The sequence below is a fragment of the Nilaparvata lugens genome, chromosome 11 (assembly GCF_014356525.2).
Source record: "Nilaparvata lugens isolate BPH chromosome 11, ASM1435652v1, whole genome shotgun sequence".
Classification (NCBI taxonomy): Eukaryota; Metazoa; Arthropoda; class Insecta; order Hemiptera; family Delphacidae; genus Nilaparvata; species Nilaparvata lugens.
This window is the reverse complement of record NC_052514.1, coordinates 22,629,199-22,881,478: the sequence shown is the minus strand read 5'-3', so window position 1 is coordinate 22,881,478 and position 252,280 is coordinate 22,629,199. Positions and strand designations below refer to the sequence as shown.

The following is a 252,280-nucleotide window of genomic DNA, read 5'->3' as shown; positions in this document are numbered from 1 at the left end:
TAGACCTCACTTCGCTCGGTCAAATTGATTTGTGGGGGTGCATTATGGACTCGCCTGATATAGGGCCCAATTTAGGTGTATCATACGATTAGTGTCATTGTATTTTTCACATTCAAATAATCTTTAAAACATTGAGCTGTGAGCATTAACATGTACCACCTTGAAATGAAATAGAAAACATAGACTACTCCAATAAAAAAAAGAATAATGTTGAGCATGATCGTGTATCACAATAATCAAATTTGTTCAGCTTCTCTGTGGTTTTTCTCTTTATGTGAATCCATTTTTTTCAACTGATGGATAGGCTGGTTTGGAATTCTTTATTATAAAGTTGAAATATTAAACCAACTGATCCATAATCTCCAATCAACCTACCATAGTTCCATGTAATCCAACAAAGTGAATTTGTGCTTTTTCTGAACTGATAGTAACCTTTATAATTGAAATATAAATTAATGATTTGAATTTGAAATTTGATTCGTAAAAACATTAAGTTTTAATATTATTTAACCACCTGATAAATCTTCAATCAGTGTAACATTGCAAGGAAACCAACGTTTTGGCCAACAATGGACGGTCTGAATAATCAGATTAGCATCGGACCTGATTATTAGCGACAACAGCAAAGTGATCTATTGTTTGAGCTGAACTTTGAACAGCAAAAGGACAGTGCAAAAATCGATAATGGCTTAGTTGAGGATACCTCTTCCGGTAACTGGAGGTGCGAGCAGCGAGCAGGAGCGGAAGGGTCATTGTGTGGGACACGATTCTGCACTCAGGCTTCGCGCCACTGGATATAAATACCCTGACAGGCTTAACAGGGATGATGATAAGGCCAGAGCTGGCAACGGCGAAATCAATGAGGCACGGAGAGAGGGAGAGATGCACTGTGATATTAGAGCGAGGAGGAGGATGAAGGAGAAAGATGAAGAATGAAGTTGAGCGGGGAGAAGAGGAGAGTAAGAGAGTGCGAGTGGTAGTTTGAGAGGAGAATGATAAAGAGCGGGGTAGGAGGATGGTAAGAGATAGTGTGAGAGAGAGGGAGAAAGCGTGAGGAGAAAGAACTCATGACAACTTATTCAATAACCTTTCAGGTGGTATGGTTAGCTTGAAGCACTCATCAAAACTTTTATCCCATGCAAATAGTCTGTCAAATGGAATATTACAATTATCAATCATTGTAAACCCATTTAAAAGTTGGTTCAACACTCAAGTCAACTCAACAACGTTTTTTTTTCAAGTATTAGCGTGGAAGTTTTAGTCGACCACTTTCATTAAGGGGATGAGAAATATATCCCGTTACTTTTACAGTTACTGAACTGTTACAAGCACAAATATTTACCACAAAAGATAATATCTAACTAGATCTAGTTTCCGTTGGAAACATTTTTCATCTTATAGAAATGGGCCAGGCCGGCCATTCGGCGATCGCCGACCACTCAGGACCTCGGGGCCCCTAGGGGCCCTGGAACCCCGGACCAGAAAAAAAAATAAATAAAAAAATTCAATCAGCAGAAAAAAAATTGCATACCTATATGCATTTCAATTCTAGTTATTGTGTAACATACAAACAGACGAACAACGACTTTGGCCTTCAGTAATAAAAAGTGAGAACTCGTTCAAATATAGATATTATGAACTTCAAGATTCCTTTACATCTTTTAGAGCCTCTTGGAGCCCCAGAAAATACACAAATTACAGTATCATAATACAATGAGAGCCACTAGTAAATATAGTGCATCTTCAATAAAACATTTACTATCAGAGTAGAGTATTGTGACATTGAGTTGACATTGTTCCTATTCTATACAATCAGGACTTTTATATTTATATTTTCAAAATTTACTGAAATTGAGAAATAATGCCTACTGGTTCATTTTTTAATCAAAAATTAGATATTTTTAAGCCTTACCTTTCACAAAGTCGTGGGGTGCAAGGGAGAGGACTAGAAGAAGATTCAATAGGAATGCTTTCTGAATTTTGTTTCACGCTTTTCCAAGATCACACCAATTCTGGAAAGTTATGGTATTTATTTATTTATTTTATACAAACATAAAATTTAATTTGGTCACAGAACAAAATGATTAATTTGGTGATCTGAGTAAACGAAAACTAAGTATATGCAGAAGTTTGTTGGCTGGATAGCCTGCACTAATTAATATAGATAAGATAGGGGTCTAATATAGACCCGTTTTCTCATTTAGTTTCTTCATGAACTAGCACTACCATAATAACAATAAAATTATTGTCCTCACTTGAAAGGTATTACAACAATTCATCTTGTATGAAAATTAATCAATTCTCTCTAAAGTTCTTGTCGAACATACAAACAGACAGAAAACGACTTCGGGCTCTAGTAAGTCAAAAGTGAGAATTTCACTAACGCTCGTTCAAATACACTGACCGGCAGGCTCGCTTCGCTTGTCTTATCCGTTCAACCAGGACCCCCGGCTGAACCAGCCAGAAATGAGACCATATTATGAGATCTGAACTCACTTCCTATCTTCTTGTACTTATTTCATATCTCCGAATAGAATCAATGGTGACTTTTAGACCTTGGAAAAGCTGATTTTGGGATGTTTTATGTCTTCCAGCAAAATTTTTTACTCTTAACCTGAACCTGTGAACTAAATTTGAACATTTTCTATAAGTTCTCAGAAACACTAAAGCTGAGAAGCTTGAAAAAACGCTAAAAGCACACAGATTTTGGGTCTATTCTTCAATATTTTTCATAATCAGTTCTGTGTATTCCTCTAGAGGGCTAACTGTACATACCTGCCAAATTTTTGGAACGTTTTAAGTAATGTTGGTAAGAGAAATATTTACCAAATTGTGCGGCATTCCATATTACTAAAAACTTGAATCAAAATTCAAGCCTGCTTGTTGAATTTCATCCCCGAAACTTGTCCAAAAAGTTGAGGAGGAAATTAAATTTTTTGTTCATATTGAATAACTACAGAAATATTTTCTTCGAATATCAATTTTTTAAGAAAAATGGAAGTAACCTACCAGCAAGTTGGTTATTCAAACCAAGATTTTTATTGTTGTATTTATTGCTCTTCCGTTATTCTCAAATCAACTCATAGTTTTCTTACAATCGCGTATCAATTAATTCAACCAGATAATATTATATGGAATTTTCCACATGCAAAGAGATAACTCTAATTATTGTTTTGAGATTTAAGAAGTTGGTAGACGCTAGAGACTTGATCACATATAACTAGTGGTTCTGTGAACAGTAGACCTCGCGCCGTTAAAAACCACTGCCTCCTAATACTGTCCATCAGAGTGAATTAGCCTGTCCTGTCCTGACGTGTCGTTGTCGGCGAGATATTTATTTATTTGATACAAACATAGAACAGACATACTCCAGTTCGAGCCTTAAAGATATATTTGATAGTATAACTTCACAATAAAAAATGAAAACAAAAGAAAATAATATCGCACTTCATTAAATATTCACAATGATAACTAATAAGATTAGAAAAGAACGATACCTATTTGAGTTAGATTCAGGAAAGTTAGTGAAGGGGTATGAAAAATATGTATATACAGAGACCGACATATCAATCTGACGATTCTGTAGTAATTGTTTTGTTTGCACCACTGCCATTGAAAAGGCAGGAATGTTGTACATCGAGCGTTTGTGATTGAAGCTTATTTTTAAAATAATGACTCAGTTATTTTGACACAGCGTTCATTTCGCAGACATTTCAATAATTTAAATCGACACGCGTCTGTTCCCAGTAGGAATACGATCTTGTTATGGGTAAAGAATTTTAGGAACATGTCGTCTGCTTTGAAAACTAAACCAACAGGACTAAAAACACCTGTGAGAACGCCTGGAAAAATGAATGCGGTAAGAGTAGCTGTTACACGGTCTCCACGACGTTCAGCGAAGAAACATGCTGTTGCACTAGCCATTTCTGATCAAAGTTTATGACGAATTCTTCATTCCGATCTGAAATTCCATCCGTATAAGATAATGTTAGTGCAACAACTTAATGCAAGTGACGAGGCACATTTTCATTTCTCGGGATTTGTGAATAAACAAAATTACCGTTATTGGGCAGTCAATAATCCACAGAGCTAAAGGAAGTCATTCAACGAGAAATCGAAGCAATTCTACAAGTGATGATTGAGCGATCAATGGCAAAATTTAGAATTAGGTTGAGTGAGTGTGTGAGAAGTAATGGAAATCATTTGGATGACACAATCTTCAAATAAAGAAACTTTTTGAGTAATCTATGTAATTCACTGTGAATTGCAAAATTTGATCTTTAATTTGATATATTACATGTTTTAATAATTGTACGAAACATAAATTTAATTATTATCCCTCAAAAATCGTCAGGTTTTTATGCTGGACTCCGTACAAAGAAAGAAGAAACAATTGACAAAAGAAAGAGTTAGTACCTAGAGCTCAAAAATAATAATTCAATCATCAATAAATGATGAGAATTTGGAGAGAATGTTTTGAACACAATTTTGACTTTGCATCTTTGTTGGGACCAGTTAGGGGGTGAGCATATCAAAAGTCCCCATCCCTACCCCTTGTGCTAAAGGGATAAGGGTGGTTTAAAAGTTGCATTTTTCAATGTTTTGCTTACACGCTCATATCTTGAGAAAAATGCATTCAACCGACATGACTAACTATTCATTAATAAAGCTTGATAAATTCTCTACAATATTTGATTCGTGGTGATTTGTGATATCTCCAACAGTTTTCAAGATATACGCTCTTAAAAGTGTGAAATTGTTAAAATAACAGCTTTTTACCATATTTTTTAATTTTTCAGGGCCCACAACTCTCCAACAATGCATCATAGAAATGAATGCTTACCGTAGATTAGTAGAGCTTTGTTTTCTCTTCAATTTGATGTATTATTTCACTACCCTACTTAATGTTTTCCTCCTATTGTTATAGCAGATTCAATGTGCGGGGTGAAATTTTCAACTCTGCAACAAGTGTCAACTTAGCAGTTCCACACCTTCAATAGACGGGCTAGAGAAGTGTATTTTTGCTATGTTCACCTCCCAACTAGTTATCATCAAGCTACAAAGTAAAAAATTGTGTACCAAATATTCCAGACTCGAATATCATTGTCAAGTGATCAATTGTTACAAAATTAAAATTTCACCCCCCACACTGAATCTGCTTTAACAATAGGAGGAAAACACTAAGTACTGAAATAATACTTCAAATTGAAGAGAAAATAAAGCTCTACTAATCTACGGTAAGCATTCATTTCTATGATGCATTGTTGGAGAGTTGTGGGCCCTGAAAAATTAAAAAATATGGTAAAAAGCTGTTATTTTAACAATTTCACACTTTTAAGAGCGTATATCTTGAAAACTGTTGGAGATATTACAAATCACCACAAAACAAATATTGTAGAGAATTTATCAAGCTTTATTAATGAGTCATGTCGGTTGAATGCATTTTTCTCAAGATATGAGCGTGTACGTAAGCAAAAATTAGAAAATGCAACTTTTAAACCACCTCATCCCTTTAGCACAAGGGGTAGGGATGGGGACTTTTGATATGCTCACCCCCTAACTGGTCCCAACAAAGGTGCAAAGTCAAAAATTGTGTTCAAAACATTCTCTCCAAATTACTTTGTCAATTGGTCTATCTTTGCATAACTGAAGATCTCACACTCACACTCAACACCGAAGCTGCTACAACAGTCGTCTGGATGTGCGTAAACTTGTGAAATTATACATCAAATCGAAGAAAATTTGATGTTCTATAAGCTCATGATCAGCATGGATTTTTCCCATCGATATTCAAAAAGTTATGAGAAAAAATAGCAAAAAATTGAAGGCAAATGTGTTTTTTTTTTCAAAAATGTCACATCTTTTAGAGCAGATCTCTCGAAAAGTGAAAGAGATATAGAAAAAGTTGTCCAATCAATATTGTAGGAAATTATATGAGCTTTAATTTCTTATAGAATAGTCATGTCTGTAAAACGCATATTTTTCGAGTTATATGCGAGAAACCAAAAAAAAAAATTTACCTTTGAACCACCCCCACCCCCTTAGCACAGGGGGTAGGGGTGGGGACTTTTGATATGTTTACCTCCTTTCTACCCTAAACAGAACTGCGGCGTCAAAAATTGTCTTCCAAACTTTTCCCTCTATAGCCTTTTTTGAGTATTCATTGCCTGGACTACATACCCGTCAAATTTCATGAAAATCTATTGCTTGGTTAGGCCGTAAATGCGGAACATATAAACATAAAAACAAATAAACATAGAGAGAAATGCAAAACCTTCGACGGTCAATAAAAACTTCGCTCGGTCAATAATTCAAATTATTTACGATTGTCAAGAAAGTCGGAAAAACGTAGTTTGGTCTCTGAGGGACCAAAGCGGCTGCATTTCGTGAAGACCCACAGAGAACTGAATTAATTGTATAGGGCCCACTAATGGCTGGAAATGTAAACGGTTTTTGATTGCAATATTTGAAAAAAATGAACGCATGATTGTCATACTTGAGATTGTTTCGCAAGAAACACTGCCTAAGCATCATTGTCATAATATTGAAAAAGTTGAATTTGTTGAATCGAATAGGCTTAGTTTCTGTGTTTGAATTGGAAAATTCTTCACAATTTGCAACGTCAATATTTTTCGTTATTTTTGACCGAGCGAAGTGAGATTTAAGATTCAAGTCGACGGTTTTGCATTTCTCTTTATGTTGATATGTTTTTATGTTCCGCATTTACAGCGAAACGCAGCAATAGATTTTCTATTGAAGAAATCGCAGAATGGAATTTGACAGGTATGTTCCTTTTTGAATTTCGCGTCGACGTATATACAAGGTTTTAGAAAATTTTGCTATTTAGGTTAATACAAAAGGAAAAGGAGTCTCCTTTGAATGCCAATATTAGGTACCGTAAAAATCAGACTTTAGAATATTATTCATCATAAATCAGCTGTCTAGTGGACTATAATACTACCCGTTCAAAAACATCGAACATCTTGAAAATGTTTGTTTCCATCAACAGTAGACAGTTGTAGCCAGACCTGATAACAGCGCTCACACTCACATTCCGGGACAACCCGTCACGGTATGAAATTTAATGAAAGAATCGCTTCTCTTGCTTTGGAAATCACCTGAAACTGTTAACTCATTACTGTAGTTTTATAACTGTCTCATTCACGCAGAAGTCAGAGTTTATGTGGACATCATACTCAGTAAAAAAAATCCAACCTCCCCAAATCACGTCTCTGGATCCGCCACTTTGTTTTGGTACTTTTCCATAATGAAAACCACAAATTTTAATAATTGTCAACCCAAAGGTTGACAATTTCAACTATTATTTTTTATATATATATATATTTATTCATTCAGTGATGTACTATATGACGCCTGAAGGTAAACACAATAATCTGCTACTTTTATGATTATTAGTAGGCTTAAAAACACAAAACATACAAAATGTGAACGTGTCATGTGGAATACTTCCTATAAATTAACATGACAATAAATTATAGAATGTGAGACATGTAATAGAATAATTCAATAGTATCAATCTGATTCAAATGTGACAATGTTATGAATGAGAAATACTAGGCCGAGCACTGATGAGTTAACGGCAAGAGTAAAGGGAGGTCCACACGTTCAGAAAACTGATGACCTTTTTTCCGGCAGAAGGCGATTCACAGCGCGGGAGGCCACCTTCCATTCTATTTCATTTGGAAAATTTTGGCGCACCATTCTACTGCAAAAATCTGCGGGAGTTTGCCACCTTGAGGGGAGAGGGAAGATTCAAAAATTGGAAATAATAAAAAACTGAATCCAGTAGGCTACTGTGTATATTTTAAATCTTAACTATCAGAGATAATAATAATACATCATAAACTCATAGCGAATACTGTAATACTTCAAAGAAAACCGTATTGGATAATATTCAACAATTCTGAAAGAGCTCGCGATAAATTAATAAAAAGAATTTCAATAATACAAAAATTATTGCAGCTTAACCAGAAAATTAAGAAATAGGGAGAAGTATTTTCCAGCTAATACGAATAAATATTTTATTTCTAACAGAATCATAATATATATATTTGTAAATAGATGACTATGTAATGTAAATATAATTTGAATATACTTTAAATATATTTATATGAGTATATCAATTATTAATTGTATGGAAGCAAATTATATTAATACCCAAAAGCGCATCAAGCACTGTAATAAAATCTGTTAGTTGAAGATGATGCTAATTGAGCCTTAATATGATAAAAATGTATTTGCATAATGTAATAATGCACTTAAAAATTAACGAACTATATACTGTCCTATGCACTTATAAATTAATATGCTCTATCCACAATATAAAATTCTAAGTAATTAAAATAATTTTTCTCATATTAATTATATATTTACATCTACGATACATCATAGAATCAATAGTAATAACTATAAACAGCTAGATATATAGGAAATTCAATAGAATTAGTTATGCGTGAACTGCTCAAGTGATGAAATTATTAAAATTAAAAAAATGTACTTGTAACCTATTGAATAGAATAAAATATTGTATTCTACTAATATAAACATTATAAATACTTGATTTTTCAAATTTATTTAATCAATTTTCTATTTTATTTCTTACAAGTGATACAATAGAGAAATATTTTAACAGTAAATGAGTATGGGATGGGTTAATGTAGATATTTGATTGGCAAATGAGCATGAATAATTGAATAACTCGAAAGATTAGAGTACAATGAGGATCAAATTCATTATCAAGTTTTTTATAGGAAGAGCTAGTACCCTTATTTCCGTTTTGAAATTCATTGTTGTGTATCGATTTTTCTAATCAATAATGTTTTTCACAGGTGATAAAAATACAAAGATGCATAACCTTGAATTACCTGTAGTATCGTTGTTTAGTATTTCGGATTCAGTATTGTTTTTTCGAATGATTAGAATAATAGATCAATCTTTTGAGGTTTAATCATAGCTTACTAGAAATTCTTGATGAATCTGTAGTAGACTATGGTTTAATATTTAGAAATTATTGTTCACATCGCTGGTACTCTGTATTCCTCAATGTAGAAATAATTTATTTTCAAAGGAAAACTGTTGTAGTTGTGAATATAATATATTGCCTCTGTGAATAAAATAAAAATACACTCATCTCAAATCATGAAATTTAAGATCAAATATAATTCTCATTTGCTACTGATTAGATAAGTATAGAAGCACCATAAAATAAATAAGTATTCGGGATATATATAAGGGACGAAATCAAGATATAATTGAAATGATTAAACAACAAAATTGAGTTTAGGACTTATAAGATGCAGAAAAAAAGACAATTAAAAACTCTAATGGTCGAGTTCTAACGATTTGGTACAGATTTTGAGCTATTCTGTTTAGATACACTCAACAAAAAATAATTATTCAAATTTATGACAAACACTTGTTTTTCACAACCATGAATATAGTTTAATAGTTTAACAACCCTGAATTTTATTAAAGTCGGAAAAATATCTGAAATTTCAAACAGAAATATTGGAAAACGTCGTGGAATATTATTCTAATATGGTTTGACTGGTTTAAAGATTTTTTAGAATTGGAAGGAAAATTTAAGAGAAATTTCAATTTGAAAGTTTGCTACATGAATCAAATTAATATAATCAACTGTATTGAACATGAACAATTACAATTGATTGTTTGATTTGAATTCAATTCTAATCATTGGGCCAACTAAGCTAGAACAAAGACTAGCTTCATAGAGATTTCACAATCAAATTTTTTCATCCAATTTTTGATCAGAATTCATCCTCTCACACTGAATACATGTTGCTACTATTTTTATGAAATTCCCTAACAATATGAAAACGAAATCTCTAAAAATGTGTGAATCTTCCAACCACCTAAACTACAATGTTGTAAAAAACCTGTTTAATTCAGACATAAATGCTTACTTCATATTGATTCAGCTTATGTTATGTATTATTTTTCAAAACCGAGAAAAAATAATTTAAAAAAATAAAAAATACAAAAAATATTTGGAGATCTTAGTTTTCTTTCACTCGATATTATCGGAGAAAGCCAATTGAAAAAAATCAATTTGCGACAATCATTTTCACTTGAACATTAAGTTTCCATTTGTGCAAACCAATTTGAGCATATAAAACAAGACAAAAATATTCAAACTTTTTTACAAATCAAAATTCAAAACCTATGTTAATTTTTCAAATGATTACAAAGTAGAAGAAAACAAAAACATTCATTTTCAAATTAAAAAAAACTACTACAAAGTATAAATTTGTATTGGAAACAAAATTCAATAAAAATTAACGATTTGACAAAAAAAATGAAAAATTTGGAGTACTTTCCACAGAAAAACTTTTAGTTAATGTGAAAAAATTCCATGAGAAGACAGAGGTTGAAGAATAGACGAATTGGTTAAAGTTGTCTTTAAATATAATTATTGCTATAACATTTACATTCTAGATCAGAAAATATATCAACTCAAATGTCAATGAGATAAACTGAATATGACAATATAATTACACTGGAATTGAGAATCGAGACTGAATCAAGTTCAAACTTTCTCAGCAATAGGGTGTTACTAATTTCAAATTAACTGGGAAGTATCTAAGTTTGATAACACAATCATTAAGATGTAATAATGAAAGTACTCCAATTCAACATCAAGTATAAGTGGTTTTCATCTATCAAAGACAGAAGATCATTATAAAAACAACTATTCCTAATGAATATACTGTTATAAAGTAATAGTAATTTTGAAATTTTGGCACAATAGAACCGAAAATTTTCATAAAATAGTTCGAGAAAAGGCAAACGTAACAAGTGCTAAGCGTACAAACACTACTCAATAGATGGTACTTTAAAATGCACACATTATCACTGATAAAGCCTCATAATTTTCAACTACATATTTAATATTAAAAAATATAACCATGACTGAACACACCATTTTATGTTCGAGTCGGCTCCAGAACAATTTTAATAAACCATTCAAGTTATAATTTCAAGCAGAATGCTTCGGGTAGCCTAAGCTTATAATAAATATAGTTGATCGATCAACTTGATCTTGAAATAATAATTAGAAAAAAATTAATGATTGAAAATCATTACAGCAATGATTGAAAGTTAGTGATGACGACATTACTTTATTTCTGGTTGGTGGCAATCTTCATAATTTTATAGCAGTGAACTTTGGCTATAAACTTGGAGAAGTTCACTAATAGTTATGATTATTTTTATTGCATCTGCAATAATTGAATTAGTGAGAAGGAATATGATTATTATTTCTTCGTTATTTCATACTAAAACCTCATGTAGGTCGGTGGGTATATGTAAAAATACAATAAAATTGTACATATTTCTACGTAGCCTTGTACGTAATATTGAAATTGCAACTATAATGAATCATCGATTATTCCAACGTCGATATAAAATACTAGTTTGCCTGCTAGATGAAATTAAATATATATATTACATCCAGTAATAAAATATTCATGTTATCCTGATTTCAACAGTGATAAAAGTTCATTTCCTATCATTAATACACTTTGTTCAGATCAATCAATCAAATTGATTTCCACAACAATTAATTATTATTAATATACCTGTTCTAGACAGAAACGTTGGATAAGTATCCTATTGTAGCATAGCTACTATTAAAAATTTTCACAACTACTGGAAGTTTTTAATTGTTTTTTTTTTAAACAAAACAATAACAAGACATGGAAAGTTTGATAAGACTTTAAGGAATTACTTATCATTCAGTGTCAATTGATTTTAATATGGGGAATAGTGATTATGCAATGAAATTGACAAGCATGTTTTGGAAATAAGACTTTTTGAGTGCAATTAAGCACATTTAGGCTCAACAAATTTAATGATTGGACATGCATAACCACATAAAGATTGTGCAGTGGAAAACTGGAGTGGATTGGAAACAGGTATAGAAGTTAATCGAAGAAAATCCACTGCAGTCATGAACATACTTAATTGGAAATTATGATAATGACGATATCACATCAGTTTCAAGATTGACAGAAAATTTTATGAATAATGTACGGTATTGTCTGAGATACCTAGTACCTCTGAAAATATCAATGTCAATATTGAGTTTCATTTTACTGTTATAGAATAGTGAAAAATATTACTACTTGACGTTGTAATTAATATACAACAATACTTAACGTTCAGGAGGAGGAGCGATTACCAATAAATTGTTGAAATGCCTTTGGTAAGTGTGTGAAGACTAAAAATTACTTATTTTCAAGGGAAAGTATTACCTCGGTAGACAGTTAGTGAGATTTGTTCAAACTGAATTCAACTCCGAATTGATTTCAAGCAATGAACTTCAATTGATGGAGATGTTTGGGATAGTTGCAAAATCGTATATCGGATCCAGATAGCCGTCAAGGTTTCAAATGGTTCATTATTTAGGTTATTACTCTCGAGAGGCAGTGTTGTCTTTCCGCTAGACATAGTTCATGAGGAGGTTTTAGAAAAAAAATAGATCAGTTCTCTTAGATAAGAAAGTATAAAGTATGGATGAAACCGAAAAGAAAACCTTGAGAATGAAATTCGGATGAAAGAACGCTTATATCTAAGTTATTCCTCCCCTTCAAGTTCATCGGAGTCGTTTTCCTTTTCATCCAGTTCTTCTTCTTTTTCTTCTTCTCTGCCACTTTCTTCTTGTTCGCCATCACCTTCTTCCGCTGGTTTTGTGTCTTCTTCCATTTTGTAGTCATCTTCTACTGCGACCCCAAACTGTGCAAACAGTACACGCAATTGTTAGTAAATAGTAAAATTTTTATTCACAAATATCTCTAAACCATAATACGAAGCACTTACGAACACAGAACATTCTACCAGGTTAATTCCTAATTTTCATAGAGGTTGAGTTGCACCAACCAGAATATCAGAATCAGCAGAACAGATGATCCCGAATTGAAATTAATCATAATTGGTGAAACCTAGCATAAGAATTATAACATCATATTGTTGACACAAAATGTCATATTTGTGAAGTGGTAGAGAGAACTTTAAAGTCCTAACTTTAGTAGAGAGCCTAACTCCGCCTAATAAAGAATTTTTTCATTAAATTTAATATTCAAGAGTGCACTGAACGAGCACGAGAACAAGCTGAGCTCCTATTGCACCTCAACTAGCTAAATATCTATTCTCATTTTCAAAGTTAAAATTTTTCTTGATACTATTATTAGAAAGAAACAAAATTTAAAATTAATCTAAAAACGTTTTAGGGTGTGTGCAGACAGAGAAAGGTCGACCGTTCTGAGTTCCAGCGGTCTTGAAAGGATATAGATATACAATTATTATGACTTACATAAATATGGACATCTATATCATCTGAAGACAGCTGTGACCGCTGACCGCTCTGTGTGCCACACCCTTATTACCCGTAGATTACCACTTTTCAAAAGAGTGTGTTTCCATAAATAAATGAATCTTTTTTTTACAAAGTACTCCCATTATTGAAAATTTCTTCAAGGATTAACCTCAAGATGTATTGAATCAAACCTAAATTTTTTTATCAAATTTCTCTGGCCCTTTAAAGTGAATGATATAAATCTATATTTCTAGTTACTAGCCAAAAATAATCTGCAGGATTATGATGGTGAATCCAAAAATTATTTACAAAATTAAATTTCCAGAGCAATCTATACAAACTGTGCAAATTCATGACTGCAATGACAATACAATTAGTACAATTAGTTTTCTAGTGAGTATACGTTTAAATGCAATTAAATCGTAAATCAGTCTAAAAGAACGAAATTGAACAATCAATATTAATTAGAATAATAATCAGAGGTAGAGGATGTGAGGTGGAAGTGAGAGAGAAGAAAATGAGAGAGTTTAATGTGAATTTAGAAGAGAGATAATCATGAATGAGTAGGAAGAAAAAGCTGGCGCTCAAGTAAACAAACATTATGTCTCAAATGCCAGAAAATATCGCTGCAATACAGATGGAAGAATTTTTGGCAATCAAATCTTGGCAAGGGAGATGAAAATTTTTGTGTTTACAAGCTAACACAACTTTCCACATTCTGTTCTTTCATCTTAAATTTGAGTAGAATTTATTTCAAGCAATGAAATTTGATGAGGATATCATGGAGCATCTTGACAAGGACTACATCAATATAAAATAATAATATGGAATAAGTACAATGCGATATGTACTGAAGCAGTAAAAGTAGAATAGAAGCAGGGTTTGACGAGATATTATAGGATAAAGAACTTTGCATAACAAGCAAAAGTTTAGCAACAATGTAAATATTCATTTAGTAGGTTGCATGTTCAATGCTCGAAATGTTCATCAAACGAAGAAAGTATATAAAGTGGGACGAGAGGAAAGTTTCTGAAACTACAAAACAAAATCAAAAATGAGAAATCCCATTGCATAAACTAAGAGTTTCAAGTTTTCAAGAGAATCTTGCAAGTTATTATATACATTATAATTATTACAAAGATAATTATCGAAAATAGTCTACCTAACAAATAATAGGCTACACGTTGTTAATTTGTCCAGATTGAGCAATAAGAATACTGTTATGACCCAATAAAATCACATTTTTCTTACAAAATATGTATTCATGAGAAACGTTCATCAATTCTCCTAATTGCAACATCAGAGCATGCAAAATTCACAAAATATTATCTTTGATGAAATTCTTCTAATATACAAAAAATAACTCATTAATAAAAAAAAAATCTAAGTACCGTTTATAAAAAGTTTTTACTCACAACATGTTTCAAGTTTCAGCTTTGAAGTCATTTTCAAGTTTAAAAAAGGGTACTATGTAGTTATTAATTTAATAATTATTAAAACTAGTATCTACAGCACTATTAATACCACGTTATCACTGTGTTATGTATGATACAATGCTAGGTTGCACCAAATGGGATCAACTATCGTGAATCTACTAATCTAACTTTGGATTCCCATGGTGCTGATTATGGATTGAAATTGATTTAATTTGATGCAAACCAGCAATGAGCGTTTAGTACAAGCATATCATACATTTCAATAATCTACAATGAATTAATTCTAAGTAGCTCTTCACAGCTGTAGAAAGGATGTTACTTGGAGAAATTGACGTTAGATTTTAACAACAGAACAATAGAACCTAGTTACAGCATAACAGAGGGCTACACTACACTTTGTTTTCGCTATTATTGATTAGGTAATTAGGCATGCGCTACCAAAATTAACGAACACTTAAAAACAGACGATATGCTGTAACGGTCTATTGTTCAATTAGATGGAATTCAATCCAACAGTAATAGATTAATTGTTAGAGAACTCATTATATTCGTTGGTATGGTCATTCTTTGAATGTACCTTATCCAGAGTACTTTCTTCAGGTAGCTGGTCGTCTATTCTTCCCAATTCCTCGTGACTATAAAACCAATCACATAATAGTATGAAAATATGTACAAACCTTGAAGTTTTAAAACACTAATGAGAATTTGTCTGCATAATACATGAACTCTGAGTAGGCATTATTTCTAAGTGGAGAATGAGTAATAGATACGTGTTATCAGAAACTAATATTTAACTATCTTCCAACTATAAGAAGTATCTATGACAATAAGTATAACTATAAAAAGCATCTATGAGTAATAAATGTGTGTTATCAGAAACTAATATTCAACTATCTTCCAACTATTAGAAGCTAATAAGAGGGGAAAATATTTATATCAAAGTAACTTATTACAATAATATTAATTTCATGAAGAGAGAAGAGTTCTCTGGAAGTGAGTAGAGTTCGAATTTATATAATGACTACATATTGAGATGAAATAGAAGGTTGCAATAGAAAAGTATGTGAGTGCTTCTAAATATGAGAAATTACTGAATTAAATTGGAATCATGAATACTTCATTCATCAACCCTCGATCAATTGAAGCCAATTTTTAAGTTAGCGTTTTCCCTTTCAATTTCTATTTTCAACTAGCTGTGTTCAAATCTGATCAGTGAAAGCGGTTGACTTGAAAAAATAAATAGAAGTACAGTAGTACCACTAACGGATTGAGATAAGTTATTTCCTGAATCGATCATTGATAGCTTAGAAGATACATTCACCCCGAAACATACCACCTAGCCAAATGGGACAACTATTAATGGATTTTCCCAGTTTTCCCGTCCCTAACACCTAATTTGAGAGCAAAACCGAGAGTGAGTGAAATATCCTCCTCGTTAATTAGGGCAACTATTCTCAATTCGTCATGTACGTAGTAGAAAATACGCTCTAGCACTTGAAAATGATTGAAAAGCAAGAAAGCAAATAGGAATAAGATAAAGAGAGAAAGAGACGGAAGTGGAAAATGGCACAAGAACAAAAATCGTGACTCTGTTTCATCACATTTTGAACGGTTCTTGGCCGTATTGATGAGTCCATTATTGTGTGAGTGTGAATGCCATGCTCAGCGTCTGGCGTAAAGCCAGGCAGACACATCGTTTATTTTGCCGTTATTCTCTCGTTAATTTATTATTGAATAAATATCGCATATATCAAATTTATTGCACTAACACAACTCGCATCGAATCACAATGCATATGAATCAATATTGAACGCACATTATACAACTTGTTGAATGTTTGGATAGTAGAGCTTGGTTTGTGTACAAATGGAAATGCTGCATTCAAAAACGAAAAAACAGTGCACTTTCTCTCCATACTTGGTGTCATCTGGGCCAAAACTTTATTCTATAGAACTTTAAAGAATTGTTATCAAAGATAATCTAAAAAACAATAGACATCATAATTGTTAATTTATTATAATCAGTAATATTAATGCAAGAGCTTGAAAGTCGAATGCAAGAGCTTGGAAGCTGAGGTTTGAGAGATAATTAGTAAGTTACTTGCTCATTACATGAAAACCATAGTTGGCAAGGTATTTTCCCTCTTTCTTTCCATCAGCACTTTATTGGACAGAGTTTCATGATTACTTGATTGATTGGTAATTTTTTCATATTGTTTTTGTTTCTGTATTGGTTTGAGAGATGGATTGAATTCACTATGATGTTGAATTAGTGGCATTTTTTACCATTACTATCGGCATTAACATCATTTTATTTTTTATTTTTGTTTAGGCTGATGAATTGCATATAATAGTACATGAGCATAATATTATGGTTGGAATAATTGAGATGAAGCTAAATTAGAAAGTTAAGTAGAATATTGAGTTGAAAAGAACATTAAAAGTTTTAAAATACATAGAAACAAAGAAGCAACAAATCCTGGATAAGAAGTAATGATAAAATATAGATAAGTAATTAAAAATATTCATATTTTTCCGTGAAGAAAGGCAGAATGCATTAACGCATAAATAAAATATTCATCAAAATAACCTAGGAAGTGAAGCCGAAGAAAGTAAGGCTAATCTAGAAAAGCTGTAAACGTGAATAAAACCTGAAAAGTGAAGCTAATTTATAAGAAAACTCCTTATTTTTAGTAACTAATATATTACAGTAGACGTTATAATTACCACAACTCTATCAAATCGATTATTCTAACAAAAGAGCGAATTGTTTCATAGTTTTATAACATTTTTAAACTAATTAAAATTTGCTAACTGGAATTAAAACTAGCAAGTTTGAAACAAAGGTTACACTAACACTATCTCAACTATCAAGAGTAGAATAATGATGGTTATGGTTCGAGATTTCCGAAAATTAGTGGGTAATTCAATAATGTAATTGATATTAATTACGACTAATTCCTACTCACTACGATTGTAAAAAAGCTCAATTTATTCATAGTAATCTAGAGGAGGGACATACAGAGTGAATCATATGTATGAGAACCCCTCAATAAGTTGGTGACTGTTGTAGATAATACTGTAACTTTCAGGATAAGTTATTGGTCGAATACTCTACCTTTAGACGCACAGCTGATTTTGAACCACTTATAAAGGGGTGACTTAGGGTTGTAACTCGAATATTTTAAATGTAAACAAACGTTGTGTGGTACATAATTTTAAAGGCCTTTTTAAAACAAGAGAGATTGCATCGATAAAAATGTTCTATGATACTTGTGTCCAAAATGGCGGCTGATTGAAGTTTTAGTTGTAACTCAAATATTTTGAATGTAAACACCCATTGTATGATACATAATTTTAAAGGTCTATTCAGAACGAGAAATATGGCATCAAAGAAAATGTTCTATGATATTTTTATCCAAAACGGCGGTTGATTTTAAAGAAATAATTGATAAAGTTCAATCAGCCGCCATTTTGGATAAAAGTATCATAGAACATTTTTATTGATGTCATCTTTCTCGTTTTGGAAAGGCCTTCAAAATGATGTATTACACAATGGGTGTTTACATTCAAAATATCTTAGTTACAACCTCTAATTTCTTTAAAAACTAAAACTTCAATAAGCCGCCATTTTGGACAAAAGTTTCATAGAACATTTTTATCGATGCCATCATCTTTGTTTTAAAAAGGCCTTTAAAATGATGTACCACACAATGGGTTTTTACATTTAAAATATTCGAGTTACAACCCCTAAGTCACCCCCTTATGAGGGGTTGAAATTCAGTTGTATGTCAAAAGGTAGAGTATTTGACCAATAACTTATCCTGAAAGTTACAGTATTATATCTACAACAGCATTCAACTTATTGAAGGGTGTCGTTCCCATACGAGCCAGAGACAGAGACATATACAGAGACTAACTCTGTATATAATTGTGCAGCAGTTCTGGTATGTTTTCTAGGTACATATGAAATTCCAAGAACTCAAATTTTACTTTTACAGCCTACATAATTCAGTAAAATTTGTATTGGATATTTTTTATCATCAATGATTTCCAATCTGTTTATTAGCAATTGGAGTGTGGGATAATGTCTCGAGACATTATCATAAGAGCTAAACTCACATTAATCTAACGGGTGAATGATAAAGTCAGACATGAGAGATCAAACAAAAAATAAAAAGAATCTACGAATTAAAAAGAGAGAGAAGAGATGGCGAATCTGAAGTGCAGACGATGATCAGAAATAGGTCTGATCTGATATAAAATTGGAAGATAATCAAGAATCGATACTGTTACTTCACAACAGAAAAACAATTCAGGCCTAGAACACACGATTGTAAATACTACGTTAAATCTACCATTCTATAAAATAATCTTGTTTGATTTCTCTAACATGAGAACAGAGAATTCAATCTTGATTTATTTCAGAAAAGAAGATCCTGCATTCAAAATAAAGTGAGAAAACTTGTAGCGACTACTTAGAATCTGAAATACCAAAACTGATTATAAGATAAAATTGCATTATAACGTTTTTAATAAATAAATACATTGAGCTTTGAAATTAATTAGTGAATTAATGAATTGATTGTAATCTTGTTAAATTTAAGGGAAAATTTACTAACTAATTTAGAGATTGTAATCTTGTTAAATTTAAGGGAAAATTTACTAACTAATTTAGAGACGGTCTAATCTAGGGATTTTTAGTGGAGCTAATGTCTATTGAAATTCATCAACAACTAATCTAAGAGTCTAACTAGGGATGAATTCTATCCCATCTAGGGGCATGGAGTGGTAGAATTGAACTGAATAGCCAAGTTTAATAATAAAATGGCAGGCATGATGGAAGTCCAATCTGACCAATAGTGATTAACTTACATGCTACTGAAACCAAGTCCTGTTAAATACATAACATAAGCTAAATACTACTTCTCTTTCGACCAAGGTATCATTTTAAATTGATCGATATCGTTACCAGAACCGACATTTTCGAACTATCCACAAGAACTGACAGAGATCTAAAAGCAGAAGAAATCAAGAAGCAACATGCACATGAAACAAACAGACAAAAAGCAAAAGATAAATCAAATCTTAATGCATAGCAGCAACAGAATAGCAAAAAGCAAGTGTATGAAATTTAAAAACCCGAAAAATGCAAAACAAATATTAAAATTTTGATAGCAAAAAAGCTTCTAGGCAATATAAAAGGAAACAATTTTTGAATTCTCCATTGAAATGCATTAAAAGTAGGCTACTTGTTTGAAAATATACGTAGGCTACCTCCAAAATTTGAATGGCAATTGCTTCACTTAATATAATTTATATACCTTATAAATAGAAATATAAATCTAAGTGTCATTTTTAGAATTTACTCACTTGTGAGTAAACAGTTCTAGAAAGGGCATTTAATTTATATTTAAAAGTAGGCTTAAAGTAAAAAAGACAATTTATGTACCTTGTCTACTTGTTTGAATTTTCAAGTAGATAATAATAAATAATTTCAATTAATTTTAAAATGAGATCAATTCAAACGATGGAATGATTTGTAATTTTTGTAATTGCATTTAATTTTTTTTCAAACTTATTAAATTGAATACTTCTATTGGAAAAATACTTTTTCTTGAAACTAAACGATTCTTGTCAAGTGCACAGGTCTCATACAATGATGTGTAAAGTACTCTACTTCATCAATATTCATTATAATATTGAGAACTGACAAAAATAGGTACCATAAATGTTAAAAGCATATTTTCACTCAATATTTCGACACTCGGAAGACTCAAGTAATCTCACAAAGACTGACTCATGTTAATTATTTTGAGAATTATAATTTTTCAAATTTAGCCAATAGCATAAGCGCATGCCAACAATTTTTTACTGCCAATTTATGATACTCTGGATCTGAGAATTGTACAAAAATACGAGTACAAAGTGCAAGTTATCTTCCAAATAAGACAAAAATAACCTCTCAAAATTCCACAAAAATTCTCAAAATTCAAATATCACATATTCAATAAAATGCCAGTACCATGCCAGCAAAGCTTTAATTAAGCAAACAAAAGTAACAAAGCAGGAGGAAATAGCTAGATAAATAATACCGAAATTATAATATAGAATGAAATGTTTTTTCGAAGATTGTTATCTATTATATTACTAATAATTCTATTATCGTATAAGCTTGTAACTCCATGCTACACTAGGCATTGTTGGAATAAATTTTTGAAAGAAGTTTTCAACTGTATAAAAACTGAACATAGGCCTAGCATTCAAATAAAAATTCTGAATTGCTGAATACTTAAACCGAGTACTGAATAAGAGCATTATTCTCTCAGAATATCTGCATCTCATCTTCATAAGGGGATGTGGAGAGGAATTCTATTTGACAGTATTTTTAGATGGACATTTTCAAAATAAACGGTGATTGGAGAAATCAATCCAATAATATAAAATAGTAGAATCCATGAGGGAAATATTTTTGCCACAATAATCTTTTACAACTGAGTATCATATAAAGAGTGAATTATTGATGGTTGAAAAACAACATAAGAAGCCCAACATTAACATGAGATGGAGTTACACATCAATGACTTTCAATCTCACTTAACTTACTGTAGAGTTTGCTTTTCAAAAAGGATTTCTTAAAGATATGATATTCGCTTCAACTATATAACTTAATTCTTATGATATTGATATTTTTCGTCAGAGACTATATAAGCAATTAATTGGAGCGCTAGAATCTGTTTTAGCATGCATCTATGCGAAAATGAATGCAAATTAACTGAGATGAGGAACATATTTTATAAGACTACCTCTCCAGAGAAAGCAGTCGTGACATGATTATATTATAATATGATCTTAGCTGGAAGACAAAAAGAATATTATTTCACAAAAAATGAAATAAATAATAAATAAATTTCACTAATAATTCAAATCCTCCCTACCTTTGAGGTACTTGTTGGTCACCCTCTGTTGATCCCTGGAAAAATATCGAGAATTCATCATTAGTATAGTTCAATTATTCATTAGGCTACTGATAAAAAATAGTTCAAAGAACATCATAGTAGTTAAGTGAAGAGTCAATAATTGCATAATTAATTTATTTGTTTTGTTTCTTTATTAGTACTGTATATTGAATTGATCAATATTACTTTTCTTAAATCACTCAAAAGCATAAAGTGACTTGACGTACATTATTATTAAAGATAGAAATCATATCCTTTACCGTGGAACCTCGATATAGTAGCTTACATCTCAAGAGCCCGCTCATAAAATTTACTATTACGTGGTATCATGGAGTAAAGATAGCACAAGAATATACACATGGCAAAATATAGCATATGGACGTTTATGTTCCATTTTTCAATGTTAACTGAAGCCGATAGTCCTAGTAGTTATTTTTTGTGAAGCTATATGACGCTGGTAGTCTTTCATACAATTCCGTTCTTACACTCTCACCCGGCCAAAAAGGTAATAATAGACAGTAGTCGACATTAATCGTCTTGAGTTTAACCTATACCCTGGGATATCTTCTTATGTTATATTTTCTCTATGGTGGTATGTACTATATCAAGGTTCCATAGGTAGGCCTATAAGAAGGCCGGATGAAATTATGACGAAATTTCCTATTGCTGTAGGCTTAAACCGAGATAAGGTGATAGCAGCCAAACGTGAGAGGTTACATTCATCAATATTTAAAAGGAAAATAGTTGAGACAAAGGAAATGGAATTATCAACAATAAAATCTCCACGAAAAGGAGAAGGACACAGGAAAAGGAATAATCAACAATAAAATATCCACACAAGTAATATTTGTCGTTTGTCGATTGAGAAAAAGCAAATAGCCTATATCAAGAATAAAATTATTCACTTTCTCTTTGATGTGAAGGATTTTTTCTCAACGCTTTTTTTCTGCAAACTAATTGTTTCAGCCATTACTCAATTGCAATTTAATCATTAACTCAATCCATAATATTAAGATGTTGTTTCTAGGAGAGCATTATGAAATACATAAAAATACGCAATAGTGTAAATAATCTTCAACATAAATTTGGAATATTTGTTACATCGGAAATGGAAGATCTAACAGAATTTAGTTCAGTATTCGCCATTATTTCAATAAGAAAAATCTAGAGAGCTTTACTATAATTTTATCTGAGGCTGAACAGCATTAAATGTAAAGGTATTTTGGAATTCAATGGTATCTATATGCACTGACAATTACCGTAACCTTAAATGGGTTTTTATGTATGTATTGAGCTTAAGAGTAAACTTTTAATTCGGATCTAAAACGATTCATTTATTGGCGATATGGGATACACATAGCATTTATGTAAATAAATTGACTATATTGATATATATACATAACTAACAATGATGGGAACATACAACAAGGATTCATTCAAAATTGCTGCAATTCAAAATTTAAACTAAGATCAGTATAATCACATATCCTGTTTTAATGATATCTATTGCTTTAGATGTAATTGAATGATAATTATGGAGCTCACCTCTCGGCTGGATGTGGTTCCATTTAGATGTCCATTTTGCACAGGAATACGGAGAAACTTTTCAAGTTCGTCGTTTTCATTCGCCAAATCGAATTCATCATAATCCTAAAGGACAAACAAATTGAACTCTAAATCTATGCATAATATCAATTATGCATTGTTAATTTATTGCCTTCCAAACAGAATTTACCTATGACTATATTAAAAGACATGGGGGGACTTAAATTCAAGAAATCAGGCAGAGAAACTTTTAAACGATTGGGCATTATGATCCTGGCTAGTATGTACATTTTCAGCAATGTGGTTTTTATTATAGAAAATTAAAAATATTTTATTAAACAACATGAATCTCATGAGCATGAGCATGACCCTAGGGAAAAGTTCGATTTGTTAAAGCCCGCCATAAAATTGCACAAATCCTAAAAGAGCCATAGATATCAACAGTTAGTACTTTTCAATAAATTGCCCTCCGTAATTAGAAACCTTCCTAAAATATATACCTTCCAAAGAAAAAGGTGAAGGAGATATTAAAAACTGGGGTGTTCTATACCTTAGAGTTTAGGTATATACCTAGGAATACCTTGACAGCGAATTTGAGACCTTATAATGAGTCAATTTGTAATCTAGTCTTGATATGCCAATGTTCTTCTGTGTTATCTTATGTCCTGTTATGTCTTATGCTGTTTTCATGTTATCTGATGTTTGTTTTATTTTATCTTATATTTACTTGACGAGATCCATGTAGGTATATTTATATATTTGTTGATCAATAAAAACTATTCTACCTATTCTAGACTAGACTAACAAACCTGATTAAACCTAATAAAAACAATATAAAAACTTGTAGTACCCTTTATTATTAAAAACTTTAAAATATTTTAACGACTACTTTCGACCATAACTTAGGTCATTTCCAAGTTGAAAATCTTCTCAATTTTTTCTGATTAAACTTGTATTATAAATCATATTATTAGCTATTTATTATAAATAAATGCTATTTTCATCGAATTTTCAATTAAAAAAATGAATAAGAGGACCATATCAACAGAAAAACACTTATCAAGCTGAAGAATTATAAGTATTTGGTGAAAATACCTATTTTCATTCATCTTACTAGATGCACCTATCCAATTCATTACTCTACTTTAAAATTATGGATGATGAAACCTTAGATTTGAGGACTCTGGGACACCTGAAACCTTACATGGGGATCAATAACCAGTGCATTAAAGTAATAGCCTAAGCCTTAATTATTTCTCGAATGCGTAGATAGTATCCTAGTGAAACTAAAAGGAAGTTCGTGCAGTTAATAAGGATGTTGATGTTGTAGTTTGATAAATGAAGTATGAACTCCATGTTGAATATTGTAGTCTTGTATTCAATGAAACACAACATGATTATAATTATTAAATTTGAATTTATAATTTATTCATAAATAAATAATATTGAATAAATATAGATATATATTTATAAATAAATAAATATTTTTTTAGATACGTAAATATGAAAATAGTGATTTTAAAAAAGTATCAAAATTCCATAATCCAAAATTAAAGTTTAATAATCAGTTTAACAAAACTGAAAGCTCTATAGATTTAGTTTTGGTAGGAGATTTATCCATGTTTTCTAGAGGGAGCTTTACCGAAGTAATCTATCAAGACTAAGTTACTTCAAGTAACTGTAGATAATGAGAAGTGAATATGATCTGGCAATTATAGATAAACCGACTTGATCAACCTTTTCTGATTTGTTGACATGATTAACGTTACAATTTTTTCAAAATCCATTATTTTTTTATTTAAATTAGAGTACCTATATCAAAATTTTCAAAGCTAATCATTATTTTAGTTTTAAGTGATTAGTGAGTGTTATTTTGTTATTAAAAACTTTAAAATATTTTAACGACTACTTTCGACCATAACTTAGGTCATTTCCAAGTTGAAAATCTTCTCAATTTTTTCTGATTAAACTTGTATTATAAATCATATTATTAGCTATTTATTATAAATAAATGCTATTTTCATCGAATTTTCAATTAAAAAAATGAATAAGAGGACCATATCAACAGAAAAACACTTATCAAGCTGAAGAATTATAAGTATTTGGTGAAAATACCTATTTTCATTCATCTTACTAGATGCACCTATCCAATTCATTACTCTACTTTAAAATTATGGATGATGAAACCTTAGATTTGAGGACTCTGGGACACCTGAAACCTTACATGGGGATCAATAACCAGTGCATTAAAGTAATAAGCCTTAATTATTTCTCGAATGCGTAGATAGTATCCTAGTGAAACTAAAAGGAAGTTCGTGCAGTTAATAAGGATGTTGATGTTGTAGTTTGATAAATGAAGTATGAACTCCATGTTGAATATTGTAGTGTTGTATTCAATGAAACACAACATGATTATAATTATTAAATTTGAATTTATAATTTATTCATAAATAAATAATATTGAATAAATATAGATATATATTTATAAATAAATAAATATTTTTTTAGATACGTAAATATGAAAATAGTGATTTTAAAAAAAGTATCAAAATTCCATAATCCAAAATTAAAGTTTAATAATCAGTTTAACAAAACTGAAAGCTCTATAGATTTAGTTTTGGTAGGAGATTTATCCATGTTTTCTAGAGGGAGCTTTACCGAAGTAATCTATCAAGACTAAGTTACTTCAAGTAACTGTAGATAATGAGAAGTGAATATGATCTGGCAATTATAGATAAACCGACTTGATCAACCTTTTCTGATTTGTTGACATGATTAACGTTACAATTTTTTCAAAATCCATTATTTTTTTATTTAAATTAGAGTACCTATATCAAAATTTTCAAAGCTAATCATTATTTTAGTTTTAAGTGATTAGTGAGTGTTATTTTGTTATTAAATTTTATTTATGAAAATTCTAAATTTTCTGTTTTCAAATGTTTGGACTGAAAATTTTAATTCAAAATTGTATGGAACATAACCTACTTTTTGGACTTCCATATTTATAGTGTTTACATCAAAATTCGGGAAAGAAAAAGTTTTGGGCTATGTCTGTTAGTTCTTCCCCAATTAATTGAAAGAATTGTGTTCAGTGTATCAATAAATAAATATTATGAACTATGTTTTTATGCTTCTATGTTTTTGTACTCCGGAGCGAAGCTCGGTGCCCCGATATTACTAATAATAAGAAGTCAAACTAATACAAGAATGTTAGGCCGATCGGATTTCATTGTCTAACATATCTATTTTCAATTGGGTTTTCACAGTGATACTGTTCCCTGAGGAAGATATTTTATGATATAATAGAATAAAGAAAAACTGAAAAAATAAATCTAAAAAGAGCATTGTTCGGGTAAAAACCAACCAAAATCCTCATAAAAAAGTGAAATCGTATGACTTTATGTTGGTGGGGGGGGGGATTCCTCAAGAGTAGATCCACACCCATCGATAGGGGGAGTCCGGTCCCACAATATGTCAAATTTATCACTTGATCAACTGAATAAATAAATAAATCCTGAATCCATCTTTATGACTGTTTTTACTAACTAAATCAAAAACCATTTTAACTTCAAGTTACAATATTATAGGCTAGGCTATACTTCAACGAACATTTATGTTGTAGATTGGAATATAACAAATTGTTTAGTAGTTGAGACTATTGAGAGCATAAAATGAAAAGCTGGTTACTCACTCCGCAGTAATCATCATCATTGAAAATCTGAGGAGGAAGCGGATACTTTGAATCTTTAGCTTTGCTGTTCTGTTGCATGTACTCCTTATCACTCTCTTTTCCTGGTTCTGTGATATCAAGTGTCGTGTAACCTATGTTTTTACTGTCTAGAATCATTAGGACCCTCTGCTGTCGCTTTTTCACCTAAAAAACAAAAAAGAAGTTTTGAATTGAAATAGTATTAGGCTACTTCCAATTAAGTTAGGATAAGTTATAAAGTTTCCAGTATCAATACCAATACTGTAGAGCAATTAAACTACCAAGTTAATACTTCAGGTTTAGAACTATCGCTTCTAAATATTAAGAAGAACTGATTGTTTTTTCTTTTGGTCCATAGAAATTTTTATACAATAGGTATAATTCTTATCTTGAGCATTATAGTAAATGATACATTAAAAAAATGATATTATGTAGGCCTTTGTTATTTTTATCAGAACTGAAGCAAGTTAGATATATGTTATTATTTTACAACAAGAAGAATTGTATCTTTAATTATTTTGTACTTGACCAGAACTGAAGCATGATATTAAGTAAACTATAACTTAGGCTACAATACTGCCAACACACAAGAGATTTAAAAACTCTATGAAATAGCCTATAGCACACTTCTAGGCCTTCAGGAAGTCTGATGAAAAATAATTATTCATTTTAAAACCAAAATTGGATATTTGGATGATAGGTCATCAAAAATTGTAGGTTAGGTTCTTGCAATAGGCTATTAAAAATAGGAATCAAATGAAACGAACAGGATATTAAAATACTGTACGCTAAGTTATGGGACTGAGCTTCAAACTTATCTAGCCGGTTACTTATCAAATCTATTCTTTACAGACAAGTAATTTTGAAAATTTCAAGTTAGTGAAAACATCGGAGTTAAAAGTTCATAGCTTTTTCAAGTGAATACTTTAGAAGAAGCCAGGTAAACTATATTTTTAAACAAACATTCAATTTATTTGGAAATTGTAGGTAACTAGCCTTATGATTTTTTTAAGATAGCGTCAATGCAAATCTTATTTTAACTTTCAAAGTTATTGCTGTCAAATAAACTGAATGATAAGGTACAATTACTGCAAAAATAACACAGGATCTTGAAATTTAAATAACGTTTCCAACTTGAATTTTGTACACAAATGAGTCCTAGTAGTTTATTATATAAAAATAACTTGTTTTCAAGTGCTCAATTTATAAGCTAGCCTATCCAAAATTTTTGTAATGCTGTCAAATTCCGGTAGCCTAATGATATTTTTTTCTATAAAATAAAACCGATGGAGTTTATTAACGTTTTTTTCGTAGCGTTGTAAAAAAGCACAATTCTAAATTAGAAGTCAAGCTCATGTCTAAACTTAGATTCATAAAAAACGAACTGAAACAAAAACCAAAGTTTCAAGGGAAAGGATTGTACTTTTTTACTTCCGGGTTACAATTTACAAAAATACGGTAATAGATAGAGCCAGACAGGCAATTAGTCAAGCTTCATGGTTGACTCATCTCTATACACACTGCAAGGTTAACATATTCGGGTAGTTCCTTCTAATTTCAAAACTATAAAAATTACTAAAGTTGAGAGTTACCTCCTTGTTCCCCGAAATGCCGGAGATGTACACTTTCACCACCATTGTTGAACTATCACTAGCGTTTAGCAAAATTTAAACTCCGAGGTAAAACTATTTTTATTTGGCTGATAGAGACGTATCTACACGCACATAGAATTACAAGCTGTTGCAAATGCAAACAAAGCAAATAAATAGAAGCTCGCTCTTGCTTGCACCCAAGCAAATCCAATGCCAAATATATCGACTTGGAGATATCGACACAGAATACTATGATATCTATAGTTGATGTCGACTTATTTAGTCGATCTCATAAGTTGACTCATTTGCGGGTAAATTTGAAATAGCGTAAAAGAGCCAGTACTATTTTTTATATGATTGTACGGTATCAATATTTTAGTACGACAACGTTAGTAACTGTCTCTCTACTAACTTTGATAGTACAGTACTTAAAATAAACGAGCAAGTGTTACCCGTTTTCCGCAATAGGCTGTTAAAAGCACAAACAGTTTTAATTTAATTTCACTGTTTCATTTTGATAATGAAATTATCAACAACTGTAATCATTTTCAATAGAAAATTACCAGTATTTGATTAGACATTTATCTTATGCAAACTTTGTATCACAAATTGAATAAATTTGTTTTGATTATTGGAATTATATAATCTATCGATTAACATGAATAGAAATAGGGCTATAAACATCCTCGGTAAATATTAAGAATCTCTATGCAAATTTTCAAGTTAATCAGTACAGACTTGATACATCTCGTATCACACTTGTACATTGTATAAGCCAATTCCTTCGGTTTTGTTTTTTCTCTATTCAATTTTTTTTCTATCTATGACCAGTCTTTACACTGGATAGATTTCGTCAAAAGAAATTAAAAACACAAATAAACGTTCATAAAATTTACACAAACTATCGAGATGGCATGTCAAAGAGACAAATAAAACGACTGATCTCCTCTTCACTCAAGGAATAGAGTGGAAGTTTCAGGAGTTTATCTCGAAGCACATTTTTAATATCTTGATAATACTATAATATAGTATAGATATAGATAGGCTATATATAGGGGACCTGTGAAAAAATTACATTAAAAAATTGTATTTTTATTCTGGTACACCTGTATAGGCCTACTTCAATATGTTCTTATTTTTTATGGTGAAGAACTCGTTCCTATATAACTCGAATATTGGATTTTCTATGATTTTTTGAAAATATATCTGCAATAACTTTGTTGAGCCACTACTTCCATAAAGAAAGCCATAGTGCATTCTGGTGACGTCAGCACAGGTAGGGCTCCTATACCAATAAAAAATTGTTTATTTCATCTAATCTATATCTATAGGAGCCCTACTTGTCCTACCATCAACCACGATATTTAGAAAATACCTCTTCTATATACCGTGCCATCAACCACCTGTCTTGCACTATGGCTTTGTTTACGGAGGTAGTGGTTGGCGCGCCCAAGACTTTGATTGTCATTTTCTATAAAAACGTAATTTTTGATACAGATAGCCCGTTATTTTAAAAATTATCACTGATATTGTCACGATTTTTTTACAGTACAATCAAATTATGTCAACTTATACAGCTTTTGTGGTAGAATTTACTAGATACTTTGTAAAGTTTTCAAATTATATGGATTAGAAAATAATAATAAAATCTTGATAAAACTGGTTAGGTAGTTTACTAAGCCTACTAAGAAAAAAAATTTTTTCAGAAAATAATTGATATAATATCTACCAACAAGGGTCTATCAGGTAGCAATTGAAATAGAAATAGCTGCAAATTTTTACTGAGTTATATAGAATAAGTATTGAGATAATGTATAATGGATGGTAATAGTTTCAACATATGTATTTAAATCGTAGAATGTCTTCCGTCACGGATTTCCTTAATCATGCATTTTATGTAAACGGTACTATGGGTCTACTGAATTTATATATTTTTATGCATGTAATATTCTAATTATTTGATTCCTGGATGAATATATTATTGAAGATAATTCTTTTGTTGTTGATAATCCATCTTCTTGTCACTTTATACGATACTTATACCGTAGATTATTGAAATAAACTTTCAAGGGAAAAGAAGCACTGACGTTTATTTATAATAATAATTATTATTTAGGGCTGTTGTGTGTGTACATCATCACGCCACAATTATTGAGACTTTATAATTACTATAATTTATGTATGTTGGGATGTAGAAGGGATGCAAATATTGGAGAGTCATGAGTGAAGGATTCAGTATTAAAGTGTTTATGATTTTGTGAATCAGGTTATGTAGAGTGAGGTTAATCTTGCTCCTTCAAAGTACAGTATCAATTTGGATATTATCCAACAATAACTACTTATAGTGCTTATAGTAACATCATACCATCAATTTTTATAGCATAGTCTAATGGTAGGTAGCCTTAAGTCATGAATCGATAATCTGAAAGCACAAGCTTTTCTTTTGTAAAATATTTGCTATTATCTCCTAGTAAAAACAAACATTTTTTATTACTGTATTAGGTAACATGCGGTACTCGAATCAACAGAGTATTAATAAATTTTATCAATTATAATGAAATGGATAAAACCAACAAATTATATATATAATATAAAGTATAGATTGTAAGAGTGTTTGTATTGGTGATAATTACTATTACATCAAATACACAAGTTACTTCAGTATATATATATAACATGAAAAAATGCGTATCAGTAAAATTTTTGTTCTTATTGTTATATTTTGTCCATTTCAATAATTCTAGAAGAAATCAGCTCTGTCCGCAAGACCATACCAAAATAGGTAATAATCAATACATTTTTGATAACAGCTCATATATTTACTAAAATAAGAAAATTCCATTTGGTAGATTTTTCAAACATGTTTTTCTCAATAAAACCTTTAAGAGTGGATTTGAAGAAAATCTTTTATTCCTGTTAATAATTCTGATGAACCAATGATAACAAAAAATTATTATAATTAAGGTTAAATTATGTATTTGATGGCAATTGACCAAGCGAAGTGAGTCGATTCAAGTTGACGGTTTCGCATTTCTCTTTATGTTTATATTTATGTTCCGCATTTACTGCAAAATGCAGCAATAGATTCTCATGAAATTTGACAGGCATGTTCCCTTATGAATTTCGTGTCGATGTATATATAAGGTTTTTTTTTAATTTTACATTTTAAAGATAAATATCGTGGCACCGAGCTTTGCTCGTTATTTATTTATTGATAAACAGAACACAATTCTTTAAAATGATTGGGGAAGGACTAACAAGCACAGCCCAAAACTGTTTCTTCCAGAATTTCTATTTATAGACTATAAATAGTCCTATAAAAAGTAGTTTATGTTCAATACACTTGAATTTAGGCCCAATCTTCAGTCCAAGCATTTGAAAAAAGAAATGTTTCAGTTTAGATTGTCTACAAACCAAATTGAATAACAAATTAATATAACACTCACTAATCACTTAAACAGTAAAATAATGATTAACTTTTAAAAATTATGATATAGGTAATTTAATTTTGAATTATATACCATATCATGTCAACAAATCAGATATTTTGATCAAGTTGATTAAAATTTCTAGATTATATTCAAATAAGATTCAAATTTACCGCTATATCAACATTCTCAAAATGGTGAAAGTGGAGGCCACGTATTGAAAATAATGCAACGATAATCCGTCAGATAGCGTGAATGTAGGCCAAGTGTCGTGTGCGTTCTGTCTTCTACTGTGATGTGTTAATAATGTCGGAAGCAAAATTGCTCATATTTCCCATTGTAAATGTATTTAGGTGATCTACAACTTGAATTCTATCGTAAGTACACTTTAAATTATTTGGAATTTTATCTAGGGTTTCAGTTACTTTGATTTTTTTGTTAATTGTTACAATCTCCATGTTCTTGTTCAAATGACATCTACAACTTCCACCTAATGAACAGTACAAAATTGATTTATTTTATGCTTGAGTCTCTTCAATCTACTTTCACTTGTACTCCCTAGAATAATCCATTATATTGCTTTTGAAATCATCTTTTATGTGAGGAAATGTTGAAGCAGTGACGTATCCATGACGGAAATCCGAGGTGATATCTCCATCCCAGTCACGTATTTTATTTATTTTGCCCATGACCAACTCTCGTTAACCTCGAACGAAATTATGCCTAGTCAGGTTCATTATCAGTTTTAAATATTTCCTTGCAGACTTGCTATAATACAAGTATTTTTTTATATTCTTCAGGATGCGACCTTGTTTAATAATACTCTTGTATTCTTATCAGTAACTTTGGTAGGTAAGAATTCCCCATTTTTACAAGTGTTAGTTCTTACTTATTGTTGCCTATTTTTTTGGATATAATGTAGTATTATAGTTTTGAGTACATTGAAAAGAGTTTGTAAGGATGAAAATTCATCAACCCTTTTCTTTTTGACATTTTACATAAGAACCAGCTGATTATTGACATTTTAGCTCGCGCCCAACAATTTCTCGTGTGACATTTTCAAAATCTAAAGTGCATCTGATAAGAATTTTAAATAGATGATAAATAGTTTTAATAGCTGATGTTCTTGATATCACATTTATTTGGTTCTATTTTAAGGTACCATTATAACTTACTGTTAGCTTACAACATTAGTTACGTAGCTCTTTGAATCTGGTAAGTCATGTCACTTCTGGAACTTTATTGAGTTTTTTATTTTATAAACACGTCTTTACACCTAAATACGATGGTAATAGAGAAATATATGGTGACGGATCAACCTTTACTTTTTAACCTAGATTATACGAATATCTGTTGCTGTCAATTTAGGTTAGGTAGCATATTTCAATGTAACCTTAAACTACAAGTAGGTAACTTAGAAAACAATCCCCAATTCATCTTTTGCTTCTTGCAGAATTTAAAATCAGATGTTATTTAAAATCGTACAGTTATAATATTATTTTTATTATCCTACTGTAAATAACATAATAAGTATCAGTATAAGTATATTATTAACTCATCATACATCTATCTAATCATGTTCTTAATTTATTTAGTTCAATGTTTATTTAAGCTAAGGTATAGATGGCCCTGTGAGTAAGTTCCAGTAAGTAAAAAACCAGTCATGTTCATTAAAAATCTTGAAGGAGAGCTGTGGAAATTGAAAGAATAAATAAAGACCATGTGACACCAAGCTAGCGCTTGCGTAGGTAGCGCATGTTAAAAAATCTCTCACCTGGTTATAGCCCTATCAAATGCAACCATGCTACATTAAGCTAGCTTGCTCCCTTGACACAATAAATAATAATATATAGTAGAATATTATTTGGTTATAGAATAATTATAATTATATGAATTTTCTATAATATGGTTAAAGTCTTGCTCGAAGGGAAATCTATTGCGGCGGAAATCTCAGTACGGTACCTCTTACCGACTGCTTTTTCGAGGCACCGCGGTACTCCCACCTTGGTAATGAGCTCTATATTGCCTGGTCTCATTTTATAGCCTAGTGAGAGATTTTTGTAACAAGTTGTCGGTCCCACTACCAGGAAGTATTGCAAGCTTGGTGTGGCCTGGCTTACGAAAAAAGTGTTTGCTAAATCGCTACTGCTTAGGAACTTGTGGACGTCTGTGTGGCGGCCTTAGCAATATTGTTCATTTGAATTTGTGCTTTTGCCTGCACGTACTTACATAATTGCAAACATATAAACTGTGGTTGATGATTGATAATGCATTCTGTTACTATAACTGGTTAAAAGTTATAATAAATGATGATTGATTTTTATGGATTTTCAGAAAATGAATGGTCAGCTGTTCAGTTCGAGTGGGTCAGCAAATGACACACCAACACCTCCTTCAAATAACAGCTACCCAGGTAAATTCTTTTCAAATTACATATAGTAGCCTATCATCTAAACTTTGACTTTAATATTTGTAATTTAAGCTGGATTTGCACACAACAGTTACATTGATCAGCGAAAATATAATTCCCACGAGTTCTAATTAGACTCATCTCACTCTGCTGTATGAGTATGAATAATATTCTACTATTTAGAACTTATGGGTATCATCATTTCACTGTTAACTGTCACTGTTGTAAGTGAATCCAGCTTAAGTAAGCTTGTTACCGATCAAAGTTTTGTCTTATTCTATGTCTTAGAAAATGTTTCAGATTCCAAATTTCAAATTTAATCGCTTGAATTCCAAATACAAATCAAGTGACTAGATTTAATTTGATTAACCTTGTTAAACTATTAGGTATAAATTTTATTTTATCGATTGTTGAGCATGCATTTCTCATAAAATTATAAGACTGTGATTAATTATAATCATCACCTTTCGAGTCATAATTGATCACTATTTGGTACTGTAGGCTAATAGAAAAATTTTTGTGCTTGTTGTGCACTGTAATGTGGGGGTATCCAATTTTATTTTCAATGCAATAGAATTATTTTAATTGTAATGTTTCTTATCACATGAAGCTTCCAATTTTTTTACCTGAAATGGCAATTTAGTCTTGTGTTTAGAGTAGTATGCCTAAGGTTTGATAAATGTTTAGATAAAGATATTGTAAAATATTGTAATATTATTGTACGATGAATACTCCAATTATTATAAAACTAGTTCATAATATCTAATTAATGAGCTTCACACTCTTCTGGTGACTGGGTGACTACATATTTCTGTACAATGATATAGCCTAGTAATCTATCTAGAAAAATTTATTACGTAATAATTTATTCTCTTTCATTTCTTATTTTGATGACCAGACCACAATTGAAATGTGGTGTATTGCAAAACAACTTGTCACACAATTTAAAAATCTTGTGTAACATAATTATGTTATCATATTTTTATGCACACTCTGCAGCAATATATTCATATTTAAATATGGATCTTATGTTCTGTTGATTTGAAGATTCCAGAGTTTGTAGTCTTTGAAAAATTTAAGGATATATCTTATGCTTCAAGATAGTAACTTTCTATCTAAAAGTTATAGGACTTCAGGAAATCACAAATAACAACGATATTTGTTTGCAATATTAATATAAAACTTTGCTTTTCAATATTCAAATTCATTGCTCAATTTTTGTTGCCTGCACAATCCAAGTTAAACAATAATTACGAGTAAAAAAGCTGGTGGATAGAGTCAATCTATCAAACCATTTTTTTCATGTTAGGACCTCCAGCTAATCCTATTCAGTTCGAACTCAAACTATCCACTGCTCTCAGTTCCAGCTCCACATATTAGATTAAAACTGAGAAAACGTCCCTAAGCGCCGTTTGAACAGTATCAGTTTAAATCAAATTTCATCTTAAACTGGATTAAATTCATATCAAGTAATGTGGTTCATTTTTTGTTTGAGCCACCAGCTGATTGAATTCAGTTTAAGCTCTGACTGTGCAAATGGCCCTTAGAGTTATATATCTAATTATCTTGTGACTTATGATACCTAATCTTAATGAGGTTTGCAACTGTTCTGTAGATTTATATTATATGAATTTTTATAAAAGTTTATGATTTTCTATCGATTTTGCAGCCAGCCTTTCCTCGGAATCTTCGAGGGATGCTTCGCCGTCTCACGGACCGCGCGCAGGTCCTAACGGTGCAAATGGGCCCTACAGGAGCTCCCCTTACGGAAACCACTATCCGACCTCGCAACAGCCAACACCCGGTTACCAGACAGACCAGCAGCGAACTCCCTGGAGCGACAACCGATCTATGACAGCACCCGATCGCTTCGGGCAGTATCCAGCCAGTAGTATGTACCAGACGAAAGTGAATACTGGTCAAGCGTTTAGTCAAAATTTAAGTTACAATCGGCCCGCTATGAACGATAGCTTTTCTAATTCGAATTTCAACGATACGCCCGCTTTTAATTCCAGTGGTTATGGTCAAATGAATCCAGTGTCCAGACCTCTGCCGCAAACTGACTCTCACCTAGTGAATAATCAAACCATCAACAAAGTGTCGAGTTATTCAGATTCTTTGACCAATAGTTCAGGTGCGCGGGACAGTCCTGTGTTGCAGCAACCGATGCATCTTTCTCAGACATCTAGTGCACATCTGAATTCATCGCCCACTCCGCCTTCAGCTAAAGATCACCACAACTCCTTACGCCCCCACCATAACTCTGCGTTGCCAACTTCTAACTCAATTTCTCCCGTTCAACAGGTAATTTATTAATAATAAACATTTCTAATGGTTTTGAACTGTCAGTTATCGGATTTAACCCCATTTCATGGTACAATTAAGAGCATTGCAGCATCTAAAATTACTCGAATAATCAGGCTAACAGAGTAAGCCTTCCACGTCATCGTCACCTTCCTGACGACAGTGGCAATAATATTGTAATTTTACGCTTCCAGTTTGACGATTTATTATTTTATTTCTTCAAGATAGTTCTTATTTTATAACAAATATTTTATTCAAGAAAACAGGACTAGGCTATTCCTTTATTGAAATGTTGCATTATGAAGTGTGAACTTTCTCCATGAATATTATAAAATAATATTTCTTGCATTATTTTATTAGTTTTATCTTTTCCTAAATTCATTGAAATTGATGTGATTGGTATCATTCATTATTAAATATCATTTGCATTTTTTCAACTACGATGAGCTCGAATGAGTTCGAAACGATAGAAATATTCTGCTGAAACAAAGAAATCTTTTGCTTTCTTGCGTTGGAGAATTATTAATTCAATTGATAGATAATTATGATTTACAACTTGAAGAGATGCTTCAATTTGCCTGAAAAGATCCATACATTGTAATGTAGCATAGCAACTGTTCAAGATTCATCTCACAAATTCAATTCAGTTGGCACATTTTTGTTCTCTGATAATTCTTGATGAATACAAACTAATTATTCTCTTTTATTCCAATATAAGAAACAAAAAAAATCTATATTAATCGTCTTTACACAATTATTTCCTGTGAATTAGTTCAAGTTTTGGCAATATTGTTAGACTAATAATTTATGTTGTTCTATTTTCAGGTTTTGCACCAGAATAGTAGTCAAAATTCAAACTTCACATCATTGTACAGCAATAATTATAAAATGCCAGGAGACGGCTCTAGTAAAACACCAGCAACATCTGAAATTGCCAAACAGGATGATCTCTTCCCTGTAGTTGGACGACAATACAACTTCAATGCTTCAGCAGCCAACAACAACACAATCAATGAAGATCAGTTGGATGACATCGAGTTGGACTCAGACAAGAAGTCGACAGGTGGCGGTGATCAGTGGCCACCCAATCAAGCTGATAAAAGATTTCAAGTTGGCAATAATCCTGAAATGCAAAATGTGAGGCTCAGTAATTCACATTCGCCTTCTATGATGCAACCACCTGGTGCTAATCCTCAGTCAAGTTCTCCTGGAAGCTTCACCAACCTCCCTGCTCAAAATTCTCAGACTTCAACAACTGCAAATCCACCACCATTCTCACAAGGCGATTTCCATAGAACTCCAAATAATGGTTCAACTGCAAACCAGTTTCCTCCGTCTCAAGTAGGTAATCATATATCAGCAATGCCCAGTGGTCTGGCAAACGCTGAACCAAATACAGCTCAAGATTCTGCACCAACCAGGTATTCGCCTGCTGTCAACAATAGTAGACCACCTCCTCTTGGTGCAACATCTGCCACACCACCAATTTCTTCCGCAAACATACCACAGTTATCTGCAAGATATCCTCCCTCAACGTCAACACCACCATCTGGAGCAAATTTACCACAACCTTCTGCTAATTATGCTCCTCCGACTGCAGCTACAAATCCTACTCCAGCTCCAACTTCTGCTGCGACCTTTGCTCCTCCAGCTCCAACAGCTGCTACAAGTTTTGCACCAACCAGATCTACGTCCAACTTCCCCCCTCCAACTTCAGGAGCCAACCATGCACCCCCAACATCAAACACAAATTTTGTGCCTCCAACCTCTGGATCGAACTTTGCACCATCCAGGTCCACTGCTCCACCAGCAACAGGGACAAACTTCACATCCGCATCCTCCTCTAACTTAACTTCTGGGTCCAACTTTGCACCACCCCCAACGTCAGGCTCAAGTTTTGCTTCACCAGCATCTGCTGCAAATTTTGCCGTGCCTCCAACATCAGCAGCAAGTTTACCTCCATCGAAGTCCACAGCTTATGCACCACCAAATACAGGTGCAACTTCAAGCTATGCTCCTCCAACATTATCTACGAACTTTGTATCCCAAAAATCTTCAAATTTTGCACCTCCCCAAACTTTAGGTACAAACATCGTCCCTTCTTCAATCTCTGGATCAAACTTTTCATCTCCTCCAACTTCTGCATCAAGTTTTGCACCTCCACCAAATTCAGGTACAAACTTCGCACCTACTCTAACTTCTGCATCAAGTTTTGCTCCTCCACCAACTTCAGGTACAAACTTCGCACCTACTCCAACTTCTGCATCAAGTTTTGCACCTCCACCAACTTCAGGTACAAACTTCGCTCCTACTCCAACTTCTAGATCAAATGTTGCATCTCCTCCAACTTCAGGTTCAAGCTTTGCGCCCCCTCCAACTTCAGGTTCAAACTTTGCGCCCCCTTCAGGCTCAGGTTCAAACTTCGCACTTCCTCCAACTTCTAGATCAAATATTGTATCTCCTCCAACTCCAGGTTCAAATTTTGCACCTCCGATTTCAAGTTCAAACTTTGCGCCCCCTCCAACTTCAGGTTCAAACTTTGCGCCTCCAACTTCTGGATCGAAATTTGGGCCACCTCCAACTTCTGGATCGAATTTTGCACCTCCACAGACTTCAGGTTCAAACTTCGCACATCCTCCTACTCCAGGGTCACGTTTCGCACCACCTCCAACTTCAGGCTCAAACTTTGCACCACCATCAGGGTCAAATTATGGCCCACCTGCATCGACGCCAGGATTTGCTGCCAAATTTGGGCCACCATCAGCGAATTACCCTCCTGGCCAGCAACCTCCCGTGATGTCGCAGCCTCGGCCCAACATGCCTCCATTGCAGAATGCCCAATTCCAGAACAGGTATCCGCCGACGTCGGCTACTGGAGTACAATACACCCCCACCGCCGCCGCCCCTCCCTACAATCAGCAGCAGCAGCTGCAGGGACCTTACCGGCAGCCCCCTGGACCTCAGTTCCAGCAAATGGTTAGTCTATTATTTATTTATTGAACTATTTATATATTTATATTTCTCAGGCCCTGTTGCACAAAAACCTGTTTAATATTAATCGTGATAAATTTAATCGAGCCACGAGGTACAATCAGAGAAGCCCATTTTTTTATAGAGCCTTCTCCAATAGATTCTCGGGGTATTCAATCATGATTGAAATTTAAGTAACAGGCTTCTGTGCAACCGGGGCTTGGACTGTGTAATGTACAGACTACGCACCACAAACACAAGCCGTACACCTTTCAGCAGCTGATATCATGCTCATTATATCTATAACTTACTGTATGTGTACAGATACAGATGTAATAACCATATTATTAGGTGATGAAAACATCGATATCGAGGCCGCATAAATAGTCTTGAGGCCGGGAAGTGGCCGTTTGCAGGGATGAGCCCTGCAAGAGACATTCACGGCCAAGTAACGTAAGGTATTTCCGCTACGCAAACAGCAAATAATATGTAAATGAGTAAGCAACAACAAATGACTGAATACGTAACTGAAAAATAGCCTATATTCGAAATATAATAAAAAACGTTGTGAATAGAAACTGCTGATCAGACCTCTTGCTCTATCTCTAGGTAGCGCACGACGAGAAAACTGTAATAATCTCGTGCACAATTAATACTCCCTATTAAAATACACGGAAACTGGAAGTGATTGGAAAATGACCACTTTCCGGCCGGGCATCGCGACTGACCTTGACTTTCCCGGGCTCAAATTGAGATCAGCTGTTTTTATTCACACTTCGTGAAACAGTATCTTTCCAACCTAGAAATTGTATGTTTTCTGTGCATAGTAGCGAAAATAGCTATTACCAAAGACCTTAAAGAGATATAGACCCACAATGCCTATGCCTTCCCAATGATAGCTCTTACTTGAAATTGAAGGCCGCCATTGGGGTATTTTAGCACGAGATATTATATATTATTTATTTGTGATACTATAGATCACAAAGGCATTGGTGGCATTGGTATGTAATAATCTTATGGGTTGCCCCCTCAATGGCGGATTTCAATTCCAAGTACGACACTAGCGCTGCATGTGAGTCTATGCATCTTTAAGGTCTTTGGCTATTACTTGTTTATTCCATTCTGTGCAGCTATGAAACTCTTGGAATATTCCAAAACTGTTCTTCCAATTTACATGACAGTTTGAATGTAAGCTTTGTACCACATTATTAAATTTTAGTAAGATTCACTGAACTATCAGAATTCATTGGTTGGATAGGAATTATTAACTTTATCCATAAAGAAAACTGATAGTTGAAAGCGAATCTCAATGTATAAGTTCTTCCCACCGAAACCAAATTAACAAGCACATCTTTGATCAATAATAAAATCTAAATTTAACAAAAAGTGCAAACTTTTAATAAACGGAAAAATTTTGACTGAAAACCTATCAAACTATTCACAAATTATCATTCATGGTAGTTAATAATTTGAATTTTATTGAATTTTTCAGCGCCCACCGCAACCTGGCATGATGGACAGTTTGACCAACCAATTTAGAGCTGCTAGTGTCACACAAGAAGGCTACAACAGGTTATGGGTGAGTAGCCTATCTAGAAGTTATTGTAAGATTCCTTGAACCTTTCAAAATATACAACGATCTTTATACAACGAAATATACAACGATTCGAATTATAATTCATCTAAGATATTTATATTTATTTTATCTATCACAAAACAAATAAAAATACAATCACTAGCGTGAAGGATCAACAGGCTCAAGTCTAAAACTGTTCCTATTCCAACTTATAAAACACAGTCCAAAAGTAGTCACATTTTGAATTGAATAATTTAAATTGCATAGGAAAAAAATTGTATAAAATTTGTTCAAATATTAATATAAGTTATTAATATGTATACGCAACTATGCAACTTTTTACTTTAGCTTATACTTTAATATTATTGTGATCTTGAAGTTGCATTGATGTTTTTTTAATCAAGTAATAATTCAGCAGGTATGATTGTTGATCTGTTCGAGTTTCTCTCAAGTTAAGAAATAAGAATTTATTGACAAAATAATTATATTCTTTATTTATTTATACAATAATTTTATCATTAAAATGATGATTATTAACAGCATAAAATTAATGTACTCAAGTTTACACAAGCAACCCAATGAGATCATTTGTCATTAAGATTCTAGCTCAATCTTCTTGATTCTGTAAACCCTCTTGATATCATACTTCTTAGAATTTTTACTTTTTCACCAATCACTTTTCGAATGCAAGAATTTTGAAAATATTTTCAAATTGAATATCATATTATGTTTCCAGGGCATGGATACCTTGGATTTATTGAAAACAAGAGATTTGCTATCGAAAGACAAAACAGAAGCTCCACCGATACGTCTCAACCCGGAGATGTTTGATGCTAACAATTGTAGTCCAGAGTAAGTGATTCTCTCTTGGTTTTCTGTTGTTACTACTTACTATATCACTAAAACTGTTGATATTGTGGTGTATTTCATGATATTTGTATTTATGCAATTCAAAATATTGGTGTTGAGGTAAATCGAAGGGAATTGAGTTCAAGTTCTATAACTTTTGAAGCATTAATTCCGGTTTAAAGTCAAATTTATTGAGCTCAATGTCGACTCAAGTGTTTTAATTTAGTTCTTTTGTTAGACGATTTTAATTATGTTTATTCATCAACTGATGTGATTAGTTTACAAGCATTTAATAATTGAGTCATTTAATTCATTGAGTGTTCTTTGCAGTTTAACAAACAAGCCTTGAAGCAAAAAAACTTTTAAGCTTTTAATTGTATCATTATACGATTTATTCCATAATATTTGTTTTCCCTCTCCCATCTGATAATACTTTACTATAATTATTAGTTCCATGTGTCACCTGAATCCTATACTTGATAGTATTGTATAGATACCGACTAGTATAGGCCTATATATAAAGTACAGTTGAGTCGAGTTTTGAATCAAAATATATAGTTGAATATACAACTGCTTAACCATTCGACCTATTAGTCAAACCAAATTCAATAATGTTCCAGTCCATTCATTAATGATTTAAAGCCTCAACACTTATATTTCCAGTAGCTCTTATATTTAGAAGTAAGAGTATTCATACAATATTCTACCACTATTGGCTGTAGTCGGCATGAACCTAAAATTAATTATGACAAAACTTTGACTCTGAATAAGTAGAACCAAATTGTAGCCGTTATCGTTTACTGACAAATTACGTAACTACCGATAATAATTGATTCGTCATGTACGTGCGTTACATTGATTTTTTTTCTATCTACATCAAGTTAATAGTCTTCAGTCATTATTTAATGAATCAAAGTTGGTTTGAAGCTGCTAGTAGGAGTATTATCTATTAGTAATAGGTTACATCATATTAACATGCTATATGAGTGCTCAAATGTAATTATTGTTCGGATTAGGACTCCTTTCTCCCTTCGGTGGAATCATTTTTGGAATGATAACTTGATTGAATGTTATTCTTCGGTGCTCTGCAACACAATAATATTCTCCTTCAACTTGTTGAAGAAATAAATTATAATTGCAACTGATTTGAAACTCCTCTTTTTCCTTCTCAACACAATAGGTTTTTCTTCCTCATTTCATATGAAAAAGGTTTAAAAATATATATTTTATTTGTAAAATTTATTATTTTTATTTATGTATTATTCGATACAAAATACTGTATTTTCATAGCTTGAATGTAACTTAAATTCATTGAATGTTCATGCTTTATTTTTTCAAACAAAAATTTATGCGATTTTTTAAAATTATTTTTGTTGTTTGTTTTAAGGTTATTCAGGTGTACGTTGGCAAAAATCCCTGAATCGAAAGCGCTGCTGGAGAAGTCAAGACTGCCGCTCGGAGTTCTTATACATCCATTTAAAGATATGAATGTGAGTGGACATAATGTAAGTTTCTCAGGTAGTGGTGTGGTCTTGTGTGACTCCATTCCTTCTATCCAATCTGTCCTATCAATTACCTTTCGTTATTTCTCCTTCACATATCTATCAAATCTGAAAGTACTACATAAATGTCTTTGGACAATCCAATTCTTGCATAATCAATTCAATTCTTGAATAATTCACTTATTCAATTCTTGGTAAAATAAGTTTGAGAATTCGTGACATCTTGTGATCTTAATGATTTGTCGTGTTTTCTGAAACTTTCCTCTCGGATCCATAGTCAAATCATGACGTTTGTGGAGAAAAATGGGAAATACTGGAGCTCACTCTCAATCTTCTCCTAGGTAATGTTTTGTTTGTCTTTATTGTGTCTCCTAACAAACTTACTTGTTTTTTAATCAATAGAATTCGTGGTAACTGATATTTTGTTCGTATCATATTATCTACCGTGATTCATCCTTAATTTGTTGTGAAATTTTTATTTTCCCTCACTTTTTGGGTGGTGTCATAAATATTTAGAATACCTGGCATTAACGACTTGAACTTTTTATGAACATTTAGAACTAGTAAAACCATACTAGAAAACCAAAGCGTGCTATGTAGCCTACTAAATATAGTTTTTTCTGCTTATTGACTCACATCTATGAAACAAAAACCTAGTATCATAACAGTCGAGAGTAGCTAATTTTTTGAGCAATTGAAGCTAACAATGTATCTTATTAAATTTATTGGTAGTCTATGTAGTAGTCATTCAGCTTCCAATAACACACTAAACCCATCAGTTCATATCCTCGAAAAAGTGTTCCATAATATTCACCTCCTAATCCATTTATTTAGTTCCCTTTTTAACTCCAGATATAACTATTACAGTAACCATAAAAATATCACTGTTTCATATCTTTCTTATTCTGACTGTAACTTCTTTAACTTTTCAATGTTATTTTCAATTTACCTAATAATTAAGTATAACTACAGTTTAATACAATTTTTTGGTCACATTTTATATTAGACTTCCTATTTTGCCAATACTGTACTATTCTTGAATCAAAATTACTGTTCCCAGTTAGGAAGTTGACTTTTATTGATTTAAAAATGTAGTTATTGTTTATGTCTTCATATCAATAATTTTGTGTTTGCTTAGATAGGTATGATTCTGTGTTGGTAAACAATTCATGTAGGCCTATAGCCTGGTACCATTATCAAATTCATTTTCTATTCATTAATAAGTTTATAATTAATTTTCTGTTTAGAATTTGTAATTCCACAAATTGGAGATATTTTTCATTGTGATTGAGTCACAATACGTTTGCTTATGATGTCTGTTGTCTTTTTTATCGTTTATCGAAACTATGATAATGGAAGACATTTATGTTGATCGCATTGCTGATTTTATCAATATCTTCAATCATAGTTTGCTTTTCTGATAATACTATCTCATTCGATATGACGATTTTGATGTAGTGAATACTTCAATCAGTTAACTTTGAAATATCTTTGAAATATTAATGTTTGTATGGTATTCTACTTGATAATTTGAATTAATCAATTTCTGATGTGTATATTCTGTTGCAGCAATTATCTGTAATCCAATGCACAACGATAGTGAGATGTAGAACGTGTCGGACCTATATCAATCCATTTGTTTACTTTGTTGATAATAAGAGATGGAAATGCAACTTGTGTTTTAGAGTTAACGAATGTAAGTTTTTAACAATATACTTTATTTTTAATGAATTGTATATGCAACGCGATCGGAATTGATATATCAGCAAAAAAATCGAATTGTAGTCTCTGTTTGAAAAATAGTAAGCCAAATTCGTATTATTCACTGGTTCATATTTTGAAGAAGTTGAGTTTGTTATCGCACCGGAAATATTCATTGAATCCACATTAGTTATCACTTATTCATTCGTCAAAGTTTATCAACATGAACTCGCTAACATTAGCGTTGTTATCGGTTATGTTAATTGATTCTTTGTGGCTTCGGTTGGCAGACAGTGGAATCATCAAATATGCTTAAGACTAGTTGAAATATTTTATCCTTATAATATAAGGATAATATCCTTATTATCCTTATTATTATTATATTATATTATATTATCCTGATATTATAATTATCCTTATAATATATTTTTTTAAACCAGACTCATTATTACATTCGAATTATTAAATTTTCACTCATATTATTTTTCAATTTAAAACACAGATTAAGAGAACATGTTATTAAAAACATGCCATAAAATGGGAAGTTGAATCTGCTTTCCATATCGATTCTCATACTAGAATGGCTTTCTCTAAACTTCGGTTATGTTAATTAATCATTTATCTCAATCGGGCTACTTGACAGTTATATTTCATACAATTATTAGTCGTGATTCAAAGAAAAAAAGGTACTAGTAGTTCTTGTTAATCAATTAGCGTTTCTCCCTTATGATGGAAGAGCATAATAAACATAGAATTTGTTACTTCTTATAATATCTTATAGAATATACTTTTACTTTTCGTAAAATATACTTTTTCATAAAATATGATTTTCTTTTTAAACCTATAATCCATCACTAATTCAATTTGCTATTTTGTAGTGCCTGACGAATTCCAGTTTGATCCACAAACCAAAACCTATGGCGATCCATCGAGGAGACCTGAAATACGGAATGCCACCATCGAGTTTATTGCGCCGTCTGAATACATGGTAGGTAATGATTGTATTATATTTTATGAAAATGAAAATACATTTATTTAGTATTTATAAAATAGAATTATAGTACCCATTAAAATTAATAAAACAATAATACAAATTGTAACGTAACTACTAGTTTCGGTGATCACACCATCGTCAGGTTAGAAATGTTTACTAATAGTGTTGTTATTTCAAATAACATCTTGAAGTTAACTATATCAGCAGCTGCTCCTATCTATCAACTCTATATGACGATGGTGTGATCACCGAAACTAGTAGTTACGTTACAATTTGTATTATTGTTTTTTTATTTTATTAATTTTAAAGGGTACTATAATTCTATTTTATAAATACAAGAAAGTAGCCCTGAACTCATACATTTAAAAATTTATTTAGTAATTTACCTTTTATTTATCCTTGTAATGGCATTGATGAAGCTGGAGTAAGAAGTGAACAACGCCGAGATTTATTCTAATTCTGCAATTATATTTTTGTGGATTACACCATATTAATTCAAATAGAAAAAATAGACATTTCAACTTGAAAATGACCTAAGCTAGGGTCGAAACTAGTTGCTGTAAAATTTTAAATAATAAAGGGTACTTCAAGTTTCCATATTGTTTTTATTATATTAATTCAAATAGATATTAAACCCACAATAATTAAATAACCAAGCCAAATTTAAAATATGTAACGAGAAATGGCTTTCACCAAGTTAATAATGATACAATCTGTTTCTGAATCAATGCTTTCCTCTTAAACCTACTTTAGGCTCAACCCATTCTATGCATAAGAACCGTTGCTCATTCCATTGAACCCTATGTTCTATCTATCTAAAGTCGAGAGATATGTAGTTTCAGATTCGCCAGTTTTTCACCTTGGTATAACTAACTGGTTCAGTTACGAGACAGCTCGGTCCACATAGGCCGATGCAATTTCAATTTTTGCAAGTTTTTTCGTTACCGAACAATTTATAGAGTTTATTTTGTTTCAATCCAATGGATATGGTTGGGAAAGCGTGCGTTCTAGCTTCCAAATCTGTTATATTTGTGATTTTGCTTTGTATTTGAATCGTGTGTTTTTGAATTAATTGGAAGTACTATAACAATTTTTTATTGAAAGTGATGTTATCGTTTTCTGTTTTTTTACTCGTCACCAGCACTCAAACTCTTGTTTTTCTGGTGTTGCCAAATAAGTATAAATTATGAAAAATTATGTTTTATTGATATTACATTTTTGTAAACAGTATAAAATAATGTTTATGTACGACCATGTTATAATGTAGACATCACAAATAATCCCATAACAGGAGTCTCTTCGCAATGCATTTTCAAAATTATACTATAATGAGAACTTCATGCAACGACTTGATCATTATAACGGTTTTCGATGCTGGTGGCATCAATATTAAAACATGTTTTTTGATGATGGCAGGTTTCAGTTTACCAAGTTCTTAATGAATCTATTCAGTTTGGCAAGTTTTAAGTTCGTCTAGATTTCAGTTTATGAAGTTCTCATTATGCCAAAGTTCTCATTCCGTCAAGTTTTCAATTTGCCAGGTTTCAAGTTTTTAGTTCGTCAAGCTTTCAGTTCATGAAGTTTTCAGTTTATCAAGTTTTCAATCTGTTGAATTCTCATTTTGACAAGTTTTCAGTACCGGTAAATTATGTTTTCAGTTTGTCTTGTTTTCATTATTCAAGTTTACTGTTCACTCTCTCTGATTAGCTTTTCACCTATATAGTTATTTTAATCTTTTCACCAATAAGCCAGTTTGTTGATTTCTGACCTTTTACAACAGCAATATGATACTTTGCTTGAATGGTCTTAGATAAAAATAGTGTATACAAATTCAAATTTATTTTGTCAATCAAAACAATTACAATTTCAAAGAAAATAGTATACATCACAGAAAATATAATCAGAAAAATCCTTAGTAAACAAAAAATGAAATAGAATTAATCATATAACATGAGCTTAGTTTATCAAGAATTTATAAATAGGAAAATATATATAAATTGTATATAAATGTATACAATAATACTTATAATTTAAAAAATGATTTGACAAATTTTACTGAGCGCAAAAAATGTAAAATTTTCGTCCGCGCTCAGGAGTTAAGATAAGTCTTTATGCAATGTTATAAAGAGTGCCCATGCAGTGTTAAAATCCCAATAACAAAAAACAATGGAAATGAAATTATTAAGAAGAAAAATGAAGAATAATAGAAACTGAGAATTTCTGTTTGTAAAGGAAAAGAAAAAAGAAAAACAGTGATGAATGATACATTAAAGTAGTTACTCAAGCATTACTAAAGTAGTTAATTAAGGATTAAATTGAGGGAGGATTAAATTGTAATGTACATTGTGGAATGTGATGTATATATGTATTCCTTTTTTTTTTTGACAAATAGTCCTTGACGTTTCCTATACTCTTTAAAGAGTCTCCAGAAAGAAAATTTAATCAAATCAAATCCTATCCAGACAACAATCAATCAACCACTCGATACCAACCCTCAATCTCATCAATACAATGAGTAAGCAAAAACCTCCTAAGATTGATTTGGAAACGATGCCTCAGGAATGCTGAATCAATTCTAGCTTTGTAGGCTCAAACTGTGAGGAGAAGACTTGGATAACAATCCCATATTGTGTTGAAACTAGTATTACGTAAAGCAATACATCTGATTTGATTTTGTATTAAAGTTGTTTGTTTGTGTTGTAAGGTGCGCCCGCCGCAGCCGGCCATCTACCTGTTTCTGCTGGACGTGTCGCGCCTGGGCGCCGAATGCGGCTACCTGCAAGTGGTCTGCCAGACCCTGCTGCAAGAGCTCGACCAGCTGCCAGGTGACGCGCGCACCTCAGTCGGCTTCATCGCCTACGACTCGGCTGTGCACTTCTACAGCATGGCCGACGGACTCAACCGTCCCCACCAGATGACTGTCGTCGACATTAATGGTCAGCAACACATTCCTCTGTTGAATTTAACCCCAGTTATAAAATTGAATTGAATTTAAATTATGTTAAATTCAACCCTGGTTAAAAGATAGGATTCTTCTTTTTCTTCTTCTTCTTCTCCCGAGCCTATGTCTCATTTCTCTTGGGGTCGGCCCTCCTAATCCTTCCGCCATTCCCAGCGCTGCTGAGTCAGTTCAGGCTCTAAATCCGTCGTCCTCATATCCTTGAAAATGGTACCCATCCAGGTTGTCGGCGGTCTACCAGGGCGTCTCCTAGGCTGTTCAATTTCCATGACGCGTCTGGTCATGTGATCCTCACCACGTCTCATAACGTGCCCGTACCAGCACAAGCGATTTTTCTTCAACTTATCAGTTATATTTGCCACTTTGAATGTTCCTCTTGAATATTCATTCCTAACTTTGTCTTTCAGGGCTACACCTCCCGACCACCGGAGCATCTTCATCTCTGTAACATTGTTGTTCATCTGAATTTTGCATAGCCCAACATTCAGATCCATAAATTAAAACTGGCCTAATTGCTCTCTTATATATGTTTCCTTTGACCTCGATGGGCATTTTTACATCGCAGATTACTCCCGTCACAGATCGCCATTTCAGCCACGCAGATGTTATCCGGTCCCTGATGTCTCTGTCAACGGAGGCTGTAGATGCAAGAGTAGATCCTAAGTATTTAAAGTGGTCAACTTGTTTTAAAGGGGTGCCATCAAGCTGAGGTTGTGCCATGCTGATGTTAAATGTTCTGATTCCTGAGAGAAGTTACAGTGCATGTATTCTGTTTTAGTACGACTCACTCTCAACCCTCGACTTTCTAATTTTTGGTTTTGCAGGCAGCGCCAAACATGTTATTTTGTTTTGACAAAGTTGTTTTTCGAGTATATTTAAATATTGATCAATATGTTTTTTTTCAACTTTGTATTGAGGATTATTACTTTTGTTGTGGCAAAATAAAATTTGATTGAATTTGATTTGATGCTGTGCACTGTCACAAAGTAAAATTGTGACGAGAAAATAAATATCATATTATTGAAAGACGCTAGGCTATCAGCAAAGCTAGCTGACCGCGGAGATAAGGAGGGTACTGATGGCGCACCATCTTCCGCGCATCGGGAGGATTCTTACTGCCTCTGGTGGCAGCACATCTCCATCCCCTCCACTTTAGGAGAGTATTTAAACGCTGGACGAGCCCCAGACCACAGCATTTCGCTCCCAACCTTCCTCTCCTGTACAGCGGCCCGTTGGCTGCTGTACGTCCCTGACCTCCTGTCCTGGTACAGCGGCCCATTGGCTGCCGTACATCCATCTCCTTCCATCTCCCCAGGGCACAGCGGACCGTTGTCTGCCGTCCCTATCCTTCCATCTCCCTAGGGCACAGCGGACCATCATCTGCCGTCCCTAACCTTCTATCTTCCCAGGGTACAGCGGACTGTTGTCTGCCGTCCCTATCCTTCCATTTCCCCAGGGCACAGCGGACCATTGTCTGCCATCCCTATCCTTCAATTTCCCCAGGGCACAGCAGACCATCATCTGCCGTCCCTAACCTTCTATCTTCCAGGGTACAGCGGACTGTTGTCTGCCGTCCCTATCCTTCCATTTCCCCAGGGCACAGCGGACCATTGTCTGCCTTCCCTATCCTTCCATCTCCCCAGGGCACAGCGGACCATTGTCTGCGGTCCCTATCCTTTCATTTCCCCAGGGCACAGCAGACTGTTGTCTGCCGTCCCTATTCTTCAATTTCCCCAGGGCACAGCGGACCGTTGTCTGCCGTCCCTATCCTTCCATTTCCCCAGGGCACAGCGGACCGTTGTCTGCCGTCCCTATTCTTCAATTTCCCCAGGGCACAGCGGACCGTTGTCTGCCGTCCCTATCCTTCCATCTCCCCAGGGCACAGCGGACCGTTGTCTGCCGTCCCTATTCTTCCATCTCCCCAGGCACAGCGGACCGTTGTCTGCCGTCCCTATCTTTCCATCTCCCCAGGGCACAGCAGACCGTTGTCTGCCGTCCCTATTCTTCCATCTCCCCTGGGCACAGCGGACCGTTGTCTGCCGTCCCTATCCTGTCAATCCTTCCTCTTCCTACTACACTGGAGCGGAACCGAGGCCGTAAGGCCAATACAAAATTACATCAAAGTGGTGTCATCAGAGAAGAGAGCGACCTTCACGCCATCAGAAGCACCAGAAGGTGCTGTCCACGCCAGCTGAGGCACAAAGACAAAAGAAGAGGAACTTCGACTTGCCTCCTTCCCCCGCCCACATACGACTGAGCTAAGTCATCCAGGAGCAACACCTGGGTATCAATCACCCACCTCTGAAGCTACTCAGGGTGTACGTGATAGATTGGCGCCCAACGTGGGGCATGAGGCAAGGAAGTAAGAACCACTCAGCAACAGGTGCCCAAGCTTAGTTCAGAACCAACATTAACACAAACCCCACTCATGGACCCAGGCGTGGTATGTGACAAAGTAAGAAGCTGGAGACTGTCATTCGACGGCCAGTCAGATGCTCCCAGCTTCTTAGAAAGGCTAGACAAGCTACAACAAGCCTATGGGCTCACTGGCAACCAACTACTAGTCGCGCTACCGGAGTTAATAGTTGGTAAAGCTACTCTATGGATGCGTAATCGTTGTGACCAGTGGAAATCATGGGACAATTTTGTGACAGATTTTAGATCACGCTACTACCCACTTACCTATGAGGAGGACCTCGAGAATCTAATTCAGGCAAGGAAGCAAAGGGAAGGTGAATCGTTTGACGAATTTCTTGAAGATGTACTGACACTCATGAGGCGACGTGGAGGTTTAACAGACGAGAATAAATTACAGAGAGTGTATAAAAATCCACAGTACAAATTTTATATTCGGCAATCGGATGTTCATAGTATTGACGATTTGGAAAAATTCGCGAAAGAGTATGAACAAATCATAGCAGAGGAGAAAACAGAATAGACAGAATTCGAGAGTTCACAAGACCGAGGACCCAAAAAAAATTACAAGATCCAAGGTCGAAATAGAGAAAACTCCTAGTAACAGACCCTCTCTCTCTTAATGAGTCTGAACCAGTGTTTTGGCAATGTAAAAAACCGGGACACTGGAGATCACAATGTCCCGAAATCCCACCATGTAAAAATGCGGAAAGAAGCACGGAACTGTGTTTGTGACATGCAAAAGGGGAATGAAACGTCGAACAAGGCAGCAGTGGTGCGAACGACACAGACGATTCCTGTGATCAAAGAGTCATCAAGGGACAACCGACTATTCATTGCCGTGATAATCGGCGGTAAAAAGTGTCAGGCCTTGCTAGATACGGGTGCTGAAGCTAATTATATGAGCAACGAGGTCTATGAAGTCATCCGGAAAATAGGGATGATACGGAAAGAACCAGCATGTCACCGCGCGATATTAGCTGATGGACGGTCAACCCCGTTAAATGGGAAAGTGGCTACTAATGTGGCCATAGAACAAACCACAATTCCACTAGCGGCGTCTATAATGGAAGGACTTGGACAGGAGTTACTATTAGGCATGGAGTTTATGCGTGAGAACAGAGTGACAATTGACACATTCACGAGAGAGGTGGAGTGGGATCCTCCCCAATTGAATCCTTCAAGTCCACTAATTATGTCGCAATCTCTCTTATTGGGGACTAAGACAACAGCAGTCCCAACAATATCAGTTGTAGATTCCGATTCTCAGGACAACAAGAGTCGCAACAGAAGGATGTACAAGCAGGTTGTTTGGAATGGAGTCAAACTCAATGACTTGATTAATGCCAGGGCGGAATTGTCATATATTCCAAGGCAAGCATCCTGGGGCAACATAGTGATTGATCACAGGGAAGAGATGACTGACTCTGAACGGCAGGCCACGATTCATGCCCCAGCCACCAACACAAGTGGTAACTCCAAGAGGGATATGGAAAAGACAAAACCACCACCCCCTGTCATGGATGTGAAAGAGTTAATACCACCCCCTACTGTCATGGATGTGGAGGAGTCAATACCCTCCTCAACTGATATGGATGTAAAAGAGCAAACACAGTCTTCGACTGTCAAAGAGGTAGTCTCACAGTCCCAGGATCCCAAACCAGGACTCTCAAGGAATAAGGATCCAGTGTTCTGTCACCGAGTCTCGACACCTGGTAAGCGTAAACGGGCCGGTCGACCATGTATGAAAGTCCGGTTACCAGATGGACGAAGTAAATATGTACCTGTGGACCAGGTGTAGATGATGCCCATAGGCAGTGGCATACACCTCTAAAGGTGATGCCTGAGTGGCATACACCTCTAAAGGTGATGCCTGAGCGGCATACACCTCTTAAGGTGATGCCTAGATGGCTCACGCTTTTTAAGGTGGTGCCATAGAGGGCTCCGATTCCCCCCCCCCCTCAAGTAGGAGTGGGGTGTCACAAAGTAAAATTGTGACGAGAAAATAAATATAATATTATTGAAAGACGCTCGGCTATCAGCAAAGCTAGCTGACCGCGGAGATAAGGAGGGTACCGATGGCGCACCATCTTCCGCGCATCGGGAGGATTCTTACTGCCTCTGGTGGCAGCAAATCTCCATCCCCTCCACTTTAGGAGAGTATTTAAACGCCGGACGAGCCCCAGACCACAGCATTCCGCTCCCAACCTTCCTCTCCTGTACAGCGGCCCGTTGGCTGCCGTACGTCCCTGACCTCCTGTCCTTGTACAGCGGCCCGTTGGCTACCGTACGTCCCTGTCCTCCTGTCCTGGTACAGCGGCCCGTTGGCTGCCGTACGTCCCTCTTCTTCCATCTCCCCAGGGCACAGCGGACCGTTGTCTGCCGTCCCTATCCTTCCATCTCCCCAGGGCACAGCGGACCGTTGTCTGCCGTCCCTATCCTTCAATTTCCCCAGGGCACAGCGGACCGATGTCTGCCGTCCCTATTCTTCCATCTCCCCAGGGCACAGCGGACCGTTGTCTGCCGTCCCTATCCTTCCATCTCCCCAGGGCACAGCGGACCGTTGTCTGCCGTCCCTATCCTTCCATTTCCCCAGGGCACAGCGGACCGTTGTCTGCCGTCCCTATTCTTCAATTTCCCCAGGGCACAGCGGACCGTTGTCTGCCGTTCCTATCCTTCCATCTCCCCAGGGCACAGCGGACCGTTGTCTGCCGTCCCTATTCTTCCATCTCCCCAGGCACAGCGGACCGTTGTCTGCCGTCCCTATCTTTCCATCTCCCCAGGGCACAGCGGACCGTTGTCTGCCGTCCCTATTCTTCCATCTCCCCAGGGCACAGCGGACCGTTGTCTGCCGTCCCTATCCTGTCAATCCTTCCTCTTCCTACTACACTGGAGCGGAACCGAGGCCGTAAGGCCAATACAAAATTACATCAAAGTGGTGTCATCAGAGAAGAGAGCGACCTTGAAGCCATCAGAAGCACCAGAAGGTGCTGTCCACGCCAGCTGAGGCACAAAGACGAAAGAAGAGGAACTTCGGCTTGCTTCCTTTCCCCGCCCACATTACGACTGAGCTAAGTCATCCAGGAGCAACACCTGGGTATCAATCACCCACCTCTGAAGCTACTCAGGGTGTACGTGATAGCACTATGCTGCTAAGTCTATTTGAACCTGTTGTGAAGTTTCTGCTACAAGGACTATGTCATCTGCATATAGGAGCGACCAAGGGCTTGCTTCTGAAGGTGTGCGGTAACGTAGTTCATGACTATGTTGAACAACAGCGGACTAAGAGTGGATCCCTGGTGCACCCCGACCTTGACTTCAAATTCCGGACCAACACCAGCAGGGCTGAGGACTCTAGTCTTGATGTCATGATACATGTCCTTGAGAATTTCGATGTATTGTTCAGGAACCAGTTGTGCCCGTAGTGTCTGCCATATAAGCTCTCTCGGAACACGGTCGAACGCTTTCTCAAGATTTCTGAAGCCACATTGATAAGGTGTAACTGTAGTTGATTCTTTGAGACTTTCCACAAGCACACTTTCCCAGATCTTGAGGGCATGTGACGTTAGCTTAATTGCACGGTAATTGCCACAGTCTACCACATCACCATTGTTCTTGTAAAAGGCACTAAGTTGCTCTGCCTCCATCCATCAGGCATTTTACCCTTTGTAAGTATAAGGTTGAAGAGGTTTGTTAGCCACAATGTACTTGACTCTCTGCATATTTTGAAGAGTTCTGCAGGTACTTCATCAGGTCCTGTTGCTTTGCTATTTTTCATTTTGCTAAGGGCAGCCTTCACTTCCTCCAGCGCAACTGCTCTTATAGGGTCATGCACTGAATGTAGGCTGGGTAGTGCCTCTCATGGGAACTCTTCATTTAATAGGTGGTTGTAATACTCATGCCATCTTTCATTGATATCGTTATCTGAAGTTAACAGTGTTGCTGTGGAGTTTCTCACATACTTATTCTGTTTTATATCCTTAGTTTGTTTATTTCTGAGTTTTGCAATTCTGAAAATTTCCTGGTCTGTTACTGCTTTCTCCAATCTATTGTACATATCCTCTCTAGCTGCCGCCCGCAAGCATGCAACAATCCTTTTAGTCAGCTTCTTAGCAGCAACATATTTTTGGCGATCTGACTCTTCTTTTGATGTTTGCCAGGTTTTGAAGCACAACTTCTTTTCTCGCAGAAATGGTTTTACATCTTCAATCCACCAGTTGGGGTCTTTTCCTTGTTTCTAGGATACCCTTGCTAATACCTAGTACCTCTTTGGCTGTATCTGTTGTGTGCTTTTGGAAATCATTCCATACAATGTTTACATCTTTTCCTGCTGTGTTACACGTTTCCAAAAACCCTGCAACTTTTGATGCTAGAGCTCTTCGTTGATGCCAGAGCTCTTTTTTGAAGATTAAACCATTTTATCCTCGGCTCAGCTTTCTTCCTGAAACAGTTTTTCTACTGCGGTAACTTTGAACATGCCACTAACAGTCGGTGTTGTGTAGTGAGAGGTTCATCTGGGATAATCTTACAGTCTTTAAAGTATTTTCGCATTGGGCTATCGCACAGAATGTAGTCGATTTGAGATGCATTTGCACCACTCTTGTAGGTGATTAAGTGTTCATCTTTCTTCTTGAAGCATGTGTTAACTATTGGCATTTCAAAAATTTCCGGCAATCTCCAGAATATCCTGCCCCTGCATGTTCGCTGTACCATACCCATAGTTACCATGCACCACACATCATCCTTCTGGGGCCTGCCTACCTACATGGCCGTTCAAATCGCCTGCCATGATTTTGTTTTCTCAAATAGGTATACCCTGGAGAATATCCTGCAGTTCCTGCCAGTAGCACCTCTTTTCTTCACTTGTGCATCCTATCTGCGAAGAATACGTTGAAATTATATTTAAGCAAGGTTGCCTGTCGAGTGCAAGTTTGATGGTCATAATTCTATCACTATGTCTCTCCACAGATATAATGCGCTGTTTCAGCTGCTTGTCTAAGATAAAGCCAACTCCATTCTGTTTGTTGTACCGTGGTATATAAGCTGGTATCCCATTCGTGATCAACTAATATGTATAGAGATGGAGTGAATATCACCCTTAGAGATGATATCGTCTAACCGCGATTAATTTTAGTACGTGTGACTGGGAGAAAGATAGGCCTATGTATTTATCAATTCCATTGAAATACTAGTCTTTATCAGATGACTGTCGTCGATAGTCAAAATTAAGGCATTGTGGGCAGTCAGTGATTATTTTCTATTTTCTTGATATACTCTTATAATGCTTCATTAGATCACTGAAGATGGTATAATATATCGATGGTGATCTGAGAGATGGTTGGATTCTTATCAAAGTTGAAGTGGTCCGCATCAGAATTTGCTAGTTACAGAATTTTAGAAATCATAGTTTTTTGTAGTAATATGTCAGAGTTGTTAGGTTTAGACGAGATCAAGGTCTATAAAACCTTCGTTATATGATGTTTTTCATTAAAGGCTAATGTAAAAACAATGCAAGTCAGTGGGGAATACGAACTCATATTGCCTGCTGTTCATTTCCCAATCATTCATAATAAGTTGAGAATTATTGTGTATCAATGAATGTATTAAATAAATACACTCAGTACGATTCTTATTACATTCAGCCAACAATGATCTGTCAGGAGCTTTTAGCATTGAAGCATGACTTCTAACTCTTGAAGTCGTTTTACAAATCCAATGCATTTTATTATTGTAAAAAAATGTTCTTCATGCTTCTTGTAAAATTTCAGTTAAATTATATTCAATTCAATTTTATTTCAACTCTTGTTTGATTTTATTGCAAGTAATTAATCACATGAAATGTTGATGATTTTCCTCCCAATCCACATCGATTGATGGTATAATTATGAATTGATTTGTTTCAGATATGTTCCTTCCTTGTCCCGACAACCTAATAGTTAATTTGAGTGAGAACATAGACCTGGTGAGAGATCTTCTGACACATTTACCCACTCAGTACGCCGAATCCTACGACACCGAATCGGCGCTTGGAGCAGCCTTGCAGGCAGCTTATAAACTGTTGGTAAGTGAATATTTCGATCCAATTCATAGTAAAATAAGAATTTGACTAAATGAATGTGTCTCATGCAGCAGTAATTGGGGAGATCAAAGTGTTCCACAGTAAGCTGTTGTGGTGTCATTTAAATCCACTTGTGTGAATCATTAAAGTTGTTGGCACTTCTCCAATTGAATGAACAGGTGGAATGTCGGACAGTTTTGAATGTGAATACGTTTCAACTAAATTTATAAATCTTGTAATTTATCTCCTACTTGACCATCTAATACACGGCGCTAGTGAGGAAACATTTATTTATTTATTTATTTATCACATTGTGTATACATACTTAAAATGAGGAAAGGCACAACAGGCTCATGCCCAAAACTGTCCCATTTCCAATTTATACTATCCTTCCAAATCAAAAAGTTGGTTATGTCATTTTCACTTTACAAAATACAATTTACGCTCTTCAATACTCAGATAAACGAGAGAATTTTGAATCAAATAGATACTATTACAGACCGATGAACATAATTGATGAACTTCCAATATCGATTACAGCTTACTATTGAGACCGATGTTATTTGTATTACTGACGTTTTTCAAGGTCTTGATGCTGCTACTGTAGTTCAAGGCCTTCATTAATGCTCATTCAGATCTTCGGTGCTCATAAAAAACTGTAGATCCATTAAACGCTCATCATCATTCTTCTCTTCATCCACGAACATGTCTAGGACTTGGGCTGACAAGGGTATTATCTTCAGCAAAAAACAACAATCAACGATGATATTTATTGATCCATATATACACTTACGTTCTCTCACTTTGATGACATGCAGTCATAAATTTTAAATGTTATAACAATTTCTTCTCATTTCGTTTCACTAAGAAGTGCTTTATAGTATTGCTTTTCCAGATTTTTACTGTAATCAATATATTTTAGCTATTTTAAATGAATAAATGAATAATCATTCAATCTATAACATCAATCTAATCATTGTTATAGAGCCTTAGCTCATGCAAATGAGGTGTACATCAACGTCAATTATGAAATAACTATGGAAAAGTAATAACAAACATACATTTTCGAAATAGATAAACAAGTAATCTGATATTTATCTATTTATTACAGAACAAAGAAGACTAGGCATTAAGCCCAAAACAGTCGTCACTACAATTTACAATCGTATTAAGCAAGTTACTAAAAAAAAAATAAGAAATACAGTACATGCAATTTACAAATGTACATTATCATTATTTATATAATGAATAATATAATATCTTTTTTAAATATTCAATTTAATTAGTAAAGATAAGTTGCTAATTTCAAGTTATATTATGTGGTGAGAAAAAATGAATGAAGCTAATTGTAAATGAAGAAGAATTCATTATAAAATACAGATTTTTATCCTATAGTACCATGGGATACAGATATTGGAAGTTCATCAATTATGTTTTCTATCTCATTGAATTCCATGATCTGTAGTTTAGGTCTATGTTTTTTAATGCGAATAAAAAGGATTTGAAGTGTGTTACAGTTCAGTCTGTTTTTTTTTAGTTAATAACATTTGATGAAAAATGGAATGTATTCAATTCAAAAAGTTCATTTTAATTTTATTACATTTTAATAACATTTTATGAAAAATCGAGTGTATTCAATGCAATAAGTTCATTCCAATTGTATCACCTCCACACAATTCAACAATTAGGATGCGATTGGGTTGTTTCAGGCGCCGACCGGCGGCCGAGTGACAGTGTTCCAGGCGCGCCTGCCGTCAGTTGGCCCGGGTGCCCTGGCGTCGCGCGAGGACCCCTCCCAGCGGGCGGGTGACTCGGTGCCCCACCTCAACCCCAGCACCGACTTCTACAAGAAGCTGGCCCTCGACTGCTCTGGCCAACAGGTGGCCGTCGACCTGTTCTTTGTCAACTCACAGTATGTCGACGTCGCCACTCTGTCCGGTGTGTCCAGGTTCTCCGGCGGCTGCATGCATCACTTCCCGCTCTTCCGCGCCGTCGACCTCATGCAGGTATGGGGTAGGAGTGGATATAATAGAGTTGTGTAGGATATATTATTGTATATATTATTTTGTTGAGTTTCTTTTCGCGTTTTAAAATTTTCAATTATTAATACAGTATTTTCAGTTATTAGTGATGATTTAGTGAAGTATTGTTATTTAATTTGGTTTTCAACTTTCCTAAATTCTAAATTCCTAGTTTATAAATATTTTGGACTCAAAATTGGACAAAAAACGTGTAGTGTAAACATAACCTATTTTTGGACAATTTCTATCTAAATTTGGGAAAGGAACAGTTTTGGGCTTTAAGCCTGTTGTTCTTTTCCCAATCATTCATAGTTGAGAATGATTGTATCTATTAATGTATAAATTGAAAAATATTGGGATAATTGGCGCTTCTCATGATTGGATCGGAAGCTACTTGTCGGGTCGCAAACAAATAGTAAACATAAATAGTCCATTCACTTATAGCCACAATGGTGGTAACAATGAAATTAATAGCAATAATATAAATAACAACAATACAAATTCTGTCAATAGTGAGGTGCGAAGTATCGATTTTGGGGTTGTCCAAGGAAGCACACTTGGGCCAATCTTATTCCTTATATACATCAATGACATTATCAAATCTGATATATCGGGTAGAATGCTACTGTTTGCTGATGACACTGCAGTCTATTTTGAGGCAGACAGCTGGATGGAAGTCTACGAGAAGGCATCCAGAGACTTAATTACACTCAAAAATTGGTTTGACGACAACATTCTTAGTATGAATGCGAAGAAGACCAAAATTCTTCCAATATTCCTTCATAAAAACCGCGCCCCTCCGGATAATTTACTGCTAAAACTACATTGTTGTGGTCAGGTGTGTAATGATGACTGTGATTGCCAGGTGATTGAATCGGTCAACGAGATCAAATACCTGGGTATTATTATTGATAATAATTTATCTTGGCATCCACACATTTTCTACTTGAAAAAAATTACGGAAATTGATTTTTGTTTTTTCAAAACTGAAGGGCATTCTTAACACGAAGGAATTGAGGACAGTGTATCACGCACTTGTGCAGTCAACCCTTACCTATGGAATTATTGTCTGGGGAGGTGCGTGTAATACTAAGATTGCAGAACTTTCAGTGTCTCAGAAAGCTATTATCAAAGTCGGACTGGGCCTGGAAAGAACATATTCTTCCGAACGTTTATTTGTTTATTTTAATGTTCTAACTATTAAGAAGCTTTATGTTAAATTTGTCTTAATGTATGCGTTCAAGAATAAAATCAACTTGAATATTCCAGCACAACAAGAACATAGGACTAGAAGCGGACATCTTCTGCATCCCAATTTAGAGAGAAATTCGCGAGCTGTTTGCGACAGAAATGTCTCTTATGTAATTAATATGCTTCTGCGGAATGCTCCACCCCATATAAGTCATCCAGGTTCTTGTACTGTACTAAAATACAAGAAAGTGCTTCATGAATGGTTGGCATCTTTGAATGACTATCATTGTGGTAGATTGATCAAATCAATGTATGTGTAACGCCTTGGAATTTATTCACTCATGTGTGTGTGCGTAGTGTGTGTGTGTGTGTGTGTGTGTGTGTGTGTGTGTGTGTGTGTGTGTGTGTGTGTGTGTGTGTGCGTGTGTGTTTCCCTTCCCGTGCGAATGTTGATAGTTGAGCTTGAATATTAAAATTAAATAAATATTTTTATCTTTTATTTAAATAGTTTTGATATTGTATTGTTCAATACTATTAAATATTGGTAGCTATCTATAATAGTAATATTACTTCTCTGTATCATAGATAAGTTATCTGTGTAAATTAAATTTCAATAAACGTATGCGAACTCTTACTCACGAACAGACCGACAGGTCCATGTGAGTATAGTTTCAATTATTTTGTGAAATAGTTTAAACATAGATATAATTTTCTTTAAATTAGTACATTTACTTTTGTTTTATAAGTCTTTTTTTGTGAAACAATAAATCAATTCAATTCAATGCATTATCTAAGAGATCTTTGAATCATTCAATTTGCATAATTCCTTTAATTTCCCTAAAGTTTTTTTTCTGAATTTACACAAATTAAAATTCAACAGTTCTCACGGACAATAGCTGCTAGGAAATACGGAATTGGAAATGTCCGGAACTCAAATTTACATTGGATTTCTAATCCCGTGTTCCCGCGACAGCTAGTAGACGCTTAGTTGACGCTACTAATGGTAGACTGCCATTTTTTTGACACATACTTATTATTTTATAGAATTGAATATTGGAATAACGGATTGAATTGAAGGTGACCGACTATTTTAAAATTATCATCTGGAATGAAATAATAAAATGAGTGATTTGAATTTCAGGTGAAGATGCTGCAGAAGTGTCTGCGACGCTACCTGTCGCGCAAGATCGGCTTCGAGTCTGTGATGCGTCTGCGGTGCACCCGCGGACTGTCTGTGCACACGTTCCACGGCAACTTCTTTGTGCGCTCGACCGATCTGCTGTCGCTGCCCAACGTCAACCCCGACGCCGGCTTCGGCATGCAGGTCTCCATCGACGAGAACCTCTCCGAGTTGCAGACTGTCTGCTTCCAGGCCGCGCTGCTCTACACTTCTAGCAAAGGTCGGTGCACTTGCAATTCAAACAATGAACAGTCACAAAACTTTGAAACATAAAACTTACACAACACACAGAAATTAAAAAACAAAAAAAACAATGCAATCAAATTCAAACAATATCTGGCAAACAGACAGGGGATGAAGAGTCATTAAACTTGAAAATATAAAACTTGAGTTATACAGAACATAGAAATTATAAAAATAAAATCAAAACAGAAATACATGTCATTATTGCTGCAGAAACTTATCAATTGACATGCTTTTCGAAAGCTCTCCAAACTTTTTAGATCAGCAGAGCTTTTCAGATACGATTGTGGGTGTATTAGATAGATAAATCATTTTTTGTAACGGCTTCTGAATATTGTAGATAGATAAATAGTGCACTGTGTCATTTTTTCATCTGACACAACACACATCACATCACTAAATACATGAAAGAAACTCACCATATATCTATGTTTGAAACAGATTGTCCACAACATGTACATCTCCTAATCAAACGTATTTGCATCACTCTTTGCATCATTGCCTTTAACTACAAATCAAATGTCTGTTCCTCTTAGGCTCATTAAAGATTATATAATAAATGTATTATTTTAAATTTTGAAACAGAAACATTATTTCTAAATTTGAAACAGATTTATTTAATTATAATTTATTATCAATAATGGTTATGAGCGCCTATTTTGAAATGTGTAACATTACAATAGTATAGTTAGATAGTATAGTATAGATAATAATAATACAGTATAGACGTAGATAGATAGTATAAGATAGATAAATCATTTTATTGCAACGGCTTCTGAGTTCTTCAGAAGCAATATTATATTCGTCAAAATAATATAATTAATACATTATTACATGTGCCTCAAATATGCAAGATTACAATTTGTCCAGTGTATGAATATAACCTTGAAGTTTCTGTTAAATTAGGTTTAAAGGTAAAATGAAAGGTTAGGTTGGTTAGGTTTTGGTAATATTTTATTATTATTTGAAATGTGTCGATAATAAACACAACGAAAAGTTGAAAATCTCGCACATTTGAGTTATCGCGCTAACGAATGAAACCCATCACCCTAGAACATGGTACAATAGGGCATATAATAATCAATATCAAAGTTCTTGTGTCCCAGTCAAGTCACTCCTCATATTGTTGTTTGGCTTTAGACTATTGCACAAATATTATAGCTCTTTGGACCTTTATATTGTGAGGACTCCTCAAGTAAAGTTGTCCTATATTCACCGACTGATATATGACTGCAATGATGGGTTTCAATTTCAATATAAATTATTATAGCTGTGGAACTATTGCTTCAAATTATAGCACATTAATTCTACTTTGATTTTTCTAATAATTTTGAACTAATCTACCATTACATGACATTTTTCAGGAGAGCGTAGAATACGAGTACACACACTGTGCCTACCGATTGCCAATAGTCTTTCAGATGTGCTCAACAGTGCCGACCAGCTCTGCATCATTGGTCTACTCTCCAAAATGGGTCAGTAATAAAGAAGTATTCTCATTAGAAGATGAAAATTATTTCTTCTCTTGATTTCAAAAAATTAAGATTCCTTTAAAATATTGTATTTTTATAAATTATTTCCTTTGATGTTAATAAATATTATTTCTACTCTTATTTCAACAAATCAAGATAACATTAGAATTTTGTATTTGTTATTTTTTTATATGCTTTGGTATACCGTTCATAAGCTCGAAAATGTACGTTTAAGAACTTGGATGAAGAACATTTTTCATTTCTTGACAAAACGGCCTTCTCACTACATGTTAATTGTGTCTTAATAACTGATTTATATATAGATCTCCCAGATTTCCTGCCAGTTTTGAGGTAATCTCTTGAACTAACAAACCATGTAAATCAATTTAATCATCTCATAAATCACCTAATCCATCAGCCACGCACAGGCAAAAGCTTGCTAATATGGGCATCATCCGCAATAAAAAAACTTGTGAAAATTAAATTAGTGATACTCTGCGGTCAGTTGGGTACTTTAAAACATAAATAACTGACATTAACGCTCTAGACAAGCAGACTTGTATCCTACTATTTATATAGTGTGCACATCTTGCTGTCAGATATTCCTGTTTTATAAGATTTCAGTGAAACATTCCCCACCACTCATATCTCAGAATAATAAATGATATTTCAGAATATAATGATATGATAAGTCCATAGGCCGCTTCATGTGATCTACTTTCATCACTTTGTATATCAAGTGACTGATAGCTTATTCATGTTGTTTGAGCTGTATTAATGCTACTAATTATTGTTGATTTAGTTTGTTTCAACTGTATCTTATGTTCTCTTAACTATTTTATTTCATTTTAACTAAAGGTCAGATCACATTAGGCGTTTTTTTCAAGCGTTTGGTCAGGTGTTTTTTTTAGGCGCCAACCCAATCAGCCAATCGGAAGCTTCCTGCCCTGCCGACTCTAAAAACGCTTAATATGGCTTGGCCCTGATTGTTTTTGTATTAGAATTCTTTATGACACTGATTGTTGTTTTTGTTTATTAACTGACCTACTCAAAATTTTTCTAGTTTAAATCGTATTCTATGTAAAAATATGTTATATGTGAATTGGATTGTGTTGGATGTGTTGCAGCGGTGGACCGCTCGATGGAGTCGTCGATATCGGACGCACGAGAGGCGTTTGTGAACGTGGCCGCAGACATCCTGTCCGCCTACCGGCTGACTCAGTCATCGGCGCCACACGGCTCACTGCTCGCCGCACACACGCTCCGCCTCATTCCGCTCTACATTCTTGCCTTATTGAAATTCGTGAGTCATCAACCACTCTTAGCATTAGATGTTCTTTGCTTCACCAAGTGACTGTGATCCACAAGTGCCAAATTTCTAGAACACTTATTAAATGTGATTACCTAATAAATCTATATGAAATCTGAAGGGTTCAATGCCACATGTAGATTAATAAGATAGTGTCCTAGAAGCCAGGTACAAGACTAATTCTGCTTTGCATTCTCCCCACAAGACTTTAAGTTGTTGTGCTTTGATCCTCTTTAGTCAATGTTTAGGAACTTGGTGTACCAAACCGTTTAATGTGTCAACGTTTCAAACTTGAAAGGTTGATTTTTCACTTCATATTGCAATTTCAACACAGTTAACCATTATTAGATGATGCTCTGTGTGACACTTACTGACTATCAGTGACTGTATTTTTCATAATTTACTATCATGCCATTATTTAAATAGCTATTTTATCCTTTCACGACTGCTCTTTCACATTTTTACATAATTTATTCCATGACCAAATTTTAACATTTCCTTTGTGCAACTCTAAGGAAAATGTTTATTTTTTACTTCTATTTCATTTCACTGTTCTAGTCGGAAATGTTATGCATTACAATCTCTCCAGCAATCTATGTAAATTCAGTTTATCATACAATATCTTACGATAATATCATCTCCTACATATTTTGAAAATGTAAAAGCAGCCTTGTTAACTTAGCTCGGCTTCTGTTTTGTAGATAGATTTCTGTTTTGACTTGGATAAAACCCTCTAGATTTTAAAATCTAGAATCAATCATCTACATTTTTTTTTGAAAATATATCTTTACTATTAAATGAATATGATTGTTTTTAGGTCGCCTTTAGGATTGGTCAGAGTACGCGCTTGGATGACAGAGTGTTTGCGATGTGCCAGTTGAAGAGTTTGCCATTGGCCCAGCTACTGCAGTTGGTCTATCCTGATTTATATCCAATCCACGATTTGGAGAAACATGTGAGTGATCACCATTTACTTGAAAGTTATTACCATTTAAAGATTTTTGTAAAATCGAATCAAATGAATGTTTATATGAATATATCAAAGACTTGTGCGTAACTGATGATAGCTACTGAGGCTGTAATGTCTGACCATTCCACGCTAAAATAAGGGTTAGCATTCTTGTAAGTGCTCGTTTTATTTGTATTTGTAAGAAAGCAAACAAATATCTTGAAGTTAGTTATTTTTGTTCGAATCTATTTACTTACGGTGATGTCACACCAGGCCGGACATGACAGGACACGACAATTGAACGAAATAATGTACTACTTATATACAAAATATACTCGAATGCTAAAGCCTTCCCACTCGGTCGGAGCAGTCATTTTGTCCGATCGTGCCTGGCTTGGATGACATCACCCTAAAAGTGATAGTTCAAACAAACATTGTTTTTATTAGCATCAAAAAAAAGGCATTAAATACGACATAAACACATATTGTTCGTCTGTGTTACAAGAGGTTCGTTTTTCTGCCGAACGTTTTGTCAATAAGTGAACACTTCCATAAGAACCAATTGTTTTTCCCTGATTGACTGGACTGATTCTTACGAAAGCACTGTTAAATAAAAGAGTATTTTTAGCTAGATTGCTCTGTTTATTTATCTTTGAGTGCACCAGTGATCACTTATATAGAAATTGAACTATCTATACTATCGAGCTCCAGTATATTTAATTCATATTAGTTATTAACTAGTTATTTAGTTATTTCAGTTTTATTTTTGATATTATCGATATGATGATATGGATACAACAACAACTATTTTGGTGTTGATTGCAGCCGGTGAAAGAGGTGGGCTTGGAGCGAGAACAGGTGCACGACCCGCCTCGCTTGCATTTGTCAGCCGAGCGCGTGGACTCACATGGTGTCTACCTGCTGGACTGCGCGCACCTCATCATCATCTACGTCGGCCACAATTGCCCCGCCACCCTCTGTCAGGCCCTCTTCGGCAAGCCTTCATTCAGTGCGCTGCCTCATGAGTCGGTCAGTTCAAACGTAGCAATATGTATTTATTCATTTCACAAATACAGCAATATTGTCCTGTCACTATAAATATACATTGGTGATCCTTTTCTAAGCGTCTGCAGGCGCAATGAGTACTGAGCTATGATTTTTCATAAATGAGTGAAATTTGAAGAAGAAATCAATTTTGATGAATTTTAGTTTTTGAACAACAATATCTTCTGATTGCTACCGTTTAGATGTATAATTCAAAATCCCTCTGGGCGTATTTTTGTGCTCTACAATCTCAGACCAGGTAGAGCGCTCTATCTCATATAGATGTCCAGTTACACCTGACAACAATGCTCCTTGTGAAAAACGCCTAATTTTCAGCTTCAACCATCATCACCAACTACATTGTCCTCACATTGATATTTCGCACAATGACATAAGCTCATGAGATTATGTTCTATGAGAATCACCCGTTAGATGCACTCCATTTCAGTTTTTCCTACTAGTGGGGAGGCGCGCTTAAGGACACCTCAAGGATCAAAATTTCAATACTCAGATTCCATCATACTACACTTCATTTTTCTCGGCTCGTCAAGGCTCCAAAATCATGCATCATAAGTCAATTTCGGTCGAAAATGAAAAATTTATTGTTGAGTGTACTTAAGCCCATATGCCAATACACAGAAAATGGCCAATTTCTATATTCAAAGCTGCATGTCTCGTGAAATACTTCTGATAAAATTTCCAAATCTAGTGAGGATGTGAAAATTGTCCTCCTCTACCCACTCCAATAAATAATACTCTCGATTCCAATACAATTCGAAAGTTACAGAAGATTTTAAAAATGGCGATTCCAGTTTTTACATTTTTTCTTGATTTTACTGTTGATCAAGAGTTTCTGAAACTAGTCTGATACATCATAGAAACTCACGATTGAATCCAAATTGTAGATAAATTCATTCTCTACGAGATCAGCAGTTGTCTAAAATCCATCTTGAATCAGTTTTCCCTATCATAGAACTGCCAAAACCGTTAATATTAGAAAAATATCTACAATTTCCGGATTTTTTTCAACAATAAAATCTTACTTTACGAAAATATTTTTCCATGAATCGTTTACAGCAGATGAAAGATAAAATTCTATTGCACATTTCACGGTCAAGTAAAGATTTTTGTAAGGGGTTACCGAGGTACATAGCTTTGAATATAGAAATTAGCCATTTTTTTGTGTATTGGAATATGGGCTTACGTACACTCAACAATAAATTTTCCATTCTTCGACCGAATTTGACTTTTGATGCATGATTTTGGACCACCGAGAAGAAAGAAGTGTACCTAGTAAGATGAAATCCGAGCATTGTGTCAAAAGTTATAAGTTTTTGAAATTTTGATCCTTGAGATGGTATCCTTAAGCGCGCCTCTCCACTATGAAATACTGAAATGAAGTGCATCTAACGGGTGATTCTCATAGAACATAATATCATGAACTTATGTCATTGTGCGAAATATCAATGTGAGGACAATGTAGTTGGTGATGATGGTTGAAGCTGAAAATTAGGTGTTTTTCACAATACAAGGAGCATTGTTGTCAGGTGTACCTGGAAATCTAAATGGGATAGAGCGCTCTACCTGATCTCAGATTGTATAGCACAAAAATACGCCCAGAGAAATTTTGAATTTTACATATAAATGATAAAAATCGGAAGATATTGTTGATCAAAAACTAAAATTCATCAAAATTGATTTCTTCTTCAAATTTCACTCATTTTTGAAAAATCATAACTCAGTACTGATTGGAGATAGAGAGTTCCGAATGATCCCATTTAATTTAGAATTTTATAATCTGAAGAAAAGGCGAAAGCAAATTTTTCTGTCCCATTACGAGATTTGGCATAAATAACTGAAAACTGGAAAATAAACCTAAAATACGAGGTTTTTGGGCCACCCTGTTGTATCTAGCACAAGGAATTTTGCATGAAGAAATTGGTTCTGGACTTCTCTTATGTACCCAAATAAGATATTGAAAAATCAGAACTACATTATAAATTGCAAGCACACCCCCTTTTTTATGTCTATATTGACTGGACTAATAAATTATATAAACAAAACAACATACATTATAATATTCCATGCATGGGTCAAAGCCTGTGTGCAAGAATGTGCTGGATCATCACATAAAACATGCAGCAAAGAAACGGAAGCCTGCAGACGCTCAGAAAAGGATCATTGACCGAACGTAGTTAGGTCAATGTTTTACTCGGTTTTTCTTTTGTCTGTATGTATGTAAGGCATTTACGGCCAAACGCGTTGATAGAATTAAAGGATATTTGGCAGGAATATTCATTTTTTGACTGCGCGTCGATGTATACACAAGGTTTTTTTTAATTTTGCATCTTAAGTATAATATGAAAGGAAAAGAAATTACCTCCATATTCCGATATCACTATATATTATATCATCTACTCTGAAGATAGGATTAATCAGACTATAGAATTTTTCATAATCAGCTGATAAGTGGATTGCTCATTGCATGCATTACACAGATGTCTGGAGAAACCAGTGAACAAGTAACATCAGATACTTGTGGATGAGAAAACTGCGTCACAGATGTCTGGAGAAACCAGTGAACAAGTAACATCAGATACTTGTGGATGAGAAAACTGCGTGAGGTCTACTGTTCACAGAACGACTTGCATTGAATGTGTACATTTGTGCAAGTGTACGCTTGGCTATGCATGACTAAGCGTGCAGATGAAAAACAAAATCTGGAAAGAGCAAAACAGAACGCGTGCACTTTCTGGTTCCGTTCAATGTGAGCAGCTACATTCAAGTCACAACGTGTTTCAATGGCACTTTCCAGATTTTGTTTTTCGGCTCATGGATGATCTGTCTTGCACTTACACATATACGCATTCAATGTGATCACACCCTAAGAGACGTAACGTCTAGAGAGAACTTAACATAAGAGAGAAGCAACGGTTAGAGATGATACGAAAGCTTATCTATTTCACAAAAATAGAATAACTCTCGCCCACTATAAACAAGAGATCTCAATTGGTACCAGCACTGTACCCTGAATGGGCAAAATTCGCTCAAATTTATTTATTACTAGTCGTTTCCTCGTTCCGTTTAGAAAATTTATTCTCCATTTTCTAGTTTTTCAGATTTTTTTGAATGATTCAAGTCGTGAATTGAGCAAAAATTTATTTACTCTTTAAAATAGAAATTAGTGTTTATTTGTCTAGCCTTTGAGAATGTATAGATTGAAACTGTTTTCGGAAATTAATGTTTTATTATTTTTTGTAGTTTGATCTTCCCGAATTGGATACACCGGAATCGGACCGCTTGTTTTCGTTCATTCACCATTTGTGCTCTGAGAAGGCTTACGTACCTTGCATACAAGTTATCAGGTAATCTACATCATTTTATTTTACAAATTTGATCAATTGCTAACTAAGATTGTGTCTGCCCAATTGTATGTATTTTTCAAACTACCTGTAACAATGGTATTTATAGAATTTAGAATTAATATTCATCAATACTCAGTACTTATATTCATTCCATTTGGCTTTTGTCAGTGGACAGATAGCTTCTTATAATTTGCCATATAAACCACTGTTTGTAATATTTTAATGACATAGTAAACACGGAAGACTTATTGCTTTCCACTTCACAATAACGTGGTATTCATTTGACTGTATCCAAAAGTGTATAAGAACGGCATTGTAATAGAAACATTTGTTTCCCTCAATTAGAGTTCCCAAGACAGAATATAACTTGAGAAATGTTATTGTTCAACATTGTTTTAATTGTTGTGTTTCAGGGACGACAGCCACCATAGAATGAAGTTCCTCGAGCAGTTAGTTGAAGATAAAAATGAAGCTGGCACCTCGTACTATGAGTTCTTACAGCGAATCAAACAGCTCGGAAAATAATAACTGCAATTCGTTTATCCAACTAGAAATTGAACTCTGTTATTAGTGAGTCAGACCATTCAAAGTCACATCACATTTCAGGTCAGGCTAACTAACTGTTGATGATGAACAATAAACTGCTGTTGTTTTGACTGTGAGAAAGAGATAAGATTCTCTTCCATAATGTGAATATGTGAATTTTTATCATGCGTATATCATGAGTATTACAGTAAGCTCATTATTAGCTTCTGTCTGTTTATTTTAATTCTTTCAATTGAACAGTAGGTTATTGGAAAAAATAATAATTATCAACGTTGAATGATCGGCAATGCATCTCTATTTTAAAAATAAAATCTGAATCAAAATAAAATCAGGAATTTATTCACTATTGTCTTAAGTTATCTTGTGCTCTAATAAATATAAATAATTAATCATTCTATCGATTACTATATTTATTTGAAATATTATCGTTAATTCTTATAATTTGCTCCAACATATTACAATTTCAGTGATTACTATAATATATTAAGATGTATCCACTTGAAATCTAATATTTTCTGAGCTTGAAAATATTGTCACTTCATTCTTTTGAAGAGTCTTTAAACTCTGTGTAGCAATCTGTAGACTGCTGGTCAAATTGAAAATTGATACTTCATTATCATAATTTAGAGTCTTTCAATCTGCAAAGTTGACTTCTATGAGTTCATATTAATTGCTCAGTTTGAGAATCATCTGACCTGTCAGTTATCTTTTTGATGCTTGATAATCGTCAGAATCGTCTTGATATTTTTTTGGTGCTTATAAATTTACTTGTATTTTTCCTTTTGTACTGGACAATTTTTTTCAGTGATAGTTTAACCTTTAGCACTCATGTAAAGGCTTATTTACATGATATTGATTATTTTGAAATTAATTGAAAACCTTTTTCAAATGTTGTGTTTGTTGAAGCCCATTGTGTACTCATTGACGATTTCATCCAGTCTATAACTGAATTGCGTTTCATCTCCTAGCAATTCTTCAAAGCTTGTCTTGAAATCAATTATTGATAGAATTTTCGGTCTATCAGATGAACATAAGTATAATCTGAACTGAGTAAAATAAGTTCAATCCATTAGATAAGTTCATCGGTTCATGAATTTATTGATGAATCACCCAAATACTTATTTTAATTCTATTAATGCTTTTCAACTTTCTCCAAAATAATGATAATATATTAAGCCGTAGTGAGTTTGACTTTCTGAAGTCAGCATCTGATAAATATTGGTTTGCTATCATTGTCTGTCATTAGACAAAGAAGATAGCTCTATCCTTTTCTACCTTCGCACTGTTGTCAAATTGTTTGTTAACTATGAAGAAACATAGTGAACTACCAAAATATTTAATCTCAGTTATGGAATTTCATTATAAAATGATGAAAAAAAATATTTTCTGGACAAATAGAATTTATTTGATCATTATTAACATGAATCAGCAGTTAATATTACATCAGATATACCGAAATAACTTGAATCACAGATATCTAATGTAGAAGGGGGTGGTATCAGAGAATCGGCAACTTTATAGTCCTATTATTTCCACTGACTTAACATGTATCTCACTATAATTACGCCCCTTATCAAATTGCTTCAATTTGGTATGAATTTGATTAAATATACGGAATCATAATATTAATTGCCTATTCTACCAGTTTGCTTCAAGAACATTCATACGGCTTGATTTTTACTGTGAATTTATCATTCGAATTAACATGATGAACTTATCTGTTATATGTTTACTTAGATTATATGATTGCCAAGCAAACTTCATCTATATAGATGAAATAGTTGAATTATGCCAAGTAATTATAAAATTTATTCGAAATGATTATTTATGAATTAATTAAGTTATCTGTATAATTATTGTTTCTTGAAATGTATTTATCTTTTGCATATAAGTGTAACAGAGTAATATAAAGCGCATTCCATTTGATTGAAATTCTTATTTTTCGATCAACGTGCATGCAAATTGAAATAAACTTAGAAAAATTGTGTTTTTAACCTATCATACTCGTGTATTTGCTTGCTTTATGTTGTGGTTGTTTTGAGACAAAAGTAAAATAGTTTACAAAAAATTTACTATTCTATTTACTGTTTTTTTATTGCATTTGTGAATTATTATTGTATGAATTTATGCAAATTTATTATATAAATGACTAAATTGGTTAGGAAATGTACTATTTTACAGCAGACCTTTGCTTGTTTGTTTTTAATTGTTGGAATTATGTTTTAATAAACTGTATCCTACTTTGTTGAAATATAATTGAAATAATTATATTAAAAACTGTTGTTACATGTATATTTATCATAATGTGTTTGTTTTGATTAGAGTTGTGTATAAATAATAGTCTAGGCGATGGTGTCTATACTGTATAGATATAAAACAGATTGAGATTCTATGAGGCACTTTCAATATTATGATGTTGAGATGAGCTTCGCTTGTCTTGAAGAGAGAATGTATCATTCATTATTATTTATCGGTGAATAAAGTAAAATAATTTTATAACCAATCATCAATCTTGTTATATTCTGTGATTACCAAAAAAGAATAGTCAAACATTATCAACTCTGTTTGAATTCAACTGGATTGTCAACCACTATAAAGTTAATGTATCATATCGGACCACATTGTTTATTGTCAATCATTATTAAGCTTATAAAGTATTTTCAAAATACATAACTTTAGGATTCAAATATCGCCATCTTTGGAACATTGAAATCTTCCAAGTTTAAGACTCGAAGTCCTTTAATACATTAACCGTAGTCCTTTATTACATTAGTCTACATTAGTAAGCTATTAGAACACTAGGCTGGGAGCGAGTCACGGACCATGAGTTCTTCATTGCGGTCATCGCACACTACAGTGACGACCACATTATAATGGCAGTGAGAAAGATAAAAGAATAGCGTTGCTGATTCTCTGCCTTGCCATTGCCCTACTATAGAAGATTGCTGATACCAGTATATTTGAAATATTAAATATTAACTGTCCATTCATATTTAAAATAATAAATTTTCATGATTCAGATTGAATATTTTGTTAATTATATTTCTACACTGTTAAAAAACGATATGGCAATATTGCAGAGCTAGTATGCTTTGTCTCACTGGTGACTGGTGTCCCAGCTTGCTTTACACAGGGACACCAGTACTGGTATTTCTCTGGTGTCCTTCTGTCAACCCATCCTGGTGTGCTAAGTTAATACGAGACTAAATTTTAAAGGAAATTTCGGCCCAGCTATTGGTACCTAAATATTATTGGAAGCGTCCTAGAGTTTTCCCTTGAGGCTGCTATCATGAAAAAGTATAAAAATAGATATCAGTACAGTTATATTAACGGAATCATCTTGATCAATTTTTAGAGATAATTGTTCACAGAAAAATTTAATCTCCTTTATTATTAATATTTACTTCTATTCGTTTACATTGGGAGCTTGGGACACCAAATGTACGAGCAAGTCGCGGGCTCTAGTTGTTATCATTGTAATATTGACACCACTGGGACATCATTGGTGTCCTAACTTGCTCTAATGTATGCTTTACATACGAATACCACTGGTCTCCTGATGTAATATCATGCTGACCATCTTCTTATTGTGCCTGTCCTCTACGAGAACTTGGGCGGTCAACATGGCGATCTTCATTTTATACAAAGCAATATAAAATATTTCTATGAAGCTTTTCCACACCATAGGATCGGGAATATATTTTCTCTACAAGATTAATCCGCTCCAAGTGTTTTACTACTGTGATACCGCTTCATTATCAACCTGAGACATTATTATAAAATAAAATATTTCTATGAAGCTTTTCCACACCATAGGATCGGGTGTTATTTAGCCAAAAAATTCTTGTACCTGGATCCCTTTTTCCAAAAATCACCTTGTATCTGTTACGGCCACCGAGGTGGGCGCAATAAGTAGAATATTGTGTAAAGTCCAACAATAATAAGGCTCAGGTTGATATTGAAGCGGTATCACAGTAGTAAACCACTTGGAGCGGATTAATCTTGTAGAGAATCGACATGAATCTAACTTGGAGCGGAAAACGACACGATAGACCTACGTTGCAGGAAGCGGGATCGACTTTGCACAGAGAACTGAGTGAACGATGACTCGAGAACGACGACTTCAAAGAACGGTTCCTTGGTGAACGATAGTTCAAATAGCTCTGTAGGAACTAGAGGCAGCGCTCGTATAGTGAGGTCCACGTTATAATGGCAGTGGATAAAGATAGAAGAATAGCGATGCCGATTCTCTGCATTAAATAATTATATTTCTACACTGTCAAAAACATAATTGGCATCGTTGTGGACCTAGAAAAGGATAGTACCACCGGCTATGTCGAATGATAGACAAGGATAGCAAAACCAAAGTTGATCAAATACTGTCATTATAACTTGGACCTCACTATTGCGGTTACTTACAGCAACTGGTTGGCGGTAACAGTAGCATATCTTAACGTCGTTTCTCATTACCGGTACTCATGTCCCCGACGTGTAATGACCAGAGAGATAGTTATTTTTTACATTAATCCTGGAGAAGATGAGTATTTCTATTACAGTATAGTTATTTACAGTATATGTGCTCTCATATGTATCTCAAATAAATAAATTATACGATACAGAGTTTAAAAAATCTCTTTTTATAGGAATCTATTTCTATTGTACAGAGAAGTATAGTCTAATTTAGACCAATGGTCTAATAGGAAATTAAAGATTTCTAGTTGTTCGGTGCGGAGAGGGCGGAAATTGAAATAATAAGAGACTGCACATGGTTATTCCTAATTATAGAAGTACTAATGACAAAGCTGGCAGATAAAATTTTTTTATTGTGCATAATAGTGTTTTGATACTGTGGAAGAGGTAAAATTGGTCAAGGGATCAAGCTATGAGCCCATGACGATAATACAGTAGTATCGATAAAATTCATCTCGATTCTCATCGTATCGATAGTTTCACTTTGATACTCATGGCATCGTATCGATACTTTTATATTGATATTATGCCAGCCTTGAATATAAACTCTTGCCAGCTTTCATTTTTACAATAATTATAGATCTGATTTTAAGTTTTGAAATAATTAATATCCTTACTAACTATCCAATTATCTCCACACTCTGTAATCAATAATATATCGTTTATTTGAAAAACTAAAAGCCACCTCAGAAGCAGATATGGTGACGAAATCTAGTAGCTCTTGAAATCTGCAGCAAAGCAAAATATTTATTGAAGATTTTGGTGATTGAATGATTATCAGTGGTGTTTAATAAATAAAATAGGGCAAGTTAGAAGCTTTAAATCAATAATCTCATATTAAAATAAAAGGAATTTGACTATTTCAAGTTGGAAAGTTATTCTTGGATTCTTCGTTGCAGCGAGTGAGCACTTCTGCTACAGCTTCTGCTTCTGACGCTTGGACTGGAGATTTCAGCCACTCAGGAAACGCTTGTTCAGTGATTGGAGAATTTCGTTTGATTATTTGCGACGATTGGTCATTACTTAAATCTTCCAGTAAAAAGCACAGTATGAACCCATGCGCGGCAGTTTCAGAGTTGCTTGAAATTTTGAGTGTCTAAATTTTTAAATTACCGAGATGTCAGTGTTTTTTCAAGTTTCGTAAGTAGGCACCAACACCTAAGTTCAGTTTTTTGCCTACATATTTCATGCATGTTGGGTTGCTATTAAAAATTGATCCGAGCAACATACTACTGTACTTATAAACGAATAGCGCTTATCAATTTTATTTTAAACAGTAGTTGAATAATTAAATTAAGCTTTTATAATTTTGCAAAAACTAAATTTGACTAACATAATCTTGTTTTAACCTCAAGTCTAATTTACGATGCAGCGTTATCACTGTATTATTGACACCACTGGGACATCATTGGTGTCCCAACTAGCTCTAATGTATGATTTACATACGAATACCACTGGTCTCCTGATGTAATATCATACTGACCATCTTCTTATTGTGCCTGTCCTCTACGAGAACTTGGGCGGTCAACATGGCGATCTTCACTTTGTACAAATCAATATAAAATATTTCTATGAAGCTTTTCCACACCATAGGATCGGGAATATATTTCCTCTACAAGATTAATCCGCTCCAAGTGTTTTACTACTGTGATACCGCTTCAATATCAACCTGAGACTTATTATTATAAAATAAAATATTTCTATGAAGCTTTTCCACACCATAGGATCGGGTGTTATTCAGCCAAGAAATTCTTGTACCTGGATCCCTTTTTCCAAAAATCTTCCCTTGTGTAGAAGGTGGGCGCAATAAGTAGAATATGTGTACAACAATATGTGTAAAGTCCAACAATAATAAGTCTCAGGTTGATATTGAAGCGGTATCACAGTAGTAAAACACTTGGAGCGGATTAATCTTGTAGAGAATCGACATGAATCTAACTTGGAGCGGGAAACGACACGATATGTTACAGGAAGCGGGATCGACTTTGCACAGAGAACTGAGTGACCGATGACTCGAGAACGACGACTTCAAAGAACGGATCCTTGGTGAACGATAGTTCAAATAGCTCTGTAGGAACTAGAGGCAGCGCTCGTATAGTGAGGTCCACGTTATAATGGCAGTGGATAAAGATAGAAGAATAGCGATGCCGATTCTCTGCATTAATAATTATATTTCTACACTGTCAAAAACATAATTGGCATCGTTGTGGACCTAGATAAGGATAGTACCACCGGCTATGTCGAATGATAGACAAGGATAGCAAAACCAAAGTTGATCAAATACTGTCATTATAACTTGGACCTCACTATTGCGGTTACTTACAGCAACTGGTTGGCGATAACAGTAGCATATCTTAACGTCGTTTCTCATTACCGGTACTCATGTCCCCGACGTGTAATGACCAGAGATAGTTTTTTTTTACATTAATCCTGGAGAAGATGAGTATTTACAGTAGAGTATATTTACAGTATTGTGCTCTCATATGTATCTCAAATAAATAAATAAATTATACTATACAGAGTTTAAAAAATCTCTTTTTATAGGAATCTATTTCTATTGTACAGAGAAGTATAGTCTAATTTAGACCAATGGTCTAATAGGAAATTAAAGATTTCTAGTTGTTCGGTGCGGAGAGGGCGGAAATTGAAATAATAAGAAACTGCACATGGTTATTCCTAATTATAGAAGTACTAATGACAAAGCTGGCAGATAAAATATTTTTATTGTGCATAATAGTGTTTTGATACTGTGGAAGGGGTAAAATTGGTCAAGGGATCAAGCTATGAGCCCATGACGATAATACAGTAGTATCGATAAAATTCATCTCCATTCTCATTGCATCATATCGATAGTTTCACTTTGATACTCATGGCATCGTATCGATACTTTTATATTGATATTATGCCGTCCTTGAATATAAACTCTTGCCAGCTTTCATTTTTACAATAATTATAGATCTGATTCCAAGTTTTGAAATAATTAATATCCTTACTAACTATCCAATTATCTCCACACTCAGTAATCATTAATATATCGTTTATTTGAAAAACTAAAAGCCACCTCAGATGCAGATATGGTGACGAAATCTAGTAGCTCTTGAAATCTGCAGCAAAGCAAAATATTTATTGAAGATTTTGGTGATTCAATGATTATCAGTGGTGTTTAATAAATAAAATAGGGCAAGTTAGAAGCTTTAAATCAATAATCTCATATTAAAATAAAAGGAATTTGACTATTTCAAGTTGGAAAGTTATTCTTGGATTCTTCGTTGCAGCGAGTGAGCACTTCTGCTACAGCTTCTGCTTCTGACGCTTGGACTAGAGATTTCAGCCACTCAGGAAACGCTTGTTCAGTGATTGGAGAATTTCGTTTGATTATTTGCGACGATTGGTCATTACTTAAATCTTCCAGTAAAAAGCACAGTATGAACCCATGCGCGGCAGTTTCAGAGTTGCTTGAAATTTTGAGTGTCTAAATTTTTAAATTACCGAGATGTCAGTGTTTTTTCAAGTTTCGTAAGTAGGCACCAACACCTAAGTTCAGTTTTTTGCCTACATATTTCATGCATGTTGGGTTGCTATTAAAAATTGATCCGAGCAACATACTATACTGTACTTATAAACGAATAGCGCTTATCAATTTTATTTTAAACAGTAGTTGAATAATTAAATTAAGCTTTTATAATTTTGCAAAAACTAAATTTGACTAACATAATCTTGTTTTAACCTCAAGTCTAATTTACGATGCAGCGTTATCACTGTATTATCTACTCTATGCTTACTACTTTTTAGCAGAATTGCCTACTTAACTGAAGCAGAAATAAGTTTTTCGTTCATGATTTTGTAGCACTTATTTAGAGACTAACAAAGTGCTGAGCTATTTGTGTGCTGTTTACTAAATACTTAAGACAGAAACTCGCTCATTATTTACTCTCTATTTTGCACAAATAATTGGAAGCACTTTATAATTTAAAAAACTGAATCCTTTTATCAATATATAACATTTCAATAAGCTTATAGGCTATAGTCTGAGTTCTGAGATCTAAATGTACCTAATGAAAGCTTAAAAAAAGTTGGATAGGCCTACAGCTCCACCTGCTATTCAAGTTTCAACACATAAGATTTACACGTCAGCGTAAAGTGTAATAAACGACCACGAAGGCAAGAAAAAATATTTTTTTTACAACTACATTTAACTTCAACGATGAGCATGATGATGGCTTAATATTTAATGAACAATACCCTAATTGATTTTTTACTCATATAGATCTATAATTTTCTTTAATAATTAAATAGTTATACATAATTTCAAATCAAAATAACTTATTTATTTTGTTAAAAATAATGACACTCTTCACGTTTATAACTAGCAACATGCATGTTTTGTGCTGGCACACAAAATGATTGTCCTGTAGATATCAATTTTTTATTAATGCTTTTATTTGGCTTAACTGACTTGATGATTTGGTATTGATTGCAGAGACAATGAGGTTGAAGGCTCAGCCTCGGTGTCAAATGGCGGTGAAGGCTCAGATAGTCAGAAGATGGGCCAATTGTCCGAAGCCAACCAACAGCTGGCCGTATTTTGGCCCAAGGTTACTGAGGAGATTCGCAAAATCGGACAAGTTCGTGTAAGTAGTCTCTTAGTTTTTCTCCAAACTAACTTGTTGTTCTTAATTTTTTTTATCTTGTAAAATTACGTCAGATAAGTGTTCTTTGAACTGAGGATTCTTGTTACTTACTTACTTGTTACTTCTTTTGTCTTCTCCGCAGTCTGCTTGACCGGGGAATCGTCTTTTTCGTCCCATCGTGGGGATGTCGGTGTTCACCTTTATTTAAGGTGTGAGAAGGTGTGGTCATCAATGAATTCTGTAATGCTATAGTATGGTCTGTCCATCAGGTATTGTTTTAGGCTTCTTATGAAGGTGTTACCATTCACTAGGGATTTTATTTTGCCAGGAAGCAGGTTCGGGTATGCCCCCGAATAGGCTGGAGATTCACTATACTTTTCAAGTCGATGCTGGGGGAGGCTTATGTCATCCACATTGCGTGTTCTATAACTGTGCTTAGGCTATCTCGTCTTAAAGCCGGACTCTGTTTTACCACTAGGATGATGGATTCCAGGATGTATATCGAGATTACTGTGAGGATACCTGTCTGCTTAAAGAGTGGTTTACAGTGTTCTATGTAGTTTCCTCTTAGTAGGATTCGCACTGCCCTCTTTTTTATCTTCAATATTCTCTCGAGATTTCCCTGTGCTGATGATATCTTAGGTGTGACATAAATAATGAGTGATATGCGATTAGTGCTGTCTTCTCATCAGCAATATTTCTGATATTTCTGCGGATGACGTATGTAGCAGAGGAGAGTTTCTACATAAATAGTCCGTGTGTTGCTTCCAAGACAGATGGTTGTCGATAATATTACACCAAGGAACTTTGTGCTTCCCACTGTTTTTATATTACTGTTTTGTGGTTCATACTGGGTTTGGTTTGTTGGGGTGAAGTTCATGTGTACTGCTTTTTCATTATTCATGGCCAGTTTCATTCTATTGCAGATCGAGGTAGCTTCAGTAAGAGTTGATTCAACTATTTTGTTTCGATTTTCCTTTCTGTCTGTGGGAAGTAGTACAGTTGTGTCGTCTGCAAATAGGATACACTTTTTGTTTTCTTGTAATTCATTCGGAAAATCATCTATGTATATAAGAAAGACCAGCGGTCCCAGGATTGACCCTTGTGGTACTCCTCTTTTGACTGATTGTGCTGTTGATTTGAAAGTGATTATTTGATTTTGTCTTTGGAAATCAAGCTCTACATATTGTTTTCTATGTTGGAGGTAGTCTTCAATCCACTTCAGTGCTCTGCCTTGAATTCTCATTCTTCTTAGTTTTGTTTTGAGTATGTTCCAATCGAGTACATCAAAAGCCTTCGGAGATCGACAAACAGTCCTGATGCATATTTTTCATCTTCCCATATCTTACACACCTCATCACAGAATTTGGAAATCGCTGTGGCTGTACTGTGATTTTTTCGGAATCCATGCTGGCTCGTAGACGACAGCCCATTCGTCTCCAGATATGAAATCAATTGCTTGTATGCCGCCCGCTCTATAATCTTGGATACAATGGGAAGATTTGCTATGGGTCTGTAGTTTTTTGGATCAGTATGGTCACCTGTTTTGAATTTGGGGTAGATCTTGGCTATTTTTAAACTTTGTGGAAATACTGCTTGTTCAAATGATGAGTTTACTATGTGCAACAGTGGGTTTCTAATTTCATCCTCACAGTACCTTAGAATTTTCCCTGTAAATTTCTTCGTGACCTGAAGAGTTGTTTGGTTTTAGTCTCATAAGAATCTTAGATAATTCTGTGTGGGTAACTGCATCAAAGTGGTCGAATGTTGAGCATTCTTTGTCAATTCCAGATTATTGGGAGTATTATTATGTCCATTCAGTTCTGTTATTGGCTTCGTGAAGCCAGCGTTTAAGATGTTGCCAATTTGATAGGGATCTGTAATTTTTTGATCTAGCACAGTTAGGTAGAGGCTCTCATTTTTGACATTTTTTGATTTTTTTCTTTCCTTATTTATAGTTCTCCACAAGAATTTGGTTTTATTTTCTGCCTGTTGTATTTTCATTTTTTAATTGGAGTTGCTTTTTGTTTTTTACATGCGGGTCATAAGCTTTTTTCATTTTCAAATGTTGTTCCTTGTCTTCCAAACGGCCTGTGAACATATACTTATCATATGCTTGCATTGTAGCATCTTTTAATTTTGTGGTTAGTTAGTTAGCTAGTTTTAGTTAGTTTAATCTTCTTGGATTCTCTTGGCATAGTTTCATCTATGCTTAAGCGCATTATTCTTTGAAAATTTTGTATTTGTCTTCCACTGAATGAGTCGTAGTTACTGGTTTCCAATCTACAATGCCTAACTTAGTTGCTGTTTTAGTTTGTTTAAATTTGCTTTTGAATAATTTCTGGCATACTTATAAGTGGCTGTTTGATGTTCGACTTTATATTTTATGTCACATAGTATTGAGTGATGATCTGAAATTAAGTTTGGATATGCTATTGCTTTTACTTTTTTAATAGGTATATTAAGGTAGCACTCATCTATACTTGTGGCTGTTGTCTGGGTTCTTCTAGTAACCGGTATGTCATATATGTAGCAGCCGTGCTGTTTTAGCAAGTTGTTTAAATCTTTATAGGTTTGTTTATCTGTTTTCAGTATGTCTATATTCGTATCACCTAGTAGTACTATGTGGCATTTCTTTCCTGAGTATTTTTGCAGTACACATTCCAACCTATTCAAGTATTCCATTTCTGTTCTAGGATCAGGTGATCTATAGGAACCTACTAATATCAGATTTTGTTCTTTAGTTGGACTTCGGCTGCTATCGTCTCAAAGATCCTCTCTGTTGGCTTCTGAAGTCCATCGAACACGATCTCTTTTATTCTTGTGGTTGATCTGTCTTTTTATACAGTGCTATGCCTCCCCACATATATACAGTTCGACAGAATTTGGTAACGAGTGTGTAGCCAGGAATATGTGTGCTCAATAGCTCATCAAGTCGTAGGCCGTGTTCCGAAAGTATGAGAATGTCCGGAGTGTGAAGACTTATTTCCATCAATAGTCTGTCGATCTTATTTTGTAGGCCTCTCTGAATATTAAGATGATAGATTTTCAATGTATCTGTTTTTTGTGTCTATTCTGTTGTATGTCCTGATTTGTTTGCTCCTGCTCTGTAGTGCCGGCTGTGATGTGTTGACCTGGATGTATGTAGTTTTCTGTTTGTCTAGTTTGGATGAGGGGGTGAGGCTGTCTCGTAGTTTGGGTGCCGTGTGCCGTCCTCCGCCACCTCTCCAGCATCAAGTGCGCCCATCAATCTTTCGGCCAGAATCGTAGATCCTTCTATGTTAAGGTGAACTCCATCCCAATTTAGGTGATTTTTTGTGAGGTGCTGAATGCTGTCTATATAAGTAGCGTTCAGCTGCCAGCACATAAATTTCAGTGCCTTGTTGGTTTCCTGTATAAATCTCTCATTTATGTCCTCACGCAGTGGGATGGATTATACATACCATTTTATGTGTGGAAAACGCTTATTGTTTGCTTCTATGGTGAGTCATAGAGGTCTCATTACGTGATTTGGGGTTTTTGACCCAAGTAAGTTATTTGAGCCTATGTTTAATACTACCTTAGTTGGCAAATTGGATTTGTTTTTAGAACCCTGCTGACATCCTGGATTTTTCCGCCTGGGATGACCTCTATATTTATGTCCTGTTCACTATTTTTCTGTATAATACTAGTTGCATGTTTCAGCAAAGAGTCTCCTATATTATCAGTGGTGCAACACTCTTCTGCTTCTCAGACAGCTGTGAGTTTTCCTCAGGCTGTGTTAATGGTAGCCTCTCACCTGTTTGTGCGTCGGGTGAATCATGCGGGTCGGTTTGTCCTTTGTTTGTCTAGATTTTATTTTTTGTCAAAACACCTTTCATATGAGCCGATGGGCAGGGATTTTTTCCAGTAAAACTTGTGTGGACGGGTCAGCAATGTAAATCTGTGTTGTTCCGGTTATTCTCTCCAGTAATTTTCTCAGTGGATTCAGCGTCATTCAACAGGCGAATTGTGTCCTCTTTAGCTTTCTTCCTGATGGGGCAATGTTGGCTCGGAATAGATGCCCTGGATGAATTCAAATATGATATTTTCCAGTTTATAAATTACGTCTGCCTTCCTAGCAAGTGAATCTGAAATTCTGTCCCTGTCGGATCTCAGTAGTCGAATTTCATAATTAAGTTCCTTTATGTCAGCTAATAAAATTTCTATTACTCCGTCCAATTGATTAGATTGACTTAGCCTAGTTTGATTTGTTCTAGCTGTGAGTTTACAGCGTCTACAAGAATTATTAGATTCTTCGTTTGTCGATTCGTTGCTTCTATTCAGCATTGTCGAAATCATTTTATGGCATGCATAAAAAATTTGTAGATGCTACATGTATTTTCGTGTTTGTTGGTTATGTTTCAATCTCACCTCAATTTAACAGTTTTTGTCAAAATTTTCCACAAAAATTATTTTTTATTACATTCACTCTGAGTGGCTCAAGACAAATATAAACAGAAGAAATATTGATTCAAGGCAAAAAATGAAAATACATAGCCACGAGTTCGATTACAGTTCAGGCTGAAGCTCGATTTTACCGTTTATTTTTTCCAACTTCAATTTATAACTTCACTATATATATTGATCGTAATATAACCGTTCTTTTGAAAACGTCTTATCTCTAATGCCTGATTTGTTGTAATAATGTATGCAGCGTGTAGGAAGATCTATGCTGTGGCATGCATAAGAATTGATGATGTTACCTGTAGCTTCGTGTTTGTAGGTTACGTTTCGATCTCACCTCAGTTTCCGAAGTTTTTGTCAGATTTCACATAAAAATTATTTTTTACTTACATTCACAAACTTATTTAGATACTATCTGATACGAATAATTCAGTTTGCACGCTAATATCCTTTATTATCTCAAAATTCTTTACGAGCAGTCGTGTTGAATGTAGGCCTACTTGTCTATCTATTCTATGAACAAAAGGTAGAAAAATGTTTATACAACTATAGTCCGAGAGATAATACTTTTAACATGAAGAGGGAAAACCTATTTCTCCTTCCATAGTTAGTAGCATAGACAGAGTAGTGGAGAGGCGTAAGCATGCTGCGCACAATTAGATGCTGAGACAAAAGTAGGGATGATGCTGTTAGATAGTGGGAGTGATTTGTGAAGGAAAGAGCATCGGGCCTCTCTGTCTTTGAGCGACAGCCATGTAAAAAGTACTATCTCTCGGACAATAGATGTTACACACCCATCAAATGTGTCATATTCTCATCATAATACACATTTTCTGAATCCTTGGTTCTTCCACTTTGGAAATAAATAATAAATTAAGTTAATATTGTATGTAGAAACAAAAATTATCAACTGAGACAGGTTTTAAGAAAAAAAACCAGGCAAACGTTTTTGTGTAGACCAGAAGACGCAAAAGATAGTGTTCTTCAGGTATATTTTTTATGGAGCCTTGGGCTATTTGTAGGCCTATAATATTATTGTCCTTCAACAATATAGTATATTATTCTAATTGAAAATATTGTGTGACACTGCGAATTCTTTTGCAGAAACTATTAATGAAATATTGTTAACTAACAACCATTCAAATTCGCCTGTGGTGTACAATTTGTATTATTTTCTGTATGAACATTGTGTTTTGGTGAGCTAGCTGGACGTGAAGACGCAGGCCCTGCCTTTGGCTCGCATCAAGCGCATAATGAAGCTGGACGATGAGGTGAAGATGATCTCAGCCGAGGCACCCATGCTCTTCTCTAAGGCGGCCGAGCTCTTCATTCACGAGCTCACTCTGCGAGCCTGGGTACACACCGAGGACAACAAGGTATTCAATTTATTCATTCTATCAACACCTAAAGTATTATAAAATAATACGGTACCGTAGTATAAATTATTGACCTAATAATATAGGTAATCTAATACCTTTATTTATTTATTTATCATTTACAATCAACTTAAGGACAAAGAAACAGACTACAATCCAAAACTTCTTTTCATCCCAATTCCATAAAATAAATTGTCCAAATAAATAATAATAATTCATTTTATTTATAAAATAAATGTATAAATCAATTAATATAATGAAATATTAGTTTAGTTAACCTAACATAGGTGAACTAGATAGGTATACCTATGACCTATGGATCCCATTACATTGTCAGATATATTATCATATACTTTTTCAAATCTCTGGTCGTTGTAGCCATCGATTGGTTATGTTGTTATAGGCCTAGCTGGTCCAATAAGCTATAGAGTGGCGCAGGGAAACGGGAAATTTAGAGCCGACAGGTGATCGACATTTCGAACAAGTTATGTTTATAAATAGACATTCAGTAATCGGGGATCATTGGACGGATGTGTAACGTGCAATTTCTATAAGAGCATTTTATAATGATGGTGATAACTGTTGCACTGAAGGATAGTTAAAGGCATGGTCACGTCTTGTAACAATCCATTAACTGGACAAGAAAATTGAAAAAAGTGAACAAATTCACTGCTTTTCCTCAAGATCTGCTATACTATCATTCCTGAGTTTTCAGGCCGCTTTTACAGGTTGTGAACTCTTGAGGGTTGAAACATAGTGGAGCGGGTGAATCGGTGATGGTAGAGGGTGTGGGAGAAAGGTGGCTGAGTATTGAAAAGTAGTAATGCATGTATATGAAGCGCTTCCTTCCACCATACCTTTGTTGCTCCACTGTTTTGACACATCTGAATACTTGCATTACTCTTCAACACTCTCAGCTACCTTCTCCACTACTCTCTACCTTCACCACTCCACTATGTTTTCTAAAAATTTAAGTGTCTCTTCTACTCGCCATATGGGTCTTCTACACAGTTAAATAATTTATGGACAGGAAATTATGTGTAGGGGATTTTAAATGTATGGGGTATTAAAATGGATTACAGTGTAATGATTAATTAATAAAGAAGTATTCAGTGTAATTGGAATGCTATAGTCGTGTATAATTTTATCATTTAAACTCATTATAAATGGACTTTTATTGCTTCTTTTTTATGTTTCGTTTGTTATTCATTTTTCAAATAATTGTTTCAATAATTTTTTGACGCATTCAAGTACAATCATTGTATGACTTGATAAAGTGAATGATTCATTGATTGATCGGTTCGTTCATTCATTGATTACAATGACTAATTGATATTTTTTGATCACCCCAACACAACATATTATTATAGTGGGGTATTATAATTAGGACTAAATTTATTATTGGCAACCTCCTCTATGTGTGTTATAATTATGTATATGTATTTGTTAATAAACTACCCCGGATGAAAATCATTGGAATTAAGAGAAAATATAATTAAAATGCATTCATTTAATGTATAATTAAGTTATTATGATGTTTAAAATTAGCATACTCCTCAATTTGCTAGAGGAGTAATTAAAGTACTCTGTGTGTTATGACGCTATATAATTTTAAAGCTGAAATAAATGAGAATTTTATTATTAATGGATTATGTTGATGATTTCGTTTTATAGTTATTATATTATATTGACTAGAACGTGTGTCAAATTGTGTACGTCATATTGTGAGTGCATTGTGTTCCATATTGTATTTAATTGAATACGTATTGTTGATTGTGTTGTAAGCGGAGAACACTGCAGCGCAACGACATAGCGATGGCGGTGACCAAGTACGACCAGTTCGACTTCCTGATCGACATCGTGCCTCGCGACGAGGTCAAGCCGCCTCCCCGACACACGGGCGGGGGTGGGGGTGGTGCCGCCACTGAAACCAGGACCTCAATGAATCCCGATCAGGTCAGAGCATGTTTACTTTCCTTTCCAATTTCAAGTTTTCTATACGTTTCAAGATCCGTCCCTGGGTCCAAAACAAACATTGTTTTCAAATAATAAGACACTACAATATTGCCTAAAAATATCACGAATTTATCAAGAAGTTGTACACATGGTCAACACCTATAGAGTCATCTTCAGTGTAGGGAATTCTATTTTTATTTTTTCATATGGTAGAGACCATATAATCGATTGCAAAAGTTTCAAAATCGATAATATAGTACCATATGGTAGCATATAGAGAGGTTCAAGTAAAATGTCAGTGAAGAAGCTAGGAGAACAGCATTGTTGATTGCCTTGCCACTGCCTTAGAAAAAATAGTCCTTCATTCTTTACCTGTTTCCGTTTATAAGTTGAAATTGTTGACCACTCATCAAATCAGCCTGGAGTAAGCATGCAATTCAAAATTATGCACTGGCAGTATTGAAGGAAGATGGATTTGTCAGTATGATCCCCTAAATGTAGATCCCCTAAATGTAATAGCTATTTGTATATCTAGAGTGAAAAGTGCTGTTTTTTCTCCCTGAGGGAAAAGTTTGAAGCCAACAATTTTCCTCAGTGAGAAAAAACATTTTTCACTCGTGATATACACAACATTTTTCCTCCACCTAAATTTTTATAAAAAGTGCAAATAAAATATTTTTTTAAAACGTAAGTGACCAAACAATGTGTTTCAACATAATCTAAAACGTAAACAGCTGGGCTGGCTTGTAATCACAGTTCTCCGCCGACAGCACTATGCGCTAACTGTCGGCAAAAGTTGTAACAACAATGGCCGCCACAATTACAACTATGATGAAGTTCCCGTTTCAAATTTGATTAGTTAATGAGGAATATTCGTTGGCTGGTATTTTGAATAACATAGAATATAAAAAAAATATTTATACATTTTTTTTAGTATAGTGATATGAAGTTTGTAATAATTTTAGCATACAAACATAAATTTCATATATTGATCAAATGTCTGGTTGAAGTATTGAATTTAGTTGGTTTAATGACTACTCTATATGCTTCCTCATCTGAGCTTAGACCTTCTAACCTATTTCAAATGTAAGTTTTTAAAATAGAGATGCTCCCCATGTTATTTGAATGGAGTTACTTTTACGCTCTAGGGAGTTTTCCTGTTTTTTCCTCCCGAGAGCGAAAAAGTGACACTTTAGTAATATGTTTCAGGGAGTAAAGTAAGCACTTTAGACAGGAGGTGGAGGAAAAATAATTTATTATGGCTATGTTAATAGAACTAGGGTCAAACAGTATTACCTGTTAAATTTTAACTAATACCAATTTGCTCATGCTCAAAAATCAGTTCCTTTCAATTCATTCAGTATTACTCATTATTATATTCAATAATTTTCTTATACTTTACGTTTCAACTCGAACGGTTATCCGTATGTATGCATACCTATATTCATACTATTCACAGAACTACTAGTGTTTAATCATCTCCTTAGTTTTTATCCGCGCTCATATTATTCTTTACGGATAGGGGTTTCCTAATGTCGCGAACTATGATGAATTACTGTGTAATGTATAAAATAATGAAAACACAATTTGATTTGAATTTCAGATCCACTATTACTTCCAACTGGCCCAACAACACCAGGCTGCCCTTCAGCAGAACACGACCACCAACAGCACACCACAAACCATACAAGTGGTGCAACCCGGCACAGGCCAGATACAGGCCGTTACTGTTCAAAGCCAACCCGAACAGGTATTCAACAAATCTGTAATCGTTATTTCATAATCATTATACACTTACCCCCAGTTTTTCGTACGTCGGTTAATGTTTAATCACGATTAAAGTGATAACGCCGATTAAACTAAACGGTGTAAACAATTTTTAATTCTGATTAGTTGGCACCATTTTAACCGCGATTAGTTGAAAAGAAGAAAATTTAGTTGCACGAATATTAAAATCGAAAAATAACGCTGTTTAAACTAATCGACGTAAAGAATTTTCAACAGGCCATTCACGGGGAATTAAATCCAACTAACGCCGGTTAGGTACCTACTCATAGCTGTCTTCCAATTAGTTTTTGGTAAAAAAAACTAAAAAATCCAAAGTACGGGCTAAATATATGAATAAATTTCATTCATTAATAAAATAATAGAGAAGTGTATTTAGCTGATATTAGCATCCAAAATTAGATTCTGATTTTTGAGGTTAGTTTTCGATCTGTTGTCGTCTGTTAGCAGCATAGCACTTGACACTGGCGACAGACAGAGCATTTTCATGGCGCATGCGTGCATGCCTCTGTATTGAATGGTCAAATACACCGCTTCAATAACATAACCTCATTTTTACCTTAAAACATACCTATCATTATCAGTTTTCTATTATGTAAATATTCTCTCTTATTAGAATTGAAATCAAACTCATTTTTTTATTTGTCTAATAATATTGAACCATGATCTCGTTTGTTAATATTTTTTCAGTTTCAAATTCACCGCTTCAATAACATAACCTCAATTATTTTGTGTCAGTTAAATTACAGTGTTGCCAGATTCTGAAACCGTTAAAATCTTGGTTAGTTAACCGGTAAACTTAATCGGAATTAAAAACTAACCGATCTTGGTGGAACAGAAATGAATCCGTAAAACTAACGCTGATTTGTTAATCGCCGTTAATGTCCATATTTAACAGACGGACGTGCAACTGGCCCTTACTGTATAAAAACAACTTCCATGGATATGTCCTTGTTGTGGTTGAGTGAATAAACGAACACTTGAACTTTATTGCTATTTATTGATTTCACACATAACTTCATAAATATTATAAAATAGTACAGTTTGTCATTAAGCATTTTTACTGAGTTCTTCTGATCACATTTTACTACCAATATTCGTCTGTGTGTCACCTGCAGTAGGCAGTACTGCCAACGTAACTTAGTCCATTATTATAAAATCTTCCCCTTTGAGAATAGAAACTATCCAACTTAAACTATATTCATCCATGCAAATCATCAGGTTATGAATAAACATAAACACTATTATAATCATAACATAAGGTTATGCTTACTTAACTTAGTACATAATACTTAATGCATAACACTTAATACATAACATAATTTGAATACTTTTTAGGCAATCTGCTATTTCTTATGTGAGCTATTATACTCTTCATCCACATTATTATTCATAGGGTCTTCTACTTGCCTATTCTCTACTATGTCACCATCATTTTCTAGTTGAGACTCATTACTTTGGACTTGATCCTTTTTCTCTTCACTTGAATCCCTATTACAGTAATCTCTATTTATTTCACCTCTTCTGGACCTCCTCAAATCAACTCTATTTCTACGCAAAATATTTTACTCTGACTCTATAATATAGGACCTGGACGAACTGTGCTTTGATACTACTGTAGCTGGATGCCACTCCTTTCCTCTTCTGTAGACCACCCTATCCCCCTCTTTGAAATCTGGCCTAGCCCTTGCATGTGCATCATAGTAATCTTTGCTTTTCCTTTTTTTATTTTGCAAATGCAATTTAAACTGTTCATGATCTGACATTTGTTTTTCAACAACTGGTAATTTAGTTTTCAATCTTCGAAAAAACAATAGTTGAGCAGGAGATCTGTTCAATCCTGGAATTGGTGTGTTACGATACTCCATTAATGCTACACTTATATCATCTGATTTTTTCAGAATGTTTTTAGCAGTTTGAACAAATCTCTCTGCTAATCCATTTGATTGAGCATATCCTGGACTTGACGTTTGAAATTTAAAATCAAATTCTATAGCAAATTTTTTACATTCATATGATGCAAAAGGCATATTATCAGACACAAAATATCAGTTATACCAAAAACTGAAAAAATATTTTTTAGAGCATTGATTACATCAGAGCTTTGTTTACCTTTGAGAGGGACAATTTCTAGCCATTTAGTAAGATAATCTGCAACTTCTAAATAAGCCCTGCCTTGGAACTCCATTTAACATATCTAATCTTAATGCTTTAGGTACTACAATTCTATCAAAATAGAACATTAAATTATCATGAACATACAAATCATTCCTGATTTGGAAGAATACTTTTATTTCCCCTTCCCACTTATCTTTTTTCCATCCATCCTGAATACTCGTCATAACTATTTGCAATTCTTTATCCTAACTAATGCATTTTTTAAACTCCTTTTCTTCTGTCACTCATTCTTATATACTTTGACACCGTATGAACTACTTCAACTATATCTGGATCACTTAACTCTACTTCACTACTAAAATTTCGAGAAAGTAAATCTGCTACATGCATATATTTTCCTGGGCAATATTCAAAGTTTAAATCATATTTTATTAACTTCATTTTCAATCTTTTTAATCGAGGTGAATTCATTTGGGAAACACTTTTATTCATAATACTAACATTTGGCCTATGATCGGTCACTATATTAATTGGACATCCATATATTAAATTATGAAACTTTTTAACAGCAAAAACTACACTCAGAAGTTCCTTCTCAATAATGGCATATTGCTTCTCTGTTTCATTTAAACCTCTTGAAGCAAATGACACAGGTAACCCCTCCTGAAGTAGACAACATCCTATTCCATTTTTTGAAGCATCAGTTTGAATGACAATTCCCTTTTTTCGATCAAAATTACTTAATGTAATGTTTTTATTAATTTCTAGTTTGATACTTTCCAAAGCCTTTTGATGCACTTCTAACCACTGGAATTCTACATCTTTTTTCAGTAATTCACACAATACACTAGACATTTCTCCAAGTTGACAAACAAACTTCCTTACATAATTAATCATTCCCATTAGTCGTTGTAATTCTTTTTTATTCTTAGGAGCTTTCAATTCATTGATCGCCCTGATCCTATCCTCGCTCACTTTGATACCCTGTTTTGAAAATATGTGACCTAAATACTTGACTTCAGACTTCTTATATTGTAATTTATTTCTGTTGAATTTTACACCCCTTTCTTTTGCCCTCTCCATAACTGTTTGCAAAACTCTATCATGTTCTTCTAGGCTATTTGTTGCAATTAAAATGTCGTCAAAATAAATCAGAACATTCTTAATATCACCGAAATCCTCAAGATAAGCTTTTTGGAAATATTCAGGAGCTATTTTAACACCAAAGGGTAACCTTAAAAATCTGTAGCAACCCTGATGAGTGGCAAAAGTACACAATTTACTGGAATAGTCATCCAATGGAACCTGATAAAACCCATCTTTTAGATCCAACACTGTAAAATACTTTTTCCCAGCCAATTTACTTGTTACCTCATCAAGAGTAGGTAATTCAAAATACTCTCTTTTTATGCACTTATTTAATTCATGAGGATCTAAACACAAACGTAGGGCTTTTCAATCACTACTAAATTATTCACCCATTCAGAAGGTTGTTCACACTTAACAATAATACCTACATTTTCCAACTCCTGCAGTTTCCTACTCAATCTTTCCTTTATTACTAACGGCAATCGTCTAGCTGGCTTTGCCACTGGAATGCTACCTTCTTTCAATTTTATCTGACATACCTTTTTGAACATTCCTACTCCTTCAAACAAAAACCTATGCCTAATTAGAAACTTTTGTTTTTCATTAACTTCAACACTATCAGATTTCTTTGTTAAATACCCTAAAGTAAAACAAGACGGTAAACCTATAATAGGCCGAACATTCTTGTTCACTACTAGAAAATCCAACACTACAAACTTATCTTTAGTTTCACATTTGAGTTGGACAGACCCTATAGGAAAACGTTTTTCACCTCCATAAGCCTCTAGAATAATATTTGTTTTTACCAATGACAATTTACCTGACAATGTGAGGAATATATGCTTTGGAATTATATCCACCTCTGATCCAGTATAAATCTTAAATGCTATATCCTTGTCCTCTACTTTCAACATTTCAGTCCACACTTTCGAGTTTGTATGACTAACCTCACCTATACTTACACTGTCAACAAATAACTTGTCGTCTGGACTTGATTCATGCTTTGTACCACAAACTTCTTTGACATTTCGTACTCTACATACACTACCAAAATGATCAAGTTTTCCACACTTAAAGCAAGACTTACCAAACGCCGGACACCTTCCAAATGAATGTTTTAAATTACATTTTTGGCACTTGCTTCCTACACTGTCCTTGCGACCGTTTTTATCACTCTTCCCGACGAAATCCACAGCACCGGTACAAGCTGGGTCATTAACCCCCCTGCGTAGTTCCTGCAAATGTTTCTTTGTTTGTTCATTACTCCTACATATATCGATGACACCCTCCAAGTATAATTCTCGACGCGATAGTAATTGTTCTTGCACTTTCTTGCACCCCCACGACGATACGGTCAATTAGAATGGATTCCTCCTGGTCTCCATATTCACACGATTGAATAAGTTTTTTTAAATCACTTATAAAATGTTCAACAGGTTCACCATCTTGTTGAGCACGACTGTTAAATACAAACCGTTCATATATTTTGTTAGTGCGTGGATCGCGATACTTTTGAAACTCCTGCACTACTTTTGCAAAAGATTCTTTGTTCTCAGACTTTACAAACTTCAATGTGTTGAAAATGTCAACCCCCTCACAACCAATTAGATTTAAAAACAAGGCTATTTTAACCTAATCCGACTTGGAGTCTTTTTCCGTTGCTATTAAATAGTTTTCAAAACTTTGATAAAATTTCTTGAAGTTTTCCCCTAAATTTCCTTGGAAGGACATCGATTCTGGTAGTCGCCCATCCATATCCGCGGGAACTGTAATCGTACGTAATCGTTTTTAGGTTAACCAAATCAGATGGCAATTGTTACCACGAAGTTCATTACGACTGCGCCATGTTGTGGTTGAGTGAATAAACGAACACTTGAACTTTATTGCTATTTATTGATTTCACACATAACTTCATAAATATTATAAAATAGTACAGTTTGTCATCAAGCATTTTTACTGAGTTCTTCTGATCACATTTTACTACCAATTCGTCTGTGTGTCACCTGCAGTAGGCAGTACTGCCAACGTAACTTAGTCCATTATTATAACAGATTATCCTGGAATTTGAAGTTAACTTGGGAAAATTCATAGATTATAAATTTGTTCATTTTTTTCATATTGAAGAGTTTGGCTAGCATGATTTTCAGTCATTGACCATATTCTTGTTGTAAAAGAGAAAACTAGCTGAGTGAGTATTGGGTTGAGTTATTTTCATATTGGGCGGGCCTGAACTAGTCCTGTCACTATATACATTGGTGCTTGCAATATAATATTGTAGCTCTGATTTTTCAATATATTATTTGGATACATGAGAGAATCCAGAACCAATTTCTTCGTGCGAAATTTCCTTGTGCTAAATACAGAGCGGCCCAAAAACCTCGTATTTTCGAAAAATGGAAAATTTATTGCTGAGAGTACTTCAACCGGTATTTAAATATATATAAAAATTACCTATTTCTAAAATCAATAAAAGCTATGTATCTCGGTAACCCGTTATTATAAAAAAACATTACTTGATCTTTTAATGTACAATACAAACTTCTCTTTCATTTGCTGTAAACGTTTTATGGAAAAATATGTTCGTAAAGTGAGATTTGATTGTTGAAAAATATCCAGAAATTGTAGTTATTTTCCTTATATTTACGGTCTTTGCAGTTCTATTACAAGCAAAAGAAATTCAAGATGGATTTTGGACAGCTGAGCTCATAGAAGATGAAGTTATCTACAATTTGGAATCAATCGTGAGTTTCTATGATGTATCAGACTCGTTTTAGAAACTCATGAGTAACAGTAGAATCATGAAAAAAATCGCTATTTTAAAAATCTCCTTTAACTTCCGAATATATTGGAATCGAAAGTATTATTTATTGGAACGGTAAGAGGAGGAACATATTCACATCCTCACAAGATTTGGAAATGTTATCTGAATTATTTCACAACATATGCAGCTTTGATTATAGAAATTGACCATTTTCGTGTATTGAAATATGGGCTTGAGTGCACTCAACAATAAATTTTCTATTTTTCTACCGAATTTGACTTATGATGCATGATTTTGAACCGCCTTGACGAGCTGAGAAAAATGAAGTGTAGTACGATGAGATCCAAGCATAAAAAAGGGGGTGTGCTTGGAATATATTATATTGTAGTTATGATTTTTTAATATATAATCTGGATACATGAGAAAAGTCCAGAACCAATTTCTTCATGCAAAATTTCCTTGTGCTAGATACAGGTTGGCCCAGAAACCTCGTATTACCATCTACATTCTTGGTACCGGAGTTCGAAGAAGAGGATGCAGATATGATTGTCAACCATGGAGGAGATATTTCTGATAGTACATCGATGCAGAATTCTCCTGAAAAGTATTTCAAACCAAACGAATTGGAATCAACGGCAGAGCAGGTTCTTTACAATGCTTGGAAAGAGTCTGAACTGAAGTGGAAGAAAGCGGAAGAAGAGAACATCTCTCTCGTTAAAAGAATAGAACATCTTGAAGCGGTTTTAGTTAATATGAATAATGAAAAACCTCGTCACAGGTAAATTACAAAACTGATGAAGACAATTTGGCGAAAGAAACCGAGTGGATAAGAGTGCGGAATAAACGTTCAACTAAGAAGAGGAAAGTCGCCAGTTCTCCATCAATAATCCGTGAAGAGGAGAAAAAGAAAGAAGTAAAAATATCCAAGATAGCAGTTGAAGCCCTGTCAAAAAATTCTGAGAAGAGGAAGTCACCTCCCCTTCCACCAGTTATCATAGAAAATATCAAATCCTTCCAAATCATACAAAAAGAAATTAGCAAAATAGCTAAAAAAGGATCATTCAATTTCAAAGTGTTATTGGAGAAAAAACTGAAGATGAATTTCACTGATGAAGAGGATTTTCGGAAATCTACTAAATGGCTTGATGAAGAAAAATACTCCTGGTTTTCATATGAGAACAAGCAGACCAGGCCAATAAGAGTGATGGCAAAAAAGCTACACCACTCTTGTGAACCGGAAAGCATTGTGACTGATCTTAAAGGTAGGCGATTTAAGATTTTGAACGCAACCAATAAACTGAAATGGAAGACCAAGGAGCCCCTGGATATGTTTGTATTGACCTTTAGTCCAGAAGAAGAGATTAAGAAAATCTACGAAATAAGGCTCATCATGGGGTGCAAAATTGAGACAAAGGCATTGTTAACATTGAAGCTGATACCACAGCCTATGGCCATACTCAGGAATACTGCAACCGGGAGCCAAGATGTGTGAAATGCGCTGGAAAACACAGCACCATTAGTTGCACAAATTCTAAAGAGAATGAGCCCAAACGTGTGCATTGTGGTGGGAAGCACCCAGCCAACTATAGAGGATGCAGCGTAGCAGTTGAACTACAAAAAATTAGAAATGATCGCAGTAAGCAATTGAAAGTTGAACAAAATAGCAGAGATCAGGTCCCAAACAAGACCTCTACACCAGCAGTGAAACCCAAAAAAAGTCTTCAGAGTAGTTCTACTATCAAATCTGGAAAAACATTCTCCGAGGCTACTTCTGGAAGAAAAAAAGAGGAGAAACCAAGTGCCAATGAGAACATACATGCCGTATTAACTCACATTCTCGAGAAGCTTGATAGACAGGAGTCCTTGATGACTGTTTTTGAGCAGAGACTGAAGAAAATAGAAAACATCTACACCAGATCATCCAATACAAAATGAATAATGCTATGAGGATCATGACATGGAATGCCAATGGGTTGCAACAGAGACAACAGGAATTGTTGGCGATACTTCAAATTAGGAACATAGACATATGCTTAATATCTGAGACTCATTTCACTAAGGAATCCTATATGAGACTCGGAGGCTACAGAGTTTACCACACCATACATCCTCGAAATGCAGCGAGAGGCGGTAGATAGCATAGAACATTTTGGAAACACATCTATACAAACAGAAGAGATGCAAATCACATCCATTTTAGTTGAGACTAAACTGTACAAATTCACTCTAGCATCAATCTATAGCCCACCAAGGCATAGTATTACAAAATTAATGTATAAGGCTATGATCAATCATCTTGGTAATAGATTTATTATTGCGGTGATTTCAATGCCAAAAATACATATTGGGGCTCAAGATTAATCAATCCAAAAGGAAGAGAACTTCTTAGGGCAGTTCAAGAATGCAGGTGTGACACTACATCGTCAGGTAAACCTACATATTGGCCAACAGACAGGAACAAAATACCAGACTTGATAGACTTTTTTGTGTTTAGAAACTTTGTATATAACAATATGAAAGTAGAAGAATGTGATGATTTAAGTTCAGATCACACCACTGTTATATTGGAGGTCAGTGAAAAATTAGTAATGAAAGAATGTCAGCTGAAACTAGTGAATGAAGGAACAGACTGGGAAAATTTTCAACAGACCCTAGAGCAGAGAATATACCTTAATGTACATATTAGGAATGAAGAAGAACTCGATTATGAAGTCGGAAGATTCACACAAGATATTCAAGAGGCAGCTTGGGGAAGTAAACCATGCACAGTTCAAATAAAAAGGCCAAATGGAAGACATTACCCTCAAAGTGTATTGGATCTCATCCATGAGAAGAGGCTAGCTAGGAAAAAGTGGCAGAGAACAAGAAATCCACAAGATAAGACCCATTTAAACTTTCTTGTTCAAAAATTGAGAGATGGGATTAGAAACCATAAGGACTCGGTTACAAGCGAATATCTCAGAAACCTGGGTAGTGACAAAAACTCTTGACTACACTCTGGAAGGCAGTAAAGTATCTGAAGGAACCATCTGTACAAGCTACTCCTATTAGAGAAAAAAATGGCGATTGTGCTAGGATAAGGGCAATAGGACCAAATAACTTGGGATAGTTATAAGAGCAAAAATGGCAAAAAATTGGAAGCAAACTTATTTTTTTTTAAATGCCATACCTTCAAGAGCGGATATATCGAGAACTATAGGAGATATACAGAAAAAGTTGTATCATGAATATTGTAGGAATTTATGTAACCTTCAATTTCGTATAGAACAGTCATGTCCGTAAGATGAATAGTTTTCGAGTAATATGGGAGAAACCAAATAAATTGTACCTTTGAACCACCCTCACCCCCTTAGCACAGTGGGTAGGGGTGGGGACTTTTGATATGTTTACCTCCTTTCTACCCTAAACATAACTGCGGTGTCAAAAATTGTCTTCCAAACTTTTCCCTCTATAACTCTTCCTTGACTGGACTATACACAGCTAAACAACCTTCCGCTACCAACTCCAGTTCAATACTGAAAATTCATGAATATGTTTTTATGTACTTCCATAGCTACCGCTAACAATTTAAAATAACATGAAATTTGAATCTTCAGACCTTTTTGGTTCTGTTGTCATTATTACAAGTGTTCAGACCAATTGAAAGCTTCCAGAGGATCCCTATCTTCTGTACAGGGTGTTTCAGAAGTAGTGTCGAACATTTTAGGGTATCGTTCCTGGATGATAGGAGACTACAAATGTTGTATTTAAAGTGTCCAAAACTCAGCGGTTATCCTTGTAGCTGCAATTTTTTTTTTCACTTAGGAATTTCTATCTCAAGAACGAAATGTTGTATAGATCTGAAAATTGGTATGCATATTTTTGCTATAAAGACTCAACTTTAAAAAATAAAATAAAAAAACTTCGATGTAAATTTTTAAAATGGCGGCATTTTATAAGAAATAAGAATGTTTATTTCGCCAAATTTTTACATAATAGTTACAAAACATGATTTGGCACAGCCAAATTTAATTTTTAATTTTTTATGGCAAATTTTACGAAAACCGTTAACTTAACAGAAAATTTACAAGAGACAAAAAAGTTATCAAATTTTATCAAGATTTCAAGGATACCTCATTTATTAAGATTGGTCGAAGAATAAGAGAGAAATTAATTCTTTTTGTATTACCGTAAAAATCAGACTATAGAAGTATTCTTCATAAATCAGCTGTCGAGTGGATTATTAATTGCATGCAATAGCGCATGCAATTAATATCTCAATGTAACTTGGTAAAAAAATCAGCTGCTGTTTGGACTATTAATTGCATGCCTCATTGAATACAATTTTTATGCACTATTAAATGAACTATTGATTGCATGCAATAACGCACGCAATAATTAATAACTAAACTAACATAGTATTGTCTCTCGACCTTTCTCTGCTTTGAACTCGGGCTGACCTGTTGCCAGTATGTCTTGAAGGAGATTAGCTTTTGATGTTAGCATTTTTGATACACTAATCCCAACAACCATTAGCCGTTTTCACACCGATATCTCGCCGACATGACATACAGACAGGATTTACTCTGATGGACAGTATAAGAGGAGGCTGTCGTTTATAACTGCGCGAGGTCTACTGTTCACAGAACTACTAGTGTAATAACTGTGGATTATAACTATGTACGATTCAATTTATAAAATAACTATAACTTGAGTTTGTGATTGAATTGTGTTGACAGCAGCAGCAGCAACAAGGAGCGACGACGCAGCCGCAGGTGATTCAGATCCAAGGTGCGACTGCGACGGCGACCGAGGCAGCCGCTCAGCCCAACATACAGATTCTGCAACAGGTGGTCACTCCCACCGGCCAAGTGCAACAGATTCCGGTCAGTCTTCATACAATACAATTGAATAGAAACTATATTTGTCCCACAAACACTAACAATACACTTTCAAATACTAAACAAAGGATAATAATAATAGAAAAAACAAAAATTATAATGAAAATGGAATGTTATCAGCTTTCTTGTCTATGGAGTTTCTCGAAATCGTATTCTCATTCACCTGGAATAATACTTCTGATAATTTATTTAATTCAATTCAATGCCACAGAGAAATAATGTGATTTTGCCTTCCCAGGCTGATACTAATAATTGTTGGATTATAATAATCGTGACATGTTTGAAGTCTGGTTAGATGACTGTGGTATAAGGTAGAAGGTTTCAATTTGTACTGAAGTGACTACTGGTTTCATTTTTAGAAGAATAAGTGATCATTTTCAAGTCCTTTCTAAAACAAGAAAGATGACATCAATAAAAATGTTCTACTTTATCCAAAATGGCGGCTGATTGAAGTTTTAGTTTTTAAAGAAATAATTGATAAAGTTTAATCAGCCGCCATTTTGGATAAAAGTATCATAGAACATTTTTATTGATGTCATTTTTTCTCCTTTTGAAAAGGCCTTAAAATTATGTATCACACAATGGGTATGTACATGTCATAAAAATGACGTGCATGTTCTATAGTTAATGGTCAGCCTGAGGCATCGAACACAATTTACTGATTAGGAAACTATTTGTTCATTATTGCTTGACATTTTCATAAACTAGTATATCAAACTTCGTTTATTTTTTATTATATCTGATAATTATTTGACATTTTGCTTCCACAGCTGCAGTTGAATGCGCATCAAATGCAGATGATTCGAATGCAGCTGCAAGGCAACAACACACAGCCTCCCATCATCTTACAAGCCGCAGCGGCAGCCCCTGCTCAACCTCAACTTATCCAGGTCAGTTCACAAACTTACTCACATTTTCTCAACATGCTCTAATTCCTCCATTATTTTTATTCCTGGTGTGGCCAATAAAACTGAATCTGCACTTGTACAATCATGTTTGTCGAACATTTGTCAATATAACAATGTTCGAGGATGAATAAATATTTTGTTGTCCCTCGACACTTTTAAAAATGTTCTGACAATCACTTTGCAAGTTTTTTGCCGCTATGACAGCGAACATTGTTTGTCAAAACATAATCAAATTTGCCCGAACTGTTTACAAACATTTTCTTGATGTGAATTCAATACATGGTAGTACTTTATCCTGAAAAACAATAAACTTGTAAAGGTAAAATTAATTTCGACGACTCTACGATTCTAGTCGCGCGGCTGCTATTAGTTGCTATAGATTCTATATCGCGATATGTATAGATGATTCTAGACTACTATACGTATCAGACTATACATACTACGATCAGACTACTATACAGTAATAGACTATTGCCGTTGATACAACGCGGATGTAGCCGCGTGGCTAGAGTTGTCGCATCAATACTGTATTCACATTAATTGCATAGCACCCAATTTATACTGAACACAGTCATAAGAACATTTAAACTTATATTGATTAATAAATTATTTCATTGAAAAAGACAATTTATTATTTATAAATAATTCTTGTGGAATCGGCTGTATTAATTGTTCAGACATTATGAACTAGATTGACTCAATATTATGAATATCAAATTAATTTAATTTCAAATAAAAGTTTTTCAATTTTGAACCCTTTCAATTTACCAAAGCCTCAATCTAGTTAATAGCGTTTTAGAACATTCGAAAAATCGTATCGGATTTTACACGCTTGTAATAGTTGATTACTGGTGAAATTTATATATTATTTCTAGTACAATTTCTATCTCTATCCGAAGCTATCGCCTCTGGCGATATGCTCTTGAAGCTCCTACTCAAGAGTGCAATGCTATGGTAATTACCAAAATCAAAGACAAGAGTAACTGTGCTAAGGGTTGATGAACTAAGTGGCATGATTAAACTCAATAAAATATGTACAGTGATTTCTCAGTGAAATAATTTTATAATCTGCAATAAACTTTTGTGTTTTTCACAGGTTGCTCAACCCAACACAAACCAAGGAACAGTGTTTCTTTCACAAGCGGCCACCACAAATAACTCTGGGACAAGTGGCGATTGATGAGACATATCTAGTTTGATGGACAAAGATCTCCGCTGAACCAATTGTGAGATTGATTCTTAACTGTGGCATTAACCATGCTAACTCATAAATGTGTCTTTTGTAAATATTCAAGATATTGAACGTTGGACTGAAGAACTTTTCTGTGATCAGAGTTCATATTTTGCAATGTGTGTACAGTATTAGTTTAGTACAATATTGATGTAATTTTTGATAATAGATAGTTGAAGTTTTCAAAATCTGTGTTTCTCAGTTACTCATCACCCGATAGAATTAAAAATGGCAATATTTTTATGTTGGTCTGCCACCGAAGATTCCTGATCTCTTATTATTCATTGAGAACTATAAGATTCCTGCGATAGTCATTATTGTATAGTTAAAAACCATAATTTTGCTCATTCGGGCAATCACTAACGGGTGTGTTGCCGGACATTTTCGACTGTACATGAAAACCAAAACGTTACTGTAGTGCCAGTCGCAAGTTATTTTATTTGGGTTGGACAGTGATGGATTCAGGCAATCATGCTTTCTGTAAGGGTTTACGTGAAATTAATGCAATAAGAACTTATTATTCTTGAAAATGACTCTTAATTTCTAATGCTCTTACTCTGAAGCAGGATTCCTGCATACTAATAGGTGAAGGTGAACATGTCCCGTAAAGTGAAAATATCATTTCCATGAGTTCTAATTGGGTTATTCATAAATTGCTTTGCCGGCTAAGTGGGAATAATATTCCCACTTCACCAAACACTCAAATCAAATCAAATCAAATAATTTTTATTTTGCATCAAAACAAATACAACATATTATAGTACAAGTTCCTTCTCTTGAGTATAATAACATACTGTAATTTAAAACTAAAAAATATATATAATAAGAGAAAAGAAAAAAAAACAAACTTATGATTTTCACAGAGCAAAATAAAATTTAGTAGTAACAAAAAAGAACAAAGTCTTTTGCCCGTTAGTAGGAGCTGACAACACTGCTAATTTTTATCAAAATGTACTTTCACACACGCAGACACACACACTCTCACACATGCATATGGGAATCAATTTGAGCTTTACCATACAATTCAATAATAAATAGTCACAACCAACAACTAATTCTTGATTAAACTATTCATTCCATGGTAATAAAACAAGGCTTAGATTGCTCAAGTATGGATGACATAATGAAGAAAAAAGCAAAAAATAATAAACACTAGCTTTAAAAATGACATACAGACTGTCAACAAGGAAAAATAAATTCCTCACTTAGAAGTAAGACATTACAACAACAGTATCACAGTACAGACAAAATTGTGAAAAAATTGCAATAATAATAATATCAAATTAAAGACAAGGTTGTATATAAAAAAACCTAATTAATGAGTACACAAAAATATTTAAGTTCATCAACACCACTGAGATGGTGTTTAATTATAGACAAAGTCGTAGATCTCATCAATGAGTACAACAAATAAAAAATAAATTAATAAAGGTAAAGAATAAAAGTATTATAGTTCATTAAACATCATTAAATCTTCAAATGATAAACTCAAAAGCCATTTCTTTACTTTCACTTTGAATTGTGTCAAAGAATTGATTCTCCTTATGTCAGTAGGGAGCAAGTTGTAATATTTGCATCCTAAAAATACAAAACTCTTTTTATACCTGGTACAATAAGGCCTTGGTGTTGCTAGCAACTCTCTTGTTCTTTGCCGTGTTACCACTTCACCTCACCCATTGGATGAGTTTCAGGCGCAATCCCCATATTTCGGTTCCCACTCATTTTAAAGAACAACGACAGCACCTTGAACACATACATGCTTCTCAAGGGCAGAACTTGCAAAATTTTGAAATAAGGGAACGAGTGAATCCTTCTTTTAACACCACAAATGATGCGTATTATGGCTTTCTGTAGAATTACAACTGGATTATAGTGACAAGCTTATGTTGACATCCAGCAAGATAATCCATGATCTAGTTTTGAGTGAAAAAATGCAGAATACAATTGACGGAGAATATATCTAGGTAAGAATTGTTGAAGATTATAAAATTTCCTAATTTAAAAAAGAAGTCTACATTTCAAATTTGTTATGTGATTTGTCCAAATTAATCTGTCATCCAAAGTCATACCAAGATACTTCAAGGAATTAGTTTGATAAATACTATTACATTTACATGACTCTGCTTGACAATCTATCTCGTGATACTTTAAAGGGACTGAGAATTCAAAAACCGTTGATAGGGAGAACTTAATGAAGTTAGTTTTAGAAGCATTTAACACTATTTTGTTCCCATCAAACCAGAGTCTCAAATTGCTCAAGTCTGACTGTAACATCATTTGTAATTCATTTATACTATTAGCTGAATAGGCCAGTGCAGTATCGTCAGCAAATGATGTTACAGATCCATGAAAATTCAATGAGAATAAGTCATTTATATATACTAAAAATAAGAGAGGCCCCAGGACTGAACCCTGAGGGACTCCACAATTGCTGTTTACAACCAATTCACTATTAATACCATTTATACTAACACATTGGCTCCTATTCTCTAAATAAGATTCAAACCACTTTAAGGGGATTCCATGAACCCCAGACATGAACAACTTATCAATATATCATGATAAACAGTGTCAAAAGCTTTTTTAATATCAAGGAAGAGCCCTGAAACTTTCATCTTACCACGAGTATTCAAACTATTATAAATATTTGTCATAAAGTGATTCAGCGCAATTTCAGTACTCAAACCCTGTTGAAAGCCGAATTGGCCACTGTAGAAGAATTTGTTAACATTGAAAAAATCTACAATTCTCTTCTTTACTAGTTTCTCTAGTATTTTAGAAAAAACTGAAAGCAAAGATACTGGCCTGTAATTGGCAATATCAGTTTTTGAACCTTTTTTATAGATAGGCACAACTTTGGCTATTTTCAAGGCATCAGGGAATACTCCACAAGAAATACTACTATTGAAAATGTCACAAAGAACGGGAATAATTATTGATGTAGACACTATTTTTAATAACCTACCACTAAATCCATCCATGCCTGGAGACTTGCCATTCTTTAAACTCTGAATTAACTTATCAATTTCATCAAAATGAAAAGGCTCAAGGAATATTGAATTGTAATAATTTTTTATTTTAAATTTATACCTTAACAGTTGCTTATTTTCATCAGATAAAGGTTTCACCGAAGAAGTTACTTCAACCGCTGCTTTAGCAAAATAATTATTGAACTCCTTAGCTACAGTCTGATCTTCTCTAACAATTGTACCTCCTATCTGTAAACTAATTGTTTGTTTTCTTGACGCTTGACCACACAATTTATTAATTTCTTTCCATTGTTGCTGGATAGGTAAGACATTGAGATGAGAAAAATACCTGTGTTTTTGTTCATTTATCCACACAACTAACTTTTTCTTAAATTTCAAATAATCTGATTTTAATTTATTGTCATTTGGATCTCTGGACATTTTTTTGTAAAGCTTATCACGATTTTTTATAGCAGCACACAACCCTTCAGTCATCCAAGGTTTCAATTTCTTATCATGGCTGGTTAAATTTACAAGAATAGTGTACTTTGACTGTTTTAAGTAATTATTCAAAACACCAATAAATGTATTGAATTTAAAGTTAACATCATTAGAAAAATATACCGAACTCCAGTCATGATGCATTAGTAAGCTTTTTAATTTATCATAATCTATTATTGATTTCTCCGTTGAAGACAATCTGAAATTCTCACAACTACTTTTAGATAAGGAAACGGCTACAGCTCTGTGATCAGTAATCTGAGATTCAATTACTGCACTTGATACAGCTCTTTTATTTAAGGCTGATCTAAAAAATATATGATCCATACAAGATGAACTATCATTCAATAAGCGAGTATCCATGTCTATAAGACACTCATACCCATTGCTAAACAACATTTCTAAGTATTTTAAAGTTTTAATATCACCAATTCTGCCTATATCAATATTAATGTCACCTATTATAAAACAATTTGCAGCTTGGTAGCCCTCCAACAATTCATTAAGACTATCAAGAAAATTCTCTATTTGTACACCATGCCATCTGTAAATACCATGAATACTAAAACAATAGTTAAACATGCGACATTCAAGTAATACAGAATCAGCACCGATGATATTTGCTGTAATTTCAGAGCACGTTATACCCGCTTCAGTTGCAACAAATATTATAATACCAGAAGCTCTTGTGAAATCAGTACCAGCATGATATCTATCATAGGTACCCTTCAATGTTATACATAGCTGCATCATTTTCAGATTGAGTCCATGTTTCAGATAAAACTATAATATCCGGTCTTTTATTCCAACAATTCAAGTATGTGATAAAGGAGTCAAAATTACGGTTCATACTACGAATATTTTGGTGTATTATAGTAAGATTATTATTACCAGTAAGAAAACAATTGTTAACATCATCTACACTCTCAAAAAACTTCACATTAGCCCCCATAAAAGAATGATAAGATTGACATACAATTTAGTAAGTTGTGACAGAAAAACAATAAATTTTTTATTCCCACATGCAACATTCACACTACATTCATACCTCATAATAAATGATATTTTAGACGAAATGCAGAAACAGATTGGGTACATCTACAATAGGTACTGAATCTGAATAATAATGCACAAAGCAGGAGACTCCTCAAAGAAACATTAAAAAAAATCACATATAATGTGAAACACCAATACTGCCTTTATCACATGATTCACCGTTCATAAATTAATGTTAACGTTTTCAATTTAATCAATTAAACAAAATCAATAATAATAGAATTGAAATGAATTAATTAGACTCACACTGATATGTGGAAATGTAACTTTAAAAGTGTCTGGCTGGCAACTAACGACATGATAGGCTGCATGAGAAATACGTATGTCAGACAAACATTCTTCAAGAACACCTGACCTGAAAGAGGTGTATAACTAAGGCTACGATGTTTACAAAAGTCGAAATATATTTCTAGAACTGTAGAAGATTCATAGTTTCTGATATTGTACTGATCCATTCAGAAAACTTGTAGCCTACCTACTGTTTTTCTTACTATATTCATAAATATCGAGTTATCTGGGATTGTCGGCGTAGTTACACAAAATTACCTCATTCAACTGAATACAAGATCATCTAATTCTCTCCTCTCTGTAATTGACGGTTTTAAATATTTCACTACTTTGAGGTGAGATTGTTTTAAGGTGCCAGTTTGGCTTGATTATATAACTTGTCTGATAAAACTCTCGGAAATAGACTGACGAGCGCATAAAGATCTATGAGAAATGGCTTTTAATACACATTTATTTTGTGTAAAGCTGGCTGATGGGTATTAAGGTATTAAATTAAGGTATTTGAATCATTCTGGATTATATTTTCTGGAATTTCTTTAAAGTTGACCAATCAAAATATTAGTCACAGTAATGATTTCAAATATTCGGGCTTCATATTTGATAAATAGGATGATCAATAAGTCCATGCAATTAGTTTAAAATAACAATTTATTATCCAACTTGAGTAACTTAACTAGAATAATATATATTTTACTTATTTACAAATAGTGCGAGTTTGATAGTCTAGGCATAAATCATCAACATACTCGATGGAATTAACTCCTTCCACATAAACTGCAATAACCTTTTTTTAAACAATTTCAAGTTCTATCTTTTCTCTAGACTTTTGAACTTCGCTTCCAGCCTTTTTGAATAGGCATCCAGTTTGTATGCCGCCTGCTCTAGTTTCGTTACACTGTCATCAATCTGATCGATTTGATCCAAGAAAGGCTTTAAAGTTTTATCTGAAAAATAAATGAATATAAATGCAATGAATTAGTAGCTATTCAGAGGAAATATGTTAATTATTTAGACAGTGATTTAGACACGAATTATGAAACAAGGATAGGGAAGGATTCAGAATTCGAAATTCTAGAACTGAATTATTGTTTAAATCGAACTTTGAGTAAGAGTAGAATGTGGATGTTCAAAGGAGTAGAAAAAAATTGTTGACATGAGCAAGATTAGACTTTGATATGAATGAAAATAGAAATATAAGTACCCTTTTTGAAATTGTTTACTCACAACATGTTTCGGCTATATGATGCCATCATCAAGTTATTGGAAAATCACCTTTTTCCTTTTTTCCAATCACTTGATAATGGCATCATATAGCCGAAACATGTTGTGAGTAAACAATTTTAAAAAGGGTACTTATATTTCTATTTTCATTCATATTCAAGAGTAGCCTTAACGGAAAAAATACAATTAGATTCTGATCTATGAGCAAGCTAATAGATCTTCATTATAATTGTCAAATTTGAATGAAATGAATTCATCAATATTATAAGAATCGTATTGACAACCTATATCAACCCTTATCAAGAATATTTCACCTCGACATTAACATATTACCAAGATATTGTAAGGATTGAAAATTTCAAGATTTCAGGAAGATTATTCAAGGGGTTTCCTGGCGTGAGATATACAGAGTGAGTCATATGCATGGGAACCCTTTAATGAGTTGGAAACTGTTGTAGATATATAATACTGTAAGCTATTTTCAGGATAAGTTATTGGTCTACCTTTGACGTAAAACTGAATTTCAACCCCTCATAAGGGGTGACTTTGGGGTTGTAACTCGAATATTTTGAATGTAAACACTCATTGTGTGATACATCATTTTAAAGGTATTTTTTAAATCAAGAAAGATGGCATCGATAAAAATGTTCTATGCTACTTTTATCCAAAATGGCGGCTGATTAAACTTTATCAATTAGTTCTTTAAAAACTAAACCTTTAATCAGCCGCCATTTTGGATAAAAGTATCATAGAACATTTTAATTGATGTCATCTTTCTTGGTTTAGAAAATCCTTTAAAATGATGTACAACACAATGGGTGTTTACATTTAAAATATTTTTCTTACAACCCCTAAGTCACAATCAATCAATCGAATTTCATTTATTCAAGTAGTTGCATATAAAAGACAAGCTTCACAACATTGAATCGTCACAATCAATAATAAACACTGAAAATACAACAGTGCAAGGAGGAGACGTCAAAGAAAAAACACTGCCTCTAGGAGAATCCCGTGGAAAAAATCGATTAATTCAGTTGCTTTAAAGGAAATTTTCATTTTATAATAATTCTATGATATGTAATTTTCTTCCCTCAAGACATCTACACATTCATCCACTGTGTATGGCGCTCTTTTAACAGAACTTACCTTATCCTTCCGTTCATCTTTGAAAAGTTGGAAAAATCTTTAAAATTATAAGGGAGTTTATAATTTTTATTGCGCAATAGTGTGGGGCTTTCTCCAGAAGGGTTAGTCCCGTTAGTCTATGTGCCGGGTAACCGAGGATCGAGCCACCACTCCTCGTATTGTAGGAATGATCAAGCGCAACAGATGAGAATGCCCTCCAATTTTTACTAACGCATGTGATGATATCCAGAAATTACACGGCTGGCAAAGTTAATATACTCTCTCTCACAAAATAAGGCCCACATGATGTTCGGGCACTAAGGTTAAAGATTATTCTCAGAGCCCTTTTCTGCCTCCTGAAAATCACCCCAAGGTGTGTGTCATAGCCACCCCAGAATATCAAACTGTAACGAATGACAGACATGAGATAGCCATGATAGATCGCAAGCAGGGAATTATACCCTACTGCTCCCCTCCTCACCACCTCATGAGGGATTGAAATTCAGTTGTACGTTAAAAGGTTGACCAATAACTTAACCTGAAAGTTACAGTAGTATATCTACAACAGTCTTCAACTTATCGAAGGGTTCCCATACATATGACTCACTCTGTATAAAGTAGAAATGAAGAAAGAAAGGAGTACATTGTCAGTAGTGTACCGTACCCAATATTAATAATATTGAATGAACTTTCAAAATTATAGGTTCCCTCAACTTCTCTGAGACATAATAGATTAAATAGAATTTGAAAGATTGGCTTACAACGATAAATTTTCTAAATTACTTATTTGTAGGTTAAACTTGATAATGCATTGATTCATCAGTGTGAGAATATAAATGATTGCTTGTGTATAGGTAATGGCAGGGGGAATGAAAGGTGAAACACCGTCTAAACTGGATTCTCACATATCAGTGGCAGTGAAAATAAAATTCCCACAAGTTCCAATTGGAGTATTCCTATTCAGCCCGGACGAGCGAGTATGAATAATCCCATTATAACTTATGGGAATTATATTTTCACTGTCAATGTCACTATAGTAGAATTGAAACAACCTCCGACCTGGAAGGATATGCGAAGCAGAGGAATGGAAGGAGATGGAGAACCAGATCAGTCAATTAGAATAGAATAGAATAGAATGACTGCCTTTATTTTATACCTGGGAGTATTACAGTGATAAATAAAAAGGAGAGAGTCAGAATGAAGTGCAGTTGCTAAGTTGACGATCTGACTCAGTGGATGCAGTGCTTACAGAGAGGAAACTAGGTATGCTTATCGTGAAGTGTTGACATTCACTGAAGACTACAAAACGCCTTTCTCTTTAGCACGGTAGCATCGCCGCCGCTGTATCCCTACTTTTTTCTGCTCCGCATATCCCTCCAAGTCGGAAATAGTTTTTAATTCGACTATAATGGCAAAGGTAACATAACTTAAACACGGTACAGGCTAGCAAGCGGTCACTCTACTAGGTACAGCCAACACTGTTCTATAATCCTATGTTGTCATCTACTGAAAAATAAAATTATTTGATGGTTAATTATTGAGTTCTTACATTTTTCGTTTAATTCGGACATAGACTGTGCCACATTGCCAGCTATTTGCCTCATGTCTGAGTATTTAGTGATGGTCGCTTGATTCATTGCTTCAAGTAGTTTGTAGTCCTCCTGCAAAAGTACAGATCATCAAAACTATATTAATACTAGAAAGTGGGTATTATCATTTTAAAAATAAAATATCAAGTAGAGACAATTCACCTATACCACTTGGCGCTTCATAACATAACATGTATTTTTGTGTTACATTGAGGTACCTTTATGTCGACCTCGACCTCTTACATCTACCTCCTCACTATGCGATTACCCTGACAGGTGTGGCCCCGGCTTATTCCGGGATTTACTCCAAACTGTGAGCATTTATTATTTATAGATAACATAAACGGTATTCAACCAATACAGACAGATTAAAAGGAAGTACAAAACACCAAAGAAGCACACTTTAGGACAACATACTTCAAGCCCTGCTGAAATTTTACTTTTTCATTGGTAGGAAAAGTATGTAGCCTACGTAAATTCGTATGGCTTTTGTTGGTGAGGAATCCCTTGCGGGAAGGTCCCACCTTGCCCGAATATATGATTTAACTTTTGCTGGAACCGACAGTTTATTTATTTTATTTATACATTGATACAACTCAACACATTGATACATTCTCAACTATGAATGATTGGGAAAGGAACAACAGGCTTAAAGCCCAAAACTGTTCCTTTCCCAAATTTAGATAGAAATTGTCCAAAAATAGGTTGTGTTCACACTTCATGATGTTAGTACAATTTTGAGCTGGTTATAAAATTAATTTTATTCATATCCGGGTTTGAACCCGGGACCTCCAGGCTTTGGTAGGAAATAGAAGAATCTCACCTTTTTCAAATGCAATCATTAATGATTATTTCATTTTAAATGTTTTAACACTTTTATATTTTTATCTTAAGTTATTCCTGATGATTTATTTAATATACTTTCTGCTTCATCCATTACCTACACTTGTGGGATCAATGGTGTCATGAAACTCAAAACATAACCGATCAGATGGCAGCAATCCAGTGACTGCTTTTTCTTCAGTAAAAACTCAAATTATCACCCATAAATTCATTTATACTGTAATATGCCTTGTCACACATCAGCTTCCGGACAGTTCTCTTGAAGGGGCCTCATCCAACTGCTTCACACGAGAAGGTAGCTTGTTGAAAAAATTCAGGGCAGAAATCCTTTAACTGATCTGTGATCGGTGGAGGCGTGTCCTGGGTACATCCAACACCTCACGGCGTCTGCTGGTGTTGTGGTAGTGAATTTCACTACGGGCAGCCGAGTTTTCTGTATCTTCATGACATACACTAAGCACAGAAAGATGTAATGGCTGGTGACCGTCAGTACACAAAGGCGAGCAAAGATGGCCTCACAGTGAGCAAGATGGTCGCTGCCTGTTATGAGCCCTCTTTTGCAGCCTCAGGACATCAGCAGCCCCTGCCAAGTGAGCCCACAGGAACAATCCATAGGTGATGTGGAAATGGAAGAGAGCATGATTCATCATTACAAGATATCTCTGTCACCAGGCCCCTCATCTTGAGCAGCAGGAAGCAAATGCAGGAGAGTCGGCTGGTTACCCGCTGTATATGACTGTTCCAGCTGAGTTTGCCAACTGAATTTATGAGTCCAAGACAAAACCCAGCAGCTTAATTGGATTCTGCGGGTTATGTAGTTCTCGTGACAAGCAGCAGATGATTATTTTGGTCTTGTCAGCTGGAATAGATTAATCAGGAGCCACAAAGTTGCAGAACGAAGATGCTCCGCAGATGCCTCCAAAACCTGTTCAAGCCCAGCACCCGACCACAGTAGAGATGCATCATCCGCAAACATCAGAGAGTAATTATGGTCGTCAAGATCATTTATCATGACTAGGAACTGTGTAGGCCTTAGCACTAATTCCTGAGGAACACCAAAAGTCACCGGAAGAGTCTGAGAGTTTGCACCACCGAGTGAGACTAACTGAGTCCTTCCAGAAAAGTATGAACCCAAGATGAAAAGGGCTGAGTCCCTTAGATCATAAAAACTCAGCTTTCTAAATAGAATACCATGGTCCACACAGTATTTCTCTGAGTGCAACAAATATCATTATTGATTTCTCATTTAAAAATGTTTATTAACCTGAGTGGTGGTGAGCTCTCCAAAGAGATAGTCGCCTGTCTTCTGGAACATAGTTGTGGCAAGTCGACTAAGGTTTGGGTCATGCGGATCGAGTGCCTCAAAACTGCTTGTGCTTGTCGATAATGTCGGACCTGTAAAAAACAAAAATATTCTGCTATTGCCGTTTTTGTTATTCCAATATAAGAGGTGCAAGAGAACTAATTTCACCGGATATTTTGGATACGATACTAATTCAGATTAATTTGAAAAATTTGAATTGAGACATAATTTGTTTAGTAAGTTACAGTAAATTCGATTGTGCTACTAGAAAAGTACGTAAATTATTGCGGATGAGGAAATTTATTTATATTTTAATAATAATATGAAGCCTAATACTAATATTTCAATTGCTGAAGTGCTATTGCAACAAAATATTTTAAAGAATAGTCACACCAGAATCTTGCTACCCTGTATAGACTAGCAGAGTTCAATCAACAGCCCGTTTATATTACTGTACATCTTTCCTTTATTGTAATTAAGTAAGTATTAAGCCTAAACGGCTCAATCGGATGAAAATTACAATCAGTTTGTAATTGTATTCTGATTCTAGAACTTGTCCCTGTACAAACAGAAAAAGGGAACTACCTCAATCTATCATGAAGAATAAAACAACCTTTTGTTTCCAAAAAGGTGATTACCTACCTATAGGCCTACATGTTCTTAGCATTTTTGCGTTGAATGCCATTTATTGAGTACCGTTAGGCTTACGGTAACTTTATTTTTGCTAAAAAATTCTAAATTACAATAGATAAGGGTAAACAGGTAAATGAGTTTTAATCAAATAATACATACCGTAATCAATTCATCAGCAGGCTATACCATAGAGAAACAATAGCTTGAGCTCAAGTTTATTTTTCTCTATGCTATTCTTCTCAAAGTTTTACTTACAATATCTGAAGCTTAAACCATACTTGAACATCACAAATAGAACATCATTTTTATAGAATAGAATATTAAGTAAAAATATAAATAAGCTAGAGCAGTCAACACTTCTGAAAATAATTACATAAATCTAACCTTTCTTTGGAGAGTCTGTAACACCATCTGAACATTCTTCTGCCATTTTTCGAATTTGATTCACGCATATAACTTATACTTTATCACTGATAAATAATTTAATACTTTATTATTTTCTGTTAGTTTTATCACTGTTTATTGAAAGCTTGAAAGATTTGAGGTTAGATTTGTCATATTGTGATGTCATCAACACAAGCAGACAATGAATCGATAACCAACTACTATTGATTGCTGTGTGGGAGTTCAGAATGAAGAACAAAGTCCTAAAAGTAGTAAAATTTATCATACAATCTATTGTTTGAAAACTCTTTGGAACTTGGAAATTTAGAATCAGTGCTAATCAGAAAAATTTGATATGTTTAATGGTCAAAATTCTCAGTTTTTCCATCGGCTATTCGCATTTGAGACCTAGTCGATGTATACAATCGACATTATTTATCGATAGACGAGTATTCGATATATCGACTTTGAATCATCTGTAAAAAGATATGCGCAGAGCGCAATATTTGAATAGTGCGCAAGAAGCCATCAACTGGTAAAGTTAGAGGACGAAATTTAAAAATAGCTCGTTGGAAAGTTTTATCTTCATCTAGGCGCGCTTCCCAGACAGTCTCAAGCGTTCTTTACGACAACTACTAATTGAAAGAAGATTTTATAAAGTTCTCTTCCTGGAATAAGTGCTCTTCTTATTCGCGAGTGTTAAGAAAACTATTTTGTTCGAACTGAGTGAAAGAAAAACTAAGAATGGCTTCTCTGATCAACGTAAGGCTGAATAGGGGCGATGCTTCCCCGTGGGGTTTTAGACTTCAAGGTGGAAAGGACTTTGGAACGCCTCTAGTTATTCAAAAGGTAGGCAATTTCAATGCATTTTTCAATAAATTCTCTCTTGCTTGAACCATTTTTAAGAAATTTCTCTCGTATTTCTTTTCACTGGATGATTTCAAAGTTCACCGCTTCCTATAGTGCAGTCCAACATACTTACATTTAAACTCGACACCAATGGTTTCTATTAATAGATATAACCTAGTGCTTTTCTTCATACTGCCAGCTCGGAATGGATGCCACTAGAAATAGATTCAACAAGAGAAGCCAATTGTGTAAAAAACAAACATCTCATCTCAGCTTTCAAATCAGACGTATTGCCTATTGCATCGCTCAAACAATTCAAAATATTTCTTTCAAGTTCAGAACAGTTTTTGATATTCTCGTATGTGAAAAAATGAGCTACCATGTCTAGTTTATCATCCTCATCAAAACAGAATAATAATTCCATTCGCACACATGCATAGAATTCTACAAATGGAAGAATATGTGTATGTTTGTATGTTTTTTGAGAAATAAATTTGAATATGAGTTCGCTCTTATTAGAAGGTTTATTTATTCAGAAGAAATATTGCAGAATGCAAAACCTTTCGTTATAGTTTGAGATGGGAGACATTATTTTTCAACTCCATCAAGAAACTTCAATTGGAAATTTGACATGGGTTACAACTAACATTAGCAATAACAAAACTGAAAAATAGCAGTATATCACGAACACAACCAAAAATATCAATTTCATGACTCTTCAAAGAATCAAGTGCAATTCGATTTTCTATTTTTTAACTCAATTTTTCGAATAATAGTAAGCCAAAAAATAAAGTAGCCTATATAATTAACACAAAAACATTACTGTCCAAGTGACGTTGATTGAAAGTTTTATTCAAGTAATTTACAAAAATTCAATCAAGATGGGCTATGATTTCTTCTCCCGATATTATTTGCATTTTATATCGAATTTAAATCTTCTTCCTCGCCTTTGATGGAATTGCTACCGTACGTTCTTATCTTCCTCCTAACGTAGGAGTCGATCAATGTATTTGATTAACAAAGTTCCTGTTTATAAAATACTAGCCGTCAGGCTCGCTTCGCTCGCCATATCCGTCTAGCCAGGGGGCTCCGCCCCCTGGACCCCCGACTGGATTGTCCAAGAATGAGATTAGCAGGATCGCTTCGCTCTCCTGCATTTTTATCATGTTAGGACAATCCAGTCGGGGTCCAGACTAAACGTCTGGCTAAACGGATATGGCGAGCGAAGCGAGCCTGACAGCTAGTAATATAATATTCCCAGGATTGAAGTAGCAGTGCCCAATCAATTTTTCCTCGATAAATGTATTTAAATCTTCAACTTGGTGCCAACCTAACAAAGTCAACTCAACTTAATGCCAACCTGACAAAATTATTAATTTAGTTGCCAGTTAACAACTATTTCGAAGAGGTACTCTATCTAGATTATAGTTCTATAGATATGGAAATTTCCATATGATATGGAAATTTCAATTATAATTAAGATATTGGGAGAAGAAGAATATACATGCTAAAAGACGAACTTTAAACCCTAAAAAACAACCCTTAGAGTTAAAATATTGCCAAAAGATTTCTTAGTGCGCCTCTAAAGGGTCAACTGAACATACCTACCAAATTTGAACGTTTTTGGTCCGGTAGATTTTTAGTTATGCGAGTGAGTGAGTGAGTGAGTGAGTGAGTCAGTCAGTCAGTCAGTGAGTGAGTGCCATTTCGCTTTTATATATATAGATTCACATGTGTTTTTCACTTGTATTAAGGGTTCACATTTTCAAGTGCTAGAGAGATTGATTGATTGATTGAGTACTTTATTTATGTAGATTAGAATATATACTGGCTTATACACTTATAATTATACAATAGCTTACAATACAGCAAAATTATAGATGAATTTACATAATATAGACTAAGAAAATAATTATTGAACTGTATATGATATGAAAGAGTAATTTGTAATATAATAACTATAGATAATTATATTATTATGCATCTACATAAATTGGCGGAGCTTTGGACATATTTAGAAAGAGAGAGAGAGAGAGTCAAGATGAAGATTTCAGATCAAATAAATGTGTTTGAGTAATAAAGCTTTACAACACCAAGCTATCTACTCCAAGTAACCCGCATTTATAAATTATTATGGAATCTGTAATTGTTTACAGATCTATATCATATCAAATATGAGTGGAATAGTCACAAAATATAGTGGCATATATAGTATATAGTGGCATAGTCACAAAATATTTACAATCTTCCTCTCGAACCTGAATACATCGATATTGCTGCTGGTTATCTGATGAGACAGCGCCTTCAAGGTTATAGGTAGGCTAGCAGCTAGCAGATTATCAAACACAACTCCTCCGCGGTTGCTATAACTGTAAAACACCTCTATCGTAATCATTATGAAGCTAATTGTGCAATGTGCATCTACTAGTCCGTTTAAAAGCATTTTATCTATTCATTGGATTCAGAGTCGATATTCTTGTTTTCCGCTCCAGATATGAAATATTATTTAAGTTGTAAGGGTCATTTTACTGCGTATTTCCAGAGTCACAGTAAACTACAAGGATAGTGCAGAGTTAATGTACTACTGGTTAGATTTTACAATAATATTCTTGATGAAAATTCAAATCACATCATTATACTACGAAGACAAAAATTTTCTCCAATCAAAATATTTCTACAAAAGCTTTGCTTCAAGTGAAGCTTATTTGAGTTCTCTTTGAAAGAAATCGGAATATTATTGAGAACTATGTCACGATGACTAATATCCTACTATGACCTCATGACTAATTCAGTTTAATAACCATAGTATGCATTTCGGAAACCTATTCACTAGATTAGATTTGAAGCATAAACATTGTTAATAGCCACCACAACAAAGATAATACACGTCAAACGATTACACAATCTCTAAATATCTGAATCAGTGGAAATATCAGTTCTGCATCGAATAGACTGAAATAATTATGACATTCATGTACTTCTTATATGTATTCAACAATAGATATCAGTCGCTCCAGAAACAAGGCGTCGATGTCAATTCTAGAACTATGATTCTAGAACTTGGGCAAACAAAATGACGATGTAATCTCTTCATGCATATGGAACTTATATAATTTTTTTTATTCTTACCCACAGTGAAACGATTTGGTTACGTGATTGTTCATATATCATTTTCTTGTTTTTATCATTCAATTTCTCAATTACAATTACTTTCGGTAATTATTTCGAAAAATGAAGCTTTTTGTTCTAAAACTAAACTGATCCGGGGGCATTATAATATAGCATTATTGAGCATTTTGGGCCACCTTGATTATGGCCATTAGGAGACCTTTATATTGGGAAATAAAGCATTTCCAGTACCAGTTCCTAGTCGTGAGAAATGTGAGTGCTATTTGCTGAATAGCATTCTACTCTAAATTGCTGATCCTGTAGATTAAAGCTAACAGATCAATCTATTGTCAGTTTTCTTGGATGGAAAATAATTATTGAAGTGTTCTCTGTGCTATGGAAGAATGCTCTCTACTTGAAAAATTTTTAAATACGGTATATTTTTCGTTTGAGTATAGAAAGTGTGTACCGTATTTGGAATGTTCTATTGTGTTATCTAATAACGTTTCTCTTTGGGACTACTTGATTTGTTGATTAAAAATAATTCCACCCTTTTGTTTTTAATAAAAGTTTTTAGGAGAATCGATAACGAATTCGATCACAGGTTTTTCTGGAAATATGGTCATTCAGAAGAAAAACTGAGATTGATTTTTTGATGTTCCACCATTAATTAGGGACTTTATTACAAGGAAAATAACCAAAAAAGCTACTTATAATTCTTCTTTGATATTGCTTATAAATTTGAGGGCTGATTCTAGTAATGTAGGGTAAAATATTCAAGAAGCTCTCATTTTCTGACGACCACTAAGGGCAACCCAGGAAGTTTAACCAGAGCGGTGTTTAACACGAATTTCATGAGAGAGAAAATGTTTGAGTTTATACGAAAAGTGAATTGAGGTAGGTTCACCCCTGCAAAATTTTATCCGTAAATGCTTTGTTGTTGGACTTGGGCCGTGAAGCTAATCCAAGCCTATTTGCGTTCGACAAAGGCCCATCAAACGCTGTTTCCACATTATTCGATATTTCTCCTCTACAAAAATAATAAACCGACTTTGATAACTTTATCAACAGGTGAGGCTTCCGGTAAACCAGCCAAGCTATAAAGTGGATTCGTTATCAGTTATCTATTGATTTATGCTTCGTACTGGCTTGTAAGCTTTTCAGAGCTTATGTTGACTTTTCAGAGAGTAGAGATATACTTGTTTGAAAATCAATGAATATATAGATAGTCGGATAAAACTCACATTTTAAAATAATTATTCTTTTCTAACCTCAACATCATGATATTTGTAAGAACATGTTTCGGTTGATAATATAATAGTGATTCCGGTTGAATTACTTATCATTTCCGAAAAATTTAGTTGAAAAGAAAAATCTGGTTAATACGAAATCTAGCTGTGAAAGGGAATTTTTACATCCGATTTCCGATGTCATACTTAGTTTCCTTTCTGATTTACCCCAAGTGCTACGATTCCCATTCAAAAATAAAAAATAATATAGATTTCCCAGTTAAAGTCAATTGAGTGCTATTCTATAGTAAATGATAATCAAGTCACAGAAAATACTGTATACTTATAAAAATGAATGCATTCAATATGAAGAGTTAAACACCATTTCATTAAAACAAAATGTTGTATATTGTGAAAAATCGTTATGATTCTCGTGTAATAACAATAACAGGGTGAAAATCGCCCAACTTTCAACGCCTTGGTATATGGGTCAGCTGCTTGGTCAATTGAGTCAATGATGTTTCTCTTTTTTTGTGTGATTGTAGAGCATAATAGAGGTACTTCTCCATTATCTATATTCAAAATAAGTACCCGAGTAAAAACATTTTCAATAGAGAATAACTTGAGATACTATAGCGGGTAAGATGCCAATGAAATCTACTATAGTTTGTATAAATTTAGTTTGTAGTTCAAATTTGCTTCTTATCAACATTTTACGAAAATTTTGAATTAAGGTTCCCAGTCCTTGATCAACTTCATCTATAACGATTTATGGCAGCTATTTATCAATCGTTGAGCATGTGATCAGTAATTCCCTTGAGTAGACCACCATCCCTTTAGCGGAGGAGCTGTAATTGGGTTGTGTGTTTATTGGCAGGTAATTCGGAGAAGGTAACGCTTCAAATTACGCTTTTGATGTATCATCAATCCAAGGTTTCGCCTTCTACCATCTTCCCCACATTCATCAGGACCTCATCAACACCCCTCCCTCTCCCTCTCAAATTAGGTATGGTTTCAGGGGAAGATTGCTGAAACCCTCCACAAGTAGGTTAGACTGGAAAATATCCTTCTCCATGACAAGGGATGAAGAGAGAAATTGGTTCTAGTCAGTGTATAGGTAAGAGTGAGAGAGTAGGACTGCTTACTGCTCCCCACACCCACTGCTGTGTTTCCAGGAAAATTCAACAAGCTTCAGTAATTACTGTTGTTAGTTAATCTCAATCACATCGTTTTCATCCAATATCGTTTTCAGATTAGCTTTCAATGAAGGTGGTCTCTTTGGTGATGAATCCAATATTGTAAATCGGTGCATCACTGCTCACAATACGGGCTATTTTATCCTACTCAAGTCCGATTCCGTTTCAACAATATTATAGTCTGTGCTTCATGCACAGCCTGAAATACAGTTGAATGCTTAAATCTTGTAATTCATCCACAGTCTTTGATACATCCACATTTTGCGATTTGTCTACAATCCGTGCTGCAGTTGGATGTGTGATGCATCCACCGCCTGTGATTCAGTTAAATCTGTGATTCATCCACAGTCTGATTTGTATTCACAATCAGTGATGAAATTGACAGAGGAATAAAAGGTCTCTCCACTCCATCCAGTTGAATTACTATTATTACTGTATCCTGAATTCGCGACTGAGGACTATTCATGCTGAACCTGTCTGATCCTATTCAATTTATTTACACTTTTTGACAATAATATATTGTGGTACCCGTTGTATCCACAGATGATTTTAAAGATAGTTTTTAGTCAAGGTTTGATTGTTTAGCATCCAACCCATAGGACACTGTTGTTGTTATTGATTGGTGAGCAGGAAGTGTGTGCTTTAGAAATGAATTTTCCATCAAATCGGTGAAGATAGTGATCAAAAGTCATTCAAAATTGCATCAAATCGATGAAGGTTGTGACCAAGAGTGATTGAAGATGAAAGCAGTTCATCCACTTGTACATTATGCCTTAGAAAATCTACATGTAAAGAAATCGTAAAATTTATGAACATAATAGTCGAATCGAACAATGTGAATGTAGTAAAACCTGTAAAGTGAAAAGTGTGGCTTTGATTGAGATTCGCGCAGCCGGTAGATTACATCTGGCTTGAACCCTCATGGAAGCTTTCAAAGCTTTTTCCAGCGTATGTGTACAATTGCTAATAATTATTTCATGTTCGTGTGTTAACCACCCCATTGAGAGTCTATTATAGGCTTACAACTGAGATCCGACTAGGTCAAGGGACTAGAAAATCAGTGTTCGACATTGGCCTCAGTTGCAATGGTCAGTAGAACAATTATCGAGTAGAAAAAATGATGCGAAGCCTTACTGAGTTGAGCCTACTTAACAAAGCCTACTCCAAATAATATTCTCTCAACTGAAGAAGCCTCTCTGCTATCCTTAAGCAAACGTCTTTAGTAGTTCAAACAAATCAAAATCACAAATTCATACCTAATCCAATTGCATTTATTGAAATCACATAGAATCGTAGCGTGATGATGAAAATTTAATTCATAGCGTGCTCCAAAAATGGTGTTTGATTCAGTAAATTCAATAGAATATTCTACTCTTACCAGGCTACTTGAACTCTTACAGCTATTATTTTTCATTTACTAACAGCCTATAATTTGTGGTATGCTAATTATCATATCATGAAATGCGATAATGATTCTTATTCTAATCTATTTTCATAACAATCCATTCTTAGTTCATCTGTTTCCATCCATTCTTAGTTTCAATCTGCTTGGTTCTATTGATATAACTTTGAATAACTATCCTTGTGGTATTAAGCCAATAATCTCTGTGATATCGTTCGAAGAAACTTTTTAGATTTCCCCTGACTATCTACAGCACCAGCATTATGTTTTCACCCATCCATTGCCATTATAATAGCTCACAAAAATGTTCTGCAGTTGGTGTGCAGGAGTTTTATTCATTTTTATGAAATATCACAATGCCGAAAGAATGATTAAATTATAACTTCCCAATCCACCCAAATGTCCCAAATCATATTGCTTTGTTAGCTCATCTCTTATTTCTTGGCATTTCCTTTAATCTTCTTAAAAGGCACACTCTAACCAGCATCAAATAACATGACCCAATCCTAAACCAACAGCATGGTGGAGACACTGTGTTGTTTATGTGGAGTGAAAGGTTCCTCATGAATGAAGAAATTGAAGCTTTCATCTATTTCGGTCGAGATCAACTCTCATTCAAACTATCCAGGATTTCATTACCAGTTCTTTCTTGTCCTTTTATCCACTCTATTATGCTGCTAAGTCAATAAGCTCAACCTGATGAATGTCGTTCTTCAGTCAACAACGAAAAAAGGCATGGACAGCTACAGTGAAGTAAAACGCCGGCGAAAGCCTGGTATAGGAGAGGAAATAAAGAGGAATTGCAAAAGTGATGGTTGCTCTCGTTTTCTACAAGATTGACCAATACCCTCCCCTCTCTCCCTTTTCTCTTCCGATGACAACCCAGCTCCAGCCCTGGGAATATGACCTATCACTTTGATGGGTAAAGTCACCAGTCACCAGCTTATATGCGGGCAAAATCGATGTCTGTTGTATATAAGACGACGTCCACAGTTATTAAAGGGATAAGCTTGGCGAAGAAGTCCCTTTCAGCAACCAAAAGACGAGTTTTAGAGAGAAAATCTTGTTTTTCTCAGTGCCAGATTAAAGAGATGGCTGTCAGTAGGCTGAGATAGATTCTCCACTAGCCCAATCAATACGTTTTCGACTGGTTTTATCAAGATATACACTGAAAACAAAGGGCAAATTCCTGTTCTAGCTAAGTTGCTTTCCGACTACAGTTCTCAATCTGATACAACTTGAAATAGGATCTGCTGACCTGTTTTTCTAATCTACAAATTGTTATTCACTACCAATTCACGATCCTAGCTAAAAATGTGACTCACATTTAGGTAAACACAATGGTACAGGTTTTCAAAAGTAAACTATAGCTATTGAAAATGTAGAGTGATTTCGAATTACGGTTATACCAAAAAATATTGTTCGTCTTGTAATTTTATATTATATATTAAATTCTTTGACATCTGAGAATAGATGGATATTTTGTCCATTGTAATTTTTTCTGCAAAAAAATGCCCACATAAACCCTACATAAGAGAACGCTGCTAAAAGAGATCACTTTTCTCTACAAATCTACAGATAATCTCTACAAATTTCTGTTACCAGTTTCTTTTCCACATCTTATTCACAGAGGCTAATAGTAGAAGCATAGAAAAACAATAGCATTTACGCTATTTTTTCTCTATGGTAGAAGCTTAACTGTAGGGTATATGGAACTTATAACTTACCTCTTAAGAAAAGGAAGCATTGGAGTCTTGAATTTTGGAATGTAAATATAACCACATTGTGGTGTTTATTTGATGATCACCTTATCTATTGAAGTTTGTTAGAGTATTGATTTATCGTTCTGAACTTCTCACCTGCGTTGTTTTCAACTAACTTTTTTAATTTCTGAGTTAATAAATATTATGAATATGATCAAGATTGTTTTGCTTCATCCTCGGTATTCCATAATTTTGCAGTATTTTCAATCAATACCTGGTAGCCATCACATCTCAGAATACTATTCTGCCATCTCCATTCATGAAGTTTCCTTGCGTAACCCTGCCAAAACATTGTAGTCATAGAAACCTTTGTTGTAAAAACATCGCAAAGAAACTAGTTCACGACTTATCTTATCCAGTCCTGGAGATAATACAGCTGAAATGGAGAAAACCCACTTCCGTTTTCTTATCAGTGTGTCACTGATAGCTGAGGTCACTTTCACTCACTCGCTGTAGCGTTACGATGTCGTCACGTGAAAAGGACAATAGATGTTTGAATTTGTTTAACAAACGATGCTTGTACTGTAGTACTGCACATTCAAGGCCATGTGTTTGCATCTTAATGCTTCTTTATTTTCAAGTATTTTTCCTTTTCCTCTATTGCATGCATGACACATTCTAATTTGCTTCACTATGGGACTCGCGGTGATTAGGACTGCTAAATAGTAATGTATTTGATTTGTGTATCATGAAATGTGAATAAATATATGAATAAATAAATGAATAATACACAGAGTGGCATTTGCTATGTGGGGAACTAAGGTGTTATATTGTAATCAAGAATGTAATTTTTTCGAAGCTCCGAGCCGAGCAACCGCGTCCTTTCCTGGAAAACGGGTAGTTGCTGACAGGGGACTAGCCAGTGAGTATAGAATGTAATATAGAGTCCAAGTATAGTTAAGAGTAATATAGTACATTCTATACTCACTGGGACTAGTAGAGCATTCTGCTGGGTCCGCAACTTGTCCTGCCCATATTTTTAAGCTTATAAGGGTTGATTTCTCAAAAAAAATCCAAATCCTATAGTGAGGTCCACGTTTTAATGGCAGTGGATAAAGATAGAACAACAGCGTTGCCTGCTCTATTCCTTAATTAATTATATTTCTATACTGTCAAAAACAGATTTGGCATCGGTGCAGAGCTAGAAAAGGATAGTACTACGTGCTTTGCCGAATGATAGACAAGGATAGCAACATCAAAGTTCATAAAATACTGTCATTAACTGGATTACAATTTACTGTAAAAAGAGTAAGGGGAGAACAACGAGGACTTATCGTCTAATAATTTGAATCAAATTATTCATGACATTCATTTTATGAATAGACCTTTTTTGTCAATGTTACAACATTTCTAGTGTTTAAATTCTGTCTCCGTCTCACATAATTACACTTATTCCAATTCACTCGATTTAATGTTGGCACGTGTATGTCATCCTAGATTTATTATCAGTGTCGTTCGTGATCTGATTGATAGCCATAATAAATTAATAGTACACATTCAGCAAAAATATAATCTGTCCCATTTAAAAGAGTAATAAATGCATTATGCGATAATTAATTATTAGAGTGATAAATCATTCAATTGATCGATCAATGAATGAATACTTTGACAGGATATCATTTCGAAACGTAATTAATTGAAGCATAATGCAAATGAATAAATTAAGTTTATGATTCATAAATCACTCATAAATGATTTAGTATTCCTCAACTCAAAAAGCAAATTTCGAGAGCTACTGTGTGTTTTGTATCGAGAATAATATAATTCTTACCTAAATGTTCTGTCCAGTACTCCTCAATATTGATTCTCTTTAACGATAGCAATAAATATATAAAAATCAGCATTATTGATTTTTTTTAATTCTATAGCATTTTTCTCTCGAGCTGTCTCTATGTCTGTCTTAGAGTGTTGTCTCTCAGAACCTAACACATGTATAAACTTTAAAGTTTTATATTTCTTCAATAATAAACTTGTAATAACCCATCTAATCCATACTTCTGTTTGCAGGTGAGAGAAATTATCTGTTGATAAGTAGGCCTACTTCTTCATCAAGGTACGTCTCTTCTCTTCATTTCTATGTGGATTCTCATCCCTCAATGTCCAGATTTCAGGTTAAATGGTCATTTTGTAGTCAACGTGCAGTTAGAACTTATACTGCCTTAATTCTACTGTTGAGTTCTTTATTGTCAGGTAATTTCATCATTACAGTAGAGTCTATAGACTTCATTCATTAAATCCATTGAGGTTAATTGCAACAAAAGTGATTGGCTTATGTATTTCGTACCCCTGTGTTGTGGCTGAGTCCTAATAAGCTCTTTGTAAGCTTTGGTTTGTATGTTCGATGCAACACTTGTTAAGCTACCTTGTTAAGTAGCACAGCTTTACAAACCCTCAACAAAGGACATAGCACTCGCTTGATTACCACCACATCAATGGAATCAACATGCACTGATTATCCACAAGAAAATCAAAGTCACAGGTATCAAAGTAGCCTGATGAAAGCTCGCATCCAATTTATTTGAACAGGACCAAAAAGAACTGCCAAAGCAAAGCTCGTCATTTACGAGTTATACTACACTTGACAATTTTGATACGCAACTGTTAGCCTACGTATTCATATTCTGATTTTTGATTAGACGGTGTTTCATCCATATCATGTTGTTCAAACCCTTTGCAGTCTTGAATTTCATTGCTCATTTTGAACAGCCATTCTCCATCGAGCTTATTGACCCTAGAATGGTTGGATTTGTAATTCATGTGGTGAATAGGCATTTCTGAAATGCTCATTTCAGAATTCGTTGCATTTTTCCGAGGAACCAGTTTCACAGAATATAGAATACTAAAAAAACTGTAATTTAGTATAACTTGAGTTATTAGTACCATAGAGGAAGCACACAAAAGTATGCCTGTATGCTCATTTACTGTCAGTACTGTACCATTGAATTCAATAACCATCCGAAACAGACCAATCCAAAGTAGTAGAACTACAAGAGAAGAACTGAAACATTCAAATAGCCCGGAGCAGTTTGAATCAGTCCTAATGTGTTTATTAAAAATATGGCTGCAGTGAGGCGTAACGGGTGACATTAATGATGACTTGGACTGCGTGGTCATTCAACCCGAACTAATATAGACACGCTGAGCTTGTTCTCCGTGTTGTAGAATTTTAATGATAACATAATTTTCGAGGCGAAAGTAATTGTTGACAATAATTAACCTGTTTGAAGGTTTTTCTCTGGTCACGCAAATATTTGTAGCCTCTGTGTTGAATAGTGGAGAAAGTGTTCCTATGGTTTTGTCATAAGATACCCAGGTATTGATTAATTTTCATGTCTATTTGATCCAAACTGTACCTACATTCTGTGAAAGGAAGCCAATCCAGCGTTTTCTTCAATAATGATGACTTTCAGAGAAGTTGTTGGTAATGAAACCATTTCTTAAACTACGGATTTAGAGCTATAACATTTCCTAAAACTCATGTTTGTTGGGGTGAGGTGAGGGTCCGTTGGTGTTTGGGCCGATTTCTCATTACAGAATTAACTATTGACGGCGTCTGAAATATTCGTTTTTAGTTTGTGCAGCATATATATAATAGTTCAGGTATAAATATATAATATTGGAAGTTATGTTTAGAAAATCAGAGTTCCTCAACAAATTCATGAAGTAGCATGAACGTTTTTTTTATTTGGGTGTACTTTACTACACTTTGATAATTGAACCTTAATTTTTATCTCGTAAGTTAATATACTTCATTATTTGATCATATCAATGGGATTAATTATATTAATTTTGCTACTGAAGGCTGAATTTGCTCTTTAGTCATTACTAACTTATCGTCGGCGTTCATTTTAGACCTCATCTCAATACAAGAGCTATACTTTCAATATAAAATATCTATTTCAAAGATTAGTATAATAATATTGATCTATAAAAATATCAATTTGAATACATTTATCCAATAATATATTGGTACTCAGTTTTGACCGCATCACATTACACGAACACTATTTTAAATATATTTCAGTGAGTCATTGTGACATGAATTAATGCACTACAGAAAACGTTCCGTTGCCAAGACAGAAAATTCATCTCAGAGGAAAAGAAATTTGGTCTGTGATACTTAATACTCAGCAGTCGCATGTTGTGTATAATTGCCTCATACTAGAACCAGATCACTTCTCTGGAATCAAATTTTATTGGTCAATTGCCAAACACTGAATATTGATATAATGCTTCCGCTAATATTGGCTAGTGAAATCTGTATTTCCCACCAATGAGAAGGGGGGTCGATTGGATGAAAATATATTCAATAATTAACGACTAATAGCGGTTTCAGAGATTATTCTATGAATCATTTTTTGTAAAATAATGAATTAAATCAGTGTTTTAGTATTATAATTCACTAATCCACCACTATAGTAAAATATAGAATAAAATACTATGGTAGTTCCTATTTCACTTTAACAGACTATAAATCCAAAATTTCCTTCACCGTTAAATAAAATATTGAAATATTATTATGGACGAAACTTGTTGAAAAATCTACAATTTTATCTCAATGTTTGCTATCAGACTATGTGAAGGATTTTCTCGGTAGTGGTAATGAATAACTTCCTTCTCAGAAGCAGAACTCGTACTGTTGTTGGCCATTCTCGTACCGTGCTCCATTTCTCAGAAAATTTCAATTAATAAAATACAACAAATTCTCAATAAAAATATATCATTTTATGGAGTAAACTTGAAGAATATGGGAAGTAATGGGAAATTACACAATATTGTATACAGACTTCATTCAAACAGAACAATACATTCAATAACTGTTTAAAATGTGTTATGGACAAGGTTGTAAGTAATACTCCATAGCACCTTGCTTGTAATATTCTATTCACCTTGCTTCTAATTACTGTATTAACCATTTTTCGATTCAGTAATAAACTAATAATTATTCAGAAACTACATAATGTATGTTCATTTGAATTATTTCCAAAGAGATATAATCTTGAAACTATAATCAAGAGCAATAAAATGGGTAGATGATATAATGTGAATATGAGCAATCAAATCTAAGGGACAAAGTATTTTAAAGCAGCCTAGAGACAATATTGAGTTAATGAATGCTTGCATACTATATTGTCTGGCTTGAGAGTATCGATGCTTACTTCCTCAACTGATTCATCTTCCCACACTTCTCTCAATTCCTTCACTTTGATGTTGGCAATAAAATCAGATCGAGACTGAATCTAGAATACATCAAATGCATGAGTCATGTTTGACACTTGGTCGAGTAGTAAATTTTTCGGGCGTGTAGTAATATACTCAGTGCAGTGATTCTCTTTGAGTGGTGATCAATTTAATCATGTCTATTTTTAAATGCTATTTAAACCAGCAACTCAATTATGCAGTACGGTCTGCTAGGCTGTGAATCCATTTGACCCCAATTCGACCTTGACTTGAGTTTGCTTAATCACTGTGTCATTTATTTTTCTTTCAATTTTTATTTCCTTCTTCTCTTCAAGTTGTTCTTATAGCTTCTTTAGGTTATTATAGGTTTCTCCCATACTTTGTTGAATATTCATCAACGATTATTGAGGGAGCAAATCATCTCTGATCGGCTACAAGAATATTTTTATGAGCCGATTAATAAAGCGTCGTTGCTGTTGTGGGTCTAATAACTTTTTAACGATGGGCCATAAAGATGAGTTGGAAGTTTGCGTTGCCTTTTATGATGTTCGGGGTGGTTTCTAGCTGTGGAGACTGCCGCTGCAGGGTAGGGAGACCTATAGGGGGATTCACGTTAAACTGTCTGTATTGGTTTAAGAGGAAGCATTAGTGTTCTTCACAAGGAATGCTGACAGTTTAAAGCGAATGTAACTATAGCTTACAGGGGCTATGCATGCAACTATACACATACATATCTATGTGTTTATATTTGTATGGGTTGTGCAATGGCACTTCTGTAGCCTACTTTATTGGTCTCAGCTATGCTACATGACAAGACCATATTTGGCTGAATGCACTGAACACTAATTGAAGTCACCAAATAGCCAGAGTGCAGCCTAAATCATAGTAGATTATTAGGCATGAGCTAAGACCCTTTTGACCTTCGATACTGATGGAAAGAATCGTGCCATCTTCAACTTTAGACCTTATGGGAACATTCAACGTTCAGGGGAAATAAAACAAACAACATTCAGATTGGAATTTTTAAAATATGTAACTTATCTTGAAATAATCTCCCACTTTGAATAATCAGGAATTAACGAAATATTCCATTCATTATTTCCAGAATGATTCACGTTTTGGCAACGTATTGGCAGCAGAATAATGTAGTTGTAATGAGACTAGATTCGTCCTTTATTCCATTAACTCAACTGAGAGTTAAGGCTGGAGGATTCATTTGGTTATGAAAAATGTACTCTTAAATCTAATGATATCTGCAAATTGTGATTTCTAAGTAATGTAATCAATAATTAAATTTTTTTTCGGATGGACACGTTAAGCTGTCGGTCCCGGCTTCCTGAAAATCAGTTGTTAGGTCATTTTAGAGACTCTGAAACTGTCCAGTTATGACCTGCAATCTGGCACTAGACCTGAGCCAGCCAGGTCACTCGATATTATTATTATTATTATTCTATATACTCATCTCAGTATAAATAAGCATTAGGAGTTTGGGAGAATTGGTGAATAACTGTTTTGAAAGTTAGAAATTGTCTTGGGCCTAAGTTGTTCCAAAGGTCCAGAGGTATAAATTTCTTGAAATTCATGGAGGCTGACTGGAAGCATTCTTCCCACAGACTCAGATCTCTCGGTTCTCAACCATCTGAATGCAATAAATGCTGTTATAGTTATTTATAAACAAAGTTTCTCGACTTTCAATTGACACATTTTTTCAAACAAACAAGTATTTTTACTGTAAACAGTCTCGCCTCATTTTTTTCTTCATGAAAAGTCTGTGTTAATTCCAGTACACAGTCTGAGTTTATTCCAGTACACAGTCAGTATATTCTAGCCGCTGGCGTATACTGTATACAACTCCAGTTCAATTCAACTGGAATTAATGACTACTTCATCTTTTGATGGATAAATGAATATCTTCACATCGTATCGTAAAATTTTATCATTGAAACACAGTATTCAAAGATAATATTGAAGAGCTTGATTTCTCAAAGCGGCAGGATAGAAGCAATACAAATCAGTGACTCATCGCTATATTAATAGGGGATTATGCGATTTTCACATTATAATTCTCGGTGCTGTAATTCAGAAGCAATAACCTTCATTCATTCTTGTTGAGTCATTTATTGGCGAACTATGAAGATAGGACTTCCAATGTCAAATCGAATGGAGCTTTGTTCCAAAGTAGGGCGGTGATAAAGAACATTGAGAAATTCTATTGGAATTCAATTTTAACTGATTAGCGATGCATTCAGAACTTTATGATTCATGACTAAGCATAAGTCAACAATTTTTGATTGAAAGCAATGCTCAGTTGCATTTAGAGAGAGTAATGCATGGGTCAAATTGATATATCGTTTAATAAATGCTATCACTCAGTTAGGATATGAATAAGTTATAACTAACAAGACTGCAAGTAACGTTTGATTTAATTGTTTGTGTTACTCATAAGCAAGAGTAGAAAAGTGATAATACTTTACTATGTGATGAGAGTCTAGATATTTTTGTGAAAAAATGAGTCTATTTGGTCATTGAAGTTTCAAATATAAATATGTTATCACACTTGCTTTTTATGGACATAAGTTCTAGGCACCCACACTTGTATGCAAGGTTTCTTGAAAATTATTTTACTAGCTGTTCAGAGGAATCTCCCTACTTGTTACTCCCTACATGCATTGTTTAAAATATCTATACAACATAAATCAAGGACGAATATTATAATCTGGCTGTAGGCGTTTAAGCACGATCTTGCTTCTAGTACTGTAGTAGTGTTTCTAGATTCTAATTGATTCATCATCATAGAAATGACACACTGCCTTTCTTTGACTTTTGGATGATAAGCTGTACTCTTTCCCTCTTTCTCTATAAGCTGTACTCATCGTCTCTTCTCTTTCTAATAATATTAAGTTTTCTTCTCTTCTATTGATATCTGTATCCTACGCCTCTTCACTCCATCGCTCTCATTCTCTCTCTCTCTCTCTCTCTCTCTCTCGCTATGTAGATGCATAACAATATAATTATATTACAAATTGCTTTTTCATATCATATACAGTTCAATAATTATTTTCTTAGTCTACATTATGTAAATTCATCTATAATTTTGCTGTATTGTAAGCTATTGTATATAAGTGTATAAGCTAGTATATATTGTAATCTACATTAATAAAGTACTCAATCAATCAATCAATCTCTCTGCTTATTCTCTCCTATATCTTCATATTTCTGATGACAGACTACTGGCGTTCTCTTTTCCTCCCATTGACTCTGGATTCATCATTTTTTCTGGGTGTGTCTTCTATTCGTCATTGAAAAGAGATTATTGATTCTTGGAGCTTGATCAATCAGCAATGCTTCAAATCCTGCAGAGAGATAATTATGGTTTATCCTATCTCATACAGGTAAGGTATTGTTACTATATTAGTAACCGTATAGGAGGGACAATTACTAATTTTTTTATATAAAATAAATTAGGAAATACGCTTTAATATAATAATGTAATCTGCGCAAATTATCTATCGAATGGGTATTTTCTTAATCTGTGAACTGACAAGTACATGGAAACGTATAAATAAATAATGAATAACATAAAGCAACAAAATAATTCGTATGGAAACACTTTGCTTTTCGAAAATCTTGGAACTCAACAGTTTTCGCAAGTAGTCCTGAAAGAGAAGGATTTAGTCTGAGATTCAGGCTCAATTCTAATAGAATTCAGTTCAAATACTAAATTATGTATGCGTCTCATCATTATTGTTAGAAAAATTACCCACAATCCTGTTGAATGCAAGGTTTTCGGGAAGTGGCCCATTCCAAAAAGATTTTTCTGGTAGTCTACTCAACTAGAAAGGGCGAATGGGAACTGTGATCGTTTATAGGCGGTCCTTGAGTCTGGAGGCCTAGATTCAGAAATGAGAACTCGAAAACGACGTTTATTTGAGTTATCGACAAAAGTCACGTTCCACCAGTTAACGGAAAAATAACAACTCAGGACGGCTGTTGGCAGTGAAAGTTTAGCGAATCTTCACTTGAACATTGAAAAATCTGCCAGAGCCGTTTATAGACGTGAAGTTATAAACACGCAATAATAAACGGTACGGTACGCTACAGACTCAGCGGATACTGCATCCGTGATTTCAAGGCCGAATTGCTGAAACGATAGTAAAAAGTATTCAAGATCCAAGTTTATTTATGAATCTTTCGTGCAGAATGAAGAAAATGTTGCATCTCTGTGTAGGCTCAACTGCACAGACCTAGGCATAGATCTTGGCATTTCAGTTTTTACATTGATCAATGTGTGTCATTGAGATATCGTTGATTTATATTATTTTTATTCTCAATTCGTACAAATAACACCAATAAAAAAACACCAACATCACTGAAATGAATTATTGGCAACTGAGAAAATTTGAAAAATATACGACTTTTCAATCATATTATGAATTTGAATTTGCATACGATGGATTAGCCTGTATGCAAGCAATAATCAAGTTTATTTCTCTCACCACTATTATGGATGACGACGCTCTGCGCCATCCATTTGATTAGTGAAAACGTTTTGAAAATCGATATTGATTTATCAATTCAATAATAATATGTACTTGACAAGTGAACGCTGAACTAAGGATAGAATTCATAACAAACAATGATTTTCAATCGTATGAACTTTTGTTATTTTAAACATAAATTGATAGATTTTAATATCATCTTCAGAAAATCAGATGTATTTTAATGGAAAACTCAATTGCAGATTGTCCAGAGACCCAGAGTTGAGATTTTCAAGGAGCAATATAGTGATAGTGAAGAGTAGAATTTGTTTTTAAAGTAACATTTTGATGATTTTTCTAATGGAAATTGTATGCATTAATTACTGTGAATACGTTTTTGAAAATTGTGATCATTATAAAAAGCTGTCACCTCTCAGACATTGATTATTGAAACATTGGGAAAACTCTAAAATACTGGGACTGCTCACAATAGTTGTATTCTACCCCAGCTGTGTTCTGAACCAAGTGGAAAGAACTATAATATTCTATTTATATAATACTCCAACTATATATTCTAACTATGATATTCTATACTAGTGAAATAGTGCTTTGTATAGTCCTTTGTAGAGTCTTTTGTACATTTCAATAACTTCGAAAGCACTCGTTGAAAATAATTAATTCAGAATGTTACAATCCACGTGGATTTGTACGTTTTTCAATTAGAGAGATGAACAATATACAATTATCATCTGGATTCTTTTGTCCGTAAAAGATCAATTTACGATTGAGAATAGGAATGCCAATGACGTGTACTGTTGCGATTCAATTGGACCGCCCTGAGGGGAAACATCTGTATTGTGAGTGCATCATTGAGAAACTCAATTAAGTTTACGGGAAATTAGGATGTAATGAGAGAATGACAAAAGCAAGAAAGAGACAATACAAGGACGAAGGTGAAATAATGGAATCGTCGTTGGATAACTTGAAAACCCTCGGAATGAAGATGGCTTAGCCAGACTGAAGAACAATGCGAGAAAGAAGAATTGAGAGGAGGTGCGGGGTAAGGAAAACGACGAAGGAAGTTGGAAAAGAAAGTTGGAATGGAGTTTAGAAAGTAAACCTGCAAACAAAGCCAGTATTCTCGTGCTCTGTCTTGCCTTTTTTCAGCAGTACTACAAACTGACAGAAAAGCTCCAAAAGTTTGACTACAACAATAAGATTGAGTAACCCTTTTGCTCTGTGCAGAATAGAGATAATGGATTTCCTTGTAGCAAAAATCGTCTGTGGAAGTTTTTCGAAGTGATAGATAGATAGATAGATAACTTTGTAAGGAAGTATGCGTAATTTATTAATCAAAACAAGCTAGGAATTGGAACCGATATGGATTGCATCAACTTTCCTTAACGCTTATCCAAAAGTAAGCGTAATCTAGATCTAGTGAATATTGATACGAGTTATTCTCTCCTTCTGGTGACAGTAACATATACTTGGATAAGAAAACGTCCAGACTCATCATGCGTTTTCAAATTTATTAATTCTGTCAAAACAAACTAGGAATTGGAACAGATATGCATTGCATCAACTTTCCTTAACGCTTATTTAAGAGAAAACGTGATCTAGACATCTAGATAATATTTATATGAACTATTCTCTCCTTCTGGTGACAGCCACATATACTTTGATAAGGAAATGCCCAAACTCATCATGCATTTCAAATTTATGAATTCTATCAATCAAAATTTACAGATGGAAATTACTGAGATATTGCAACTATTGATAATAATTATTAATCAAAATTTACTTTTATAGAAAGAAAGAAATATGATATTTTATTCCAATAGTAGAATATTGTTGATGAATTAATTGATTACCAGTAGACTTCTCATGACATCTGTTGTGACCTTACTGAATATTTTGTGAGAGTATCCTATTCTTGATCACATCTCTTCATTGATCTTCATTAACCTATATTGAATCCTTTCTGCTCTTTTTGACTCATTAGTAGTTTGATTAGAATAGATAAATAGTATTTCGTTCACTTTTATAAATTATACAAGTATGGTAATATGAATACTATAAATTAATTCTCGGTATAAATTCATCACTTTCGTGAATCTATGAAAATCTTATTGTCTTCTTGACTGCAGAATCAAAGTTTTTATCTTTAATTTTTCAAAATACAATTGTTTACATCAATTCATTATACCACTTGTATTTTAAAATACAAGTGAAGTAAGATTGATAGACTTTCTCCACTCATTCCTGACGAACTCATTGAATTCTACTTGATAATCTGCCATTCTTGATCAAAATCTAACTTTCGTAGGAAAATGATGATTAAACAATCCTTGGGATCCAAAATCTGCCTTGACTGACAGAGATTCTAATTTTTCATTCTTGTCACAAAATACGAGTATTTTATTGGAAAATCTTGATGATTGTTGAAATCTTCTGAAATTAATTTGAGTGACAGACTGACAGAACTTCAATTCACTGTGCCTCTTCAAAGACGTCTCATTAAATAATGATCAATTTAAGAATTTCATGAACCTATTATCGTTCATATTAGTAGTTGATGAATTATACTGTACTCTTCTGTATTATACTGTACTTTATTTACATATCTTATGGAACATGATAAATTACAATGAAGCACATTCTTCTTAATGATTGATTAATCTCAATTGAGGATGTTATATTAGAGACAAAATAGTAACAGTTCAGGTGTAGATGTATAAAGACGGTTGAATCTCACGCATATTGATAACTTCATCTAAAGTTGATATCTACCATAACTGATCTTCTAATTCGAAACTTAAATAGAACTGAAACATCGCAACGCAGCTCTCAATAATTGACAAGTGGAGCGTCCCACTTGGTTCTCTGTCCATGTCTCTTCAGTCTTCTCCTTTCCAAGTCCTTACTTACTTGGTGGATGTTTTCTAGGGCCTGAAGTGCCACAAGGGACCTGTCAAGTCTAGCCAAAGTTGGCTTCAAGTTTGAAGTACAAGGTGACTTTAACTTGATCTAAGTGAGTTTGCAAAGGTGTTGCGTCTTCTCTTTTGACTTGCAGACGCCAATTTTCCGCTTCATTACATTACCACTCTCCATCATGTAGCCTTATCGCTTCTCCCATTTGAGTCGTATGGAACCTAGAGATTCGCCATTTGTGGAAAACTACAAATGAAACCTTTCCATTATGGAAATCAATAGGTCATATTTTGAAACAAGTTAATCTCAGTGTTGTATTGATTGAAACATTTCAATGATTATTTTCCACATATTATGAGTCACTCATGACATGAGTTGTATTCCAAGGACCTATCTCACAAATTGTTATTGAGTCGAACATGAGAAAATTCTAAGATAAGACATAATAACATAAAATTTTTAAAATAAGTGCAATATTTCTAAAGTTTTTAATTTATTGTGATTCATTTATAGTATAAGCCTTCAAAATTCAAAATTCTCAATTTGGACCGAAAATCAAGTGACGAAGCAGTGTGTGATTACATAACCTTAACTTTTGGACAACATTAACATTTTATCAAAATTTTTGGAGAGAAATAGTACAGGCTAGGCCTAGTTTTTCCTCCAATGTCATAATTGTATTATGATTATAGTGTTTTATGCAATAAATGAATAAATAAATAATATCGTATCACTGTATCACTCAGGGCTACTGTGAAAGGAAATTACTTGGATGTTTGATGATGATGCCCTACAACTTATACTTATACGGTAGTTTATTGCAATAATCTGATGGATAAAATTCATAATCTAATGAAAATAAAATTGTATAAAAGAATGGATAGGATGAATTCAATCTATGTAAATTATGCTCATGGACAGTGAAAATTCAATTGCTATAGTATAAATAAATATTACAATATAGATTATGATAGAAAATATTATAATTATTACAATAAGAATTATGTATAGATTTCTCACATCTCGATACCGAGAATCGATACTATGGATGAAATTTAAAATAAACGTTGAATTGGATAAAACTAGCTGTATGATTCGAGCCAATCATTGTACGGCTATATCGATTTGTACCCGAGAATTTTTAATAGTTTTGCCCTTTGACCTGGGGGTTATTGAATCATCTATGCAATGTTTGCAGTTAGAGTATTATGACACTGAGCTGAATTGTGTAAACAAACACTTGTGAGGAAAGTGCAACCCCACATTTTACTGCACTTCCTGCTCACTCTCACCGCCAGTCAACTTTTCATCTATTTTTGTGGAATTTTTTATTATGTTGTGGATTCGAAAGACAGGTGTATCACAGAATATTCTGTATAGTACTGTTTATCCAAATAGTATTATGAAAATAAATCATCGAATTGAAATTATGTTTTCTCAAGACAGAGCCCTGGATTCCATAAAGTGCTTGATGAGTAAGTAGGATCATACTCTTACTTTATATAATTATGACCCACGATATCATGGGTGGAACATTACAATAGTATTTGGTTAATTGGAAGTTTGCTGGTCACCTCCAGAATACATATAAAATTATCAATAATCATTTTCAAAAACATTATACATGGTATTATGAATGATAAATTTGGAATGCAATATTCTAATAAACTGGAAATATAATAAATATCTTAAAAGTATAAGAGGAGCAATTTTGTGAAATTTACTGCTACTGTTCAAATTTGGGAGTATTTATGAGGAAGAATTGGAAGTTGGAATCTTATAATTACATTTACCAGCATGCTAGTGCCAATGATAATTTTTTCATGAATTACTATTGAGAATACGAGAATATGTGAGAGAAGGATAAAAAATTATTAGGGAAAATACTTTTTAATATTGATATGAGAATTAAATTTCAATGAATAGTGCCATTTTCTTACCATATCGTGAAGTTATTGTAGGATTGAAGTTAGAAATATATTATATTCTATACTATTTTAATGTATATTCGATTCAAATGTACACAGTTTCCGCAACGGGCACTTCTGAAGTTTTAAAAATACCCTCCACCCATTATACTGAATTATCGAAATTGGAGAAGCAGTTCGAATTATCGAAATCTGTCTGATATACAAACGAATGTAGTCTTAATTGATGAAAGCAGCTCCCGTCCTGAAATTTGGTTTAATGAAACATTGCAGCTATATCGATGACAGGGTCATCCTCTCGCACCTCAGAGCAAGTGAGATTTAATAAATTGTCATTTATTTGAAAATCGTACTAGGTTAGAATTAGAATCTTCACTTACGACCTATATCGAGTGACTTTTTTCTGTTGTTATGCAATATTACAAGCAGAGTAAGTGCAAACCAATACCGATACTTTGCAAGGTAAGTGATAGTCGAAATCTAAATGGAGCGTCGGCCAATGTTGTTGCGATAAGCGGCTCAACTGCGTTCACTGAATTCAGTCGATAAGTGTGACAAGTCACCTTGCGCTGACTTAACGTCGAGCTTGGCGTGTGTGCTTAGTGCTTAGGCGTGTACTTAGCTGTCGCTAGACATAACTTAGCCTGCGTGAACTTGGATCTAGTCTAGTGCAGTGCATAATTGCCCGTGTTACATCGCTCTCTGCTTTTCATGGCGGTGGATTCGTGCATAAAGTGATCATTACTGTTGATTGATTGTTAGCTGTGTGCTTGTAAAGTGTTGGCTTAGTTTCTGAGCACGTAACGCGCTTAAATCAGCCGATGATGAGGATTCAAGACCACCCCTCCGACCCACCGTCATACCCCAAGTGATTAACACTGAATCAATGCTGTCGCCGATGTAATGGGAATCTGTAATCCGTCAACAGATGTCCAAATGTTGCTGCAAATAATACTCGTTCGATTTACACTGATTCAACCAAGTTGGATGACTTTGATAATACCCTTCAACGTGCGGCTCAGTTATCAGCTAGGCTTATAGGTGTGTTCCGGAGATTGGGTGTACCTGTTCAATTAAACCCTATTAAAAACTTATTCTTGATTCTCCTCTGGGTTGCAAGCCAAGGATTCTCATATTTTACATCAAAATATGATTCAACCATATTCTTTACAAGGGAAAAGTTTATTTGTATTCTTTCCATGATAGCGTTATGTATGACAATGTAAATATCTTCATTATCATACCATTTTTAACATATTCATGTTAGCGTTTGCACTTTTTATGTTTTTACATGAATGTGACGCTTCTTCAACTAAGTTTGAATAAATTTAGCCCACTCGACCAAAAAAAAATCAAGTCATGTTTTGAAGCCTGGACAATTTACAGTTAATACCATAGACATATATTTTTCATGCATTTCGTTTCTTGTTATTATAGTAATGTAATAGATTCAAGAACTATTCTTGGCAATAAATCTCCAATTATTATAATATCTCTAGCGAGAGTTGAACTATGAAATTTGAAAAAAGGAGGTCGTTCGAATGATATAGTCTACACTAAAAGTTTCGAAGGATTTGAAGGACACAAGTTTCAGTTGGAGATAAATCATATCAAACCATCATTTTTTCTATTTCTGTGTTAGTTTTGATACATTAATGACAAATATCGGGGACCGAGCATATCATTAGATAGAACATTTCTGTATGAATGTTATTATAATTTCTTCTTTCGTAATAAATTTTTAATGCTTTTGTACTCCAGAGCGAAGCTCGGTCCCTGATATTGTTCTATTTAATCACAGTAAATTGAGATTGATTCCCAGAGGAATGCAAAATTTTCCCTCACAAAGGCCAAGTTGCACAAAAGCCGGTTAAATTTTAATCCTGATTAACTTCAAGTGAACCAAATCAGAGGAGACCATTTAAAGAAGATGGATCTACTGGAATTAATCAGGATTGAAAACAACCAGGCTTTTTTGCAACCGGCACTAAGTACCTGATTGAATGATTACTAAAGTTCAACAGCTGAGTCATAATTTTGACACAGTCTCACACACATGAACTCACTCACTCACTTCCATCACCAACAGACGACGAAATAACTATTATCATCTGTTTTTCCAAGAATAAATAATACTTATCCTTCAGCGAGTTTCTCAGGGATGAGACCCAGTGCAATCGAATCTTTATATTACAAACCTAATATGTTCTTAATTTAGTGAGAATCGTTAGAGCCGTTTTCGAGATCCGGTGAAATACAAACATATAAACATCTAAACATCTAAACATATAAATAGGAGTTGCTCGTTCAATAGTATAGGATATGGATAAAAATTCAATGGAACTTCTATGAAGGATCCTGCTCGCCATTGGAATGGAGTGTATCAGTGGTTATAGAATTGATTTTGAGTTTAGCCTATGTGATGGTTGTTTTCTATACCTCCAATCGGATTTTGATAAGAATATGTGTTATTGATTCAGTGCTCAATGCTCAAAGATGGAAAGAACAAAGAAAGTTAGGTTTGCCGATGAAGCTTTAGAGGACTTGAGGAATTTGAACTTGGTTGGAATGAAACTAGTTTTTGAGGTGAGAAAAATAATTTATTTATCATTTCTTAAAAATATCATTTGTTCAATAAAATTCCAGAATAATGTATGCAGAATCTGACACTCTGATTCTTTATCACTTTAGCTAAGTTCGAAATCACCTTTATGGTAGTGCTAGTGCTCATTAAAAAATAGATTCATTATAAATAGTAGTTTGAGTTGCGATATCAAAGTCTTTGAGTCCAGCGTGGAAAAAATAGATCCTTACTTATAATGATAAATCAATATTATATTACTTTTTTAAAAGTGAACCTTCCATGAACCTTGAAGTCCAATTTCAAATAATTATTTTTTGATTAATAATGTAACTTTTTTTCATAAAATTGAGTTCACATCAACATATTTATTCTAAAAATAATATTGAAATAAAATATTATGACTCAATGTGACTAACTGTGACTCAACAATTGTAGGGTTAAAAACTGAATTTATTTTACTGTTTCATCCAAATAAGCCCTTCCTTCAAGTATGTAGTTGTATGTTCCTTTAATGTTCATCAACGAAATTTTTAGTTATTTGTTTATTTGAAGTGCTTGTAGTAGAGGTATGGGAGAGATTTGGTTTCGAAATGAATCAACAGCAAGCAAATTAATGATGAGAAAAATTATTATTCTACGCAACATAGAACCATCAGCAACGCTTATTCAGCTCAATCGAACTTCCATTGCAGACGAATGAGTTGCATCTTTCTGATTGAACTGTGAAATGAAGACAGGAAATGTATCAGTATGCTTCGGGAATTTTGAATGTCGGTTGTTGGCAATGCTGAGTTTTTGCTGCTCACTGATGCGAAATATTGAACGAAAAATTTTTGATGAGAGCGAATATTATGAACAAACTGAAGTAGAAAAACTAGACCGATGGGGGTTGTAACCACAATACCCCTCTGAGGATTTTGCGCCGTTTTTCTAGTCGAATTGTTCCAAACAATTTTCGCTGCTTCCATTTATTCGCGCAAAAAAACTTGACAAACTCTGTAAGTACACATTTCGCATTACGATCTCTTGGGGAATTGTGCGCTTTTTCTACGCTGCTGGTTTATGCGTGCAGAGCAATCTGCACTTTTTACTACCACCAAATAATGTGTGCTGATGTTAAGGCTTAGTTTTTAGGGCTGTGTAAACCTCTATTCAATTTGGAGACTAAACATCGTTCTTCAACGAAAATAGTGAATATACAAGCATTGATTAGATATGTATGCATTATTCAAGAGAATATTTTCGGCTGACCATCTTCCACTGTGTTACAAGAGAGCAAGAAATAATAGATGAGGATATAGTCCAACATTAGCTCTGTAGTTGAAGTAGGAAATCAACGCTTGAATAACAATTTGAAATTTAAATTCTGAAACATCTAGCTTACAGAACTTTAACAGATTCTCTTCATTGTTCAGTGTCTTACCCTATCCACTTACGTTTTTCTCATTTTGTAGAAAATCAGATTGAGCAAGTTGATCACTAACCAACGATATAAACGTTTTGTTTTGATAAAATATTCATTACGGGAAGAATAAATGGAAGTGAAGAGGTGAACGTGAATTATTTTCTATTAAAACGTGCTTTAAAGCTTTCCCAGATTCAATTGATGTACTAGGAGTTCTGTGAACAGTAGACCTAGCGCAGTTATAAACCATTGCCTCCTCTTATAATGTCCATCAGAGTAAATCCTGTCCGTATGTCGTGTCGGCGATATATCGGTGTGAAAACGGCTAATGACTGTTGGGTTGATGTATAAAAAATGCTAACGTCAAAAGCTAATTACCTTCAAGGCATACTGACAACAGGTCAGCCCGAGTTGAAAGCAGAGAAAGGTCGAATGATCTTATAATGAATGATCTTAACAATTATATTGAAAAAGATTATCCAATTATTTAAATAATAGAAAACAGTGTATCGAACAGCCTTAAGGGATTTCGTGGGCACTTCATGAAGATGGATATAGACCCAAATATTCTGATTCTAGGGTACCTCAGGATAGCCGAACCACTTGATGCGCATTCGGGGGTCGCGACTGGGCCGCATAATGGCCGATTCAAAATGGCGGATCTAGCATTAATTAAAACGGTCATAGAATGGTTGCCATCCATGATAGAGACCTCTAGTGAACGCGAATCGGATCACAATGAACTATTCTACCAAGCTTGTTATTACACATTTCCACCTAAAACATGATTTTAACCTACGAAAATGCACTTTTTCAAAAACATTTAATTTTTCACGAGATTTTTTCTGAATAACTACTTTTAATGACTATTTTTGGATATAAAGTGCTAAACAAAACTTTTTGACATAAAATTTATACAGTAATCCATTCCCGTTTGTTCTAAACTTTTATAATCTTTTGTTCTGGAGTTATAATTTTTTAATGATGTCATTCTAGCCTCTGAGACAATTAACTTTCATTAAAACTGAACTATAAAATCGATTTTTTCCCGACTACTTCATGATAGAGACTTAAAAATGGTCTCAATCTCTTCGTTACAACCAGCCAAATAAGAATATTGATAGGGAAGCAACGGATATATTTTTCATAATTGATAAATTCAAGATGGCGGTCATAACTGATAAATTCTTTTATATCGATTTATATTCAGTTATAGTGAGAGATATGGGATCGATTCTACCACCAAAGTGTTCATATCTACCCAAAATATAATGTTCTAGATATAAATATCATTTTAATTACTCTTTCCATGATTAATTTAGTTTAAAAACTTGGAACAAACAATCTTCGGGGAAGAAATTTCACTTTCCAACTCTGTAAATGTATTCACAGTGACCATAAATAACCTACTATTACTGAGACTGTGTTGTAGAATATTCCCAAAGCTTCAAAATGACATCTAGTTGAGGGCTGTAAGTCTATTTTTCACTTCTGAAGCGTCATTGGAAAAAGAGAGAAAAGTATGGTTTGCAGCCAAAGTTACATTTTTCCCTCCATATTAGGCCTAAGCTGAACCTGACAATTAGAAAACCGTGTATCTCAATAATCCTTGAAGGTATAGTCTTGGAAATGGTATCAATCTCTTCGTTATCATGTGTAGAAAGAGAATATCCATGATGGCAATCTTAAAAATAGTTGTCATTATGAAAAACCAAGATGGCTGCAGAAATTTGTAGATTTGTAGATTTTGAATATTTGATAACAAACTTGGTAGAATAGTTCATTGTGATTTGATTCGCGTTTACTAGAGGTCTCTATCATAGATGGTAACCATTCTATGACCGTTTTAACTAATTCTGGATCTGCCATTTTGAATCGGCCACTACGCGGCCCAGTCGCGACCCCCAAATGCGCATAAAGTGGTTCGGATATCCTGAAGTAACCTAGAATCAGAATATTTGGGTCTGTATCCATCTTCACGAAGTGCCCACGAAACCCTGTTTTTGAGCCATAAGAAGCCGGACTGACAGCCCAAAAAGCCATTAGTCGTTTACACACTGATATGCCGTCAAGCCCTGCCGTTAATGATTTGGAGATTATTCAAAATAAGTTATTGAAGTATCTTTATTCCAAAAAGTATAATACATTTTGTCCCATAGCTTTTTTGTTTTTCCACTGAAACTTCAAAGTCAACATTTAAAGTTCAAAAATTCATAACCAGAAGATCCATTAGAGTATTAATGTTATTACATGAAATTCTAAATAAATTCATGCCAAATTTCATCAATTTGTAAAACTTCCATGTTCCATGCAATAGACAAGACTTAATATACTATTTCAAATACCGTTTGTCAGAGCCGCTCACCATTTCGATTCCTACCTAAATAGAACAATAGACTAAACACATTCCTTGACCCCTCCCACTCTATGACCGCAACAATACAAATAAATCTTGTGAAAATTATGCTGCTCAATTGATGAGTCAATTATTATTTTTGAGCTCTACCTACTAACTCTTCATTCTTTCAATTGTTTCTTCTTTCTTTGTATATACATATTTTTCATACCCCTTCACTAACTTTCCTGAATCTAACTCAAATATCGTTCTTTTCTAATCTTATTAGTAATACTGAATCGTTGTGAATATTTAATGAAGTGCGATGTTATTTTCTTTTGTTTTCCTTTTTAATTGTATAGTTATATACAACTTTTCACCGACACGTCAGGACAGGACATAATGCACTCTGATGGACAGTATTAGAGGAGGCTGTGGTTAAAACTGCATTAGGTCCACTGTTCACAGAACTACTCGTCCACTCGACAGCTGATTTATGATGAATAATTCTATAGTCTGATTTTTACAGTAATATTAGCGTACTAAGGAGACTCCTTTCCTCTTGTATTATCCTGAGAATGCAAAATGAAAAAAAACCTTATATATACTTCGACGCGAAATTTAAAAAGGAACATACCTGTAAAATTTCATGGAAATCTATTGCCACGTTTCGCTGTAAATGCGGAGCATATAATGAAAACATAAATATAAAATATAAACATAAAGATAAATGCAAATCGTCGACTTGAATCTTAGACCTCACTTCGCACGGTCAATTTATCATCTCATTTGTGGATTTTTCCTATACAATGTTTTTCTATAATTTAAACTTCTAATTTTTGAAACTAGAGTGTGCACAGATTCCATCTCTCACCCATCTCTGAGCGCTTATCCAGGTTGGTCACATCGATGAGTAATTGCGAGCCTTGTAGGCTACTACTGAAAAGTAACAGATTAGCAACGCAAATCCTTAACTAGTCCCCGGCGAGTTACTTTGTAATTGAATTTAAGCCGGTGGATAGTGGTCCGCCCCAGTTGCCAACCTTTTGCTAATGCATAAGTAATTAGTTGCAGGTGACTTACACGTTCAGTAAGGGATAGAAACTACATTCACTATGTTTGGTTTGTGGTTGAGGTTTTCGTTCTTCATAGGAAGGATTGCTGCAACTAGAAATATCCTAACACACCGGAAATGTAGTGATGAATAACATCAATAGGAGATATAATTCTTTAATATATAATATGTTGGAAGATGCCGATTTTGATGGCCCGAATTAGCCAGTTGAGTTATCGACTAAAGTCAAGTTTTAGTCTGAATACGAACTTTCAACTCATCTCCTTATTAATCAATTATTCTTATTGGGAATGGAACTATTTATTTTTTCTAAGCAAGACAAACATAAATCGTGATGTGGAGTGGAAAGTAATAAGTGACTTGCCTTTATTTTGAACTGGTATTAAGCTAAATTTGGGAGAAGAGTATTGAAGGGTTCGCCTATTTCTCCTCTCCCAATATCAATTTAATGATAGGTGATTTTGTGCAGATTGATGAATAAATAGTTCCTGGATTGCAATTGAATCTGGGTGCAAACTTTACAGAAAATATTCGACAAACATGTTTGATAATAAGGGACAAGGATTTCAAAAAGTTTGGAAAACAATGCTTGCTCTCATAGAGGCATATGGCAAAATGTTTTTCCAAACACATGATATATTATCTCAAAACTTTCAAAAAACATGTTTGCCGAACATGTCAAGTGTAGAACACGACCGAACATGTTAAGTTTAGACTCCACAGATTGATACCAACACTCACCTCAAAAACTCCCACCATGATATTTTTCGCCTTTTCTTCATATTTGAATTGACATTATACTTATCTATTATCATTTTTCAAGATGTACGATTCTGAATATATCTCACATTAGAATTTCACTCATGAAACTCCAAGCGTGGCTCCATGTATCGGAAAAATTTTGAAAAATATTTCGATGTTCTCAGATGCTCACTATGTGTCCAAACTGTGACGACGCATAATTTATTGATGAACGCTTTTGACTTGCAAAAAGCATCGATGAATTTTTTCCTGGTCAGGAAAATTATACGGGAAAATATTATCGGTATCGGAAGGAAAGCTCGAGTGTTTTCTTACAGATTTTTGGGGTTTCCCTCTTTCCGTCAGCTCTGGTTCTCCTCGAGGAGTGGAAAACTGGAGGAAAGCTGTCTGAAACAGATGGTGGTTCTTTCATGAAATATTAATAAGACAGTGGCAAGCGCCTGGCTTGTATCTGTTCCTGTGATGCGAATGAAAATATTCCGGTTAATTCGTCTGTTGCTCAATGAAAATAACATCTACACGAACAACAGCTCTGTTCCCTGTTGTCTTTCCGAGAATCGATCTCAGTTACTAAACTTATCAGGAAACTTGTTCTGGAAAATTCTCTATGGTTAATTAGTTATGTATGTAAATCATTTTCTGACAGTATAGCTTTGATCAAACACTATCCACCATAACCCCAGTGAAATTGCAAAATTATTTTTCGAAAAAGTGTTTAAAAAATCTGTTTCATGCTGTGCTGGAGGTCTGAAACTATGAAGAAGAAATGATTAGGTTGAAACATGAATAATAAGAATTAGAAAATCATACCTAATAGGGGTGTTTATGCCGCTCAAATTACATTAGAAATTGTTGAATGAAAAAGACTAAGAAATTGTCAAAAAACCACTGATTTATTGATAATTAGAAAGACCGGTTTCGGTTATTACACCATTGTCAATCTCTGATAAACCCATTGTTTATCAGATTGTTTATCTGTTTATCAGAGATTGACCATTGTCAATCTCTGATAAACCATTGTTTATCAGATTGTTCATCTGTTTATCAGAGATTGACCATTGTCAATCTCTGATAAACCCATTGTTTATCAGATTGTTTATCTGTTTATCAGAGATTGACAATGGTGTAATAACCGAAACCGGTCTTTCTAATTATCAATAAATCAGTGGTTTTTTGACAATTTCTTAGTCTTTTTCATTCAATATGAATAATTACCACAATATCAACTTCTCAACTACAAAAAAAAAAAAAAAAAAAAAAAAATAGAAATTGTTGTCATTTTCTGTTTCTAGAGTTTCAAACCAAGTTGAGGACTTAAGCTTTATTGATGGAGAAATAGATTCAAAATTTTGACTAAACCAGGAAAATAACCGTTTGAAATACACTTGTTTGATTTTGTAGTGTACGAAATGTAGCAAATGAATTGAGCAAAATTGCATCGGTCTGTCAAAATATATCTTTTGTAAATAGCTAGTTGGTTGAGATGGTGGAAATGAATATGATATAAGAGTAAGCCAAGAGTTGAGGATTATGTGGAGTTTCAAGAATTAACTGTAACTGGTGGTGTGCTGCATCTTCTCATTTGAAATGAGAATCTGAGCTCTGAGCTCAGAACAAGGAATCCATTCATTCAACAAGCTGCACAAAAAGTTGCTTTGGAAATGAAACTCCATCTGTATTAATCTCTCATGCGTCTGTAAACTATAATAATAGCATTCATTCTGTAGTCAAAAACACAGAGAAGGCTTCACGGATTATTTCTTGTTGAAAATCCACGTAACAATAATGGAGATTAATTAGAGAATTCAAATTAAAATTAAAATTCATTCATTTTGCTATAAAATGATACAGATTGATAAAATAAATATTCTAACTTACAAAGTAGCAGTACCGGCAAAGAACAACTTGTGCGCCGGCAGTGAGTTCGAACAACTAGGTATAGCAAACATGTAAATAAAAAAGAAAATGGAGCTTATTCAAACCATTAAAATAAATAAAATTACGGAAACTAGGTCACATCTCAATCTAATATAGAATAGGAATTAATTATGTAAAATGAATGGATTCTTTAAATATAATCCAAGTATTTCATGTTAAATTGAATTAATACCCTTGTACAAATAAATTAAGAGAGAAATACATTAATGTGGAAATACATTATTTTCTTACCCTCACCATATAGAGAACTTTTGTTAAAGTGAAATACGAAACTTATGAGATCGCTGAATTTCTATTGAAGGAGGTGGCATGGAGAAAAATGGATCATGATTGCTAATGCTCAAGTAGTAGTCGGATGAAATTTGTGATGTATTGGTAAACTGTGAATCCAGCCAATAAGCGCTGAATATTTTGATTTGATGCAATAATTCTTGGAATTTGTTGAAATTAATTAATGCAAGAGCATGAATATGAGTTCCACGTGAAAGCAAGAATGCTCACGGCATCCACCCACTCACTCCATTACTAAGCATCTATTTCTCGTTAATTCAGCACCAAATTAACGATTCATATGAAGTTCATCTCATTAAAGACTAAAATCGATATGTGGATTTATCGAATATTCTCAGATATCATGTTCAGTTATTTATAGAGAGCTACCGATCTGCTTTGAATTCTTCATTCAGCTTCTGCAATAAGGATTAATTAACCATAGGGAAACTTTGCAATATAGAAGTTTTAGCCTCACAGAATGTAGAATGTAAAAATTATATCATATTTTACAAGTACTTACATTTTCCCTTCTCTGATATATATATGTATGTTTCATACATGTAAACCTTTTGAATAATTTAAAGCACTCATCTACGTATCTGTAAGGAAAACTGTTGAACTTCAGATTGCACGATCAACTATTTTTAGCATTCCAACAGCAATTGATCAAGTAAAATCTGATCATTCAAGTCAAAACTTGATCAAGTCTAACATTTCCAAACATAATATTATCAACATTTTAGAAATTTAGTATACATTAATATCATATTTAATTCAATTAATATATTTTTTTCTACAGGTGAGTTCCAGTATTTCCAATACAAATGAGAAAACTCCACATAATCGTGAGTAGTGTGAAAACAAATAGATCCGAAGGATCTATCATACTTTATTATCATTAATCACTTATATAAGTTGATTACCATCCCATCCTTATCACCCTTTTCATCTTCAGGATGAAACGCCATTAATTTCAAGCTTAGGTGAAATCAGTATTATTAGTGACAGGTGAATAACAAAAAATTTGAGTACCAATATTAATTTGTGAAACTTGAACTTCCTAACATTCATCTTCCGGAACATGAAACGAACTATGCTTTCAGCAATAACATAAAAGACAAGCCGTCAGGCTCGATTCGCTCGCCATATCCGTCTGGCTAGGGGGCTCCGCCCCCTGGAACCCCGACTGGATCGTCCGAAAATGAGATCAGCGGGCTCGCTTCGCTCGCCAAAAACGCAGATTTTGGGCGTATCTTTGGCGTTATTACAAATTCCTTCTAACACAACATTATTACACCCTAGCTTAGCTTCTGTACTAAATTTGAACAATTTCTGTTCATTTGTTCTCGATAACTCTGAGAAAAAGCAAAACACGCTGAAAAAATGCTAATTTTGGGCCTATCTTTGACGTTATTGCAAATTCCTCCTAACACAATATTATTACACCCTAGCTGAGCTTCTGTAGTGAATTTGAACATTTTCTGTTCATTTGTTCTCGATAAAGCTGAGAAAACGCTGGATAAACGCAGATTTTTGGCGTATCTTTGGAAATTTTTCTAAATACGTTCTTAGTGCGCCTCTAAAGGACCAACTGAACATACCTACCGAATTTGAACGTTTTTGGTCCGGTAGATTTTTAGTTCTGCGAGTGAGTGAGTGAGTGAGTGAGTCAGTGAGTCAGTCAGTGAGTGACTGCCATTTCGCTTTTATATATATAGATTGTACTATTTGTTGAAATGTCTCGTACAGTTATTATGTTTTGTGTTTAACTTTATAGTCTTTACAGTTTACTACTGAAGATCTCAAACCCTCAAAGGTTGATTTAAAAAATCAATTTGCCTCTTATCTTACATGTTGGAAATACCTTCTTCATCAGTCTATCCAATCTAGAATCCACCAAAGTAAATCTCAGTTACAAATCATAGAAAGTTTGAAGTTTGAAGTTTCAAAATCTTCGAATATATGCCTAGAGAATCTTATGATTTACTGGTATTTCCGAAGTGGATAGGAATCAAAACGTTTCTATAAGCTGTAGCTCAAAATGCATTGGCAGATGATCCGTAGCTCTCAAACTACGAGCTTCTGGCTAATGTCCAGAATCGGTTGGACCTTCCCAGACCACTGAAACTGCCTCGGTGATTAATTGATAGAACAGGCAACTTGTAATAGATCCAACCCTTCGGTCATAAGAGAGCCGCAGGCTTAAGATAGATAAGTGAATATATCAGCCACTCCCTTGCACTCGATGGGTGCGTCTAGTTCATTAGCAGCTCTCTCTCACTCTCACTCATATGTCACCTCTCCTCACTTACTCTCCGGACCACACATATAAATTTGACAGACTCACGTCCCTGTGGGTGTGACTTGAAGCGACAGGCTGTCTGTAGATTTGGAAGTATGTTTTTCTAATAAACTTCATGCTTCCAATTTTGTGCCACCACGCTTTTCTGTAATGTTGATCTTGCTCATGTTTTTGAAGCGTGTATATCTAATGTTTATTTTTCATTCAATATGAATAATTACCACAATATCAACTTCTCAACTACACAAAAAGTTTATTTTTCACATAGTAAGGATAAGAATATAAAAAATTTATGAATTCTCGCGCACAATTAATAAAAATTGTAGGATTTATAATATGCGGTTTCCTTACAAGTTCAAATTATTTGTGTCTCTTACAACTGGAGAAATTTAACGAAGCAGGAAAATAACATATCATGGAAAAATTGAACTGTTAATCATTTCTTCGATAATTTTTTCCTCACATAATGGTTTGCATTTAAACGCCATATTTTCCGTCCATCACAAATTTATTGTTTTTTCCTGTTACAACATTTTACGATACAATTTAGTTTTATAATAATACTTTTTGAGATATCTGAAGTACCATTTTAATTACAGAAGTGATAATAATATTTCTCACCGCACATTAGTTATTTCACATACTGTTCCAAGTTCTCTATACCATGATAATAGTACCATCTTGGCAATTTTTCAGTAGTATTCTCTTATATCTCAATAGAAATTATCTTGTAGTACCTATAGTATTGCATGATAGGACAATTATAATAATACGAGTATATCCTTATGATTTGATCTACCTTTCGAGTGATAAGGAATGAATTGAATTCAAGTTTCACGAGTTCTATATTTACCTAAAATCTATCATTTATAATCCATCCACTGACGTCCATCTACTGACGTTTTTTCAGCATCAGTTCGAATAGCTACTTCCACAGTTGGTATAGGCTACTGGAGACCAATTTGAGATTTATGATTGGAATGCTTTGTGAAGTTTCTTCTATTGGGGAAAGTGTTCAAATCAAAATTTAAGAAGTGAGTTCACATATTGGTACATACAGATAAATACTGATAATACCACAGCTATGGGACAAATCCCAATTTACAAACTGCACAATCCACTTTCTATTTCCATTTCGAATACGCAGTGGTAAAGCTTATGATTTGATATCCATAGCCTGCATAGTTCGCTCGAATAGCTTCCCCCAATGTTATTATATACCTGATAAATCTGATAACTGCATCGATGTCGAAGGAAAGCCCATATTTACTCGACTGAACCACAGCCGGAGGAATTGAATAGGCGCTTTCAGGAGAACCAGAACACTGATCCCGAGCATTTCCAAGGCAACTTTTGGGGGGTTGAAAGGGTGGTAGAGGGGCAGGGGGAGGGTGATATCGGGTCAACTCCTCTGGGATGGCAGAGCGAGCCAGTGATCGGGACCACCACAAGGGAGCAGCACCGGCACCGTTCACACGAGTATGGCCCACTTCACACCAACTATGCACGCCGCACACCGTCCATCCGCCAATAACCAGCCATCTCGGCCTCGATTTTCATGCCACAATATTGTTCCGTTCCCATCTTCCTATTGCTTCCTCCCAAATGCTTCCTTTCTCATCTCACTAGGTCCACATCCCTAGCTAGTTTCATACTGCAACTATTATGATGAAGCATAATGATTACTTCTCAGGATTATTCGTATGATAGCAGAGTATTCTACCGCTATTACAGAGTATTCTAACGTTCCTATTTTTCTATTTAATCCTTCCATATCTCTCGAATGCTTTCTTACTCATCTAGCTTGGTCCACACTTCTAACTAGGTTTACCCTGCAACTATTGTGATGAACCATAATCACTATTCAGGATTATTCATTTGATGGCAGAGTATTCTACCGTTCCTATCTTTCTATCTTCTATTCCTGCCTTATCTTTCAAATGTTTCCTTACTTATCTCAGTTAGGGACATACACAAGTTGCGCCCAGCAGTCAAATGGGAGTGATACATGGCTCCCTTACACAAGTACACTGTTCACGTAGTGACGTCATCACTACCATTCCCATTATTTCTCCCGCTCCCACTCTCTTTATCTCTGTCGAAGAGATAACGGTATAATATGCTTTTCGATAACTAACCTGCTGTATAACGACCATTCTTCCCTATTCGCCTTATTCGTTCAACCTAGACCTCCTGCTGAATTATCAAGAAATTAGACCAGTAGGCTTGCTTCGCTCGCCTGCATTTTTCATAAGATACTTTGAGGCTTCATTGAATCGGCGGTTGATTTGAATTGTGCAGCATTCGGTTGCGTAATTTTTTTTTTATAAAAAAAAATAAAAAATGGAGTGATAAAACACCATGATTAGGATATCATGATAATTTTTGTAATGGAGTCTAGTTCTTTCTGTAATTTTCTAAAAAAGATGATGGAGTGAGAAACTTTTTTTGAACAACGAACTCAATCTGTATAATGGTTCAAATTAATAATTCGTGTTGAGAATCAGAAACAAATTATGAATGCAATAATTTACAGATTGAGCCATAGGATATAAAGAACACAAAGATTCAACATAGATATTTATGTTGGGAGAGTTAGACTATTAAATTTGAAATTCTATATCTATCAACCACATTGTCTCTGCCATAAAAACAAATTCAGAAATGAAAAATCAAAACATTAGAATGAATAATTGAGACAATATGTTGCTACAATCAATACGTCAGCGATCATTCATTGAAGATGATTCTTAATGAATGATTGATCATACAATCATGGTTCTAGCCCAATCATTTAAATCAATTAGAAAGGAAGTACAGGTTAGAAATCTGTATCTCATGTAGGCTAATACGTTGTCATAATACAACGTTTTGTAGTGTTTAGCTTGAAGCATCCTTGAGATACTGTGGGGAATTTGAATTTCTCTCCTTCAGTCAGGGAACGTAATGTCGGCTGCTAGTGAGAGCGAAATGAAATCACTCGTGATGACGTCATGGACGTTCACTTTGTTACGTTCTATCTGTTAGTGCCCAAACACGTTCTGACCGCTGGGCGCAATTTGCAGATTTCCCTCACTTAGGCCCATATGCAGATACTCGGTTTACACGGAGAAATTTCAGCTGTTCGTTTAAACCTCATATGAAACATATTATGATAAATGCAACCATATCTACAAGTAAACGTGGTTTAGCATTAAATGTAGTGTTAGCATATGTCCCTTAGTCTACACTTCTAACTAGGTTTAACCTGCAACTATTATGTAAAGAATAATCACTTTTTAGGATTATGATGCCAGAGTATTTATTGTCTATTGCTTCCTACCATGTCGAATCAAACCACTTTTATTAACTCCATAATGAAATTTTTATGAACCATTACAACATAAAAAATTACTCTCAAATGCTTCCCTACTCTTATCTTATTAGGTTTTCGAATTCCAACCCCCAATATGCTAATTCTCCAACAAGCTATAGAATTCTCAAACTCTATTCTTCAACAGTGTTTCTTCCATGTTTTTGAGGATTCTCATGCCAGAATATTGTACCGTTCGTATTGCTTCCTTTCATATCTCTCAAACTGGTTCCTCACTTATCTCTCGAGGTTCCTAACCGTTAGGCCTAGGCCTACTAGATTCCCAACTATAATAAAGCTTCAATTTTCAACCTCTATTTTCCAACAATGTTCATTACATAAGTAGGAAATTTGATGATCCAGATCTCTGAGTATTGTAACGTCCCATCATTCCATTTTTGTATGTAGTCCCATAATATCATCTTACCAACTACACATTCATAACTATATATCCTTCAACTATTATAAACCTTAAATTTCAAACCTCTAAGGCTCTTTAATTCAATAATTGTCGATGCTCCTGCTATATATTCTTATGACAGTATCAACTCATCTCTCCATTGATTCCTTCCAAAGGAGGATTTTTTAAATCAATCCCCTATTAATAACTTTTTAATCTATTTTCGCTTAGAAACATTTCGTCTATTCCATGAGCTTCCTTACATATACCACCAAGATCTCGTCCCCAACTAGGGAAATTTTTGTTTGGTCAGTTGTTTTTCTCTCAATCATGATTTTCGAATTACTTAAATAAGATCAAATAATGTGATTGTGATGCTACAGTTTCAAACCTGTATCCTGTTTCATTTGTCTTATTCTTGGAAAATCGAGATCTTGAATCAAATTTACCCAAAAATTCAATTTTGATACAAGATCAACAATAGAGTGATCAAGAAACAATATCTCATGATTATCTTCTTAAGAAGATATTTTCCATGTATCTAGAGAAAATGAGTCCATACATTCCAATCTCTCCACTACCTTCAAAATCTTAATATCATTGATATTCTATCTTCTCCAATCAATCAATATTTGCTGAGCATCAAATTGATTCTCGAAATCACTTTATCAGTTTGCAATTAGCTCGAGGCTATTATAATATGTTGAGTATTTGGACTGATACCTCTCCTACTTCCTACTACTATACCTCTCCTTATCCTACTACTATTCCTCTCCTACTTCCTATTCCTCTAATTTGTACTTACTATACTAATTGACTCTCTATAGCATGTTCCCTAGTCAAGTTGCAAGCCTCTCCATCTTCATCAGCATGATCTGTGAATATGTTTCTTGACCTAAATAATTTATATTCAATAATTCTGATAGATCTCTAAAGGTGCATACAGACTTGTGCGCCACGAACACGGGCTCAGATGATGCTATATTTATTATTTGTATCCTACTGTTTCTGTACTAATACAATAGGTTATAATAAAAATGACATCAGCTGATGAAAAGTGAAATGTTCATGTTTGTGGCGCTCAAGTGTGTACGCACCTTAACATGTGTGGTTAACACTGAACAAAATCAACATTTATTTATTTATTTATTCGTGGACAGAATCACAAATCATATAATTATGATTAGGAAGGAACAACAGGCTTGGCCTAAATCTATTCCATTCCCAAATTTTGATAAATTAATAAAATTAATTTTATTTGCTACTTCCCCAACATCGTCTTGCCTTGTCTGAAGGAGATATGAATGTCACTGGTATTAAAATTTATAATAAATTACCAGATAGCTTGGAGTCGATTGACAATGATGCTCTGTTAAAAAAAAACCTTAAAAAGTTTGTTGTAGAAGGAGAGTTTTACTCGTTGAATGAGTTTTTGTCTGGCTGACTTTTTCTGGCTTTTTATTATGTTATCTAAATCCAAAAAACATGTTACCCATGTGTATATAATTGTACTTATGACGACTGCGATATACAGACATCTCTTGTTATTGTATTTTTGCAGAAAATGAAGAATTTGAATTTGAAATGTCCAAAAAATAGGTTATGTTTCTAACATATCTCAATTCAGATTTCTCCATCTTGTTCTCATGTTTCCCTGATGATGCTGAATTGAAAAGTATTAGAAGCTCTAATTTTTTGCAGAAGATCAGGGCTGTATGCATAGTACATGCTTCAACTGTATCAAATTAGCTGTTGACTCAAACTGAAAATGAACCACATTATAATAAACGAGCCGTAATATGCATTCAATCCAGATCAAACAGAGATTCCGGTTTAACTGGCACTGTGCAGTCGACTTTTATCCAGTGAATCAATGAAAATCAAGGTACCATCATAGAGAAACGATAGCATAAGTAGATATCCCATGGTATGAGGCGTTTATGTCGCAACTTTTACTATTATCCCAAGCCGATAGTTCATGTAGTTCTTTACCATGCAGCTGTGTGATGCTGGTAGTCTCTCAAATTGTGCCGTTCATACACTATCACCCCAACAAAACAGTAAAAATTGACAATAATCGACAGTAATCGGCTTGAGATAACAGTAAAAGTTGCGACATAAATTCCCTATACCATGGGATATCTACTTACGCTATTGTTTCTCTATGGTACCATTTACTGCAATATAGTATGTGATGGGAGTTATTCAGTAGGCTATCATGCTATATCATATTATTAAAGACATTTCCTCAACTGCTGTGTGGAGCTTGAAAAATCCAAGAATCAAAGACGAAAGCACGGAAAACTCGTAAATAAAGTGTAGAGCAGAATCTAATTTTCAATCTTAAGCCAGTTGAATAGTCAACCCGAAAAAATAGGTCAATCTTCAGAGCTCGTTCACTGAAAATACAAGTAGTTAGCCGTAAAACGATTTTCAGAATGTAAGGAACAATGCTGTAAGACAGTACATTGGAGAATTGAATGATGCTGTAAAGTGCACCAAAATATTAATATGAGAGATAAAAGTTAAGAAGATTACTAAATGGTATAGCGAGGCTTGTTTAATTATCATTACAAACTCAAGACCATCGTTGATTACTCCAAAAAACTATTAAGAATTCAAGAGGTACTTGTGAGTTTCGAGACTGAAAACAACTGTTTAAAACAACAAACTTCTTGAGAAAACTGGAGAACGTTAAAAACTACTTACTGAAGTTGAAATTTCTGGCAATAAGGTCAATGCTTTTTTGAATTTCTCATGCACATAATCCTTTCCCTCACACATGTTCATACCGGAATGTGTAGCTGTGGGAAGATCCATGGGAAATGGTTCACAGGTTCTTATACAATTCATACTCAAATACAGTAAGACAGTGTTCAACTTTAAAAATCATGAAGCAATGGAGATGCTTTCTCAATATCCAACAACATTTCAAAATAATATTCTTTCATTCCAATTGAAATGAGAATTGAATGACAAGCATCACTTTATTGAAAACTCTTAGTTTTCAGTAAAGGGCATTGAAAAGAAGACGTGAATATTAAATTATTCGTCACAAAAAGCATGCGAATGATAAATATAAAATAAGATTTCATGTTTCTCTTATAGATTCAATGGTAAAAAGAATAATTGTAGCAACAATTTTGCAATGTCATAACAGACAACCGGGAAGTTCATGACAGTGCTCGGATCCGATTTCAGTAGAAACGATCTGGCCGCTCCATTGTGATGGGCTTGAAAAGACAGCTGGAAATATTGGGAAGGAAAGAAATCTGAGTAAGAAAGGGAACAGGCAGTGAATGAGATGGGAGAGCTATAGTCGAGAATCTGAAGTAAAGAGTGAAGAGTAGAGTAAAGGTAAAGTATAAAGTGAATGTAAAGTAAGTAAATGAGAGTAGAAAGTGGAAAGTGAATGAAAGGAGAGGGAAAGAGCTAGAGTGCTGTGGGATGAGGAAAGTGTGTAAAACGAATGAGGAGTAAGTTAGATGATGAAGGAGAGTGGAGGAAGAAAGGAGAGAGAAGAAGAGTGAGTGGGTGACATGGGAAAAAGACGTTTTGGGAAAGGTTAGCAGAACGTAAGATATGATGAGTTGAAGAGGTGGGGTTGTGTAAAGAAGGAGAACCCATAACAGGGATGTATAGGGAGGTATATAGAGATATTTTAGGAAATCTCGGAGGTAGAAAACTATAAGAAAATGCAAAGGGGAGGAAGAAGGAGAAGAAGAAGAATTGGCAAAGCTAGACAATAATAAGAAAAGGTGTAGAAAATGAAAGAGAGGGGAATTCATAACAATGAGAAAATTATGAGGTTTTGATGGAAGGAAGTAGAAGATGGTGGGAGAAATAAGGGAGAGGGGTAGAAATAAGATGGAGAATGAGAGGCAGGTAGATGCAAGATGCCATGGAGAAGGGAGTGATAGCCACAATAAATAATCCCAGAGAGTGACAAAATGGTTGAAACGTTATAGAGGGGGATACTAGGAGAGCAAGGGACAACAAGGAAAATGCTAATGAGGAATGAAGAGGGAAGGAAGAAGAAATGACCAGGACAGACAACGACTAAAAACGGAAAGAACTCGTACGAAATAAGTATTAAAAGCAGATGGAGAATGATTAAGAAATGATGAGGTAGCAACTAGGTAGAGTGGGAACAAGAAAAGAGCGATAGGGAGCAATGAAGTCCAAAGATTATGAAAAAAGTGTAGAGTCAGATTGAAGGAGGCGATAGGAGACAATGAATGTGAAGGAGTGAGAGAGCGGGTGGTACTATGGGAAGGGGATATTCTGAAGGAGAGAGAGAAAGGCTAGGGATGACTAGGAAGGCATAAAAAAATATTATGGAACATTAAAAAACAATGTTTGAGATTATGTGGGATACTTCCTTGATATATTTCCGATCAATGTGATGGTGGGTGGTAAGGCAGAGAGATGAGAAAAAAGGGATAGGGAGTATGGGGGTAGATAGAGTATGGATAAGATAGTGGATTGAGAAGGAAGATGACGGAGAAGAGGTGGTGAAGGTGAGAGGGAGTAGTTTGGGTAGGTTTTAGGTTGACAAGGGGCCAGGCGACATGTTCAAAGAACATACGATAGGAAAACGGTGGGCGGGTGGGGCAAGTGCTATGTTGAACGGTGTAATTACGATGGTTGCTGTCGCGGCGGCGGGAGGGGGAAGTGTGTAAAGGCAAGACAGGAGCAAGACGTTAGCGTCTATTCTTAGCGCTGGCACCGCGACGCTGCTCCCTTAAAAGGAGGACGCTGTGACGTCACAGCGTCATGTATGAGAGATGCGATACTGGCCGCTGGCTATTCACACCGCCGCATATTGGAGCAAGGAAGCGTGCGGCCAGGTTTGGAGGGCAACACAGAATAGTGCAGCATAGTGTTCAAATTCTTGCAGTGAGGATGTGAGAGCGGGGAAAATAAGAGGAATACTTGAAAGCTATAAGGAAGGGCTTGGAGGAGATTGAAATGTACTGTTCTAATTTTCCTCACAGCAAGAAAATTTAACAATAATTTCAACCTTGCAAATGTGCAATAATTTGAAATGAAGTGGATAGAATAATTGGCATTACTAAAACTGTTTCAGCCTGCGGTTGTTGTTTCTCTCCGCAAGCGTACTCAACCGTTTAATACCGCAACTGTACTAACCGATTATATCAATGTAAAACCTCTGAATGTATCAATTGACCAAGCGAAGTGAGGTCAAGATTCAAGTCGACGAATTTGCATTCCTCTTTATGTTTATATCTATGTTCCGCATTTACAGCGGAACTCAGCAATAGATTTTCATGAAATTTGACAGGTATATTCCTTTTTGAATTTCGCGTCGACGTATACATGAGGTTTTTTGAAATTTTGCATTTTAAGAATAATACAAAAGGAAAAGGAGTCTCCTTCTAATGCCAATATTACCGTAAAAATCTTACTTTAGAATGTCTTATCACTTGTAGTCTTGTGAACAGTAGACCTCGCGCAGTTATAAACCACAGTCTCCTCTAATACTGTCCATCAGAGTAAATTCTCTCCTGTCCTGTCGGCGAGATATCGGTGTTTAAACGATTAATGGCTGTTTAGGTTGTTGTTTCGACAATGCTAATAATATTTGATGTAATATGCTAATATTCTATGCTAGTATCATCAAAAGCTTTTCAAGTTGAAAGCAGAGAAAAGTCGGGGGAAAATACTAATGCTACTTCAAATTATCAATTGCATGCCTCACTGCATGCAATTAATAGTTCATACAACAGCGGTTTTTTTCACCAAGTTACATTGAGATATTGAATTGCATGCGTCATTGCATGCAATTTATAATCCACTCTACAGCTGATTTATGATGTATAATTTATTCTAAAGCTTGATTTTTACGGTAATATTGACGTTCAAAAGAGACTCCTTTTCCTTTTGAATTATCCTTAAAATGCAAAATTTCAAAAAACCTTATGTATTGATAGGTTGACGCGAAATTCATAAAGGAACATATCTGTGAAATTTCATGATAATCTATTGCTGCGTTCTGCTGTAAATGCGGAACATATAAACATAAATATAAACAAAAATACTGACATAAAGAGAAATGCAAAACTCTCGACTTGAATCTTAGACCTCACTTCGCTCGGTCAATAAATCAGCTGTCAAGTGGATTATTAATTGCATGCAAAGACGCATGCAATTTATATGTCAATGTAAACTTAATGTGGAATATTAATTGCAAGCGCTGAGGCATGCAATTGATAACTTGGATTAGCATATTACTTTCTCTCGACTTTTCTCTGCTTTTAACTCGGTAAGCTTTTGTTGTTTACAAAAAATTATTGTCGGTACAACAACCCAAACAGCCTTTAGTTGTTTACACACCGATATGCCGTCAAGCACTGCCGTTAATGATTTGGAGATTATTCAACATAAGTTATTGAGTTATCTTTATTTCAAAAAGTATAATACATTTTGTCCAATAGCTTTTTCCACTGAAACTTCGAGGTCAACATTTGAAGTCCAAGAATTGAAAACCAGAAGATCCATTAGAGCATTAATGTTATTATATGAAATACTAAATAATAATATCCATGCCAGATTTTATCAATTTGTAAAATTTCCATGTTCCATACAATAGACCAAGACTTCTTGGTGAAAAAAAAACTTTTGAAAAACTATGCTGCTCAATTGATGATTAAATTTTTTTTTTGAGCTCCAATCCTTCCTTTGGATATACATATTTTCCATACCCCTCTTTCATACCCCTTCACTAACTTTCCTGAATCTAACTCAAATATCGTTCCCTTCTAATCTTATTAGTTATACTGAATCGATGTGAATATTTAATGAAGTGCGAATTTTTTTTCTCTTGTTTTCCTTTTTAATTGTAATCTTTTTAACTTTACACCGTCACCGACATGTCAGTACATGACATACTCTGATGGACAGTATTAGAGGAGGCTGTGGTTTTTAACTGCGCGAGGTCTACTGTTAACAGAACTACTAGTAAATGAAACCTAACAATAACATTATGTGATAGAATATCCAAATAGAGTTACTTAAGTGTCAATAATATTATAGAAAATAGCTGGTACCATTGTATTTTTAAATTAAACACAAATTTGATTTGAAAAAGGACAACTTGAGGAAGACATGAATGTCGGAACTGATCGTGTTTTTAAAAAAATGCAAGGGTACTAGTTGTCTTCTATAATATTTATCTCATATTATGATGAATATTGCGACAACAACTCAAATCAAATTGATAGGAATGAAGTATTTGTGGAATCGAAGTGATGTGTCATTATGAATTTGCCAAGTCTTACCTAAGGAAGAGAAGAAGAGGTAGAGGTAGGAAGAGTGTGAGATGGCCAAGAGATACTGCTTTGAGAAACATGTGCTGGAAAACTCTTCAATTCAATTCCAAGAGAAACAATAATAATTGAGATTAGCTTACGAACAGAAGCATAGTCACCTCTACAGAGGTGTGGCTATGACAGAAGGGTCAGGTGGATGTTTAGCTTCCAGACAAGGTCGCGATCGACCCTCATGTAACAAATTAATATCGGGGCACCGAGCTTCGCTCGTTATCCTATTATATTAAGCGAGAAATTTCTGTATTCATATATCTGGTTATTTTTATATCTGGTATTTTTATATCTGGTTATTTTTATATCTGGCTATTTTTATATCTGGTTATTTATGTTTAACGGATCTCGAAAACGGCTCTAACGATTTTCACGAAATTTGGAACAGTAGGTTTATTATATAAAGATTCGATTGCACTAGGTCTCATCCTTGGTAAAACTCGCTGAACGACATTGAAAGGATAATAATATATTGTGTTCTGTCATGGCTTACTCTATCTATAGTAGGCCATGGTTCTGTGTATCAATAAATAATAATAACGAGCGAAGCTCGGTGCCCGATATTTTTTATTCATTGATAAACAGAACACAATTCTCTTAAATGATCGTGTTTATATTTCACAGCTGGCTATATCACATCTTATGAATTTAGGGGATGCGATATTTTGATTTTTCACATACTCACTCGCTCACTCACTTTTTCACTATCCACAGCTGTTTCAGCCAAGGATGAACTATCCTTTTAATGTCGTACAGCGAGTTTACCCAAGGATGAGACCTAGTGCAATCGAATTTTTATATAATAAACCTACTATGTTCCAAATTTCGTGAAAATCGTTAGAGCCGTTTTCGAGATCCGTTGAACATAAATAAGCAGATATAAATATATAAAAATACAGAAATTGCTCGCTTAATATAATAGGATAAAGCATGGGAGTGAACAAAACGATTAATTTTCCGATCGCGATTAAACACGATGTATTTAGGGCCGGTTACTTCGCCGGTAACTTAGCTAAATCCCGAGCCCGGAAACCGGCCCTTATTTTTTATGTTTATCCAAATGTTTTTATCATTGCCAGCTGATTAATAGCACTAGGAGCTAAACCACGACCCTCTCGTTCTATTCACATCTGAAAAATGAAAAAAAAAAAACAAATAATTGACATCTAAGAAAAAATGAACTACAACTGTGATAGCATTCACTATTATTTATATTCCTGTTCTTACGGGAAGAGTATATTATTGTATACCTCAATTTCTAATTCATGCGATGAGAGAAATGGGAACTTTTATGTTGTCAAATATGTTTTGTTATCAAGAATGTTTTGTCAGTGTAAGATTTTGGAAATTTATTATAAACTTTTATGTAATACTTTCAGAATTAATTTGAAATTAATGATCCATCGCGGCTAATCATTACAAAATAATAATATCCTTATAAATGTGTTAGTGAAATGGACTGGAACGTTGTTAGTAGAAGCAATGATTCAACGGAGTAATTATTTTGAATGGAGCTCGAGAGAGGAATTCATGGAAAATTTGAAGGGTGTTAGTCTGGATAAAAAAAATAATGCTCAAATAAATTTTATCTGGAACTCTTTTTGATACTGTCAACAAGTTGATTAAAATCACACAATCTCTACGATCAATACCGCTGAGTGTAATCTCATTAGAATATCTGAATTCGAACCATTGAGCTGACATTAATACCCTGTATTGCATTTGTTTCATTCACAAATCCGTGCAAAGCACTTTATCAGGTGACGAGTACCTATAATAATCGAGCTCTTTTGTCGTGGTGGTGATATATTCGTTATCAGAGTTTGATTAATTTTGTCTGTCAATCAATAGTAAATGATTAAGGCTTGGATGAGTCACTCATTATCATTCTTCACCCATTTATTCACTCATTGCTTGTGAGTATTCACGTATCAGTCGATTGCTCACTCACGCTCCGGTTACTAGCTGTAACGCTGTTGAAGAAAATACCTCTTTTGCCATTTTGTGAAGGAAAATGAGAGTTTTTGATTGAGAGTGATTTTGACAATCTTCACAGCGCAGGAGATTGAAAATAAGTTTTGATTGAAATAATAAAATATCATTGATTTATACAATTTCTTCTGATTGTGTACTTCTATGATTGCAGTGTTGAAATTGAATCGTTTGAATAATGAAAATGCCTAAAAGCATAATACAATTGATAAATTTTTTGATTCTATCATTTGTTCAAAATTTGATTGTGTAGAACCGTACGTCTGTAGAACCATTTTGTAGGTTAAAGACAGGGGTGTCATGTTGGAAGCAAGCATTCGAAGGGGCTTTAACCGAATCAAGTTTTGTCAAAATATCTAATGAGAGTGTAAAATTGAATAACATTTTTGGTGGAATTTCCGACAAGAATATAGAATATCTTTTCTCATTCATATTTTCTATTTTATGAGCTTTATTATGAAAAATGAAATTGAATATTGGATGTTCACTCTTTCGGCAGTCGCGCTGTTGTAATAAGTACAACAGTGTCAGTTTTTTTTGCTGTACAAAATTATTGAATGGGGTGGTGTCAGTAAATGAGTCACCTATGCATTCAAAAACTTCCTCCCCATCACTCCACTGAGTTGCAGTATCAACCGAGCAAAGGTTCAGTCTTTAGGTGCCATTTAGTCGTGACAGTTCATAAGTCGCACTTAGCATAAGATAGGGGATGACTGTATACGGGGACTGTCAACGAACCAATAACACAGAATTAATGGCTTTGCTTGACCTTATTGGACTATGAAATGGTAATCGTCTAAATATTCATTGGCTTAAAATAATCCAAGAAGATGGAAAAAGTAATTATAGAATTAATTAATATGTTTTGACAGCAAACAGAGTACAGAGTGCTATACGGAATTAAATGCCATTTCAAATTATTTAACAACTACCGTAAACAAAAGTGACTTGAGATTTGCATATACTGTAACTAATAAAGAAATTAGATTTTTCCCAGTTCATAACATGGATTTTGATAAGGATCAACAGTTCGACACCAATTCAATGTACTCAAGATTGATCATGGATAAAGTTTTACCACATTGATCATACATAAAATTATTCTACATTGATCAATAATATCAAAGAGGTATCCTACATAATTTTGAATATTTTTTTAAAATTGCTCTTCAATAATTTTCCTTATTCCTCCAGTGTCAGAGGTTGAACACAATATAAAGTATATTTTGTATTAAATATGTGAACTTGGCCTATCCAGTCTTCAAGTAATATAAATACCATGGAGAGAAGGCATGTATGGATGGATTCTCATTTTTTTCACTCAATAAATTTCAAGTTTTGTAGGCAAGTTGATGAAGTAAGTATATTTCCACTCAACTCACAAATATATTAGAAATAAAATTTAATTATATATGTGAAAAAATGTTCTGTCTATCTTCTGTCTATATTGTCCTCCTGTTTTTGCTCTTTCAACAACCGGATTTTCTTAACAAGATTTGAAGGAAACCGACTAAACACTTGAAGAAATTATACAGTTCAACTCTAACTGGAAACTGAAACTCAGTAACTCCAATTATCGTCAAGACCTGACGTAACAAGTATTAATGGTCTTAATAGTTAATGTGTGCGTGTTAGGAGTTCTTCACAAAATATACTCTCCATCTGAAATGTCTACCTATGTAGCTTTCTCTCTCCTCAACCAACTCTTTCCTACAAGCAAGAAGCCAGAGTTGCTTGTGGTTTGTGAGGTTACAACAGTGAGGGATGTTATATATGGTTTTAGTAATGTTTTGAGTGTGTTAATGAGTGTGGTTGAGCATTGCAAACTCTATAAATAATTCCAAGTAAAGTTATGTAGAGATGTTTTGTGTGCTAAGGTTACGTAGAAAATAAGGTATAACATGCATTATTCGCTCTTTTCATCGAATCCAGTAAAGTGATTGGAATTCATCTATTCATTCATCATCAAAAAAAAGTAAAACGTTACGATTGTTATTCAAATTGATGGAGCAGTGTATGCAACATGAGAAAAATCTATTACAGGGAATTGCACCTCAAGAAATATTTTGAAATGGAAAGATGAATTTAAATCACTAATAAGTACGAGTGGAGGATTCATTTCTTGTTATAAAAATATTTATTGAATATTAATGAAGGATTGAGAATACATATGAAGCCCAGTATTTCGAATCTGCCATTTATTTTTGTTGCTGGATTGATTGGTATACTCTCCAGTAATTATCCACAAACCCTTTTATTCTAAGTAAATCAACTTCCAGTTCGCTGTATTATTTCACATAACTCCTGTGTTTTGGATGGATACGTAAAGTCGTCGGTCCTGGCTGCCTAAAAACAATCGTTGGGTCTGTCAGAGGCCCTTTATTTGATCAGGTGTGACCTGAAAGCTTTGACACCAGACCTGAGCCAGTCAGGCCACTCGATAATCGTGAATCAGATATCAATTTTGTGTGACTGGTGGCATGTAGTTTCACATAATAGAAATTCACATCATGTCGTTTCCTACCACTCAGATATCAAGTAAGCTTTAGTGACACACATGATCAATAAATTCAGCTTCAACTGAATAAATCATTATAGTTCTCAGGTTTAGCATAAGCTTAATGTTCAGCTTTCTTCATGATTTAGCATTATCTTTGTATGCAGTGGATATATCTGAGCACAATTTAATTTTCGAAACTATTTCTCGAATGGCGCTTGAGTGCTGACGTCATTAGAACCCATTCACTGAAATAGACGTAAACATTGCAGATTCCAACGACTATTCAAATTCACCTTCAAGGTAGCTGAGCTGTTGAGGTGTAATTCTGGGCTGGAGACATTCCAAAAACGAAAAGGTGTGATGTAACAAACATACGGTTCCTCTCTTTAGCTGCTAACATTCTCAGTTTAATTGGATAATTCAAGTTCAGCAGTACTCTCAAGTATTTTTGTCACTCAGAAATTATTTTCATTCAAATTACTTGTCATAACAGTACGTTCTAAAAATGTGATGTTACGGCAGATGTGAGACATTAGAATACGTCTATGTCGAACTGAAATAAGCAATTCACTTATTGATGTGTTAAATGCTCCTTTTATTTTTAACAAGCAGCAGTTTACAAGAGTCAGAAGCAAGCATTCTTAAGAACTAAAATTATGATTCACTGCAGTGATTCATTACACACCAAACTGTTTAATAATTAGCCTGAATGGAACAATCAAACCTTTTTTAAACCTTCCAGAGCAATCAGAAATTGTTGAGTATTCGGTGATCATGGTACTAAGTTACAATGAAATAAAAAAAATGCTCTAGAATCTCAATTCATATAATTTTATTTTTTAATTTCAAAGCCTTGTATTAATGATTATTAAATCAATTATAAACTAACTGGAAAGACTTCTTAGATGAGTATTTAGAGAGACCTAAAAATTCTCTTCGCAAGAAGATCGTGTATTGTATTTTCTGATGAAGTTCATTCATTCTAACAGATGTTATCTTCCAGCTGTTGAGTAATGAGGTTCTTTTCTTGTTTTTCTCATTATCACAATTTTTTTTCACTGTGACACATTTCTCAAAAACCTTCTCTCGATTATTTTGAAATGAAATGATACCGATTCTACAAATGACCCATTTTCATTTTACTATTTTGGAATTTTTTTTATAAAAATAGGCGTTTCATCTCCAAACAGCTATCTGAATGCTATTTTAAAAATACTGAGTTATTTGTAAAATTCGAAGACTTGCGATCCCTTGAAATGTTTGTAGGTTGAAAAGGAGAGATGGCAGACGAACAGATAAATTGCTTCGACATTTACGACAGACGAAGAGAGATAAGAAGCTGGGAATAGACAGTGCGAGGGTGTGAAAGTGTGTGGGTGTGAGAAGGACGGAGAAAGAGGAGTGAGGAGGCAACAGAGGAGAAAAACTCTTCAATGCAGAAAATTTGAATCATTGCTGAATTTAATTCAGGAGTCGTCGACATTTTTTATGTAGCGCCTTCTCATTTCTCGCTCCAACCCAACATCCCAACAACGACCCATTTTAATATTTATAAACAGTGTTGCCAATCTGCAGATTCTAAATGAGCCTCGGCGAGCAAGCTCGAATGCCAGTAATCACCGCCGCCTGGAAATAACTTGCGACAGAATTTATTTTCGTCCAGTCTTTTGAAAATGAACGACAAAACATTGCGATTCTATCGTTATGTGTGGTTGTTCATTTGACGTTGTCCTGTTGATAAGCATTGCCTTCATTTTGTAGAATAAACTAATGTTCTATTCTCTTAAGTTATGATGACAGGATGGATATATAATGACTTCAATCATGATTAATTTTTTTCAATGGAGATAATTTATTTGTCAATACAATAAAGAGGATAACTATTTTACTTCAAATTGAAGTACATAAACAGTTTATCCTCTGTCAGTGTACTGCCGTTACTGCTGGCAGAGACATGCTGATAGATTGTGAAGAGTTCGACATTAATCCTCAAAGTTCCTCATTTCAGAAATTATCTCCATTCATACATCTGCATAAACAAACTCTTCAGACCAGACAAAATATTCACAAGGGTGAAAGTTTCAAGAATTTCAATGTATCTTATTTCAACAAGGGTGCAAATAACCTTAGAAGAAGACACAAAATCCGCAAGTTTTCCTGTATTGCATTCATGTTATGAAACTTTCTCGAATATGCTGTACAGTGGCTATCGTGAAAGGATAAGAAAAGAGGAGAAATAAACTCATCGAGCTCTGCATTCGTCTGATCGATTCTATGAGTAATGAATCGATAATGGTTAATGAATTATTCTATTCGTCAACTATTTATATTATTCACTTGTATCTGCTGAAATTTATTGGTACAACTATAATGATAAAGGAAGAAATTGACCTATACACGTACGCGATAGGAAATTCACGAATGATGTGAAACATGAGCTACTGGACTGATTCACTTGAAATTTTGCATTATGATTTTCAATTTACCGAGGATAGTTAAAGGACTATTTTTATTCTTCAAGATTCTAGTAGGTCAAGTTTTCAGTTTGTTTTCAATAAATGGATGAATATTTTTTTATAGAAGGGTACAAAATATGCTGCACCAAGATTCTGGCATTAGTATATTCAGGAAAGAGGCAAAGTTCTTGAAGCAAATACCTTTATTTCACATAATGGCTATTGCTATTATCCTATGGAAACCATGGCTTTATAACAAGCATTGATAGTAATCTCGTAAATCGCTCAGAAAAGTCTCAAACGCTTGGCAGTTGTTCTCGATTAAATGCGAAACGTTTGAGAAAAATATGTTCTCAAGAACTGTGAGTTCAAAGATCTTGATTGAAGTCAACACTCCTACTTTGGCTTCTAACCAGAAATCCCAATATATCACACTTAAAACACAAATCTCAACTTGTTCTGAGTAGTACCCAGCAAAACGTGTAAGGTCGGATCAGTAATTAGTCAAAGCCTCGTGAAAGAGATACCAAGCCTGGTGCCAATTAATTATTAGTCTAGAGTTGATGGGTGGCGTAAAACTTGAAGAGAATAGAATAAACAGAATAATAGTAATAGTGCGTCCCACAGTAAGTAGCCTAATAGCCTGACAAGCTGTAGTAAAGTAGCCTATTGTAGTTCAGAATGATTTGCCCTATGAAAATTGAAACTATAAGAAAGTAATTCGGAAAGAATTTCATTTATGGGAGATAATGATTTTATCAAAATATCAATTTGTTGTCTATTAGTAAATATAGTTGAATATGAAGTCATATTTTGCAAAATGTTTTGTAGGTGAATGGAAACAGTCTGGCAGAGAAAGCCGGTCTGCAGGTGGGTGACGCAGTAATCAGAGTGAACGGCCAGGAAGTGTTCAACTTGAGACACAAGGATGCTCAGGACATCATCGTCAGGAGTGGCAACAACATCGAGATCTCCATCCAGAGGTTAGTATAGCTTTCAATAAGAACAATCGCACTGAGCAATTTTTGAATTACATGTTTTTCAAATTACATAGGTATTAATTTCCCGTTATAGTTCGTTAAAAAGTTGAATAGTTATAGTTCCCGTTAAAAATCATGAACTGAACACAATGAAATAAGTTCTATCACATATTACTCTTTCATTACTTTCGTAGGAAACGTACTTGAAAATTTACTTTTTTTTAATGTGGTTTGCATTATCAAGTCCTTCAATAATGTAATTTCATGTCTTACTCAATTGAACTGGTAACATGCACAAAGTTCATATGTTTAACTTTTTAAAATTTCTACTATTAAACCCTGTGATTTGGTTTTCAAATAGAACTGATTCAAATATGTACAGAAATGTTTGATAATGACCAGCTCATTCATGAAGCAAATATGGAGGTTGACTCTATTCAACTTATCAACTAAGTTTCAGAAGAACAAGATAATCGTTATAGGTTCATATAGTTCAGGTAGAAAGGATTAGGCCTACTGTTACTAAAAATTCTCTGTTAAAAAAGTTTATAATATTCAGCAAATGTTCTTATGATTGGATAAATTCTCATTTATTTCTCACTCTCCATCATAGTGATTATACTAACTTCTTTTAATTGTGATTACTTCGAAGTGAGTATTGGCTGATTGATTTCTTCCTTGAGTAACTGACCTGACTAAACTAAACTCATTGAGCAACCGATTATCATTATGATTCATCTAGATAGGCCTACTGGTATCATTTCTTATCTCATACGTCGCGATATTTCTGATATTGAATCTTATTCCTTAATTGACAGAGTTGAAATCCTTGTTGAGCAAAATATAATTAAAAAATAAGCACATTTGTTACTTTGTGTTATCAAATGTAATTCCTTGAGGAACACTACCTTGCAACTAAATCTCTCCCAGCTGTATATTGGAGAAGCTTGTCACACATTAATTACACGTTTTGTCATTGGCAAACAAGCTGAGCCATTGATGAGAAGTGCATGTGTGTGAGACATATTACAATCGACGGGAGGCATTGAGAACAATCACTCACTGTGGTCCCGGTGCCGGAGAACGGGAGCTTGCTGCTATATGACAGATGATTGTTGAACAGTTAATGTTCCCATGGGTGATTATTGTTCATCTCTGGAACCTAGTGCTGCACTAGCTCTATGCTACCTTGATTTGTCTTCATGCCAAGCAGTTCCCTAATGATAACGGTCTGCTGGATTCCGTGCCACTCTCTTTGTTCAACTGCCTGATGTATTAATCTCAGCAAAACCATTCATTCTACTGAATCAAGTCATAGATTTGAATAACATCGTTATTTGCACTACCTCAACATTGAGTTGAATGAGATCGCATTATTCACTGTTTATTCTACAACTTCTCATATTTGCATGATAAGACTGTGTATTCTGGTTTCATTTGAGAGGTTATCATGATGGATTGCTTCTTATGTACGGATTGATACATACTTGTTTGCTAATACTTGCACAGAATCAACAGCAGCCTGCGCCAGAATTACTCACAATCTTAGTACACTTAATAATAGCTCACATTTGATGCAGATTCCCCAAAATAGAAGTTAGCTCATCTCCATTTTCAGGTTTATGAAAGGGAGAATTATTCCTCTCTCTGGTTAAAAAAGGAGAGAACTTGATTGAAAATGAGTAATAAACTCAAAAACAATACTATCTAATATTCAATCATGACAATACTGATAATCTAGTTAAAAATAAGAAATGAACTAAAACACAATCCTCAAATTCAATCATGACATATTGTACTGACAATCCATATGCACAAGGCAATACGCTGCACAAGGGTCATTGGTATCTTCCACTAGCTGTTATAGGAAACTGTGATTGGAAATGTCATGTACCTTTGAGCTCCGGACATTTCCAATTCCGCGTTCCCTTAGCAGCCATCCTAAGTAGCTATCGTATCGGCGTTCCTGTAAAGCATGCTATACGCTAAATTGAGTCTATGATTTCTCTTTTCTGAATCAAATAAAATCAAAATGTCTATTCACAACTCAAAACAATTGAGGGTCCTGCAAAACCCGAAGGTTTTTCGGAAGGGTTACCACACGAGTTAACTCCTCTGAAAATGATTCATGAGGGTAATAATCGCCTACCGGTGGTTCGGAGCCCCCCTAGAGCTGTAAGTCCACTTATCTCTCATTATTATCCTCCTCATTTCCCATGCACAAGCCCATGTGGCATAACCCTCAGCAAAAGAAAAAAATCAGTCATTGAATACCATCATTTGAAAATGTTCTCGTCAATTTTTCTTATTTCAACTTGTGTTTTTCTATAAAAACATGTGTAATGAGAAATCTTTTGCATTTAAAACTGTCGTCTTGTAGTCCAGTCAACGAACGATTATAGAGGCAAAAGTTTGGAACACAATTTTCAACCCCACAGCTCTTTTAAGGATAGTTAGAGTATTAACGTATCAAAAGTCCTCACCCATACCCCCTGTGCTAAAGGGGTGGGGGTGGTTTGAAAGTACTATTTTTTCATTTTACGCATATATCTCGGAAACTATGAACATCTTATGAATCTTCTGAATCTTATGAACATTTGTGTTCTATACAAAATTGAAGCTTAAACAATTACCAACAAGTATTGTCCTCTACATTCTTTCAATATCTCTCATAGTTTCTGAGATATCCGCTCTTGAAGGATAGACATTTTTTGAAAACACACTTCTGCCTCCAATTTTTTCATCTTTTCGGCCTTATAATTTCTAAATGATTGGTGGAAAAAATCATTGCTGATTATGAACTGATAGAGTATCAAATTATTTTCAATTTGATGTATATTCTCACTATTTTATGCATTTCCCTACAACTGTTGCAGCAGTTTTAGTGTTGAGTGTGAAATTTTCTGTTCAACAACAATAGATCAGTTGACAATAAAATTTGGAGGGAATGTTTGGAACACAATTTTTGACTTTGTAGCTTTGTTGAGACTAGTTTGGGGGTGAACATATCAAAAATCGCAATCTCTACATCATGTGCTGAAGGGATGAGGGTGGTTTGAAAGTTACATTCTCCACTTATTACTTACATGCATATATCTTGGGAACAGTGTATTTCATTGATGTGATTAACGACATAAAATGAAGCCAAATAAATTTCCTGAAAGTTTTGTTATGTAAAGGTTTTCGATATATCTATGATACTTTTCGAGATATTTATGTTCTAAAGTGATGCATTTTCGAAAAACCAGTTTTCCTTCCATTTTCCGCTCTTTCAAGTCTTATAACTTTTCAACAATTGATGAAACAAGAATGTGCTAATTACGAGATTGTAGAGCATTAAATTATATAGAACACAAATGTTCATAAAATGCATAGTTTCCGAGATATATGCCTAAAATGAAAAAATTGTACTTTCAAACCACCCCCACCCCTTCAGCACAGGGGGTATGGCTGAGGACTTTTGATATGTTAACCCTCTAACTATCCTTAAAAGAGCTGTGGGGTTGAAAATTGTGTCCCAAACTTTTCCCTCTATAATCTTTCGATGACTGGACTACAAGACGACAGTTTTAAATGCAAAAGATTTTACCCTACCGGTGAGGACTTTTGATATGTTAATCCTCTAACTATCCTTAAAAGAGCTGTGGGGTTAAAAATTGTGTTCCAAACTTTTTCCTCTATACCTTTATTTGAGCATTCGTTGCCTGGATTATTGAGGGTATTTTGTTTATTTTTTCTCTTGGAGTGTATGCGTGAGAGTATTTGCCTCTTCCGCTGGAGAATAAACATTTTATAGGCACTCACTCTATTGAGTGTTGAAGCTGCCGAAGTCTTCTCCACTGATGAGCATTTGAGAGCAAGCTTGGAATGCTTCACAGTCTCCTACTTCCCCGGCATTCCATTCCAACATGTGGGGAATGTATAATAGTAGAGAAATTATTCAACAGCAGTGGGATAATCCTACTTGATGCTTGTGTCAGTTTCCTTTCTTCCCAACTCCTGAGTGAAACATAAATGTTTTCTGCTTCTTCCTCATATCCGTTCCCGGTTTATCATTTTTCCTCGATTTTTCACTTAGTCGCCTCTCTCATGTTACATTTCCTTATTTGCCCACTCTCCTTTTCTCGAATCACATTATTTTCAGTCCATAATTTACCGTTTGAAACTTGTTGTCTTCTGTTTGGATCATGACTGGTGTATGTCAATACTTCAAGTTCCATTCTTCAAGATTTATTTGATTGATCAGGATTCTAATATTTCTCATAATTGCACATTAAAAGGGCGGGCATTTTGTCATCTTATCGATAATAATATGATTATATTGAATACATTTGCTCATTTTTACTTTTTGAAATCTTGGTGAAAATCCGAATTGGAAGCAAATGAACTCATGGAATATTGAGGATGAGTTCTCCAGGATTTTCTTCATTTCTTCACATAGGTATTTGATCTCTCAGAATATTCATAAATTGTAGAGAAATCCTTTAAAAAAACAATTAGAGTTATTTTGATTATTTTTAGAACTGGAATAAGCTTCCCTATAATTGATATTCTGAGAATATTAACAAGTAGAAATGATAAATGAAAGTTTTCCCTGAGAATTTTGTTTCATTTCGGTAATTTGATAGTAGTATTCGAATCGAAATACTTTGGGAAATGTCATCAGTAGAAAGATTACAAAAGCGTAGTGCACACAATTGCACAGCCTTAATGGAAACCTGTCTTCTAGATATTGTATCTCTAGTATAACTTTATCTCCCCATTCTTCCCTATACTCTTACTTCCCCACCTCGAATCTTCTCACTTCTATTTCACTTCCAGATCCCCAGTTTTAGTCCATTATTTATTATTCATTGCTCTATTTCAATATTATTCGCGATATCTTATCTCATTATTCCCACTTGAATGAATATATTTCTACACCCAAAATTATCTTACTTTGTATTCCAGTCTCACATTGTAGTCTCCTGCTTTGTTGATATTGTTCGATTCATCATATTATACTCTTACAGGGGTGGCGCTGCGACTTGGAAGCCAGCGGTGCAGACCGTGGGGGGTGGAGTGGCCGCCAGCCCCCACTTGCCCTCCAATGTGGCCCCCGTTACCAAGACCTCCCTGGCCGCTACCAAGCCTGCTGGCCCCACCGGCATTGGATCCTCGCACAACCTCTCACCAAGGCCCTTCAACCAGGTAATAATCACATTCAAAACTTACAAATCAATCGATAGAAAAACTCAATAATATTAATTTATAATTCATATGAATTATATAAGAGTAAATCATAAACAAATAACTTAACATTTTCAAATTAAAATCTTCGCCTCAAATTTCCTCTCCCTCATCATATTATTAATTGAATATTTTCTTCGTCTTCCTTATAATTTTTTGTCAAAATAAAAAACGAATTGATTTATTAATTCTTGATTAGGTGGAAGTTTCAGAACTTTCGTTGCTTCTTCACATAATTTCTTTATATTTTATTTATTAATTTATAATCTATTCATTCATCTAATAATTGGATGGAGAAAACAAAAACAATATTGAGAAGTGGAGAATCGCCCGCTGATCCATTCTGTCCTCAAATCTCTTCCTACCCATCATATCAAATCCACTCCAGTTCTTCAATCTTTTCAAGTATAACTAGTACAATCATTCAATCAATTCAACTGCATCATGCAATCGATGACCAAATATCTATATTCCAATACTTTTTTGTTCAATTTTTTATGATGTAACTGATGACTGATTGTATTATTTTCAAGTATAGTAGTGTTGTAATAAGCGTATGTTATTGAGATTATCTTCACAAAAAAGGCCTTTTGAATGCAGAAGCTTCTAATAAAATAAGATTGATGTGAAGTGTATTGTGACCATTAAACATTTTTTTTTCAGAGGGAAAAAGATGTTTACAAAATTAACTAAATTTAATTCACTTTCGAAAAGGATCACTCAATTCTGGTAATTGGTTATCTCTCACTTCGAGGTGTATGTTTCTGATAATTCGGATTCAAATATTACTCATTATTCATTTTTGGAACCAATTAACTTTTAAAGTAAGCCCTGAATTTCTCTTAAGGTCAACTATATGAAATGAGACATAGTCTTTTACTGATGGCTTGCTTTAAACCAACCCTGATATATACCAAGCTATCAACCCCTTTGAATAAAAACAATGTCTCCATTACCGGTATGTTATTTGCAAACAAGAGGGTGTCACTATTTTCTCGTTAGAGTTGCTAAGTATATATTGGATTTCAGTTGATTTGCATGTAACTGGTGGCGTTGTGTTGGCTAGGTTAATGGCGGCGAGCCTGTGAAATCGATTGTCAACAAGCAGTACAACAGTCCGGTGAACATCTACAGCGAGCAGACCATTGCCGAGACCCTGTCCGCCCAGGCAGAGGTATTGGCTGGAGGTGTATTGGGGTGAGTTCACCATTGCCACTTCAACCACAACTAATTTAATTAAAAAGATAGCTGCAATCTCCTGAGTAATGATGAAAAAGGATATGGAATTAGATTATTATATCCATCCTCCCCATGGTAAAACAATAATAGGTGATAATTATAATTCCTCTGCTCCATCGTCTAAAAGTATAATAGGTGAAAATGGTGATATTTATTATTGAAAGTGAAATGGAAATCATGATAAGTAAACAAAATACTATCCTAAAATCACAAAATGGTCTTCAACTCATAACAGGCGGCAGAATGCATAATTTTATTCTGCCGTCCTTTATGGAAACTTTCTTTTTCCAATGTATTTGCTGTCTGCTATAAGCTCAGCAAGCCAACCTCATTCTGTAATCTTTGAATAGTATCTTGTTCACCTATTATGGTTTTAAACGATGATGATCTTCACCGATTTTGAGTCTTATAATTTATTTTAACGCACATGACTGTTCTATAGGGTGGGTGAAACGTCCAAAAACGGCTTAGTATCTCATACACATAGGTAATTTGACGGTGGGTATGATTGGGGATCCTACTCAAATTGAAAAACTACTTTACTATGACTTTAAAAATCTGATCCGCCGTCTTGGATCTGCCATTTTGAATGCCACTTTATTTTTTCAAATAGGAAGGTGGTCATGCGATACATGATTTCAAAACTGAACTTCAAGACAAAAAATTAATGGCGAAAACCGCACATCGATATCCCAAACCGTTTGGAGGATATTTTTAATGGTGAGGTTTTCGCCATTCATTTTGTCTTTAAATTCATTTTCGAGATCATGTATAGCATGACCACCTTCCTATTTAAAAAATATAGTTGCATTCAAGATGGCGGACCGGATTTTCAAAGTCATAGTAACGTAGTATTATCAATTTGAGTAGGATCCCCAATCACACCCACCATCAAATTACCTTCGTGTATGAGATATTGAGCCGTTCTCGGACTCTTCGCCCACTCTGTATGTGAGTACCTAATAATCTTCAACTCATATGATGCTAGGCTTAACAATACCTCTAAATATCATGGTTATAGATGGTTCAGTTACGAGAAAAATCTTGGTTCCCACAAGGCCACTGCAATTTTGAGATTTTTCTCGTGGCCATATCATCTATAATCACAATTATTTCAATGAGTAATTCGTAATATGTAAGTAGTTCGTTCTATGAGTTATAAATGAGTGGTTAGATGTACCCAGAGCAGGAAGGATCAGGATATAGATAAATCGCCACTCTGGATAGCATTGGATGAAATGCAATTATTCAGAGTTCATCTCTTCACGATTGACCTATAAAAGAGAAGGTTTGCGAGAGTTTGCTGCGGAAAAATGTCAAAAGGTAAATTGTAAATTCTACAAACCCCACTAAAATCTTTCTCATTCAATTTGAGATTTTTAAAACGGCAATATGATATAGTAGAAAATAATTCGAATTTGATCTAATCCTCTCACAAAGTGTACGTGAGAGTTCAGGGCTTGAGTTCTAGATATGGACGAATGAAAAATTTCAGACTCTCTTGTGTAAATCTTTTTCTTGAAATAAATTCCATGATTATTTAAATATAAAATGTTTCGTTTGCCAGAGTTAACTTCAAGAAGAACGAGAGAGGCTACGATGCCGAGAAGAGTGAAGTCTACAAAATGCTTCAGGAGGCTGAACGAGAACCTAAGACACCCGAACCCGGTAAAACGTTTTTTCTCAACTTGCACCTAATGCTAAGATTTGATCTGCACTCCATTAGATGAGACTCACAGCTCTATTTGATAAGATGCACTCAAGTACTCCCCAAGGGATACAACATATTCAAATATTATTATTAGATATCTCTAATCCATAGGATTGGAAGCATCATTACAACATTTATTAAAGAAAGTATTAAAAAAATGACTTACAAAATTAAAATTAGTGAATTATCTGGAAGGTGTATACACTGAGATTCTCGAAAATACCATCACCAATCCCACTCTAAAGTCTTGAGTGGAATGATACTCTACTAGGAAAAATGTTCAACCAATCAAACATAAATATATAGAAACAAGTTAACATTAAATTAGAAGGAATATCGACAGTAATATAAAGTCACGTTTACTAATTCTTACTTTCATTAGATTCGTGAATAGCTTCGCGTATTCCACTTGAAATTATTATACATCAAACTTGCAGAACCTTCCATCTTTAGTAGATAAATGAGAACAAACCATTCAATTATTCGACTGAGTTTATCACAACTTGATAATATTGAAGGTGATATGAATGTATATCAAGTAGGCTATGCTTGACACCTTCATTCATTCCCGACACCGATCTCAAACACATCCCCATTCACTAATACGGTCACTTAATATACGTGCTCAACTAGTTGTGCATACAAAGTTGACCATTCACTAGTAAGTACAAGTTAGAAGTTAGCCGATTAGTGGGAAGTTAAGTGAAGCAGTACCACCTCTCCCCTACCTCACACTTTCTCACTCTCTCCTGTTTATTAACACTCTCTCACTCACTCTCTCTGACTTACTAAACTCTCTCTCTCTCACTTATTAACACTCTCTCACTCACTCACTCTCTCTCTCTCTCTCACTTACTCACTTACTCTCTCTCTCACTCGCTCTCTCTCAACTCACCTGTTGGCTTGGCTGGATTCCGCTTCAAAGTAGCTCTTAGCAGCTGCTAGTTGAATGGTTAAAGATGTTTGCTCCTCGTTTCAAGTGCTTGGACCAATTCATCTTTAATTGAGTTTCGATTCAGCTGAATGCCGAGCCCTATCGTGGTGACTGCTCACAGAATTAACGCTACTTTGAGTGGCGCATCTAGTGATCAAGAGTCCAACGAAGAGCAGAGTTCAATTTTTTACCAGCGCTGTTCCTTTCTCAAGTTCCTACGTGTGGATTTAGTCCTTTGAAGCATCTCTTTTTCATAACTACAGCATCAACTAACTGTAAACTTTCACATGTGAACTGAACCTTTTTCATTCCATTTGATTGTGATTACAGAGCTCTCTAACTCAATCGACCCCTGCTTTGAGTTTAGAGTAGAAAGAAGAAAAACATCAACGCTCAATGATTCTGAATTGTAGAAAGTTTTTGTCGATGAATGGATATCTTGTTTTCATTTATCACTAGAGATACTTTGAACTCCCAAAAGTAATAAAAAACAATTAGGATAGAATACAATATTGAATATTCCTCACTCAGTGAGAAATATACATTTAACTGTATAATATAGTATGTAGGCCTACACTTATCATATTGTCTTTAGCCACATACTATAGTGAATAAGGTGTTAGCTTAGAAGTGTGTAGTTAGTGTGTGAGTTTGCCTGCAGCAGAAATAGACCAGGGAGGCGTAGTGGTCCCACCTCCGGTGGCGGGCCTGAGGCATGTTGCCGCCCCCGAGAACAAGCCGCCCCAGCAGTCGCCATCTTTGGCCGGAATCGGACAGCAGAACATCTGCTCAGAGTGCGAGCGGCTCATCGTGTGAGTACACCATAGGCTAAATGTTTTTTTGTGGCAATTCCATTGCAACACAAGTGAATCATTCCATTATCGTCCAACGCTGATGGTTTTAGAAGAATACTTTTTTTGCTCATAATATCATTTCATGTTTTAGATTTGTCATGACTTCAGGAACATTCTAAATTTAGTATAAAATGACTTTATCTTCCAAGTCAAGTACTGTGATCACTGATTTCAATGAAATGTCTAGAGTCAAAAATGTCTATGCATTTCTAGAATGAAAAATTGTAAGGTCAAAAATTACCTTCTCTTCTGAGTGATATACAATAGATGTATTATGACGGAAGTATGAAATTCCGCACAGATATGAGCTTAGCAAGCTAAGTCCACCTTTTGTGGGACTCACGATTACCAAGCTGGGAATCAACCATGAAGGGCCATTCAACACTGTCATGAGTCCCCGGCATAGCCACTCTCAACACTCGATGAATACCCACGAAACTGCCTAGTGTTCCCCTAGAGTAAGAATGCAATTCTCATGCTTCAGCCTACTTATGGAAAACGCCATCTGGAGTACAGATAGCCTGCATCCGCTCATCTTGGTGAGTCACCATGGAGAAGAGATGTCTTTCGTCCCCATAAGACTGTCCACAAGGCTTCTAGAAACCCTCCCCCAGTGACACAACCCACTTCTACAAACTCAACTTCAACCCTGAGCACTAAGCACAAGCATTAGTACAAAATGATATTGAGGATGTTCCAAGAGAGTCCCGATAAATAAAAGTTATTCAAGGATGAATATGAACGAAAAGTAAAGAACCTAAAGATATCAAATGAGTATATAATTTCATAATAATATGCAATAGTGATAATAGACACTCAATAAAAAAAATTGATAATGCAGTTCCTTTTAAATAATGAATTCCATTTCTAATTGAGCTTGAGGCTTAATGACAATATAGTACTTGCATATTGAAGCAGTTAAGTAGACAGTCGAGAATAAGCCATCAATTACTATTCAGGTTCAGATAAATTATAGATGTTGCACTTACTTCAAGGGAGGGCTCAGGCTTGTGATAAGAAGGTTGTGGACCAACTCTTTCCTCTCGGGTCTGCTTGGAGAGGAAGCCTCGGTTTTGTGAGCAATTTGGCGTTTCCGATGAAAACCTATGTGGGTGGGTACTTCGATCAAAATGTAAATGGCATGATAAAAATTGCCTCAAGCTCAGGATTTCCTTCTAAAAGCAAGATATAACGGTTCTTCCTTATCGCCAACTGAGAGCCTCAGATCTAATTGTGGCATCTCATTAGAGAGTGCGTGGAGTTGCAAGAAACGAACGATATTTAAAATGGCAGCGAAGTTGTATTAAGGTGTCAAGGGTGGCTGGCAAAGGAATTAGTGGTGGTGGGGAGAGAGTCGATCGTGGTGAAAGTCTAATGGAACGCTCAACCTTCCCGGGGGGTTTGGGGAGGGGTGGATTTTAAAATTTTACCTCAGAACACTTCCCATGATGGCAGGTGGGTTCAATAATAACCTGATCCCTAAGGAAATAAAGTTGATCTCTACGACCTGTCTGACGGTCTAGTCGGCCCCTTTATTGAAATTTCTCAATATACCAACTTTTTTCCCCACAGGTAGAACAAAATCAACCTGCCGTTCAGGAAGAATGAACTGGTCCAGAGTCATTTATCTCCTTCAAAATTGAAATGTAATAAACATAGTAGATTGGTTTCGGACGAATAAAAGGAATGATTTACTGTGTGTTTGGGATCTAAGCTCATGCATGATGATAAAGGGATGGACAGCAAGAATATAAATTACTGAATTTAGTTGAACTTCTTGATGATGAAATGATCTTATGTTGACATGTTTCAGATCTAAATAATCATTATTTCCAACTTGGAAGTTGTAGCATTGCCAATATTGTAAATGGGTTTTGTGTCAAACATGAGTTAGGTGCATACTTCAGATCTATAATGAATATTTGCATACTAAGAACGATTTATACATGAATCCATCTCGAATGAATTGTTCTGTATCGATGAACGATAGTCATTTGATGAGCCCTCAACAATATGAACATCAATTTGATATCTCTCTATGAGCAGAGAATAAACAGCAATCATATTTGGTGAGCTATGATGACAACTACTGATCATCCAACATCATTTCAAGTCTATCAACTTGCCATCGAATGATCAGCACGTGTCTAAATGCCAAACAACCTGACAAAAGCCACGTAATGTACAATCATGAATATTGGTATGCTATCAATGCAATACAATACATATTGTTGCCTGTGGGATGATAGTCTAAATTGCTTGCCAAGTAATAATATGGCAATTTTGCGACAATATAGTGCGTTTGTAAAGATGTCACGTGCGTTAATTCTCTCAAAAATATATTTTAGGGTGGCTTTTATTACTCTTGTCAAGTTATTTGTAATCCCAAGAAACATTTTTATTATTCAGCGGTTATTTTAATCTATCAAAATGAATAACGAGCAGAGACATCATCCCTTGCGAAGTTATAAACATCCATTCGTGATACAGAAATATATCAGCCTCTACCCTTCACACAGCTATGGTTGGAATGTTCGAAGTTGGAGCATATTAATATCATAATATGAAATTTTCCAACTTTATTTTAGTAGGCATAAATGATGAATTATGAGCATTGTGCTTAGAAATTCTACTCGTATCTCTAGATACCGAGGTAGGTTTTATGTCAATGTCTCCTTCTGAATTAGAGGGAATTATTTATTGAAATTCTCACAGAGAAGCAATTTCGGATGGATAGGAATTTGATATTCATTGATGAAAGAGACTATTGAATTGGTAATATAGATGTGTGAAGCAAATCGTAAACTGCAGCTCTCTTCTGTTACTGCGTGGTACGGGAATCTGCAGACTGCGCCCAGCGGTCAGAATGTGTTCGGGCACTCACAGATTGAACGTAACCAAGTGAACGTCCGTGACATCATCACGAGTGATGCCATTTCGCTCTCACTAGCAGCCGACATTACGTTTCCCGACTGATGGAGCGAAATTCAAATTTACTCCAGTACCCTAAGGAAGCTTGAAGCAGAACCCTACTGTATTATGACAACATATTAGCCAAGTTGATGAGATGAATATCTCATGGGATGACTATCCTATAAATTCCATTCTAATTGATATTATAAGAGCTAGAACCATGATTGTATGATCAATCATTCATTAAGATACAGTCATCTTGAATGAATGATCTCTGTCAAATTGGTTCTAGCAAACACATAGTCTCAATCATTTGTTCTAATGTTTTGATTTTTCATTTCTGAATTCGATGTGGGTGATAGATAGAGATATATTTTTTTGAAAACTTGAAACCTATAGATACTAATAACTTTGAACCTCCGTCACTCAGCATAGCAAACATAACACCACTCTTCTTATTCTCACTCATGGAGACAGAATGAAAGTCAATATGTGCTAATTATCGGAAAGTTGACGGGGACGTGGGGTTATGACAAAACGGGAGATTCCCGGTTCAACATACTGTCAGAGCTGGAACTTCAATGTATTCATGATTCGAAGACTCATGACTAGTCGAGATAAATCAATGGAAGACTTTCAGAGTCTAAAAGGAAGGAATGGGTCGTTATAAAGCAGATGTTCATCAGATACCGTTATCTCTTCGACAGAGAGAGCGGGCAAATAATATTACTAGCAGTGATGACGTCACTACGTAAACAGTGTACGTGTGTAAGGGAGCTATGTATTACTTCCATTTGACCGCTGGGCGCAATCCGTGTATGTCCCGTAGTACAATATTAACTTTTTTTCGCTTTCGTCTTCATCTCCTTTGAGTGAAAACAGAGTGGAGCAGCGAAGGTAGCTTCAAGCTTTAAATAATGATGCATTTATTTGGATTGGGCGAAACATACTGCTCCACAGTGTTTTGATCCATTCGAACATTCCTTGACAAAATCAATTGGAATTAAGCTCATAATTGAACAACTACCGTACATCAATTTATAATAATTGAGTGGATGCCATTCTTTTAAACAAAAACCAAATTTCCGAAGAGAAAACGTTTTGTGCTAGCACCTGTTGTTTCTTTACAATATTGTAATGTGTTTGAATGGATGAATAATCAATAAAATCACAGTTTGCTACTGCGTTGATCAAGTTAAAAAGATGGGAATCGGAAATGAACAAATTATTCTTGAATCACACGAACAACGATAGAAAATGTTAGCAGAGAATGGCATTCAAAATATGAATACCTCAAACCAAGAAACAGATTCTGCTCTGCGGAAAATAAATTTTTCTTGGTTGGAACGTGATGAGAGATGAATGAAAAAAGGGAAGAATTATGGGTCGATCTGAATAGTAATTAAAAGTTGAGAAGCTCTGGCGGCAAAAGTTGGCTGAGCTTCAGCCATGTAATTGGCTGATCGCTGAAAGGTTAGAGGGGTGGGGCGGAGGATGAGGGAAATACCATGTAATTGAATAGAACAACCTTTATATTCTTGTTAGCCTATCGAGTATCCAATTTGTTGTAATCGGATGAAATGAGATGAATTAGCGCAGCGCGGCTCGGATTACCATTATTAAATTATGAAATTCCAATTCCCTCCTTCAATATTCGACTGTAGTGGTTCCCAGGAATAATTCAAGAATAAAATAACACTACTGGTTTATTTATTTATTCTTTCCTTTTTCTGGTTCGACAGCAATGGATTAAAAATGTTGATTCGAATTAATTATGTATCCTGATTCCGTAATTATTCATCTCATGATTATTGGCTACTGAACCGAGGTAGAAATGTGATTGAATTGAGGGTGATATTCCCTACTATTCAGAGTTGAGTTGTACTCCTTCCTGACTGTAAACTTTCTTCCCTGGAGACCGTCTGAACTGAATGCAATGATCGAATCTGTTCTCAGTCTAAAGGCCAAACCTCCCTTAAGTCTGATCCAAAAGAAGCACTTCTTTGACTACAAAGCGTTGAAGACGTAATGCAATAGTCAGTACAGTCAGTGCCTTTTGTTGTACTAAACTGTTGTGAGCTGGCATTACGTCTTGAGGTCATGTCATTGCGTGCTCCTTCAAGCCTGAGGAATTCTCTTGGTTTTCTCAGAAGCAGACGTTCTTCTCCTTCTCTTTCTTATTTCCCTCTGCTTTCTTCCACCTTCTCCTCCTCCTACTCTTTATCTCCTTTCTTTTCATCCTTATCCATATCACTCTTCTTCTTCCTTTAATATTTTTTCTCTCGCTCTATCCAGACCCGTGGCTATCTCTTCCAGTTACTTTTGAAGTCATCCAGCCGTCTATTGAATAAGAAACAATTTGCCCATTGTTTCAGTCACCGTCTGCGCGTTATCCTTCTTCTATTCTGTCTTCTTTTTCTTTGTTTTGTCTTGTCACTTCCACTCGTATTCATCATCTCACTTCACGTGTCAAGCAATTAGTTCTCTGTTGAAGGATGGATTATTCTTATCTTCCAGACAAATGAAACGCTTTCCTTTGATTTAGCCTTGCGGTTTCGTCCCCTCACAATACTTCACAATAAATTCTCGGAAGCGAAGAATTTGTACCCTGACTTCTGTTTTTGAGAGATGAATGTAGGACAGTTTGAGACTTTTCATAAAGTTCAAATCTTGTTTCTAAGGTTCTAAGGAAGGTAATCTTTAAATTTCAACGAAATATTAATGGAAACGTTAGTCTCAAGTTTTGAATCCCCACCAAGGTACTCAGTTTCGATTAGCGTGTTCCATAAAAGACCTTCTATGTAATGAATCTGAGCAGACTCAATGGGAATTTCTATGATTGAATAAAAAAAAAACGTTTCTTCAGAGAGCACAATCTTACTGTATGTCCCATATACTACGGGTGCCATGTACCATGGGTATAATGTACATGTAATGTACACGGTATATGATGGGATATCTTCATAGAAACATTGAATGAATTCGAGGAAATTTCAATTTGAATGGAACAGTAAGTACTCAAGTTTTAATTCTCTCAATTTACTGTTATATGAATTTTTTGACTTGATTTTGGTAGCGCCTGTGTCCTATTCTTCTTGGATAATGAGACTTCTTATTTCTCCCCTATTCACTTTGAGAATAATAAGAGTAATAACAACCTTAATTCACATCAATAGACAAATATAGTTCTGAAACATTCGCTTTAGTCCAGTCAAGGAAAGGTTATAGTCGGAAACGTTGGGAAGACAATTTTTGACCCCGCAGTTGTGTTTCGAGTAGTAAGGAGGTAAACATATCAAAAGTCCCCAACCCTACCCACTAACCACTAACCCCTTAACCCCTACCCCCTAATTATTTTCAACAAAGCTCTAATTTGTTATCTATCTATCTATATAAATAGAAATCGAGCCTCAACTTTTGACATTAAATAACTTTTTTATGTGTGCACCGAATTTGATGATTTTTTTAGTTGTGCTCGTTATGTACAGGACCAGGTTTATGGCCTATCAAATAAATAATCCGTGTTCAAGACTTTTTCCTACAGTCCTTCAAAGTTTACATGTAATCCTTATGGGAGAAGATTTGAGGGCTGGCCACACACAGAAATAAAAATCAGCTGTTATAATCATTGCGTCATCCAACAGCCATCGGTAGATAGTAGACAAGAGTGTGTGCTGCTCTATAACCGCCCATGTATTTTATTCTAAACGACCCGATAAAAAACAAAATGACTATTCTGTGTGTAACCATCCAGCAGTGCGGCCTCAGGTTGAAGACTTACATGCGCTAATACATTGCTTTGTTTCGAGTAATTGTGAGGTCTTCGCGGAGTTTAGAATTAATTGATTTTTAGTAAATTATTTATTTTGCAGTTGAAAAATTATCTATATGAATAAAATCCATTGAAATTGATAACTGGAATAATATGAATAATAGCATCTGCTATTTAAAACTAAAAACTAATACTTAAGCAAGAAGCACCTGGATGTAAAATGCCGCATCGCGCCTCCTCAGGTGTGCATCCAGCTGAAGTTTGCATTAACAATTATTTGGCGTACGAAGTTCTCCGGGCCAGCTAGTATAAAATAAAAATACTGAGGGTGATGCCCATATAAGCTCATTGCCTTGTGCGTGGGTAATGAGTGATAGGGATGATGATGATGATGAGAGATGACGACTAATTTTTAGGTAGTTGGGACCGATGACTTATCGTCTTCTCCGAATGACGGGGTGGCCGTATCTATGTGATATGAATGCGGATCTTTCATAATAAAGCACAAATAATACAAACCTGACTATATCAGAAGGAAATTAGTTATTTGGTAATGGAGAAAACAAAACAATAAAGTAATATAATTCCTAGGGTGAATAATCTTTAATTGATAACTAAGAAATTATGTGACTCAATGATAATAAATGTTTCTTATATTATTGTTTTTTTGCTGCATTATAAAAATGTCAACATAGATCAATTCAAATTGAAACCATTTTTCAAAATATGCTTGCTGCTCCACCTTTCTGCTTTCATCATGATTGGGCAAATTCTACCGAGAGGAGAGGCCTTTTCCTCTCTGGTGGTCTGTGTGAAACTGTTTACTAGTTTTCAAAACGTTTGAAATGTTGCGTAGACGTGAAATCGAGCACGGCTTACTACTCGAGCGTCAGCCACGCTACGGGCGGCAGAGCCGTTTCACCCCGCCCCATGACGCCGATCGCCCAGCAAATGAATTTGCCCCTACCCCCGCAGACACAGGCGCCCCCCTACATGCCGTCAGGGGGGCCTGCATCCTCATCCAGGTCGGAGCCACCCAAGTGCTCTGGTTGTGGCAAGACTATTGTGTGAGTTGGCTCGTACAGGTCCACTGCTGCACAATCACAACTAGCATGCTAGATGTTGTATCTAAAATCAACTAGCTTCTATGTTCCGAAAGCTCACATTTTTAGTCCCAGTAGATTCTCATAACACTTTTTACTTTTGAACCCTGGTGAATATTCTCTCTATTGTCCATAGAGAGAATATTGACTCTACCATTTTTCTATTATCAATATAATAATATTATCTCTATTATCCTTTTAATGTCCACTTCTGCTTTATGACATGAGCATGCTAGATGTTGCACTCGTAGAAATCATTGGAATGTCTGATTTCAATTTGTCCCTCGTTCAAAAGTTCGGATTGTCATGTCTCAGTAGATCTTGATTAACCTTTCCTTATCATCCAAGAATCCAAGTAAATATTTTATCTATAAGTGTCTACTTGTTTTGTCTTGATTTGTCCATAGAGAGAATATTGTGTCTATAATAGTACTATTACTAATATTATAATATTCTCTCTCTCTCTCTCTCTCTAATGTCCACTCCTGCACTTTGATAACGAGCATGCTAGATGTTGTAGAAGTTCTCGAAATGTCCGATTCCAACTCACACACAAATTCTAGTTTACATTTTTTACGTCTCAGTAGATTTTTATAATAATTTTCACTTTTGAATCCTGATGAATATTTTTTCTATTATTGTTCACCTCTGGTCTGTGACAATTATTAGCACGCTATATGGTGTAGAAATGACTATTATTGAACGAAAATCCAAAATAAATGCTGTGAATCACTCCGAAGACTTCTGCTGCTGCAAAAATTGACAACAGGGTAAACAGCTAGATGGAAATTCGATGAGCTTGAATAGTAGGGTGTTTACCCTGTTCTCAATTTTCGCAGTAGCAGAAGTGTCCGGGGTGATTTATAGCATTCATTTTGGATTTTCGTTTAATAATAATTATTAATTAATTAGCATTTGAATAATTGCAATATCTCAGTAATTTGCATCTGTTGTAGGAGTTGTTGGAATGCCACTACTTACTCTTATGTTCAAATGTTCGTTTTGTCATGTATAGAAGTTGACTTATTTAATCTTTTCATCTCTTAATAATCCTTTTGATGTACTTGCAGCACTTTATCAACCCTCTTTAAATTTCCAAATCCTTGTAATTTTTGATCATTGAATGCGTGGAATATAATATAATATCCTTGAGTCATGATTGATTGGATTGAACCTGTCTCCATATTTTCGATCGTTTTTTAGTCTTTTTATTTCATCTTTGTCTTTTTAAATTCTATTTTGCTAGATGTTGTAGAACTCATACACTGTCCAACTCGTGCTTTGAGATTACATTCTTCATTAGATTGTTTTGTCTCTTGAAGAGATTTATTGTTAATTTTGACCCATTGAGGTCCACTTTTGCTGTATGCCAACAATCATGATAGAGAACGGAGAACAATATCCCATCTCAATTTCATTCCATGTCTAGGCTAGACCTCAGTTATTCTTTGCTTTTCATGTTTGAAAAGAATCCTTGACAACTTTGGTCAAAAGATTGTAAACCGATATAAATTACTTTTCATATAGTTTTTGACTTTCCTAATTTTGATTGCAACTTTATTAATATTTAATTGAATTTGATTTAATTATATTGAATGAATTTTCTTTTATGGCCGATCCAAGATGGTAGACCAGATTTTTGAAGTCATAGTAAAGTAGTATATTCAATTTGAGAGGGATCCCCAATTACACCCACCTAGTAATTGCAATATTTTATGAGATACTAAGCCGTTCTCATACTTTTTTCTCTCATTTCTGCTTTGAATAGTATTGATTAATAATGTGAATAATTTCTAAACGGTTTGAGATATTGATGTGCGTTTTCCATCCATTTTTTCTTGAAATTTCGTATCGAAATCATGTATTGCTTGAACACCTTCCCATTCAAAAAAATAAAGTTGCATTCAATATGGCGGATCCAAGATGGTGGACCAGATTTTTGAAGTCATAGTAAAGTAGTATTTTCAATTAGAGTAGGATCCTCAATCACACCCACCATCAAATTACCTTCGTGTATGAGATATTTAGCCGTTCTCGGACTTTTCACCCACTCTGTATGTTATTTAATAGATTAAGAGTTGAAACTTAATAGGAGCTGATAAAATATTGTAGTTGACCGAGTTTCTAAAATTGCGACTTTCTATGTAAGCTTATATGTGATCATAACAAGTGTGACAACACTCTAAACCTATGCAGCGTTGTAACATTGGAGAATAAATGTAGATTATGTATAAATAACTGAATAAATGTTCAGTAACATGTCAAAGTCTAAATTTCACACAATCAGGCATTTTATCTGATATTCGGTCAGATGGAGGTACGACTCTATACTCATTCTATCCAGAGTTTTGTTCCGGATAGCTGAACAAAAATTTCAAGTGAATTTAATGGTAAATGAGTAGAAAATCAACAAAAAGCAATTTTTTATAATTTATTTAAATGATCGAGACTCCTTTAGAGAATTGCTTTAAAATTTTAATTTCATATCACGCAATAATCTTGAGTTGTTCGTATTACCATTGAAAATTCGGGAATGAAATAGTAAGGACTAAGCCCGTTTTTCCATCCCCGATTCTACTATGATCATGTGTTCATGTCATTGATAGATGAATAAAATATTAGAATGATCAGAATCATTTGATTTTTCCATGTCATTTCATTTCCCCTCATCTATTGACCTCCTATGGTAGAGGTATGTGGATTTGTCAATAGAGCTTTTCAAGTCATTCATATATTTCACCTTCCCAATCGTTGCTCGTAACGAGCTCTGAATAATTCCTCAGTTGTGTATATCCATATGTCTAGTAACTCTCTCTCTCTTCAATAATATTGATCTTTGAATTTCTTTCCCGTGAGTTCCTTGAGTCGTGTAGGTACGACACCATGAAAACCTATTCCTGAGTCCCTAACACCTCGCTCATAAAGGGTGATGGGATTGTCATGGACATTGACTCAGGTTCTGACGATACCCGATTTTGTAATTGTGGGTTGAAACACTAGTATTGAATTGAAAGTGAGTAATGAGTTGCTTGTTTTCGTAGCGGTGTGTTCGTCAGAATAAAAGACAAGAACTTGCACGTTGAGTGCTTCAAGTGCGCCACGTGTGGCTCATCCCTGAAGAACATCGGCTACTACAGCATCAACAACAAGCTCTACTGCGACATTCACGCCAAGCTGGTGGCCCGTCAGAACCCACCCGGACCCAACATGGATCCCATCACTGTACCTCCTCAATCGTAAGTTCACAAATCCATATTTTTCATTCATATTTTCATATCATCCATTGGCCTCTTCTTTTGTTATTGATTTGAATTAAAAATCCATTATTTTTCATTCATTATTCCATTTTCATATCCTTAACTATTTCATTTTTTATTTGTTTGATACACAGAAAGGTCCAAAAAATATATACACTATAATTGAAAGTGAACGTACTTATACCAAAATATCGTACAGCTATAAATCTCACTTGTTATTATATTTAGATGTTTCGTCAGGAGGTAGTGTGGCATGCAAAACTCCAATGGAAACTGTATAAGAAACTGTGAAGTTTCTGTAATGTGTAGGCCTATTGTGAAACTGTTTAAGAAACCGTAATGCAAACTGTAAGCTATATAATAAGGCCGTTTTAGAGTGCCGTGAACTTGAACCAGACAAATACAGGACTCTTACCTAGGAGCCAAGGAGTGGTGGGGGCATTGGGGATGTCCCCCCCCCCGTTCGACTCCCCCAAAACAGAAAATTATCAATGTTTTTGTTACTTTCCTATTACCATAGGTAAGAAAAGTATTGCTTTCCAAAAAAAATTAAGGTACCCCAATTTCCAAATTTCCATGTTTCAAGGTTCCCTGAGTCCAAAATAGTTATTTGTGCAACTAGTGCACAAAGTGACAGTTTGCTGCACCGAAAGAAACTTCTACGCCCGAGCCATAGGCGAGGGCGGAATGGCTTCTTGAGTGCAGCAGAGGAACTTTGCTCACATATGCCACATTAAACTTTTCCTACAGTTACTATTGAATATGAGAAGTGGTTGATTATGGGTAAAATGATGGCTGAAATCCATCAAATGTTTGAGGGTGTGATGCTGTTATTAATAACAACCTTAATTTATTTAAAAATTAATAATCCAATTGAAGTCGAAAATTCTCATCCAAAATTCTCATTTTTATTCATTCAAGAATCAGAAAAAATACAGATAGAACAAAAAATTCGCATTCAAAATAGACGCCAACAGCTGATTGGGATGGCTGCAAGATGGCTGAACCGACCAGCGCGCGACCTAGCGGGAAGAATAGAACCTGAGTTTGTTTCATCCAGCTAAAAAGTACTGAAACAGGATTCAGAAATTTAGACTTCTGCTCAAATCACCAAGAAAAATGCTCAAAGTAAACTGAAAAATATTTATAAAAATAGCATAGACAACAGAGAATATTTATTGTAGTATTCTTATGTTTTTTATTACTTTTTTATTTATATGGATATGGAAAGGTAATCATCTAACCTCAAAATTTGAATTTTATAATGTATATTTGCTACTTTTCTCATTGCTTGCAGTTGAAATAATAATTATCAATAGAAAAGAACTATTATTTATTATTAAATGATGAGAATTCGTAAATGATGATTATTTAATTATGATTTAGATGAACATTATTCTTGTTTTGGATTTCTAGATTGGGATTTGATCATAAATGTAGGGTAGCCATTGAAATGATTCTTATCTAAATCTAACCACAGTCATTGTTACCAACTTAATTTTTGTTTTCATGCACTAATCCTCCATATAACACACCAACTATTTTGTGTTGCCATGTTGCAAATCTGGAGTACGCAAAGTAATTCTTTGCGCACTAGAGCGGAAAAGTGATTCTTTGCATTCTGTAATCAGTGCAGTTACTTTTCAAGGTAACTCTAGAAAAAAGTGGTTTTTGGGTATTGTTCTGTATGTGTGTGTGTGTATAAGTGTCTATGTACACGATATCTCATCTCCCAATCCACGGAATGACTTGAAATTCGAAAATTAAGGTCCTAACACTATAAGGATCCGACACGAACAAATTCGATCAAATGCAATTCAAGATGGCGGCTAAAATGGCGAAAATGTCAAAAACGGTTTTTCGCGATTTTCTCGAAAACGGCTCCAACGATTTTGATCAAATTTATAACTAAATTATTAGTCATTGATAAACTCTATCAACTGCCACATATCTAGTCCCATATCTGTGAATATTTTAGGAGCTCCGCCCCATCTATGCAAAGTTTGATTTTAGATTCCCAATTATCAGGCTTCAGATACAATTCAAACAAAAAATTCCAAGTGGAAAAGATAGAGTATGAAAATTTCTACAATTAAAGCTCGGGACACATATAACCGCACCGAGCCCGTGCCGAGGTATGGCCGAGCTACGTCCGCGACACGGTGATGATGGTAGGAGAACACACATATCCGTGCAGCAGTGTCTCAGTTCTGTAGTGCTACTGTGGTCTGATTTCTGAATGTGTTAAAATATTGTTAATAATATAACACCATTAAAGCTTGTTACATCCGATTTAAATTTATATTTTTGAATTTTAAACAAATTACCTGTAGATGATGAGAATCATAGTGCTGGTATATATTTCGGTGCATAACAATACCACAATCAGTCATGTATCGGAAATATATATCAGCAATAAAATTGTTATCTTCTCCCTAATCTATCTAAACGTAATTAGTTTTAAATTTAAAATTTAAGACAAAGTCACGAGTTCTTTCTTTTATACTTTCTGTTAAGTATACTTAACTTTTTTTTACTTAATTAATTCCGTATCTCATCAATAAGTTTTTCACTCTCTATGTTAAACAAGCCCGCACCGTCACCGTCAAAAAGTAAACTGAACTAGTCGGTGACGGCGCGGGCACGGCTCAGGCAACAAACACGGTGACGGTGCTGACGCGGTGCGGTAGTATGTGTCCCTGAACGTTTCAAAGCATTTGTTTTCTCTCTCGCCGTAGTACGTCCGTCACACGGCCGTGCCGCGGCGCGGGCTCGGTGCGGATATGTGTGTCCCGGCCATAATTTTCAGTAACATTTTCACCTAAAATTGAAAATGAGCTTGAAATTCGAGAAAATGTGACTATTCAATTGCAAACTGTTGGCAACTGTTGATTCTAATGCATCATTTACTATGAAGAGTCAGCAGACCTCGTGTGTCTCCAGCGTTATTGCCCTGTCACCAGCTGGATCAAATCTTTGAATAGTAGACTTGAGATGCGCGGGAACACTAGCGTCAGGTGATCAATATTCATAACGGCAAGGAAAGTTGTGTGAGTGCGCCACACCAGATTTTTTAATATAGAAAACAGCATTCGAGGGCTTTATTTTTTAACTAGCCGTCAGGCTCGCTTCGCTCGCCATATCCGTTTAGTCAGACGTTTAGTCTGGACCCCCGACTGGATCGTCCAAGAATGCAATAAGCAGGCTCGCTTCGCTCGCCTGCATTTTTAATTTGAACATTTTTATCATATGTTAGGACAATCCAGTCGGGGGTCCAGACTAAACGTCTGGCTAAACGGATATGGCGAGCGAAGCAAGCCTGACGGCTAGTAATATAATATTCCCAGGAATAGCTCTGATTGAAGTAGCAGTGCCCAATCAATTTTTCCGCGATAAATGCATTTCAATCTTTAAGTTGGTTCCAACCTAACAAAGTCAACTCAACTTAATGCCAACCTGACAAAATTATTATTTTAGTTACCAGTTAACAACTGTTTCGAAGAAGTACTCTCTATATTATAGTTAAATATTAACATATGGTATGGACATTTTTCAATTATACTTAAGAGAATAAGAAGAATATACATGCTAAAAGACGAACTTTAAACCCTTAAAAACCACCTTTAGAGTTGAAATATTGCCAAAAGATTTCTTAGTGCGCCTCTAAAGGGCCAAGTGAACATACCTACCAAATTGGAACGTTTTTGGTCCGGTAGATTTTTAGTTCTGCGAGTGAGTGAGTGAGTCAGTCAGTCAGTGAGTGAGTGAGTCAGTCAGTCAGTGAGTGAGTGTCATTTCGCTTTTATATATATAGATATTAATTAGGTTTTTTGATTTGTTCATTCAAATGTCAAAGAACATTATACTTATTTTTGGCACTACGTTATAGTTACAATAGTTTTTTCAAACACCACTTAGAAGATGTTGGGGGGGGGGGGGGCAGCGATCAAGGCGTCTTACTTGGACCGTTTAAGACCACTGTGGCTTAGCTTGACGTAGAGTAAGGTCTTCCGACGATGTAGCACGTATCTTAGCGTATTAATGAGCAAACTATGAGCAGCTCATACCAAAGAATATTTTCTCATTCTCTTTGTATTTGATCACACTTTAAACTGTGGTCGAGTTCCAGTGTTCAGCTTAGAGCCAATCGCTGCCAGAGATTCAGAGATACGGCTAAGTTGGAAACCATAGCATTGGTAACGTGTATTATCATTGATTAAATAAAAATTCTTGGATAGGCTTGAATCTGTGATATCATGTAGCTCCAGAGACGCTACGTGATCCTACACTGGTTTGGAATGAACAGATTAATTGACATTGGGAGATTGTCCTACAAAAAAGTCGCTCAAGCTACATAAGGCAGTCTGAAACCAAGTACGTTACCAAGATATTCACTGTCAAAGAGTGTATACATTTTGTGGACCCCTCTGTACATGAATAAGTATTTTATCTGTTGAGAAACATTGTGGAAAAAACTTGTAAAACTTGTTTGATGGACAAAAGTTGAAAAATTTTAGTAATTTCAAAAATGTGACTATGAGTCACCTTATGATGGAACTCGATAGAGTCACAAAAAACGTTATTCTCAGTTTCTCAGCTTGATTTTCGATGACTGTTTTATCAGTTCACATTACATAGTCATTCTAATGCACCAGTGTTTCTTACTCTTTTTCATCAAGCTCTTTATCCTACGAGTGCTTAATCCCGAGAGATTCAACACGCTGTAGTTTCCTTTTCATCCTTTCTTAGATTTTCACAATGCAAAATGAGGTTCATTTCATTAACATAACACCAAGATACGAGCTCAAAGCATACATTTATGTTTCCACCGGAAGTTGTTTGATATCACTGAGAAATACCCTCATGACAAATATATTATTCACCCATGAAGTCTATCCACGTTATCTGAATGCAACAAAAAGATGAAGTAGAATAATATCAAATAGAATTCTGACTTTCCACGTGGTGTAAATAAGTTTCAATTGACAAGTTTAGGATGATAATGTTTTTTTCTTTGAAATATCGTTTGATTTATAGAATTTCACATCATCATATTATTCACGAAGAAAATAAACTTCACTTGCGTGAATAGTTTCCCGAGCCCTCATATCTGAATTATTGTACTTCTCAATTCCAAATTTGGATCATATATTTGATTTCATCCCAAAATAATACACTAAACTCACTTAGAATTAATTTTGAATCTTTATGATGGGGGAAATGTTGAGTTTATATTGTATCAGGGAGATAAAAAAAACAGTGGTTGTCGCAGAATTTGGAACTGGATAATAATTATCTGAACAATAATTATTATTGTTATTCATCAAATATATAGGTATATTCTTAAATCAAGAAAGAGAGTACATGGGAGGAGAATGATGAAAATAAACAATAACTGAAGACTTTAATTCATATATTTTTGCTTCCACTCAGATAGCAATATTTCACTGGAAAACTACTCACATAGTTAGGCCTACATCAAGTTAGAAAATCATTCGTTTTTAAGAAGATAAAAGTCCAATATCAAGTTTCCTCCTCAACTTTGCTCGACAGCAAAGAAAGTTTGCTAACACAGTTATAAGGGAAATTTAGATTTAATAGGTTCATTGTGATTCCGGCGTTCACTGTAGGATAAGAACAACGGATCGTATATTAGATAAAGACAAGCTATTTGTTTTCTAATAGACAGTACTCTGTTGAAGTTGTAAAACAATCTGGAAGATTAATTAGGTGTCCCATAAAAACTGGCGAGACCCAGCTAACTTGAAGATTACTTGGAGATTACGCAACTTTTCCAACAGGATATTGTGTGATGGGCAAGGGGATGAGAATCTAGTGTAGCGGGAACACAGAGATCCAGACAAGAGATATTGTGGGAGATTTCTTGAGTATTCCAACAGCTATCTACATAATAATTCATGAAAGCAGAAAAGTTGTTCACGAATCATAGAACAAAATCTATCTTCTGGAGAAAATAATAAATGAGATAGGAGAGTTAAGAAGCTTGATGAAAGAAAATAATCTGAATTTCAAATATACGCAAATAGACATTAATTTCGACTATCTCAGCTTTGTTCAGTTTGTGGAAGAGTTGCGTCTGGGAAGATTCAACTCACAGTGGCGTTTTGCGACTTCCCCCAAATTTGAGAATGCTGCTGCAGCTTCTTCAAACTTGGCTTCAAGAGCCTTAAATTTCAAGCATTCATGTTTTTGCTTGAAATGAAACTTGTCTGACCCTAGTCAAGAATAATAATCCTCCTACTAAAGCAGCTCTAGTAGGCCCTAAGACACCTTTACCCATGCAAAATACTGCAATATCATTCAAAACACTGTTATATCGTTCGAAATGCTCAAATCCAGTACCGCTTGCACATCTACATAATATCTTCTAACTCTGATGAGAATATCTGTGTAGAGGGTCTCTGGACTATAGCTAACAAGTCTCTGGTCTCTGGAGCTAATGCCACTATAAATGTGTAGTGGACCATTGTCTGATGAATCAGATCTGTCATGGCTCGTTGGTGGCTCACAATGAGAAGAAGAGTGAGTGAGAGAGGGCGAGGGTGAGTGAGAGAGAGACAGCACATCTCTAGCCCGGGCTAGCTGCTAGCTGCGGCTGCTGTGATGCTGTGAATCTGTGAATGAAGTCGACCGAGTCGATTGTGATTGATTGTAATCGATCGGCTGTGACATGACGCAATGACTAATCACAAGATGCTCAAGTGACGTCAAATTCTCAGATGGGAAAAAGAGCTGGAATCCAAGAAGCATTCCTGAATCAATCCTTGCGTGAAGATTCACTGGATCATCCAAAAATAACGATAATCACTGGGCAGTTGCTGACCGATTTTGTTTTTTATCTTTTCTTCCTCCTCCGTTCTCTTTCCTCTTTCTTCTATTTCTGGCTATCATCCTCTTGTGTTACCCTCCCCCTTCCCCCTTCTTATATTTTCTTCCTTTTCAACCAATACCTCATTTTATGAACAACATTATTTCTAAGTGATGCATTTCTGGAATTTAATTACTCTTAGAAGATATTACTCTCATCGTTTGGAATTCAATACAGTTACAGTACTGCTGATATCTTATCATGATTCTTTCCAATCAATTGAATCAGGCCTGTCTTATAATTATCACAATTCATGCAGCCTTCTCAGCATCGTTTTTATATGCATATTGATACATTATTATATACACACTTTTTCCATGTAATTATTATAATATTATTATTATATATCACATAATGTTTCCTCAAGAGTGAACTATGGCTTTTCGTGAAACGTACGTTATCATCATCCATTGAAGTATTTAGGATTGAAATATCAGTGATTGAAATAATAACTAAAGTTTCAATAAATAAAGTTCACGCGGAATTTTTTTCTTAGCCATTTGAATAGAAAATATAATTCACTTTTGTGGAATACAGTATACAGTAAGTAACCTTTTCAAGAATCACTTCAAATTTCTCTTCTAAAAAATTCTGAGTATCTATTTACTGTCAATTTGATTTTCTATTGAACGACACTCTCCACATATTAAGTTATGGATCATTCAACCATGTTCGATCCAAATATTTCTCCACCCTGCAGTATTCATTGAGCAGTCAGTCGAGTGATACATCAAACTCTCTTTACGACATGAAGATGGGCTCTATTCATTCCAGGAGGATTCTTCAATCCTGAAGAAGGTCGAAAATGATATTTGAAAGGACAAGATGAAGCTACATGATGCTTTCTGCGTGATATTTTATTCATCGAGCAGGGCGCTGAACAAGTTACACATTTTATGCACTCTAAAACTTAGTTTATCGTCGGCAGCTCGCCGCTCCATGTCCCAATTTCTAGACAACAACCACTCTGCTCCCTCTTCCTTTCTTGTCCCTTATTCCTTTTTCACCCTTGTCCTTTATTGTTCCTTACCCCTTATCCTTGTCCAACTTCAACTGTCTTCATAGTCATGCCGTAATAGATGTTTTGAATTTTTACAACTGTCATTTATTTAGTTTGTGTGTTACTTTGCAGGAGTGGGTTTCCTCCTTCGTCTGCTGCAGCGCCAGCATCGCCACAATCCAATCTGGCGCCACTGCCTTTCCACGTGAGTAATAAAACTTGCAATATCTTACATTTTTCAACATGGAAATGTTCAGGAAACAATTTGTTCCAATCTGTTTCGAAGGAAATTTGCAAAAAATGTTTTGAAAAACAATCAGTTTGGTTTCATATTAATGATATGTTTCCATGTCAGCATGTTTTTCTGAGTAGTATATAGTGTCACTTGACAAAATTATCACTGTCAATTAAATTATTATCGTTTGCAGTAACGAGATATCGTCACTGCAAGGAATTCAGCGAGTATAGTGCTGATCTCCTGATAAGTTCGTTGACACCCCTAACTCTCTGACTCCAACTCACCAAATCCAACTTTCTTGATACAATATCTTAGCACAGTTCAACACAGTCTAGTAAGTCTATGATCTTAGGTAGCAAATATAGTGGAATAATGGCTTCCACAGGTGAAGTACTATTTTCGGCTTCATTGAAATGAATACTTCACTGCGTTTTTTCAAGATACTCTTACAAACCCCATACAAGTTTTGATTGTTATCAAATTATTAACTTCTAGAAAGCTGAAAACTTGAGATGGAAGATTGTTGAAAGTTGAACCGAAGATGAGAATTGATGTTGTTGCCTTATCAGAAACGTGGATTACGGATGATGCTCATTTCACTTACGGTCTTGAAGGATATAATGTTGTACAGAATAAAAGTAAACATTCAAAGTGTGATGGGATATGTTTATTTGTTGATAAAAATTTTCATTTTGAAATAATTGATTTGGATATCGAAGAATCGAATTCAATCTGTATAGTTTGTTCAATTGATAACATCAAATACACAATAATTTTAATTTATCGCTCTCCAGCTACCAACATTAATAATTTCATTTCAAGTCTAGACGCTTGTTTGAACAGAATGAATGACACTACCAATGTAATTTTAATGGGCGATATAAATCTTAATATTTTAGAAAACAATAGTTTAACAAATGAGTACTTGAGTACTCTGCATATCAACGGATTTAAATCCTACATTAACAAGCCGACAAGGATAGTGAATGGAAATGGTACCTGCATAGACCACATATTTTTCAAGGAGGGGGGAAACATTAGAGACCTGCAGCGTGGCGTGATTATTAAAACTAACATAACAGACCATTACAGTGTTTCACTGCACTTGAGTGAAGCCTTGAAAAATAACGCGGTAGCAGGGGAATTATGGACCAAAACTGTAACTGACTTTGACGGATTAATAGCTGACTTACAGGTTGAAAACTGGGCTGATATTTACAACACCGACAATATCGATGCAATGGTTAGCAATTTCATAGAAAAATTGACACAACTCACAAATAAAAGAACAAAAACAATCAGATTAAGTAAAAAAAACAAACCAGTAAAAAAATGGATAACACCCAGTCTAGTCAATGCAATCCGAGAAAGAGACAAATTACACAGGAAGCTCTCACGACAGCCAAACAATATTGAATTGCAAACCCGCTACAAAAACTACCGGAATACTTTAAATAATTTAATAAAAAGGGCAAAAATAGATTATTTTAATGAGAAGTTCGATGAACATAGGAATAACGCCAAGAAAACTTGGGAATACATTAACGAGCTGCTGGAAATAAAGAGAAACACAAAAGAAATAAGCCTAGATGCAGATATACTCAACGATTACTTTGCTAACGTGGGTGTATCATTTGCCAGAAAAATATCAGGAAATGTAAGTGATATCCCAGTTCCTCGATCGCTATCAAATTCATGTCAGCACAGTATCTTTCTCAACCCCACAAACTCAAACGAAATAATGTCAATTATAAATCAGTTGAAAAACAAATCTACACCAGGACCAGATAACTTCACAGGACCTTTCATAAAAAAAATTTCTCACCACATAACTGGACCCTTAGAACATATATTCAACAAATGTTTAAATGAAGGATATTTCCCAAAAAAGTTCAGAGAAGCCAGAATCATCCCAATACCTAAAACCGGAGATTTAAAAAAACCAGAAAATTATAGACCGATAAGCTTGATAAGTAACCTTTCCAAAATATTAGAAAAAATAATAAAAAACAGAATTATGAGTTTTTTAGAGAAAGAAAATATAATAAATGAAAAGCAATTTGGTTTTCAAAAAAATAAGTCTACTAAAGATGCAGTCATCCACTTGAACAGAATAATTTTTGACAATTTTAATAGCAATAGAAAAACTCTTGCAGTGTTCATGGATCTATCAAAAGCTTTTGATACGATACCTCACAATATATTATTAAACAAATTAGATAGGGCTGGAATTAGAGGTGCAGCAAATGATTTATTTTCTTCATATTTGACTGAAAGGAAACAATACCTACATCTTCAGGGTCAAACTGATATTAAATATACGTCAGGTTTCGGCTTGCCTCAAGGTTCTGTGCTTTCACCAGTTCTTTTTTTGTTATATGTGAATGACCTACTCAAACTAAACCTCCAAGATTGCACCACTCTGTCTTTTGCAGATGACACTGTATTGATCTTCAGCGGCAAAAGCTGGGTAGAAACTTTCAATATAGCCAATAGAAACCTAATAATTATTAGAAAATGGCTTCAAGAACATATCCTGACTTTAAACGCTGACAAAACTAAGTATATCACCTTTTCACCCAATATAACTGGACAACCAGCAACAGATTTAAATCTTAAAATAGGGACAACAAATAATAACAATGAAAACTCTACAGATAATACAGAAGCACAAAAAACATTAGAAAGGGTTCACACGATTAAATATCTTGGTATATTATTGGATCAACATTTAAAATGGAACAAACACATAGATTATTTGTGCTCAAAGTTGAAATACCTCATTTACATTTTTTACAAAATAAATAAAATAAAAAACATAGACATTATACGGAAAATTTACTTTGCATACGCTCACTCATTATTTCAATATATTAATGAAGTATGGGGAGCTGCTTATGATACACATCTGAAGAAATTATTTATCTTACAAAAACATATTATAAGAGCAGCATTAGGAAGACCTCGACTCTATCCTAGTAGGGACATTTTTCTTGAATTTAAGGTCCCTACAATAAGACAGAATTATATGAAAAATATAATACTCCATATCAATAAGAATAAATCTAATTTTCCTGCACACATAACACCCCATAATACACGTCCTAACAATAGATTCAACACAGAACTCATTAAGCTAACCATATGCAGGCATCAATTTACCTATTATTGCAGCTACATTATAAATAAAATTCCAAACGATTTTATAGATAAACAAATGACACGTAATTTAAGCAAAAGCATAGATTATTGGATTGAGCATAACATATTCTTCAAACTAGTTGTATAAAGTATAATATTGTATCCAACAAGCATTGTTACTAAAAACATTGAGCAATGTTTTTTTCATTTTCACGTTCTCGAACACGGTATTGTAAATGTTCCCTCATCATCTTTTTTTGTTATCGTACATTTTTATGTATTCCCTGTGTGAAATATTCACTTCATGATGGCCTCAAGACGTCACAGTGATTAATTGGATTCTACTTTGTCATATAGTATGTACTATTCTTAAGTTTTTAATTTTTTTTTCTTTCTGAGCCTTTGAGACTTTTGTATATTGCTGTAATACTTTCTTTAGCTCTTTTTATTTTAATTTTTATATCGCTTCTTACTTGACCTGAATTGAAGCAGAATAATTTAACCGCAACTCACTGCCAACACACAAGGACTCTTATGTTGGCAGTGCTGAATATTACATTGATTACATTGATAATTATTGTTGTGCAAGTTACAATAAATGTATATTTTTAGGTGATTGTATATTGCATACTTTAGTGATTGTATTGTACAAATATTTGTATGTGATTTTTGGCAATAAATTCAATTCAATTCAATTCAATAAATAAAGTTCACGCGGAATATTTTTCTTAGCCATTTGAATAGAAAATATAATTCACTTTTGTGGAATACAGTATACAGTAAGTAACCTTTTCAAGAATCACTTCAAATTTCTCTTCTAAAAAATTCTGAGTATCTATTTTCTGTCAATTTGATTTTCTATTGAACGACACTCTCCACATATTAAGTTATGGATCATTCAACCATGTTCGATCCAAATATTTCTCCACCCTGCAGTATTCATTGAGCAGTCAGTCGAGTGATACATCAAACTCACTTTACGACATGAAGATGGGCTCTATTCATTCCAGGAGGATTCTTCAATCCTGAAGAAGGTCGAAAATGATATTTGAAAGGACAAGATGAAGCTACATGATGCTTTCTGCGTGATATTTTATTCATCGAGCAGGGCGCTGAACAAGTTACACATTTTATGCACTCTAAAACTTAGTTTATCGTCGGCAGCTCGCCGCTCCATGTCCCAATTTCTAGACAACAACCACTCTGCTCCCTCTTCCTTTCTTGTCCCTTATCCCTTTTTCACCCTTGTCCTTTATTGTTCCTTACCCCTTATCCTTGTTCAACTTCAACTGTCTTCATAGTCATGCCGTAATAGATGTTTTGAATTTTTACAACTGTCATTTATTTAGTTTGTGTGTTACTTTGCAGGAGTGGGTTTCCTCCTTCGTCTGCTGCAGCGCCAGCATCGCCACAATCCAATCTGGCGCCACTGCCTTTCCACGTGAGTAATAAAACTTGCAATATCCTACATTTTTCAACATGGAAATGTTCAGGAAACAATTTGTTCCAATCTGTTTCGAAGGAAATTTGCAAAAAATGTTTTGAAAAACAATCAGTTTGGTTTCATATTAATGATATGTTTCCATGTCAGCATGTTTTTCTGAGTAGTATATAGTGTCACTTGACAAAATTATCACTGTCAACTAAATTATTATCGTTTGCAGTAACGAGATATCGTCACTGCAAGGAATTCAGCGAGTATAGTGCTGATCTCCTGATAAGTTCGTTGACACCCCTAACTCTCTGACTCCAACTCACCAAATCCAACTTTCTTGATACAATATCTTAGCACAGTTCAACACAGTCTAGTACGTCTATGATCTTAGGTAGCAAATATAGTGGAATAATGGCTTCCACAGGTGAAGTACTATTTTCGGCTTCATTGAAATGAATACTTCACTGCGTTTTTTCAAGATACTCTTACAAACCCCATACAAGTTTTGATTGTTATCAAATTATTAACTTCTAGAAAGCTGAAAACTTGAGATGGAAGATTGTTGAAAGTTGAACCGAAGATGAGAATTGATGTTGTTGGGAGAATGATTATTGCTTATTCTTGGGAGAATTGATCGACCTCTCGCATATTCAGTATTAAGAGAAAAATAACTTTCAATATTTTCCCACTGTAATTTTTTTTCTGATGATAATTTGCTGTTTTACAGACACCAAGAGTGGCACCTTCTCACGTGGCTGCTCCAAGACCTGTACCTAAGGTGCTTTCAATTATATTTTCAAAACACGAAAATAACACATTGCTTCTTGTGTGTTTTTGTGAAGATTTGTGTTGTCCTTTCTCGATTTCTTCTCAAAAAACTCAATCAACTCAGCTCCTCAGTATAAAAATAAATCAGTATCAGCTCATATAGGAATAAACTCTAATCTTACTTGCTGAACTAAATACAAGCTTTCAGGTAGAAAGTCGAGTGAAATTATTTTTTACCATTAAGATCTGCCATGATACATAGAGTTACTGAAGAATATGCTGCTAAAACTGGTATTTTAGGAGATCGCTTGTACTATTATAGTTTTATATAATTATTAACAATGATTTTCTGAATTGTGTATCATTAAGGAATTGTATTCTTCAACTGCTGTCGAGTTTGATCGATCATGCTACTAACCTCATCATTTCAAATTTTATAATATGTTGAAAATCTTGTATTGTGTGAAGGAGGCGAAATTGGTTTCCACCTGTTGTCTCCATTAATGAATATTATTATTATCATTACATTTAGATTTTTTTGTGTATTTTAATGAAGTCAAATAGATGGATCATACTCCAGGAATCTTCTATAGCTATTCACGAATCAAAAAAGCAAGTAGGTGTCAGGATAGAGGTTGATTTAGAATTATATTATCTATTATGGATGTAGATAGTAATTGAGTATAAAGCTTTTCCAATAATTCGGCTGCTTAAAACATCAATTTCCATTCTTATAACATATTTTGTAATCATTGAATACATTTCCGTTTCCACAGTTTATTCTCTCATTAATAAATGCTTATTTTATGTGTGAAGCTCCTTCTGATTCTGTAAAGATTTGTGTTGTCCTTTCTCGATTTCTTCTCAAAAACTCAATCAACTCAGCTCCTCAGTATAAAAATAAATCAGTATCAGCTCATATAGGAATAAACTCTAATCTTACTTGCTGAACTAAATACAAGCTTTCAGGTAGAAAGTCGAGTGAAATTATTTTTTACCATTAAGATCTGCCATGATACATAGAGTTACTGAAGAATATGCTGCTAAAACTGGTATTTTAGGAGATCGCTTGTACTATTATAGTTTTATATAATTATTAACAATGATTTTCTGAATTGTGTATCATTAAGGAATTGTATTCTTCAACTGCTGTCGAGTTTGATCGATCATGCTACTAACCTCATCATTTCAAATTTTATAATATGTTGAAAATCTTGTATTGTGTGAAGGAGGCGAAATTGGTTTCCACCTGTTGTCTCCATAAATGAATATTATTATTATCATCACATTTAGATTTTTTGTGAATTTTAATGAAGTCAAATAGATGGATCATACTCCAGGTATCTTCTATAGCTATTCACGAAATCAAAAAAGCAAGTAGGTGTCAGGATAGAGGTTGATTTAGAATTATATTATCTATTATGGATGTAGATAGTAATTAAGTATATAGCTTTTCTAAGAATTCGGCTGCTTAAAACATCAATTTCCATTCTTATAACATATTTTGTAATCATTGAATACATTTCCGTTTCCACAGTTTATTCTCTCATTAATAAATGCTTATTTTATGTGTGAAGCTCCTTCTGATTCTGTAAATAGCCTAGTCTTTCTTCCTGTTTGCTCTCTCTCTCTCTCTAGTCGTAACTAGTTCAAAGCTCTTCTAATAGTGAATTTTATGGGCTTAAAAATGTATAGATAGCTCTTATTTTAATTGTACATACCAATTATTGTTCAGTGATGCTCCTGCATTGCAGTTGTGCGCATCCCATTAACTTCAAGAAACAAACATTTTTATTTGCTACAAAAACTTTACAAGAGCATCGAAGTGAAACTGTAATAATTTTCTAGAAAGAGAACATTCAATCCATAGGGAAAGTTTTCGAATAGAAAGTAATTTATATGTTCTCTTCTCAAATAACTCAACTAATCTAATTGTTCGGGAAATTTTTTTATTTTTGGAACTTATTTCTGTACTCAAATATTTCTGTACTGGAATGCTTCTACTCAATGAATTCAGTGGCCTGCTAGCATCATCTAGATGGAGTGTGGCTGGTAAAGAGTTATCTCATTGTACAGTATAATGTGAGCCTACAGTGTATAATGTACTGTTGCGACAGTACTGTGTGCTATGACAGCACTAAGAAATATAATATTTACTGTAAACAGTATTATGCAGTACTTATTCATCCTGACTATTGTTTTTTATTCACTCATCTTCACCTTTGACGTCTACATTGTACGAGCCATTTCTACTAAGGAGAGGTTCAGTAATTTTGACACCTCTCAATGCGGTTAAGCAGGCAACGCAATAGAATTCTGATGATACTAATACTCATACTATATACTACTATATACAAGCTGATCTCGAACATATTGTACTCGCCTAAAGTTGCAGGGAATTCGATCTCTATGGAATCGAGTTTGAGCTCCATACCTTCGAAATATATTATGCTGAACAATGTCATGAGTGAGAGAGTGAGCCAACTCTCCTCTTGCTCACACGAAATCGATTAGTCTTGTATATAGGCTTCCCCTGTACAATGTACTCTGACATATCAGCATATCAGGCTATTAGTTATGCTTATCTATTGTTCTGTCAATCCAGGAATTGTTAATCAAATTCCCAATTGCGCACTGTTTTAATGGAATTCGTCAATATGAAGTTTCGATGCTTGACATTGGATGATATTGTAACGCATTAGTAACGGTTGATTGGTAATTGATTTGTCATGTAATGTAAGTCATCTTGATCAATCCAATTCCAATATCCATAATGTATGTTCGCGCATACAGAGTTGTTGATATATGACTATTAGCACGGTTTGGAAGTAATTTCACTTTTTCACAGTATAGAAACCTAATTGTGGACTCAAGAATCCAGAAAGAGACAAACTGAGAGAATAATTTTTTTGAAATGATTATGATTTCATTCGTGAACGAATAAACAATTTGCAACTTATTGAGATGTAGTAGCTATTTAACACAATAAAGTCACAGAGTTATTCATCGAATGACGAATGGTATGAACTACTAAGGGCAATTAAACGTGAGGCTCACTTCACACCATCTATAACATCGAAGAAAATATTAGTATCCATATGAAACTCTTATATAAAGTCATAGGCCAACTCGTAAAACAAGACTGTTATTTTATTTATGTAAAAAGTTCATCCAAATTTCGTATCAATTGATATATTTCTTCTATAACTAATCAACCAGCTTATCGTCAATACATTGCTATTATGGAAAAGGCGGCTTGCTTTAATACACTGCACAGGAAGCGAAAATAACAGATTCTCAGAATGAAAATAACCTACTTTGTGAATGAAAAAAAAATTAGATGAGAAGGATGTCTGAGCGAGGTTATATTGAAAAATGAAAATTTGAATATTGTTTCCGAGAACCCACAGCTTGCCTAATGCCTGGGAATCGAAAATTGATTCTAAAATTGAAAACAACTCCTGAAAGGTTGTTTTTAGCTATTTTCCTGTAGCAATTTTTTCGCATCTGATGAAAAAAGTTTGAATTTATTGGGAATTGGATTTGTTCATTCATATCTTTTCCACTTTATTTGAATGCTGTCCAAAAACTCCCATCTGCAATTACGTATGATTGATGACAAGGGGAAATCGGAAGGATTTGGGAAAAATATGGGACACATTTCCAAACAATAATTCATCATTGCAGAGTTCTTCTGTAACGGAAAACAAGACTAGAGAGCAATCTATTCTTGCCACCTTGTTGGTTACTTCTATTCACTTCTCGTTTCGTTTGACAGACTACCACATAGCAAAAAATGCAAATTGCCATTTTATATCTGAATATCGGGGCACCGAGCTTCGCTCGTTATTTTTATTTATTGATAAACAGAACACAATATTCTCTAAAATGATCGTGTTTATATTTCACAGCTGGCTATTATATGTCATCTTATCAATTTCGGGGATGCGATTTTTTGATTTTACATACTCACTCGCTCACTCACTTATTACTATCCACAGCTGTTTCAGCCAAGGATGAATTATCCTTTTAATATCGTTCAGCGGGTTTTCCCAAGGATGAGACCTAGTGCAATCGAATTTTTATATAATAAACCTACTATGTTCCAAATTTCGTGAAAATCGTTAGAGCCGTTTTCGAGATCCGTTTTCGAGATCCGTTGAACATAAATAACCAGATATAAATATAAATAACCAGATATTAAAATACAGAAATTGCTCTCTTATTATAATAGAATATAATCTCATTGATCATTCTCAAATCTGACTCTATAATATAGTGAATATAATATCTATTATGGGAAAAGAATCAAGGGAATATAACGTTATTTGTATTGGGGATTTGAAGCGGAAATAACACTTAGGTGATTCAGGAATATGAAACGAGTTGCTAAATTGATAATCATCAGCATTTCATGATTTGATAACATGGAATTTGGAGGGGAACTATTCATAGGTTGAAAATGTTCATTCAGTTTTCTGATGTGTACGGTACTGCAAAAACTAATGCGATGGCTTCAAATAACTCCAGAAATATTTGAATCACAGTCTACAGTGAATAATGATAGATATTTGTTATAACCCACTGTTGATTACTTTGTCATGTGATAAATAGATTTAGCCCAGTCAACGAAGAGTTATAGAGGGAAAAGTTTGGAAGACATTTTTTGACCCCGCAATCCTGTTCAGGGTAGTGAGGAGGTAAACATATCAAAAGTCCACACCCCTACTCCCTGACACAAGTCAATAATTGGGTTCAAAACATTCTCTCCAAATTCCTTTTTCAATTGGCTATTTTTGCATAACTGAATATCTCACACTCAACACTGAAGCTGCTGCAACAGTCGTGGGGATGTGCGTAAACTTGTGAAATTATACATCAAATTGGAGAGAATTTGATGCTCTATAAGCTTATGATCAGCATGGATTTTTCCCATCGATATTAACAAAGTTATAAGAGCAAAAATAGCAAAAAATCGAAGGAAAATGTGTTTTTTTTTCAAAAATGTCACATCTTTCAGAGCGGATATCTCGAAAAGTGAAAGAGATATGAGAAAAGTTGTGAGATTAATATTGTAGGAAATTATGTAAGCTTTAATTTCTTATGGAATAGTCATGTCTGTAAAATGCATAATTTTCTATGCGAGAAACCAAAAAATGGTACCTTTGAACCACCCCCACCCCCTTATCACAGTCGGTAGGGGTGGGGACTTTTGATATGTTTACCTCCTCACTACCCTAAACAGGACTGCGTGGTCAAAAATTGTCTTCCAAACTTTTCCCTCTATACCCTTTTTTGAGCATTCATTGCCTGGACAAAAGAACAGTGGTATCTATTTTTAATGATCAATTAATGGATCTTTAAGTATCCATCATGAAGAAAATAACTTTCACTTCTTCCCTCTTGAGTCTCTAGTGAATATACCTTGTCCTTTGCCTTTGCCTTGTCCTTGTCCTTGTCATTCTCCATAACAACAGTGATGCAAGGCGATTCGGACAAGTTGAGATATCACTAGTCTCTCACGACTGATGTGTTGTCACTTTAATGAGCTTTATTAATGAGCTGTTATGTGGAATTAATGCTATGCATTCATTGATTTCTGGAGACAAGAGGTTACCTCTTCTTTGAATATACATAAAAGAAAAATTTAAATGATACTATGAAGATAATAATATATTTGTTGTATTTGTGTTCAGTCTTCGGGATCAACCAATACAGTGCCGAAGCCGTTTAGCAGCGTTCAACCGCCTTCGGCTCCTTACCAGCCCCCGGCAGCTCCTTACCAGCCACCGGCAGCTCCTTACCAGCCACCGGCAGCTCCTTACCAGCCCCCAGCGGCTCCTGCACCTCCCGCCCCTGCTCCAGCCCCTGCGCCACCTGCAGCGGCCCCCTTCTACAACAAACCTCAATCAGGTAAGGCTCATTGTCATTCAAGATCTCGTTAAAATAGTATGTAAGATCAATAATAATGGAGGATTATCCTCATTGAGGTTTATCCTAATTGAAGATATATAATATTTGGAATATAATCTCGGATATCCTCAATGAAAATTAATTTAGGATTCATTGGAGTTGAATTTGGGATTAACTAAAGAATCAAATCCATTACCAATATTGGCGACAAGTTTCATTCAGTTCCAAATTGATTGAGAATCTAAAACAGTCGAATCAAGATTGATCATCTTGATTGGACAAGGATGCATTAACTTATAATTCGGGATTGTATTATGAAGATGTAGACGGATTGATTCCACTCCAGGATTGATTTAGGAATAATTCATAATCACATTTGGGATTGGGATCCATAATATTCTAAATTCTGATTAGAGTAACATTTTCCGATGTTCCACTGGACAATTGAAGGTTCAATACAGAGCAAGATACAATTGGGGATTATTTAGGAGTTCATGAATTTGAGAGGATCAACATGGGAATCATGTCAGTCTGAAAGTGACGATTTTATGGAATGAATGCTTTTATTATAGGTTTTGTAACTGATAAGGCTATTTTACCGGAACTTTCCCAACAAGTTGATGACATTTCACTGAGTCGAGATTTGAAAATTATTTGGAAAATTGATTACGATACTGGGTTTATAATGATAATGTCAACTTGAATATTCAATCGAATAACAATATTCCTATTTCCATTTGACAGAACTAGATTGAATAAACTTGATTGGGCTGGTAATCGATCGTGCGTTACGATTCAACCACTGGATTAATATGTTTCAATTTGACAATATCACTATTTATTCCGGTTGAGTTAAATTTCAAGTTGAAGTGACGTTGACTTAATTAAAAGGAATATTATTTGATAACAAGCGAACTCTCGAAATTTAAATCCATACTCATGGAACATACATCCTCTTCAAAATAAATAACTAGCAGAGCAGTTGAGATAGCTTCTATCACTCAACTCCATTAATTAAATATCACTCTCTAAATATCATATTAAATCCCAATTTCTATCACCATCACTACTGAACCTTCCAAAATAACAATATCAACGCATAACGTAATCATTTTTTTCCAAAAACACGCAAGAGAATAAAAAAATAGATAAATAAAACTAATCGGAAATTTGTAACTCTAATATTCTAATTCCTCTCTTTAAGGAGAAAGTTTACCATAAGTAACCATCACAACCAAACCATTTAATGTTCTTATTATTTCATATAGGTTATTCACCATTCAGCACATATCGTAAAGGTAAAACGAATCACTACATTCCAGAAAACTCACATTAACAAAAGTATCTTGAATTTTGAAAACCTGTATCAGCAATAACGCTATCAAACTCCAGTTGAATTTCTTAATTATTGCATTGCTCAGTGCATTACCCAATGATTGTTTGTGTTTTCTCAGTGATCTTGTCATTAAATTTACTGAATTTTCATGAATGAAAATCAAAACTCATGTCTTATACTTTTCTAATGCTGAAAATAGCTATTATAAGCGAAAGTTTTTGATTAGACGTTTTTTGCTGATGTTGTTTCCATTTCTTGGGTAATACATTGTGTAGAGATAAGCGTGTACTGCAAATTATTATGGCTATACTACTAAAAAACGAAAAATCTGACATACCTGTCATCTGAATAGATTTCGAACTAGATCATATCCAGCAATTTATTAAATATTTCATTAATTCACTGACATATCATCAGTAAGCTTTACGAGGATAATGACCAATAATTATTATTTTTACTAAATAACAAATCAATACAATAACTTTCTTGAGGGCTGCTCTTATGTAAGATTTTGTAATTTTACAATAACCACAGTAGATTTGATTCAATTTGAGATTAAAGTTTAACAATCATTCCTCCATTTGAAAAGATACAATCAACCTGTTATTAACCAAACACTAGAAATTAATCACAATCTAAGATTCCAAGACTGATTCTCACTCTCTCTGGAATTTTCAGTATCCTTGATTATTCTATCATTTCTGCTTCGAATATGCTTATTTAAATATGCTTCAAGCATATTTTTATGGATATTATTCACTCTTCATCCAATTCTGAATATTATCCACGTATATCTGTATATTTTTCTTGTTAGATAAGAATAGTTTCTCATCATTTGAAGATCATAAACAGGAAATTCGTATTCGAGTGAATAATATAACCTACTCCAGTTTATCTTTTCCATGATAGATTGTAATTATCAAGAACTCATGCTTTGTTGATAATGATGAGAGTGATTTTTCACAGAAGATGAAAGAAATATTTTTCAGACTACAGTTCAGAGATTCTATATCATAATAGCTTATTCCGATTCTTCCACTAGCATTTAAGTTATCTTTTATCACATAAATATTCTATTGAGTAATAGGAAAATATTTAGGACTTACAGGACAATGAGAAGTATTCCAAATGAAGTAAATTTCCAATAGCACATCTAATAATATCTCACCTTCTAACACGTCATGTTAATTTGTAGAAGCGCTCAACAATGTTTGGATTGTGTTTCGAATGTTTCAATTTTTTTAGAAAAAACAATAATTTTTCTTTTAAGAGCAGATGAATTAAGCAAATACATTTTTCATTATACCTACATGAATAATAATTATGAGTTGATAACACTAGAGGAATATTAGCCTACAATTCATGGATACAAAAAGAAACAGAATGATTGTGTAATTTGAGTTGAAAATAACAAGATAATGGTTCAATACGTGATAAAATAGTATGATCTCAATTTATATAACTTCTTCTCTTAGATATAAGTTAGCATACATCATAAAATTTTTGGTTGCATTTCAATTTACAATACAATTAACATCTCCAGTCCTTAATCAGTTCTTCATAAAATATATTACGTGTTTCCAGACAGTTAAAATTTACAGTTACATGATCTCTCATCAGTTGATTATTTTTCCATCTCGATAGATATAATTATATAGCAAGCTATTTAGATATCATGAATTTCTCTTTTTCAGCTCAGAAATCTTTCAATCCAGTCCTTAAACCATTTTTTGTATCACAGAACTAATGTTCTATTATAATTGAAACATAAATTTTATTGAATTATATATCAATGATCGATGTGGATTTATTTACATTTCACAAATTTCATGCGCATTCTCATGTAAATTATTTACCACATTTTGTGTAAGATCACAAATCTAAAACACTTGTAAATAGAGCAGCTCTCAATACTATCAAAACTAGCCTAATGCTTTTTGGTGTAGAAGGGTATTGTATTGTTTGGTTCTAGAAGAATAGTCCATTCCATAAAATTTAATCATCATAATTCGGCGTTAATAACAAAGAGACAAAGTTTTCATATTTCTAACTCACAAACATCATCATTATCATCACAGTAATTTGGCTATTAGTTAAAAAGGAATATTATAGTATTTCATACATTGAAATAACATACTAATAAGAAGCTAACAGACGTTCCTCGACGTTTCTATGATACTATAGTACTATTCGATTTTCAAATAGTTACAGTTTTTTGGATTTTGAGCTTTTGTAGGGCTTCATATTAAACATTCTGAATCGGCTAGAAGTGTTGTGTGATACTATTTTCGATAATAATTTTTTTACAATCATAGGCTCTCATACAGTATGTTTATAGGTCTGTGATGTTATTTTATAAGATAGTAGGGTTACCTCTCAACTCAACATGCTTTGGTTTGATTCTATGTACAAAAATGTTAATGTTATAAATATTTGGCGCGTGAAAGTATGTGTATTATATTATTTGTGATTGTTTTGAAATTTATCGCTTTAATACAATAAATTGATAGAATTCTCATCATTTTATAGTGACATACGTTTAGGATTTTTAACATCTTCAGTCTTGAATTGGTTCTTAAATGTATTACGATTTTCCAGACAATTAAAATTGAACGTTAAAAAGCATAACTTGAAACTTACTTTCTAGAAACTAATGAAGTCGCAATACCCAATGATATTATATCACATATGGTTCATATATACTATATACTATTCTTGAATCCTGTCAACTTTTTTAAGCTAGGCTTATATTTTCAAGAAGATTGATTGCGTTTGAATCAATGCTTAATCATTGTTGAATAATTCAGAAGATTTTTCCTTTTGTTAAATCAAAATGAAAAAGCCAACTGGTGACTGGGAACCAACTTACTCAACTCTATGCTACTTAGCATTGTAGGATATTATTATATTTTATAAACTATCTTTGCTTTAAAATATTTTACGATATAATTTATAATTTTAATAAACGAAGAGGTAGTATGACTCACTCGTTCTCCAATGTCAATACAATATACTATTAATATGATATTAATGGCCTACTTTGAATTTTTGTCCTCTGTGGTGTTTGTTTAAAACGGTAATTCCGATTTGGCTCATTATAAATCACTTACAAGCTTTGCTTCCAAGCAGTCTAAAACCTAAATTAAGCTTTAAATTCCTGTGCTATTTCTACTCAGATTTGAAATAAAAATTCAGCCTCTGAAAAAATAATTTATTTTATGTTTTATTAAGACTGTAGGATTGAACTTGTCATTTGCTTATCATTTCCTTTCAATTCTCAAGCTTTGTCCCTGTTCCTCATTACGTTTTTTGCTCCTTCTTTTTTGTGTCATTCACTCGATCCACATTTTTTGATCCTGCGTTTCTATCACTTCTCTAGAGACCAGAATGTGAATTTTGGATGCATGCATTGATTATTTTCTCATACCTTTGAATCGAGTGATACTTTCCCAAATCAAGTATACTTCATTATTACTGATGGAGAGAACGATACTTAATCATCAACCCTAATAGATTAAATCGGGAATGGTGATGATGATAGATCATGAAGATTTTGACCAAGCTCAAAAATTCATCAAAACTTTATTTTGGAGAGTGTATGGGAATTAATACCTCCTTTTGATTCTTATAGTTGAATAAATCGTAATAATTGACTCAATTCTACACTTTTTTCCAAATGAAGTTTGATGAAGTATTTCTATACCAAATTTTTCACAACCATCAATCAATCAATTATCAAGATGATGATTGGATGAGAGTATTTCTCCAGGAACTCGCTGGTCCGATCCCTCAAGTTGTCAAATTATCTCTCAATGAACTTTAAAAATTTGAACAAATCAATACGTTAGGGACTATTTCCAAGAGTTGATTTTATAATCCTTCTATATCAACATGAGACATGCCTGGATGAATTGGAGTAAGTTTTCGATTCTCAACTCCGCTTTACTTGATCAATGATGGTAAACTATAAAACCTGAGATTTTTTTCATTTCGAGAGTATATTCACATTTCTTGTGAAGAAGCAGTACTTGCTCAATGTGACAAGAAAGAAAGTAAATGGAAAGAGCTCTCAGATCTGGAGTTACTTCGTATCCAAGTTCACTATATTACTCGTATAACTCACATTCAATATCATTGGACATCACCCATATTTTCCATCTTACTTTTCTAATGCTTTATTTTCTGTCTTTCTTTTTCTCATCCTGTCTATCATATATCACCTGCATGCGCTGCCACGGCTTGCCTCTTTTAACATGCCAACTCGAATAACTCGCCGTTAATTGTACTAACTATCCAAATCGTAACATCGATCACATGATTTTTCAACCGACTTTGGAACTGGTTCATCCGCCATTCCTGTTACAATATTGTATTGCTGAAATTGATAGCCGAAAACAGTATTTTTGCTCGGCCATCCAATCAGCAAGATGGGTCCGACTCAACCCCGGCTGCCAAGGCTACTCCCTCATCATCCAACCACCCTCCATCCTCATTGTCCTTACCAGATTATTGCTCCAGTGGCATTGTAAACCCAGTCACACCAATAGAAGAGATTCCTTGCTGTCTGAATAAGAATAAGAGAATGTCGATTTGTTCGGAGGAGGTTTGCCAACTGTCCGAGGAGGACAAGCAGAAATTGAAAGGTGCCTGCTTGTTGATGATGAAAGAGGAGAGTGAGAGGCCAGAGTCCCCTGTTCCTTTCCCAAAATCTGGCAGCGACTCTACGGTGACAACTCCACAGACAGAAGAAATGAAAAGCTTTGGTCTAGCTGTGTCCAACATGAATATTGAGGAGAAGAGAGAAGGAAACACTTCAACAAAAACGTTAGTTTCAGAACAGTTACAATCACGTGGCATGGAGGGTTCATCATCTAGTCAAAAAGTTGAAAAGTCTGAAGACAATGGAGTGCAGAGAACCAGAACTATCAAGACTGAAGAAAGTTTTTCCCATTCTTCTAGCTCATTTTCATCTGTCAGAGCTTCTCAATCCACACGTTGCATAACACCTGAGATTTGTGAGATTATGGAGAAACCATTCGGTAGCCCTTCTCTTCTCCCTCCATCTATGGACAGACCAACCACTCCCCAACAAGTGATCAGTTTCCCACCTGACATACCAGAGTGCCTTCCTCAACCCAAATCTCGAACAGGAACTCCTCAGCCTCAACCCCTACAGAGAATCCTCACAGAAGAGCTTGGTGTGAAACCAATACAGCCTTCTCTCCCAAAACAAGAAATGGCAGAGCTTTTCCAGGTCACAAGTTCAAAAGATGATAGTACAATGGTGAAAATAGAAGAGCTCTATACTAAAACTCAAGTGGATGAGATTGTCAAGAAAGAATTGATAAAATATCAAACTGGAGCAGAATCAGTTGATATGGGGATTTTTGATGAGAATGTGAAACAAATGCTGCAGCAGCAGCAGCAACAACAGTTCCAGGAACAAGAAGAGCAGCAAAGACAAGAACAGCTTCAACGTCAGCTGGAACAACAGAGACAGGAACAACTCCATCGTCAGCAGGAACAACAGAGACAGGAACAACTCCAACGTCAGCAGGAACAACAGAGACAGGAACAACAGAGACTGGAACATCAGAGACAGGAACAACGTCAGCAGGAACAACAGAGACAAGAACATCAGAGACAGGAACAACGTCAGCAGGAACAACAGAGACAAGAACAGTTTCAACGTCAGCAGCAACAAAAGCAAGAGCAGATAAAACGTCAACAGGAAGTAGCACAACAGGAGAAACAGAGACAAGAACAGGTCCAGTATGAGCATGGACAAATGAAATTGCAGCATCAGCAGCAAGCAATCACTCAGAAATTTCATCAAGAGGAATATCAACAGAAGCAAGTTTCTGAAGTGTCTGAGAGTCAGTCAAATAGAGAAGTACAATCATTGTTTCATCAAAAGTCAGAGAGATCATTCAGCCCAGTCCATGCACCACCAAAGATAATTCGCCCCAAGCCCCAAATGGTGCCTCTACCACCAGAAACAAAGCCTTATCAGCCTCCTCCACCACCTCCACAAATTTCAGAAGAAGAGTCACGTGCTGAGATGCTGGAGTACAGGAAGATGGCCTGCCAGTCGCCCATGGTGGCTGCTCTGACTGTGGCTCCAAGCAGACCTTTCACACCAACCTCCTTCCAGCCCATACCCACTCTCGATGATCTCCCAAAACCACCAGTTGGTGAGAGCATGTCACTTTTGTCAGCACTTACCATAGCACCTGATGAACCATTTCATCCCTTTCCAAAGCCAGTTGATGTGTCTAGAATATCACCACCAACGTTTCAAAAGTGGCAGCAACAGTCTGCTGTCTCACAGGAATCAAATCAGAAGTCCATGACACAAAAGCAAGAGCAGAATTCCACAAGTTGCATGCAGCAATCACAGACATTCTCCTGTCAGAAATCAATGAGCTGTTCAAAGCAAGTTTGTGAGAGACAGCTAGTGTCAAAGTCTACAGAAGGGAACAGTGCCTTCAAACCAATGTTTAAACCTCAGCCTCTTCCTTTACCTGAGCCCATAACAAAACAATCTATTCAAACAACTTATGTACCAAAATGTTCCACAGTATCTGATGACGTGAAAAGTAACACATCCAAACCATTCATTCAGAACTTTTCAATCAAATCACAAGTTGATATTCGAAGTATTAGTCCTTCAGGTCTGCACAAACCTGCTATTTTGCCAACCTATCAGCAGAATATAGGAGATAACTCCCTTCCAAATAGATCCAAATCCCCTGTTCCACATAAAGCTCCAATGACTGACTCTTCAAAATCTCAGTTCTCTCCAAGAAGTAGCAGTGTAGCTGGAAATATTATCTCTTCAAATAATGCCAGAGCTAGGAGCTTCATTGGTAGCTCAAGTGGGTATGTATCCAGTAGTGTTTATGGTCAAACATTCACAAGTGATAAGGATGAACCTTCTCAGAGGCCAAAATCAACAACTTTTGGAGAAGCATCTGATAACCTCCTACCCTACTATCAGCAGAATATTGGTGAAATCCCACTTGCTCATCGGCCAAAGTCACCAGTTCCTCATCCTATAAAAGCCCCATCAGTATCCACCCCGGCAAGGGCGTCACCAATCATGAATAAGCCATCGCCATTAGCTGGTAAAGCTCCAGAAACTCTATCAAAGTCAAAACAAGTGTTCAAACCAGAAGTGAAACCATACAATAACGTGTTTGCAACTCCTCCAGAACCACTAAAACCTCTGAACAAGACTCTCCCTCATTTCACAAAACCGAAATCTGTGGAAGAGACAACACAGAAAACTGCTGGTGTGCCATGGGTGGTGAAAAAGGTTGAGGAACTGTCAAACAGTTCAGTGACAAAGAATAAAGAGAAAACATCTCTATCATCTTTGCTGAAATCTACAATGCCACAGCCTGTATCATCCCTGTCTGTAACCTCTCCTAGTGTCTCCGCCACGGGTAGCCAGAAATCGGCAGCCGGATTTACTCCTCCTAAACCCGTAGGTGCTCCCACTACATCAGTCCCCCCAACAGGTGCCGGCGCCGGTGGCGGCTCAGCTGGCAACAAGGGCGCCACTTTTGCAGGGTCGACGGCACCCCGCCGTGGTCGTGGCACCCTCAACGCTGGTGTTGCACCGGGCGCGCGCATCCCGCTTTGTGGCAGCTGCAACAGTCAGATTAGGTAAAAAAATACTTCTGGTGCATGTCGTTTGTTGTTAGCGGTTCGCTTCTAGTGTGATGCCTGAGTTTTTTGAATATAATCGTTCTTCTACCTTTCTGAGGCTTCTACCATCCATCAATGTGCAGATCTTCTTCTCTTATCAGTTCAAGAGGTCATTCAACGGTGAGTGTATATAGGAGAGTGCCCGGCTGCACCCGCTCTCCTATGATAAATTTAGGCAGTAATTCTATTATTTTTTGATAAAAAGCGTGTTAATTCTCTTACTAGAATCAATTTTCAATTTCAATTCAAAAAATAATTTATTCCGCACAATATAATATTATTACAAAACATTGTACCATCTAAAAATACAAAAAAAAAAATACTAATGAAAATTATATGTTTTGCTTTGGATGACAAAAACATAAATCGGAATAAAAATGAGCACACCTGGGCATTATCCCTATTGGAGTGCACTTCTCTAGATAAAATAAATTTAAAGACTAGAGTGGTAGGACCATTACGCTCTACACAAGAAATAAACTATTTTTGTAAAAAGTAATAATTATAAATTTACAAGTGTTATGGTCTTCATAATGCGTATTATACAATTAATTAATGTGTTATAACAATTTTAATGTTATTGAATGAATTTCCATTGATTTTCATGGAAAAAACTAAGTTAAATGAAAAAAATAATACAATAAAATAAATAAAATTATTCAAAAATTTTCTCAGTGGACAGCGAATGTCCTATGTAGATGATGAAAACAGAAAGACAGGGAAAAAACCACTGACGTAAGAATAAGATTATACTACCTAATATTTATACTAATGTACAATACTCAAAAAAGATTCACAGTCATTCAATGTGAACAGATAGAACTTCAAACTTTTAAGAAATTTATTGAATGGGACTAAGGTATTAAATTTTCTTGAAATTAAATTGAACATTCTAGGAGCATTAAAAAGAATGAATGTTGAAAAATTGTTGAATCAGATTGGGGAACTAAAACCCATCTGAAGTCATATCTGTTATCCCGAGTAAGATTTGCATTAAGGCTTCTTAGAAAGAATAGCTTTAGTACTTTAAAAACATAGAGATTTCTGATTGGAAGTATCTTAAGGTGAAAAAGCAGTGGCCAAGAATGGTCAGCTCTGAGTGATCTGTTTATTATACGTATAAATGATTTTTGAAAAATAATTATGGGATACAGTGTTGTGACAGGTTCCACCCCACAAAACAATACCATAGCTCATGCGAGAGTTAATAAGTGCATAGTAAGCATTCAATAATACACGACAATCAATTCTTTGCATTCATTGTTCTGCAAATCTTCTTTCCTTTCCTGTTCATAATATTACAAGCTTGTTGATTTTGCTGCTTTGTTATTTCAATTTTAGGCACATTTTCATTGGCACATTGTCTTCTCATCTGTGCGAAATTCATGTGGATAGAATTGAATGTTGTGGCATTACTATTGTAAAATTCTCTTCTGCTCAAGTAGCTAATAGCACTGCACAATATTTACTGTAGCCTCCATATGTTTGCATTAATACTAGCTTTCATAGTTGCAACAACTCTTAATTGTAGATTATTCATTACAGAGTCAACCACTTATCTCATATACGACTTTGAGTGTGACTATACGTCTCACAGAATGTGAATGTAGAGGTAGAGATAGACTTGTTCTATTAAAGAAAATCATCAACTGTAATGATCATAGAATACTGTTACTAGTTTCTTACTTCCATAATCCATGGTAATTGGACGGATTAGTCTACACGGATTAGTCATATTGAACAATTGTTGTTGTTGTTTCAACAGCCGGAACCAGAAATACTTCCGGCTTCTATCCTACAAATTCTGAAATTCTACAATGATTGCGACCCACTAAAGTTTCTTGTACAGTTCTAGGATTAAAGTTTCCTCAATCAAAGTCAAACTAGCTTCAGCAGTGCTTGCGTGAGAGACTCTTTCACTTCACCTCTCAACAGAAATTCAGGCTTTAAATGAGGTTAATTGCGTTGGGTGCTTTGACAAATTCTGCAGCCCCAAAGTGGAATGGAATAAGCTTTATGCGAACCGAACACTTCTTGTAATGAATTAACTCGATTATTATTACGTTTTTCCCTCTTTTGAGACCGTTCGCTCAACAAAGGACAATGCTGGAGATTTTCTCCTGCAGAAGCCGGTAATTCGATATGTTTCCACGTTATAAAGGAGACTGACCTTTCCAAGATTGGATTACTTTGTGTAAGATTATGAAAAGCGGCTGCTCTTGGAACAAGGTACGCTACGGTTCTAGGCCAAAAGCGAGCTTTGTTATACGAGCTTCCTGGAAAAACAAAAGTGAACGAGAGTTGTGTCTGAATGCAAGATTATTACTCAATTCAAAGAAAGCTTTTCTTCATTCTAGACGGATTATTTCATTATTTGTAGTTCGTTTTCAGAAAAGGACAGGCGAGAATTATCTCTTTCCGCTCCACAAGAAATGTTATATTTTAATTCATTTTACCTCGAAATTCCACTTCAATCAACAGACGTGATTGAGAGTAATCCAAAAAATGCAGGATGAATGAATGTAATGGAAATAAAGACGCTGAGTTTTCTCTTCACGCATTCTGATATAATAAAACCCTTATAAGAAAGTTTGCTTGTTTATTATTGGGTGTAATATCTTTCCTTATTGGAATGTTGGATGAAAATTATTGTAGTTTGACCCGAGTGATGACTGAAAATTATTACTATTTGATCTTAGAACTTTGATCTTTGAGTTTACTAAAAACCATGCATGTATTACGCTACCTGAAAACTAGTGTTATAAAACCACTTTCTAATTTTCACAAGACATGATTTTCTAAGAAAACCACTTTCTAATCTTTCTCCTGATCCGCGTAAATTGTTATTGTTGTTATTGTTGTTTCCAATGAAAAAAAATAGTAGAAGACATACTATTACATGTCTATTACCATACATATGACCTCTCAATAATAAGTCATACTCACCTGGCATAAAAGAGGTTCTATTTCAACTTATTTCTGTATCTTGCCAGGTCAGAGAATAAAGGATTCATACTCTAATCCTATTCTCTCTTCACATACAAAAATATCACTTACTTTATAATTATTATTTGATTCAATAGCATCAATGGCAATAATTGAGAAAATAGAGTTCAGTTTGGAGATTTATTTGGATTAGACTTGAAAAACTAAAGCCAAAGTAGCCTAATCTTGAATCATATCAGGGTTTCCAGTAAGATCTTGTGGATCCGGCGATCAGTAGTCAGTGCTATGATATAAACTTGATTTCCAAGTGGTAAAATTCACGATGAAGCTAAAAATAATCTTTATAACGACTCCTCTTCTTCCTTAGCTGCTTTTCTCATGAGAAAATCTAGAGTTCTTTTGATGTACTTGAAAAATACTTATGTGAGGAACTGATTGCTTCAAATATTCATGGAAGTCTTTGAGTAGACTGAGTAGTATTAATATACTGAGTTATATTAAGAGGTTGAGTGCACTATTCAAATGTTGGTGTAAGCAGTATTTTCGTATTCAGAGTTGTAATTTTCTCATGTTTCCTATTTTCATAGAATAGTATGTTATTGCACCGAAATAATTAAAATTTCAACCAGTTTTAACAATAACTTTTCGTATCTACTAATTCTAGAATGATTGAGTTTGATTACCATACTAATGAACTTGTTTTTTGTTTTTCTTCTTTTTTCTTCTGTTTCACTTTCTGATTGCTACCTTTTTGATGTTTGGAGTGAACTAACCCATGAAATCTGCTTCAGCATTGACATCGCCTGCAAATGATGCCCTTGTTATGATGATAGCTGACAGTGTCTCGAAGGAAAACTATCCTGTTTGCAATAAATGTGGAGAAATGATCAAAAGGTGAGAGTTTCAAAGCTTCCAGTACAGGAAGCTGGAATAGAATGGGGTTCAAGTGTTTACTGATATAAGTGTTCAGAGTGTTAGGAAATACAACATTAGTATGATCATATTTCATCATATACAACCTCACTGTAGAGGTTTTCAATGATATATCACAGGGTACTCCGTGTGCCTTATTGACGTTCATTTTGCACTATGCAGTTAAAATATGCTCGATACTTTGCTGTTATTGGAGTAGTATATTCATGATTTAGAAGAAAATTCAGTGATTCTTCTTTCCATCTCTGGACTCTTCTTTTTATCTTTGATATCATTTCACCAGATATTCGATATTCATTCACATTGATACACATACGGTATTTGAAGCCTGCTTCGATTGATTCTTATATATAGCTTTTATATTGCTTACCGTATATAATATATTATATTATCTCATATATTGCTTCTTCTTCTTTATTTATTTATTGGCAAGAACAATATTCTGGTTTTTCTCATGTCTGTGAGATTAGTTTATTATTATTGACTTTACAGTAATGAAGAGAATAGTGTTGTATATATCCATATTGAATAGGATAATATGATATATAAGCTGCTGGAGATTATATTACCTTGAAATTCACTTAGATGTTAGCATTGGGTGAATGAGAAGCATATATTATATTTATGAATGATTCATCCAAAGAACGTAATTCATTAATTACCTTGATTATAATTCCTCCCAATACTCGTAGTCATGATGTAAACCATGATAACTGGAGATTTATGTGTAAGGTCATCACAACTGAGATTTACTTAGTTTCCAAAAAATTTCCAGAATGAGAAGTTTTGATGTTATTCATAAGTAGTAGTTGTGGCTCTTGCTGGAACATGATACAAGATTGAGCCGAATGTGAATGAATGTTGTATGTGATCGGTTTGATTGTGTGACTGCTGCAGGGGACCGTTCATCACCGCCCTGGGCAAGATCTGGTGTCCAGAGCACTTTGTGTGCGCCAACGTGCAGTGCAAGCGACCTCTGCAGGATGTCGGCTTTGTCGAGGAAAGCTCCGGCCTTTATTGCGAGTTCTGTTTCGAACAGTTCTTGGCACCCGCCTGCAATAAGTGCAACAAGAAGATCAAAGGGGTAACTCATACATACCACTTCCTTCCGTTCAAAATTATTATGTTTCTAGAAGAAGCGTCTTCAGGGAGAAATGCTGCTTATCAAATGCAATGAGAATATCAACAGGATAATTGTTACATAACACTCACTGCTGTTCAAAATTATCACATGCTGGTAGAAAGAGCGTCTTCAGGGAATATTCCCGCTAATCGAATGCAACAAGAAGATCAATTTGGGTAACGGTTACATATCTACCTCAAAAACGTATGATGACTTGTATTACATGATGATAGAAAGAGCTTCTCTTGAGAAATTGCTTGCTGATTTAGTTATTTCGTTATTTCTTTATTGATTGGTTCATATCAATATGATAGGGAGAGAAGAAAGGTAAACTTGTGCTATTCCTCTACCAAATTTATATAAGGTTACACATAGTCCGATATCTTTCTAATTCGATTGAAGATATCGAATCGGATGAATAGCATTTGTTTGAAACTATGTTCAAATAATGTTATCCTTGCAAATCCAGTTGATTGAAGAGAAGAACTGATTCGAATTGATTTGCAAATTTAAGAGGAAAATATTTTGTACAAGGAATGATTGGACAGTTAGAATGTTGATTACGATAGAAATTCATGATTTAATATGGAAGTTTTAAACTATCAAGCTATGAATACAAGTCGTAGTCTGAACTAGAACAGGATTTCTATTATATTGATAGAGATGAAAAATGTTGTAAAATCATAATCTCTAAATAAACATAGCTGAATTGAAGCTCTTTTCAAGTGTTGAAAATGACTTGAATATGACAAAAGTGCTCCAAGCTAGTTATGTTTATATAAAAAATATAAAAAGGGTACTAGTAATAATTTATGATAATTGAAAATATAAGTAGCCCTATTATCATTTCTATTATGCATAATTGAAAATTATTAAACTTTATATATTGGAGTGATTATTTTTACTTTTCAAGTGCGTGTTGACTTTTCCATTTGTGATTTTTTCGTAGAGTAGATTCATCCGAATAATAAATGATTTGTTGCTTTTTCTGTTTGTATTGTTGTTCATCTGTTCACAGTATGCAGCAATGACGTGCCACATATCCATTATCAAAATTATTTGTCCATTCATGAAACATCTCCACTTGTATTGCTCCAAACACCATAAAAAGTACCATGTGAACATTTTCTCCCTTGACAGAACCCGATTTTTTCTATTCTGAAGTGAGAACGAACCTTGCTCTGTTCTGTCTTTTACTGTGCATGTATTTTGAGTGACATATAAAGGGGATGACGTCACCTTGTAGTGATTTATATGCATGACGACAATTGATTATCTTCTCCTTCAGTTGCTCCAAGTCTGTATCACAGACAGAACTTCTGGAACTTTTTCTTTTCCGTTCCCGGTTACTCTGTCTTTCTGTATTCTACACTCACTCGTTTACTTTGATGGAAAGCTTTTCTACGAGAGTCTTTCCTCCGAAGCTTTTTTCTCAACTTGAAGTACATTTTCAAGCATTTTCTTTTCTCTATGTCTGCCCACACGTGACATTAATCCAATTCCTTATCACACTCTATGTCAATCCACTTCAGGCATTGTACAGAAAAAGAAATAATGGTAGAAATATTTTGATTTCTCAGAAAAATCGGGTGATATGTTCGTATAAGGGATATTGCCAGATTAATTTTCAAACACAGTGATACATTTCTATGACCTGATTTATTTTGTTCAAGAACATTCTTGAACAAAAACGTAGCTGAATTTGCCTTTTTGCCAAGCAAGCAATGAGGACTAAAACTTATAGTACTTGTTTACTAGGCAACAAAGTCGAACTTAGCCGATTTTTGTTCGAATAGTCGCTATAAATACGTTATTTGTTTCTAAAGCATCTGCTGGGTTGTTTTAGTAAATAAAATAACCGGAGTTATATCTATAGGTCCACCTTCTATAACAAGTCAATTGAAATAGAGCCAAGTTGAATCAAGTTAGATTTCAATAGAGATTTTATTATAATGCTTTGAAATTCCCATTGTTTAGTTGACGTGGAAGTCCGATTCAATTATTTGGTGGTTGGTGACTGCAGAGCTTATCAATTCGATAACAATGGATGGAAATTAAATTTATGAACTCATCGTATTGTTCGAGCTCCACTATGTTACTACAAATATTTTCTGTAATATTTCCCAAATGACGTGTTTGTCATACATGTTTCAGTAAATTTCTAGTGGAGTCATGGAATGAATGTCTGATATGACATGATGTATGGTGAAATCAACTCTCCATGATTTCAAACATATCTCTCTTCTGAATTCAATTAAATATTGTATGAATATGTTCTGCATTCAAATATTCATGAATTCAAATAATATTGTTATTATGTATGAGCATTTTACTAATCATCAACAGGTACCAAGAGAGAGTAGCCACAGTTCTTGACTATTCTGAGCAAGTCTTTTTTCAACGAACGCAAAAAAACTGGATTTTTTTGTAATAGTGATTTTATTGATAATAATGTCTGATCACTGGAAATCCGAAAATTGAATTGTTTTCTACTCAAAAATGATTAAGATTGTACAGATAGGAATTTTGAACACAATCTGGTTCTCCACTAGTTCAACTGCTTGACATTTATGATGGAAATCGAAAAAATAAGATTTTTTATCTGTATTTAGAATGAAGATGTCTTCAATTACAAACATTGATAGAAATCAAAAGCGTTTCAACGTGAAACGCGTTGAAAAATTTGAATTACTGAGTCCGCGATAAGAAATGACATTTTACAAATAATCATTACAAAACTTCTCTATTTAGAGTCAAAAAATGATTTTGTTACAGGTATGAGTCTCTTAGAATATGTGGTTACACTCACAAAGAATACTATTGTTAATATGATATCATAACCATTTTCATGCTGACAAAATAATGTGGAGACGCTCTCTGAAGTTGGCATCCATTCTCTCCAATAGTTGACGATCGATCTAAACGATTTTCTGCTCTATTGCTTGCTACAGTTCGACCAATTCTTTTTTATAATGAGTAAGGAATTCTATTGTATCTAATGAATGTGTTAATGAGTTGACAATTGGATAAATGTTTGTAGGAAGTTTGGTCTTACACCGAAATCTTAAACTTTTTAACAAGGAAAAGTAACACATTGGAAGATCAAAATAACGCCGAATTGCGACAAGAGATGAAGTAGAAAATCGCTCAACCGATCGTAAACTATTGGAGAGAAAGCCTCCCTCCTCCACATTTTTCAGCATGTCATTTGAAAATAAAACACCATCTTTTCTATTCTATTTGACACATAATCGTATCAAATATAAATGTAATATTATACGAAACTTGAATTGAGTTTTTGATAGGGCCACTCGCATTGTTCAATTATTACCAGTACCCTTATTATATATATTTTTATATAACACAATTCGTTTCACGATGTTCAACTTGAAAATGTCATAAGTGCTTGAAACTAGTTGTGTTCATACATAAAATACAAAGAGGTACTAGTAATTTCCAATGTACCTAAAATACAATCTCCTAGTACACAATGACTCTATTATATATCATTTGTGCTGCAATCAGAGTGAGGGAACATTATTTTAAAGAAGTTTGCTTAAATTCACTCACAAAATTTCACTTGATAAGAATGCCAAGTCTCTCTGCTGCCATTGAAAATCAGAATTAAGGAATAAAGCAACACTCTGCAGCTCTCCAGTTTTCTATCCGACTGACATTCACAATAATGCTGTTTCAAGATGTTAAGAATTCTACTTTTTTCAGATAGAAATTACTGAGATATTACAATAAATCAAATGCTAATGAATTAATAATTATTATTAAACGAAAATCCAAATTGAATGCTGTAATTCGCCCCGAAGACTTCTGCAAATATTGACAACAGGGTGGACTGCTAGATGGAAATTCGAATGTACCTAAACATAAATTGAAACTGAAATCAATCCATTCATGAAATCGAAATAATAAAAATGAAATTTTATGTAATAATTCATCATTTCACATCTACAGTTGTTAATATTGATTCACTCTTTTCTATTTTGTTATTCCTTTTAATATTATGATTTTTGTATGTAGGATTGTTTGAATGCGATTGGAAAGCACTTCCATCCCGAATGTTTCTGCTGTGCGTACTGCGGAAAGCTGTTCGGAAACAGTCCCTTCTTCCTGGAAGATGCTCTCCCCTACTGCGAGAACGGTCAGTAAATCATTGTTCTTCCCTCACTACATTCATTCAAACGTATTCGTGATAGCTCATCATTTCACATCTACAGTTGTTAATTGATCCACTCTTTTGATTGTATCTGTTACTATAATCTACTATTGTTGAATAGAATATCATTATATATTTATTTATTCATTCAACAGAGACATACAGCAAATACACATATCATAAAATGATCGGGAATGGAAAACAGTACACTACATTTTCTTACACACTATAATGGGCTTACTCCGCTGTTAATATTCAAAAATGTTCTTTTCTTATCATATAATTCAAATAATTTCTTCTTCATGAATATGTTGAACTGGGATATGGAGAATTTTATATTGTATTATAATAATATGGCGATTCACTTGAAGAGGAAAATATTTTTTACAATGTGGTGAAGTCAGTATATTTTGGACAGATTCAGTTTTCCAAGCAAGTAGAAATGCACTTCCTTTTCATCCACGATTTTCCCTTGCAGATTATCAAATTACTCATATTTTTTTAATTCAGCAGAGGTGGTCACCTACTATTGAAAATCATCTTGAAAATCCTATTGAAAACTCCATAAAATTTGAAAAAAAATCAGCTACCCCCCTTAAATTGGGAATCCAACAATAATTTTATATTAGCCTATTCCCTACTTCTCAGCTTATATACTGTTTCTATCATCAATTTTAGAAGTATTTTCATAGTAATTTTTCAAGTTGGATCTATAAATTTTGATTTCATCGAATAAGCTCTGATACTTCTATATTCTGTTATCCTTGGTAAATCTTTAGTCTTTCAAATTATTCTCTACCACCTGGTCCTATCATTCTCCTAATCCCATCAACACCTCCCTTTATCACACCTACCTGCTATTCACTTTCTCCACCTTTTTTCTCTCTGAAGGTTTTCCGATAACATGGATAACCATAGATGGAAACCCTTCAATCTTCCCCTTTTTCTTCATCACAGTATTTGATTTTAAGTATTATTATTATTGTTGTTGTCATTGTTTTGCATGTATTACTTTTGTATATTTGTATTGTATCTTACGTGTGTGAATGATTAAATAAATGAAAATACATTAAATGATAAATTGGAATGCAAATTTGAGTTGAATAAGCAATTCATATTTGGATTTTCATATATGTCAGTATATGAATGAATAATTGAGACAACATTGATATAGAAAGTGCAAGTGTAATGATGCAAGAGGAAGGTCGTGAATAGATGACTCGATAAAAGGATTCTATGAAATATCAGAGTCTTGAGCTATATGCTAGAAAAAAATCCATGATAAATCACTTATTACATTGATTGACATTGACATTGATTAATATTACTCACTGAGTCATTAGTAGCAGCCGTATCGATTGATTTATTTCAATCTTCTTCCACATTTTCGTTGCAATTATTCATTGCTTACAATACTTGATTCATTTGGTATTATTGGAAAATGCTACAGGTGATCATTACTTAAATGGAATGAACAAAGGACTTTGAAGATTTCAAAATAATAGTGAATAATGACTTGAATAATCTCTTGAAATAAATTTTGACAGGGGATTCTGATGGGTATTAATGGAATTGGTAAACAATTCTCCTATCAGCTTTGTTCTCGATTACCTTAATTTTTATAGTATTCTCTTTGATTCCAATTCAGTTTTGTTCTTAATAAATCTTACTTCATCTATTGTATCCGTTCTGGCTTCTATTATTTTCTAGCTTGCAGGCATTTTAAATGAAGTCTGAGCGCTGAAGATTTAATTTTGAATTTTTTGTCTCGTTATCTTGCAGATTGGAACGAGCTTTTTACTACTAAATGTTTTTCGTGCGGCTTCCCCATCGAGGCCGGTGACAGATGGGTCGAAGCTTTGGCTAACAACTACCACAGCCAGTGCTTCAACTGCACTGTGAGTAAAAACAACCTTTCCAATTATTCTGCAATAAACATTCCAGCTCCTGAGCGGCTGGATCAGTTTGCTCCACTGTCAAATTATATAATCTCATTCAGTATTTTGAGATTGAAACGTCAAAATATGAAAATAATATTCTACTTTCTCCATTTGAACCATTCTCCAATGCCAGCTCCATGCTGGCACTCCTCACGTGAAATTAATATCATTCCTCCTTTAAAATTCAAACTGTTCAAGGTTCACATACGAAATAGACCTGCCTGATGTTAGTTACTGATATACGGGTACCACTTCAATCACACAGCAGGAAATAATATAGGGCGTTTCAAAATTTATCTTCGGGGCTACGAAAATTCACTACAGGAAGGCTATTCCACTTACCTAAATGAAATTTGTACGTGCAGAAGCAGAGATTCCGATTTTTTAACATTTATTAAAGTTCAATGTGTTCTCCTTTGGTGACACGGCATACGTGTCAACACAAAAGTCCAGCCCAAACACTCCCTAACATGTCTCTTTCGATAGAGGTGACCGCATTGATTATGCGATCCTTCAGCTCAGCGATATCATTCGGCATTGATGGGGTGAAGACCTTGTCTTTCACATAGCCCCAGAGAAAGAAGTCACATGGCGTGAGGTCTGGTGATCTTGGTGGCCACAGCGAAAGTTGTTGGTCTTCATCAAACGCGAGTCCTATCCAGCGTCGGGGCAGTGTTGTGTTAAGGTACCGTCGAACCTCGTTATGAAAATGGGCAGGACAACCCAGGACAGTGGGCAATGGACAGGACTTGTTACATTATTGTAAGTGGAATATTTTTTTGTAATGAATTTTCGTAGCCTCGGAGAACATTTTGACACGCCCTGTATTCTTATTAGTGTTTGTCAGATGATTTCTTGCAAGATCGAATGTGACGTTTAAAAAAAACTTGGTTATACTTTATCATCTGGTTGTAATTAATATAGTGTATAAATGAAAACTCACATTATTATCCTGGAAATAACCTTTCCTTATTTTTTCTCCTGACTAATACAAATGATAGTGTCTCTTGAAAATATTTTGAGCTTGCTATAGATTGTAGACTTGTACTGTAAGCCAATTTCAAATAGAAACAGGACTTTTGAATACCAAGATGAAACAAGTGGATTTCTCAGCATAAATTTCTTGCCCATAATCTGTTTCATACAACATTGTTTTTGATACCACAATTTCGCTTTTTTCCAGATGTGCAAAAAGAATCTTGAAGGACAGAGCTTTTTCGCCAAAGGAGGTCGACCATTTTGCAAGAATCACGCTCGCTAATGTCGACTTCGATTATTAGAATAACAAATCTACCACAATGTATTCTCTATCTCTGTATTATCTATAGGTATTGATAATTTTACAATTATCTTCGAACAATAATAGTAAGTTATTTGTCATTCATCGATTTTTAACAAAAAAATATGTTCATTTTTGTTTTTGATGATTCCCAGCAGCCAGCACAAGAAGATTCATATCAATAGTGAAAGTGTTTCCATAATGTACATTGGAATCCCTTTATTCAGCTTTCGATTACCATTATTGTTATATATTTTATTGTTAATTAAGCCCTGCTGTGTATGTTTTCTGCTGTAATTAACTAGAAATTCTGATTTTGGAGTTCTTCATTGATGAGATACGAAAGCATAGTGATACAAATAACTATTCCAATGTTATCAAAAATGGGTGATTCTTATTCATTATATTCTCGTAACTGTACCCTTTCCAGGTATCTTTATCTATGAATTATGTATCTTGTTATTTTGAACATGATTTCTGAAAAGTTACCATCCCGAATACACGAAAAACTTGAGAAAAACGTACCAAAGACTTGACAGTCCATCTGTTATAATATACCTTTTTGTGAGAGAGGGACTGTTTAATGATTATTATTGTTATGACTAGTCAAATTAAATGGGTTTATCTTCCTTAAAATCCACTGTTTATCAATATCTATCATGGAATTTTCAATACTCATCATTCTCAATCAATCCTTGTCAGTAATAATTATTCCTCCAGAAATGTATTATTCCATGCTCATTAATGTTATGAACTCAGCAAACTCAATGTATTTCTCCCTAGCATGCCTTTCATGTGTAGCCTATAATCCTCTTTGTAATTTGTGTGTTCTTCTCACTATATTAATAAATTTATGATTGTTGATAACTCTTTACGAATATTGTTAAGTTGACCTATAGAAATTTACTATATTAAGTTAAACTATTTGTTAGATGTTTATTGCTGATTGTTGTAAATAACTGAACCGATAAACATTCGTTTCAACTCTGAATATCATTCTATTATTTTAGCTCCTGATTGCAAGTTATTTTCAGGCTCTTGTAGCCGATCTCTGGAAACAATGACTCCATTGAATGCGAGAGAACTTCACTCTGGAACATCATATAAATTCGATTTCCATTCATTTCGAATAGGTTACAACAAAAATAGCCTAATTGTCATTGAATCTAGACGTATTGTCATTCGCCAATAAAAATGCTGGCTATGCGACTTGCCTGTCTATATGCAAACATAAGAGTCTGATAAATTCTAACACAGATGAAATGTCACGAGAACCAATCAGAGAAGGCTTCTTTTGAAAAAACTGATTGGTTGTTTTGGCATTCAATCCTAATTGAAATTCAACAGACGTTTGTGCAACCGGGCCTGGGACTCATACTATATCTCTATATGGAACAATCCATAGACTATTATGGACCATTGTGTCACTCCAATGAATGTATTTATCTACTCACTGTGACAACGAGATCTTTTGGTAGGTCCGCGATCTTCGCTGATTGAGGATTGCAGTTGATTGGACGTCGGGATGGCGGACCTGCCAAAAAATCTCGTTGTCACGGTGATTGAATAAATTCATTGGAGAAATTCGACTGCTAGTCGTTCTATTTAATAACAAAAAAGTGATATTTAATAGTAAGCAGTTCATGATGAATAAAAACATTGAAGTATAAAAAGGGCCTTGCTGAACTACGTGAAGTCAGTATCTCTTGATATTAATCTTAGAAATGTATTATGTAGAGAACTCTGCAAATAGATGGATAAAAATCAAATATTCAATGAGGATGATCTAATATCGACACAATTGAAAGCCTTGAAATCCGTGTGTGTGAATGTTGCAATTATTTTTTCAACAGAGTAGAAGTTGTAACGTTTTATCGTTAGGAGCCCAGAAAGTGACTGTTTAAATTTAGAATCTGACCTGCGGAACGTAACCTATTTACAAGAGATTTATTTTCTGTGTGATAAAGCACAGTGGAGCCAATCAGACGTTGATGGTGTGGAGAGGCATGTGAATTGAAGAGTTCGAGATTGGGACATTGAAGTGTTTGTTTTGCGAGCTCTTTTTCTTCTCTAATGAGTTTTTGCAGAGGGCTCCTCAGTCCTCGGGAACTCACGTCGCTCAGTCGGCTACTGCTATAAGGAGCTACAATTTATCAACACTTTGCTCCTAGTGCGGGACTAAACGGAGAAAAACATGAGGCTTAAGTTTTCTGTGTGGATTCTGCTTGGAGAGAAAAACGTTTGTTTCATCTCATTTATCTTGGAAACAAGTGAAAAACAACTCTCTTCAACTCACACGAACAGGTTCTCGTGGAGCAAACACTATCAGATAACCTACTCGAATTATCCGCCATTAGCCAATTCTCTCCCTTATCAATGATCTTTTCCAATCCATCCATCTTGATTATAAGATGAATTTATTATTACTACTCTATTAATATTATTGCTGCTTGTGAGTGGGCCACACTTTCTGATGTAGGTATCAATATCAATTTTCTAAACAAATGCTTAAATTCTACAAATTAGATGCTAAAATTCTACAAATATCAATTTCACAATAAAAGATTGTTTATGGTGCATGAAACTATATCAATTATTACCGTTCCAAACTAGGAGCTGGTACAACTCTACATTTTCCGCGTATTTTCGCGTCGAGGATTGAATGTGAAAGAAATCCAATTTTAAATTATTTATTCAATTAAATAAGCAAACAGTATACATTCAAAATAATCGATCCTTATTAAGTGGAGAATGCTTCCTTCTCCAACCCTACCCTCCTAGGTATAAAAGCAGCAATTCTATTCTATTCTTGTATTCTTCATCACGTTTAAATTACAACTCACATTGAACGAAAAAATGTATCAATGAATCTTTGTGTTTTCTATAATAATGTAGAAACTATCTAACTGTGAACTAGCTTTAAAAGTATGATTGAGAAATGAAACTAATCAAATTATTAATGGGACGAAATTATTTGGAGGAACTCAATACTCTCTCAACAATAACTTTTTCACTAAAAATATCGTATCCCTGGTAAATTTCACCGACTTCATGGTTACCTTTCATTATATCGTGATAATGTCAGTGTCATTTTTTTCTGTGTAGATTCCTTCCTCTGAATCTACAGTAGGGATTCAGATTCAGATTCAGATTCCTTCATTCATGTGTTTAACAAAACATAATTCAACTTACGTTCTAGCGTTAAAAATAAATACCAGTAGCGGTAAAATGACATGGTGAATCATATTAAACTAATGAGTTCTACAATAATATTGAGCAAGAAAAGTGATGAAAAATGCAAAAGTTAAGGTACTACTGTAATGTTTTCACATGAAACGGCGAAGTTTGGACCTTAAGAAGTCCATTCTCAAGGATACCCTGCCCTTCAGCACTTAACCGTAAAAAAAGTTAAAAATTCAAACGAAATATTATGTCTAAGCGAAAAAAAAATTAAGACTAAAAATATCAATAAGTAAAAACCAAATCATAGAAACGATAAATCATTCAGAGTTGAATCAATTAACAGAAAAGAGTAAATAATAATAAGGATAAAAATAAAGAAAAAGTTAATTCCCAATAATTAGAAAATCGATATGATATAATAGTTGGAATAAAGAGGGAGTGAAAGTTATTATTAGAAAAGAGATTTGTTGATTTAAATCCAAAAATAATGTTAATAACAAAGGGAAATTATTCTACAAAAGAGATTAGTTTATGTAAATAACAAGATAATATGATTATGAAAGTTCATGAAGAAATAATAATAATTCTAATTAGGGAATTATGAAGGGGAAATTATAATACAAAAGAGAGGGTAAGGGATATAGAATGGGGTTGCTAAGATCCACTCGAGGAAGAGTTTGAATAAGGAACAATCTTATGCTAAATTTATGCACTAAGCTTATGCTAAACTTATGCACATTTTTTTATGCTAAGTTTACATGAATGAAATAAAAAGAGAAAACCCATCATTTTTACTTGGGGGTGGAGGAAAATAATTATTATAAAGGATAAGGATAGGGATTAAGGAAGGTTTAATTGAATGTCATGCTGCTTTAGGGTTGGACAGTTTCAGCCATTTTTTCTAAAAGATAATGTCTCAATATACGGGTGAAGCCCGCTCGACTCTCTATGGACCTAATTTGATTTGGGAGTGCATTCCATGCACGACAACCGCTAACAAGGAAGGATTTTGTATAAATAGTTGTTCGATGATTTGGAATTCTTAGAGTATTTTCACCTGTTCTAGTGTGGGAAGCATCAATTCTCCTACCTTCAGATACAAATTTAAAATCGTTTTTAAAATAGATTGGTTCACCATATTTTAAAATGTCCCTAACAAGCTTGATTATACGAAGCATTCTCTGATCAGGTAACTTTAAAGTTGAACTATCAATATGGGCTTCAGTGATTCGTTCATGGCGTTGGAGAGAGTAAACAAACCTGAGGCAATAGTTTTGACATCGCTGAAGTTTATCATTTAAGGTTACTTGCATATCATTGAGCACAGAATTACAATACATAAGATGTGGGAATATGAGCGATTTGACTAGTAACAATCTAATTTTTCTAGGAAGAATATCTTGCATCTTCTTCAATGAATGCATGGCAGAGAATATAAATTTACAAGTCTTATTAATTTGATCAGACCAGTCAAGATTTTTGTTCATAATAATTCCAAGGTTTTTAACTGAATCACAGTAAGCTACTTCGACACCATCAACATTATTTTTTTTAAGTGAGTTTAAATCGATGTTGTTTACTAGTCTTGAATATCCAATTATTATGGGCTGAGTTTTTATAGGGTTGAGTTTTAGTCCGTTTTTCTTTGTCCATCCTACTATTGAAATTATATTGTGATTCATTTTATTTACTGTTTCATTAATTTTAGTGATTGGGCAGCTTGCATAAATTTGAAGGTCATCAGCATAAGTATGGAAACTAGAAAATTTGATGACAGAGGGTAGGTCATTTGCATAAAGAGTGAAGAGTAGGGGGCCTAAGATAGAACCTTAAGGGACGCCATGGTTAACATTCAACCAATTAGACCTATTATTTTTATCAGAGACACATTATTTTCTACCTGAGAGATAGGATTTGAACCATGCAAGGGTTTGATAACTAAACCCAAGATTAGCTAGTTTGTTCAACAGAATTTCATGATCTACAGTGTCGAATGCTTTTGAGAAATCAAACAGACAGAGAACAGTACACTTTCTTTGATCCATAGCTAACCTAATATCATCGGTGACACGCAAGAGAGCGGTTTCAGTAGAAAAAGATTTTCTGAATCCAGATTGAAAATTATGTAGTTTCCTATTTCCTTCGAGAAACTCTACAACTTGTGAATGAACAATTCTTTCAAGTATTTTGGACAGAGCGGGTAAAATACTAATTGGTCTGAAATCTTCAACTTTATTGGGAGAGGTGACTTTGTTTAGTGGATGTACTAGAGCAAGCTTCCAATTTTCAGGAAATTCGTTGTTTTCAAGGGACTTGTTAAAAATAAATGTTATGGTGGGCAACACTGCAAACAACATTTTTTTAATAAATTTAATTGGTATGTTATCCACCCCCATTGCATTGCTGTGACTACGTTGTATTGCTTTAAAAACGTCCAGTTCAGATATTAGATGGAAGTTGAATTTGTTTCCAAGTGGTACATTTAGATTGGTTACCTGATGTTTGAGATTATTAATATGATTATTGATGACTGTCTTGTCACGTTGTGTCGAATGAGAAACGAAATGTTTGTTAATATCGTCCAAAGGTAAGTCAATTTCAGTTTGAGATTTCTGTTTACCAAGGCCAAATTCTTTTATTCCGCGCCATAGTGATCTAGAGTCTTGTCTATTGTCTGTCATGAATGAGTTCAAGTACCTAGTCTTCGAATTCCATAGCTGTTGTTTTACTTTATTTCTCAAACTGCGATACTCAATTAAACTGTCCAAGTCAAATGTCTTTTTAAAATTTTCTGTGAGCTTTGTCTCTATGTCCCATCATTTTGAGTATTTCAGGAGTCATCCATGGTACACGTCGTTCTCTGTTTATCCTCCTCGTCACATAGGGTGCATGTTTATCATACAGATTGAGTGTCCAATTTTCAAAAGTTTCAACCATTGCATTAACAGTGAGTAAGGCTTCAATCTGATGCCAGGGGGTTTGAACTACGTAAGTCAAAAAAGCGTCTTCGTCAATGTGTTTGAAGTCTCTGTAAGTAATAAATTTCTGAGCGGGTTTAGGTGTCTCATGAGAGAGTACACAGTAAATCAAGTCATGTCTTGAAATGGCTGGTACAGAGATTTGACCAGTTTCAACAACCTCATTTGGATCACTAACTATTAGTAAGTCAATGAATGTGTCAGAGTCATTAGTATGATGAGTTGGATCGAGTGGTAAGATAGTCATATTAAGGCATTGGAATATTGTGGTCAGTTGAAAGTAGTCAAAGTTACGATGTGTCATATTTAGGTCAGTGTTCATATCTCCCATAACTAGTATTCGATTATAATGAGGCATGAAAGAAAGTAAGGCATTATCGAAGTCACTGAAGTGGCCAATTTTTGGTGGGCGATAGCAGATACCAACAAGTAGTTTATTAGAGCTAGATAAAGATAATTCAAGTAACATGAATTCAGGTCTGGCAGAGTACTCCTGCTCTGATGAGATTAATATTTTTGTTTTTATATAATCTTTCACAAAGACTGCAACCCCTCCACAAGCCTTATTAAGCCTATCATTTCGGAAAAGATTATATCCGGGCAATGCAACTTGGCTAGAATGAATACTGGGCTTGAGAAATGATTCTGAAATACCTATTACATTGAAGTCTTGAAATCGGAAAATTGCTCTCAGTTCATCGATGTGGCAGCTGAGGGATTGAACATAAAGATGAGCGGCTTTAAAAAGTTTCTTAAGAGGGTGTAGTTTGTTAGCTAATATTATGCCTGTGTCCTGAATATTGTTACCATTATTATTATTCAAGTTAAAATGAGGAGAGGGCGAGCGAGCTGGGTTGTCACTGAAAGGCATCATTCGAGACACAGAAAGACATAGATTCAACTAAGTAGCAGAGCATGACAGACGAATTAAAGGGTAAGGTAGCACTAAAACTAGGAAGGCTTGAAACTAAGAAAATCTCAAATACAAGAATAGTCATGAATGAATCAGATAGTTCGGCGTCCGTTGGAAAAATAGAAATTCAAGTCCAAATTAATCAACAGTGCACTATTATAAAACTTATCAGAGTCCAGCAGATAATCCAATATGGTGGGCAGTTTGCAGTGGTAGATGCTGATGGGAGCGAGCAGGTGGGGGAGCGAGAGAGAGCCAGGGCGAGAGAGAGCGCGTGCGAGAAGTCACAGGAACCAGGTCTGGAAACAGGAAGAAAACTCCAGCAGAAACACAGCAGTAAAAGTACAGAAAGTATATGAAAGTCATTAAGAGGATAGACAATTAAAAGAGAGTGTACAGAGAGATGGAAAATAAGAACGAGAAATATGAATCAGTTGATTGATTTCAAATTGCAGTTGACGGTTTTTAGAGAGAAGAATGTGAAGAGAGGACTAGGCTGTGTGAGAATACACATAGATTATGTAAGATTATTGTCTGAAAAGGTGGATGAAGAGAGAGATATTAGAAGAAAGTAGTAAATATCCGGTGCATAAAATGAGGTAGATAATAAGAAAATGAAATTGGAGGGATGAGAAAAACCGAAGGAGAGAGAGGGAGTGAGTAAGAGAGAGCGGAGGGATTGATACAGATAGCATAGAGTACAGTGTTAATGATCTGATATAGAAATGAAGTAAGCATGCCTATATTATTTATTTTATTGGATACATTAGGGTTCTATTGAACATAATGTATGAAATAAACCCTATACATTAGGTTTATTGAATACATTATTGGGATTGGATACAGATAGGGATATAATACATTGGATTCATGTTCATCGTTTTCCAACTTCGACATTGGAAATAACGTTCAGTCCTTTTTTCCATTCATTCAGAGAATTCCATCCTCTAATATTTTCTACTCTCAGTTCATCCTCATAATCAAAATTCAAAATACTGTGGAAAAATCGTTCTTCTCAAATTTACAACGATATAGGATCCATTAATGAAGGTTTTTCTCATGTTTTGTGAAAAATATTTGAAACTTAATAATAGATCCAGTTCCAAATACATAATGTTATCACTTGATGATTCTCTAAGTCATTATTTATTCAACTTTTTCGAATATTACAGGAGATAGATTGAATAAAGCAAAAAGTATCAGGATCATTCAAACTTCTCTGATTGATGTTAGCTATTAAAAACATTGATAATATATTAGACAGAGAGTTTTTACCTTAATAGTTCAGTTTTGAAAGAGTATCTCCTATCATTTCTCAATCCTGTGGATATGAATTATTTGTATTATATCCCATCACCTGAGGCTGGCTGTAGAAAACAAACCAACATGAAGTTGGACGCTGAACATCACTGAATGAGTTCATGGTGGAATATTGAACAATTGGAAATTCCAATTCCGCCCCTGAACCGACTCTGCTTATCAGACATCAGATTTGTTTGCCGGTGGATTGCAATTGGACGGCTTTTATGAGTTTCCCACTACAGTTCTGGTGCTCGCAGGTGGCTGACTGGAGACAAAGCGATTTCCGCTGGGAAAATATTTCCACCGAGTTTTCCGGCTATCACAATCATCCGCCTTCCATTTCTCAATAATGGAAATTTCTAGTTGATCCATTTTTCAGTTCGGCTCTTAACCCACTCATGAATCATCAACACACTCCATTGATAGTGGCAGGCTTTAGAAAAGGAGCAGCATACCAGGGCCATTCAACCCATTCATTAACCGCGTCTATTCATTTCAAAGCACCATGTACAATTGTGCAAGATTGGTTTGTTCCTATCAATTGAGAACCTGTTCTGTGGATTATTGAGAGTATTGAGTGTTGTTGTCTGGAAAATCTATTATCCTGTCCAGAAAAACTGAGAATCGAAATCCCTATCACAAATATGTTAGTGTGATTAAGCGAAGGTAGAACTTTGTGTGACGATAGTTCAAGACTAACGATCACAAATTGAAGTAAAAATTCATTTTCTTAAGCATCTTCAAAAAATCATAATCGACTTGAGAACATGTATCTTATCGATAAATTCGAAATTGGATCACATTCCAATCTGTTTTATCGGGTTAGAGAAACGAGACGGGGCTGCGCTACCTGTACATTTAATTGGGCTATTGTTCCAAAACGGTTCATCCTCAAACTCTCCACTAGCAATAGGCCTACTCAATTGTCGTCTGATTCCGCTTCATTAACCTCATTATTGGCTGCCGTGTGCTTTCTTGAAGGCTCTTCTAGCTGGTAGCTGGTAGCACCAACTTATATATTACTATGCACCTTACATCTGTTACTTGTATTTTCTACAATTATTGAGTCTAAATCAATGATCGAGTACTTGTAATTCTATTATTCCCAATGGTTCATTTGATCTATTGTAAGATTATCTCTGAATTGTCAGCTGCGTGAAGACTTACGCGCTGCTTTTCTGAAACAAGTGTTCGCATAGTACGGTTATCGAGCTCAAAGAGTGAGCTTGCCTCGTGCCCCATTGTTGTCAGCGGGACCACAGGAGAATAATTGAACGAGCGTAAACGGAGTTCTCACTTTTGACTTACTAAAGCCCAAAGTCGTATTCTGTCTGTTTCTATGTTCGACAAGAACTTTGGAGAGAATTGATCAATCAGCTTCAAATTTTAAACACAAATTTTTCGAGCCTTTTCACAGGTCAAGTTCGTTGGACAACAAAATTGATTCACTCCGTCGTTTTTCAGGATATTAGAGTAATATTGAAAGTGCATAAGAAAAAAAATTGTTTTGATTTATCATTCATCAGTCAGCTGGAATTATTTGTATGCTATTCCTGTAATTGACCGAATGTAGTGAGGTCTATGTTTTAACTCGGATTTTCTTCTGTCTCCCTGTATGTAACGCGATTACGGCCAAACGCGTTGATAGAATTCAATGATATTTGGCAGGAATGATTCGTTTTTCTGCGCGTCGATGTATTCACAAGGTTTTTTTGAAATTTTGAATTTTAAGGATAATATGAAAAGAAAAGGAATTCCTCTATACTCTAATAATCAGACTATAATAGAATTATTCATAATCAATCAGCTGACAAGTGGATTATCCATTGCATGTATTACACAGATGTCTGGCCGAGTCTATTTCTATATGGGGGGTTTCAATATTTTTACTTTCCTTGCCCTATGGTAATAGGGCAAGGAAAGTATTGTGTGTGTGTGTGTGTGTGTGTGTGTGTGTTGTGTGTGTGTGTGTGTGTGTGTGTGTGTGTGTGTGTGTGTGTGTTTGTCTGTGAACGTGAACACAATAACTCCATTCCTTATTAACCGATTGACTTGAAATTTTAAACTTAAGGTCCTTATACCATGAGGATCCGACAATGAGAAATACAATAAAATTCAAATCAAAATGGCGAAAAAAATGGCGGATAATGGCTAAAAAACCATGTTTTTCACGGTTTTATCGAGAACGGCTCTAACGATTTTCTTCAAATTTATACCCTAGATAGCTATATTTATAAGCCCTATCAACTGACATGAGTCTCATTTCTGGGAAAATTGCAGGAGCTCCGTAATATTCCTGAGAAGAATGAATTTTGTTAAATTTCTATCACAATTTTCTCAAAAATAACTTGACCGATTTTTTTCAAATTCATACCCTGTTTAGTAATATATATGCTCTATTAACTGGCATGAGTCTCCTCCCTGAGAAATTAACAGGGGGTCCCCCCCATCCTTGAGAAATTTACTTTGTAACCTCCTTCTCGTGCGTGAGGTAGGTAGGTAGAGCAGTTTATCCAAAAGAACACATGTCGATATCTTATTTGTAGAACAGCTGTTTAGACAACTTTCAAAAAATCCTCAAATTTCATAATTCAAACAAAGGAAAATGTACTCTGAACACAATAACAATAGTATAATCGTAGTTTTAGTTATTTAGCCGCCAATCGGCATAATGTTATTCCCCTAAATTATCCTCGTTAATGAGGCTTATAGATCAATGAGCAAGGAAACTTGTGTAAGTGTACCACACCAGATTTTTTATGATGCGTGCCCATCAGTATCAATATTCTCACATTTGAGAAACAAATTTAATAGGTGATTGAAAATAAAATAAAAAATCTAGAAAATACTACCCATCCATTATTCAACGATATTGAGATCCTACCTCTCAAACAGGTACAGGTACAGGCTGAAACAAGAAGATAGCTACTCAAAGTTAACGAAAATTGAAGCAGGAGTGTCTCAAGGAAGTTTTTTGGGGCCCATTCTCTACCTGCTTTACACAAATGATATTCCTGTACCAGAAGAAAACATCATCGCCACCTTTGCAGACGACACAGCAGTTCTAGCTCCTGGAGACAGCAATGAAGAAGCGACAAGAAAAATTCAAGTAAGTCTCACAAAAATTCAAAAATGGACCATAGACTGGAGAATTAAATTTAATGAAAGGAAGTCTGTGCATGTGAACTTCGCAAATAGACCGCATGATTACATATCAGTCAGAATCAACAACCACGTGATACCATATGCAAACGAGGCAAAATATCTTGGCATTACGCTGGTTGCCAAACTTCGGTGGAAAAGCCATGTCAAGAAAAAGAGGGATGAGCTCATCTACAAGTAGTATAGTAGGATGTATTGGCTGATAGAAAGGAATTCAAGCTTATCAACCTACAATAAAAATCTACTCTACAAACAAATTCTGAGACCTGACTGGTTGTATGGTGCACAACTGTGGGTCTGTACAGAAGAGAATAATATTGGCATCATCCAACGATTCCAAAATAAGTTCCTGCAAAATGCTGTCAATGCTCCATATTTCATCAGGAACGCTGACCTTCATAGAGACCTTCAGGTGGAGACAGTCAAGGATATGATTGTAAAAACAGCAAGGAACTATGAAGAGGCTCTACATGACCACCAAAATGTTGAGGCAATCCAGCTTTTGGACAACTCAACATTAACGAGGAGATTGAAAACAGATCTGGTGTAAATCTCCAGGATTGCTTAGTGAAAGTGGAAAAAATTAACATATCTATTTAGTGCAGTTCTTATGAATGAGCTGATTTAAGGCTGTGCAAAGGCTGAAAATAAACTTTCTACCCGCGATATTTTTCAAGTTTTTCGATTTGTATATCATCAAGCTATCAAAATGAAACAGTTTTCTCAAGAATTTTTTTTTATTATAGTACAATAATAATGTTTTCACGTTTTTAATTCATTATTCAATGATTGATTTATTGAATCCATTAGCATTGAGTAATTGAATTACAAGAAAGCCAGAGAAAGCATGTTAATTTTCAATAAGAGAGCAACAGGTATTCGATGTGCAGGCTATTAAAAAATCGATCATTCTGAAAGATCCAGCCGTCCAAAAGTATTGAATTTTTAGAAAAATTGAAGATAAATATTGTATAAATCGTAGGAGATGTCGGTGGAACTTGAAAGCTATTTACTTTTTGAGAAAAAGACTTACAAATTTACCAAATTTAACATTGAAAAGATAAGAATAACAGACACCAATGACGTCACACCGACCAGCTGGTTTGGATTTGTTACTACGTTCGAGATATCGATTTGCGGGTTTCTCCATTAATTTTCCTTTGAAATTCTGAATCAAAATCATGTATCACATGACCACATTCTCATTTGAAAAAATGAAGTTGGATCCATATGACGGATCCAAGATGGCGGATAAATGCTTTGAAGCGACAGAAAGTTTTTTTTTCAATTGGAATAGGATTCCCATGAAAACTTACTACTGTAATAATATATCATACTTGTAAAAAAAATATATTTTGCTGTTTCCATAATAGTTTTCACTAACTCTGTATATTTACAAGTTGCGGATCTCAGAGATCATTACAACAACAGTTCATGAGCGAGTTCTTCAACCCAGGGGTCTCTAGTAATAAAATAATATACTATACAGTCCTCCAACAGCAAATTATTATAATCAAGAATGTTTTGAGATAATTAATACCTTCCAATGAATGGATTGGTAGGCTACGATGTGCGTTGCTATCTTGAATAATTGATTCATCATAGCATCTGAATAATTGATTACTGTTTGGATCATCTTGAAAACTTATTATTAATGATACAATATTGAAAGCATTCTCGTGAAAAGGTTACTGGTCATTGATATAAATGTTTTCAATAGAAAAGTCGCAGATACGGATAACAACATTTATAACAAGATGCTTATTAGTAGGTTGTACATTTTTCAAGTCTAGACTTGGGTGTGTGTGTGTGTATGTGTGAACTGAGATTGTGATTTTATACGGTCGTATATATTATAAAACGCTCATGAATAAAATACCTTAATGCATTTGAAAAGTATAATTTGAAGGCAAATGTTTGAAAAATTTCATAAGCATGGATACTTCATTACAGAATTAATTATTTATTTATCATCAATAATATTGTTACTTGCCACTCTCTTGAATCTATAGATATTATATCTGTACTGTATAAGAAGTAGAAGATCTATTGTGATCTGTATCTCTGTTTCGCACCCAACATTAGATTTATTCACAACAAGAGTCACATTCTCGACATGAAGGAGGATAATTTATTATTCCAAGCACCTGTTCAATGAACATTGAAAATTGAGAGTCGAATGGAGGATGCAATAATTAATCCGGACGAATTCACTCTCAGAAATCGAATGAAATCAAATAAAATGTTCTTTATTCCATAAAAAAATGCAAACAAAGGTTACATTGAAATACAGACCATGTTATTGGAATACCCCTACAAGACTATAGTCCGAGTGTAGAGGTGAGTTCCTGTTACAGTGGGTAGCCAATAGTCTATTCATAGTGTCTATATACTAGAATGATCGCTTTGTAACAAGGAGGTAAGTATGAAATAGTATGTATTATAATCTGAAATTAAATTATTGCATCGTTGTTCATTGAGGAAAGTTAATAAACAGAAAAAGAGATACTATATATTAGATACTAGCAAGAACCCGTGCTTCGCAAGGATCTATTTTAAAACTTGGCAAAATGAAAACTTGACGTAATGAAATTTTGAAGAATTGAGAATAGGCCTATAACCATCCTTGGTTAAATAAGAATCTATAAGCAAAATTTCAAGTAGATTAGTCCAGTAGTTCAGACGTGATGATGCGTCAAACATAATTTTCCTATCCCGTACGTGCATAAGCCAGCTCTTCTATATAATATATAAAAGCGATATGGCACACACTCACTGACTGACTGACTGACTGACTGACTCACTCACTCACTCACTCACTCACTCACTCACTCACTCGCAGTACTAAAAATCTACCGGACCAAAAACGTTCAAATTTGGTAGGTATGTTCAGTTGGCCTTTAGAGGCGCACTATGAAATCTTTTGGCGATATTTTAACTCTAAGGGTTGTTTTAAGGGTTTAAAGTTCATCTTTTAGCATGTATATTCTTCTTCTCCCAATCTCTTAATTATAATTGAAATTTGCATATCATATGTTACTATAGAACTATAATCTAGATAGAGTACCTCTTCGAAACAGTTGTTAACTGGCAACTAAATTAATAATTTTGTCAGGTTGGCATTAAGTTGAGTTGACTTTGTTAGGTTGGCACCAAGTTGAAGATTTAAATGCATTTATCGCGGAAAATTGATTGGGCACTGCTACTTCAATCCTGGGAATATTATATTACTAGCAGTCAGGCTCGCTTTGCTCGCCATATCCGTTTAGCCAGCCATTTAGTCTGGACCCCCGACTGGATTGTCCTAACATATGATAAAAATGCCCAAATGAAAAATGCAGGCGAGCGAAGCGAGCCTGCTGATCTCATTCTTGGACGATCCAGTCGGGGGTCCAGACTAAATGGCTGGCTAACGGATATGGCGAGCAAAGCGAGCCTGACTGCTAGTAATATAATATTCCCAGGATGAAGTAGCAGTGCCCAATCAATTTTTCCGCGATAAACGCATTTAAATCTTCAACTTGGTGCCAACCTAACAAAGTCAACTCAACTTAATGCCAACCTGACAAAATTATTAATTTAGTTGCAGTTAACAACTGTTTCGAAGAGGTAGAGGATATCCTTGCTAGACGGATATCGTGAGCGAAGCCAGCCTGACGGCTAGTTACTTTATATAATTATTATAGATATAGTTAACGACTGCAAGAGATAGGACTGTGGAACTGAATAGTGGTGAAACTATGATAGCGCCAGAAGTGTCTCAAACACAATAGTAGGTACTACATGAACTTTTTGAAAGTGATTTGAAAAAATGTTAAAACAACAGAACTGAATCCTTATCATTCTACCTTCATTTAGAGAGGCTTCTAGTTGAGCCAAATGGAAATCTATTTATAAAAAAATGAATTTCTGTTTGTGTGTAGACTTGAAAACTACTTGACATAACGGCATGAAACTTTGGGAATATGTTGTGTGAATATTGGGGATGGTTTCTGAACAGAAATTTTAATAGGGGGGCTAATAATAATTAGTAATTAATCCATTTTACAGACATATGTTTTCGAAATTTTCGGCCGAGCGGCTACTGAAGAACGAAAAGATGATCATGATTCAAGATCATATTGTGATAGCCTAATATGATTTAGCATCTGAAGTTACCAGCTGTAATAAACATATCACCTGTGATAGTATACCTGTGATAAATTATTGTGTACTGGTATTAAAACGGTAGTTTGGAGTTGAAGTGTAGTTGATTGGTACCAGCTGTTGATAATGGTTCCTTAGAAGACCTATACAAATATAATTATCACTCCCTTATCATTGAGAAACTGGAAAAAGTTGAAAAAAATTATTCACTCAATGGAAGAGAGTATATATATATTGTATTGTATATATGTATAGTATTCATATTGCATTCATTAATTACTGAAGAATGAAAGAATAATTTACAATTTTTTGAATTTAGCTTAGCTTATATTCATCCTAAAATGGAAAGAATATGGAATTCTGTGTGATTCATCGTACATTGCATATTTCCTGGACCATATCACGACAATCTACAGCTATGAAAACATTGAATATTTTTCTTTGAAACACTGATATAACCTTTTTTTAATTGAAAACTTTACTGATAGATATTAATACCAATTGATTGAGAAGAATAATATGTTTTCGGAATAATGAATGCTGCATGACTAAACACATAGGAAGTCCGTATTGAGATGTAAATGAACATGTTGATTGTCAGATAAATTTCATGATTCACCAAATAAAGTCAAGTGTAACATGAGATACATTGGCGGTACGAAGTTCGCTGGGTAAGCCAGTTGTAAATTAAGCTTCATTATTAATAGACAACGCTGAAAAAGCAATACTCACATCAGATTCATCACGGATGGAGTCCCAATTCTGTAATAAGTGAGCATTTTTAATTCCTGTCCAATCTACCTTTGAGAAATACCATGGCTTACTTTAGATAATAGGCCATAGTAGGCTAGTAGGCTGTGGAAATACTCATCTTTATTTGTGGGTTTTACTTTCTTATTTGATAGAATACTCAAACATATGGCATAATGGTCGGAAACAGCAGTTTAGAGAATAGCAGCTGAGGCATTAAATGATAGTGGCAGTTCAACAAAAAAATGGTCTATGCAAGTATTGCTGGCAAGTATTGTAAGAAACTTTATAATACAAACATTATTCAGTACAATTATTCTTGAAGAATAAGATCTGGGATAATCCCTGCTTTATTATTATCTATTTTCCAAAATTGAAAGATTACTTGAATATATGTGACCTCCATTCCTCTCATCTCATTGACAGGAATTTATGTTTATGATTATTTTCATGTCTCTCTCCTCTCAATCGTGGGAGAAAACATTTTTGATGACAAATGATGTTGTGGTTCCTGCAATATTTGACTCAGAATAGTATTTCAGCGTTCTAAGTTCCAGAAAAGTTCCTAGTTGACGAACTTTGTGTCTCTGATCACCAAATAATACCGAGGATGGTAAATCTTTGCAATATTCTATTTGCAGTAATATTTCTATTCATGTAGCTTTCATTGGATATTCGAATATTAAATATTATTTTAGAATCATACTTATCGGGCATTATGCTGATTACTGATTACAATTTATTTTGATCCTAGCATAGTAACACTAGTGATCTTATATCACTCATTTTGGTTGGATATCTTCCATAATAAATTTCATGAAACTGCTTGATCAGTGATTCGTAATTTATTAATGAGTGATCTTCTGAAACTGCTCGATTAGCGATTCACAAATTAATTTTCAATGAGCGCTCCGATCATTAGTCGAGAAAAATCAGTCATAAATTCATGTTCAATCTATATACAAATCACTTTTCCATTGGAGGAAACTTGGGGAAACCATTAGCTATCTTAGTTGGGAGTAAACTAAATTGATAAATGATTAAAAAAGCTGCAAGCGGAGAGAAGAGGGGCCTGAGTAACTAAACTGTGTGTACCTAATCACACAATGTTCTGAGCTTCCTACTACATGTGTAGGGGTCCGTCTCATGTTTTTGTTTACACCGAAAAAAGGCAATCACTGGCCGATTATTCTGTTGCCTGGACTGAATAATGCATAAGGGATGATGATGGTGGAAGTAGGAGGAGTTTGAGGAGAAAAGGGTGAAGCGAACCAGGGATGACAGGTTGAGGATGGAGAAGCAGAAGAAAGAGAAGGAGAACAAGAAGAAGAAGAACAAGAACAAGAAGAAGAAGAAGAAGAAGAAGAAGAAGAAGAAGAAGAAGAGAAGAAGAAGAAGAAGAAGAAGAAGAAGAAGGAAGAATAAGAAGAGGTTCGGAGGCTGAGAGCGCTGGGACGAGGCTTAGCAAAATTAAAGTCTTGGGATTTGAGCAGGAGAGGCGGTAAGGGAGCAATTTGAGCGAGAGGATTTTGATTGCGAGAATGAGTTTTGGGGAAAGTGGATGGCATGGGATGAGGTGAATGCTTGTAAACACCGTTCTCACAGTTATTTAGAAATTGGCTTACCTAACGGGATGTGTGCGCTCTGGTAAATAAGTTGTCAAAATCTATTATTATCGAACTGTTTTGTGATCGTCAATTCACTATAGATTTTACATAAACTTATCCCAATTCAGGATATAATTGAGATGTGCCGGGGATCTCACATGAATTAAACGTAAACAGAATCTAATGTGCCGTGAAAAATATCCATATTCATAAAATATGCCGACGATTTATGACGAGCGAAGATCACAGTATTGAGGGGATTTGACTCAATGAATTGATTGGAAACTTAACTAGTTTTCGTAATATAATGTTTGGAAATGTTCTACACTAGTGGTCAGAATGCTCTGTTTTATCTCAATCATACTGATCTCAATCATCACAATTTTGGAACTAGGATTTCGAAATAAATCAATATTAAGTAGTGTTATCGTGAACCTAAATTTGATATTGTCAAGAATAGATCAAACCAATAATGTTGGAATAATTGAAAATTCAAGAAATTTCAAATAATTCATTGTTTTACCGAATGAATTGCATTGCAAACAACAACTGCTATCAATCAGCCACAATCAACGTTTACCTTCTCAAATTTTAACTCCAACCATTGACGATCCATCTCGATAGTATGCTATTCTATCAAAAGTAGAACATTTTTTCTTGTTCTATCATAGATATCCACTCTATAATTATAATAAAGATTTTTTATTCCATCAAAGTTATGATGCATTCCATCCTAATATTTTCAATGATAGTATACACAATCATTGATTCAAACGTTTTCAGCGCCATACTGGCAATGTATTTTATAACCATTTCTGTACCAATGATGTTGAACATTTAAAACTATTTAATATTCCACTATGAGTGACATTCAGCGAGAAGTCTATAAAAAATAGTCACCAAATACTGATCTGATATTTCCCTTTTATTTCACCTCAAAGATCACATCAAAACTGAATTGTGAATATTTATCGATAACTATCTTGTCACAACCAATTCAGATCCCGATCTGATGATACGATCTGTCAATCAGCTCTCCAATGTGAAGGAACAACATGTCTTCAAAGCAAATATGAGAAGTAGGTAGAGTAATAAGAAGTGGTTGGTGGAGGGGTTTGTAGTGGTGAAGGGTGAGGAGTTTGGGGTATAGTTCTATAAGCATGATGATGAGTGAAGGATAAGGAGTGGGGTGAGCGGATGAAACAGGGGGGCTTAGCAGAGTTGTTTAGTCCGGGTGATTGGCCTATCGAAATTGGGAAGTGAAGTGAAGCGGGTTGCAGGTCAGACGATTGCAGGCGCTGCCTTGCTTCCTGGTAATGGAATAAACTGACAAACTGATCGAGTAGAATCGACGGAGCGTGCTTCCCATCACTCCCCCCCCCCTCTTTCCACCCTGGGGAGGCCGTCATTTGCCAGTAAGTAGATGATTGGAAGGCATCTCTCAGGTCTCAAGCCTCATCTTCACTCATCGCTCACCATAATTGATGATAATCGTTGATTTGTTGTAGGCATACCACGTCACTGGCAACGTTCCAAAGTAACAACAAATTGGAATATAATGTTCATCGGACGTCCTGATTTGATTCCATGAACTGCACTTTGGTTTGCACAAACTTCGTAAATAGAACTAGCTGAAGAAAAAATGCTGTGACCCACTCATTTCATTCAGAGAGCTTTCGTATAATGTGCTCAAATAGTTTTTCTGCTAAAACTGACTTTGTATTATACTGATCCCATGACTAGTTAAAATTCTCAAGTTCTCGAGTCGCATCTGAGCAATTTAGCAACTCCTTTAATTGTAAGTTAAAAAAGATGTGCGGATTGATTTAGGTCAAACGCACACATTAACAGACAGACGTATGCAGACATACCGAAAAAAACCCCTCCCTTGGTGTTCAAGTGTTGCAACACACACAGACATCCGTCTGTCTGCCTATATCTGGTCACGTCTTGTTTGAACTTGAATTATCAAAGAAACTTGGATCGATGATGTCATCAAACAAACTTCATAGATATAA

At 34.6% G+C, this 252,280-nt stretch overlaps 5 protein-coding genes across 25 annotated transcripts; 3 read left to right on the top strand and 2 right to left on the bottom strand.

Moving 5' to 3' along the window:
* Positions 1 to 7,802: 7,802 nt before the first annotated feature.
* Positions 7,803 to 28,809, bottom strand: LOC111056120 (SH3 domain-binding glutamic acid-rich protein homolog). The gene is made up of 6 exons (XM_022343443.2): positions 28,595 to 28,809; positions 26,985 to 27,167; positions 23,294 to 23,398; positions 21,728 to 21,762; positions 15,368 to 15,425; positions 7,803 to 12,774 (listed from the first exon to the last, which is right to left on the bottom strand). The coding sequence occupies exons 1-6, from the start codon at positions 28,637 to 28,639 to the stop codon at positions 12,616 to 12,618; spliced, it is 585 nt and encodes a 194-aa protein (XP_022199135.1). The 5' UTR covers positions 28,640 to 28,809; the 3' UTR covers positions 7,803 to 12,615.
* A 3,463-nt stretch (positions 28,810 to 32,272) lies between these two features.
* Positions 32,273 to 73,586, top strand: LOC111056044 (protein transport protein Sec24A). 2 transcript variants are annotated; one of them, XM_039437902.1, is made up of 19 exons: positions 32,273 to 32,399; positions 34,357 to 34,435; positions 36,102 to 36,736; positions 37,562 to 39,712; positions 41,199 to 41,285; positions 42,019 to 42,134; positions 43,519 to 43,621; positions 45,203 to 45,329; positions 46,213 to 46,322; positions 49,033 to 49,264; positions 57,606 to 57,763; positions 59,470 to 59,766; positions 62,114 to 62,372; positions 63,760 to 63,870; positions 64,995 to 65,170; positions 65,994 to 66,131; positions 66,951 to 67,154; positions 70,431 to 70,534; positions 70,948 to 73,586. In XM_039437902.1, exons 2-19 carry the CDS (start codon positions 34,360 to 34,362, stop codon positions 71,057 to 71,059), a joined length of 5,196 nt encoding a protein of 1,731 aa, XP_039293836.1. In that variant the 5' UTR covers positions 32,273 to 32,399; positions 34,357 to 34,359; the 3' UTR covers positions 71,060 to 73,586. The 2 variants fall into 2 exon arrangements, with proteins under 2 accessions (XP_039293836.1, XP_039293835.1); XM_039437901.1 differs by having other exon boundaries at positions 43,519 to 43,636.
* A 2,675-nt stretch (positions 73,587 to 76,261) lies between these two features.
* Positions 76,262 to 102,900, top strand: LOC111056045 (nuclear transcription factor Y subunit gamma-like). Of its 6 annotated transcripts, none has more exons than XM_039437898.1 (8): positions 76,262 to 76,690; positions 80,031 to 80,181; positions 85,812 to 85,982; positions 87,768 to 87,938; positions 89,542 to 89,688; positions 100,413 to 100,556; positions 101,342 to 101,461; positions 102,576 to 102,900. In XM_039437898.1, exons 1-8 carry the CDS (start codon positions 76,668 to 76,670, stop codon positions 102,657 to 102,659), a joined length of 1,011 nt encoding a protein of 336 aa, XP_039293832.1. In that variant the 5' UTR covers positions 76,262 to 76,667; the 3' UTR covers positions 102,660 to 102,900. The 6 variants fall into 6 exon arrangements, with proteins under 6 accessions (XP_039293832.1, XP_039293829.1, XP_039293834.1 ...); XM_039437895.1 differs by having other exon boundaries at positions 76,279 to 76,690; positions 100,410 to 100,556; XM_039437900.1 differs by having other exon boundaries at positions 76,283 to 76,690; positions 100,416 to 100,556.
* Positions 102,901 to 108,154: 5,254 nt separating this feature from the next.
* Positions 108,155 to 115,031, bottom strand: LOC111056043 (biogenesis of lysosome-related organelles complex 1 subunit 2). Its single transcript, XM_022343362.2, has 4 exons — positions 114,623 to 115,031; positions 113,567 to 113,697; positions 111,420 to 111,531; positions 108,155 to 108,468 (listed from the first exon to the last, which is right to left on the bottom strand). Exons 1-4 carry the CDS (start codon positions 114,666 to 114,668, stop codon positions 108,332 to 108,334), a joined length of 426 nt encoding a protein of 141 aa, XP_022199054.1. The 5' UTR covers positions 114,669 to 115,031; the 3' UTR covers positions 108,155 to 108,331.
* Positions 115,032 to 115,134: 103 nt separating this feature from the next.
* On the top strand, positions 115,135 to 233,212 carry LOC111057090 (PDZ and LIM domain protein Zasp). Of its 15 annotated transcripts, none has more exons than XR_005572483.1 (16): positions 115,135 to 115,471; positions 170,236 to 170,387; positions 175,397 to 175,574; positions 176,680 to 176,810; positions 178,420 to 178,520; positions 187,893 to 188,103; positions 191,181 to 191,375; positions 199,418 to 199,490; positions 204,827 to 204,877; positions 210,564 to 210,780; positions 216,505 to 219,787; positions 223,567 to 223,669; positions 224,606 to 224,792; positions 228,867 to 228,987; positions 230,785 to 230,900; positions 232,126 to 233,205. XR_005572483.1 is itself a non-coding variant. In XM_039437893.1 (16 exons), exons 1-16 carry the CDS (start codon positions 115,367 to 115,369, stop codon positions 232,201 to 232,203), a joined length of 2,124 nt encoding a protein of 707 aa, XP_039293827.1. In that variant the 5' UTR covers positions 115,135 to 115,366; the 3' UTR covers positions 232,204 to 233,212. The 15 variants fall into 15 exon arrangements, 14 of the variants coding, with proteins under 14 accessions (XP_039293827.1, XP_039293814.1, XP_039293813.1 ...); XM_039437893.1 differs by lacking the exon at positions 223,567 to 223,669 and adding an exon at positions 212,049 to 212,078 and having other exon boundaries at positions 219,610 to 219,787; positions 232,126 to 233,212; XM_039437881.1 differs by lacking the exons at positions 115,135 to 115,471; positions 223,567 to 223,669 and adding exons at positions 139,233 to 139,728; positions 140,906 to 141,273 and having other exon boundaries at positions 232,126 to 233,212.
* The last annotated feature ends 19,068 nt before the right edge of the window (positions 233,213 to 252,280 follow it).

Bases quoted from the DNA above. Each gene is read 5' to 3' on its own strand.
- LOC111056120 (XM_022343443.2), bottom strand. From the start codon at position 28,639: ATGGTGGTGAAAGTGTACATCTCCGGCATTTCGGGGAACAAGGAG. The intron at 27,168-28,594 runs GTAACTCTCAAC...TTTGTTTTTTAG, and splicing joins GCATTTCGGGGAACAAGGAG to GTGAAAAAGCGACAGCAGAG. The intron at 21,763-23,293 runs GTGAGCTCCATA...ATATTTTTCCAG, and splicing joins GAACCACATCCAGCCGAGAG to GGATCAACAGAGGGTGACCA.
- LOC111056044 (XM_039437901.1), top strand. From the start codon at position 34,360: ATGAATGGTCAGCTGTTCAGTTCGAGTGGGTCAGCAAATGACACACCA. The intron at 66,132-66,950 runs GTGAGTGATCAC...TGTTGATTGCAG, and splicing joins TCCACGATTTGGAGAAACAT to CCGGTGAAAGAGGTGGGCTT. The intron at 70,535-70,947 runs GTAATCTACATC...GTTGTGTTTCAG, and splicing joins CCTTGCATACAAGTTATCAG to GGACGACAGCCACCATAGAA.
- LOC111056045 (XM_039437895.1), top strand. From the start codon at position 76,668: ATGTCAGTGTTTTTTCAAGTTTC. The intron at 87,939-89,541 runs GTCAGAGCATGT...TTTGAATTTCAG, and splicing joins CCTCAATGAATCCCGATCAG to ATCCACTATTACTTCCAACT. The intron at 101,462-102,575 runs GTCAGTTCACAA...TGTTTTTCACAG, and splicing joins CTCAACCTCAACTTATCCAG to GTTGCTCAACCCAACACAAA.
- LOC111056043 (XM_022343362.2), bottom strand. From the start codon at position 114,668: ATGGCAGAAGAATGTTCAGATGGTGTTACAGACTCTCCAAAGAAAG. The intron at 111,532-113,566 runs GTTAATAAACAT...GTACTTTTGCAG, and splicing joins GAGAGCTCACCACCACTCAG to GAGGACTACAAACTACTTGA. The intron at 108,469-111,419 runs GTAAGAACTCAA...TTTATTTTTCAG, and splicing joins GTCCGAATTAAACGAAAAAT to ATAAAACTTTAAAGCCTTTC.
- LOC111057090 (XM_039437880.1), top strand. From the start codon at position 115,367: ATGGCTTCTCTGATCAACGTAAGGCTGAATAGGGGCGATGCTTCCCCG. The intron at 204,106-204,826 runs GTGAGTAATAAA...GCTGTTTTACAG, and splicing joins TGGCGCCACTGCCTTTCCAC to ACACCAAGAGTGGCACCTTC. The intron at 224,793-228,866 runs GTAACTCATACA...TTTTGTATGTAG, and splicing joins GCAACAAGAAGATCAAAGGG to GATTGTTTGAATGCGATTGG.